The sequence below is a fragment of the Aulonocara stuartgranti genome (genome assembly GCF_965226115.1).
Source record: "Aulonocara stuartgranti genome assembly, chromosome: 19".
In the NCBI taxonomy this organism is placed as follows: Eukaryota; Metazoa; Chordata; class Actinopteri; order Cichliformes; family Cichlidae; genus Aulonocara; species Aulonocara stuartgranti.
In genome coordinates, this window is record NC_138955.1 from 4141689 (window position 1) to 4430046 (window position 288358).

The 288358-nt window shown below is 41.7% G+C and overlaps 12 protein-coding genes across 22 annotated transcripts; 7 read left to right on the forward strand and 5 right to left on the reverse strand.

Moving 5' to 3' along the window:
• Positions 1-164: 164 nt before the first annotated feature.
• Positions 165-16007, forward strand: grhl1 (grainyhead-like transcription factor 1). Of its 3 annotated transcripts, none has more exons than XM_082515419.1 (16): positions 165-352; positions 2496-2688; positions 2964-3037; positions 3535-3668; positions 3773-4005; positions 4631-4713; positions 4996-5149; positions 5477-5588; positions 5979-6073; positions 8699-8942; positions 9412-9539; positions 11179-11207; positions 11407-11492; positions 12934-13019; positions 13423-13487; positions 14717-16007. In XM_082515419.1, exons 1-16 carry the CDS (start codon positions 333-335, stop codon positions 14829-14831), a joined length of 1851 nt encoding a protein of 616 aa, XP_082371545.1. In that variant the 5' UTR covers positions 165-332; the 3' UTR covers positions 14832-16007. The 3 variants fall into 3 exon arrangements, with proteins under 3 accessions (XP_082371545.1, XP_082371546.1, XP_082371547.1); XM_082515420.1 differs by having other exon boundaries at positions 2499-2688; XM_082515421.1 differs by lacking the exon at positions 165-352 and adding an exon at positions 363-632.
• A 9306-nt stretch (positions 16008-25313) lies between these two features.
• On the forward strand, positions 25314-28843 carry LOC309695516 (Krueppel-like factor 11). The gene is made up of 4 exons (XM_082516212.1): positions 25314-25447; positions 26242-26544; positions 26909-27848; positions 28063-28843. Exons 1-4 carry the CDS (start codon positions 25433-25435, stop codon positions 28362-28364), a joined length of 1560 nt encoding a protein of 519 aa, XP_082372338.1. The 5' UTR covers positions 25314-25432; the 3' UTR covers positions 28365-28843.
• A 2482-nt stretch (positions 28844-31325) lies between these two features.
• dnaaf2 (dynein axonemal assembly factor 2) lies at positions 31326-34305 on the forward strand. Its single transcript, XM_082516657.1, has 2 exons — positions 31326-33333; positions 33424-34305. The coding sequence occupies exons 1-2, from the start codon at positions 31573-31575 to the stop codon at positions 33802-33804; spliced, it is 2142 nt and encodes a 713-aa protein (XP_082372783.1). The 5' UTR covers positions 31326-31572; the 3' UTR covers positions 33805-34305.
• On the reverse strand, positions 33942-39071 carry lrr1 (leucine rich repeat protein 1). The gene is made up of 5 exons (XM_082516658.1): positions 38510-39071; positions 37020-37118; positions 35582-35834; positions 34894-35368; positions 33942-34793 (listed from the first exon to the last, which is right to left on the reverse strand). Exons 1-5 carry the CDS (start codon positions 38690-38692, stop codon positions 34538-34540), a joined length of 1266 nt encoding a protein of 421 aa, XP_082372784.1. The 5' UTR covers positions 38693-39071; the 3' UTR covers positions 33942-34537.
• Positions 39072-40766: 1695 nt separating this feature from the next.
• LOC309694803 (transmembrane protein 151B) lies at positions 40767-47825 on the reverse strand. 4 transcript variants are annotated; one of them, XM_082515018.1, is made up of 3 exons: positions 47746-47825; positions 45457-45857; positions 40767-43008 (listed from the first exon to the last, which is right to left on the reverse strand). In XM_082515018.1, the coding sequence occupies exons 2-3, from the start codon at positions 45568-45570 to the stop codon at positions 41407-41409; spliced, it is 1716 nt and encodes a 571-aa protein (XP_082371144.1). In that variant the 5' UTR covers positions 45571-45857; positions 47746-47825; the 3' UTR covers positions 40767-41406. The 4 variants fall into 4 exon arrangements, with proteins under 4 accessions (XP_082371144.1, XP_082371143.1, XP_082371145.1 ...); XM_082515017.1 differs by having other exon boundaries at positions 47703-47794; XM_082515019.1 differs by lacking the exon at positions 47746-47825 and adding an exon at positions 47369-47688.
• Positions 47826-48541: 716 nt separating this feature from the next.
• On the forward strand, positions 48542-50256 carry LOC309695787 (uncharacterized protein). The gene has a single exon (XM_082516665.1). It carries the CDS (start codon positions 48638-48640, stop codon positions 49670-49672), a length of 1035 nt encoding a protein of 344 aa, XP_082372791.1. The 5' UTR covers positions 48542-48637; the 3' UTR covers positions 49673-50256.
• A 96-nt stretch (positions 50257-50352) lies between these two features.
• On the reverse strand, positions 50353-59986 carry LOC309695785 (cleavage and polyadenylation specificity factor subunit 3). Its single transcript, XM_082516662.1, has 18 exons — positions 59778-59986; positions 59590-59653; positions 59242-59339; positions 59008-59136; positions 58752-58929; positions 58554-58643; positions 58301-58451; positions 57935-58110; positions 57689-57847; positions 57108-57254; positions 56862-57014; positions 56645-56753; positions 56356-56454; positions 56060-56154; positions 55554-55641; positions 51560-51626; positions 51328-51424; positions 50353-51248 (listed from the first exon to the last, which is right to left on the reverse strand). The coding sequence occupies exons 1-18, from the start codon at positions 59846-59848 to the stop codon at positions 51147-51149; spliced, it is 2073 nt and encodes a 690-aa protein (XP_082372788.1). The 5' UTR covers positions 59849-59986; the 3' UTR covers positions 50353-51146.
• A 43-nt stretch (positions 59987-60029) lies between these two features.
• On the forward strand, positions 60030-64205 carry itgb1bp1 (integrin beta 1 binding protein 1). Its single transcript, XM_082516666.1, has 7 exons — positions 60030-60331; positions 61879-61993; positions 62078-62156; positions 62250-62380; positions 62503-62595; positions 62992-63141; positions 63226-64205. The coding sequence occupies exons 2-7, from the start codon at positions 61922-61924 to the stop codon at positions 63307-63309; spliced, it is 609 nt and encodes a 202-aa protein (XP_082372792.1). The 5' UTR covers positions 60030-60331; positions 61879-61921; the 3' UTR covers positions 63310-64205.
• Positions 64206-64629: 424 nt separating this feature from the next.
• On the reverse strand, positions 64630-153267 carry asap2a (ArfGAP with SH3 domain, ankyrin repeat and PH domain 2a). Of its 3 annotated transcripts, none has more exons than XM_082516661.1 (28): positions 153186-153267; positions 107726-107798; positions 100019-100164; positions 98097-98171; positions 90290-90339; positions 86159-86288; positions 85206-85291; positions 84448-84523; positions 84281-84367; positions 83099-83202; positions 82466-82535; positions 81603-81690; positions 80816-80864; positions 77283-77449; positions 75712-75845; positions 75044-75138; positions 73939-74128; positions 73694-73779; positions 73208-73323; positions 71753-71820; positions 71539-71646; positions 70323-70548; positions 69681-69821; positions 69194-69290; positions 68712-68770; positions 68522-68601; positions 67816-67935; positions 64630-66162 (listed from the first exon to the last, which is right to left on the reverse strand). In XM_082516661.1, the coding sequence occupies exons 2-28, from the start codon at positions 107763-107765 to the stop codon at positions 66088-66090; spliced, it is 2763 nt and encodes a 920-aa protein (XP_082372787.1). In that variant the 5' UTR covers positions 107766-107798; positions 153186-153267; the 3' UTR covers positions 64630-66087. The 3 variants fall into 3 exon arrangements, with proteins under 3 accessions (XP_082372787.1, XP_082372786.1, XP_082372785.1); XM_082516660.1 differs by lacking the exon at positions 153186-153267 and adding an exon at positions 124014-124574 and having other exon boundaries at positions 67816-67932; XM_082516659.1 differs by lacking the exon at positions 153186-153267 and adding an exon at positions 124014-124574.
• mboat2a (membrane bound O-acyltransferase domain containing 2a) lies at positions 136347-181399 on the forward strand. 2 transcript variants are annotated; one of them, XM_082516664.1, is made up of 14 exons: positions 136347-136503; positions 136892-137137; positions 157877-158022; positions 163118-163195; positions 167870-167965; positions 170262-170317; positions 173096-173150; positions 174374-174560; positions 175135-175327; positions 175924-176027; positions 176125-176189; positions 176462-176594; positions 177386-177537; positions 179079-181399. In XM_082516664.1, exons 2-14 carry the CDS (start codon positions 137054-137056, stop codon positions 179245-179247), a joined length of 1518 nt encoding a protein of 505 aa, XP_082372790.1. In that variant the 5' UTR covers positions 136347-136503; positions 136892-137053; the 3' UTR covers positions 179248-181399. The 2 variants fall into 2 exon arrangements, with proteins under 2 accessions (XP_082372790.1, XP_082372789.1); XM_082516663.1 differs by having other exon boundaries at positions 136347-137137.
• A 731-nt stretch (positions 181400-182130) lies between these two features.
• kidins220a (kinase D-interacting substrate 220a) lies at positions 182131-228631 on the forward strand. Of its 3 annotated transcripts, none has more exons than XM_082516213.1 (32): positions 182131-182561; positions 185956-186114; positions 187371-187469; positions 188164-188262; positions 189449-189547; positions 189892-189990; positions 190206-190304; positions 191074-191271; positions 191378-191476; positions 191783-191881; positions 193513-193611; positions 193712-193889; positions 194000-194164; positions 194278-194457; positions 195516-195681; positions 195881-196032; positions 196780-196880; positions 197020-197205; positions 197391-197531; positions 198410-198647; positions 200026-200117; positions 202487-202631; positions 203072-203234; positions 217032-217210; positions 219232-219443; positions 220180-220293; positions 222907-222939; positions 224132-224248; positions 224454-224552; positions 225506-225724; positions 226626-226847; positions 227206-228631. In XM_082516213.1, the coding sequence occupies exons 2-32, from the start codon at positions 185983-185985 to the stop codon at positions 228094-228096; spliced, it is 5115 nt and encodes a 1704-aa protein (XP_082372339.1). In that variant the 5' UTR covers positions 182131-182561; positions 185956-185982; the 3' UTR covers positions 228097-228631. The 3 variants fall into 3 exon arrangements, with proteins under 3 accessions (XP_082372339.1, XP_082372340.1, XP_082372341.1); XM_082516214.1 differs by having other exon boundaries at positions 182131-182557; XM_082516215.1 differs by lacking the exon at positions 222907-222939 and having other exon boundaries at positions 182132-182561.
• Positions 228632-230002: 1371 nt separating this feature from the next.
• On the reverse strand, positions 230003-232421 carry id2a (inhibitor of DNA binding 2a). Its single transcript, XM_082516576.1, has 3 exons — positions 231966-232421; positions 231577-231637; positions 230003-230707 (listed from the first exon to the last, which is right to left on the reverse strand). The coding sequence occupies exons 1-2, from the start codon at positions 232317-232319 to the stop codon at positions 231581-231583; spliced, it is 411 nt and encodes a 136-aa protein (XP_082372702.1). The 5' UTR covers positions 232320-232421; the 3' UTR covers positions 230003-230707; positions 231577-231580.
• Between the last annotated feature and the right edge of the window lie 55937 nt (positions 232422-288358).

Below are 288358 nucleotides of genomic sequence, written 5' to 3' on the forward strand. Positions count from 1 at the left end.
TTTACCACTGCTTTCTCCAAACTCACCCTACAGCTGCAGGTAGGCCAACAGGTGAGCCAATCACAAGCCCGGCAAGGGCAATTGACAGTAAGACCCCGCCTCCCGTCCACCTGTAATCCAATCCGCGTCCTTGTCACAGGTAAAACCGGCCTTAATTTCTAAGCATTGCCCCAAAAAGCGAGAAAAGCCGACAAAACCCGTTCTCTCAGGAGGGGACACCTTGTTTGTTGCCGTGGCCCTTATCCAGTGTTAGCAGCGGAGTTTTCCAGGGTGGTAAAGAAGACGGATCGGATTTTCAGTACCAACTAGAAAGTCCAGTTCGACCGACCGAGATGTCACAGGAGCATGACAAGTAAGTTGTCCTGACTCCTCTGTTAGCCCGCACAAAGAGCATGTTGACACTATAAGCTTGTAATACTGACTTTAATTGCTTTTGTGGATTTTCTGATTATTTTTGCAATTTATTTTTTTAAACAAATACATTCATTGCACTGACGGATTTTTCAAAAGCCGAGGTCACACTGTGACCTGCAGCTGCAGCCTTCTGTATTTTTCTCAAAATCGTGTCCTGATGTTCGTGTCGCATATAAGCATGAGCCTATTCTACGATCATTATAGCTCCTTTTAAAAGGGTAAGTGTGCTCTGTTACAGCGGGTTGCCAAGCGGGGAGTTGGTGTAGTCTCATAGTTTCCCATGGTGTTGTAACTCCGCTCGTTTCACCTGTCATGTTCGAGCCTGTACAGGTGTACCTCCACCTGTCGTGCGAGCTGGAGGCGACTGTTGGAATAAGAGCCGTCCCGGAGTAGAGATGGGCGGTTGTTTGATTTTGCCTTAAGCTTTAACTGTTATGTGGATAGTAGAAATGATGTTTGCTCAGGAATAGGCACAAGTCTCCGGCAGCAAGGTGTCAGCCAAGGAAAACTGCCTCTGCACAGGTGTAAAAGAGATTTAATGGAAGATAGAGCTTAAAATAATAAAATAATAAAAATAAATCAGTGTTTTTCAGATATATAAATGTTTAGTTTGAGATATATTCTGTATTCTGTGTGTGGGGGGGGGGTTTGAGGGCAGTGACAAGGAGACATTTGAGGGGAGTGAAATCGTACACCTGCTAGGCGTTGGCCCCACGACTAACATAGACAAGCGAGCACAGGGCTATCTGAGGTTTTCATGGATTTTACTCTACACTGCTGTGTGTGTTTTGTTTTGTTTTTTTAATTTAAAATGAGGGATTAAAGCTCTTTTCTCTAAATGTCCAAAAAAGTAGTGTTATTTTTTTTTTTACTGCTCCTGTACATTAAAGTGACAGAAGTCTGGACTCATGCTGCCTTACTCACTTTATTTCTTGACATCTCAGTGTAATTTTTGCCTGATCAGCAATCAGACTCTTCAGCGCTTTGGGGTCCTTAGGGACTAGTAAAGCGCTATATAAATACAGGCCATTTACCATTTACCATTGTTTTAGTAAATAATGGCTTATATTGCCTTACCTTAGATATATTTTTTTATAGCCAACACATAATGGATTATATCAGGTTGCGTTTAGATATAGGGTTACTAATTATCACTTTCTCTGACCACTGGGAGACAAAAAAGTTGTATTTGTTGTAGATACTCAACATGGAAACTGATCCAGTCCGTTCACACTTTATAATAATTACTTTGTTGGATGTGGTTGCAGGATGGCTGAAGAGGGGATATATGCGGTTTCCGAAGTTTGTGGATGAAACTTTAATAACAAGAGCTCCATTAATGACTTTACTCTGACTGGGGCTTAACGCGTCTCAGCAAACAGAAGCTGTGTAAACATTAAAATTTACTGTAAACAGGTGACTTCAGTGCAAACGTCGCAGGCTCATCATCAGCCGTTTCGTTTTACTTTAAATGTAATGCACCCAGGTTCAAATAGCTTAAGGTTGCACACTGTGCACAGCATACCAAGGCGATGTTGAATTTTGAAGAGGAAGAGAAGGAGCGCGAGGCAGGCGGCGACTGAGCGTTAAAATCTCATGATTATTTGTCACAAACAAGTTCGTTTGCAAGCACAGCGCAGGAATGCAGCCGGGTCAGATGCGTCACATGCGGGCGGCTTCTCAACCAATGAGTGATCCCCGAACTAGAGTCGTTACACTGGACGATCCTGTAGAGCATCTTTTTCTCGATACACCTTCTGCCTCTGTGGTTCAGCGGCAGAGATTTGTTGCACAATCCTCGAAAAGCCTGACCAACTGGTCCTGCAGATAAAAAAAAAACATCTACATGGGTGATCTCTCGCTCTTATAACCTGTTTGTCTGTTTTGAGCGACACTGAGATTTCAGGTCCCGGTCTGGAGAGCTTATGTGGAGTCAGTGTGGAAAATAAGTCCATAACAGGAGCTGAATCCCTTCTAGTATGGACGGCTCTTCCCTTTTGCTGCGCACATCCATGGCTTTTATTTCATGTCATTAACTGCTTTGTATGCGGTAACTAAAGCACACACTCTCCCCCTTTTAGCAGTAAACGTGCGGTCCTGGTTCTCCAGAACGAGCCGGGTTATGGCGGCCAGCGTCGCTCTTTCACCACAGAGGATGAAGCCTGGAAATCTTTTCTGGAGAACCCGCTGACAGCTGCCACCAAGGCGATGATGAGCATAAATGGAGACGAGGATAGTGCCGCAGCTCTGGGTCTGCTCTACGACTACTATAAGGTATCAGGAAAAGCTCAGCAGGAATAGTTTCTCCCCTCCTTCTATGAGGAGTAGTGCAAAATCACATACTGGAGGAATAGTTGCCAGGTTCTTGCAAACTTTCCCTCTGTGATCCTCACCCTTAGTGACATCTGATCATTAAGTAACATCTGTGAGACAGAGTCTACATTATGTCATGTAACTGATCTAACTATGAGTACAAACAGCAGGATGACCCAGTCTGGTAGATGTGATGTGGTCAGACGCTGAGCGGCTGTGTTTACTCTCGTATACAGGTGCCCAGGGAAAAGAGAACAATACACCAGCCCAAGACAGACACACTGGTCTCTGATGTGGATCCCAACAAAAGGTAAGCGGCAGTCCTCTCCGCGTACCACCTCCCCCTTTAAAAATAAAAGCACAGCAGAGGGCAACAGCAGAAAACAAGAGAGCGATTCAAGCTCTTGTGATATGATTTTTAAATTCTATTTAAAAACTGTATGCACATTTATTCTCAGGAGTGTACCTGTTTTCTCCAGAGCAGCAAGGAAAAATGATTATTGACATTAGGATTTCTTTTGCTGCTTTAGTCAGGCGTACTAAAATAGCTGCTCCGAGTGTCATAGAAGACAACTTTAAATTCTCAAAAAAGGAAGGAAAATGTCCGGTGTACAAATTCCTTTGTGTTATCAATGGGTCGTTAATCAGTTCTCAGGCATGGCAACACCAAAGGTGAAACCCAGGACTGAGAAAAGGGAGAAGCAGAAAAACATATCATATAAATAACCCATTGTTTCAAGGTTTATCAAAGCAATGATGTATTGTATTGGAGATCTAAAATTTATGTGCACTTCTACTTCGTCACAGGCACCAGATCCAGGCCGGACACTCCATAGTCCAACTCCAGGAAGCCAGTATGGAAAACAGGATCCCGGTGCTCAAAACTCCCTTCAATATTCTTCAGCTGGGCCCAGACAAGAGAGCCCACTTTTCTTCACCAGGTCTGCTCTGATTCAGCAACACAAACAGAAAAAAACAGAAAAATTTAGAAACCTGATGATCAGTTAACTGTTTTGGGTTTTTTTGCTTTGTTTTGTTTGTTCAGATACTACTGTCACAGTTTCCATTGCCACCGTGCCAAACCAGACTATCAAGACAGAGGTTCCCACTCACGGCTTCTCGGTGACTGTGCCAAACAACTGCAGCGAAACGGAGAGCCACGTGGGCGTCTTTGACCGCCAGCTCACCCACAACGCGGTCCATTTCAGCCCTGGCACCCAGGCTCGTACGCCCCCTGACTCCACCTTTCCCGAGAGCTTTAAGGATGGTTCCCAGGAAGTGAGTGTTTCGATGCCCCCCCCCCCCCCCCCCCCCCCGTCAAAACCCTGCCAATGCTCTCCCAGCACCCCCTCCACCCCACCTCCTCCTTCTCCTTCGCGTTCCTCTCCTCTCCCCTCTCAGATCTCTCCCATCAGACAATAGGATATTCACCCGATCCCATGGAGCCAGCGGTGGGCTCAACCTTCCCTGGTTTTATTTGAACATGCCAAAATAGTGGCCAGTGTGTTATTATGCCATTGTCTCACCAACACAATAAAGTGCTGTACTTTTCTCCTACAATAGCCAAAGCCCTTTCTCTCTCCTCTTTCTCTTTTTAACCTGGAGGGGAATTACCTCAGAAAAGCCAACAAAACCCCTGTACAGGAGGGGGTGGAGGTGGCCGCAGAGCCATTTTTTTTAAACAAAAACCAAAATGAAGGGGAATAAAAAACACCAAAACAAACTGTTATACCTGATGAGAGAAAGCCTAGCCTAATAAATGACTAGAATGAAACACAGTGTTCATCTAGTTGCTTACACAGTTTGCTAGTTGAAGAAAATCATCTAAAATTTATGCAAAGCAGCTGTTGTATTTCCTGTTCCCATGCTTTGCTTGATTCTGTTTTCCTTTTTTGCGCTTCAGGTGTTTTCCCTTCCAGGAGATCTCCAGTTTCGGATGACCTCCATGACGCCCGAGGACTACACTCAGTTTGACACCGTGCCGGGGTAAGTCGCCCTGCCGCCGGCCCACCGTCCAACTTCCACACCGCCATTCAGCTTTTGACACGGCACAGCAGAATGGCTTCATTCATCTCAGTCACAGGGGAGACACCAGACTCCCGTCTGTGTGTCTCACAAGTGTCTGCACATATTTAAAGCCCGCTAGGTGTTACTCTGCTGTTTCATTCGTCTCCTCGGATTTGTTTACAGAAGGGATTTTTTTTTAAACGCAGCGTGCTGTTGTTTATGGTATTCACTAGATTTGACCCTTATTTTTGTGTGTCTCAGGAATAATTTTGAGTACACTCTCGAGGCATCCAAATCTCTGCGTCAGAAGACAGGTGACGGGACAATGACGTACCTCAACAAGGGCCAATTTTACCCCATCACCCTCAGGGAGATTGACAACAAAGGCCTGCAGCAACCCATCACCAAAGTCAGGGTAAGAAAGAGCACTTAAAAAACCAGGAAATGACATATAATTCATTTCAGATCAATTCAGTTTTATTCATATAAAAATGACAACTACAGTTGTCTCAAGTCCCTTATATTGTAAAGTAAAGACCCTACAAAATACAGAGAAACCCAAAGGACTTGGCGACAGTGGGAAGGAAAAACTCAGTTTTAACAGGAAGAAACCTCAGTGTGGGGCAACCATCTGTCATGACCGGTTGGGGATGAAGGGAGGAAGACAGGAGAAAGTGTATTGCAAAATCTGATTATTGACAGTCATATTAAGGTATCACTGTGCTTTATTTTTTTTCCTCAGAGCGTGGTGATGGTTGTGTTTGGAGAGGAGAAGTGCAGAGACGACCAGCTAAAACACTGGAAATACTGGCACTCCAGACAGCACACGGCTAAACAGAGGTGCCTCGACATCGGTAAGTTCTGAAAAACGATGTTTTCATAATAAACCACATCGTGAAATAAAACAAACCAAACCGACCAGTTTGAGTGCGGAGACATAGCGGACACGCTAATCCTCATCTGTCTGCAAACTCAAGCAGCTGTTTGTAGGCACATCTTAGCAGGAAAAGGTGTGTTCTTTGATTGTGACAGCTCATTTTGCTTTTGATGGATTACTGTTAGTCTGTAACTTTCATAAATCTCAGCATATGTTGAAGTTACCTTACCTTTCTTACTTTTTCCGGTTTGTTTTTTATCATTTATTTAGATTTATTTAAATGGGCTAATTTCTTTTTTACTCGGCATAAAGCAGTTAATATGCTTTCAATACATCATTTATTAATAACCAACATCTGTTGCTCCAGCTGACTACAAGGAGAGCTTCAACACCATCGGCAACATTGAGGAGATTTCATATAACGCCATTTCCTTCACCTGGGACACAAACGAGGAGGCCAAAGTAAGTCAGTGGACTTAACGCATCCACACCCACATCCACACCTTCACAGGTACACGGCTGCCTGACACCCCCACTGACATCTCTGACACGGTTGTTTCTTGAACCAAGTCCAAACATGACAGTTCACTGTTTGCACTTCAGTGTTCCTGTCAAAACAAGAACAGTGTTTGGTTCTCAGGATCACCGGTGATCCGAGGCTTCCGCGTACTTCCTGGTCTTGAACGTTTAAATATGAGGCTTGACCTTTTAACAACAACAAACTTAGACACCTAAAAATAGTCCTCCTTTTCTTTTTGTTTGTTAAGGCCCCGTGCCTGAATGACAGTGTCAGGTGCCGAGTCCCCTTTATGGGTGATCGTCATCCCCTTTGCTCACTTTGATCCCCCCAAAAACAGTTGTTAAATATAATTAGTGGTTTTAAAAAAGAAGAGTGAGGATGCGGTCATGTCGCAGTCACTCCTCTCCTGTGTGGTTACTCAGGTTGTGTAAAAACACAGAGGTGTAGGTGTGTGTGTGAGTGTGTGTGAAAGAGAGAGGTATTCCTACACTCTGTTCTTATATTCTTGACTGGTCCAACCTGCCTGTCACCCTTATTGTGATGTCGCATGTTTAGGTATTTTTGGACATGAGAAACAAAGAGTGCAGGAATGAGGAAACTCATTGGGAAGGGAGGTGACCAGATGGAACAGTTGTCAAACAAAATCCGTCAGAAAGGAGGAGCTCCTGTCCTCGTCTCCACTCATGATTGTTTATTTCTTTGTTCCCAACCCTCGTGCTGCCCTGTGGCTCTGCTCTGCTCTCGGCCTGAGATGGAAGACTACTGACAAGGTGGCAAACAGACAAAGAGACAACACAGCGCTGCCGCTCATCACCGGCGTACTTTTCTTTAGGCTACACTTTGGATAAATAAAGTCACATGAACAGACCTTCCTAAGCACACACACACTTATACACACACTCACGCTTGCATACCAGGATGTGGGTCTAACTGTCTCATGACTTGTGGCATGCATTCATAGGATGTTCATCCTTGTGTGTTTTTGTTACTTCACCATTTGTATAACCGCCCAGCCACATTGTTTGAGCATCTCATCAGCGAGGTGTTTGGTTACAGATGAAGGTGTTTGGCGTGTGTGTCTTTGGATGGATGTCTGAGAGGATCAGTTTGGGTTTCTGACCTTGGGAAGTGAGGTCAATTTACATGCTGATGGGATTTCAGGATATAATTAGGAGTTTAATCATTTGGTTGTGTTAGTTAAACTTGGTGTGTGTTAAGGTGAGAAGTCCGTTAGAGGAAGTACTTGTATGTGTGTGGTTTGCCCTTGGGCTGAATGCATAGCAGTATATGTGCATATATCAAAGTGTACTGTATATGTAACCCTTATATAGTCCTGTGATGATGGAGGTAATAAAGGTTATAAGATGAGGAACAAAGGCAAAAGTTATGTAAGGCTTTACTATATCAAATCAAGGTTGCAAATCATATTGTTTTAGTATATTTACATCAAAACAGCACCAACATCCAAACTGTCTGCATGTGTGTGGTTGTTATTGATTGAAACAGCTCAAAAAAGGAAGAAAGAGTATTAGATCATCCACAGTAACATGCTCTATGGAAAAGCTTGTGACGCTGCATCAGTTCTCTTTAAAAGTACTTTTGTTATCAAGTCGAGTTTATCGATTTATTAAGTGCAGTTTTATCATATGATTTCCATGACTTCCATTACTCGTAATACTAAACTGGTTACATTTTAAATACTATAAGACATTATATTGAATGATTTGGATTCAAAGTAACACCTGGTATTCCTTTAGTGTGTGTGAATTTTTAAATTAATTATTAATTATTGTCCCCAATTAGGTTTTATGGATATAAAATGATGTATAAAATGTTTCTGCTCCAAACAGACTTTTTCCTTAACATTTAAAATATAGTTGTTGACCATTAAGGACCATTAAAGACTGTTAAATGTCTTCATTTGTGGAATACACCAAATGAACGACAAAGGCTATATTTATTTGTACACTGCTTAACAAATTAATTAAATCAATTCAAACTAAAATCTATCAAATTCACTGAACATAGTTCAGGTGGTTATAGCCAAATTTCAACACTGGACTTCTCTGAGAAGTCAGAAATAACCCGAGCATAATAATGACTTACTTTACTATTGTTCTGCTCTTTTGTAAAACAGCAAATTATATATATAGACAAGAAAACGCACACGTGTGGCAGAAACCTTACATTTGGTGGTGATCTAATAAATTTGTTAAGCACTTTCCCCTTGAGACTTTTCTATGTGGTATTTTTAAACCTGTCTTGATTGTGTGTTGTGTTAACACAGTTAGAGTGTGTTTTCAAAGCAAATAACCAGGACAAAGGAAAGTAAAATGAGCATGTAATTACTAAAGCCCACCAAAAGAGGCCAGCAAAAGACACTGAAAGCATGTGAGGCCTGACTATGAGATACCTGCTGCATCAAGGCCTTCCTGAAAGTTAAACGTCATCGCATTGGCTTCATGATTAAGAAGCAGTTTCTACTTTAATAAACAAACTTTTAAGTTTAAAGTTGTACATTAGTCTGCTTCGGTCCTCAACTTTCTTCCTCTCTCCTCCCCTCACAGATCTTCATCTCCGTCAACTGTCTGAGCACAGACTTCTCCTCTCAGAAAGGGGTGAAGGGTCTTCCCCTGAATCTGCAGATCGACACTTACAGTTACAACAACCGCAGCAACAAGCCCATCCACCGTGCCTACTGCCAGATCAAAGTCTTCTGTGACAAAGGCGCCGAGAGGAAGATCCGAGATGAGGAGAGGAAACAGTCCCGCAGGAAAGGGAAAGTTGTCGACCTAAACTCTGGGCTGGCTTGTAAGTTGCTCTTAAGTTTTAGGATAATCAGCTACAACATATCATTACTAAAATGACCAGAGGCTTCCACAGTACGATCAATTTTCATTTCAAGTCGCCCTGACACGTGTATTTGTTAAAATGATTTCCTGTATGTAGATGAAAACATCCCCTTAGTGTGTTTACCCCCTGCAGCTGTAGTTCCTCTGAGCTCTGCAGCATGTTTCAGCTTGCTTCAGCTAAACATTTTTATTTTGAAGACCTACGCTACAACTTCACTATAACTACACTCTAATACTGGAAACCAGAATAGAGCAAAGACAAGAGTAAATGTGGTCCTCATGTGTCCAGGAGGTTTTCCTCTGCATTTGCTGGATAACTTTCAGCAAACATGTATTCAATCAAACCTTGTTTCACTCATGTCGTGTTATGTTTGACTTCATCCTACTGCATGAATATTAAATTGCTTCCTGCTGTCTTCCCCTCAAAGTTGCAGACATGAAAGTACCAATGCTCCAGAAACGTAACGATGTGACCATCTTTAAGATGATGACTGATCTCGAGACCCAGCCTGTCCTCTTCATTCCCGACATTCACTTCTCCACCTTCCAACGTCATGTGAGTGCCGATCAAAGCCGCAAAACTTTTTTTTTTTTTTAGGCCACCACTGAAAACTGTATGTTTCCTGCCATTCCCAAAGCACGAACGTGTCTGTTGCAACATTCATAGCATCTTAGGTGGTCCATAAACAGTTTGTTTTTCAGCTTCCGCCCACTCGGCTGCCAGCTGAGTTGAGGTGACCTGCCTGCTTGCTAGTTGGCAAGAATAGAGAGTTCTGGTTTTGAGCTTTGATACAAGTCCTACATACTGATGGCTAGGTTTCAAACTGGTTACTCACACCATGATTCATTTACCAGTGACTCAAAACAAACCGGCATACAACCACCTTGATTTATGTGTTCATATGCTCAGAGCAAAAAATAGTCTTGGTGCACAGGGAGAGAGGAGTGCAGTTTTCCTGTCGGTTTGTGGAAACATGTTGCAGAGGATGAGGAGAGATATAGGAGTTTACCTGAACTCTGCAGGTTATCTGGCTTTTTTATGAGTTTTAAACGGAAGGAGCGCCTCTTCTTTAGAACTGGACTCTGAGCTCTGCCACAGTGAACACGTCACATAGCACTTTCAAGATGAGCACGCCACACGGCGAAGCATGCACACCTGACGTGCTCACATGAGTTTACCGGGCAAAGGATACTGTTTTTGAGAAATTCCACTAGGTGTGAGCTTTGACTGCCCCCTGTTGGTAAATGATGCAAGTAGGACACCAACTCCCCCCCCACCCCCACCCCCTCCCCCTTCTCTCATGCATGTGACGTTTACATTAATACCAGGAAAGCAGAGGAAGAGACAGGAGGTTGGTTATTTTTGGGGATGCCATTGACATTGAACCTGACCGAACTCTCTGCAGCCTCGCTATCAGTTTTTGATAACCAACGGGTTTGCTGATGTTCCTCTCAGAATAGAAAATCTATTCACAGCAATGCCTGTAATCGATACAGTCAAAGGGCGAAAGGCTAGAAAAACAACAGCCTTCCAGGAATTACAAAAAAAAAAGAGTTGGATCATTTTAAATCAGAGGATCTGCTTTTTTACTTTGTTTCATATGATAAAAAAACTCTAATATTTATTAAGAGCCTGCAATCTGAAGGCATTAAGTTGATGTGTTTGAGACTAAATGGACAAGTTCTACTTTATTCTCACATTTTGCAGTCAAATTTATTCAATCGGGTGATAGATAAATAATGACACTAATCGATATTTGGTATTTAACACGAGCGCTAACAAGATAAAAAAGGAGTGCAGTTGCGTGAGCCACAAGATACCAGTGAGTCCTGTCAGTCCACCCGACCTGCACTTCACCGTCCACAGCTGTACAGACTGGTTTATGTTGACCAGTTCCAATTCTCAGTGATAAAGGAAGAATAAATGGGGCAACACAGGAAACTATTTGGACTCGGCTGTTGACTTTACCTTTGGCCTAGTTGACTGATTTAGCCACTACCATGAAGAGTTACGTGAAAAGTTACAACTGCAGGAAATTGGTTAAAAACGTTTTTGGATATATTTTAACAAATCATCATAAATATTTGATAACAATTAACTATAATGCAAATAAAATGTATTGTGAGATGCTGTATGTAGTTTGTAACCTTTATGTTGCATTTGAGTGAAATTCTTATTTTTCTCTGTTTTGCAGCCCTTCTCCACAGATGATGGAGAAGACAGGTGAGTTCACTTCACATTTGCTTCATGGTAGCTTTGAATTGCCGTGACCTTTGACACTTCCCGGTAAAATGCATACAGGGTTGCGGTTTCTAGGAAATGTACGTGAGCTTTTTTGTCTGTGCTCGTGCTTTATGGCCTGTCAGCCGGTTGTTGAGACCATTTAAGCAGCTGTTTGTGTGCGTGTGTGTTTCAACCACAGCTCGGGCATGAAGAGATTACCCTTCAGTGACGATGAGTTCGGTTCACCCCAAAACAAGCTGCCGAGAGTGGAGGAAGCAAAGAAAGGTACTACGTGTGTTTGCTGCTGTAGTGCAATGTCCACACTGCTCATGTTCTAATCAGCAGCCTTTGAGTGATGCTCCCCTGTGCGGCTGCGTGTGCGTGCGTGTCCGTCTGTGTTTGCTGTGGTCAGCGCCTGTAGCTCCACACATACATACACACAAACACACACACACACACTCTCCCTCGCTCTCGCTCTCTCTCTGGGCCATGTGATAATTCCAAGTCTTCCAACATATACACGTGCCCCAGCCCTCCACTGACCCAACGAAATACCACAGATCACTGCGTGCATGCAGACATCTATGCAAACAAGCATTTGCCCTTCACCACCTATCCCATTCATAGACACTACAATTTTCAATACATTACAAATCTGTAAATGCATGTTTTGAAATATTTTGTAGCTTAGGGAGGAATGTTTTAAACATTCAGGCCTGCTTCAAAGTGCTTCTGCACAAATACACCTCTCGTACCTTCACAAAGCCACACTCGACCTTGTTAAATACATTCTTGCGGAATGATGTTAACCACAGAGAGGGGAGGAAGGAGTCACCGATTGCATGTTTTTTCAAAATAATTTCATCAATAACTGGACACTTTTTTTCTCTTCTGTGGTCTTTAAACATGCTGCTTCATTTCAAGGGGACACAAGGCAGAAAAGTGGAAGTAACTACATTTAGAAGGTGCTGTAACACTGCAAGTGGTACAAACCCTTCTGTACTGGCTTACTGTTGTGGCAAGGTTTACTACCTTTCCACAGCAGTCATGTTTTTCCTTGTTGTAAAACTGTAAGCTTTGGGGACTTGTTGACGTCTCAGTGACGTAGAGAGTAGTCAGTCAGCTCCTGTGCAGGCTCCTCAAACTGAAATCTGTCATTATGTTTGGCTACTTCAGTGTAAATGTGTAAATCTGGCTTGTGTCATCATAAAAGCATCTCTCAGTTTCCCCTGTCTTGTTTGTTTTTAGTCCACATAAAGAAGTAGATAAATTAGCCACATACTCAGATTACAGCAGCAAACTGTATTATTTTTTAATTGTCTTAAAAATCTGTTGGAACCAGATCTAGTGTAGTATCAGTGAACCTTCTAGGAGCGCTCTATCTGAGATCTCTGCATGTTCTTCTGCAGTCTAGCAAAGAGATGGCTTGCAGTGTTATATATAGTATAGCTGCAAATGTATTAATGGCTCAAGGCATATGTGTACATATATGCATGCAGCTTCACCACTCTGAAAGTCCTTTGGAGATGTGGTAAAACCTCAAATCCTCAAACCCACACAAATGTACCAAAGCATCAGTAAAGCAGTCTGGTCTGACGCAGATAAACCCTTTTATGACTGCCGCTGACATTTGTCTGAGGTTGAATTTGTGTTTGTGTTCAGTCCATGAGCGTGCATGCTTTTCTTTGACGCCTGCTTGCCTCCTCTCTCTTTTTTCACCACACAGTCCTGCTGTACGTGCGCAAGGAAACAGACGAGGTGTTTGATGCCCTCATGCTGAAGAATCCCACGCTGAAAGGCCTGGTGGAAGCTGTAAGTTGTCCTCAGTTCACCGAACTAGCTATGGATTGTACTAAAGAACAGTTTCTTGCATCATCTAAGCTTTGCTGAGCCACTAACACAGGAATCGTGCAAAGTAGTGATTGGGGAAAAAATAAAAATGTGTTTTTTAGAATTGCACAGGGGACAAAAGGTGTTAATGGAGGGGAGGGTTAGGGGAAAAGATTTAGAAAAGACATGGAACGTGGAAATGTCCTGGGAAAAAAGTGGAATGGGTACTTCAGGGGTCATCAAGTTTAAAAAGATGAAAAAGAGTGTGAAGGTCATGGATATTAGTAATAGAGTACTTATGTGGAGTGGGTGAGATAACAGGTAGTAGAGGTGTTCTGTATTTCTCTTAACACAAATTTGTGTTTGTTTTGTTTTTTCCAACCAGATTTCAGAGAAGTATGAACTGCCTTATGATAAGGTTGGAAAGGTCTACAAGAAGTGCAAGAAAGGGTGAGTGTATACATGTTTATCACATTTCCACACTATGTTTGAAACTTTGTGAAGGAGGAAATCTGTTATCCATGAACAAATGAATACAAAATTCATAACGTGTATTTCTATATTTCTTGGTGCTTTACTGAACTGTTTCACCTGCAGATGAAATAGATCATTTAGTTATAACCAATCATATTTTTCCATTGTATTTCTAGACTAATGATTGGTTTTTCCCCTTTACATCAAATTATTTTATATATATTATATCATATAAATTATAACAAAATATATTTATATTATAATAATATATATAATTTAGTGCTGTCAGCGTTAATCTTGTTAAAATGACGTTAACGCCACAACCGCACTAATGCAGTAAATCTCTGTCAGCGAGTTAGCGCGGATCGCCCCGTGCATTGGGCTGCACGGCGTCAACACGTTACTGCGGTTAGCTCGTTAATGTGTTGACGCCGTGCAGCACGGGGCGATCCACGCTAACTCGCATTAACGTCATTTTAACAATATTAATGCTGACAGCACTATTATAATTAAATCACAACAGGTTCTCCTCACACATAAAGTAACGGTAAACTTGGGGATTAATTGACCAATCAGCAATTAGCACATGCAGATGAGGTAATCACGACCTGGGAGGAAATACGCACATGCCTTACAAGAATTACACTTATATAATGGGAGAAAGTGTTTATGCTAAGCTAACCAGCTGGTGGCTCTGGCATGGTTAGTCCTGCACGCACCCAAACTTAATGCTTTCTAATATGCCCCTTTCCAGCTCCGTGTCTTTATTCTTGAACTCCATTAGAGTAGCTTTGCATGAGTCACAGTTCAAAATAAGTGTATTTATTGTATACTGGGCCATTATGTGAAGCAAAAAATCAGTCTTTTCACCTCCCTTAAAAAACAGCTGTCTTCTCTTTGAAAGAAAGTAGGTGGGAGGGGTTACTAAGCCTAAATGACCATATTAAGTATTTCCCCTGTCACTGATGTCATACAGAGCTAAGAGTAGAAAAAGCTGTCTGAAATGATTTGTTTGGATCATATTGAAGTCCATGTTTTTGGCTCATATGGATTATTTGTGGATACACTGACGTATTTAAAACTTTGGCTATGATTCATATGAATATGTACCACTGCAAAATTACATATATGTCACAATAATTCATAATATTAAAAAAACATTTTAAAATATTTCACTTCAACACACTATTTTGTCATTTTGACAGCATTCTAGTCCACATGGATGACAACATCATCAAACACTACTCCAACGAAGACACCTTCCAGATCTCCATGGAGGAGTTGGGCGGCTTGTACAAACTCACCCTCACTGAAATCTGATTGGAGATGTGATAGATTACCCTGAAAAGAGGGGCTGAGGACAAATGGAGCCGTCAAGTTTACACTTCTGGCTATGCAGTGATTATGGACCTGTCATTCATGTTGTCTGCGTGTTGTATTAGCGTCCAACAGATGTTTTTTTGTTTGTTTGTTTCCTTTTTTTAAAAGCCATAGCTCTTAACGGATACTGGTTAGAGATGTAAGTTATACATTTTGATCATTATAAAGCTGTTTGTTTGTGCATAAGAATTAACAAGTGAGGACATATTTGACACTGACATGACACTTTTGCATTTAGTGAGAATATGAGCTGAGCCTCAAATGTCAGTGCCTGCTTTTGTATATTTTGCTCAGGCTTGCAGACCAGTTGAAGTGCTGCTATACCTCATGCTATACAAAGCAGCAGAGTTCATTCATTCATCAGAAGAAAGAGATTATCTTTCCCATTCTAAAGCCACAGCGCTGATGATCTGCAAAGTTTAGCGCCCAGAAATTCGTAGTAAAATGCCCTTGAATTGTTGATGAAGCTCCAGAGGTTCAGTGTATTAATACTAAACAAAACGTGGCAGTATTTAGTGTGTAAAACCATCATATAATTTGGTAGAATATTGTAAATGTATTTTTTTTTAGCCTAGAAGATTTTTTTTAGGTGCCATTAAAAAATGCTTTTTCTCAGATCAATTTAAATAATGGTCTCCTCTGTAAGTATTAAATGGTCACTAAATATGTTGATAATATTGCGAAAACAGAACTACCCTTTTCCTCTAGAGTAGATTCACAAATGCTGTAAAAATAGGTCAATTAATATCTAGCACAGTCTGTAATGGCTGTCCTGGAAGTGCAATATGATGATTCAGAAAACAAATCTCATCAATTGCCATAACATACACTATAGAAATCATGTTGTTGTTTTTTTATTTGTACATAGCAAAAAGAAAAAAGGGATCTAAATGATCTCTCTTTTGTATCTCAGTACTTATTGTGTATATATTTATTAAGAGAATGGATGTGGGTCATTGTTTTTTAACCATATATAGATTTCTATTTCATCATAATATAATGTTGTTGTTTTTTTCTTTTTATATGAAGTTATTCAAAAATTACACGTTCAGGAACACAAAGTTAACATCTTTTTGTTGTTTTTGTTCCCTAATAAAAGCTCTGCTGTAGCTGCTGTTTTGGTTGTGTAAGACTTTTTTTCTTTCTTCTAATAAGATGTTTTTTATTAAATATCAGATATGATGGTGGTTGATCTGTTGGGCTGTGGCAGAGATTAACTGTCGGTCCACAGGAGCAGATGTCTGGGCATCAACTCCAACCCTGCAGACAGGAAGTGGGCATGACAGGATAGCCTGGTGCAGAGAAGCTTCTCTGTCGGAAACCTGGCCACAAATTTCCACATACAGTAGCTGGCATGCTTTGATTGCGCTAGGTCCTGAAATTTGATACATTAATGCTACAATTAACATTTAAATTACTCATTTTTGTAAAAATGTAGAAAAACACAGTACCCACGCTTTAAAAATAAAGTTTACCACCCAGAGCGGTGTACTACGAAGCGATTATAATGACTTAATGAGCTATATCAAACCTGATCGGAGGCAGGTTATCCTTCATGTTTCGGTTTAAAATCATTTGGAAACATTACATTTCACTGATTCATTTTCACCGATTCTTTTATTTCAAACATGTTTTAAGTGTAAGTGAGAATATGTTTTATATGTGCAACTTGTCAAGTTGTAAATTACTAAAATCACTGAATTAAGTACAAAGTGTGCATCACAGAATTGTGCATGTATTAACTTGGTGATTTAGAAAGTGTAAAAATGCAGAATTGTAAGATGGCAAAAGACGTACCCTTAGGCCCCCTCCTCAATTCAGAGATGGTCTTTTCCTTTTCATGTAAATTGCCTCCTTGACTCCGCGCTCAAACCAGCATTCCTCCCTGTCCAGGATGTGTACATCAGCCATTCCCCAACTCTCTGTGAATGGTAGTCATGGCCATTAATCAGTGGTCTTTGATCAGTGATCTTTGATCAGTGGTTGTTAATCAATGATCATGAGAATTTGCATATTAATGACCTCCCAGTCCATTGTTCCCTCAGTGGTGCTAGTTTCATTCATTATGCAAACCAACCAAAACCAAACAGGAATATTTTTCTTTTTCTTCAGCCAATAAAAAAAAACATCACAGAAAACAGAAATACCCTTTCTAACTGGGCGAACAGCCTACAGCTTGCTATAACAGCATTAATTATAACTGCATTTATAATCAGCTGCACAGCTTTTGGAGAACGTCTTTCTCTCTATCCTGTTATCAATAGATGCAGATGTTGATTCCTGCTGTTCCTGTCTGTGGAGACAATCTTACAGCTTCTATCGGTGTGTTTTGGAGCAAATTAATGTTCTTAATATTAGTTCAATAAGGAAAGATCATAAGAAGGAGCTGAACATGATTTATTGATATACAGAATTTATTATCTAGTGATTAAGCTTGGATGGTCCATCACTACTGAATAGACACCCAGCATTAATAGAATTTAGGGCAAACAACCCCCTCACCCCGCTCCCCAGAGTCTAGAAGCTGGTGGTGGAGAAGATAACATGGAGGCTTGGATGGAGTGATTTGGGTAAGGCGGAGATGGAGAGGAGGCAAGTTGCACGAAGGAATCTGCAAGAGAGAATGAGAGATTAGCAGTGTGATTTAGGTTGAGAGTGAAGGCTGATTGGCTTAAAGAAGGAGGTCAGAAAGATGATTGGACTAGAGCCATGATGTCAGCATTGAGTTTTATAGTGTGGGAAAGTTATGTAAAGAATAGCCAAACACCTGGGAAAGCAGACAGACCAGTGAATGCAGGTCATGCTTATTGAACTTAGTTGTTTAGTCTGTCTATTTTTATTAGTGGTCATGTACAAAAGCAGACATTTCAGCATCTAAACAGGGATCCAAAACAAAAACCTGCAAATTAGTAGCTACCTGCTCTAACCTCCAGTTTTGTCTCACCAAAGTTACCCACCTGGCCCTGCTTACAGCTGTCAGTAGGTAGACTCATGCAGTACTACCATTTGTGGCTACAGAAGCAATCTGATCCCTTTAAATATATGATCATAAAAGAGGGGGCTCTCTTATGGTTCAGTTGTGCAGTTATAAAGAGGAGAAAGCACTCAGTTAGAATTTAACCAACCAGCCTCGCCAGTGTTGCCATGTTGCCATGTTGCCATGTTGCCACACTGCGATGCCTTCAAGTGTCTTCCACCATCTGTTGTCTTTTACTTTCTCATTCTGCAGGAGAATAGATTAGAAAAAAACTCTACTATTACACATGATGAAACTTTTTTATGGCTGTGGAAGCCCGATATAAATAAACTTGAATTATTTGCTTACTGAATAAAACTGTTTGTTATTATGTTTTTGTATTCTAAAATGTTGAATATGCAAATGAGCTCATTAAAATGCCCTGAAAGCTACTTTCAACTGTTCCCTTATTCACAGGAAGTCACCACAGCAGGTAGCTCCACATGTTTGATTTATCCGATTTTTTTATTATTTTTTTTTACAGCAGATGCTCTTTCTGACACAAACCCAAAGGGATTTTTGTCTCCTCCTGGGAGAAAAAAAAGTGTAAACCACCACATTATGAAGCCACAATGAGATTTTTATTCTTATTGAAATGCACTAATTTGCATAAATGATAGTGGATATATCCTGTAAAGACAAATAAAAATGTGTGTTTTGGACATTTTCTTTCAACTAGTTTGAGTTAGCATAACGTCTTGCATTAAACCCACTGCTGGTGTCATGAAGGAACTTCTGTTGTAAGTATGGATGACTGATCAGGAAAGTGGTTCCTGATCACAACTCTTCTCTTATATGATTTAAAGAAATTGATTTAAATTGAAATTAGTAAGTTAAGCGTTGGCACTGGATTTCAAAATTTCTATAGTTACATACGGCATTGTTACAACAGCAGATAACAACAGGTTATTAAATGTAGCCGAAAAAGACAACTAAAGTGACTGCGTAAACAAAGTGTAAAGTACAACAAGCAGTTCAGGGTTAAAATGAAGGGTTTAAAGTACTGCTGTATAGAGTTGTAAAGATATATTGCATAGGAAAGCTGAGTCATCTCTAGTGAAGTGTGCGGATGAAGAGGAGGTTTCAGAAGACCCTTCTCTCCCTGCTGCATGAACATTGTCCGTGTCCGCTCCTGATGAGTTCATTGCATTTTTAACACCATCCTTTTCCTTTTAATACCCAACAGACCACAGCTTAGTAAATGTAATTACAACAGACTTAGAAAATATTCTTAGGTACAAAGAGTTGCTAACACTTATAGTGAAGAACCAAAGCGAGCTTGCGCTGGCTGTTCCTGCAGAGATCCTCGGAGTTCCCGCTACAGTACAGAAACTGTACTACAGGAACTCAAGTGCTTTACTGAAGAGCAGTTTTAATATATTTGCACCGTTTTCTTCTTAATTTACTACTACTCTATAGTACATTTGTTATACTTTATACTATTTTCTACTTCTACTTTACTATAGTTTATACTCCATGTCATTTTTTAAAAGTTCTGATTACATATATAGATATAATATAGATATAAATCTACTAATAATATTAGAATACAACTGTTTTCAGGTTTAAGGCTGAACATTGACATGAATAACCAAAAGCCCCAAATTACTCTACGGGAACTGGAGAGGCACACTACAAAGAGGGAGGACACAAGAAAGGGCAAAGGGAGACTTGGACAATATATACACAAGGTAATGAGGTGAGGGGAAAACAGGTGGGAAACACAGTGGGAATAAATCTGGAATAATCAGACCAGGGGAAGTCAAACGAAATATAAAACACATGAGACCAAAAACCAAACACAGAGACACAGAGACAAGGATTCAAACATACAAACTAGGCACAGAAAGACAACCAGTACAACAATAGTAGAAGCACAAACAGGAACTAATAAACCCAAATTCATCTATAATCAAGCAAAGAAACTTAAAAACACCAGGGAATATGAAATTGCATCACTAAAAGAAGACTATAAATATTACATAATCCCTTCATTCTGGAGTCTTCTGTTATAATACAGCTGGTGGCCATCCATCTGAATGGATGATAGAGGGCCCAGTCTGGCTCTTATCGGTCTGTTTACCTCTAATAAAACCCTTTGAATGGACTGATAGGATCCAAAGTGGGTGTCCCTTCTCAAAACCAGCAGAACTCATAAACCCACAAAATTCAAAATTCAGTCAATAACCCAGGTGCAGTGATAAATGGATGCTTTATTACTAAAAGGAAAGATGCCCAGTAGTGGAAATCTAATTAAAATTATCTCCTGCTGCAGTGTTAAAGTCATACATACATTAATGAATTATGATCCAGTGATACAGTCTAATGTTTAATATTGTGAAAAAGACTACTCTGCACAAAACCATTTTTACAGTTACCTAAGTAGGATTATGATTTTTTCCTTAAGGTTCCAAATAATTTCACCGCACCACAAAGCAATGCATTTAAGGCCTGTGCAGTTGTGATACTGTGCTTTTGTTCTTTACGGTTTATTATTGCCTGTGGAAATTGTGTACATCACTGGCCATCTCTTCATATCCGCAGAATTTCCCATTGGTTGGCTTTTATCTATAAATCTTTGCTTTGGCTGGTTCCTTCTTATCTGTGTGTTTCTTTGTGTAAAAGCCACAACCAATATAGCCTACGCTATCACAACAGCATACAAATCTCAGAAATGGTTACAATGGGGGAGTTTAAGTCCATTTTAAAGGAGTGAGAGAATAGCCTTTTTGGTCAGTGCGATTGCCGCACACTTTTATCGCACATTATTCACTTATTTATGTTCACTTGTCTGTATGGAATATTGTGTTTGTTTTTTACTTGTTATATTGTTATGTGTTGTATTTGTTGTAACTTGTGGTGCCCTCATAGCCAGGTCTTGGGGTTGCTCATGAGCCTGAAAATGTGCTAGTTGTTTTTTATTAATTCTTTTTTGATGCTGTATTTCTTTTAATGCCCCTGAGTTTCATCGAATGCCCAGAATTAGAAAGACAATTGGCTGGAGTCCATATCTTAAAAACACAGAGAGCACATAGGATAGTGAGGTTCAACAGAGCACACACTGAGTAGACCTGAGCTGTTTTCAGACTTACAATGGAGCACAGAAATAGTTTGTAATGTAACTAATGTAGGTATTAGAAAGTGGGGATGATGAATAGAGCAGCACAGAGAACCAAGTGGCCCGACAGCCGCACAGAACAAAATTCAAAGTGTAATATTTAATAACAACATGGAGCCCACATCATTAGGCACCACACATCATTAGATCGTCTCCTCTAGGAAAGCTCCTCCAGGGAGCCCTCAAACCTGCCTCCTGTTCCTCATGTTGCCAGGACAACAGACAGCAAGCTTGCAGCACACAAGTCAGTCTCTCATAGCAACAGATTGTCTTCAGAATCCCATTCTGACCAATCAGGAGTCGGCTGCTGGATGAGAACTCCCTGTTGTTGCTCCACTCTTATGTGTAGGAGGAGAGGGGGAGGAGTCACATGGTGTGAGGTACATAAAACATCCTTCACTGCAGACTACTACAGGTCATCTGTGGCTGGAAATAAACACCAAAAAATTTCATCAGGAGCAGGAAATAAAATTGGTTTTTCCTCTTTTTCCAATAAAGTTGAGAGCGATTGCATACCAACTGTGATTATTAAGATGAAGAGTTCAGTCGTATTTCAGTGCTTTTTCTTTGTTTTGTTTGTTACATTCATGCACACTCAAAGGATTCTTTCAGTGAAGTTCCTTTAGAACTAGTAATTGTGCCAGTAATTGACACAATAACTGGTCATTGTAAAAATTATTAGAACAATTTATTAGACCTCTTCAATTGAAATGATATATTTAATACTAAAAATATAATAATTGTTGTTATCCATGAGCCTTCAAATGTATTGTTTTACAAAAAAGCAGAAAAAATAATGATTTGGCTTTTTTAATTAAAATGCCAAATTAAATGTATTTACTTGCATTCCGGAACAGAAACAAAATGTTTTAGTGGTTGAATGTTCTACATGATTCATTTCTCACTTCTCAAAAATGTACAGTTGCTCAAATCTGTGTACAAAAACCTGAATTTTGTTCAATGAATTCAGTAGGATTTATTTTTAAATATATTTTTGACAGATTTCTAAAATATTTGTGTTTTCTTGTTTTTATGACGTGTGGTCTAATGTATCTGTTAAGCACTATACAGCTGCTTCTTAGCCGCTTATCCTGTTCAGGGTTGTGGGGGCAGGGGGGCTGGAGCCTTCCCCAGCTGTCATAGGGCAAAAGGTGGTGTACACCCTAAACAGGTCAGAGTCCATTGGAAGGCCCATTCAAAATAATATTTAAGCTAAAAAAAAACATACATTTACGGACTAAATAGCGACTCTAAAATATACAAAAACACACTTTAATAATTTCTTCTAAAGGAAACATCCATTCTGTCTTTTGCTTTGTTTTTCAATACACGTTTTTCTCATAACTTTGCAAATCTCAACTTCACATATAATAAAGTAAAATAGTGTCTTTATGTCAGTGTGTAATTCATCATTTTCAACACATACTGCAAATGTTCCTTATCAGCCATGTAGTTATGTATTGTGTCCTTTCACCCAGATGCCAGTTTGTAGTTATGGTGAAAAGGAGCAACTGCTGGACAGTGTTTCTATGAGCCCACAAAGCACTCTGAGTAGTTTAATATTAGCATTAGCGTGTGTGACTATCAGGAAACCGTGCAAGTGTTGCCAAGGGTTGCAACATTCGAGCTGCAACAATGATCTGCAAACAACAACGTAGCTCTGCAAAGGACAGCAAGAACTACAAACTGGTTGTGCATGTCTTCTTTAACTGGGAGGTAAACAATCTTGCCACATATTTGCAGGCTTCACTTTGAATTCAGGTCCATAAAAATGAATTGAGATCGTGCTAAGTTTGTTTATAGAGAAGTTATGAATGCGCACACCCTCATATTTTAGCAAACAGATGAATAAATTTGGATTAATGTGAGTGATATTTATGATATTTTACATTTTTAGACAAGAAACCCTTCTCTGTGGATGGGTGTCAAAGTTCAGAGGCTCTTAGTGAAATGTGGCCCCTGGTGATATATTTAACCTCACTGGGGCAACTCCCCCATTTCCTGACTCCGGTCCAGGAGTTGCTGAGGTGGGGGGGGTTGGACAGGGGAGTTGTGCATGCAGAGGCCCAGATAGGGCCAGCATAACCTTTCCTCCAGATTCCCTTAAGTAAGATGAAGTGAACTGGCCCACAAACAGGCTGCTGTCGTAAGACCCGGCTGCTTGTCATGCCTGCATGCTAACTGGTTTTCTTAGCAGCTCCTCCCTCTTCCCCTCTCTTCTCTCTAACAGCTGGCAATGAAACTGCATTACCGCAGCTCCAAAGCCCTCAATGCTCCCTGAGGTCATGCTTATGTGAGTCATACCGAGACCAGGCCCTCCTTAGCAGCCATGCGCTGCCAAGGCTGAGCCGACACACCTGCTACTCCCCTCCCTGCTGCAAGCAAGCAGCACCTTAACAGTTAGGTAAACTGTGTTCAGATTCTTATTGTATAAGCACCAATGACTAGAAATAAAATATAAAATACAATGGTAATCATAACAATCACAGTGGACCTGCTATTCCCTTCAAAGTTTGTGATTATACTAAAAATAAAAACAACAACAAGAAAATGCTTTTAAAGCACTGATTTTTACTTTTTTTCATATTGTGGTTTCCAGAAGTTTGTTAGAAGTTCTGACACATTTTTCCCCCTTTTGTCCAAATACAGTTGGTGATGATGTAACTAACAGCACATGTAGGTCAGGACCAGTTTGGTTTCTCTTACATGTAGATGTGCTCATACAAATGGTCAGACAATAGGACACAGGAAAAACATGCAGCACACACTTACATAAAGCTTTCAGAACATATTTAGAGTCAGAAGCACAATGCATAACACAGAAAGCCCTTTGCCCTACATACAGGACAAATAAGCATGTACTGCCCTGTGGAGACTTGAATTATTTTAAGCCATAGCATGTCTTCATATGTATGAAGATGTTCAATAAAAATAAAATACCCAATAAGACAAAAGAAGGCTCGAGGATTATGACAAAAAAAACAAAACAGGAAAACATGACTGACAGTGAATTGGTGTGTTTTCCTGGATGGCCTAGTTTACAGTGGAGGGGGAAAAACTGAAACATGGGAGTGATACATTATTTCTGGCAACAAAGTTAAAGATCGCAACAACAAGCTTTAGGAAACTTGGCTGAGTATCATTGTGTTATAAAACGTGAATTTGATACGTAATCAATTGCTTAACAGCTGCAAGAAAACGACATAAACACCTTGAAAAACAGCAGAACAAAACAAAACACACGAGCGCGGGAGACAGAACCCCGCGTTTCGGCAGGCAGTCGTGTTGCATTCAAGGTATTGTGGGAAAAGCTGGTAAAAATGACTTCGCTACCTTTCTCAGATAGACCCATTTCCATAAATTCAGTCAAATCAGCTGAGTATAAAGCACAATTAAATCGGTGCTTTTTTAAAGCTTTTTTTTAATATGCCTACTGAAATGTTTTTCTAGATAGTTAACTACAAATTCAAATGTTTGCTTGCTTATGAGCTATTGCAAATGCTTTTCAAAAATAATCAACTAGACGTGGACTTTTTGCTGTATTATTCATTCTATTTTAGATTATTAAAAAACATATCGTACAGCATCACAAAAAAGCAGAAAAGAATACAGTTAAAACTTCATATAAGAGGGTTCACTGCAATTTCTTATTTAATATCAAAAAGAAGAGAGAGATAGCGGCTATTATTTGAATATTTAAAAATGTCTGATGAAATGTTTAGACTGTGAAAGGTAGATCTAATAAAAATAATAATTTTTAATCACCAGTCATCACTTATGAACATTTATTGGCCATTGTTTTTCATTCTTGTCTTATAATATATTACTCTAACATATACTAAAATGAATCCGATTTACCATTCTCCAGGACATACATTGTGCTTAAGCTCCAAATTAATGTTATGTGAGATTTCCGAGAGATTATTCCTACAGCCCATGAATGCAGCATACACTGAAACGACCTTTCGCCTAGTTTGGCGGATGGCAGTTCATCGGGTTTACCCTGACACTGCTGACTCCTGTGACCACGCCCACCAACGACCACGCACCCTGTTTCCTCCAACCGTCCAGCGAGCACGCACTGTTCACGCGCTTTTTGCTCTCCCATTGGCTGAAGCTCTTCACACGCACGCTCGTGATTGGTGGAGTGTTGCCACCCGCCTTTGCGTGTTGTGAGTTTTGTTATTCTTTTTTTTTTTCCCCTTCCCCCTCCTCCTTTTCACCCCCCACGTTTTACACACACAGCTGAGAGAAAAGGGAGCCAGTCAGAGAAAAGACGACCTCAACCCTATCGGAACAGGCAGCAGCTCTGGCAACCGCCGTCTCTTTGTTCTAAACTGGCTTCAGAAACAAAAACGCGATATCAAAATATTTTATTCCTCAGTGCCATCGCGAAAATTCAACGAAATGGACTCACTCGAGGTAAGGCAATTTTATTAAACTGTCACTTTAGCTTTACGCAACATTTTTGTTTGTTTTCACTTCAATTCTTTTAACGTCCACTTGTTTACTTTGACATTTCAGCACTTACATAAATGAAAAGCTTAATTCGACATTTTAAAAAAAGTATATTTATTATAATTTTTTGTCTAATTAACTTTGCAATAGTGCCACAAAAAACATATTTAACATGAACACTATTTTTAGCATTTTATTCAACCTTAAATAAAATAAGAAAAATAAAAAAATATCACGCAACGACACGCGCAACTCTGTCGCTGTCAATTTTTTTTAGTCCGGGTGTATTTCTGTGGAGAATTACTAATATGCTTTGTTTACTGTGAAAAATATATAATAAAAGTTGGAACGTGACAAGCCTACTTCCTGATGCAAACCCGCTTTATGGGGATTTCACATGGCTCATCTCGGCAGCACGTCACTGTTTGGTCTATATTTGGTCATGGGAGGTGTCCTGGCTTCGGGCCAGAGGCAGTGCATGGGGTGGGGTGTAGTCACCAGCACCCTCTCCTTTTTGGCCCGGGAACTTCAGGTACAGGAAGAGTGACTGAGCAGATGATAACTGGAAATAGAATTTATTTTTTTTTTGTTCCATTCGGGTTCATAGAATAAAAAAATGTCTCCTTCTAAGCGCGATCGGAGAAAAGCTGAATAAACATAATGTGGAATAGGCGTGGAAAATAGCTTTGTGTGTTTGTACGTGTGTTGTCAGTGACCTGAACACAGAAATGTAATTTAATTTTCTCCACCCCCCCCAGACTGAGAATATGGATGCCTGTGAGGTTAATGTAAAGAGAAGGAGGCATGACAGCGAGCACTCTGACTCTAGTGGATTGGGTTTCGACTGCTCTGGTCTGGAGTACACTGACCTGGAAGCAGCGGAGGCTCTGGTGTGCATGAGCTGTTGGAGCACAGATCTTTTCTTTAGCCGCAAAAAGCCAAAACCAAAGCCAAAGACCTGCAAACCAAGACCCCTAACCCCAGCTTCAGACTCCGGCGACTCCCTCCCACCATCAGAACTTCCAGACCCCCCAAAGGACTTTGTGTCCTTCTCCTCCCTGGTAAGACATATCATATAGCACCAACATATGGGCACCACCACTGCAGCATTTCTTCATCATAGTTTGAACTAAAAGGACTGAAAGGTTTGACCTTGTGATGCATAAGTGTTAATGATATGAGGTTGGGGCAGCTGACAATTGCTACAACAAGAAAAACCTTGTTACAGTTAGGTGTTTGACTGTCAGGCAGAGTTCCTTCTTGCAGAGGCAGGGTCATAAAAATCACTGTTTTATAGCTCATTATGATGGTTATTCTTATGTCTTATCTTCTTGCCACCTGTGATGCTTATCACTGCAAATGTAGGTTCTTATGTAACTAGAGACAGTAGATGCACTTTTTAACTCTCTGACTGTCTCTTTGCAGTGTATGACCCCGCCCCACAGTCCCAGCTTTGTTGAAACATCATCAGGCACCGCGTCGCAGTCAAGTTCTGGCTTGGTCGCATCCACACAGCAACTTGTCCTGGCAACCGTTGCTGAAAAGACCCCCTCTCTCCCCCTCACACAGCCCTGCAAAGCAATGGCGACAAGCGTGATCCGCCACACTGCGGATAGAACCCTCTGCCAGCACCACATTCCAGTGGCCCCCAATCCAGAGAAAGCTAGGGACATGGTAACAGCTACTACAATGGTCTCCCAGCAGCAGGAGCAGCAGTGCATCACAAACACAGAGCAGATAACCACACCTCCATCCCCTCCTGCTTCTCTCATACCTTCAAAAACAGAGCAGCCACCCAGTCCCCCCAAATCCTGTTTGGACAGTGTCCCCACCCTAACTCCTGTCAACAGCCAACCACAAAATAGCCCACCCTCTCCCCCTGTTCCCACAACTGTGTCCCCTCCTCCAGTTGCAAGCCCTCAAATCATCTGCCAGATGTTCCCTGTCAGCAGCCAATCGGGTATAATCTCAGCCTTCATCCCCAGTGCGGTTCAGACATCCAATTCTGGCATTCGGGCTGCTGCCACACCCATCCTCCCCCAACCCACCTCAGCTAACAACCCCCCTGTCCAGCAGTCCCTGATTGTGGGCTCCTCAGTGCCCCAAGGCACAGTGATGCTGGTCCTCCCTCAGTCATCCGTCTCTCAGGGTACCCACTGCCCTCAGACTGTCATGACCCTGGGCAACACCAAGCTACTACCTCTGGCCCCAGCCCCTGTGTACTTGTCAACAGGACCCAGCAGCACCACAACAGCCACAAAGATGGATTTTTCCCGCAGGAGGAACTATGTCTGCAACTTCCCAGGCTGCAGGAAGACATACTTCAAGAGCTCACACCTCAAAGCTCATCTTCGAACACACACAGGTGGGGGGTTTACTGCCTTCAGAGTTGCTTGTGAGAATGTGGACTGAAAATGAGTGTTGCATCCTGTTTGTAAAACATTCCTTCTCCAACCTTGTTATTCTTGTCGGGAAAGAGAGTGAGCTCATTGTTTTATTGTAAGCCAAGCTCAGTTATGTGTCAAGTTTTTATGACTACAATGTGACTCACTTGTTTTCTTCACTTGGTCCTCCCTTAGGTGAGAAGCCCTTCAGCTGCAGCTGGGACGGGTGTGATAAGAGGTTCGCCCGCTCAGACGAGCTCTCCCGTCACAGGCGTACGCACACTGGCGAGAAGAAGTTTGTGTGTCCCGTGTGTGACCGGCGGTTCATGCGCAGCGATCACCTGACCAAACACGCCCGCCGCCACATGACCACAAAGAAAATTCCCTCCTGGCAGGCTGACGTCAGGAGTTTGAACAAAATGGCCACAGGAAAAATCCCTCCCTCGAAGTCTGGCATTGCAGCGCTAAGCATGCTGGTACCTGTTGGCTCAAACTAAACAATGAACAACCTGCCACCCGACCCACTCCCAAGATACCAGAGGGACACACAGGAAGCAGTCAAGCACATGGGACTGCTGTTCTTTTGAATCATGGGAATGAAAAAGAAATCATGCACTGGACTCTCTTCCTGCTCTACTGCTCATTTGTACACATATTTTCTCTAAAAGATTCTTTGTTTATATAATTGTGATTATATGTATGCACTCTTGCCAAAGCCTTTGTATGAAGTTTTGTCTTATACATTTCACCTTCTGCACCTCTCCTTTGTTTGTGTTGATATTCATGTACGTGTATGTGAATGTGTTGTTTGTTGTACTATGAAATGAATTTGTCACATTTTGGGGGGGGATGGGTGAAAAGAAATGTACATATGAATAGTAATCATCAGTACCATAATTATACCTTGATTGTATCTCCCTGTCTACCTTTTCATATTATTTAATACATATTTGTAATAAAAAACAAGGGTAAATGAGTCGTGATTGTGAGTCTTGTGACCTTTCCCATATTCTAAAAATGAAAAAAATCATGTGTGGGATCAAGATGAAGTCAGCAATCTTTCCCAGTCATCTCACGCACAAATACACAAAAGTGGTGCCTGCCCACATCCTGTGTGTGTGTGTGTGTGTGTGTGTGTGTGTGTGTGTGTGTGTGTCATGCTGACTCCCACTACCGCCACCGCCCTCAACTGAAGCTCACTCATGTTCTTTCAAATGTGCTGACTGGCCTGTGGGTAGCTTCCTGCTGGTTGAATGATTTTTTTCTGGGTGTTATAAAAGCTCTTTTGGCAAATCCATCTGGGGACATCGCGTCCTGTTCATTAGCTCAGAGACAGAGCCAGATGAGTCAGAACAGACAGGCAAGTTGGTTGTTCTGTATTGGAGTTCATTAGAAGCATATTTGAGCACATTCAGATCTGTCACATGGGAGCAAGGAGGGCACGAGTTACAGCTCTTGCATAATACTCTACTAAGTTCATTATAATGTCCCTGGTGTATTTAGCATATGTGGACTGGTGTTTAGAATAAAGTCACATGCCTGACCTTTTTTCGTGCAAAGTTCTGAGAAACTGTTAGAACTTTATTTTTTTATGAATCATAAAGATGTACTGTCTCTTTGTGATGCCGCTTTCTCTCTCACACACACGCAGTTTCATAAGCAGTGGTCCCATACCTAGTAACAGTCCACCCCTTCCAATCACACAGTGAGGAACAGGAACTGCTGGGGGTGCGACCAATCACCTCTCTCGCTCGCACACCCGCCCATTTGCCTTACTAACCGATATACTAACTGGCTGAGTTCCACCTGAACTGTGGTCTACGGAGACACCTGCTGGTGGGACTGTGTAATGTTATTGCTTGCAACGATGGAAAAAACACGCCCGGAATATAAAAACAAAAAACAAGAAAACAAGAAGAAAAAAAAGGATATTTCACAAATAGCGGCCTACCCATTATGTCATCATTAACATGATAACATAATGAGTAGAAATTAAAAAGTATACTGTATAGAGTTCAAGGGTAGCTAATTGATTATTTGTACTATGCATTTTATTCAAATTTATTTGCTTAAAGCTTTAATTAATAGAGTTTGTTTAATTCATAGGTTGTGATTAGGTGGCATGCTCTAATGACGAGATTTTAGGTATTACTGGGAGTTATTGTTGGGACCAATTGTATCTACTATACAATGTCTCCTTAATCACAGTTCCGAACAGATCATATTTTAAAAATGATCAAAATGTTAATTAAGATTTTTCTGAAATGACAGTAAAGACTAAACTATTAAAGGTCAGGAAAACATTTGTTTAAAAAACTGTAGCAGTGGCATGTTTGTGGAATTTTTCATTGTAGAAGAGAATAGGAAGACAAACCTTGACACACGTAAATGTTGTTTTGTAACCTAAAATAAAATTTTGCAATTTCGTTACGTTGTTACACATTTAAGGTCAGCAGTTTAGTGGAATTTTTTAATGTAACTTTGAAATGTTTTTTGCAATGCTCTAATACTAAAGTCCATCTGGTGTTTCTTTGATGAAGTCTCTTCCAGTGTGTTTTTAGGTAACACCCTGTGCCTATGAACCCTATTCAGAGTCACTCGCTTGCACACAATTTTGTTACAAACCTGGGTTTAAGAGATTTGGGAGTGAATTGGTAGTAATATCAGAAAACATATCTACCATCTCTGACTACCTTCTCTGTCTGATTTGGTGATGTGCAGTACGGGGACTCTACAGGGAGCGTGTGCTGTCTCCATCCATGTTCACCTTCTACACCTGAGCCTTCCAGTACAACTCCAAGTCGTGCCATGTACAGAAATACTCTTATACTTCCACATTGGTTGGATAGAGTGGTCTGGCAAGAATCATCAGCTTCTGAATGGAAATAACATCAGAGAGACGGTGCACATTTCAGCACAAGGACATCAGCACACTGGATGAGTACCAGGGTGTCTACATTGACAACAGGCTGAACTGAAAGAACAGCACAAAGGCTGTTATAAGAAGAGTAGTGTCCACATTGAGTTTCCTAAGGAAGCTGAGGTCCTTCAACATGTACACGTGAAGCAAAATGATGGGAAGGCAGTGCACTTTGCCATAGTTGGAACTTGTGGCATCAACAAACTGAATACACTGATTAAGACAGATATAGCGAGCCTTTGATACCGCATGCTGTCACATTGTGTAACACAGTAATAAAAAGATAATAAAATAATAATGATATTAATATTATTAGCACATTTCATCATGACTTCACCTGCTCTAACAAAATAATTTCCCAAATATGGGATTTAAAAGTGTCTCATATTCTCATTCATATTTCATTTTTTTGGTATTCATTCGTTAAATGACGACATTTATTATTGTTTATTATTGGATTTTAACCTTTAATCCGTAAAAAAAAAAAAAAAAAAGGGGGGGGGGGGGGCCTATCAGTCGGTATTTTTGGTTGCGCCGGTCTGTCGTTGCTATAGTTACATCAACACAACTGTTGCTTCCGCTACACTGTCGCTGGACCGTCTATTATTGCACCTAAAGAAGAAAAATATATCGCGTATCTTTCACATTAGTAAGACCAGGTGATAAATGTGTTTTGAATTTCACCTCTTTATTTTATCCAAAGATTAAAAGTCACGGAAATTTGAGGCCATTTTCTGTCCTCCGAGCTACGTTCAGCTTAGCGCTTCTGTTCTCCCAGTGTCAGCATGGAGCTCGGGGAGAAGCTCAAAGAGCTCAACTTGACAGCGTATGAAGTCGACAGGTTTACGAAAGCTTTCAAAGACGAGAAATTCCGGGAAATGCTCCGGGATTACACCCAAGAAATATCAGACCCCGAGAACAGGAAAATGTACGAAGAAGGGATCAAAATCCTGGAGCAGGAGCGAGGCAACACCGTCGAGTTTATCCACCCGGAACCGTTTAGGGCCATCAAAACCAGCGTGGACGGCAAGCAGAAATGTTTCATCAACATTTGCGCCAGTGATAAAGTTGGGAAGCCTTCATCTAAGTGGGTTGTGTCGGAGAATGGCCGCAGAGGTCAGTGTTGGTCCTTGCCTCACAGTCTGCACCCTGGGAGGCAGGACACAGATCCTAAAGGTAACAAAATGATGATTTATGATGTTGTTTTCCACCCTGACACTACCCGCATGGCAAGCAAAAACAAGAGCTTTCTGGAAATGGTGGACAGTATAGCTATCCAGGGAATCCAGGGCACTTTTAAAGTGACTCTGGACAAAAAGAACATGAGAGAAATGAAAACAAAATACAAAGGCACCCCACAGCCCTGTGTTATAAGAAAAGCCATACCTGGATTCAAAGCCAAGGAGTCTTCAGACCCTCCAGACCCCCTTGCCTTTCCATACCCAGATGAAGAAAGACCGAGCACACAATCAAAGCCCACAGAGGCACCAAGAACAACAAAAAACAGTACTGATTCTAAACCTCAAAGCTTACTGAAAACCAGAGAGCCAACCAAGCCGAACTATACAGTAAAGTATCGATCACTTATTGATCTCCAGGACTTTAGATGCTCTAGAGACTCAGCCCAAAGCCCCAGGCCCAAAGAGATTGTGGTGACTGTTGATTTGCCTCTTCTAAAATCTGTCAAAGACACAAGCCTTGAAGTAAAAGAGAAGCAACTGCTGCTGGAGACCAAGAAACCAGCCTACAGATTGGAACTACATTTAGCCTACCCCGTGGATGAAGACAAAGGAGAGGCCAAGTTCAACAAACAGAGAGGACAGCTCATCGTCACCCTGCCTGTTCTTCCTCATAATTTGCCTCCTGATTTATTTGAAGGGCCAGCAATGGCCAACAATAAGAGTGCAAGTTGTGATGAGAGCGAGGAGGACAAAAGTGAGGTTGAAGAAGAAGACAAACAGAAAAACAGGGAAGGGGAGAAGAGGGAGCAGGAGCTACAGAAAGGGGCTGAATTAAAGGAAGAAAGACAAACTGAAAATCCCATGCAGGAGAAAGGGGGGGAAAATAGTGAAAAAGAGGAAGACGGAGTTCAAGAGAAAGGAGAACAAATTAGGGAAGAGGCGATCGGTACAGATGAGGCAAAATGGAAGAAGGGCCAGGAACATGTGGAGGAGGAAACAGTAACTGAAGGTCACGAAGGCAGAAAAGCGCAGGAGGACGACAAATTAAAAGAGGAGAAGCAATGGGCAAAACAAGGTAATCAGAATGAAGATGAGAAGTCAAGTGAAGGTGGATGCGACAGAGCAGCAGAGGATGATGATACTCTGTGTGAAGCTTTTGCCCTGAAAAGAGGCCCAGTGGCTGATGATGAGGGCCTTGTGATTGAAAATCAGCACATTTTAATCTCCACTGAACAATCCCATGGTGCAATAAGAGAGGAAGATGTAAATCTGGCCTCTAGTTTGGAGGAGGCATCCAAAATGAAACCTTCAGATATCCAAGAGAAGACTGAAAAGAAAAAAGCAAATGTAGCAGGAAAGGCGCAGGTGAGATCAATTGTAAAATTCAGTTTGTTGGTACAAGTTTCTACAAACTACTGATTTTTCTCTCCTCTTCTTTCATCAATTTTGTGCCAGATGGAACAAGATGCAGCATTTCAGAACCAGACATCCAGTGACGAAGCCAGAAAAACAGCTATGGATGAGTGCGACACTTCTGAGAGGGTTGTGAAGTCCAAGGATACGCATCCAACACGTAACGTGAAGACATCAAGCGGAGGAGAATCGGGCCAGCGGGTCACCTTCTGCTCTGAAGACGTCACTGTAGGCTCAGCAAAGCAGGAAATGGATGAAGATGACCTGCAGACGGAGCAAATCTCACCAGTCTTACAACGTAACAAGCCTCCACCTGTATTACTGAGGGAAATTGATAAGGATGGAAATGAGATAGTAATCAGTGATCATACATCATCAGCTGGGTTCACCTTCCTAAACACTCTAATGTACGAGCTGGACTGATGGTGCTGTGAAGGATGCAGAAACATTGCTCGTAATTTTTAAAAACCCGACGTTCCTTTTTTGCTGATTTCATGCAAACTTGTGACAAAAATGGGGAATAAATCATTTGGATCCAACAGAATAAAGTACTTAAGACATGACAATGAATACTTTTATTTAATCTTTCACATATGTAAAAATTGTGGGTCATTTGCACAGTAAAAAGCACCTCCCTTTGGTTGTTAGTCATTGACCCTGAGGCACTGTTTTCAGGAAATTTATCTAATCTTGTAATTCCCCTGTCTGATGGAAGTAGGTCAGTGGGTGAACCTGCAGTCTCTTTAAACACAAGGAAGGAAAAAAAAATACTGTTAAGAGACTTGCCAGCAGCACAAGGTTTTGTGCTGCCTGCTATCATAACGTACAGTAAGTGCCACTCTGTTTCAGATGGAGCAAGAGGTAACATATTCATGCTTGTCTCAGAGCCCATTTTGATAAACGGAAACTGCCTCAGAACATAAATGTAAGCATATAACAAACAGCTTGAAGCTCTTTTTAAAAACACAACAAACTTAATATTGTCTTTTCACACAAAGGCAGCATAAGGAAACTACGGCAAAGCCATTTACCACTGCAGCTTCCTCTTCACGTACTCTTAGACTGTATCCCACAATGCTACCTACTGCAGCGCACACATGCGCGTGCACAGAGGTTTCTAGGCGGCAATGTTTTTCGATCAAATAGGTCTCCGTCCTCATCTGGTTCCTCTCTGGAGGGAGTTGTCTAAGAATTCGGAGTAGCAGGAAAGCGAGCAGAAGTGCTGCTCCACCGGTGCGTCTGTGCCTCCCATGTCATCCACCAGCACAACTGTGTGAGAGACTTGGTGGAGGTTCATGCTCACTGCAGTCTTGATGTAGAAACTGATGCAGATGCAACCGCAGTAACAGGTCTTGGCTATTTTGAGGTCCCGACACAAGTGAGCAGGGATAAGGTGAGGTCCATATGGGATTCTGTAAAGTGACAGAAAGAATAAAGGATTAATGAGTTTTATACTTGCTAGAGAACCACAGTGAGGTCTAAACTGGATGCAGAGCAGCATGTAAATCTAACCTGAGATTGGCCACGGCTCTGGAGGCCAACTCCTGAAGTGGAAGTGGGAATGTAAGCTGCATTTTGTGGTCCAGAGGGTTGGGCTGGATGAATGGATTTCCGAACAAGTCCAGGTTCTCTAGACTCAGCTTGCGGAAGTCACCGGGCAGTACAGTCAGCTGGTTGTGTGCCGCGGACAGGAACCTCAGCTTCGAGAGTCGGCCGATGTGGAACGGCAAACACAGGAGTGCGTTATCGTCCAGTTTAAGGTTCACGAGTTCTCTGAGCTGGCAGAACTGAGCAGGGAGCGTCTGTAAGCGATTCTGGCTGAGGTCCAGGTGTTGGAGGGTCCGCTGGAGGGTGGACAGACAGAGTGCCTCGCTGAAGGCTTCCAGGTGGTTATTGTGAAGGATGAGTTCGGAAAGACAGCTGAGGTCACCGATGGTGGCAGGAAGTTTCTTGATATGGTTGTTACTGAGGTCTAGCTTGCGCAGAGCTGAAAAAAATCAAACAGAAACACCTCAGCTTAGAGAGCAGAGTCTACTCTGACACACAAATTTTCACTTTTTAGGAGTCTGGGGTCTTGAAATGGCTTTTTCCCCATGTGTGACTTGGAGCTACACCCAACTATTTATTATTGGATTTGCATAGACAAGGAGACATGGTACCTTTAACCAACTTGACTCACTTATTTTATTTATCAATTTACCTTTGAGTGAAAGCATTCGCATGTCCACGCGTGACAGTTTGCAGTACGACACCTGCAGCTGCTCCAGGGAGTGAGGGAAGTTGGAGGTGAGTGGGTAATCCTTCTTGGAGACGATAGCGAGCTTCTTCTTGGGCTGCTCTACGTCTCTGGCGCGAACAGGAGTCAGTGTGGACAGAGGAAGGCTGCTCGTGTCACTCCCTCTGTCTGCCAGACGAGCCGCCGAGAGAAAGTTCTTCAAGCTGTTGGAGTCGGCCTAGAGATAGATAAATACAGTTACTCTGGATCAGTGGATTAACAGGAAACAGCAGTTTCACGGCTCCTCAAAGGTCGCTGTGGTGCATGACTAGATTCACTGAAATATCTAACCCAGATTCCCTGACCTAGAATGCTCTGACATACTTCTTTTGAATGAACAGGATGGACTATATGCAGCTGGGAGTGAGAGATTGTCGGTTGGATAGAAAATAGAGGAGTTGGAGACAGGTTTGTGCACCTGTACAGTGCACTGACAGGTAATTTAATCCATTTACTGTAGGAGAAGTAGAATGTTTACAAAACTGTGGCCAAGCAGGTTAACCGAGGTTTGGTTTACACATTTCTCCATGTTTACCTGCTCAATTTAAAAGCCTGTGAGAAGCTGTGTGCTTTCTAAGAGTGTGACGCGTTAAACACCTCGGAGGGCTGTGCAACATAAGAAAAACAAACAATAAGTCATCTAAGCTCTCTGCTATGGCATGAACTGGGGTTGAAACTGACGTGTGTATGTGTGTGTGTGTCTGTGGTTGACAAATGAGTCAGAGAACATAAAGTTCTTTTTCCAGGACAGACAAAGAGAACAACCATTCCAAGGGCCAGCACTACAATGCAAAATTAGACTCTTAGCAAGGTACTTAGTGAGCGGGGAGGGGGCTTTAATACAGTGACATGATCCTATGACAGGGAAGTAAGCTAAGCCTACTTGCTGGCTTGAATTCTGTGTTTATATTCATTCTTCAGTGTTCTCAGAAATCTGAACACCAACTAAAAGAATAAGGCTAAGACTATTCCAGGCACATCCAACAACAGCCTGTTAATCAAACAAAGTGTCTTCTGTCCTCTGAGTTTTCCTATTACACAGACTCAAACAAGACTGCTTAGGCGGCTGAAGCAGGTTTTGTGTATTTTTCTAATATTACAGTTTAAACATCCTCATAAAATACATCACTCTGCTGTGAGAAATGTAAAAACAATGTAAAAATTACATGTTACAGTCAAACTTTTATTAACTAGCTGACTAAAAGCTCAATAAACAACCATGTAACAGTGGAATTGGACAGTTAGTTAATGCAAAACAATTTGTTTCACTCTTGTAATGTACATACATCTTCTAATTTAATTCAGGGTCTTCAGTTGTATACTCCTTACTAAGACTGCAGTCACGGTGTGCTCTATGTCATACCTTGCTCAAGCAAATGTCAACAGCAGGTTCCTTTAATCTCACAGTGGCCTTGCCTTCCTCCACAAACCAAGTGAAGAACTTCTCTATGTTGCCTTTTAGCTAGAAGAGAAATAAATGGTCAAATTTCAGCGGTGGGAAAAAACATTACACAACTTCAGGGCGGTGGTGCATCAAGCAAGTTAAGACTGGAATACTGAATTTCAACATTCAACAGCTAGGTGACAACAGCTGCAAACGTTTACATCAGAGGCTGACAAAATGAAAACAATATGACGAGGGTTTCCAGTTTAGGTCACTATTGGAAAAATAATGAATATTTTAAAAGGCAGATCTGATTAACTCCAGCAGTACTTTCCAGTGAGATTTTCCTGATGTTTGTTCTTTAGGTAAATTTGGGATTTTTTTTTTCTTTTTCTTAAATATCATTTAGTGTGTGTGCACAGGAACTAGTGAATTTCTATTTGAAAAATGATCCAATCTTTAACTCACTATGAAAACTGGTCATAGATCAATAAACTAAATGATTAATATATTAGCTGCTGGAGCTTGAAAATGAAAAGAAAAGGTCTGTGTGTTCTCACTGACCAATAAACAGCACAGGCAGTGGTTTTCTGGTATTAAAACTGTCTTAAATGACTTGTTAGGGTGTAATCTGTCAAACACATCTAAAACATATCTCTCATTAATGATATAAATACACTTTGAGTCAAAAATTATGTCATATGTTTTTGGCAAAGTGGCTTTTCTATATCTTTCATTTATCCAGGTAAAAAGTGTCACTGACATTAAAAATGCCTTTTACCAAAACAGGTCTAAACAAGAGGAGAGCAGAAATTGTAACAAATATAACATACTAGTTCTATAAAGATATCGTAGGTGGCCACTATAATACAGAACAGAGTCATAAAGAGAGCAGCAAAACAGGTAATTTCTCTATTTTATATATACCCCCTTACTAAATCCAGTTGACTATAGTCTACTCATCAACTTAAGGAAAGATATTAGATTTTAAAAACACATAAACATCAGCGATCACTTTTTGGCACAACACCGTAACATTTCAAGTATATTTTACTTTATTAAATATTCTAAACAATGCTGAGTCGCCGGATCAACTGATAGTTTTCACGATTTAGTAAGTTATTAACTTTTTAGAGCCGTGCCGTTGGGTTTCATTATATATTTATTTACTTTTTCCCCCTGAGTGTCTGAAAAGCAAGGCATGATGGGATAGCGTCACTTCACTTCTCATGCCATCCATGACATAACAAACAGACGCCAGAAGAACTAAATTACACGTTTCTGGTCTTAAAATGTACTTTGAAAAATTGAGTAAATTAAATAAAATAATTAGCTTTAATCATCTTGTAATTTGCTTACTTTAGGGACCAAATAAAAACAGACGCACCACACCCAGAGATAAACATTAGCTCCAGACTGAACAGATAGTACTTGCTGTACAATAGCTTTTAAAGTAAGGAGTAAAATACCTTGTACTTTGATCCGGCTCTGTCTTTGGCTGTGCAGATCATCAAGTAGATGTTGCTGCGCTGAGTCGTCTTGTCCAAATGCTTTCCAATAGAGAGCACTGCTCTCGTCCCTTTGCCTCGACTTTTCATCCCAAACGTCGGCAGCATCCGATTCACCACCTCGACATCACACTGGAGCTTCATCGCAATCTCTTAAGTAACAGATTTAAGTCCGGCCTAACGCCGAGTCACAGTGAGCAAATGCTTGAAAAGCATACCAGGTGGAAAACTTCCGTGAGAAAGTTAGGCTAGCTCGAAGCGTTTGTGGTTAGGCTGGCGACACATCCGTGCTCGTTATGGATGTCAACAACAGACCAGCCTTTTTCACAGAGCCGCAGCTGCATTTAAACCGCTGACGAAAAAATGAGCCGGCATCTACCGCGGGGATAGTCACTTGGGTTTTCCTCGCATTAATTTGACTAAGCTACAGAGCTCAGTGAATGTTCTCGGCTGTCAGTTGGTTTGTTAGCTGCCGTTAGCACAAACCTCGCGTGTATAGGGAAGTGACGTCAGGGAGGCGCGAGACCAAGCCCGCGATAAACATGTACACATACCGACCACTTCATTAGGTACTCCAGTTTGACTTAAGAAGTGCTTTAATTCTTATTTTTTTAGTGTTTTGTACAACAAATTCCTACCCTATGATCAGAATATAAAAGTAAAAATTAAGGCCATCCAAAGTTTTTTCTAATCTTCCAATATGAGTTATTATACTTTTATATTATCTTACTAGTTTTTATTTTGTTTTGACTTTTTGTTTGGGAGTTTGTAGTTTTTATTGTTTGAAAATGTTTAGTTTTATTTGGGTTTTACAAATATTTTATACTTTGATATGAATACTTATTATTTTTACAGATTTGGTATTAATGCCCATATTTATTTATTGTATTACTCCGGCCAAAGTATAACGCAAAATTCCTATAATTTCTAGCGCCTGACTGGTACAGGATCTTTAAGACTAGCTGATATTTTCGGGATTTTAAAAAGTGATCCGCCAGTGTTTAGACACACTAAACATAAACAGATTACTCATGAGTCCTCAATAAGATAATATAAAAATGAATTTAAAAATGGTTTTATTGTCACAACAAATCACTGGTTACTTCAGCTTATGTGTTCCTTCCTCCAGTTGTGTGAGTGGCCACTAGTGGACAAACTATGCAACATCAATACTAATAACATATTTATTTGGCCCTTATAAATACTGATACAGATATATCGGCAAATAACTAATATCAGCCTCTCAGATGATAATAATTTTAACAAAGATCTCTCTATAACACATATAGGTTATTTTATATAGCCTACTAATGACTTTTTGCAAATTATGTAAATGCCTGACATAAAATAAAATGAAATAAAATATTAAGTGGCCTTGTGTTTTTCAAACTACAATTTGTAGTGTGCAAATTTAGAATGGTTTTACATTAAAATTGTAAATTTGTTTATAAACATTAATCTGGTTAATATTAATTGAATAATATTGATGTGTAACAATCTTCAAAATAGAAAATCTCCTCTGAAAATAAGTGGAAAACGGAGTATTACCAACGGTGCTTTGTAGTAGGCAGATGAAAGAAAAAAATTGTTCATTCGATAATAAGAATGTCACTATTTAAACATTTTCTTTTTTTTGGGGGGGGGGGGGGGGGGGGGGAATCCACCAATTGTTACAATAAGTTGCATGAGTTGAATGAGATAAAAGGATTGATAACTTCCAGTTTAAAAGGATCAAATCTTTCTCCTCAGTTAAAGATCTTAGTCTTAGAACCCCAAATTTTACTAGAAATTCTTCTAGAAAAACATTTTGAAGTCTCTAACAATGCGCAGTTACTTACTATGCTAATAAGACTGGGTGAATTTAAAGTAGAGTGAATCAAAAACTTAGCTTGCTATTCAGAAAATGAACTCTCCAGTCTAAAAGGCATGCTGAATTTATTTTTGTATCAATATATGCTTCATTTGTACCACTCGTCCCTCTGGTGTTATTTGAAGTGAAGTCCCAACTCTATCTTTAGAGTTTGTGCCCTTGCAGTTAAGGACAGGAGACGTAACAGTGAGCTGTGAGTCTGAGAGTGTGTGACATTGTCGCTTTGGATCAATGTGATCAGAGAAAAAAAAAAAAACTTAACTCAGATCTTGTTTCCTTGTTTTGTCTCCTTTCTTTCTCATCTTGTGCTTTGAGGGCCCCACAGACACACATGTTATAATATTTGTTACAGTTTATTAAAAAGTCATTTTATTAGTGATAACATTCATTGGGATTTTAGACATTTTGACACCTTTATTGTTTTCACTTAGACATTCACATCACGGTCTTCAGTTCACATGTTCCACATTGTTTTTTTCTAGGTCTCAATAAAAAATAACATTAAAAAAAGTCTTTGGCTTCAACCTGGCGTGTCTTAATTTTTCAAATGGTCTGCAACAACATGCAACTTTTTAAATTTTACCTCTTTTTCTTACATGTGCCTCTGAATGGATCAACGCTCTGTAACCATAAAGGTACCTCACCCACCCACACACACACACACACACACACACACACACACACACACACACACACACACAATGAAAATATTTCTGCAAATGACAGATGATGAAATTAGCAGGATGCGCAGATCATGCAGCAAAGACATGAAAATTCCAAGATAAGACTCCCTGGTGTAGCAACAGGATGTGGATGAAGTTCAGTGCTATCGCTATCTGTAACTTTTTTCAAAATAAATAAATTAACACTCTTGGTTTCCTTTTGTTTTAATTTCTTTTTACTGTGAAACTTGCTAAAAGTGCATATTTGATCCACATAGCAATGAACCCCACCATACCCTCCATCATATCTGATATTAACCACTGTCTCACAAGGCCGTCTCCACACAGGATGACCCCCTCCGTACATAGTAGCGCCTCACTTCCCTCCCGCCTTCGCTGCCCTCGGACCGGTGCACAATGAGAACAGGAAAGAAGTGTGCGTCTCTGTACGTTGGTGGACTGTTGCTGAGCGCCAGCTGGCTGGAGTCCGACCGGCAGCACTGCTCGTCCGCGCAGCAGGGCTCCGTCAGATTGCTGCTGCGACTCCCTCGATGGGAGCCGTACATGCGGCAGAGGGAAAAGCGAGAAGTGTCCAAGGAGAGGTGCGAGTGGAACAGCGCTCCGCGGCAGGACAGGATGGAGGAGCAGCTGGAGCTGGTGATCGTCCTCCTCCTGCCTCCTCCAGCTCCTTGTCCGCTCAGCTCGCTGCACTGCTCGCAGTCGTCCTGGCTTTGGAGCGCTCCGTAGCTCTCAGCAGTCTGGCTGCTGTCCAGTAGAAGGCAGTTAGAGGAAGACGTGTCTTGTAATGAATTAGAAGCCCCTGTCCTCATGTTTAACAGCATCGCCTCAGAGTAGCTGGGAATCACCTGGCGATTGCAGCGTATGTGCCACTCCATCTCAGTGCTGTCCAGCGTGTCAACTCTGGGAATAACGCAACCAATATTTCTCCCCACAGGCCTGTCTTCATCTAGAGGGGAGGGGCTGCTGTGGGTGTACTCCAACCCAAACAGTTTCTCGATGCGGTAGTGCACGTAAGCAGTGCGGTACTCCGTGAGCACTCTTAGAGGCCAGGAAAGCATGAGCAGAGCTGCCAGCCAGAAGGCAACCTGGGAAGTGTACCAAGGCATGCTGTCTGGGTCTACATAGGCTAAGAGGTTTTCTCTGAAGTCCACATTCTTCAGCTGCATCCCCTCCCGAGCCTCCATGTAATCATCCAAACCTTCGATTTCAGAGAAGAACCTGGCTCTCTGGCTGAGGTAATCATTTTCTGGGCCCGCCTCGGTGAAGCTGAAACACTTGGTGAAGCGCAGGCGAATGGCTGGATGCCTCTCCAGGCCTCTAAGGTCACGTGATACATCCTTCATGCCACAGTGGCTGTAGTCAAACTCGCCCTCGGCCACGTGAGTGTTGACTCGCTCGTGGTACACCTGCGTGGTGGTGTACGCATCCCCGTTACGATACCGGGTCACCTGTCGTGTCCGCCGGACAAAATGGTAACTGATGGCTTTCCACCATATGCAAGGCTGGGCCCGCTGCATCCGAAGCACCCGCTCGTACACGCTGTCCACGTCTGCCTTGCACTGCAGCTCGCTCCTGGCCCTGCAGTGCCAGCACTCCACAATATACAGCACGTAGAGCATGAGCAGGAAGGCCAGGGGGATGTAGATGAGGCCGTCCGAGCAGGGGCTGTCGTGGTAGATCATAGCGTGTCCTCCGATGCCCACCCCAGAGGCGCCCCGCAGGGAGGAGGTAAAGGAGGATGTTAAAGAGGAGGTGAGGGCAGAGTTGAAGCTTATCTTGGTGACCCGGGTCAGCTTACACCAGGCCACTGCACCCAGGCAGCTGTACATGAGCAGGGAGAGCACCAGGCAGCGCCAGTGGGACTCCCGACAGACGCAAGCACCCAGGGACTGCTTGACTGGACGCTGCTGCAGAGAGAAAGAGAGAGCGAGGGAAAGGGATGGAAAAGAAATGAAGGGGAGAGTAATGAAAAAACACACTTAAAGCAATGAACCCGCTAAACATGGCAGCGATTTTAAGGCTCGCAGCAGAAATGCAAATGAAAGTGGTTAAGCTATAAATCGAAGCGCTTTTTCCCTACCTAAGCACAGAGAAAATCACACTGAAGGAAGAACACTGGGATTCAGCAGGGACTGTAATGTAAGTAAAACATGTACAAGTGAGTTAACCGGATCATATGCAATACCATATCAAAAACAAGAGCAATTATGAGAGCAATTAAGCAGATCAAGGGAACTTTTTTCTTGATCCTACACCGGTTACTGTGGAGGACCACCTTCTGTAGATTGTTCCTGGATAATAGCGGCTGCTTATTAAAGAGTCTTATTTTCTAATTCTCTTCTGAGTCTGGAGACAAACGTTTGTGCCTGCGGGCGCACAGAGACAGCCGCTTAACAGCAGCATACAGAGAACAATGGTGTACATGACTATGATAGAATCTGATAAAAATGTAAATAACAACGGCAGACAGCATCTGATCTTTTTAGGTAAGGTCAGGTGTATTCGTAAAAATCTGATCACCATAATAAAGGTAAAAAATAAAGTGGCAGAAATCAAGTATTGCATGATGTTGAGAGAGAAACAAGATTTATTCCTGAAAGAAAGACTCTTAATGGAAGTGTCGGCATGGATACAAGCTTTTTTCATGCTATTTTGCAAAACAAAGTTCCACCAGTTATCAATAATGGAAGCAGTTTGTTTGTTCCATCTCCAAACAACACATTTTAGTTGCATTAACAGCTAAATTACAGCTAAAGTAAATAGAGGTCGACTGTAACTGAACACAGTGGGTTCACAGTGGCTCATAGCTCTGTCTCCTCACACAAAGAAGGTCCTGGCTTCACATGCACCAGCTGGGTGAGGCTGCATGGAGCTGTATGTTCTCCGTGTACTCTGACTTCCTCCAGAAACCTGCATGTTAGGTTAATGGGTGATTCTAAACTTGCCGTAGGTGTCTGCTTGTCCAGGTTGCAGCCCTCATTTTGCCCCATAACAGCTGAGACAGACTCCATCCTCCGCAACCTCTGAACAGGATAAGCAGTTAAGAAAATTTATAGATGGACCACAGTTAATTTCAGTTATGAAGCACCAGTACTTCTCTTGAACATGTCCATTTTATTCTACTTGCAGTTGGCCTATACTGTTCTTAGTAAAGAATAAAATATATCTCAAAGCTTTTAGCTACCCAAAGAAATAGTAGGGTAAAAGTATCTTTTTTTCCACTTTTTTTCACTCTCCCTTGAGTACATGTCCTGAAAGCTTCTCTTGTTACCACTTTGTCACAAACCCATCCATCACTCTGCGGAGCACTGGGAGGTTTGGAGCGGAGCGCCCAAACAGAAACATAAAGTGCTCCCATTTGCAAAACTGAGCAGCGGTCAAACAGTCCTATTCAGCAAACACACTGGCTGAATGCTATTTCATCAGTAACACTAACAGTCAAAACTTCCAGAGTGCATAAAGAGAACCTTAGCTCAGACTATTTACTGAAATTAAATTGACTGCATTTTGTCAAGCAATTATCTGAGATTCCTGATTTCAAATGCTTAAATTTGTTTTTGTCTCGTGGTGATATTCCTCCACATTGACTACCTCTGGTGTTTTATGGAGTGAAAGGATTTATCCTGACAGCCAGCCATTCATTACTGCACTGCCACAGGGGTGGAGATGCCTTACACTGCCGGTTCCACCTGAGTTATTTGTGGAGCAAATGAGGGATTCGGTTCTTGTGAACCAGAGAGGGCGGACTTTGAAGCGGCCCAAGCCTTGTGACTGCAGACATCATAGGTGCGACATCTGAAAAAGGTTACCCTTTAATAAAAAAGAAAAGCTGACTCATATATGCTAGATCCTTGGTCATGGAGACAGTTTACAGGAAGCTGAACTCAGGAAATGTAAGGGAAAAATAGGCACAAGTTGTTTGCAACCACAGAAATGTGGTCAGAGTCATCCCCCTGCAGACAGAAGCACAGTAATTACGCGATGACAGTAAACACCAAGGGCGTGGAGGAACTAATGCAGACACATGCATGTAAACTTGTGTTGTGCAAGACTATAATCTGTGCTTTTGTCGTTACAGTACTTTTCCACATCACTCGAGTGTGCTGCCACTATGTCAAATTAACTATTGTGACATTTCAAGAAGCAATGATGCTGTTTGGCTGCAGGTGAAAGTGATGGCACAGAGATGACTGCACGGGGCACCAAAAAGGCAGTAATGAAACAAAACCGCATGTTTTGTGTGGCTTTTCCTCCTACATTTGAACAATGAACATATGGCTCTTTATTACCTACTACTTACTTTTCTGGAAGTTATCAGAGAAGAAAAAATAATGACTACATCTGTCTGCTCTTACCTCCTCCGGGACATCACTCTCAGCCGGTGAGTCCTCCTCCTCCTCTTCTCCATCAACATCATTGAGACCGCTGGCCGCCGCGTCCTCCGCAGAGTCCTGATCGGATGAGAGCATGCTGCACTTTTTCGCATGTCCGAGAGAAACTGGAAGCTCACTCCTTTTTATTCACTTGCTTCGCTCCTAATAGCGCTCCGTTCGCTCCCCCCTTTGGTGGCCCCCTCTGCCCCGAGGCGTCTGGGCCGGAGCCAGCAGGCTGCTGCTGCTGATGTTGCTGCTGTGCGGAGCGGGAGTCCCGCGCTGCTCCCGGAGGAGGGGGGCGGGGTTCAGGGAGTTCACCGCAGCAGAGACAGCAGAGGTTAACCATGATGCAGTCAGTGTACTAAGTCAGTAGCTGAAGTTACCTGAGAAAGACCATAAAAAAGGGGCATCGCTGCATTTGTTAACGCAGGCACTAAGTGGATCCGAAACGCTGGTATGAAATGTTTTACGACGACAAAGAAGACCGCACTCACTTCCGGTTAGGATCAAACGGCGTCCTTCACAATAAAAATGCATTCTTTTTTTTTTTTAATTGATTTAGAATAGATTTGTCAAAATATATACGTTAAATTGTTATTATTTAATCATTATATTTGAGGACAAAAGAATCTTCTAGAAATTATGAAATTTAAGTCAGTCAAGTTATAATGTTTTTATAACTAGTTACATTTTAACCAAACAACAAATACAGCCTTACAATAAGGCTAGGTTTTCTAATATGTTAGGCTATGTCTTTGTTTTTGACACATATATTTTACTTGTGTGTTTTGTTTTGCTCTGGTCGCTTTTTTTTTTCTTTTTTTTTTAACTTGGGTTAAGTTTGAGTACCATGTGTTTTTTTTATGTTATGATTGTGGATGGTGAATGGTTATCTGTCTCTCTGTGCTAACCCCGCCACCAATATAGCTCATTTTATTGTTTTTGTTTGTTTTTATTCCATATTTATTCCATTAATTCGATCGATCTACGGTTTTATCTTTTTTGGTTTGACCAACTTATAAAGCACTTTGCTCAACCTTGTTGCATTCAAATGTGCTATAGAAATAAAATTGACATTAAAGTCTGACATTTGCATGTCCACTAATATATGTCATATCATTTTTCAGTGATATTTATATTGGTAAGCAGTGTTGGGCAAGTTACTTTGAAAAAGTAATTAATTATAGTTACTAATTATTTCTTCAAAAAAGTAACTGAGTTGGTAACTGAGTTACAATATTCTAAAAGTAATGAATTACTTATAAAGTAACTATTGCGTTACTTAAAAAAAAAAATTAACCCTCTGGGGTCCAGGGTATAATTGGTCATTTTTCATTACATTTGATGTTTCCTCTACATTTCACCGTTAAAAACTATTTACTTTGCCTTGTTTGGTATCATTGTTTTCAGCACAACCTCACGTGTTTGAATTTACAGTTATGTTTTCATTTTGACATACTGTATTAATAAAATTGATCCAAAATCAGACAAAAAACATAAATCCCAAGTAGAAAAGTTTTTTGTAACAACCACAAACATGTTTATTTAATCATATTTCATAACTTTAATATAAATTGCCAATTTTAAAATCATATGCACAAGTTTCGCAGACAAAGTTATTTGCAGCCATTTACCTTTTACCCTTTTTTAAATAACCATTTCAAACTATTTACAGAACAATCAGCTGTTCTGCATTCAATAAGATGCCACACAAATTATTTGTGCCACTCCGAAAAAATAATTTCTGTCCACTATAAAGGAGAACATCACAGCCTGATACCTGCAGACAGCAGTCACCTCATTGTTATGACACACACACACAACACTACGCACTAACTAACTACACGAGACAACACATTAACTACACACTCCAAACATGTTAAGCGTCACAAACCTCTCACATCTCAAAACTCGCTCTCTTTCTCTTTTTCTGCTCTCTCTCTCTCTCATCACTCCTAAAACTTCCCCCTCTTCCTAAACAACCAAATGTCAGGTTGCCCTATCAGTTTTTGATTGGTGGACATTGTGAATTTTTCCACCAACACCAAAGGGGTGGGTTTTTGTTTTCTTTTTTTGGTCATAAGCAGAGTGCTTGCTAGCGCTGTCCTTAGACAGTAAACTTGACAAAACTATTGAGGAAAAAACGCCATGTATATATTGTTTATCATGACTCTGGTTTTACGTGGCCTATCAACACAATTTAAAAATTCAAAATTTAAAAATATCACCTTGTTGCTTTGTCATCTTGAAGTGGTCATGTGATTGGCTTACCGACTACGACTACTTTATTCTTCCTCAGTTAAACAGCAGCACTCATGCGATTCTTTTGCCCCCTTAGCTCCAGGTGTTGTGCAAAAAAGTGATCGTTGGGCAGAAAGTGATTGCCATTACTTACAGCTACTTCTGTGCAACTGATATAAGGTGCAGTAACCTAAACACAGCTTCAACCGTCTGTTTGTTGAAAAATAGTAACGTGACCGCTCCGCATTTTCTTGTTAGTAACGGTAACGGCGTTGTAACGATAGGAATAGTAATTAGTTAGATTACTCGTTACTGAAAAAAGTAATGCCGTTAGTAACGCTGTTAGTTGTAACGCCTTTATTCCCATCACTGTTGTTAAGTCACTTAGAGTGTCCATATTTTTTACTGATGTATCTGGCTTCACCTTTCTCTCATTAAGAAGCTAGATGATAATTGATTACATATAAGTGTCTTGATTTTTAGTTTATTTATGCATGACCTCTTATTTCAGTGTTTCTACGTCCCAGTTTAAAAAGAGAGAAAGTATTCAATAAATAGCAATACTTTTTTTTTTCCCTTTTTTTTCTTTTTTTTTTCTTTTATATTGGAAGTGAAGTTCGACTTGATTTGTTTCGCACGACCTCTATAGGTGAAAGTTATCAGGCTGTATTTTGGTTTTTAAGGCAGACCCATTTGTTCGGGAGAATTTGGATTTTCTTTCTTTCTTTCTTTCTTTCTTTCTTTCTTTCTTTCTTTCTTTCTTTCTTTCTTTCTTTCAGTCCACACTCCACACCAGTTGGTGGCGGTAATGCACCATTTTGCTGTTTGCCGACCGCCAGTAAACCCTATACAGAAGAAGAAGACAAAAACTCCCCGAGATTACCCGACACACGCTTCGAACATAGCACTCGTCAGAGGAAACATGGCGGAGGTCAGGAGTTGTTTTGGAAGGAGGGCGCACGGTTTCTTACACAAATTAAATAACTACTGCCTACGTGTCAGCCACAGTAAACACGAGAAAGGTGCCTCACACGGTTCGCCTTTGCCAGCAGGGCTTCTTTGGGGTGATAGTCATAATGGCAGGCCGTATGGAGCCAAAGACGCCGCGCACACAGACTGTGCTCTAGCTTCTCGGGACGGTTACACAAGTGTAAAGCCGGTGCTTGGTGCTATTTGGGAGAACGGAGCGGTTGCAGAAAATTACCATTACTATGTTCCTGAGGAGTTTTCTCTTTATAATAAGAACCAGGTACAAAGAGAAAACAGGAATCTGTCTCGACAGTGGAGACGCGCCGGGTTTTGGAGGACTTCGCCCCGCACTTTCCGCCGACAGCAGAGCCCTTATAGTCAGCATTTGTACTGGCAACACGGGCAGCGGTCATTTATCAGGGCTTACAGCGGTGATGGATCCGAGCCTCTTTACAAAACCAAAACTGGCTACTATGATATCCTTGAAGTGGCACCTTCCGCCACTCGAACCCAGATAAAAACAGCGTACTACAAGCAGTCCTTCACCTACCACCCGGATAGAAACACTGGCAGCGAAGAGGCCACAGTCCGCTTTTCGGAGATCAGCGAGGCCTACACTGTGCTGGGAAACAAGGGGCTCAGGAAGAAATATGACCTGGGACTATTGAGTCTGGCAGACCTCACCGCTACAGTCAGGCCTTCCGTCAAGGACACGAGCGGGAGCGCAGGCAGACGGCAAACCGACAGCCGACGCTCCGTGGTGGACCCAGACGGCCGAGGAGGCATCTTTGATTTCGACCAGTTCTACAAGTCCCACTACAGCGAGCAGCTGCAGAGGCAAAGAGACATCCGAGTCCGCAAAGAGGAGATACTGAAGAAGAAACAGGACACTATAGGCGAGAAGGAAATGGGCAAGATGATGGAGCTGGGAGATGGTATGCTGCTGGTGGTAGCCATAGGTTTACTAATCAACTTAAAACGGGGATGAATAAATCTGCTGGGAAATGAGGGACACTGTGGTCCCCCTTGAAACTCCTCCACTGATCACACTATTAAACATTTCACCTAATTTTAAGTCGGGTAGTAAATTGTCATGAAAATAAACAACAAGCATCCATTAGTTAAAGCTTTTTTTTTTCCCCGTTCAAATGTGTTGTTAAAAATAGCTCATTCTGGAGCTTTGATCAGCAAAAAAAGTTATATGTGCAACATGCACATTTGCTGTTTGTGAATACATCATATAGAAGAGGTTAAATATGACAAAATAGAAATCACTTGTGGTCTTGGTTCATCCTGTATTACCTTTTGCACAGCAGCGCTTCGGTGGTTGGTTTACAACCGTTCACTTCAGCTCCTTTGGCTTTAATAAAGTCATTTGTCTGGTAGAAATTATACAAATGTTAATGACAAGCCAAGCTTCAATGGTAATGTGTTACTATTTATGACATATTTATAGTAATATAAGTAAAGGGTGTGGTAATATCTTGAAAGTCCAGCCAAAATGGGAATTAAAGCAACTTTATGGTTAAAATCAGATGGTTATTTTTAAAGAATGTGCCTTTGATTATATTTATTGTGAAATTACTGGGTATATTTTTTCAGATATTTAATGAATAAAAGACTTATGGGCACTGTTTGTGTTGCCTCTTTTTATTTGATTTTGTCAATGCATGTAGTGCTTTTAGTGAGAACAGATTTTAAAACAAAAATAAATATTAAATTACATAAAACAAGCATGTGTATGTCCAAAGATCACACGATTACAATGAATACTGTATATTTAAAATCGACAAAAGTAAACACAACACTGTTTTTAAAGTAGAAGCCTTCTTAAAACAACAAATACTTACAGCACATGTAGTGCATTTAGAAATTCACACACATCATCACATTTAAAAGTAAACAAGTCATATCAGTGCATATTAATAATGAACTCAGGTCAAATGAAACCTGCAGTGAATCTACACTCAAACGCAGTTAACATAATGATGTATTTTATAATTAAAAGTGCTTACAATACAAACAACACAAGAATCTGTTAAATAACATCACATAGCTTATTCTCGCAAGTCAGTCTTGCTCACTTGTTACTGTGTTTCTTCAGTCTGTGAAACAGCTCTGTAAACTGTGGAACAATTTCAGAATGTTCCTCTGTAAAATTACGAAGACTGTCTCATCATCTACAATACATAAAACAGACAATCTGGTGGATAAACATGACTGTTCCAACTTTCCTAAGAAGTGATGCTGCCATCCAAGTAAAAATGAGCTCGTCTTGAGCTAATCATACATTTTCGCAGTTTAAACATTTGATGTTTTCTATGCTCTGTGGATAAAATGTGTTTTTCAATGCAAATCACAGCATTTTGTTTTTAATCTACATTAACACGATGTCCCAACTGTGTGTGTATATCTGATCACTAACAATGTCTGGAGACCCGCAGGCAGGTGTGTGTCTTTCTTCAGATAACGGGGTTTAGAGCGTCATAGAGCCGCTGCACCGCCAGTTCCACCATCTCTCTGAGTGAATCGTCCTCTGTGCATTCATCTTCGTAGCACACAGACTGGTGAGGGGATAAGAAGTCAGCGACATACTCAAACACCAAATCAGCAGCTCCCATTAACAGGACAAAAGACCCTCACCCTTGTTTTCAAGCAAATGTGCACCGTCTTCCCGTCCACAGTCACAGAGATGATTTTACCATCGCTGAAGTTCACGCATTCTTCTCCAAACATGTCCCTGAAAACAGACAGCAGACAAATAACATAATTCATTAAGAGCTTAGCAACTATTTATCCGAGGAACTTCATTTCCATAAAAATATTCATGCTACTGCATTATAAAAATGTTTTATGGATTTATTCTGTCACTTACTGCAACATGACTTCTAGCCGAGTATGGAAAACATCCATGTCCATAGTGCTGCTCTGGGTCTCCATCACTGCTCATAAGGCAGAAAGCAGATCACTGGCATTAACCAGATAGCACCCGCCTCAAACTTACAGCAGCAACTAAACACACGTGTACACCACGTGCTTAATGGCGATGGCGCTTTGTTAACTGTGTTTAAAAGATGGATGTAACATCGAGTTCTGAAATGTGAAACCAATGCAGTACTTCTAATGGCCCTTAGGGGGCGACTCCTCTTACAGCAAAAAATGTCAGTTTTTATGTTATAATTTCCCTGCTTTTCATTTGATTTATGACTTTAGTAAAAACATTCTTCAATTAAAGACTAAGACTATATATCTTTTAAATATTTTTTTTAAATTATGGTCACATGTAACATAATATATATGACAAAGTATAGTATGCTTAATTATTTGCAGTATCTTATCTGATTTATTATGAGAATGTAATGCCTGATCATTTGCACCCAAAACATCAAAAATGGGGGCAAAAGGGAGGAGATCGCGTTTAATCGATTATAACACGAGGTCCGAAATATAAGTGCTGACATGAGTAGTGTCCACAGAAACCTCTGAATCTCAGCTAAAAGCTCATGTAAACCATGTCTGCAAACAACAAACAAAGCAAAGACACCAGACAGTTAAAAGAGCAGTTACGTCACCATGAATCTGTGGACAGGTAATATCCATATCTTGATTTAGGATTTTCTGGACTTAAATGGGAACCAAAGCATATTTTCAAAGGTGTTATATGCTATAAAACCTTTTTTGCGCCACGGACCGGTTTATGCCCGACAATATTTTCATGGACCGGCCTTTAAGGTGTCGCGGATAAATACAACAAAATAAAACTAGTACCGGTACCGAAAAAAAGAAAATTTATTCATAACACACGTGAAGAGACCCAGGAAAACCGAGTAAACAATAAAAACGATAACAAAGTAACGCTGAAAACCGATAAAAACCCTGAAAACCATACATTTCACACCTGAGCCTCAACTCTCGCGGCCCGGTACCAAACGACTCACGGACCGGTACCGGTCCGAGGCCCGGGGGTTGGGGACCGCTGCTATAAAATACTTTTAAAAATTAGGTGAGGGAAATAAAAAATCAAATTTTCTATGTTTGAGTCACAGTAACTTCTGCAGTAATATTTACAGCTCTGATGACATCTCACCAGTGTTAGCTTTATTTTGACACCAAGACTGTTTACACAGAGTTTGTAATTGCAGAGAAATACATTTATTTTGGTCATTTCATTTTCGAGCAGGAAGGTCACCCTTCTTGTTATACCCTTTAGATGAATACAGAGTTTTTTAATTAAATACATATTCTTTAAATAATGTTCCCTTTTATAAAAAGTAGGATGATTAAAAAAAACTAAACATTTATTATAGCTCTGTCACGTAGATATATATCCCCATTCCACATTTCAAAATGTCATGTGACAATCTGATTGGCTTAGGAGTGATGATGTCACAAGGATCTTTGATCCTTTGAAGTTTTTCCTTAAGTAGGGGTGAGAAACAGCAATTTTTAGTTCGTTTGTTTGCAGCCTTCAAACGTTCACTACAGAAAAATTTGGAAACCTCTCAGAGTCATCGGATACAAACGCCAACATGTATCCAAGATTACGGCAACCAAGACAAAAAGATTACGCCGCCTCTCCTTCAACGCGTGGCCGGCCAATTTCTCCAAATGGCCTCTTATCCATCCAAAGGGCATTACAGGAGAGTAGGAATGAAAACAACCATCTCCAGAACAAAATTCAACAAATTGAAGAAGAAAAACGTCACCTGGAGAAGAAGTGCTTACAAATGGAAGCACAAAACAAACACCTGGAAGAAACACTACAGCGCCAGCCCGACATCAACATTATTAATGAGGGCTGGGGGATCAAGTTTGCTCAAGCCAGAGAGCAGATTGTATTCCTCATCAAAGAAAACAAGAAAAAGAGCGCTGAAGTTAAAGAAATGTCCGAGCAGCTTCAAGGCAGGAAAGCGACGATTGATAAGATAGAGTGGGATCTCTAATACATGGACCAAAAGAATCACCTGCTCCAAAAAAAGCTTGATGAAGCTGAAGAAAAAAATAAAGAAGTCCTCCAACAGAAGGAACAACAGGACACAAAGCAAAACGACCTGCAGCGCGAACTCCAAGGCATGCAGGAAAAGTACAGAATGGTGAAGGTAAGGTTGGATCAAACACTGGTCCAAAAGAAAGACCTCCTTCAAGAGAAAGAGCAAAAGCAAGAAAGACTGACAGAAGAAAAGTGCATTATCAAGGACTTTGAGAGTAAAAATCAAAAAATGCAAGAATTCTGTAATGAACTGAAGGTCAAAACAAGTGAGCTGGAGGGAGAAAAGGAAACACTGGAAAAACGATGCTCACAGATGCAGAAAAGGATCGATCAAATGGCAAAAAACAACTCAGAGCTCATTAAGGGGATATTGTTGGAATTCAACAACTTGAAGCGGGAAAACACAGAAATGCAGGCCCAAAAGCAAAAATAAGACAGAACGCATGAAGACCTGCAGTGTACGCTCCGCGACATCCAGAAAAGAAATGAGCAGCTAGAAGGCCTGCACAAAGAAGATCAACTGAGAAATGCAGACCTGCAGAAGGCAAAGCTGACACAGGAGGCAACATCCAAAGACCTCAAAGAAAAGCTTGAAGAAACACAAGCAACATTAGAACAGGTGGAACAAACATGCAAGAAACTTGAGAGGCAAAACACAGAAACCATCGATGAGTTGAGAACCCTCATCCTGGAGAAAAAGGCCCTCGTGGAAAAGTCCATGAAAAAGAAGAAAAAATTCTTCAGCTTTTTCCGGAAGAGGAACTCTGCTGCTTCTTCAACTGATGTAGCCTCGTCTTGCTCCACCTCTGTTCACCCCCCCAACCAGTCCCGGCAGTTGACTGCCCCCTCCTGAGCCTGGTTCTGCCGGAGGTTTCTGCCCGTTTTAAGGCAGTTTTTCCTCCCCACTGTCGCCTAGTGCTTGCTCAGAGGGGATTGTTGGGGTTTTCTCTCCTCTACCTTGTTTCTTTATTTACTTGTTAACTTTTTTGCTCTTACTTCATTTTACCTTGTTTCTTTATTTACTTGCTTGTTTAACTTTTTGTTCAACTTATCTAACAAAATAAACCAGTTGGATTTATCCTTTGAGTATTGTTCATCTAATCTTTACAGAGTTTTTCCAAAACACTTTCAAACATTCAGATCTGTCTTTCATTTTCTTCTTGAAACCTCATGAACGGTGAACTAAAAACTCTGGAACATGGTTTGAAACACTGAAATTGTTTCAGCTGAAACTGGCAAGTCATACGTGCATGTGTGAGAGTCACAGGTTATATGGTGTCACTAGTCCGGTCATCATGTTTAGGCTCATTCACTCCAGAATTATTTAGGCCAAATCTTTAAAACTGTGTCATTGCACACACTTTTCAATCACACAAATGCAGGATTAAAGACAATAATTCCCAAAAAGTGTGCCATGAAGCAACTCCAGGTGTTTCATGGGTATTCGTGATAACAATCCCATATATAAAGTTCTGAGTGAACTGTTAATATAGTGCATGAGTACTTTGTGCACAGAACCCAATCCATTTGTGCAGTTTCTGGATGCTAGACTATAATAGGTGTATTACACATCCAAAGGTCCTGATTATAGCAAGGAGAAAAACAAAGGGGAACTTAATATGTCATAAAAACCAAAAACTAACAAGGAGTGCATGATCATCGACCAAAAGAAATGATTAAAGAAACAATCTAATGGCCAGAATCACCAAGACTATGACTTCTATGACATCAGGTGGATTGGGGATTTCAACAGCCCTTAGCTCAAATGTCACAGCCAAACTGTTTAATTTCAGGCTTCAAAGTGTGTGTGAACAAACCAGTGTGCGATTTCATCTTACCTACATCCATCTTTTATATGGGTCTATATAACCAAGCTGACCTTTTTGAGCCTTTGGGTTGGACTGCACCTCCAGTACCACGGTGGTGACAGCATCAGCATACATGTCATTTAGAGGGTTAGCTATCCACTGAAACAGCAGATAAAGACAAATTAATAAAACACAAGTCCCAAGCTGTCTCTGAGCATCACAACGTACACTCCCTTTAAAAATCTGTGGCTAGGAGCAGAAATAACCAATCATAAAGTTGTCCCTTAGATTTTATATGGCTACAAAGGAGAGTGATCCAGTCAATAGTCTGCACCGAACCAAACCCAGGATTGTAGTTCACTGGACACATGCACGTGGAAAGCAGCAGAAAACATAAATGAGTAGTTGCTATTACGTGGCACACTGGTGCAGTGTTCACCTTCTTACCTTGTTAAAAGGATTATTAGAGTGTTTCAGTGATATCAAACCCTGTGTCTATCCTCTAAAGAAATACATTTAGGACTCCCAGTTTTGCACACTGGTGTGAAAAGCACAGCGCTACGTTGTGGGCTCTCACCTCTAGCAGCACCATGCCGGCCTCTTGGATTAGAGTGATGTTTTTAAAGATCTTCAAAGTGTTCTTCTCAGTTCCGTCCAGCTCTTCAACATCACCTGAGAAAGACGGTCACCACTACGGGGTAAAAATCACTCACACGCTGACAAAACTCAAAAGGTTGCAGTACGTGTCAAACTGCAACAATGTGGGCAGTTGTGTTTTTTTGTTTCTTTTTATGAGTTTGGATGGTCTCAGACAGTCTACTGTCTGCAGAGATGGTCATCGAGATTCCCACAGAAATGGTCACGCAGTCTTACCTGTGAGATTCCTCAGATGGCAGACAAGCAGTGAGTAGGGTCCAGTGAAGGGGATGGCCTGGGTCTGTTTCACTGTACTCATGGCCAGCTCTGTGTACGCTGCAGAACAGACAGATCAGGTCAGTACAGCTCCGAGAGGAGGAATGTTTCATTCATTCATTCATAGTCTACTTTGGTTTAGTTTTGAGGCCAAATACCCCAAAACAATGACAGAGTCATGAAGCATCAACGCTACTAAAATGCTTTGGTGGCCCTGTTCTCCATCTGGGGACAATGAAAGTGAACTTACTGGAAAGGTCAGAGGGATTGAGGATGTGGTAGTTGAAATTCTTCTTCACCAGTATGCCTGATACCCTTTGACCCTGAACACACTTCTTATCAGCCAGTGAGCCCATCACCTGAGAAGAGAAGTGTATCCATTTTCAGTGGATTTGTCATTTTTAACAGTGTCATTAAAAAGCATACGCACAATTCAGCGACTGCTGATCACAAAAAGCGTACTGCACCTTAGCCAGCTTCTCTCCTCTGAAGTTCAGCGTGACAGCCTCAGTGTTGCGAGGGTTGTGGACTTCGATGTGAACCTCGTCGTTATCCTCGTACTCTCTGATCAGCGCGGCTTTCAGGCGCGCCATCTCATTCTGCTCCCCATGTACCAGGATCTGAAATTAAACATGTGCAACATTTTATGCAAAGGACAAAAAAAGACGAGTCAAGAGAACTGTGAATTTCACCACACTGTTTTCTTCTCATACCACATGTGGCGGTTTGAGGGCTCTGATGAACTCGCTGGTCTGCTGGTAATCAGTGTGGGCGGAGAAGGAGATGTAGTCCACCGACATCTTTAGCTGCAGCTTCTGTCCCGACATGGTGGTGATCTCCTCGGGCTCAGACATGATGTGCTGTAGAGTGTGCAAATAACTGAGGACTGATTTTACAATTATCTTCTTGATAAATCATTTAGTCAGTGAAAGGATTTAGAAAATAGTTAAAGAAAATGGCACGTAAATTGCTTTTAGAGCCTTCAGTTTGATTGCTTTGCCAAATTAATGACCTAAAAACTTCACATGTTCGATTCATTTTTATTAGAGAAAATGAACAAAGAACACTGAAAACTTTTTTTCCTTCTTCTTGTGGCAACTTAATTTATTTTCTTTAAAAAATGAGTAATTCCTGTCTTTTGTCACAGCTTCTGAGTTTTAAATTTGATGGCTTGAAAATTGCTGTAAATAACGGCAATCTGGTGCAATTGAATCAGCATATCGATTATTAGATCACAGCATCTTTTCCCACTTTGCTCAGAAAATTTTTTTTTGCTGTCCTGCTGTGCTCTAACCTTGGCGAGTGTGCCCTCCACGCAGTAACCGGCGATGATAACTCCATTCCTCTTGTCGGTGCACCAGCTCTCAAAGAGCTCCCTGGAGAGCCCGCTCTGCATCATGCCCGGAGACGCCATCACCACGCTGGGGCCAATATCATCAAAGTGATCCATGCTCTGGAAAGAATAGACAGTGCTGCTTTATTTTTGGAGAGAGATAGTCAAGCCTGAGAATATGCACAGGGTTTCTGTGACAGTCTCTACCTTCAGATTGCTGATATGCTTGAAGACAAAAGGGTTGTTGATATTTATGGCCTTGCGGATCTTGTCGTTCATTGCGTTAACATATGTCTGGTACACAGCCATGCACTTCTTGGCCAGGGAAGAAGCATAATAGATGGGGATGTCATGGAGCTCTGGGTGATTCTGCCAGTACTCGTCTGCAAGAGAACATTAAACCCAATCTTACAGACTTCTATGAGTGATAATGGGATAAAGAGAAGACAAATAACCAAAGTCATAACTATCAGAGGAAATCCAGTGCTAAACATAAATTTGAACATTGAGGTTAACAATATTGACACACATTATCACATTTTCAGTATCAGGGAGTCAAACATGACTTCTAACCCAAGATAAGCAGCAGTTCCTGTGCTCGTCCCAAAGCAAACACAGGGATTAAACAGCGACCCTCTCTGTTGACAATGTCATGGACGGTGTTACAGAACCGAGCTTCTCGCTCTTCCCTTTTTTCATGGATGTGAGTGCCGTAGGTGGACTCCTGCAGAAAGACAAATAATAGTTTCTGACTATGTTTCGATCACCTACGGAGCCTTTTAAAAAGGTGTTCAATATGACTTATTATAGTTAAATAATGTCATACTATGATTAAGATGTCAGGTTTGACACTGGGGATCTCAGCTGCCATGAGGTGCCTGTCTTCTTGGCGGGAAAAGTCTCCTGTGTACAGAAGCTTTGGAGGGAAAAGGAGATGGGGAATATACATGTAGGTTAGCTTTTTAAAAAAAATTAAGCGAACAATCCTTTCTTATCATTATCGATTAAACAACAGCAATTTTACTTTGACTCCAGCTATTTCGATCATGAACATAGCAGCTCCCAGCACATGACCAGCGTGGTAGCACCAAAACTTGATCCCAGCCACCTCTTTGACCTCGTGGAAGTTGATTGTCTCTATCTTGTCCATGCTCTCCTCCAGGTCGGTTTCAGTGTAAAGCATGTCATCTGCCGAGATGTTACTGCAATAATAATAAAAATATGACTGTATGCTGCACTGCAATTAAAAGGTAATTGTCTCTAGGCACCTTTGCCCCTACCTGACTTTAACATAGTCTGATAGGAGCCAGCGGTAGATGGCTTTAGTGGCATGAGTCATGAAGGTCCTCCCTTTAAAGCTGGTCTTCTGGAGGAACCAGGGCAGAGCTCCACAGTGATCCAGGTGGAAGCTGAAATGAGAACACATAAAACCAGCAATAATTAGAGATCTAAACTGTCGTTTCTGTGCAGGAAAAATGTGAAAATGTAAAGGAGACAGGGCAGTTGAGCCTCACTGGCTGATCAGCAGCAGGTCTATCTCAGCTGGGTCAATCAAATCTATGTATGGGAGAGCGTCCATCCCCTCCAATCCAGGGTGAATGCCGCAGTCCAGCTGCCACACACAAATACAGCTTTGTTCATTTAAATCCAATCTGCATCAATGCTGCTTTCGGACATGAAATACTACAATGGCAACTATATGTCAAAATATATAAAATAATAAAATTAATTTAATTGTATTGAATGAATGGATCAAAAACAAAAAATTGCACTTTGTACTCCTTCAAACAGGTAACCGTAATATAGTTATTATTGCTATTGATATAAGTGTATAACCAATTATTTGTTATTATTTATTTTACCATAATTTTCCTTCCTTTGAACTCCAGGATAATGCATGACCGCCCAACCTCCTGCCCAGCACCGCTGCAACATGAGCCAAATACGGTATCAGTGCATGTATGTGGTTTTATGGTGGCACAATGAATCAGCCATAAAATATAATATTTATATGTATGTGCATATATCTAAAAAATAGAAATTAACTCACAGTGGACGAATCAGGAGCTGGTCGCTTTCCTCGGCAGGGACAATTATCTCTATTTTGCGTTTTGTGGCCATTCTGTTCTAAAATTTTAGTGTCATTTTTAAAATACAAAAAAATAAAATAAAAATAATAATAACAAATCCGATAATACTGCACTCAATGTGTTTTCTGAATGAACTTCCGGGGGCGTGTCCAAAATACGCCCGACTGGAATCAAGTCGTGTGACAGAAGTTCCGAGACGCACGTCGGTTGGCTTTTACCAGCTTTGATCTAACATTTATTAAACAACCCGACGCAAAAAGAGGCACGGCAGTTAAATATATTAGCTCAATTTAGGATTATCTATTTTAAGTTCAGCAATGTATCGACACAATAATCCGTATTATTCGTAGGATTTTTATGTGTTTATTTTTCCTCTGCGTTGCGTCCCCTTTAAGTGGTGTTGGGTGTAGGCTTCAAAGCTCAAAGGGAAGCCGAAGAGTCAAACTGGATAAATAGAAAGTGGATTGGAAGAAAAGCAGATAAACGGTACACTGAGAGCACCTCGTTACAACAGGTATGTTTCAAGTCATGTTAGCGTTAGATAATTCACTCTCTTTACAAGCCCCTCCGAGGAAGTCCTCGGCTTGTAACTTTTAAAATGAATGCGACCAAGAGTGAGTAGGATAAGTTTGAGTCACTCAGGTTTTCTTGTAGCTACAGCACTACAAGCACAGAGCAGCTCGTAGTTTGGGTGATAGGCGTCTTAACCTTTGGTGTCTGTAGCCTGGGACTCCGTTAGCTTCATCTGTTTACAGACACGCTGTTCAAGCCGCACCTAAACGAGGCTGTTACAGTTGCAGGTGTAGTTTCCTGTTTAAATGGTGCTCCTGTTTTTAAACTTGGTGGTTGTACGCGTTGTTAAATAGTACTGTAATACTATACTATAATGTTAAAAAGTACAAATAATCTCACAAATTTGTGTTTATAATCGATATTATCAATTTAGGCTCTTGTTTGAGTGTTATATCGTCTGTTATTCTGAGTATTCTGGTCCTGAGTTATTTTCAGACTCAGACGTGATTAAACTCAAGTTGAAAGTGAAATGCGGTTTAGCAGCGGTGGTGACTGAATATACTGTAGCTTTTCTAGCCTTAGTTTAACTTTGCTTTCAGAGTTCCCAGGACAAGTACACCTTCCTACACGAAGAAACTACTCGAACAAATATCTCACCTTTCACTTGTGGATGTTGTTATTTTAATTAGGATGTCTTTTTGTGTGGATGACTCAAGGTTATTATAGTTTAACTAAAACTGGTCTAGAAGACTGAGGGAAAGGATTTTAGTTCGCTAGAATAAAAATAAAGCCCAATTTTTATTTTTTAATTTTTTAAAAAGAAACCAACCGGAAACATGTACTTGCCAAAGTAATACAAATTATATAAATATCCAAGAAATCTCATGAATTTCATGAAAGATATTTAGCAGTTGTTTTAAGCCAGCCCTCATTTCTTAATATTTTACTTTCAATGAAGCCACTAAACACACACCCATGAATCTTTTCTTTCTTTAAATTGCCATTAGTGGTTCAGAATGTCATCAGCATGTATAAAGGAGGAGAGGAGAACGGTCCAATGGTGAATGTGTGCAGCCATCTGTAAAACACACTACTCTCTCATGGTTTGGGCTGCTTTTCAGCCAGTGCTGTTGTGGACCTTTTTAAAATTGATGGAATTATGAACACAGAAAAGTACCATCAGATTTTAATCCACTGGGCAGTGCCATCGGGAAAGGGCCTGATTGGCAACGCCTTTATTTTCCAGAATGACAGTAATCCCAAAAACACTGCCAATGCAGTAAAAGTATACCAGGGTAGAGAAACACACAGTAGAACACTATCAGTCATGGATTGGCCTCCCCAGAGCCCAGACCCCCAGTGTCATTTAAGCAGTGTGGGATCATCTTTATTTTTCTTCTTCTCTTATAAGAAAGAGGAACAAACTAGGTATCAATTATTCAAACCGTATATGCTCCTGTGTCCTGCATTTAATTATTTATGGGCTCCATTAACACCTGAGAAGGCAGCCATGCTGCGCGTTTAACTCTGAGCCCTGTGATGATCCAGGTCAGCGGGTCTGGAGGGCTGGATGCGGTCGTCATGGTGAAGGATGTTCCGGAAAGGCAAAAAGCGCCACAGCAGCAGCAGCTCGCAAAGCAGTGAGATCAGCACAAAGAGCAAGGTGGTTAACAACACAAGCATGCAGACACGTGTGTCTTTGCGTTTCATTAAGGCGGCGCTGTCTAATGTTTCTGTCTCACTGCAGTCTGTGGACTCCAGCTTGGGAGGACTCTCCAGATCGAGTACTGTTGCCAGCCTTGACACGGACTCCACCAAAAGCTCAGGTCAGCTTGACTTCCTGTTAAAATTTTGAAGCAGCCTCGCAGTTTAATTTTCTAACTGGTGTTTTTTTTGTTGTTGTTGTTTTTTGTCTATAGGGAACAACACATCTGAGACATGCGCTGAGTTTCGGGTGAAATATGTGGGTGCTATTGAGAAGTTAAAGTTTGACATGAGCAAGACCCTCCAGGAACCGCTGGACCTCATCAACTACATTGATGCTGCTCAGGTAAGAAGCTGGAGAAAGATCTGGGCACATTTTAACTTTAACCTTTCTCCTTGGAAACATGCTGTAATTATTCTGATATAAAACAGAGAAGGTACTGCAAATTTTGCTTCCTCTTCTCATAGCAAGATGGAAAGCTGCCATTTGTTCCCGGAGATGAGGAGATGGTTCTCGTAGTGTCCAAGTACGGCGTCAAGGTGGCGTCGCTGGACCAGTGTGTGAGTAGTAAAGGAATAGAAAGGTGGTACACAGTCATTTCGAAGAGTATCCCAAGAACGGAGGAACATTTTGGTGTCTAAACTACAACAACTGAGCTCCTCGGTTACCTGAATTTTAAAAAGAAGAGGTGATGCAACAGGGTGGTAAACATGCTCCTGCCCTCAATGCACTGAAAAATGTTGCTGGCATCAAATTCAAAGTGAGCGTGAATTCTGTGAATGTGCAGTGAAATTTCACACTTCCAACCTTTGATGTGATTTGATTTAACAGTTTAATTTTAACGTAATTTAACTTAAATTAAACATGGCACACAAATGATTTGCAAATCATTTTTGGAAACGGAGTTAACAAATTGAAAAAGACCCCTACTATGTGTTTTTGTTCTACACTCTCAGAATGTGCTGCATCGCCATCCTCTCTACCTGATCGTGCGTATGCTGTGCTACGATGACGGGCTAGGCGCGGGGAAGAACCTGCTGGCTCTGAAAACCACTGACACAGAGCAAGAAGAGTGCAGCATCTGGGTGTACCAGTGCAGCAGCTCAGTAAGTACAAAATGGAAGGTCTTTTACACGGTCACTGTGCGTTTCCTTTCCCTGATGCGTGACATCTGCTGTCTGTCTGAACAGGAGCAGGCGCAGTCCATCTGCAAAGTGTTGTCGGCCTCCTTCGACTGCGTTCTGACATCAGACAAGTCCAGAGGCTCCGAGTGAGAGTTGGGATGAGAGCGAAACATCTGCAAAACCAGCAACAGTTAGACAACCAGCATTGTTATTGGCAAAAATGTTGCACCTTTGCTTTCTTACCCTTCTGAGAGGTCATCTAAAGGGCAGATCTGATGGTGCGTAATCTTTGTTATTGATGGAAAAGTCTGGCGTGAGCTAGCTGTTGTTCCCCTTCCTGTAATCCATCCAGTTAAAACAGAACTGTGGTGAATTTTTCTGAGTCACTTCCCTGGAATTTGTTGTTTTTTTTGCCTTCTCACAATAAATATTAAAAGAAGGTGTAGTAAGGAGGCAAACGGTTGCATTAAATATAGCTTTGGGACACAATGCAGAGCTTTTATAAGTGTAACGTTAAGTGTATTTAATGTACGCAATAGTACTACATAGTGCTAAAACTTTGCTGGCATATGTTAATTCACGGAAGACAATCATCGGATTAACTGCTCGGTACACAGATGTGACAGCTGGCTTCAAGAGGAAATCACTCAAATCCCTCTTCAGGTTTTGAAACCCTGTGAGTGTTTTGTTTTCTAACAGCAGTATTGGTACAATAGTGGTCACTTTTTGACCAGAAGGAATGTTACAAATATCGCCTGACTTTTTGGACACATTGATCTTAATTTGTGGGATTTATTCATTTTTAAAGATTTACTTGAGCTTATTTTAAAATTTTCTTTTTTTTTTTTTTTTAAAACTCTTGGTACCAAAAGTGTGATTAGCTGGGAAAAAGTAAATTTTAACAGGCTGGTAGCGACACATGTAAGATTTTGTGGGACTTGTTTACAGTTGTGGTACTAACTTGACTTCACCTTGTGAAATAATACTTTGGTCCAGTTGAAAATGTGTGTGAAGAAGGAAAATAAAGACGTGGATCAGGTACAGCAGGGGAGCGTTTTCCTTTTCTTGAGTGCATTTGCCAGCAGAGGGAGCTCATGAGACATCATTTAACTCTTAGCTTGACAAGATTGTTTTTAAAATGCAGGTCACGAAATATGGTAATGGAAGAAAAAACACTTGCTGCTGGATCACAAACTCTGAAGAAGAAACACACCGACGCCTTGCACTATTTCAGATTTTATTGTTCCAGTTTGTTTGTTTTTCTCCGATTTACTTGCACAACAGAGTTAGGAGTCAATGCAGTGATTCACAGACTGTTAATGAGAATGATTTGAATAGTGTTTGTGTGTGTGCGTGCACACATTAGTATCTGTATTCATGTTTACAGCACACACACAGGCCCAGCTGAGGTTGTGTGACTGCTCATCACCACAGTGCATTAAAAGACATTTACTGCCCGGGTTAACCTGCTTTTTTTTTTTTTTTTTTTTCCCCTCCTTTTATTTTCAATATTTTACATTTAAATATCCACAAACAAAACCTGCTCTATTTACACAAACAGATTTAACAATCCAGTGAGTTAATAATCAACACGGTGGAGAGAGTGCGCATCAGCTACCACCCTCTCGCCATTCACAAATCCACAAAAGGCTCCGATTTCAGGTTAAATGCCTAAATATCAACAATATGAACAGAGAGAAAGTTGCTCTGCAACTAAAATGAAGTTAATTACACTATGTTTAATATTTATTTCACAATGCATTAGATAAACTTGTCTTAAAAGTACTATATGAGGCTTAAGCTGCAGGAAGGGTGTTCCCTCTCTATTTAGCTCATCTGTGAAGAAAAAGTCTCAAGGAAGCAACAAAAGTCACAGAGCTTACTCCCGCTTTTCATCTCATTCCCACGCTCTCATTTTTTTTGCTCCCTGTTATTTGAATATGCTTTCGTTTGCAGCTTATTTCCGTACAGACAAAACATGCACTCGCACATACAAGCACACGCTTCTATTCCTCTAATAAGGCAGATGACAGGCAGAGATGGCCTGAGGTGTCAGGACTCAGCATAAAGGTAATTACTGCCTGTTGCAGCTCCAGTCAGCACTGCATCAGGAGGAAGAAGAGGAGGAGGAGGAATAACTGGAGTGTTGCTTTTGAATATGACCCCCTGCCCCGCAGCTTAAATTGGGGCAGACAGTGTGCATGTGTGGGGGAAAGCCTTGCAGAGGATGCATGTTCCTATTACTCTATGCCGGCTCGGGAAAGTGGACTCTCCCAGGTGTGATGGGCTGGAGGCTATTTTAACATGCAGCATCCCCGTTCTCGATTGCCAGTCCGTCACTGAAATTGGGTCAGGGAAAGGCTCCCTTGGGTGCAACTTCCAGCATATTTTAAGGTTAACTTAGCACCATTAGAAAAACCTCCACACGGGAGGGCTACTACATATGTGGAAAGCTGCACCTAAAAGCAGGCATTTCAGAATTGCTCATGCACAGATATGGAATGTAAGCATGGGGACTAAGTTCACATTGACAGCTGTTAGTAAGTTAAAACACAACACTGTGATCTTCTCAGTGCTGTCGCTTTAAGGACTGTCTGTATAATGGAGAAAATGGATGACAGGAATCCTGTACATACATGTCAACAAGGGAAAAGACAAGAAAAGTGCATTTATTGTGAGAGGACATTCACTACAATCATCTTTGTTTTGTTTTTCTTTTTTAACTGCAAGCATTAAAACCACAGAGTCCGATGAGTCCCCTGTGACACCCAGACTCGCTGGAGCAGCAGTGACGCTTGAACGAGCTCGCTCAAGACGCCAGCGAAGATGGTGATGATGGTGCCGATGACGTCGACTGCAAACACTGGGGCGATGGTGGATGTTTTGTCGGTGATAGTGGGACGTGTGATACTTCCCGAGTCCCGGATTTCAGTCGGCGATGAAGTGCACAAACGTAACGGGGAAGGCGCCTCTTCTCATTGGCTCGCCTTCGATGTGGCCCAGCTGCGAAGAGCAAAGACAGATGAGACGTGAGGTCGGAGGACGATATGAGGCAGCCATGACAAGAAAACAGAGGGGTTTAGTCTGTTTGGGTAGAAATGCTTAAATTATTTGAGTCAACTAAAGTATGCACAGACTTCATCTAAAAGATGGACATAGCCACGGGGAAGTCACCTACTGGCTGACTAAAGTTGTGTAGCCTCAGGCTGAGCGTTTGGACAAACACCTGGATCTGACTGAGCTGTATGCAATAAGACTTGAAGCGTTTACTGAGGTTAGAAATCAAATCAAATGAGCAACAGGGTTTGTTTTTGCACCTGTTTTGGCAATAAGCAGTGCTGCCTCCTGCTGGCCGTTATAAAACAATGCAGCTTTCAGGCACTTCAGCATTGGCTTCACTTTTTTAGAGCAGGAAGCTACGCCCATCTTTAACATACAGTCTACGACAGTACCAAACACCACAGAAAATGACAGAGTAGTTAAAAACAGGTGGGGAAGACTTTTCCAATATTTGTGATTTCAACCCATGTGATTCAGTTTTGAGATTTTAAATCCCAAAACTACTACTTACATACTTCATTGGCTTTTATTGGTGTATATTATAATGCTTGACACAAGTATACTGAGCTAAAAGTGTGAAAATGCACAAATACAGTCCCTCAGTGCTCACAGAGGGGGAAACGAGCATTTGTCATGTGTGCAAGTATCATCAGGATATACAGCAGGCAGCGTTAGAGGCTCTAAAGTGCTTGGATTTAGTTGATATACTTCTATATTTTCTGTGTTTGGCTCAGAATCTAAAAAATACATCTTCAGCTATATGAAAAATGAGCATGTATCCATGTAAATCAATCGGGATTTTGTCAAACAAAACTGAATCAACAGAAACACCATCTAAATCTGCAAAGAGTAATAAAAGGCTACGTCACAACAAACATGAGAGCTTTACACGTAAAAGACTTTCCCCTTTTAAATTACCTTGAGGATAAAGAAGACAGTACCTATTATCTCCATTAAAGACATTTTAAAGGTCGTCTATACCTGAAAGTAAAAAGCTAGGACATGTTTCTGCTCCGATAAAGTTAAATGAAACATGGCAAGTAACAACATCAAATGCTGATCAAAGCTTATCAGAGGAACTACGTCAGAGATAAAAGTCACGTTTTAAACACTGTAAAGCATTCTTTCCTCATTATGCCGGTTTTCTAGAATATTTTCATAGGAAACAGACTTTATATAGTGTATGATAGACCCGTTTGTGCAGCCGCAGCTCTGTGCTGTTATTTGATATCTCAGACACAAAAAGAGTGATAATGTAGCTGGACATAGGACAGAGAGGAAGCATGGCAACGGGGTCCTCGGGGGGAAACTCTGGATCCATGGAGGGACACAAAGTGAGACTGACTAAATACGGTCATATCTGCAGGGGTGGCTCAGAGAAAACAAGTTGCAGCTGGTCAGCGTTCACACAAGGGGCTCCACAGAGGAAGCAGAAGCAGCAGCATTCGGAAAAAGAGGAGGAGGGAATGAGCTCATGGTTTATCAAAGTTACATCCATCAAAGAATGCTTAATATCTCAAATCTGAAAACACGTGCAAACATCCAAGATGCACAAAACAACTTGCACACCGAGTCTTCAACGTGACAGATACTGACCCACCACTCCTGGTCCTCCTCTCCGTCCACCACGATCACCTCGCCCTCGGAGAAGGTCAGCTCATCGGGGTTGTCGGCTACACAGTTGTACATGGCTTTCACTCGCTTTGGCCTCTGCTTCTGGGACACGGGAACAAGCACAGACACACACACAGGATTTCAAGGGCATTTGCGTTAATCTGTGGGATTTTACTTTTTAAATAGCAAACTAAGGCAAAGTTGACGAGAAGATGAGGTTTGTGAATCATCGCGGCACTGCATGGGATTGGACTGGCAAATACCAACAACTAGAAGCCAGCGAGGGGGATTAGTGTACAGACCATGCAAATGAAAGACGTGCACTCTTTTCTGGTTTTTCTAGTCAATTTCAAATCGCTTTGCAATATTAAAACGCTTAAAATGTGCTAACATGAAACACATAATGCCAGCAGTAGCCCTCTCACATGCAGAATAAGGCCAAATTATGGAGTCAGGCTGCAGAAGGGATTGAATTTACAAGCAAGCACTAGAATCACTGAAACAATAGGGAGGGGACTTACACAGCTCTACAAAGGCAGTAAGCCATGAATTAGGAAATAAGCTGCAGATGAGTCTGTACTGCAAACTGAATGAATATGCAAAGTAAAATCTGGATGATAATTAAAGGGGGTGGAGGGTGGGGGGGGGGGGGGGGGGTTAATTGAAAAAATAAAAATCAGGGACTCACTGGGTATGCTTTCCTCGGCATGGGGGCTGGAGGCAGAGACTGACCTATGGAGTTCTGAGGGCATCCTGGCAGTTCCTTAGCTGGAATGAAAAGGAAATTAGATCACGGTGACAACAAAACTTTCCACGTTTCCAGAGGAGAAACGGGATCTGAGCGAATACTCAAACAACTCACACACAATGTTACTCACATGCTCTTTCTTTAGATTCTGTTCGATTTAGGGGCCCTCTGCTGAAGCTTTTATCATTTCTGGAAATACAAAAAAGAAGGAAAAAAAAAAAGAAGAGTGATAGTCGTACCAAGATGGAGAAAAGAGCTCTTGAGGAAGCTCAAAGGCATTTATCACAACACTATGAGGCCTGTGGGAAGGAAAAAGAAAAAAACAAAAAAAACAAAAGGACGACTGTGGAGGAAAGTTATTACTTGTCTGGCTTGATGTGGAGCTTAGCCTAGAAGCTAAAGAAGCGTCTCTATCCACTTGGAAAGAAACGCCACAAAACAAGCAGCCAAAACAAGACACACGACCGCAGTGCACAATCTTCATGTGTATGTGTGAATGCATGAATATTTTTGTGTAGCTCAGAAAGCTCTAGTACATGTCGACACGCCTTTTACATCTAAGGAAATCTAAAACTTTGCTGTGCATAAATAAATGCGCCTTTATGTTCTTACCCTGCGGGAGATTTAGGTGGCACCGCCCGGGACCCCAGTGGCCCCTGACCTGACTTGCTCATGGAGTCAATCTTCATCGCAGTAGGAAGACCCAGAGCTGGAACACAGCAATCCTTTGCTTTAGCTCATTTGTTTACAGTGTGAAGAAAAATGTGACTAAGCTGATGTTGTGATGAGTCAGGAAGTCTGGTTTTAAATAGATCAACTGATAAATTAAGGTCAGAAGAACCTTTGACATATGCATGTGGAAAGAAAAGAAAACTGAACGTGAGCTAAGTGCATGTGTCGATTATGTAAATGAAACATTTAACAGCTTTCTTCCAGTAAAATGTTTTATTAGACGCTGAGAAGAGCTGCGATCCAAACACATCTATAAAATGTCCACTACGTCTTATTAAATCACTTCACTGTAGCTCTGGTCAAGACTGAGAACGAGTTTCTATGCCTTAAAGGCAGCATTTAAGCGTGCACAAAACTGGGGCCATACCTCCAGTGGAAGTGAGCCTCATGGGCGGCGGCGGAGGATGCATGTTAGGGGGGTCTGAGGACGACCTCTGTCGGCCAGTCAGGTCTAAAGGACTGGGCTTCCAGGTGCTGGACGCTGAGCCTCCCGGGCCGGACAACTGGACTGGAGACGAGATGGGGAAAAAGGAGATGGGGGTTATTAAAATGAAAAAGAAGGGAGACTAAGAGAGAGCAGGGCTGTTTGCCAGAACCAGCGTCCACTAATAAAGTCAAGTCGTTTCCATTTCAGTGTAATTGAGAGCGACGGTTAATGAGGGCAATGAATGCCGAGGCTGAGAGCTGTGGGGACGTGAGGGGGGCGACACAGCTGGCTGTTCGTCCTCTGCTCTGTTGGCAGCACTCCAAACAGACACTAATGGTATTATAGGCCGACTGTGGCAAGTCACTAGATTTTATTTATTGATTTTTTTATTCATATCACTTCCTTATAGGCAGGCAAAGAGGCCAGCTTCAGAAGAAGTGAGGTTATCTGTGTTATCTGGAGAATGAGATCATTTTTTTCCATTCATATAAACCGTAACAGATTTATTAAATGCCTGCCGGTGTGTTTCGCTCACAGTGGTTTCTACCTACATTCGCCTTTATTTCTCCTGTCTGAGCTTACCCAGGTTCCTCGGGGGCAGAGGTGGAGCAGAGTTGGTGGTGGGCTGAGGGGGGTTTGTGTTGACTATGGTGCCGTAAGTCTCGTTGTTGACCAGGTTGGGCATGAAGAGGCGCTGCTTGTCCTTAGCTTCACGGCCGGCGGAGCCGAGGCCGGACTGTACGTGGTGGGAGTTACTGCTCGGAGTGTAACAGCTGACCGGTCGCTCGTCTCTCCGATGGGGGCTCGGCTGAGGGGAGGCATGCATGTGAGGATGTGAGCATTACAGTTACACAATGTGAGACAGGAGCACATCATATATGATTAACCTAGGTACCACGCACTTTACACATGCACCACAATCATGAACTTTTTATTGACATTACTTGACATAGGTGCACGTGAGCATTCATAGTGAAGTATGGCTGTCATGTGACTCCTGCACGCTCTGCGCAGGCAGCAATGTCCCAGTCATGGGACTTTGTCTTTGCCTTTTAATAAAGCTTCTCACTAATCTTCTAGCATTACTTTGAATGATTATTTTAGTATTTAGGAGATTTCTCATTTGGCTACAACACTTCAACAAAGGCAACAACACAACAAAAATATAATTAAAACATGGTTATTCCCCCCCAAAAATTGAACCAGTTTCAATTATCTGATGAGTTTTCAATAATGAACTCAGGTCCAATCAAATCTAAGTGGCAACTTTCAGGGTTTGAAAAATCAAGCCAGCGCCAAAGCTGCAGTTCCTCGAATGGCCACTTGAGGCAGGTTAACTCCTGCATTAAAATGCACCATTTCTCCTCCTAGATATATATAAGGCTCCTGTGTTAAAATTCAGCCTTGAAAACAACATGTTTAACTATCAATAATTAAACTTGTCCAAAATCCAATCACATTCAATCATTTCAGGCAGCAAGAATGACAAAGCGCATTAAAAAGCACAAAGGAAATAAGGAGTTTAGTGTTTAATTTAAGGAGATTGTATTTAGTGGAAACAAAATAAAATAAACCTCTTGCAGAAATTCAGAGCTCTTCAGGTTGTTTTTCACAGCAGCCTCACTACAAAGCTGATTTGATCTCTCTCTCAAGCGTTAGTCGTTTTCATCCCTTTCATGTTTGTTTGTTTGTTTGTCTCTTTATCACTTTTTTAAAACTTTTTTTGTCTTGAAATCTTTAAAAAAAAAAAAAAAAAAAAAAAAAAGGAACTATTACTATTCACAAAAGCATCCCTCACCTTCTCATCCAGATCCTCGTCGCTCTCATCCAGGTCTTCGTGCTGCAGGCACCATTCATACTCGACGTGGACGTGGGCGTTGAATTTTCCTGCCAGTGCTTGGTTCAGCTGTAAACACATACGTACGGAAACGCAAATGACTGACAGCTCTTACATTTCACGAAACGACGATGTGCTTGCAGGATTAAGCTAAGTCTAAACATAGTAAGCTCACCAGCTCCTCACACTGTAGGTGTTTGAGCCTTCGAGCGATATCCAGCGGTGTCTCCCCGGCCTCATTAGCTAGAAGGCAAAACAGACACATATAATCACTGTTGTACTCACAAGCCACATGAGCACAAACACACGGCCCATTTTCTCCCTTTCCTGTCACTGTGACAAGACAAATGTATAATTAAACAGTTTCCCACACCGAGCATCTCTCTGGTGTCTCTCTGTGCTCCGTCTCCATTCATTTGTTATCTGGCTGTTTTGTTTGATTTCAGAGCAGAGCAGAGCAGAAAGATAAGTGCTGTGAGAAAAAGTTGCCACGGCTTGTTTTCTGGGAACCAAGTGTGAGATGAAGATAGGCCACCAGAGAAAACAAACTCCCGGACTCAAAAGTCTCACTCAAAAGCAACTTTATAAATACGAGCAGCTTTCATGTATTAAGCACACTGTTATGAAGAAATTCCATTGCAGTGGCCTCTATATAATGTGCAAAAGTCTTGAGCCACCCCTCATTTCTTTATATTTGACTAGTAAATAGGTGCAGCAATAAGAACATTGCCATGCTGATTAGAAGTTTTTCCTATGGTATTGCACGCAAGTGACTTTTCTATATTCAGTTCTGACCAGATCACAAAGCATGACGCCATGTTTTACACTCACTGTGCCCCTCATGGTCTCCTCCACACAAACTGATGATTTTATCATTTCATTACTATATAAGATCTATTTTCATTGATTCTTTAGTCCAGTTCTTGCATAATACGGCACACCTCAGCCTTTTCTCTCAGTTTCCCTTCCTTAAGAATGGCTTCTGACACCACTTCAGACCTAAAATCAATTCTTTGCCAAGTCGTATGTTATATGTAGGCAGAAAAAAATGGTTCATCCCTTAAGTTAGGTGCTTTTTTTTTTTTTAAAGCTCGAATGATTCAGAAGTCAGTGTTAAGTGGCTTAACACACAAAAAAATAATACTCTGAAAATGATCAAGTACAAGGAGTGGATTGAAAATGATAGAAAATTGTCCTAAAAGGCCCTTTTTGACAATTTTAGAAAGCTTTGGAGAGCTAGTGCTTAAACCAGTTAATATTACAACTATAAGAAAGTCTAACTCCTTGAAATCCAAATATCAAGAAATGAGGGGGGGCTTCAGACTTTTGCACAGTGCAGTAATGTGCAATTTAAACTGTACTGTGATCAAGTTTAATCTGCAAAATTGGTTTTTTTTTGTGCTTGTGATTCCTGATTAAAATGACCGGTGTCTCACGCTGTCAGAAAAATGTAAAGGACTAAATGTACAGGGAGAGAAATAGATGGACATGGAAACACCCAAAGCACAATTACCTCAAAACTGTAATTACAATATTTCAGTCCTTGCACTTTGTTAGCTGCTGCAGAAAAAGAACAATGGACTGTTGATGCACTGCGGCTGTGCTGTTTGTTTCTGGTGTTTTTCCTTACCAATCTCTATGGAGGCTTTCCCCCGCAGCAGCAGCTTCAGACATTCACTGTTGTCAGTCAGGCAGCAGTAGTGCAGCGCTGTGCTGCCTTTGGCTGTCTGCTTATCCAAATTTAAACTTCCAGGGAAGAGAAACAAAGAGGGGAAAAACTTTAAATCCCAACACAGAGGATATAAAATCCAGCTTTCTTCTGTCCTGCCTCAGTGCTCCATAAGACCAGGGAGTAGTTTTGCCAATACAAACACTTTCTGTAAAATTGTGTTTTTAGCACGCAAACCACAGCAAAACAAAGCTCTATTGTTGTTTTTAATGCATCATTGTTATTATTATGCAAATAGTTTCTGTCCATAGAGAAAAGAGAGTTAACAGAAAAAAAGTGGATGTCAAGAAACCAGCAGGACTGAAAATAAGCTTTTGGTCTTTTTATGATGGTCCGACAGACCATCTCAGCATATTGATTTCTGGTTGCCTTCAGTGCTGTGTTTACCTGTTCTGAGTGAGGAAGTCGACGATGTGAAGGGACGTTCTGTCCACTAGCCTCACCGCTAGATGAAGAGCCGTCTCTCCTTGTTCCTGAAATAAAACGATCAAGCATTTGCATGAAATCTCTGGAACGTGTGGTGGATTTCAGGTTCATGGAAGGAGATAGAGAGCAATAATAATGCCACAGATTATTATAAATAGGAGGAGAAACGGTACGCAGGAAAATGTTAACATATGTTGTGCACTGACATGCCCGTTGGCCAGAGGAATGGGCTCCATGAGGTCCACCCCCTCAGCGTAGACTTGGATGAGGGAGAAGATGTCTCGGGCCTTCACTGCGTCGCACAGCGTGTGAAGCCGCGACATCGCATCCGGACACTTCTTCTTGGCGAAACGTTTCTCCGTGTATTTGGCTGTGATGAAGTCTTTCCTCGCCTGCCTGGGGGAGAACACGAGGACACAGATGCTCTTAGCATGTCATCTTGGAATATGCCCGTGCCATCAGGGAAGAAAAAAATCCATTGATGGAAAAACTAATCTGCTGTCTTCATTTTTTTAATCTTGCTGAACCTGGAACTTATCAGCTCTAGCAGCTGAAGTGACCCCAGATCATCACTCTGGCCCTTGTAGGGTGGACGCCAGGCATAAAGGGTGCATGACCATATCTTCCTCTCTTCTTACCTCAATGTACCCATCACTCTGGAACAGGCTAAATCTGGAGTAATCAGATCACACAACCTTTTTCTATTGCTCCAGAGCTGAATCTCACACTGAAACCCTTTTCTCCGATTAGTCTCACTGGCAAGTGGTTTTCTTAAGGCTATCCAGCTGCTTAGCCCCAAACCCTTGAGTCCTCTTTGCACCGTGCATGTGGAAATGCTCTTATTTTCACTATCATTAACAAGAGCCATGAATTCTGCTAATGTTTAGCGATCTACGACCATCCAATCAAAAGTTAGAATCATTCAAGATTTTCTTCCCCCCAATCACACTTCTTCCCTCAAGACAACACCTCAACACTACCTTTCCAGGTTTCAATAATGCATTAAACTGTTCTTTCAGAAGTCGCCTTAATTGTTCTCACTCTGAGGATCAAAAACAGCTTTTGTGATTATGATAAAAAGTTGATCAGATTTCAGATTCTTTTCTTAGTTTTTTTTTTTAAAACAGAAGAGATAATCAATAAAAACATGTCAAACTTGTTACTTAAAATGTGTTAAAGGGTCACATAAAAGGATCGCAAATCGATGTGTAGAGTGTAAACTGAGATCAGTGAGGAGACGGGAGCAGCAGAAGAGCTATGGAGGTGAGGTGAGGGGATAGAGGAAGAATGGAGTGTGAGGGGGTGACTTACATGTCACTGGCCGGGTTGGGTTTCACCACGTTTTCAGCGCTTAAACAAGCCTCCATGATTTCATTAAAGCCTACATTCCCCACATTCTTGGCCAGCTGTGGAACACGAACACACACGAACACACACACACACACACACACACACACACACACACACACACACACACAGTAATTAAAACTAGTTATGTGTCATTTTCTGAGCCACATCGATTAACTCAAAAGTCATCAGCTCCAATCACGCCCCCACCGGGAGGCAGGAGACATCCTGAGCTCCAAGTGTGGAGCCTCACAGACTCCACAACGCCCCGTCTGACTGTGGCCAACATGACTGGCGTCTTAACACCAGGGAAAGCAATGATGGCTGGAAGCATTTAATCCCGACCGTCCCTTAGGCAGTAAATCACTACTCCAAACGGTGATTAGAAAAGCCAAACAAAATCTCAGCTATTCTGAGTGTGCAGACTTCCAGAGGTCTTTTAAAGAGGAAGACGCAAAAGGCACTGTAAGGCTTCTCATTTTCACCCAATCTTTATTTACTGTCCACCTGTCCTTAAAATCTCCCTCTATTTTTTCCCTTTCTTGTTTCATTTTCCAAGCTTATCCTGCTTAAAATATTCCAGAGAGCTCTGGATAAGAAAAAGAGGAACAAGAAGATGGGTAGTGATTTACCAAGAGCTCTGAGGTGCTGAGTACATCCAGTGTGAGGGACTGGATCCGCGAGTAGTGGACTCCCAGCTCCCTGTGTATCCCTGAGCATTCAATGCAGGTGAGGATGCCCAGGTTGGTGGATAGCCATGTCGGGTCTGTTAAGGGGTAAAAAAGGAAAGATCATTGTAAAGAAAATGGAGAAAAAGGGACATAAACAATGCATGAGTGACACGAGAGAGGAGTGTATGTGGGTGAAAAGCACTGAAGCAGAAGTCACTTCAGCAGCCTGTGAGCCAACTTTGATGTGTCCTTGTGGAAATCCAATGGCTGCCTGAAAAGCCTTTTACTAACACTAACACACTGTCACAGGAAAGTGACCGAGCTGGACTGCTTACTCTGTGCATGTGTAGGTATATGTGCCTGCCGTACGTACATACTATAATAAAGTACAGATCTGTGGTGGGGGTATTTCATGGGTTTGGGGGATTTCACAAAACTAATTTCAAGGTTGTGGCAGAATATTTCCTCAGGGGAACCACTCTAAGAGTTTTCAATACGAGGAATTTATACCACTGGTGTGCATGAATTACACTACCCGCTCCCCGTAAGTACTGTATACTACATTAAATTACAGCAAACACTTTGCCAAAGCAGTGTGCACATGTCTGATCTGCCTCCAGGCAGGCTTCTAAGTGTCCGCTGCCTTTAGGAATCGAGGATACAAGCGGAAGGATGTTAAAGTCAATGTTGCTTTTTCCAGAAAATCTGATCGTGACTGCAGAACTGTGGAGATTTCTGATTTGATCCAGTCCCCTGTGTCAGGAGATTTAAATAATTAATGAAGTTATCGGCTGCTGTGCTGTGTAAAATGCACTCGGTGCGGCTCTATTTGGAACAATACTCTTAGGGTCCACTGTATATGCATTCACTAAGATCCCAGCTGTAAGCAAGACAGAAAAAAAAACACCTGAAATTATATAAGAGTAATATTTGAAGCTAAATGTAAAGACTTAAAAATCTTTAATCCGAATGATGTTTAAGGAATTGAAGAAATCGGAAGATCCTCATGACTGGAGACCCACCAACTATGTGCGCACGCCAGCCTACTAAAATTTGAGATCGTTATGGTTTCTGAATTACTACAATTTGAGGTCTACACAACAGCAGTTACGCAATCGTGTCTTTCCCATAAATCATCTCTTAGTACACGAACACATAAACAAGTTCTTCAGGGAAAAAGGAGCTGATACTGGAGGAAAATCCCAGGAAATCCTGAGTTCTCAACGCCTGTTATTCAACCCAATCTGGTCCATTTATGAAAGTAAATGAGCTGGCATCACTATGCTTTCAATTATAAAAACAAAACAAAACAAAAAGCATGTAAACCTTGTATTTAAATGGAAAAAAGGCATACTTAGTCGTTTCTGGTCTTAAAAAGCTGCTTGTATAAGAGTTTAGCATAATCTAAATTGTGGGATATCACATAATGATCATGTAAGATTCAAAACATAGTTAGTTTTCCATTTGTTTAGGCTTAAATTGAACTTTATTAAGGCATCTGAGGGTTTCCCCCGTCCAACTGTGCCACTCACTCGGGGCTCCGCAGTCACAGCAAACATCATTTCCTATCATCCGCTTGACTTCCCCCAGTATCGCCTTGGTCAGCTCCTGCACGATGTTGTTCTCGCCGACATGATGGTCCCCTTTAAAAGCTTGATTTAACGCCTCCTCCTTACTATTCTGTAGCACCGAGATCCAGCTGCAGGAGGGACAGAGTAAAGGATCACGGGAGACATGAGTCGGGCAGATGAAAAGAGGAAAAATGACAAAAGGAGAAGCACGGGGAGGAGAAGGGGGGAAAGTGGGTAAAAACAGGCGCAGCTAAGGCAGACACGGGGGGTTCAGACTGGAGTAAAAGGGCAGTTAATGGGCATGAGGTGGGAGGTAAAGTGACTGAGTGTGTGTCAGGGAGGAAGTAGGGCTGAACGATTATGGAAAATAATCTAATTGCGATTTTTTGCCCCAATATTGCGATTGCGATGCGATATGCGATTATTTTTTAAGGTCTTTGTCTTCTGTATTATTAAACAAAGACAAGCAATACATCATATAGTATGGCCAATACTATATTACATTAATTTTAAACTGTTCTTTCCTGGAAGACAGACCTCTGTTATGATGACATGAGGTGATGCATGAATTGATGACTGACATTTTTATTTAACTTCTTCAATCACAACAGTATATTTGAACATACACAATAGTTTATTTTTAGCTTACAAACATCTGAGCATAAAGTGCTGACAAGGAACCCTGGTGTAAACATTAAAATGAAAGTCAGTACAATGTGCAGATTGCAGAAATATACATAAAAAAAATCAGTGGCTTTACCACACTCAGTTTTTCGACATCTGTGAACTACTAGACAGTCATTCAATTAAAAAATAATATTAAATAAATAAAACTAATAAATAAAAAATACACACATCTTACTGATCTCTGCAGTCAGTAACATTACACATAAAGTGCAAACATAATAGCAATTGTATAAACACACACACAAACACGCCTTTAAAGTTTAAAGGCGTGAAATTGGACGGTCTAGTTCTGATTAGCGTCACCGCTGTCTCGGTGGAGTTTAATAAACTCGGCCGTCTGCTTCTTGCTATCTAAAATACAGTGGGGAAAAAAAGTATTTAGTCAGCCACCGATTGTGCAAGTTCCCCCACTTAAAATGATGACAGAGGTCAGTAATTTGCACCAGAGGTACACTTCAACTGTGAGAGACAGAATGTGAAAAAAAAATCCATGAATCCACATGGTAGGATTTGTAAAGAATTTATTCGTAAATCAGGGTGGAAAATAAGTATTTGGTCACCTCAAACAAGGAAAATCTCTGGCTCTCACAGACCTGTAACGTCTTCTGTAAGAAGCTTTTCTGTCCCCCACTCGTTACCTGTATGAATGGCACCTGTTTGAACTCATCATCTGTATAAAAGACACCTGTCCACAGCCTCAAACAGTCAGACTCCAAACTCCGCCATGGCCAAGACCAAAGAGCTTTCGAAGGACACCAGGAAAAGTATTGTAGACCTGCACCAGACTGGGAAGAGTGAATCTACAATAGGCAAGCAGCTTGGTGTGAAAAAATCAACTGTGGGAGCAATCATCAGAAAATGGAAGACATACAAGACCACTGATAATCTCCCTCGATCTGGGGCTCCACGCAAGATCTCATCCCGTGGGGTCAAAATGATCATGAGAACGGTGAGCAAAGATCCCAGAACCACACGGGGGGACCTGGTGAATGACCTGCAGAGAGCTGGGACCAAAGTAACAAAGGTCACCATCAGTAACACACTACAACGGCAGGGAATCAAATCCCGCAGTGCCAGACGTGTTCCGCTGCTGAAGCCAGTGCATGTCCAGGCCCGTCTGAAGTTTGCCAGAGAGCACATGGATGATACGGCAGAGGATTGGGAGAATATCATGTGGTCAGATGAAACCAAAGTAGAACTTTTTGGTATAAACTCAACTCGTTGTGTTTGGAGGAAGAAGAATACTGAGTTGCATCCCAAGAACACCATACCTACTGTGAACCATGGGGGTGGAAACATCATGCTATGGGGCTGTTTTTCTGCCAGGGGGACAGGACGACTGATCCGTGTTAAGGACAGAATGAATGGGGCCATGTATCGTGAGATTTTGAGCCAAAACCTCCTTCCATCAGTGAGAACTTTGAAGATGAAACGAGGCTGGGTCTTCCAACATGACAATGATCCAAAACACACCGCCCGGGCAACAAAGGAGTGGCTCCGTAAGAAGCATTTGAAAGTCCTGGAGTGGCCTAGCCAGTCTCCAGACCTCAACCCCATAGAAAATCTGTGGCGGGAGTTGAAAGTCTGTGTTGCTCGGCGACAGCCCCAAAACATCACTGCTCTCGAGAAGATCTGCATGGAGGAATGGGCCAAAATACCAGCTACTGTGTGTGCAAACCTGGTAAAGACCTATAGTAAACGTTTGACCTCTGTTATTGCCAACAAAGGTTATGTTACAAAGTATTGAGTTGTATTTTTGTTATTGACCAAATACTTATTTTCCACCCTGATTTACGAATAAATTCTTTACAAATCCTACCATGTGAATTCATGGATTTTTTTTTCACATTCTGTCTCTCACAGTTGAAGTGTACCTCTGGTGCAAATTACTGACCTCTGTCATCATTTTAGGTGGGGGAACTTGCACAATCGGTGGCTGACTAAATACTTTTTTGCCCCACTGTATAACCAGACACTGGTGTAAATTCTCGACTGTCTCATACTTCTGTTTAATAAGTTTTCTGTTTGACGTTTAGTCAGCTGTGTGAAAACCAAGGAGGAACCCACCCGGGGGATTAATAAAGTTTTATTTTATCTAATCTAATAACTTTAATCTCAGCCAAACCGATTTACTCACGAACAAACAAAACACTGAAAAAAGCCCAACAATAACATTTTTAGGTTGTCTAAGTGACTTATATATTACGTTTAACCCGAGCAGCGAAACTCCGCGGTGATCTGAAAATGATGTGCCGGGAGTTGTGCCGTTCTCGGCCGCATCAGTAACCCTCGAGCTCCCGGCTAGCTGTCGAGCTGGTGGGTAGCAGACGCCTCTGAAAACGTCGAAGCACTTTTGCAAATATGGGATATCTTGATAAACCGAGCAGATATTTGATGTTTACACAACTACTTTCTCGCCTGAAAATATGTTAAAAGTTTATTTTGTGACCCAGAAAGATTAGTATGAGTAATTTTAAAACTTAGTAGCGGCCGCCATTGCTGGAAACTGGAGTTTGGCTGGGCCGCGCTATGAATTCTGGGATATGGTAGTAATTTGGACAGCCTTCGGCGCGTCGCTGTGACGTAATCGGTCTACAAATGCGGCCTCAGGAGGATGCAGCCCATGAATTTGGACATGTCCAGAGTATAATCGCAGCCTTTGCGGTTAGAAAATTGCACTTGATCATGTCGCGATATTATCGCAAATGCGATATATCGTTCAGCCCTAGGAGGAAGTGTGTGGAAAGCATTGGAGGTGATAAACAGGCGCACCCACACACAAGAGGAAGGAAGGGAAAAGCACTTACATCTGACAGTCCTGGTCGTCCTCGGCCTGAAAGTGATACGTTCTGTCATCTAAAAACACAAAAAAAAGAAAGGAAACAAATGATGGAATAGAAAAGATGAGCGGGAGAAAAAAACTGAAGAGGAAGAAGATCAGTCAAAGAGCTGCAGATATGCAGTAAAAAGCTTTGAGTGATTCTCTCCAGAGGGCATTAAAGTGCTCAAGTGAAAGGTCAGACTGAGGGCGCGCTGCAAAACAAAAACATAAAGTACGAGTGTTTCCATCTTCACATGGGAGTTTTTTATACAACTAAATGAAAGGAAACTTAAACTGTGTTATATCCCTAAAGCCTGAAGTTTAGTCTTCATTTAAATAGCCACAAACTGCCATGTTTGTCACATGATCATCACACAGATCATCCCTCTCTCCATCCTCCTTTCCTGCCATCTCTTTATGACCAGACTTCCAAGCAAGTGTTATTTGAATATTTGTTCGCCAGAAACAAACAAAAGAAAGCAACATTGTAGCCTTTCAATCTCTCTCAGCCATGAAAGCAATTATTCGACCATCATTTTGCTCTTTGGTATTTGAGTCTAGTCTACACGCTGGATTCAGATGCGTCAGACGTGTTAATATTGTCTCTTAATCATCTCTGTTTTCTGCTGCATGGGAAATAATTGAAATCTGCTCAGCTACATAACAAATCTCAGCCAGCTGCTGCTCGAAGCCAATTAAACAGAGGCATTTGGTTACAACAACACACTGGAGAACACAGGCGGCAGAAAGCAAAGAGAAGAGGCTGAACGTACGTGATATGAGGTCAAAACTCCGCTTCTCTTCAGGATTGTGTTTCACCTGGCAGGTGAGCAGGTTGAGTTTAGCTGGTGGCCGGTTAGCCTATGAAAGAGAGACAGATGGAGGGAGGGAAAGAAAGGAAAGGGGGAGAAGGAGAAAAATGAGAGAACAAGTGAGCAGGAGTGTTGGTTTAAGTGTATCTGACTGTTGCTGGAGCCAAACAGAACATCTGATAAGCAGCTCTGTGAGAGATGAACCGTGTCAGCGAGAGGGGTTGACCGAATCTTTAATGTAAATGAGCCAAGTGAACTGAAACTCCGAGGAGTGTAAACTTGCAGACTTTGTCCTTTGATCTGTGGAAAATGTAAATGTGCAGTTCAGTTTTTGCCTATTTGTCATATTTCAGATCATCAAAGCAATTTAAAATCAGCCGGCTGAATATAAAATGCAGTTTTTTAAATGATAATTTAATTCAATTAAAGGGGGGAAAAAAGTTATCCAAACTCACCTCCCCCTGTGTGAAAAAGCCATTGTCCTCTAAACCTAATAACCTCAATCAGAGATGGACTATTCAAAAAATAAAAAATAAAATAAAAAATCATAATTTAACAAGGGGGCAATCACTTTTTTCCCTTCTTTTGGATAGATTTCCCCTTAAATAAATAAAAATGATCATTTAAAAACTTTAAAAAACACTGAACACACTGAAGTGTGTTAAAAGTGTGTGAAAAATGCTAAAAATTCACTTTTGTGCTTTTTCACTGCAATGTATATGAAGACAAGCAGCAATGATGAGGCTTGCAGACAAACTAAAAGGTTTGTGTGTGTTTTCAGAAGAAAAGATGTCGTCTTGTGTTTCTTTCCACTGTTTGCTTACTGTGCCGTGTGAGATGGTGAGGAATCCATTCTTCGCTGTACACTTCCTCTTCTGCCACACTTTCCTCAACCTGCGACGCAGAGACGGCAGCGATTAGTATGTCGCGCGTACACCCGTGCAGTGAATCGGTAAAGCCTATGAAATATTTATCATTATCACATTACCACTAGCATTCACATGCATTAGTTATGACACACGGGGTGAGCATGTCTACAATAAAACAATAAAAAGAATTAAAAGCCAAAATGATCTGAATCAATTTTGACAAATTAATGTCATCTAGCAGGATCGCCAAAGTAACCATTGACTACTTGTTATGGACATTTTCAGCATTCAAGATGATCTGCAGACTGCTCGTTTTAAACAAAGCAAACCACACATCTTTTATTTTGCCAGCTCTTTTACTGCACGTGTGCCATCGCTCCACCAAGCCGCTGCATGAAACTGTGCAGGTAATTTTTTGCACAATCTTGCTGACAAACACTCATTAGTAACCCACCAACACGAGAGAGACAGAGGTGGAGGAATAATGAGGCCTCTAAACGCCACAGCCTTCTCTGCGTTCTTCACTGAAGAAATAGTTTGTTGTGTAGTGACTCATCTGATCTTTTGAACGCCCTTTTCTAAACATACCCATCACTTTTCTTGTGAAGGTACCCGCTGCGCTCGGTGCCGTGCTCCTTGTTGCCCTGCGGCTGGTGCAGGCTGTAGGTGGTGCTCTGACGCACCTGTGAATCCTGAGGAAAAAAACAGCAAAAACACAGGCGACAAAGCAGAGCTGTCATTTCAGCAAATGAGGTGCGGAAGGCAGGAGCTACACACCGAATTAGCAAAAAACAGTATGAAGTCGAGGGGAAGCTGCACAAGCGCAAAATTGCTCTGGATTACACTGTGCTTCTGGGTCTCCTGCTCCGCGGAGGATTTTAAAGCAAATATCAATTATGTTAAGATTGCTCCTCTCAGCCTGAGTGATTTTGTGCAAATAAAGGGAAGGGAGAAAATAAGAGCTTGTACACCTTTGAAGTCAGAGTCTGCAGCAGCAGCTGGCCAAATTGTGTCATTAGCATTTTAATCTCATTAGCAATTCTTGCTGTTTTAACACATGCAGCCTGAATAGGCTTCATTTAAATACATCAGCTACCATGAAAGAGGACCCAGACTTTTTTTTTTTGCATATTCCTTTTTTGTGGAAACACTACGGGAAACAGAGAGGACGACTTCTGAGTGGTGGAGCGGCTTGATGTGTGCCGATATCAGCAGACACACAAAAAAAAGATATGACAGGCCCACCTCAAACTTTTCTCACTGAACGACTACATCGAAAACATCGAGCACTGGAAGCAATGACATCACCACAGGGAACACGAGATGCTATAGCTTTTCTTTTTTTTCCACAAATCCACTTACTCTTCTGGACTTGTTTCACAAAAGGCGGCGGCGGCAGAGGAGAGAAGAAAACAATCTTCAGATTAGACCTGAAGCTGCTGCGCTTTGCAGCATATTTAACAGTTCACTGAGCATCTAGCTGATGAGCAGTCTACCTCAGTTCATTTGGGTAGAGAAGTAAACGACTAATAGCACATGCAAGAAACAAGACAGATGTAAGAAAAGAAAAAAAGATGTGCTTCTTTTCAATTATAGTTTAGATCCCAACCCAGAGGGATAGATTAGTAATGGAGTCGTATATACATTAGTGTGTGCGTGAGTCCCAACTTAATGTCATCACTGAGAGAAGCTGAAGTTTAATAAGCAGATTTCAGCTTGTCCGGTACATCATAAAGCATTTGATCGTTTCGTTTCTGTTGTGGGTGTTACCTCCTTCTGCTCCACCTGTAACGCCGACTTGAGGACGTCTCGTAACTGAGCCAGCTGCTTCCTCTCCTCGTCCTGCACCTGCTTTATCTGTACAGACACAAGTCATGTCTAAGTCATGAAGGAAAGTTTAAGAGTGGACAAACAGGCTGGATTGAAACGGCTCTGACCGTGTGCAGATCTGTGGCCAGTTTCTCTATGGAAGGTTTGAGGTTGTCCACAGCTTTTAGACCATCCTGAAAGAAACTGAATGACGAAGCACACAAATTTATCCCAGTGCCACAAAACAGATTTACAGTATACGTGAGTAACTTTTTCTTTGCAGTGACAGTGGATCGGGGCACTGGATTTGCCTAAATCCTAAATATATTGTTGATATAATACATTAAAAATAACATCAACTGTGTATGCATACCTCAAACTAAATCTTTACTATTAGACAGTAAAAATATGCTTTTCATATATACTCAATTTAACCACGTGTATCAGGGGTGTCAAACATAGGGCCTAGGGGCCAGAATGGGCCTGGTAAAGACTCCTATTCCGCCCGCTAGATGGCTTTTGAGAATGTAAAGGAGTGCACAGATCTTGAACGTTTAACCACATTTTCCTAGGTTTTACAGCCTTTTATTTAGATAAAAGGAGCCTCATCAACAGTTAAATAACATAAACTTTTTTCACCATCTGCTACATAAATGCACGTGTTTTTTTGTTTTTTTTTAACAGTGAATTTACAGAAAGGACAAAAGTTTTCTATATGATAACATAATCTTTTTATGTTATAATTACAAGACTGTCTGGATGATGATGAACTACCAGAACTTTTCTGTAATTTTACACAATGTGTCAGGTCCACTTAGCATCAAAGTAGTATGTACGTGGCCTACGATGTAAAATAAATTTGACGTATATAATATGCACGTCTTACTTGCACTGTGCGTGGAAATACTTGATGAGGTTCTGCAGCAGATCCACCCCCTTCTTGATCTTGATCTCATTGACTTTGAGGAGATACTGTAAACAGATTGAATCCAGATCCAGGAAGAGGGGTCAGTCCAGGTTCACACAGATGGAAAAGCAACTTTGAAGTCTGAGACTTCAAATACTCATGGACCATCTCAAATGTATACATCACTTTCATCTCATACCCGGACACTTCAAAAGGGCAAAAATGTAATTTTTCAAGCAAGGCTTCATTAAAATGAAACATCAAAAAAAGGCATTCAGCACATAAACATGCTTACATGTAATGTGATTTTTGTATTCCATCAGGCTGCGCAGTATTCAGTTTTTACCGTTACTTTGACAGAAACTGCCCTGTTTTCTCAACCCACCACTGCCTGTTATTTTCTTGATAAACACTATGCTGAGTGGTTGATCTGATATCCTCGTGTTGGTGTTGTTCCCAGATCATCATACTAAATGTTGTTCCAGGATCAACATTGCAAGTGACCAATCAGAATGTTGTGACGTCATACCTTTGCGACTTCGGGAAAAACCGGCGTAAAACAAAAAACTGTACTTAAGCTGCGTGAAACCGCCTCTGTCCGCCGATCAACGGACCCTGACCCTAACCGTAACCCTTTAATAAACAGTAAGCAGAATTAATATTGTCCTTGCAACATTGGAATTTCATAAATGCACGAATGGCTTGGCGCGCAAAGGAATAACGTCACAACAATGTGATTGGTCACTTGCAATGTTGAACCTGGAACAACATTTTCATGATGGTCTGGGAACAACACCAACACGAGGATATCAGATCATCCATGCTGAGTACAGGATTTCATACAATTTTAATGTTTCATTAATTCATGTTATATATATTTAAAACACTGGTAACCAAATGAAACCCGTCTCTTGATAATCGCTCCAACTAACCTCACACATCTGCAGCTGGAAGAATCTTCTCTCTTTCTCCATCTCTTCAGCGATTTCTGCCCCGCTGATTTCCGTCCTAATCATCCCATGCTGTCTCGCATGCTCCTTCTTTTCCTTTTCTATCTTGGTGCTGGCAAGAGTGACAGCGTGGCAGAGGGTGTCAAAGAGCAATCAATAGATCCATAACAGCACCGAAAGCATACAGAAGGCATAATGTGAAAAATCAGCCCTAAAGTTGTCAGGCAGTTCATGGTTGAGCTACATATAAGATGAGAAAAAGCCAGCTTTGTAAAAGTGTCAAGGCAGTAGATGGGCTTACATGAAGAAGCAGAAATTCTCTTTATTAAAACTTAATGTTTAGAAACCATAGAGTGTTGATTACATTTGGCGATTTTGAGTGAAAAAAGTTGTCTCATGACCTGAAAATATCGAGGCGAGCAATTGAAGAAGCTCCTGATAAGAGCACAGGATTGACATAACCTGGTATTAAATATGTTACTGGGTTACCTAGGCAACCGGAGCCTGAAACGTCTCCTAGAAACCATCCGTTAGCGACAAAGTGATGCTGCGTGGACGCAGATTTAGTCAAGTGCCTAAAGTTCTTGCGTAGTAAAGTATTGAGCAACACCGAGGGGCGTCGGCACAGGAAGTGATTTCCTATGTCAGTGATCCAGCCCGCTAGAGGACATTCCAGGCTCCAGTTGCCTAGGTAACCCTCTGTGAATCAACTGTATCCTTTGCTCTCATTGATGGCCGCTTCAGTCACTGGCCTCAGAGTTGAGAGATGTTCAAAAAGGCATCCATACGGGGAACGATTAACTCGCCACGCTTTGCTCTGAAGCTCAAGGGACAAGCGACGGGTGTAAAAAGGCTCGGGAATGAAGAGTGGACCGGTCCTGAGATAAACCTCTCTCAACTCCAAAGCAAGTGATTGAAGTGTCAACCAATGAGAACAAAGAATACAGCTGATGTTTGATATTCCAGGCTCTAGCTGCCTCGAATTTTCACAACTCTGTCACATGTCGCCTTGAAAGTGAGAAAAGTTTAACTCGGGGGAATGCCCACTTTGTTTTTTTACCCGTCATCATTGAATCTCTCCGACTTTCTCCGAATTTGTGATCAGCGAACTGCTTCCTTTGCAGACACCCCATTAGAAATGATCCACCAGCTATGTCAGACAATCATGATGAATTAGAAAGTAATTCTTGCAAAGCCGACTTCATTCATTCCTCAGTAATTCGAGCTGGTGTCTCATTTCGCCTTTTTTTAATCACCTTGTACTGCCAGATGTATCGTGTCCTGAAGCAAACACACCAAATGCGTAGGTGTGTCTGCACAGGAGGAACGCACGGCTCATTGCACCGATTTCACTGAGATGATAGAAAAACAAATAAATAAATAAATAATCCAAGCTGCTTGAACAGAAGTGCCAAGAGTCAAACTGCACTAAGCTCATCAGCACTGTTTTTGGAAGGTTTCCATAATTAGCTGAGAGCTTGTTTGGGAAATCAAACACTTGTAGTTTCTCGCTGATGACGACAATTGAGATCAGTACATAAAGCAGAAGGAATTAGAGCGCAGATGTCGACCAGGGAGAGGGGTTTGACTCAGCGATTCGATTCCACACTTTTTGCAGGATTCTTTTGTGCATGGGTTTTTTTTAGTGTTTGAGGATGATTACGTTAAAGATGATTAAGGTTAGCCATGGGTTTAGTGTACTAAAAAGGTCAGGAGTAGGACCTAAGAGACTACAAGCCAATGAGATACATGCTGCCTGACAGCCAGCGCTCAGAGCCAGTTTTTCCCATAAATTCTCCATCTTCCACAGGCAATCAGGACAACACAGAAAGACAACAAAGGGAGGGGGGGGGGAACCTTTCATGCAACAGGTCATTCTTTTGGATGTGCCGCATTTTCTCACAGCATATTTTTTAAACAGTTATGCAGAAATGTGACTGAAAGCTGCGTAAGAGTCCAGCCTGTTTCATGTGCGTTAAAGTAACAAAAGTTGATTGTGTTCATGAACACAATCGACTTTTTGGGATTTCCTTACCTGGATGGATTGAGCATGCATCGAGACATTTTAGCTCACTACCTGATGTTTAACTCACTTATTAACCTTAAACTTAATATTCAAAACTTCAAATTAAGAATCTTAGCAAAAGTAAAAAAGCAACTTTAAAATTTTACTTTCAAGTCCATTAATTATTTAATTAAATATTTTGTCTTACCTGTGACATTATGAGCTGTTTGTATTTAGTTGTACAGTCACATTTGTCTAGGTTTCATTGGAGGTACACTCACTGGATACTGTGTTTAGGTACACCTGGGTAGTATCAGGTTGGACCCCCTCTTGCTTTCAGAAGTGCCTTAAATCTTGAGGTATCAGGTCTATTGGTGCTCTACTGGACTGAGATCTGGAGGCCGTTTGAGTGCAGTGAACTCATCGTCATGGTCTGAGCTTTGTGACACGCCACATTAATCTGCTGGAAGCAGCCATCATTGAAAGTGAGGCAATGTTTTGGTGGGAACATGAGAATTGCAGCATCAGTTTCCTGTTCTTAGCTGACAGGAGTGGTTATGGAGTGAGAGGTTTGACGTGCTGAGCATTCAGAGATGCTCTTCTGCATACTTAGGCAGCAGCAAGTGGCTGTTTGTTTACCAGCTCGAAACACTGTAGCCATTCTCCTGTGATCTCTGACATCAACGAGACATTTTCACAGAACAGCCGCTCATGAGATATTTTCTCTCAGAGACCATCTGGCTCTTAGGTCACCTTCCTCCATTCTGAAGCTTGGCTTGAACTTCAGCAAGTCACCTTAACTGTGTCTACATGCCTAAATGTACCGAGCTGCTGCAATGTGGCATCTGGCATCAATTCAGCTGTTAATTAGATATTTGTATTAATGAGCAGCTGAACAGGTGTATCTAGCAAAGTGGCCAGTGAGTGTATATTCATGGGTACAGTGTTAAAACCTTAGACATAGTTAGCACACCACACACAAACAACCTCACACTCACAGACATTAGTCCCAAAAGCTTTTTGGTTTTTGTCCTAAACTTTCTGTTTAGCTTTGCTGAAGGTGCCAAACCCGATTTCATTAGGTTTACACTGCCGGCCTTTGTCAGCACATGAATCTTCAGCCCCGACAAATACAGAGACACGTGTTAGCCAGGCTGTTTGGCTGCTAGCCAAACTGACAGTTGTTCAAATGACGACGGGGCTGAGAGTCCATTCATTTTCACTACTGTTGGTTCAGGAAGCAAAGCACCCACAAGACAAAGGACTTGGAGTTTTTCTACATTTAAACAAAATATAAATGAATCACTTGTGAAAATGAAGGCAAAACACTTCCTGAATAAACAGCTTTTAATGTGGGATGAACCCCTAACAAGGAATTCAAAATCAGGCATTGGGTGCAAAGAGCTCGCAAACAAAATTAGGAAACCAGAAATCAATGCCATGTTGACCAAATACTGTAATTGCTCTTTGACTGAGCCTATGAAATGGAGACAGCGGATAGATTAGATGATCACTGATATGTTTGGATGCTTTTCATATCAGGCAGAAAACTCTATTGATGGCCTCCATTAGCCATCAATGGAGTCGAACAAAATAGAACAAGTTAGGACGGTCGGGAATGGTCACATGGCATCTAGATGAACCCTTAATGTCAGCACACAGTCTGCACTGCTTGATCAAAACGGTTTGGAGAGAAGACGCATTACCCTTTCAGTAAAGAATGTCCTTTGCTGCTTGTAAAATATATGAAAGTGCTATAAAAACTCCCGAGTTCTTTGCATGCACAATCACAAAGGAGTGTCGGTGAAAATGGAGTCTCAGTGTGGAAGTGGAAAAGGTGACAGTGGGTTATTCACATTATAAGGAATTGCCTGAGTTGTTAATCAAGGGAAGAGGCATTAAAAGGGAAACATGGAGGACAGACACAAGACACTTACTAAACATTTGATTTTAAACATACTGCCCAAAATCATTCAAACAAAACTAACTTGAAGTGTTAAACTACGTATAACTACATGAGCACAAGTCATGGACTAACAACAGTGCAAACATCAAATATGGTAGAAAACACACAAAGAACTGCTGATTAGATGCGCTTAGTTTCTTACACTTTTGTTTCGTAGTCCTTCCAGGCTTTGTCGAAGGGCTTTTTCAGATCCTGCGAAAAAACAAAAGGAAGTATTAATTAATATAATAATTATTTTTAAAAACTGAAGAAAACCAGCAACAAGCTCTTTGAAAGACAGCGAGACGATCGAGGGTTGAGTAGAACATAGACGAGAAATAAACTGGGACGACATTTTCTTAAGTGGAGCACATGGTAACATTCAAAGCTGCAGGTGCTGAATGAACGGGGTAGTTTGGCTCTTACAGTCTATTAATTGTTTGGTTCATTTATCAGAACAAAGCCTTTATTGCATCTTCATAAAAAAACAACAACAGACAAACAAAAAAACATTACTCTGTGGTTTTCCTGTGATTGGTGCAACTTTTGGGATCCTCACATACATTTAATTAAGAAAGCTGAGACCCATTGGGAAGTTACTTTCGGACGTCACGAAGGAGAAGCCAAAAAGTTACAAGAAAGACTGAAAACAGGAGGAAACAGCTTGTGTTTATCCAAAAATAATAAAAGGCCTCTGAAGCTCATTAATATACTCGTGACAGCTGTTTAGTTTAATGAGTCCAAGTTGCTGCACTTTTGTGGGAAGTTGTCTACATCTTGGCCAGCCTCAGACTTAGTCAGAGGCGCTAGCAGGTAAAAAAAAAAAATAATAATTAATTTATTTATTTATTTATTTATTTATTTATTTATTTATTTATATATATATATATATATATATATTTATATATATATATATATATATATATATATATATATATATATATATATATATATATATATATATATATATATATATATATATATATATATATATATATATATATATATATATATATATATATATATATATTTATATATTATTTTTTACCTCTCAGAAAGAGAGACTAGCAGCTTCTACCCATTTCTTGTATTTATGTAAAGCTTCTCAAGGTGCAAAGATTTTATTCACATATGACTTCCAAACACTGTTAATAAATACTCTTAGGTCCTCAACAATGAAAGTAACTGATAGTCAGAGCCCTACATGTACTATACATAATCAACGCAGACAAGCGCATCAAGCAGAAAACTCGGGAACTGTGTGGTTACACTGTTAAAATAGCGAGCAGAAATCAAGAAACTGGATGCAGAATGACACAGCCTTCACCACGTCAATAGCAAAACATTGCAAAAAAAATATAGCTAATCTATACAGCCGGCATTTGTCTCAACAGTGAGCAGGAGCACAAGGTGACTGTTTCTGGCATTCATAACGCAAATTCTCTGGTAACGATTTCTTGCCGTCATGTGCTGCTTGAGCAAAACTCTTGATTAAAGCACCTCTTTGGTCCTCCAGTGCTGATTAAACAGTGATTAGGACGCACAAAGCAGACATTACTGGGTACAGCTGCCCATTTTATTCCCTAAAAAACAACCAATACACCAAAATCAACTGTTGTGTTGTTATGAGGAGTGGAGGGGGGTCAGGAGGCCAGGAAAATCTGCTGTACAGCAGAGAAACAGAAAAAAAAACTAAAGGATTTAGCTGCAATTAAGCTGCTTTAATTCTTGTAATTAAAACATTACAGTGAGCTCACCACAGAAAGCCAAACCAAATCATGCAGCACTTTTCTTCACCTTGCTATGAATTTCTGTTGCCTTAGGTTTTGCTTACGGCTTCAGTGCCACTGTTAGATCTCCAGAGTGAGCTGATCCCCACCGCTGACCTCCACTTCAACAGCAGAGGAGTGACAGGCTCGACCTGTCGGCCCACAGGATCACAACATGGTTCACTGGGCCAATTCAAGGGGCAGGGAGCCATTCACTCATCCAGCTCAACGGCAGAAACCGCCAGAGAAAAGAGAGTATAAAAGGCTATAAAAATCCAACGTAAAAGAACAGGACTGCGGGGAAAATTGTCAAAGGGTAGAAGGAAGCCACTAAAAGAATGAACTGCAGGTCAAGAGAGCAAGTGAGAAAAAAAAAGAAAAAAAGAGGGTAAGCGGAAGGAAATGTCAGAGCCGGAGAGAGGAGGAAAAATGGTAACAATGGCTAAAAATACCAGACAGAGGCATCACTGGGCAGGGAAGGGCAGAGCAGAATAGGACAAGGCACAGGGGCAAAACACTCCCTCAGAGATATGCAGGCTTTTAGCACTCTGTATCCTGTCTGGCTGAATCTAAAGATGGAGAAGGCGACCTTTTACTACCCAGGACCATACAAGGAGCATACATGTGAAGGATTAGCAGCTCCTGGAATACGTGCCTCACACCTTTTCCTACAGATATACTAAATGTGCAACCTAAAGTAGATCGGAGTCCTTTTCAAGGGCTCTTGATGAGAGGTAAGGGTGCCACTGGGGGAGTGTGGGGTCTATGTACACCCTGGCAGAATCACTACATGCTGCAGCTGTCAAAAACATGTGAAAAAAACAGTACTGTGGATTACTCTTGCTTGTGTTTGGGATCTTTTTTGTGTGTTAGCTTATCGCCTGCTGCAAAGAAGACAGAGGGCACAAAAGACAAAGAACTACGTAGCATTTGCATTGGCTGGCAGCCCATAATCCTTCTATCGTCACAGCCAAAGATGGACAAAATAAAAGCATGTTTTGGGGGGCCTATCAGGAAGAGAAACAAATGAAATGTTACTGTCATCATTTAACAGACTGGCTAAAGAATATTTAGAGAGAAAGGAAGAAAGTGTGAGCAGCAAAAAGACCCCTGAATGTCACAGCGGGATCTTAGATATGATCAGGCAAGAGTGGAGAAACAGAAGAAGGGATGTAATAAGATGAAACTCGAATGTATCAATGATGTGGAGGCTCTTAACTTTAAAACTTTGTAGAACTGTCTACTGACCTACTTTTTCCCTTTTATTTTTTATTTTTTTACAGAGAGGTTCAGAGAGGCAGGAAAGTAGGGAGAAAGCAGAGGGATGACTTGCAAAAAAATAAATAAAAATGCTTGGAGTTGAATTGATGCGAGGCCACCAGAATAATGACTAAGCCTGTGTTACATGTGACGTGGTGCTACGAAAGGGTTACTACAGCGGAGGTCCACTGGCACGTTAACCTACTTCCTTGTGCTGTTTTTAAATGTCTGCCAATGTCATTTTTAAAAGCACTAATGCTGCAGAGTATTTGGTTTGCAAACTAATGAGATCAGCAAACACAGATCAGCTCTCATCTAAAAAACCTCCAACAGCTAGCATGCGTGGGCGGTTTCGGGTGTTCACGATCCACTGAAACACAATGAGGGGGGGACACAGCTGGACTAATATCCCTCAATCCAAATGCATTAGTCCACACTAGCTTCCCCCCACCAAAGCTCCAAACACACACACTAGGTTCTGCACCCCTTAGTCACTGGGGTTGAATACTGATAAGTTGATATGATTCACGGTGTGTTAGAGACCTCTCCATAAGCATGTGATGAGCGAGTAGACGGCAGGTATGATGTCATGCAGGCATCCACTCTCACAATTCAGTATTAGCAGAACAGACTGGTGAAATCAACACTTTCTAATTTCTCCTGAGTGGGAGTGTGTCTATCTCCAGCAATAACACTACTGGGCTTTCCACTGACCCTCACAGCGGCATTCTTGTTGGTACTACAGTGAAAGGGCTTAATTTCATTACTGTGCAAAACTTCTTTAGCCACCACTAATTTCTTCATAGCAGCCAGACTTTCTTCTACTCCTGTCATTTTTTTCAAAGTGGTCTTGATCAATAGTTCTTCATGTTTTTTGAAATCTTTCAAGGTTTTTCTTTGGATATTGGCCGATTTTTCATTCAGTCCAGTCCTTGTACCTGACCATTTTCTATAAGAAGGGAAACAAGGAAATAATGCTGAGGTATACCAAAACTTCCACGACCATCTGTAAAACACTGTCGTGGTTTGAGGTGCATTTTAGCCACTGGTGCTTGTGAAAATTGATGGAATTATGAACACAGAAAATTGCCATCAGTTTTTAATTCACCATGGAGTACCATCTGGAAAGCCTCTCACTGGCAGCACGAACACATTCATTTTTCAGCATCACAATGATCTCAGTAAAGACATAATGAGTGGAAAAAAACCACACACAGTGCAACACCATCAGACATGGATCGCCTCCCCAGAGAGCACAACATTATTAAGCAGTGTTGGATTATCTTGACAAAAAACAGAGCAAAATGTCACTCAAGAATCTTGGAGAACTATTCCTGAAGACTACATAAAGAAATGACAAAAAGCCTGAGAGACTTCAGGCTGTGTTGAAGAATAAAGATGGTCATAACAAATGCATTTCACATTTTCCTAGCAAAATACGAAGAGAAGAAGGGTGTTGCATTGCCTTAAAATTGACTTTTACACATGAAATCTTGATTCTCCTTTGTGATAAGATGGTCGGGGTTTTTAATCAAGTAACAGCAGTGACAGGTTGTTAAGTGTTAGCCCTCTAATCCCAGAGCCATTAGCTGCTGCCTCTTGCAGAGTGAGTTCATTGCACTCATTGCTGAAGACAGCACTGGCAGAATATTAACAGGGTTTATGTGAGCACCGGTCACCAGAAAGCCATTAAATCCTGAATTAAATCAAATGTAAAGGCTGGTAACTACTGAAGCTGCCACACCGCAGCGTTGAACGTGGAGAATTTTAAGAGACCAAACTGCATTTTTGATCTGCACTGAACGGCAAGAGGGAAGTACATTTCAAAATACGCAGCATACTTCTCATTTGTTGAGGTGTTACTGTTAGTTGCCCTCTTTTGTGTGTAAATTTTTGAGAAATGATCTGATCAAGATATACATTTAGCCTTAAATGCTGAGTAAAGAGTTACTGGCAGAAGTTAGGGTTAATCCTACCTATTAAAAAAAAAAAAAGAGGGGGGGGGGGGGGGACTTATAGGTAAGACGGGCTTAAGGTGCTAAAACGGTAGGTGAGCTCAGATGTCTTATTCAGGACTGGTATAACATAAACAAGCATTATTTTGAACCCTAAATCATGCAAAGCCATTCTATTAAAGTCAAAGAACAAAATAGGGAAATCAGCACAAGTTCCTTTTATTACCTCAAGCACGGTCTGCTTTCGAAGCTACATTAATAAAAGTGAACTCAGGTTTCCGTCATCAACATTTATTCGAGGAGAGTTTGATTTGCTTGTAAAATTGTTGCATATTTGTTCCAAAAACACCACAACTCGTTTAAAATGAGCGTACAAATGTGTAAATCTTGTTCCTGCTTGTGACTGGTGAAGTACATAATTCCCATCCGCATTGCAATGCATTCCTCCTCGTAAGCTCCTTTGATCTTTTAAATACATTACTCTTTAATGACATCCACATCAGCCAATTAATATATTATACTTCAGTTGTTCCTCTCCCTGTAGTGTAAACAGCCTGTCGTGCATGTCTGGACTTCTTCCTACTCCCCCACCCGCTCTCCTAACAGGTACTTCCCATGGTAGTGGTGGAATAATGAATAATGAATGGCAATAAGGAAGAGACGAGGGAAAGCCTCTGGGCTGTGTAAGTGAGCAACAGGTAAACATTACTGTACATCTCTGTGACCTTTTCTCTCTCTTTGTGTAGAAGCCTAACTTCCAGGTTTAGTGACTACATCACTGGTGACATTTATATAAGTGTGTGTAAATGTGAGTGTGCCCTGAAGTATAAAATAACCAGCAGCTCATTAGTCCTTTGCCACTGGGGTAATGAGAATCATCTGTGGGCTAATGAGCAATAAGTGGGCAAGCATTGCGGAGACAACTGGCTGCCAAAGCCGGGTGGGCGGGGTGGGGGAGTGTCGAGAGAGAAAGGCGGAGATATCAGCAGAGTTAAAACAGAGACGAGAGGACAAAGGCAGGAAATCACAGAACAGAAAAGGAGATTGAAGCCAAAACGACAACACTTGAGGAAAGAACGCAAAAAAAAAAAAAAAAAAAAAAAGGGGGGGGGGGGAGGGCAGTTCAGGGGCCAGACAGCACAAAGTGGCCAGGGGTCATGGGGACAACTGGCTTCTCCATGGCAACCACCCTCATTAGAGCCGACTTAACTACATCATACCTCAGTGGAAACCAAATCTAATCATGTGCCTAGAGAGTGAAAGGTCACAGACCACTGTGGACAGTCTGATTGCATTACAGATTGGCAGAGACTGTTGATGAGTGTCTGTCTGGGTTTAGTCTGATTGGTGGACACACATGACCGTCTAGCAGACTGCATTAATACACAAGGCACAGGCCTGTCTATTAAACCTCAACACACTTTATTTCAGACCAAAGCGTGTTTGCAGGCATTAAACATTTCCTTGCTGCGAGTCTTTGTGTCACCCCTCCCTCGCTTACTGCAGTCTCCAAACGTAGCACTAAAAACCTGCGAAAATACTGAGCTACGGTCTTTTATTCCCACCTTAATTTACTGCTTTTGTTTTGGTGGCATTTCACGGTTGTTTAGCTCTTCCCCCGATAAAGACGACATTGTTTTGACACCTCGTAAAATATCAATAAAGACTCCGTTTAAGGAGTATTAAAATAGTTTCCAGGTTTTTCAGAGCATAGCTGCACAGGCAGAGACCACCCCAGCTAACTTCTGATGCACACACAGTTAATTTCCTCTATAAGAAGGCTTGAAATGTCACAGAAAGCACTAAGTTCAGAGAAGAGCTTCAGGGTTTACTCCTAGTAGGCTTTCAAGAAGAAGAGTTTGCAGGAGAACATATTTATTATTCTATACCTGAAAGGACTGCAAAATTAAACAAACCGCCCATGATGGGCAGAAAACTATTTTGCTTCTCCAAGCTAAACAAGAAACACACAGTTATAGATTGAACCAGCCAAGCAAATTGTTTTAGATCTCACAACAGAAAAAGTGAGAAGCACTGCAGTAGATCCTGCAAACACATGCACAGTAACACGTTCTCAAACATTCATATGCTCCGCATTTCTATTCACGGCCTCTAAAAAGTAGCTTTGCATAATTCATGGTTCAAAATAATCTTTATTTTCTGGGCCTTGTTCATCCTCGATCTGAAAAAGTCAATAGCGCCCTTCTCCCTTTAAGTCAAGTATCTGATTGGCCTCCCCTTGCAAACAAAGCATATAAATAGCATGTTTGTAAGCAGCTGTGCTCCTGAGAGAACCTTATTAAGAATATCTGCTCTCACTGGTGTTGTTATTTGCACGCTTGCTGACCTTATGGCCATTTTAATATGAACCTGCACCATTGTAGCAGCAAGACATTAATAAATAATCACTCAAGCTGAGAGATTGTGGACTCCATCCCTCATAGTTTTGCATAACTACACAAAAACATTAACATTAATATTCATTCAGTCAGAGGCTGATTTTTTTATTCTGCAGTTTGATGAATCAGCTCTGCTGCAGACAGGTATATTCCAGGAACTGCTTCATCCACCATCTCTCTCTCTCTCTGTGTTGCCAGCTCCACTTTTACTTTTTTGGGAACAGGAACGTGGTCTGAGATCAAAGCAGCGTGTTATTAACCTTGATAGCTAGACTGCAGCACCTAAAGGAGGTTAATAATTGTCCAGCAGCTTTGAACCACTCAGAAGGTCTCTCTGTACGTCTAGTGAGCCGTTTTCACTCTGCGATCTGGTTTCTTTGACGGATTAAACAACTGCAAGATGAATATGTTCATCAGCTGACATTTACATTGAAATTAGTGCAAGAACAACCCTTAGTGTCCGTCCACTATCGCAGAATAAGAGGTACTTCAGGGCATCATCCAAGAATAATGGCTTTAATATTTCCTCCTGTATAAAACACAGCACATGGAGAGTAACACAAAGACTTGCTGTTTAGTTTCCTTACCCCTTTGACACCCTTCAGGTCTCCTTTCAGCAGGCTGTCCAGAGGGAAGGTGATGATGTTGTTCATGTTTTGGAACTGGAGGAAGTTGAAGAGAGACACAAATAAGAGTCGAAAGGTTACGTCAGAGATTTTAAGACAGCAGGAGACTGAAAGTCACTGAGACGTAATCCTTTCAGCAGTGTCCTGTGTGCTGCGTCTCCTTGCAGTGGACATACAAAATCCAGAGTATCCAGAGTTTCAGCTCTTCATCTTAAGTAAATAATAGCCTTGAAAGGCTAATGCTGCGCAAATAAAGAAGCCACTAGCAGACAAATTGTAACACAGAACACGTCACACAGGTTCAGTGGAAACAGTCACTAAACACTAAAAATAAATATGTGTAAACATCTACTGCGACAGCATGTATACACAACTGGTCATGTTTTACAATAAAAGCAGTGGTATGGATGGTTTCTCAGTCAAGGAAGGTTGGAAATCAGCTGAATCAGGTCATTCGTTTTGTTATTCTTTAAGCCTGCAGTATGTAGCATCTTAATGAAGATAAGGTCTCAGTCACACAGGCTTAGTTACGTGTTGGTGACCATTTGGCAGCAAAAAACTACTTGTGATAGCTTTAGTTGCTAGCAGGTTGCTGCAGTCGTCAGTAGTTTGCACAGAAGTCTCCAGATACTTGCAAACTACTTGCAAAACAGCAGTGAAACTGTGAAAAATGTCACGCAAACAGGAAGCAAATACTGTTCTCCTTCAAAATAAAAGTTGAAAATCTTCTGGTTGCAGCAGTGAGATAAATCTTTTACTTTGAAGGAGAATGCTCTCGATTTCTGGTTGGTGTTCCATTTTTTCAAGTTTCACTGCTTCTCGGAGAGTAAACGGTGAGTGTTTGCAGAAAAGTCCATGTACATGCAAACTATAGGCGATCACTACAGTCTGCTAGCAACCAAAGCAATCACAGGGAGGTTTTTATTGCGGCACGCTCTTTGGGACTGATTATACTTGCTAACCAGTCCAGGAATGCAGATTTTTTTCCTGGAAACCATGCTTGCCACGAGAGTCACGGACTTAGCTCTAGATTTGTGTGCTTGAGACCTGAATTGATCATTTGTTCAACTGTAGGAGATCCTCTCTAACACTGTCAGATCTAACTATACAAAGTGACTGTTATTGTGAATCGGTGGCATCTAAACAAAAGTGAATTGAACGAAATGCTATTAAGATTTTAGTCTGAAACGGATTCAGGAATCGTTAAGCTTGTGAGAAAACATCGAGTGAAGGTGCAAAAGGGTTAATTACACATAGCTCAGTGTCTTGGGTATAAAAATTCCACCACCCTTGGTATCATTTTCATATTTAATCACATTTCAAACTTGTTAAAGACACAAATTCTGCCTTTAACTCGGCTGTTTCCAAGCTGCTATAAAGGCCAGCCCCTACACGCAATCTAGGAACCCAGTGCTTTCTTAAGCTATTGGAGATTACATCTTTACATCCAGGTCAGGCAGAAGCTCATATTTCTTTAATATAAGACGCTGAGATCACACCAACACAAAATCTAAAGCTCCTGTTCTCGGTATGAGCTGATAAAGTGTGCGAGGGGAGCGACAGACCTCACAAGATGGAGTCAAATTTTTTTAATAAAGCGTTGGCTTTCACACAAGACCTGGGCTTAACAGATCAGGCAGTATTAGATCCAGGAGATATTTGGTGTTGCACTGGCTCTTCGGATGTCTTGATGGAAAAACTAGGGCTATGTCCTCAGGGCTTTAAGTTCAAGCTGGACTTGGTGTGTGATCAGTGTGTGTTAGAGAACACACACACGGTGGAATAAACACAGTTAAGGACAGCATGAAAATTTGTCTTTGTCCCAGAGGACTTTACCCACCCACCCACACATACAGCCACATACACACACAGTGTGAACTCACAAGGTTTTTGAAAAGCGCTGTGAGCTCCTTGGTGAAGACGGAGAACTTGAGAAAAGCCGAGCCCAGATCAGGATCGTCTCTGTACACACAGTTTTCTCCAAACTTCTCCAGGGCCTGAGTGTACTGCTCCTCATTTTCTACATGTGCTGAAAAACACACATATATACACACAGATTAACCAAAGTCTTTTTCTCTCTGATCCTAACAAGTTAAAAGTCAATCAATAAGTATTAATAATGCATGGTGATAGTCTTCCAGTGTAAAACAATCCAGTTTCCTTCCATTACACGGTTTTCCTCACACATCTATAGTGAAGGTGGTCAGCAGGGACGGACCAAAAGAGATACTCACCCCCGGCACAAACCATAAATTCTACAAATTAACCCTACATGTTGATAAAATGTTTCAGTCAAGTTATAGTTGCAATCATTTTTGGAAAGAAAAAAAAAAAAAAAGGATGGGACAGACCAATGAGGCTATGGTGAATTATAGAGACCAACAATACAGGAGTTAATATTTGTTATGTGCAATAATAATATGTTTACGTGTTTGTGGTATTACAAACAGTGCCCTCTGGTGGACAAACTAGTCAACATCCACACTCATAACATGGTTGAAGGGTGTTTCTCCAGTCTCTACTTCAGTTTTTTAAATTTTCCCTTTAATGACTGATATAACTGGCGATACCAATAGATGGACAAATGGCTAATATCTGCTGCCTGATAAATTGGTCAGACTCTATCCAGAGAAGTGTGTTTTCTTGGTAGGCTACAGTGTGTCTACACCCACTGGGCATACTCATATTTTATAGGTCGTACAAATACAAATGATGAGATAATTAGCCTAAACAGAATGATACACAGAGAGAGCAAATGTTCAAATGATATGCAATAATAATATTATAAGGCCAAGCGTGTTTGTGCTTTCACTCACGTTTTTGAGAACTGGTCCCTATCTGAGGGTTATTTTTCAGCATTTGCTTTCATCTGTAGCAATGAACTCTTTTATCTTCTCCCCGCCTGCCATCTTTCCTCTTCCTACAATACCGTCCTTTTCACTCGATGGCATCGATGGACTTGATTTTGTCTTCATTGTCTTCATGCTAAAGACTGAACAATGTTGGGTGGGAAAACTGCAGTAGATCAGCAGTTTCTTTTATCATTCTTCCCAATTTTGACACTAAAATTGACTGATGAATGCTTATTGTAACAATAAATGACAGAAATAAGGAAAAAAGGACAACTGGTCCCTTTTAAATGTGTTACATATACTTTAGCTATCATCTAGGCAAGGTCTTTATATAATATTTTGCCAATCTTATCTAGATTTTGTTGCCAGTGAGTTGCTTGTGCAGACCTGGGATGTATGTATGCAAATCCTGACAGTTAGTAATCAGCAAACCACCAACTCCGGTTTACTGTTCACAGTCGTCCAAAAGTACGAGATTGCCACCAGGAAATATCCTAGCGCCCGTGTGGTGAAAGGCTGCAAGAGAGAGCAAGCTGGACTACTACACGTAATGTTAGCATCTGATGGTTGCCGGGCTCGGTCACTATGTGCAACAGTTCCCACTAAGCCGATATCCCAGCGACCCTGTGGCAGCACTGATCACCACTGATTGAACTGGTCCGGAGACGGCCCAATCTCAAGTTTTCTTTAATTTACTCAAATCCTCACCAAGGTTGTCAAAAAGGAAAAAAAATGTATCAATACTCAAATATTAATAGAGAATAAACACTGATATTAAATTAAACAAGGTCAGGAAAATTCCCATTTCAATACCACTGAATAATTAACCAGTTATCAGAAATGTTAACCACAACAATTTATCCAAAGTTCAACTTTTATGCTCTTCTAACTTAAGTTGTTGTGACTTTAGGTATTGTGTTGTTGTACCCTTGGTTTATTACTAGGTTTTGTAAAGAAATGTTCATAATCTGTAAAATGAATGAAACCTCTGATGATAATCTGAAATTATTTTGTTAAATCTGGGGTGAAACTTCCTTGTGGTATCGAAAAATGTTATTGAGTGTTTTCCTGGGTATTGTGACAATACCATCGTGTCAAGCTTGCCATCCGGTTTTCAATGTAATCCGCAAGACACACACAAAAGGCCTCCCTCATCTAATGCCGCCTGCTGCCCCAAAATCTCAGAGTGCGTCTAAAATCGGTTTAATGTACCACAAGGTTAGGCCTAGGAGATTCCACTTAATGCACTTCACGCCACACTAGGCTGCTGATAACAACCAATGCCACTGGGATAGCCGTGGAGCCAGGGATGGAGCGCCAGGGGACTGTTGCTATGACGACAACTTGCAGAGAAACGCAACAGAGGTGGAAGGAAGGGGGTGGAAGTAGGAACAACTGAAAGAAAAAAAAATAAATAAGGGGATGCGGTGGTGGTGGGGGGGTCTGAAATTGTGAGGATGCATGCCAAAAGACACCTGCAACCACATTATGACTCAGCATTTAAGAGGTAACACACACACACACACACACACACACACACACACACACACACACAAACACACACAACGAGCAACTGCACAGATGTTCCAGGTAACTAGATAAGCTCACGTCTTGGCCGCTGACGTATCCATCAGGTTATTAAAAGGGAAGAGCTGAAAGCCTGAGTCACTACCTGCAGGCATGCTCACGAGACGAATCTAATTTAAGCCACAAAATATCATCTGACGCAATAACAGAGGTCGATGATAAGAAAGCTGCCGCGAGACTCACAAGGGAAGTGGCAAAATGAGAAGCCTGGCGAGTATGTGTTATAATGAGACTTTCCCCCCTCTGTCTGTGGTCTGTGCAGAAATAAAAGACCTACAAAAATAAATAAAGGGGGAAAAAAACGATCTCATGTTTCGATAAAGTGATCAATTCTTCATCCAAAAAACTAAATAAATAAAAAACCAAAAGCACCAAATCCTCTTTTACATAACAAAGACCTGCAGTGAGATGTACCACACAAAGATGTAGTAAACTTCAATCACAGTCATGTGTCAGAAACCGACCACTGCCACACATCCACAGCCCGCTTTCCAAATCCGCTCCAGCTGTTTAGCTCAGCCAGGTTTCGAGCCAACAGGGCGGGGTCCTGTTGTTGTTTTTGAAGTGGCACATGAGAGCCCTAATCAAAGCTGACAAATAGCACAAACCCCTCCAGGGCAGCTTAGTGACTACATGTGTATTTGTTGTAACATGACCCAAACATGTCGTGCATGCAGCCCCGTAGTACAGAGCAGAGGGCGTGTGAGTTTACGTGGCAGGAAAAAACCCAACAAAGGACAGGAGAGACATTTTCCTGTAGTTTACACTGCAAACACAACCTGCTAATTCCTTGTTTACCTGCAGATGTGTAGACACTGAGTAAACATTTCCATGAAATAACACTGGTGTTCCGAACCTCACTTAAAGATATGCAACAACAGAAAATGGGGAATTGGGATTTTATATGATTAGAGCTTAAAAGATTCATTGATTGTTGCATTACATAAGCTGATTTTACCTGATTTTTATTGTTGCAGATCTAAAAGACGCCAACTCAGGCTCTGACGAGAGGTTACAGGGAAATTTCTCAGAGAAGACAAACTCAGAATATAACAACACTAAATGAGCTACAATTAGTGAAGAGCTGTCAGGCTGACTGCGAGTTCTTAGTGATTCCTCAGGCTATTGCACAGGTATGCAAATAACCACAATTCAGCCCACTTTAACATAAACCCTTACCCTTCTGCAAAAAACTCAATGTGGGGAATGTTGTGCTTTTTTCTAGTCCGTATTTTTAATCTTAGTTTCTACTAGTGTAGCTTTGCATGAGTCACAGTTCATAATAAGTCATCTTTATTTAGCTTCTCCTGGTATCTCTGAAACAAGCTTTTTCGTGTTATTTGCAATAGATCATTAATACGCAGTTTGAATAAACTGGCTGTTGAGCGTATATTGTCTCAGTAATGTATGAAGATAAGGAAAATAAAAGGATAGATGGTCCCCTCTCCTTTGTATAACTGAAGTCAGTACTTTCATCTTCCTTTGAGGGAAACTTTGAGAGTGGATGTTATTGTCTATTTAAAATCAGCATGAGAAATGGCTTAAGAAGTCGGCTTGAAAGTAAATGGCAGCATATTGTGCGTCAAAGGGAGAGAAAAGGATTCCTGTTGCTCAACCTCAGGAAATGATAAAGTTGCATTCACTGCAAGACAGAAGCCTGCTCACGCCTGTGGCATTCACCGCTGTATCTTTCCTCCTAAACTTACAAACACACACATGTACAGCTTTCCAGGCGTCTGCTGAGGATTATCTTACATCCCAAAGGCTTGTTTTGCAGCCTCTTCCATTTCTCTCCCACACATGCGGGATTTAATCACCAGATAGCAACTTCCTCTCTCCGTCTCTCCCACACAGCTTCGTAAGTCCGGGTCAGCTGACGCTCGGCGACACAATGCGCCGGTGACCTCCGATCAATTCCAGATCTCTCTAAGGACTCAATGAAAACAACGCTGAGCAAAATGACCACAAGCACACAGAAAAGGAAGCGTGACTATTAATCCCACGGGACAGAGACAAGGAATCGCAGAGGCATGAGAGACAATCAAAGGAGAAAGAAAACTTTCCTTAAAGTTCAAGTTTGATGTTTTGCTAAAATATTTTTTTTGCAAATTCCTGGAACGAGGACAGTAAGTGAGATGACAGTGAGTGAGAACATGTGCTATAGTACAAATCCAGTTAGCTTAGAATGAAAACAGAAACTGGCGGGGTTAGCTCGGCCAACTTAACTTTGTCTAAAGCTACATTTCTATGCAAGCCAATGCACATGCAAATAATTTATTTTAACATTGATATACGTATTTATATATAAACATAAATAATTAAATATCAATTATGTACCCAGCAGCTTAACCAGCTGCAAACTCCACCTGAAACCTTCAGTCTTGCAAAGACAACGTTATATTTTCTAAATTGTATTTACTAAAATCTAAGAAACCGCTTTACACAAGTAGCATGAGCTCTTTTTTGAGTCCTCTCTGCATTCATTTTAGTTTCTCCTCGGCCCATTTATCTCAGACATTAAAGGTAATCGTGCTAAAAGTTTATGGAGAATCTCGTTTTCTCTGCTACCTGCAGACACATGATCAACTTCAGTGTTTCTCTGATGCAGCGTGGTCTGAGTTCTGCATTATATTCAGCAACTAAATGTCCTTCCCAGCTACAGGTACATCATCCCCCTCCAGTTATCCTCTGCTCAGCAGCTCTGACAAGCCTGTCCGAGCAGCTCTGCGCGATCAGCTCCTGCTCCTTCTGAGGTCTGAGATGCTGCTGCTGGTTTATTCATCAAAACCCACATGCTGACACCTTGACAGGTCTCTGCAGCAACACAGGGTTCTCCTGCTCATTTAAAACCACTCCACCTTTCTCGCTCCCTTTCCCATCTTTTTCTTTATCCACATTACAAACTCACCATGCACGCTCAGCCTCTCAGATTTTCCCTGAGATGGTAATTCTTTAAAAAAATCGTTGATTTGACCTCAATACAGTCTCTAAACATTCAACATTCCCTCTGCTTACCCAGCTCCTCTTTCTCCTCATCGTTACAAAACGTTATTTCTCAGCCTAAAATATCTTTGCAGAATTTTGGAAGAGTCAGTCAGCCATAGCAGGTGCTGAGGCTCCCTGTTATGTGTCACATTACTCACACTTTACCCACAACACCTTGTCTGGAGAACATTAAGAAAACTCAAGTGATCCTTTTTCCTCTATATTTATGTTAGAGCTTGGCTTTAGATACAAGTTGCATGGTGTCATTAACCACTTACAATCTAATTAATCTCAGCTGGTTTTAAAGAGCCAATAGGATCATTTTTGAGTGTATGTAGCTTGTTTCTGCAGGTAAAAGGGTTTGCAAAGCCGCCCACATGAACACTGCTCCTAAACTACAGTCGAGGGATTGTTTATTTACGGCGCTATGTAACCCATTTACATTACACTGATGTGCGGGTTAGTTTGGCATGCTGTCAAACAAACAAGGCTGCCTTGCCGTCCAACTACGAAATATGCAGCCACTAGCAAGCAAGCCGAGCTTTCTGTAGACGGCTGCAGCAGCAAAGGAAGCAGATCGCTCATATTCTAAATCCTTAGCATTAGCCTGCCGCCCTGAAGTGACAAACATTAGATTTAATGATACCGAGGTCTGTCAGACTTCGGGATAACACAACAACCTGGCAACGCTCATTTGGGACACAGGTGTGCTGAGTGAGGAAATACACACTGTTGGGTTGGTCACCTGAGAAACATAATAGTCACTTTTCTGGTTTTCTTGTTTTGATCACCACCAAATCCAAAAGGTAATTATCTGGCTTCACCTGCAACATACTCCACTATATTCCCCACATAGCAGCTAAATGTCTGTATACACTTAGCTGCTGGGCAGGGAGCACACTGAGCCACAACAGAGGAGGTCTGCAGCCGCCTAATAATAAAAACAAGTGCGAGTTAGCAAGATGTAAGCGACAAAAAGCCTGAAGTGAACTGGCAGATAGTAATTTAATCTGCCCTTGTCACAACACTCAGTGGATGTACCGTTATTATAGAAATATGGATCAATAAAACTTTAAGTATAAGATATGGCTTTTAATTTAGTAGCCTGTATTTGGAAAATATACTAAACAACTGTCATTATTGTGTTTCCATTTAAAAGTGCCATGTACTCGGCACATGAGGATCACACAGACATGAAACTGAAATCCTCTGGGTTATACTCAAAACACACTGGTGTCTGGGCTGCTTCTCCTTGATAATTGCTGATAACAAAAGGTGACCTCCATTCATGCGAGCATAAATAAGAGCATCCCCTGTGGTATTCCTACAGACAAAGCAATGTTTCTACTCCAAACATTTATAAAAACCGTCTGAAATGCAGCAACGTCCCAGTAAAAAGATTCAAATGAAGAGCCTACGGCAACATTTTGCAGCTTATACGCTTACACCTGCATGAAAGATTACATGGGACTGAAAAGTGCTGGACGTTATAAATGTAAATGCATGTTTAAGAGTGACGTGAGAACGTGTGTGTCCATGCCTCAGCGGCCACATACAAACACAGGCTGTGCCCCTCCCCAGCTGTTCCTTCCGGGGGTCTGGATCAGACAGCTGTCCCTCCTGCCTGAACAGAGCTCACACTGTTCTGAAAAAGACGTGCTCAGCACATTGTTCAGAGGTCTCTCTCCATTTCTGCCTCTCAGCAGGGTTCTGTCAGGCAGGCCAAACAAAAGACACTAAAAAACACCCAACACTGGCACAGCCAGGCATAATGAGCATGGTAATGACACACACACATACACAGGGCTTAAAAGACAAACCTCTCTCTCCCCCTCAAAGACAGAGGATATACTTTCTTTTAAAATCAAACAGAAAATAAAGACCAAAGGAACTGAAAAAAAGCATTTCCAGCAAACCAACCTCTTAAATATTTTTTTACTAAATAAAGATGTAGAAATATTCTGCTCACTGCACTCCAACAAGGAGTCTCCTCCTAAAGGAGACTCAAAAGGTAAGACATAAGAATCTAGTCTTACTGCAAATTAACTCTTTCCTTCAGTGCTGGCATGTTAAAATGGTTCATAATATTTGATGCAGCATTGTTCTTTCAGTAATGCAGAAGAGGCCGGCGATCTGCTGTGGTGATGGAGCGTAGTCAAGACTCACCTAGCCCAGACGTGTAGATAGCTTTCACAGACTTCTTCATCTTGTACAGCACGCTGCGATCCACATCCAGAGCCTGGACAGACACACAGAGAAGAGCACATTAAGAAGTCAACGTTCAACTTCGTGCAAATTTATGGCGTGAAAAAGATGGCGTATGTTTAGTCTGCATGAGGTCTTTACTCTTCTTCCAAAGGTAAACTCAGTAGGATGTAGTGCAACAGTGTGCACAGAATACAGAAACACCAGTCTGTACGGTGCCTTTTCCTGTGAGGTAGATGGACATATCTGAATCGCTCATATTTGTGTGGAGATTTTGAGGTTTTGCAAGCAGCCATGCTTTGCAGTAACACAATGTACCACCTTTATTAAATGTGTACTGTTAGATAGTTACCTCCTAATCCCAGATTGTGCTTCTGCTCTGAATTGTAATGAGGCGTTGAGTGGTTTCGGTTTAGTCCACAACCTCAATCCACGCCTGTGTGTGGTCGCTACAGTTTGTGCGTTTCTAACCCACCGATGTGGCTCCTAGCAATGCATTATTCAAGGTAAAGCCAAGAATAGACCTGGGCTCCCTCATTAGTCAGTGTGTCAGTGTGTGTGTGTGTCAGTGTGTGTTCATCACTGTAACGGCTCGTAGGGCAAGAGCAGTGAGTAACTGAGGTCCATTGCAACAAGGGCATTTTCCCCGCAATGAATATATAAGTCTATGATTAACCAAAGTCACACACACATGCACGCACACACCTTCCCTCCAATGCATTCAGGCCAGTCTCACAGAGAAAAGCTCACACAATGCGCCACTGTGTCAGTGATGACAGGAATCTTTTGGGGTGAGGGGGTTTTTAGGAAATTAAGTTTTTAGAGACTTTATTAAGTATGTCCGCTTGACCAGGGCAAAGCCGGCGCCACTTTTCTCTGCCCCGCTCCCCGTCTTACTGACACCCATCAGATCCCCTCAACTCCCTGAAAACAAAAATAGACAATGACTCCCATTCAGCAATGTACTCACACATACTTCACACACACACACGCACTTTTTCTACTCTGCAATTACACAAGATGCGATGACAAAACTTATTAAATCCATAAATCGTTTTAATATCCAGGCTCCGAGATGCTGAATAACTGCTCAGCACGTCGTTTTCCCTGAGGTCACATCTCACCCACACTAACAGAAAAAGAGGAAGCGATGAGAGACTTTGAAGGGAAAGTGACAGATAAATTAAGTGGCACTGGTTGAGGGACAGACAGAATAAAACACAGAGCTCAGAGAAAAGACAAGAACATTCACAATGTCCTCTTTCACTCTTCTGTCAGTACGGGCTCACAGAGGCCACCTATAAGGGTAAAGAGGGGGGACCCTGTCAGTCTGTTAGGGGATACAGTTACACTCATGGAAGAGGGAAAAAACGACTAATGGGGTGTGGGGGATCAGTCTTGAACAGAATGATGAAACTTTTATAGTTTAACAGCATTTTAATGAGTTTAATGAGCTATGACATTTACACTTACTTCAATGTAAAATCGATGTAACTTCAAAAAACTGTAAATAAAAAAAAAAAAATGGATAGAGAAACCATGAAACTAACAACTATTATGGAGCTGCCAGGTGATGATTTTAGTCATTGTCATCTTATGTCACGCAGGCTGTCACTATGTTAAATTGGACGCAAAGAGCACCAAAAACCTCCTTGTGCTTTCTGGCATATCACAGCTGCTTGCCAACTAGTCTGCAAACACTATCCAACCACTTGCCGAGCAGCAGTGAAGGCAAAAAAGGCTAAACTTTTACTTTCAAAATACATGACAGCAGCTTTAGCAAACGGCTTCACAGAAGCTGTTAGCAACCACTGACAAACTGGGTGGAGGAACTGGTGACTGCCAGTGGACTCCCCACTGGTCTCTAGGCCTGTAACTAAGAGTGGGTTTGACTGAAAACCAGAGGGATACAACTTACCATTCACAAGGTCGGCCATATGAGTCGAGCCGAGGAGTCTTTTACAATAGGAAATCTCTTTTGAAACAAAAGCAGTCTACTGGAATCACTGGAAAAGCATGCTAGCTTAAGGCACTTTGGCACTGACGTGTTTGATGCAAATCACTAATTTGCAGATGAGAAAATTAGTTAGCAGATCAGCAGATTAGCAGACTGAGGATGGAAACATAGCAGGAAGATTATTTCCCACATCCATCATGAAGCAAAAAGAAACTACCCCAGCAGGAGAGCTCTCAATCAACTTCACTCACTTTTAGTGATGAATGATTTAACCTTCCCTTATTAGCAGACACTGGTGGGCATTTTCCTGTTTCATTACTCTCTTTATTAACTTCTTAATAGTTTTTTTTTTTTATATGTGCAGAACTGTTAACACAAATGCTAAACTAATAAGATACATGACACACTCCTGCCTTTGACAAATGCATTTAGTCTGCTCATTTCAGCTGAAAAATACCCCGCGGTCACGCTCACCTAGCCTTGACCCCTGAAACAGCAGCACATTATCCGCACTGTCAACCACTACTTGGCGTTTCACAGAAGAACAAATCTCTCCCATATACAGTTCAGGCATTTTTCATGCTGTGAAAACACAGGCATGTGCAAAGTGCTAATATTTCAAATTTCTAAATATAACTGCTTTCCCCCCCTGAACATATGTGTTTATACAACTAAGCTTCCAGACAGCAGCGTCTGGTAACAGTAACGTGCTAAAAATAAAATATGATGTATTTAACCAGAGGAACTGTGCAAATTAAAAGAAGCTTTTGCATATAAGTGGGACTTACAGTTCTGTGGTTTTAGTTCCTTCAGCTACCGTTAAATGACTCATCTGTAACATATGCCATTATCCCATTAGCTCTGTCTGGCTCAGACAGACTCTGCAGCTGTAGCTCTGACTGAGCTTCAATCGGAAAAAGGACTGAGGAAAAGTACAGCTTTCCTACAAAGAGTATCATCTCTGCATACGCCGCCAAACCAATTCAACTACACAAAGACTTTTAACCCAGAGCGCATTTTTTTAGTAGAGCTAATCTCACCTGGGGCTTGCCTTTGTACATCAAGTCTACTCCAAGTGCTAAGAACGAAAGCCATAAAAGCACTCAAAGCATTTCTGCTGGTATCTGAGCTTCTGCGAGAGTGTAGAAGGCTTCCAGGAGGATCTCATTGATCCCCTCTTCAACATAAGGTGGAGTTAATGATTTTCAGGCTCAAAACATATCAAACATAGTGAGGGGTTGGCGCTTGAGGCGATATGATGTGCAATTTCACAGTTACCCTGTAACTCTCAGGGTGTCATGAAAACTGCCTCACGTATAGCTGAATTCATTTAAGCTAGCCAGCAATTTCAGAAAAACATGCTTGAACCTTTCATCTGTTTATTGATCATCTGAGGTTGAGTGTGTTTTGGTTTGGAGGACGAGAGGTCAAACAGAGGTGAGCTGCGGAAGCTAACGCATGTGGCAGAATTTTACAGACGAGTTTTGTGCATAAAAAATAAAAAAATAAATCATCTGTGTATGTTTAATTCATAATTTTAAAACACAAGTGCAAAATGTGTGCTGCATGCACTGAGATAACAGTCAGGTGCAAGCTCACTCCAGTTAAGTTGAACAGCGAGTTCTATAACAAGAGATAAGAATGATATGTTAAATTAAAAAAATACACGACACAAGACGAGGTCGGTAGTCATGGAGCACTCTTACTCTGACTCAGCGGGACTCTCTGGCAATAAAGTGCATGTTTTCATGGAGGACGACGAGCCAAATGGATCAGATTTACCGCAATCTGTTAGTTTTGTGACTAAAGATTTTGGTGCATATGCTGTATCAGAGCAGTCAGATGGCAGCTATGTGTTCTGCATCAGTATCAGCAAACAGCCTCTATGTTAGAAGTTATTTGTCAACTACTGCAAAGTACACAGGGAAACACTGACATTCAGGCAACATTGATTTCAATGTGACCTCATTTCCCTGTGCAGGTTATAACAGTTGTGATGAATAAAAGAGTCCAGCTTTGTTCACATAAAGCAGGTTTGTGTTGCAGTAGGTTTACAATGCATATGCAAACTGGGTGCGCTGGTGGATGCGGCACTATCCCAGAATACATTTCACTACTCACATGCTGCCTCGTGTGCTGCAATTGGCTAGAGTCTTCTCATTCTTGTGGATATTACTTTGACATGTATCACCCCTCCTAAAACTTCTCCCCAAACAGGTTAATGGGACTCCCCCATGACAGATGCCTCCAGCTGGAAGAAAATGTGCCCTACCTAATTGCAAAACTAGCCCAGGATAAGCTCCAAGAGTGCACGATTCCCTCCCCACACACTGGGTCAATGACCTGGTGCCGGAGTGCGATCCGATGGGTCAGAGCTATTTTCAGTGGCACAATATTAAACAGCCAATTTTTATGTTCTGGCTGCTCAGCTGTCAATACTTTGCTCTCACAGACCGTTACCTCTAAACCTCTGGTTGACCTCTCTCATAACAACACTAAGTGACGAGTCCAAGGCTTACACGCACATTGGAACAGGCATCTCGCCTCCCAAACACACAAGGTGTCCCCCGCTCAAGCACAAAGCACACCATCAATCAGCACAGAGTGGTCTGACAGGCCAGCAGGGTAATAAACCCACCAAACACACTCCTCTGACTCATTCTCACATGACTCATCAATCACTTTCACACATTTGCACTCCGATGCACTGCCCACATTTGAGCAGTTTTTTGTAAAAACTTGTTTGAAGCAGAAATGTATTCACAGTGCGAGGGGAACTCCGCGGTGTTGTAATATTTCATCAGCCCAGGCTCCGAGCTGAATCCACACACACAATAGGCCTCGTCACCCGGCCTGGAGCTGCTTCACCAGCCAAATTTATGTGACATTTCTGCGATGTCAGCCGTTTTCTCCTCCCTGTTAGCAGTTCACAGTAAACTAACTAGAAGCGCACTTTTCTCCCATCTTGTGAAGGATCAGAGACCCAAACTGAATTCTACTGATAATCATCTTAAAGGCATGACATCAGCATCATCATCGTGGTGATTATAACAAAGCAGCATCTGCTGCAGCCGATCTGCGCAGACTAACGCAGGGTCACGGGGGTGACTGTCAGAGTGATCCATTCACTTGAGTTTGTACATTTCCTGAATTGCTGAGTATTATATGTCATGTTACTGATCGCCGTGAGCCCACAGCTGATAGATAATATCAGAGACAGAAGGAAAGAAGACACCGTAAAGCTGAATAATGCTGACGATGCTCAACTCCACTCCACTAAAGTTTACATTTTAAAAAAAATTAAAAGAATTTAAAGGGTTTTTTAAGAGGAGAAAAAAAAAAAAAAAAAAAAACAGCGGACAGATATCATTTCTGCTCAAACGGAGCACTCAAAGAATTTTTTTTTTAATACAACTTCACTCATTAACATTCATTCATACAAGCACTTTTTTCTATGCTTTTCCAATGCAAGTGCTTTCTATCCAACATTGATAACATTCATTCTCCAATGGATGCATCGGAAAGCAAATTGGGATTGCTATCTTGCACAAGGATATTTGGCATGCAGATCAACAACCTTCCAATTAGTAGGTGACCTGCTCTAAACTAAAACTTACTTCAAATCTGGTTTCAGACTGAAAAAAGTGACATTATATAAGGACAAAATAATTGTAACTGACAAAAGAACCTTTATATCTTGAGAAGAGAAACAAAACCCAAAACACAGTGAGGTAGAGAGAACACGAAGACCATGTGAGACAGCGGGGAGTGATAGACAACGCCAGCAAAAGTGGGTCCAGCTAACAGGGCTGTTTTATCGTAGCAGTTTCCACCTCTTTCTCCTCTGTCTGAAGAAGAAACACATTCCTGGATGATTGCATGCAGGAGTGACTGACAGACAAGACAGAGACCCAGCCCCATTGTTCCTGCCAGCTAACTATCTGCTGATGACAGCATGTCTGCTTTGCAAGATGCCGTCCCTCTTTCCTCAGAGGCCCCATCAGCAGACAACAAACACGTTAAATTTTAAAGAAAGGCAATCCGAGAAATCTTCACACACTTCTCTGAAGCTCACACACACACGCACATCTGCGCTCTGTCTGTGCGTCTTTATAAGTCGTCTTATAACCTTGCCTTACCCTTTAAGCTCCCCACCGCCTGCGACGGGGACCCAAGGAAGCGTCTGCTTCATATAGTGGAAACCAGGGAGTAAGAAAGCAGCAGCCTAGGATTTGCTGCATGTGTTGGTACAGTAGCTCCACGGAAAAAACTACAACTAAAAGAGTGAGTTAATAGGACAGAAAAAGCCTAAGTTTTGATGTGAAGATCATTTGACTGCACTCAACATCACATTGATATTTATTTCCCCACTGCGAGGTGGTCAGCCCACACAGCAAAAACTGGAACAGGATCTCTTAATGAGACAGATCTAACTTCATATCTGAAACAGCAGATGAGCTGTGTAAAAGATTTCACAGGCCAAACAGCAACTGACTCACCGCGGGTAGCAGGTCGACCACTAGCGCTACATAAGTGTCTTATGAACATCTATCATTAGGTGTACGAGGTTAACGCCCATCTATACACTGTGTGAGACTGCATCAAAAACTTTCCCTTTTTTTGAGTCACCTGGGGGGAAAAAAAAAAAAAGTATACTTGGGCCCAAGAGAAACATAAATAAAACATTACATTTGTATGCAGTCTTCTCTGAAACATTACAAAAAAGGGACAAGTCAGGTTTTCTGCAGGTGTGCTGTTGAAGCAGCTGCACAGTGCAAAGTACTGACCAGCCTTCGGGCTGCTGTCTGCACTTCCATATGTTTCACAGTGTAAACACAGGAAGGGAAACTCGCTCTGTGTCGGTGAAGGAAGATCTGTGTCTCAGCTCAAAACTCAGAACACTGAAGTAGACCTACTATGCTTTTCCTTATATCTTGTCATAAGTCTCCCTTCACAGTGGTTATTATTATATTAAACAAACATTGAGGTCACAATAGCCACAAGTAATCCCCTTGGAGAGCTTTTTAAACTCTTGGCTCTGTATGATGTTGTATGATGTGAAGCAACATGTTTAATGTGGCTTAATATGATCATCTCATTTGTGACAAAGGTGCGACACTGAGCGCAGAAGCCCGTCTCTCTTCCTGTTCAAACCTTTTGTTTGCGAGGAACAGGAGCTAAGAAAAAAAAGGCTCAACCCAACAGTGGATGAATTTAGTTGCATCGAGGCTCAAAGTAAATATAAGGGCTACTTTGAAATGTATAATGAGTATAATATGTCCCCAAACATGCAGACATTAAAACCAAGAGGCATGTCTCTGAGGAAGCTGTGCTCAAGCCATGCAGTTTTCTTATGTCTCTGCTTCTGATTTTCCACCCGAGACAGATTTTATCTTCAGCTGAGCTGCAGATGAATTCCCTCTTTAAAAGAGCTCCTTTAAAGCCACTTTCAAGTGTTTCATTCACAACTTTTCTCTGTGCTGAGTGAGAAAAGTCAATATTTGGACAGAGGTGGGTTTCGTGGAGTGGACTGCTAACGGGCCATAGTTGCAGGCTTTCTGTTCCCTCGACTGCAGAGATGTGAGAAGTTAGTCTGCCCGAGGTCAGCATGGAAAACTCCACGCTGACATGAGCTCATTAACACAGAAATGCGTGCATTTTTGCATCTCTGGCGACAGAACTGATGAAGACTCCAGCACAAAGCTAAACAGTGACTACATTTATTATGAGTCAACATCTTTTTCCAGGGAGCCTAATAATTCCAGCTTGAACTCACTTGGGAAGTTTCGGTTTCGTTTCTGTTTAAGTTTTCTCCCCAACTGCAAGTTTCTGAAAACATCTCATCCACCCACAAGTACTTTAGTACCGCGCACTCGCTGCTTTACAGCTCCTCGGTGAGCACTACAAAGACCGCTGCTGGACCACAGCCTTGACTACCAGCTGCCAGAAATCACACTGGGATGACAACATCAACTGCAGCGTTTTAAGTGGCACAGAAAACAAACTTTCATGTTAAGTCCCGAGGCGTATTTCAGGGTGTTTTACATTTTACAAGGTGAGAGACCCCAATGCAAGTATGGTTTCCTTTTGGTTTCCCCAGACAGCTGCACTGCATCAAAGTGAAATGCATCTATAGCATCTGAGCAGCCCCAGCCCATCACTAACAGATTCAGGTCTGCATCACTGTATCCGCCACGCTCTGTGCATGACTTCAAATATAACATAAAAGATCTTAAAAATGAGGGTTAAATGAGCAGCAGGCTTAAGTCCCCGATGGCGCCATGTATTTAAAACCTGCTAAAATGGTCTGCCTAACTTTGAGGGGGAGTATTTAATGAAGTTTATAAAAGTAGCAGGAGGCTGATAAAAGTTTGCAGGAGAGGGTGGGGGGGAAATAAGGACCAAATGTGCTGCACTTTGAGGAAGCAGTGGGGAAAAAACCCTCCTCTGACTTCACCTTAAAGTTTCTGTTTGGCTTCTTTTCACACGGAGGTTTGTGCCAGCTTCACGGTGTCAGAGACTCCTGTGCCAGAGACCAACAGTTACAACATGATGCCTGAGAGACAGAGGGGAAAATGACCTGTTTTCTCCTGGAAAACTCTGCTGTAAAAAACTACAGAGACCACGATTGTGTTTGTGTGCCGTTGTTGGCTTGAGAGCGCACTTCAGACGTAGAGACGAGGATGACCTGTATTTCACACAACCCTCTCTGAACTCCGCCGGGAACTCAGAACTTGAAAAGAGCTCCGATTGACATGAACTCACTCCGCTCTACGAAACTCAGACAATCTGAAAAGTGTCAGACTCGGGCAATCTCTGCAGATAAAACATGCTTCAAAAATTACAGGAAGTATCACTGTTTCCAGTGCTGTAGCAGACTCCCACAAATGAATTCTACAAATCTATTTTAGAGCATTTGCTTTGTGACTTATGCTGAACATTTAATTTATCACTGATATTATGAAAACTGCACACCAGGAGGACAGATGTTGGATGTTGCAGAGCAGTACTACAACTGAAGGGTGGTGGTGCAGGTTCGACTGGCGGTTTCACAACTTCCAGACTACCGATGTGTAATTCCAACACCGTACAACTGATCTTAGGCCCCAAGCGAGTCAGAAGCAATCGAACTAAGATTGCCTTGAGAGCCTCTGAGGAGGCAACGCTAGAACAAACAAAGGAGAGGTCTGGGTCAGATCTCTGAGTGAAAGTGACAACAGGACAGCACAACTGTGAGGATTCACCCCTCCCACGGCACCGTGGGCCTAAGCAACATGGAGTGGACGGGACTACAAATCAATAGCGGAGTTCATTAATGGAAGAGGTAGAGCCTGTGAGGGAACAAAAGCCATCAAAAGCAGCCGTCTCTGACAATCTGGGCCAGGACACTCTGATGGATGAGATGGGCTTTAATTTCCAGGCATCCCCAAGTGCCCCTGGTGTCTAACCCCCTAACCTCTGTTTAGGACAGAGAGAAGCCAGTTTGTCCTTTAACCTCAGTCCTTTTCACCATGCCGGACTCAGTTTCTGACCATTTTCACCCTGTCTCCTAATGAAACAGACTTATTAGGTCTAACAATGACTAACAGGCTGCAATAAAGGAAAATGAATTCGCTACCAAGTCCTGATGCGTTCACCCACAAGTCTAGACAGCACACAAAACTGAATAAAATCATATCACATCGTAACAGTCAAAGCCACGGAGGATAAAAGGCATCAATGCTTTGAAGTGACTGGGACGCTTGCCGCTAATAGATCTTAATGAGGTACATCATAGAGAGTCCTGGCCAGAGTCCATCTGAGGAGGATGATAACACAAACACTGCATTACCAGGCCCCAGACGCCGGACAGCCACCTCCCATTTGAAACCCTTGGGAATCATTGAGTTAGCAGTCCCACACAGATAATGAAAAGAGACTTTTACCACAGATATAGTCATAAAGTGAGAGTGTTTAATCACATGCAACATGTCTTTCCCCAGATATCAACTTTAAGTATTCCATCACCAGTACCTCAAGCAAGATTACTATAGAAAATAAACTAAAAGCTAAAAATTCAAGAGCTCATCCCAAGATTTGGCTTTGCTTCAACATACTTGGCCTATTCTGGTGCCTTAACTACAGTTAAGGCAAAGTCGAGGGACAACGGATAAAGAGTTAGAATGAAGGGAGGAGACAAGACTGCTGTGATCGTGCCAGAAATCCCATTTCAATTACTGAGAGCATCATTAAGCTTCTTTGGTGGGATACAGAAGACTGGCCAAGGTGGCTGGGGGTTTGGGTTGCTCACTTGGACCAGACGGCGCATTTAGGCCGTATGTGTAAGAGCTTATAGATCCAACTGTGTGGCTCTAAAGCTATTAGATGTGGATTGTCCCTGCACTGATAATCCTTGTCTGAAGGCTGTTAAAACTTTCCTCCAGGCCACCTGTTCCAATGGGGGTGCAGCTGCTGTCCCTGACCAGGTCACAGCCGTTAACACCAACCACGCCTGGGATGGGGCAGCAATCAGGACAGGAGAAGGCCACGCTCTCTTTAGGCCCGGGAGCTGCTGGAAAATCAACACAAGCCAGCAGAATGACATGTGTAAAAGAGTTAGGAGACCACATTTGTCTTTAGATGTTGACACATCCACCACAAATTGTTGCACTTTAGGTAAAACATGTCAACGCAAATAGTAGGAGAAGAATAAATGTTTTGTCCTGCTCCAACCGGTTATGCAGAACAGACTAGAAATTAAGAGATATCACCATGTGCTAACAGAGGATAGCGTCAAGTTAGAGCATGTACCCATAACAACTGGTGGCTTCAGATTAGGCTTAGAGGTGCTATAAAGAGATGAGAGGCTAAAGACTCAGGGCAGGCAGTAATCAGCTGCTGTTTTTTTAAACACACTGTTTTTTTTTCATAAGCCACATCCCCATGTTGCACACCAGCATTAGAAAAGTTAGTAACAGTCTGTGAGAACCAGACTGCAGACTGGTATGGGCTGCAGAGCCAGCACCCGTGCATGCTGTGAATGCCATTTCCATTCCCAGAGATACTCACAAAATAATCTCACTACAAAATCAAGTGCAAATAATCCAGCAGGCTTTACAATGCATAGCTGGCATGCCAGAGTCATGGACCTCTGTTGGGTGAATTAATAGCCAGATGGATGAATAATGATGCTAGCCTTCAAGACCGAGTTACCCCCAACTGCCCTTAACGCCAGGAACAATCCATGAAAAGCTGACTTGGCTATAAATAACCGTTATTCATCTGCAAAAAATGAATAAACTTAACAATGAGATAGAGGTTGGAAGGAGAGGCCCACTGAGTGGGTGTATTAGAGGGCATAAGCCATGCAGTATTCTGCATCAGTCATTTACTATTGCCATTACATCAAGAAACTGATTTTTTTTAGCATTTCAATGAACTTGAAGTCACTTAAAGCTTCAGATTGGACCTCTAGTTGCTCCTTGTCATGGTTCATTAAGTTTTCTGGCTCAGTAACCTGAGCCGTTTTCACAAAAGCACTGCAGCCCCGAGGCTCTTGAACAAATGGAAGTGCATGTAAAAATGCAAATTTTAAACCGCCTGATCGGACATCAGCAGATCTTTAACCTGTTGTTTAACCTGCCTTGTATAAAATCTGTATGCACGCATGGGCAAATAGATGTCTTTGGTGCTGCATCCTGCACGCGGTATCCTGACACGTCACTTACAATCGCATCGAGCCCAGTTGACAATGCCCTTGAAACTGCTGGTGCTACAGAAAAACATGTATTCCTCAACCAGATGGCAAGTGGTTTCTAGACATTGCCGGCTGTCACCAGGTGAAACTGGCTGCTGTAGCAAGTCAATTTAACTTTAATTACACAGCACCAAATCACAACAACAGCTTCACATTGTAAGCTAAAGACCTACAACAACCTCCTTGCAACTGGTCTCTAGTTCATCACCATGGTTGCCTGTAGACTGCATGAAAGATGGTGACTTGAAACAAACGCTTGTGATGCAAACCAAAATTAGAAATGTTGACTTTCAAAGTAAAAGTTGCACCTTTTGGAAAGTGCTGGTTGAAGCAGTAAGCAACTGTTACTTTGAAAGTGAACGGTCTCCACTTCTGGCTTGCATCGCAGTTTCACTGTAAACCAAAGTAAACACAATGTACAGTAAACAGCAAGTGTTTGCAGACAAGTTGGCACCTTCCATGAAAACTATTGTCAACCACCGCACCCAACTTACAACTAAAGCAATCACGGGAAGGTTTTTGGTGCAGTACCATCTACTGAACTTTGCAGCCAATTTCACTCCAGCGACTGCCAGAAACCTCAACAGGTTAAAGAATATAAAGTTCTCCCAAGCACTCTGTGGTCAACAGTGAGATCACTTAACACTCTCTTGGTCTGTGTGAGCAGGGCTTTAGCAGTCAATTTCACAGTGAGTGCCAGCTACCAGTCACAAACAGCCAGGAGATAAACATTTTTCCCTGGAAATACACATTTTCCCTAGCAGCTAGAGGTTGCTGACTCATCTCTAGTCTTGTTTAACTGAGGCCTTACCTAAACCATGCACTTAGAGCAAGCTGTAAGGTGTCTTTTTGTCAAATGTTGAAACACTTGCATGATAAGTGGCCTTTCATAAATACTTTATGCTACTTTACATGAAGTAATTGTCTTCCTTTGTTGTGTGTGTGTGTATTGTGGTGGACAATGGTTTACATGATCCTTAAAAGAAAAAAGAAAAGAAAACACACACACAAAAGCAACACACATATCATATAACTATACAACAACAGAAAGACAAATATACTAAGGTCGAGGAACAAGTTAGGGATACTTTTACATACGAAGCTACACCGGGGAGGCAAGCACTCTACCTGTCAAACAACTTTAAATGAGAAAGCAACTGTAATGTCATAACGGATATTGTGTGTCTGCCTGCAAAGGGTTGATCAAAGGGCTGAGAACACAAAAGCTTGTCTTGAATATCAAGTAGTGACGGCTGTTTTACAGCCCCAGACGCTGCTGCTCAGCAGTCTAAAGTATGACTAACATCTCTTTCATACCGTTAGCAAACGGTTTGAGAGGACTGTTGATGTTACACATCGCGAACCCAGTAAGTGACCCACTTTACCACAGAATGAATGTACTAGTAATTCTTTAACCTCCTCTGTGAGTTTCAAGCGCAACATAGTGACAGTACACGAAACTACCAGGTACTGCTGCCAAAGATAGAAGTGAAAGCACGTGAGATTCGTTCCTGGAGGCAACTCAATTGATTGCAGCTGTTTTAGGTGTCTGTCTGCCAGGCAGCCTTTAGTAACTGAAAGAGGGAAAAAAAAAGGTGCAAAAACAGACCTGAGACGACTACAATGTGTGCCAATTTCTGACTTCAGCGAAACATACTCATGAGTTTCTCCTCGAGTGAGCCTTGAGTGCATGACTCTTCAGCGTGATCAATAGACAGGGATCAGATCATCCCTCAGGGCAAGTCCTGCTTTCCACTTGAGCTCATGGTTTTTCCTGATATGCACAGTCTGTGTTATACAAAAAACAAAAACAAAAAAAACCTGACAGCTGACATAATAACGATTGCCTCAGTGTCATATTTTTAAATAAGGAATGAGAAAAAACGATTACAGACTATTACGAATAAAGAAAAACAGATCCTACATCTCGACTGCTGAAAAGTGTGCCCAGAGCAAAGTCAGCACAAGTGTTTTACATGAGCACAGAGGGGGGCCATGACACAAAGCCCAATATCCTCTTACTGGATAAACAGCTTTTTATTGTTGTGGTTTTTACAAACGAGCACCCACATGCGCACAAGCTCTCTGAATGGCCTCCTAATAGCCAGCACTTTAAAGCTACTAGCCTAATTAAGATTCTGTCAGATGCAATTAAGTTTGGAAAGAAATAATTACACAACAATGTGCACCCGTTGACATAAACTCTCAGAGCGGTGCAGTCTCCGCTTTGGTTAACATGTTTAAAGCTTTTCTATAAACAGCCAGAAACAAAGATCAGAGTCTTTAAAGAAGTTGAGACTGTAAGCCCATCAGGTACTTTACAACACGCTTCATTAGGAAAACGGATTATTGGATGCAACCTTCCAAAGAGGTGAGGCGTCCAGGTTTATAAGCAGTTTGCATCTCCAAAACAGTACAGGATAAAGCAGATAAACCTCCTGTATTTTCCCAAACAGCAAACAGGACTGTTTTAAGACTAGTAATCATTCCTTTCTACTAATAAATAACCCATTGCTAAGTTATAATGGGGGGCAAGCTCCTAAAGCAGTGGAACAGGAGATACCACGATACACTACTGCACCATAAAATGCATTTTTTGTGCAAATGATAGCAGTGTGGTCATTTTATAAAAACACATTTTTAGTGGAGAAGCTCTACTTGTCGAGTGGAGCTTGTACAGGGAAACAAAGCTCACAAGTGTCACCTGAAATCATATACCAACACACTGTAGCATCACAGAGTACACTGCTGCTCTGTCCTCGACTGTCAGCTGAAGGGTAAAAGCAAAGAAATGAGCACTTGTACAGCAAACAGAAAGGCCAGAATCAGCACAAGGTTCGACGATCGGTATAATGCTGAAAACAGCAGTATAAAATCTTCATCCGGCATTCATGACTAGACAGTATGCAGGTGTATTATTATACTCGAGGTTAAATGCGTGAAGTACGCTGTCCATTTGACTGCTAGTCAGTTTTTTCCAAGATGAGCCACCAGGAAGATGAGCACCACTAACAGGTGCTCGTGCACGCATGTGTATGTAAATGTGTTTATGTTTGCGTACATGCGCTTGAAATTCCAGGCAGGCCTGCAGACAATGAGAGGAAGTGTTCCCCTTCCACTGCAGCGTTTAATTGGTCAAACAGACCAAAGTGAGCGAGCTCCGCTAGGCCCAACAATAAGGCCCTGTGTTCCCTGAGCCTCAGCTTTGGGCAGGTCAATGTGAAACAACAACACGCCACTCTGTGCGCCTCTCCAGCGGCAGCAGCACTCTAAAACAAAGCTGCTGAATTAGTCTCTCAACCCAACAATTCAAGCTCACAAAGCCACCAATTACAGCTGACCTGCTATTTAAGAAGAGAAAAAAAACACTTTTATGTTTACTTCTACGGGAAAAGACATTCGAGCAGTGCTGAAAATCCTTCCCAACTGGAGATTAGTGGCTATTTTTAAAAAAATGAGCAGCAGCAAAATAAATAAATAATAAATAAATGAAAAGGTTGAGGCAAAGTATGTGCAGAATGGTGACTGATGCCAAGGAGAAGCACCTGTCAGCTAGAGCAGGTGTGTGACCGTCTGCCTGGCTCAGTCCTCCATGCACGCACACACACATATATACACAGGTTAAAAATGAAGCCACAACCCTCACCAAGGTGTGGAGGATCAGGAAGCTTAAGCTGACACTGAGCCCATATGTGGATTATCTAAGCCACCAGATTCCCTCATCTTGTCATTTTTATTTATTTATTTTTTTAAATAAAAAGGTGTTGGATGGAAAAATGACTGCACCAGTTCCAAAACTTTTTACCTTAATGACACCAGAATTAAACCCCCCATTCCCTCCACATGCCACCCAACGGCAAACAAAGCAGCGACACACTAACACACATAACAAACGGAGCTACTCATGTGGGAAATTCTATTTTTACCAGGAGGCAGGGCGAGGCTCTGCCATTACAGTACACAAAGTAGGGAAACTACAACAAGAGAGGGAGGGAGGCAGCAGAGGGCTGTCAGGAAACAAAGCGGAAGTGTCCTTCCTCCTGATGACCTGCAAGTTAAAGGAGAACACAAAGTGCTCTCTGTGCAGGAACAGTGAAAAGTCGTGTATATTTGACTGATTTCTTTCTCTTTTTTTTTTTTTAATCCTCTCACAGCCCCTAATTTACCTCATTCATTTACTCTGTACATGAGACATCTATTGCATGTCTAGTCCTCTTAGAAAGGAGAACCCCTCCTCTGTTATACATTTTTAGATTCCTTCCATTTTGGGGAATCGGGGGTTTACGGATAGATATGTTGGAAATGCTGTGCAAACCTGTGAGGACTGATCTCTAATTGGACATTAAAATTAAACTGAATTACAACCAGAGCACATTGTAGATGCAAAACAGTAAAAAAAACCTCTAATTAATGATGTCTGAGTTTGCCAAAGCGTGAATATAAAGGTTAAGGGATGTGTAAGTGAGTGGTAACCGTTTACGTCACTACCTGCCAATACTGGAAAATCTGAATAGAACTCATTTATGTTTGCAAAACAAGGGGCTACCATCACTCACCTCCTCCAGGGAAGCCACTGTATTCCTACACTGGGACATCCTGGTGGTGAAGTTAGAGGCGGTCGGCGATTTGTAATCTTCATTGGTCTCTGCCACAAACTCTGCAACTGTGATTTGGTCCGGCATCATTAATCCCTTCTTGCTGATAAGAACGAGCCCCTTTTTCTTAACCCCCTTCTCGTCTGCGCACTTCTAGGACTGAAAAGTTCAGAGGAGCAGTAGCAGCAGTGGTGTGTGTGAAGGTCCCTGCGGGTAGTAAACCATCTCTGTTTGTGTTATTCCCTTGTTTGCTCCCTACACAATCCAGCGCAGCAGTGCTGCACGTTGCCGCTCTCACCGCGCCGTGCTTTACAAGGTGATGGATAAGGTTAAATCCCTCCTGCCTTTTTATCCCGCTACTCCATTCAGTTTAACGGCCAGCCGGGTGGTCACAGGGGAAAGAAAAGCTTCCTCGGCAGATCCCGCTGTCCTCTCTCGGTGTCCCGAAAACCTGCAGCAGAGCAGAGGTAACTTCTCCTTCCTCCAAGCCCCGGGAAACAACAACCAGGCGTTTCAACGGGAGCGCAAGGAACTGACAAAGGTAGAGGAGGGGATTCAATGAACCCGCACCAGCCAATGGGGACACGCCGCGTTCAGTGCTGCTTGTAAATTATAACACCGCAGTAGGAAGGTGATTTCTGTGATATATAAATTCAAATTCAAATTCAAATTTTATTTGTCACGTACACAGTCATACACAGTACAATATGTAGTGAAATGCTTGGACAACTGCTCGTGACCTAAAGAAAACAAAAAAGGAAAAGGCTATGAATAAGATAGGAAATAAATATGAAAAATTAAAAAGGGTAAATTTAACTAGGAAGGAATAAAATATAAATTAAGGTTAAAAATGAAATAACTGTACAACACAAATTAGAATGAAGGGTAAATTTAACTGGGAGAATAAGATAAAATATATAAATTAAAGTTGAAAATAAAATAACTGTACAACAAAATACACAATATAGAACTATATAAGAATGTATGAAGAAATATAAATAAATATATACACAATAACAGCAGCATATACACAATAACAGCAGCGTGATTTAAGTAATGAAGTGAAAACAATGTCCAGAATGTCCAGTGTGTGTAAGAACCATATGTGTGGGTCAGTACTGTGTGGTGGTGTGATTGAGAGACTGTATCGCCTGCGGGAAGAAGCTCCTCCTCAGTCTCTCTGTGTTGGTCTTCAGGGAGCGGAATCGCTTTCCTGACCTCAACAGAGAGAACAGTCTGTTGTTGGGATGGCTGAGGTCCTTCACGATCTTCCTGGCCTTGGTCCAGCACCGCCTGCTGTAGATTGAGTGCAGGTCAGGGAGCTCGGAGCGGATGGTGCGCTCAGCTGACCGCACAACCCTCTGTAGAGCTCGTCTGTCCTGCATGGTGCTGTTCCCGAACCAGGTTAAGATGTTTCCCGTCAGGATGCTCTCTATGGTGCAGGAGTAAAAGTTCCTGAGCACCTTGGAGGGCAGTTGGAAGTCTCTCAAGCGTCTGAGGTGGTAGAGACGCTGACGGGCCTTTTTCACCACGGTGTTGATGTGACAGGACCATGACAGGTCCTGCGTGATGTGAACTCCGAGGTATTTGAAGCTGTCCACTCTCTCCACTGGGCACTCGTTGATGACAGGGGTCTGGTAGTTCCTCTCCTGCTTAGTGCTGAAGTCCACTATCAGCTCCTTTGTCTTACTGACGTTTAGAAGGAGGTTGGACACTGTAGTGAGTGTGGGGGGCTTCAGTTTTCACGTTGATATGAACCTTTACATTTGATAAAAGTAATACAAACTGTGATTTCAATCAAAAAATACTGTAGGTCTTTTGTAAAAATGGATGCAGAAACTTTAATAAAAATATCTGAGGAAAAAAAAATACTGTAGGGCACACCAACAGTATTGTGTATCTGTTAGGCTAGCTGTACTCAGTCCACATATGACTCTGATGCCTTTATGGTAATTTTATACATGCCACTTTTAAATCTTGCAGGAAAACATAACATAACATATAAGTTAATGTAGAACATCACTGATATTGCACAAATTAGTGCCTGAGGACATCACCAAAGGGCTGCAAAGTGGCAAAACACCCTACCAATAATACTACATGCGGGGTTTTTAGCCTATAATCAAAAGTGGCATAAAGGGTTAAGTAAGAATATGTGTATTAAATGCACAATAGAATATAACATACATGTCATGTGTTAAATTAGCTAAACTCAGTGCACTGTCCGCGTTCCACGAGTCAGCTTTTTCGCCTACCGAAATATTTCCTACAGACCTTTAAAGCATCACTTTGAGTGTACAGTCGCTTGCTGGTTCTTTTTTTTAAGGTGGAGAGAGGAGAAGCAGCCGGGTGTAACAAATTGGCGGCACTATCATAATCAAAGTGCGGTTTAGAGTGTCATTTTTGCAGGTCTGTATTTCTGTAATGCTCATAAAGCAAGCAGTTCTTATTCTGTACAAACACAGTTACTTTTAAAGGAATGATCATCACTAAAGATAATCTCTGAATCCAATTATATGCGGCTAAACACCTAAACAGCAGGAGCACATTAACATTTTATTTTGTGTAACAGTGGGTTGCTGTTCAGATGTTGCCTGTGATTTCAAACAGAGCCTAAAATACTCCAGCAGTAGCTAAAGCATGTACAGTATTCATTCAAGGAGCCCGCTCATCATGGCTCAGTGAATCAGAGAATAAAGACTTAAAATAACTGGATTGAATGTGATTGTTTGGATTATGCTGATGCTTAAAGGTGAGCATCGTTAATGTGACTGTGCTGCATGAGAAGATTAAATGGAAAATACCCATTTTTGATCTCCTGTTCTCTCGATAGTGTCACAGCTCCTACCACATCTTTGATAAAGAAAGGAAAAAGTTCCAGATTTATGTTTGAAGAGGACCAGCATCAGTGCAAGGAGGGAAATCTGATGGTGTGCTTTCTATCATCTTTTTATCTGCCTACACTTCAGAGTTTGTTTAGTATATGTTTGTTTTGCCCATGGAGCATGGGCATTTTAAGTTACAGGCAAGAATAAAAATGAAAAAAAAAAAGTTGGATCTACTAAAATACAGTTCAGAAAATAAAATATTCTATCATTAGGCACAGTCTAAAACTGTGAAGAGTTACTCTCATGCCGGAATTTCTGTCAACAGGAGCTTGAAAAAACAACAGCCTTTGCTCCCAGAGTGCTTGCATTTCTCCTGGGCTTTGGGATGATGTTTCCCAGCTCATTCAGCCCTGGCAGGACAGCTACTGGTATAAATAGTCTAGAGGCGGCAGAGGCAAAACCCTGGGCAGCCTTTAAATCACAAAATAGGCACTGTTCACACATTCTTTCAGTGCTGCAGCGTCTCCTGGCAAACTGCTAAATGAAGAGCCCAAGACCCAGGCTGACCCTGACCGGGCTAGCTGGCCTCGACTCCCTTATGAAATGAATACATGCACTTCCAGGGAACATCTGCTATCCAGAGACAGAGCCGCTCTGTCAGTGAGGTCAGCAGAACCAAACAACATCAGCCCTCCTCTTCACCACGGACTTAATATTTTCAGTTGCACCTGCCTTAAACAGAGAGTGCTACGTCTCTTTCTGAAGTACTGCAATGAGAAGCAGGTGTATAGGGTCATCTGGAAGATATGGCTTGGAAACATAATAAAAAGCAGCATGTTTTATATTTTATGGGACCTGAAGAAGAACACGCAGGCTTATCAGTGAGGAAATATGAAATCCTGTTCAAATACACCAGTTTAAATTGCTTAAATAATCAACGGTCCACTTTTACCGTATTGTATAATCATCCATGTTTCCATTTTACAGTCAAGCTCTATTTGTTTAAAGCCCAAACGGAAAAGGGGTGTCATAGCAAAAAGCCGTCAGCTGCGTTATTAATCTGGACAGAAGCTTCATTCAGCAGCTCAACGCAGAGCTTGTTCGCATGCAAGAAACTTCCAGCCCTGAGTAACAAGTCAGAATTGTAGCTGTTGGATCTTCAAATGATTTACTGAGAAAGCGAACTGAAAATGTCCACTTTAATCACTGAATTGTTGTGAAATGCGTTATTTTCGCTTTCCTTCGGAACCAAAGTTCATTTAGTCGTAAAAAACTGAAACCAAACACAACCAGACAGCTGCAGACAGAACAATAGCCAAAGCAGATGTCATACTGTACACAGAGACCTTCTTGGAAATGATGTTTGTAATTTGTATCCTGCACAGAAAGGCACAGGGCGTGTCAGTGAGCCAGTTCTTTGGTCAAAATGAGCCACAAATATCCAACAAAGTTCGACTGATTTGGTATTTCAGCGTTAGCGGGAACAAGGCAACATGTCAGACTGCAGTAATGAAGGGGACTGAGGCTCCAGTGGGAGTCACTTTTTCCTAATTGGACTGCCATGACATCATGATTGTATAGCAGGTGGGATAGGCTCACAATCCAGCTTGGAATGAATGACTTCTTTGTTTCAAATAATCTGCAGGCTAATTAAAACCATTCTGCACCTGAAACTTTTCCACACACGAGCAAATAAAACAGAATATTCCACGCTAAGGGGAACTTATGGACCGCGTCATTGACTGCAGATTAGATTAAAGACGAGCTTGTTATACAAACGAAGCAGCTGCAGATAGGCAAGATCGGATCAGACAGTGCCTGCTGAACCTGAGCGGTGGCCTCACGTACTTGGACTCTGTAATGGGAGGAGATGAACAGATGAAGGGAGGGCAAAGGCAAAGGAACAAGAGGTGAGAGAGCAGCAGTAGGGGGCCCATCAGTCCACAGACTCGGCCTTTCCTTACAGATTCTCTGAGATTTTCTGACAAATTAACAAATTCTGGAGCATTACTGTCTTCGTGAATGGCGAGTCTGCACAGAGATGATGCTTGCATCACATGCAGATTACACTGAAGTGCATACACAAAATTCAGAGGTGTTTTACTCCAGCTGTAACTCACTCTTGCTTCGCTCCTGCTAGGTTGAAGTCATATTTTTACGCAATCTGTGTGCATATCTTTTAAAGTAAAGCCAACTTTTCAAATTTTACAGTGCACAGCACATTCAAAATTGATTGTAAACTATTTAGTAGAGCTCAGTGGTGGTACTTAACAAAGAAAAATCACAGTCATGCATCTTTATTTTCATCTTATGTCTTCAGGTCAGCTGAAAACCTCACCAGGGTCAAAGATCAGTATTAGCAGCAATTACATGTGGTTCAATCAATAACAGAAATCATTTAACTGGTGGGGATTGGTCCAGTATGGCTGACTGCAATATATAAACCCTATACTGAAATGTTACTTCATAACACACACAAAAGGTCACGGGATCGATAAGTAATTCCAATCTTGAGCACTGGGTTTTCCATTAATATCCAAATCTGAGCACATTCATGCACTCCACACAGAGGAATGACCTGGTTTTAACCTTGCCACCCTGAAGGACATCCAAGAAATCATGTTCTCTCGAATAATTGCATGACATTTTTAGTCAACCCCCACCACGCGCATCCATCTGAGTGATGATCGAAAAGAGCTCAGGCTTTGCAGCTGCTTCACTGTCATCATTAGGAGCGAGAGGCTTTTACAGTAATTATGAGTCCTCTTAGGATTTGGCTCTGTGAGCCTGAGTATATCAAGTGTCCCCGTGCTTCATTATATCCTGTCAACCTGTCACCATCTCTAGGTTTCCTAGGTAGAGCAGCTTGGTAGTTCAGTTCAAGCCGCCACAAGCATCTCTGGAAAAGAAGATGAACCACAAGTTGCTCTTGATAGAAAGCAAATAGGTGAATAAGAATCAGATTGTAAAGCACCGTTTAGAAAGATCTCCATTCAGAGTGAAAGCACACTTTGTCATGTTTCATTGTGTAGGAGACACCAGCATCGTATTTTGTTCAGTGTCCCCTGGGGCAACATGAGACTTCTGAATTAATAAAAGGTCAGTGGCTGTGCATATTACTCTTCTCCTCTAATCCCCAACACGTACCACAGGATATTAGCTGTTAAACTATGTGACAAAACACACACACAAAAGTGATAATGATCTCTGAACGATCTCACCAGTTCAATCCTCGTATCTCTGGGTTGAAAACATGCAGATGGGCACACAGGCTGCTGTGTACTAAGAAGACCTCATGCCTGTCGAGGAAACATAATATCCGTGCTGTGTGGACTCTCCTTGTGATCAATGCAGATATTTAGATTTATTTATTTATTTATTTTAAATATCTACAATTAAAAATGAACCCCTCCTCTGATGCTACACTAAACAGATTCATTACCAGCTATGGATCAGTATAAGTGGATAAAATAGTTTAAGGTGGTAATCATTATTAGGCTGCAGACATGGCAGTTACATTCTTTGCCACTGTTACGGCCCTAGCAGGGCCTCTCTCTCTCCTGAGGGTGCCTGTGTGGGCGTGTCCCACTACCTCCTGCCTGAGGTGCCACCTTTCCCTCCTGTACAGCTGACTCCCATCAGCAATTAAGGGTATTTAAGCCCAGAGCAGGGTGAGCTCTGGGCCAGAGTGCCATTTTGTGTGGGCCCAGTGGCGAGTGTCTTGTGGTGTTTCCAGCTAGTGAGCTGCGCTTTCCTTTTGACTTTTTGCCTTACTGACCGATGCCTGAGTTTTGTTTGTTTCTTTTATGGTGATAACGGCTTGTCCGTCTCCTTTAGTTGAATTACTTCAATAAAACTGTTTTATTTAACTGTTTTGCCTCCCTGACTCCTTTTTCTGACCCGGTCACTTTTGTTACTTCCCCCTCCCCGCCTAGACCCCTCAGGGGAACGTAACAGCCACCAACTCAAGCACGCTTAGTATGTTGTTATTGTCTCCATCCATCTACCAAGGGAGGTTAGGCTAACAGGGCCTTGAACTACATGTCACTGTTTCATCCACACTAATTCCATTGAAATTAAAACAGGGTAAACTTGGCTTTAGATTCTCTCTAAATCTGCTACTCTTCTGCACCTTGAAACCAAATGAACCTCCCAGAAAATCCTGCAAGCCCCCCTAAGTGGCATGGTGCAAATTCCCAAGCTGCATTGATACAATAACGGATAAGGTGAGAGCATCTGAGGCATTTAAAGAAGTTGCACTGTAGATCCTATTGATGGATTCACAGCAGGGAGGGTAGATGCAATTCATTCCACAATCCTGAAAATGCCGGGTCAGTTCAAAGTGCATTAGGAGTGGATGCTACAGTTATGGTGTATCACAGAAAGAATAAAGCGAAGTGAACCTGCAAGTATCCCCTTGGGAAGGCTAATGAAAGGCCAGTGAGTTCATTCCATGCAACACAATGATTCTGTCGGTCCTGATCAGAAATTGTTCACAAAGTGGAGCCTAAACAGCAGTCGTCTTCATCCATTTTCCCGACTAGATGGAATTATTTATCCATATGGAAAATGTCATCATAGAAGAAGTTGTCCTGCATAATGCAACAGCAGCAGGTGAAAAGACAGGAAGTGCAGCGGAATGACAATGCGAGGAGGAAACAGAAGTGTGATCTCTTTTCTGGATCGGATCAATACTAGAGTCCACTGGGATTTTTTATATCCACCACAATTTGGTTATTAAACGTATCCACAATGAATCACCGTGAGGTTAGTCTAAATAAGACGTTTGGTGATTGACATTAGCTGATTCTCTGTGATTCATTATCTTCTTGGTTTATTGATTTTCTTGCCAAAAGTCAACTAAAAGAAAAGAAAATGCTGCTAGTGTTTAATTTAATTTATTCATCCTACTGGGAAAAAAACAGCTGTTGTCAATTTAAAGGAAGGCTTGAATTTAAAAAGCACTTTGCGGAGATTTAGACTACAGATTTGCCTTCCTGTATCTTGGCTAGTTGTGGTTTCACGGGAGAGGAACATTAAAGAATTCAGAAAATAGATTTTGGACATGGAAATCAGAATATTACAGGGACATGTGTGAAAACTGACAGGCCTCCTTAAATTCTGCTATGCTCACTCCCAGTTACACTCCCACTCTTCCCCTCCCCTGAAGCCTCTATTGTGTTTCCACTTTGCATGCTGCATTGGTTTGTGCAGTGCTTCTGAACTTTGTGGCCATGAAGTGAATTTAGGTCGAAGATCACAAGCTGAAATTCTGCATGATGGATTTCAAACATCAGTTGAACACTGCATGCATTCATTGACAAAACTATGAAAAAAAAAACCTGTCCGAGAACCAGTTTGGGAACATATATTGTGAGCTTAATCTGTTCTTCCACTATCTTGATAAGATCGGTCACCTATTTGTTATCTCCATTAGTTGAGATGGCTACAATCCTGGATGAGTGGGGAAAAATAGAGAGACATTAGGAGACTACATAAAGTCAGACTGTAAGTGAGGGTACATGAACGACTGCCCCACCCTTTAGCTGAGTGTGGGCAGAAAATGAAACAATGAGCTGGGAGAGCTCCCGTTTCTCTGACGGAAAAAGATGTTTCCAAATGTATTGTTGATGTAGGAAAATCATGTGTGTGTGTTTGCACTCTGCAGTCTAGCTGGGGCACACCATGCTAATTATTTGAAGTGTTAGTAAATCTCTTCTCCTCTCTGCAGCTTTTATTTTTCTGAAAAACACCTTTCAACTTTCATTTATTGTTATTTTTTTTTTTGTATTTGGATAATATGCGGCATTATGTTGATATTGTATTTCAACCTTTTTCCCCTTTTTATTCAGAAAGTTTTTCAGTATCTCAAAGCTAGGATTTATCTGTCAGTAAAAGCTCATAACACTGTTCACCGATTAAAAAACACAGCCCCAGACTTAAACAACAGCTCATTTTATTCCCGCAGGTTATACTACTAGACTATTTTGAGTGACGATGATAATGTGTTCGCAGAAAATTCCCACTGGGAATTGCAGAACCATTAAAACGGTCGACACTCTCCTGTGCCAAGTAAGCTGTCTGCGGGCATTGCTGCTAAACCAAAATGGAAAGGGAGGAGAGGGGAGGGGTGAGGAAGAGAGCGGGCTCTTCAGACATTGCCGATTGTGGTGGTAAAGTAGTAGTCCATCTCTGTGGACTTGTGTTCTATTTCAAGAAGCCTAGTCCAGCTTTGGGAGTGAGGCCTGACCCCCAAACACAAAGGCACTTCCTCTCTGATATGTAAAGAGAAAGGCTGCATGTCTCCTGAGAAGCAAGAATGAGTGCAAAACATGAGCTATTGACTAAATAAGGAGCTTTGCCTCAGCACAGCTTTGCTGATAAACAAATATTAGTGTGGTGAAAAGGTTTTTTTGGAAATAGAAGTAGTAGCAGAAATAGAAGACTGAATGCAGGGATTATCATACGTGTGCATGTGGCCTCCCTAGTATGTGAGTGGGAACTTCCATTAACTCCACCACCATTCACATCGTGCTACAACCTTTTAAATAGCCCAGTGAAAGCTTCTCCCTGCTCTTTCTCACCACCTCTTTTCTCCACGCTCTTTAGGTAGCATCAGTTTGTAAGAGAGACACAGTGAGAAATAGGACGGCGTTGCCATGACAGTGTCAAGTTAACAAACTGCATCTCTTTTCACAATTTAATTGGATATCATCGGTAAAGAACAAAAGCACAGTTGTCTTTGTGTAGTTATGAATGATTAACGGTAATTACATAAGAGCTGCGGTACAAGAAGTGTATGTGAGTGTTCCAGGAGAGCATAGTGTAGTGAAGGTGCAATCTCCAGAGGGCCTCAGTATAAATAAATGCCTGACAATTACAAAGGCGCTGATGCCATCCAGTCTCACACACTCCTAAGTGGATGAATCAACTGACAATTCATTACACCCACTACAGTTACAGTTCTGCTCTCTCTTATGCAAGCCGTTTTCTTTCTTGCACATGGAGCTTTTCTTTAACATTTCATGGACTCCTTTAGCATCCAGTATGATGCGCAGCTTCAGAAAACCTTATGATACACCAGCGACTGTTAAATAATTGAGCATCCCCAATCCTCACAGGCAGACACGCACAAGCGATAGCACAAAAAAAAATGCCTTGTCATTCTCCCATGGGGTCAGACTGATTCCAAATAAAACTGCAAAATACAGTTTTAAAAGCAAAAGTCAAGGTAAAAATGATACTGAGTGATGCAAACAAGACCACCAAGGCTGCCAGCAAAAACACATGCAAGTGTAGGAAACAGACGTGTGAGAGAAAAAACACAAGCCTCTTAAACAAGAACACTCCTCATGACACACACTCACACACACGTGCATTAAATATTGCTTTAGAGGTTGAGCTTATTTACGCTGCTGTATTGTCTCAGTTAAGATTATGCATGGCAGCGAGCCAGTATTTATATTAGAGTAAATAGAGAAAAAAAACTTCACAAATAGAAGAAAAAATAATAAATCAAGCTGACTCGTCTACCTCTGACAGCTGATAAAATGTATTTGATAAAATGTGATGCTTGAAATCCACTTTAATCTATACACCTGCAAAAAATATTTACATTCATTGTCTGGGATGTGTTTAGTAGCTTCTTGTGTGCATTCACACACACTGGGCACAGGTTTAAGTAACACTTAATGTAATATAAGAAGTGTAACTTAATGTCATTTAAGAATAATTTTCACACAGTTTTAGTAGCTTCAGTAAGTTGTTAAGTTGCTAAGACTCCTTTGGATGACGCAGGTGTTTCCTTTAACTTTCCCTTTCTGCTCCCTTTTTCCTCTTACTCCAGTTCCCTCCTGCTAAGAAGCGGGAAGTTGTGATAGTATACCTAATCTGTCTGCCCGTACACCAGGCAAACTGAGAGTCTTCTGTGTTTATTGCTCCTCTACATCTTAATCTTTTCATCCTCCATTTGGCCTCTAGTCTGTATCTCCACAGCAGCTGTCGTGCTGTTATGTGTGCCAAGGTGATGCATTTGGTGTTGGGGTGGAACAAAAGATCAGAGAGTTGTGTTACACATCACCCTGCTTTTAATTAAGAGGCACTTAAGGAGTCCACTGAGCTGTGCCATGCTGAATGAGTCTGATCTGATCAATGCTATGCAATGCATTTAACTCAGTCAAGCCGATCCTTGTACCAGTGTCATTAAAATATTTCTTATATATAAAGTTACCTTTATTACTTAATCATATACAAATAAGCACTGGAGACCAAAAAGCACATGGTGTATTTTTTGTGTCTTTATAAACCTAATAAAATGTAATATGTTTACTATACTGGGATTATACATAAGCTTTGACTCCTAAAGTTTTCATATACTGCAGGACTAGTGAAAAAGCGAATGAGCTGCTGTTTATGAGTACGCGCTGCCCTCTATTGGCTACTGAGGCCTGGTGCAGACACCAGCTTTACCGCTTTAAACAAAACATAACTGGATTATTTAGGGAAAACTTAACCACACACTATGACTAACACTTCAGTGACAATATAAACGAGTTATTTATAATCCCATTTTAAATATATATCCGATACTTTATACCTAAGCAGGTTAAAAGGAAAATTTAGTGGGAACCACTAGATGGTGCTGATAGCAGACGGAGAATAAAACTAGTTGTGTGACTTTTCTGGTTTGCTAATTTTCATATACAAAAGGCATATACAAAGCCTTTGGGAAAACACATCATTTTCATAACGTGCAAAGCTGCACCTGCACACCTTTCAGATTGATGGACTTCAATGGTGTTTTCCTTTCAGCCTCATGATGCAGTGGAAAGTGAAAGGCAACATCCTGTCTTACATTCTCAAATCGAAAAAAAACAGATAGATTAAATAGAGCAATGGAAATGACTGCTACAGCCACAGGCTAAAGAATAAAAAAATCATAATCTATAAGCGGAAAAAGGTTTATATACACAACAGTGATAAAATAAATAAAAACAATGACGTTCATCATGAAAATAATGACTGACATTGTGAAAAGTAATAGGGGCACTATACATTTAAACAGTATCTAGCAGGTATAAAAAGGAAATGTGCAAATACTGACATTTTGAGCGACATTATATTACATAATTTCGATGTTAGAAATATCCGTGAGTTACTTAAGTGTAATATAATAATCTTTATATGACCACCCTCAGGTTATACAGATGGTGACCCCTGAAGTCATGTTTACCTCCTTTTAATGTCGCTATAAAGGACCAATGCTGATATTTGAGATAAAGGTCTTGCTTTTTTTTTGTTTTTTTTACACCAACTTCGTTTTTGTCTTTTTCTTAAACGAGTATTACCAAAAACACCCCTTACGTCATGCTTTTTCTCCCCCTTCGCGTGTGGAATGGTGTAAATGACAGTGGAACGGAGGGGGGCGGAGCGTGCAGCATCCCTCACGTTTAAATTCAATTTGCCTCGAGGACCCCGAATCCAAATGCGGATTTACGACAGTGGCACTGGATAATGGGATTCACGTTCTCCGCACACAGGGGTCAAAAAATGTTGTCAGGGAGGGCTGGGTCGCCATCTCTCCACCCACACCGACACCATTGTCGACGTCATTGTCATCAAAGGTGTTGTACAATCGAGATAGTTCACGCGCTAGCCTTCAAAAGTAGCAACCGCTGTGTCCTATTTGAGCTAATGAAATTGAACGAAGATTATATTAAACGTTAGATAGAACAAACAAACAAAAAAACAAAAACAACCCTCAGCTCGTGAATAAATAGCGGTGGATTTTTTTTTTTTTTACGACAACGTACATTGCGCGTGCTCCTAACAGGAGTTGCCACTTTTCTTCAATGTAAATAATTATCATGCTGTGTAAGGCGAGAGGGGGCTTAAATGTGGTTTAGTTTTCAAACGTGTTTCTTTCTTGCAACTCGTAGCTAATATAACTACGAGTTGCAAGAAAGAACATACGGGTAACTCTCTTGTTCCGGCTGTGTTATCTTCGTTGAGTGTGTGCCGTGGATGACAACAGTACAGCTCGTCGCAACAACAGCAGCAGCGGCAGGAACAGCGGCGGCGGCGGCAGTGTATTTGTCATTGCAGCAGCCTAGGGGAGCGAGGTGAACCGAGGGGAGGAAAGGAAACGAAAGGATTTACGGACACCGTCCAAGCATGGCTACCCAAACGACAGCATCATGCACTGGATCCACTCTGTTGCAGCCGCTCAGTGAAATTATCAACCTCCCTCTTGACCAGGTATGTGTTTGGATGAAGAAAAAAATTGATCGGTGAAGCGAAAGGCACGTTACGATACATGTTTGTCACAGTTAGGAAGCATCCGTAGATCTGAGGTTAGCAGAGGCTGGTGATGCGCACTACCAAATCGTTAGCTTAGCATTTATACATTGCGGTTTCACTGAAAACGACTACACACACATGCACACGCACACAAATATCACAGTTGGTGGTTCACTGTCACCATCAGCTAGTTCTTAGCCAAGCTACACTAACGGTAATGCCCTTTGTGTCTTTATTTCGATGCCCAGATCCTAATCCAGTCTCTTCCAAACTGGGATCTTAAATATTCCATCGGGTCCTCCAGTCTAATTGAGGTCTACTAGTTTAAATGTATTTAAATTTCACTTAAATATTCCTTAAAGAGTCAGTATGCAGGCAGGAACGATTAACCCACTGCATTGTTTTTTCACTCTTACATACAAAATCTATCGCTGTATAGTTAAAGGTGAGCTGTTTTTAAAAAATCAGGCTTGTGATTATGATGTAAGGCTTTATTTTAGGTTCATAGCTGTAGGAATCTTAGCTCATGAATCCCTCTTTAAAAAATTCCCAAACCGCGAAAACATGTGACAGTGTTGTGTTGTTCACCAGAAGAGAGACCCATGCTGTTAAAAAAAATGCCCAAAGCCAGGTCTTTGGGCATTTTTTTTAACAGCATGGAGACGGGTTGGGTAACTTTTGATAGCTGTGCCTTGTGTGGATTATTTTGAAGTATATTTGTCACTGGTAGATTCTTGAAGTAGTGCAAAACATTGGCACTTTAGCTGCACTCACAGGCACCACACCCACTAACTCTGGTGGATCAGTCCATAATGATCTGTAATGGTGGTTTCAAAGCTCTGGACAGCAGAGATGGTGTGTTTGTCTGTAAAAGCGTCTGACTAGTCTAAGACAGATAAGGCCCATTTTTGTGTCTTTTCTAATCTCGTGCATTTGTACTGAAATAACTACCTTGCTACCTTCCTTGTCAATGTCAGGTAATGTTCTTTTTGTTAACTGTGATCTGAAATCAAACCTCGATTTACTTTTTATTCCCCACATTGCTTTCGGCATTTGCCATAACTAGTCTGAATAACACTTTGTGAAAGCATAAAAAAAGTTCCCCAAAAATGTTCTCCTCCTAGAGTGGCATGCTCCTAATGCCATGCATTTTTCTTCACATGCAAGTCTTGAAGTCATTATAGAAGGTTTTTGGTGGGGAATGTTTGCTTCCCCAGCCAAGCACTAGTGCTAGTGTTTTACCATATTTTAAAAGTAAAAATGTAACTTTGTTACACAAAATAGTTGTGTCCAGAATCATGGATTTTGTCATTTGTGAATAAACTACGTGGTTTGCATCTCCATTGGCAGACCCTGCACACAGCTACTTAGTCAATGTTTAACTCCTTGTCTTGCTGTGTCAAGCAGTAAACCAGTCTTTCATCCTCAGTTGAAGCTACATGTGGAGACAAGAATGTGCCATTATTTTTCTCCTCCGTAGAATGTACCAGTTTCTGCAGGGAGTGTCATGTGTTGAGGACTCAGTCACATGAAGTAAGGAGTGTACATCCCTGGGATCCAAACTTATTTGCTTGTTTTTTGATTGCAATAGTTGTATAATAAGTTTTAGAATTATTAGAGGAATCTGTAGCTGACTGGAACCAAATCTCATGCTAAGCTGTTGAGATTTTTATTCTCTTGTATCCTGCAATATTTAGCATGTTTCAACCTCAGCGTTTGGCATTAAAATACCTACATTTCCATTTCTACTCTGTGCGGTCCCGTGGACATCAACACCTGCTTTGGTCTAGCACCTCCCTGTATGTTAGGACTCCTCGGCACTGGCTCGTCTCAGAGCTATAACAGAAGCTGTAAAATCTAAAATGACACTATGTTTTTCCTTCTCTCTTCTTTTTCTCTCCATCACACACTGCCCGCCTTCTGTCAGTAACATGCCGGCACTACTTTGAATAAGACCTCCCACTGCATTTTGTGTGCCCACACAAACACTATTCACCTACTCTGATTCAAGAGTTTTTATAGGAGAAAAGATTACACACAATTACATTCAAAAGATTACACACAATTACATTCCAAAATCCTAAACTGTGCCATATCTAGTACAAATTGATGCACTTAGTCTTAAAGATACAGTATTCATGAAGAAATCATCCCCATCCCATCTTCCTCCTACTCAGTCTTCTTATGTCAACTGGTCTACAGATCCTTTTTTTTTATCAGGAAGCATGAAAGACAGTTTTTGTTTCAGATATCCACTTTCAGTGAGGATGCTGGACACTTATTGCTCTCTCTTACTCCCTTTAGGACTTGGTGTTCTATCACGTATTTGCACAATTAAGCAGAGCTGCCTTAGCTGCCATTTTCAGAGCTGGTGGGTAAATAAATCAAATCAAATCTCTTGGATTTAATGTTTGCACGTCCTGTTTTTTTGTTTGTTTTTTACAAACAGGTCGAGGCATCGCAGATCCAGTTTCAATCTGAAATGTCCAGTTCACATAACCTCACAGCTGCTTTGCTTGTTATCAAGGCTCATTGGGTCCATATCATCATTCAGCTGAGTGACAGAAAATCAAAAATAACCCAGTTGAATGAATTATGCAGTCCATCTATAAATGTATGACTCCATACCAGAAACGACTTCGGTAATGGCCAAATTCAATTTTCCTCCTTTTGATGACACTGAAGATAGAAGGGACTTTTGTAATTTGCAGCATCAGCTGTGATGTTCCTTCTGCAGCTGTTTCAATATGCAGCAGCTGGAGGCCTAGTAAGAGACTCCATGAAGTATATATGCACTAACCCTTTGTTTTAGACATTTGTAGGCTGAAAGTGATGTTTGAATTAACTTAATATAGTTATAATAACTGGTGATAGCAATACCAAATGCATGTGAAACAACAGATACAGCCTTCTTGCTTGTCAACAGTGCAATAGAGATCAGTTGATAAACTTTTTTTGTACGTGCAGCTATTCTTTGTCTTGCATTTACATTGCAGTGCACCAGTTGTGCACTTCTGTACTGTCCTTTAAAAAAGCAATTCAGCTGATAGCTAATGCCATAATAGAATTTTTTTTGATTAATATAAAACGGGAACAAATCCATGCACATCATGCGGTGCAGGTGCAGAGCTGAAAAAATATAACATGGAAAAAATGAACGGCTTGCACACTACAGGACTCAACGGTTTTCTTACTTATTGCATCTAGTTGTGACATTTTAGGCAAACCTGCTCTTCAGCAGACAATGAAACACTGGGCGGCACAATCTTAAATCACCTGTGATAAGTCACATGACCCACGGCACTAACGTCTAATAAGACAGTGTCTTGACAAACAACTGATAAATAATTGACAAGTCATACTTGTTGCCTTGGCATAAATCAGAAAAAAAGGTGCCTCAACCGACAAAATGAAGATTTTTTTTTTTTTCACAAACCCAACAACTAGTAGAAGATGTGACGCAACAGATAAATATCATCCACTGACATCAGTAAATACCAACTTTGTGATGCACAGATGGTTGATGCAGCCATTACAGCGTGTTATTGTTTTGTTTCCTTACAGCGCTCAGGCCTAGTGGCTAAAACTACAGGGTGGTGATCGTGTCTGTAACCAATGATCTTGTTGTATTAAGTTTACATAGTTCACGCATGATATACTTTGCATTTCTATTCAGTGTTCTGGGTAAACGTGATGTGACTTGATAAAGTTTACTTGCATTCAAAAGGCTGACGGCACTACCACCTGTGCAGGTGTGTGGGATGTCTCAGAGGAGCATGGCAGTGTGGAAATTTCCAACTGTACCATGTTGTGTTTTGCAGGTGGTGCACTCATAGGCTACACTGCCACGACTGGCACGACATCACCAATAAAAGGCATTTTGCTCATTTACTTAGGGTCTTTATAGATCTCAAATATTCAGTGGAGATTTTGGATGAGATGTTTTTAATGTAAGCAGTGACCTTTAAAGCTGGGAGGCAGGAGCTTGCATGTATTCAGGTTCAGAGACAGCTTTGAGATTTCAGCTGATTATTGCAGACGTGAGTGTGTCAGTAGACCGTAGTGGCCCTGCCTTGTGATGCAGAGAAATACTGTCTGATGGATTACACAGTACTCTCTCTAGTCTCCAGTGATTTGATGGCTCAGCCACAAAAGTATCAATTTCTCACCTTTGTCATTTCATCTTGAAATAGCAGAGCATTTGTACCCGTGCTGAGAGGTATTCCGTGAACATGCAGGTTTTGTAGCTCAGTGGTAATTTCACTGTGCACTGTCTGATATAAAGATATAGTCTTTGGGGCTCACGGTGTACAGGCGGCTCTGCTCTGTGTCCTGTGCTCCCAAAAGGCCCAGCTGTAGAATCAATCTTCTGTTTGTGCTACATATTGGATTGCAGTCTGTCACAGTCAACGGACATGTCTGTTATCACAATAACAAGCTTTCTTTTGTTGCTGCTGCTGGATTGCCTACCCAGCTATTGTGCTGTAAGGCCTTTGAGCCCACACAGTGCTTGAGGGTTTGACTCCCACTTTTCTTTTATCCACTGTCAATTCCCTGTGATCTGTGACACAATTCAGTTTAATGGTTAGGTTAAAATGCGTTTAACTGAGGTTTGAAAGCAGATAAAAGTAGTCACATCTATAGTGTAAAAAAACGGGATCTTGAAAGGGGACTCAAAATAATTCCAGATACCTCTGATTTCCTGTAAAATGAACTTAATGTTCCTCTTATTAGCCTTAAAGCAAACATTTGCTTCTTTCAGTTCATTTAGTAAAGCGATAGCAGAGCTTGGATAAGCCTTGCCTGAAAAATCCTATGTTTGCTCCTCTCCAAAGTCTCCTGCCACTGACTGAGTTCCCAGAGTCCCCTGCCTTGGGGCTTCTGGTCTTCATTTTAAGCCCTTGGGTCTTGTTAGAGTTTCCCTACCTCCCCTTTGTCTTTAATTGGCTGACCTCTTGGGAGTTGTATCCTTTCAATTGATTTCGGTCCCTTAGCTCTCTGTAATACAGTGCCAGTGGCTGTTGCGTTATTATGGTTAGCTATCAACTATACAAGCATTGTGTAATTCCTCCTTGGGAATATGGGAATGCTTTGTTGTTAGTTGCTGATAACAGGCAACGCAGTAATAATAACAAGCAGACAAGCTCCCTCTAAATGCAATTAGACGTAATGATTATGTGTTTATGACACTTATCTGTTACAAGTGTGACATACAGCAAAATCCAGAGAAGTACAAGATCTGACCATAGAGGAAGGATCAGCCCATAGCTTTCCAATTTACACATCTTAATCAGTGTAATTACTAAAACTGCATTTTGTAGTACTTCTCCCACATAATGTCCTGATTAAGTTCCATTAAATGTTATTAGGAAAATTAAATTTGTTGCACCTCTTGTGAGTTTTGGACCATTTATTCTTAATTTCTTTTCAACAGCGATTAAAATTCTGCTGCTGCCTTTCATATATTTCTTTCCCTCACTGAGTCTGCTACATTATAGAGAGACAAACTGTGCGCAAACCTGCGTTCTATCATCATAGCGTGGCAGTCACCCTTTTATTTACCCTTTCAAGTGATTTTTCCCAAATTCTTAAGTTGTCTGGAGACTCACTGGTTAGCTGGTTTTGGTAATCTTTGAGCAAAACTTGGAGCTCCCCCCTTTTTCTTCCACTCTCAGTATTCACCATGACCTCATCCTGTATTAGGGTTGAAGTGATAACTCTGATGGGTATGGATGTATTTCTTACTAACCGTAAATGCAGTCATGGAATGGCAAAGCCATTAGGCTGAAAGCATCAGTCAAGTGTGATACAAGGCATCTGTTATGTCACACACACACACACACACACACACACACACACACACACACACACACACACACACACACACACACAGTCAAGTGATTTCCGTATATCCTGTAATGTAGTTTATCTACTAATGCCTGTTGTTATGGGTTTTGCTGTTTGCATGGTAGAGCAAAGCAGGTAGGTTGTAGATTGAGAAAGAGAGGGAAATCTGTGCAGCTGTCGCTCCTCTTCAGTCTGAAGTGCTCGCCACAAAAGTGGATGTACACATGACTCAGCTATACTAACTCATTAGTTCTGTTGGTAATGGTGTGGTGCTATGAGGGTGGATTGGGTTTCTAAAAAGCCTGCACTCTCGGGCCTGGAGTGCCAGTTTAGTACTTGAGTGGCACAGCATATAGGTGGCACAGAGAAGATATTTTCAGGGGCTCATTTTAGCTGTTTCAAATTACAGGCTAGTCAAATTTCTATAAATTTGATGTTGCAGAATGTGAATTTATGTGACCAAGCAAAACTCATCTGAGAAGATCTGCTTTAGGTTATGATGGTGAAGGCAAAGCTCACAGTCTTACTTTATTAGGTGTCACTGAGCGAGGCTGTACTTTAGGAAACTGCAGCTTCGGAAAGTTTTCTCAAAGTAATTAAATGATAGATAATGTCAGTTTATCCAGTGGTGCACAGCAAAAAAGGATTTTTTAAAATTTTTTATTTATTTTTTTAACCCATATAAACAAATTTAAAACTCATGAAGCAGCGCCTGAACATATTCTCCGCAAGCTTATCAAATACAAGGGCTTCCTCGGACAAATAAAATGTCAAATTCATTCCACAGCCAGTTTTTTTTCATTTCGTCAAACAAGATGAAGGAGATGCATCCAATATAAATATAAATAAGAGAATATACAGTACTGTGCAAAAGTCTTGCACTGTATGTTTCTTAATATTTTGCTTCTATGGAGTCAGACTTTAATTTATTAAAGTAGTCTTGAACAATAGTTATCCCAGCTTGTATTTTAAGTTGCCTGCTTTTTCTACTCATTTTCAGTCCAGTCCTTTTACCCTAACCTGTTTGTTTTCTCTTGCCAAGTGGCAGGCCTGCAAGGGCAGCAGAGGAAGAGTACATGAAACTCCATGTCCTTAGGAAATAGGAAAACCTTTTAAGTTGATTTATCTAGACCAAAACCTCATCATTATTGGTCTCAGTGGGACAATAATGCCAAGAAAGTAAGGTAAACTGTAAAAAAAAAAGAAAAAGAAAAAAAGCCTTAGGTATGCCAAATTAAACAAGAACTGGACTGCAAATCAGTGGCGATAGGTCTTGCGGGGTGATGAATCCAAATGAGAGATTGGTGGTTCAAATCGCCTACAGTGCAGAGGTGGTCAAGAGTGAAGTACAACACTGGTTATAGCCACCTGTAAGACACAGTGGAGGCTCATAGTTTGAGGCTGTATTTAAGCCATTGGTGTTGGGGATCATGTCAAACTTGATCCACCAAGCAACCATCTGGAAAAAAGCACAAAATGGAACACGATCAGTCACATATTGTCCTCTTCATAGCCCGGACTTAAACATTATTAAAGCTGTGTGAGGTCATTTTTGACAGAGAATAGAACAAAAGGCAGCCACGATCCAAAGAAGAGCTTTGAATGTCCTGGAGAACTAGTCCCGAAGACTACTTAAAGAACTTAAAGAAAACCTGCCACGGGGAGTTTATTGGTAAGCTGAACAAACTGTTCTTGCCTTATATACTGTATTTCCATCTATGTTTGCACATTTCATTACGTTGTTGTTCCTATTTCCCCATTTCCTCAAAAAAATAAAGCATTGAGGAGTGGCTGAAGACTTTTGCACAGTACTACGTGGGCATACAACGAATTGACCCTCACTGGAAGACAGTCACATTCACCAGGCCTCTGTCTGGCTGTACATTCCAACTAGTCAACACAAATGTTGACTAAAAAAGTACGAGTTGTATTGTCATTTGAAAAGTGGGACTTGATTCATCGTGTTCACTCTCCAGCACCTTCTGCTATCGATTCCCTTGAACTTGATTAGTTGTGCCACACGATGCTTTTTAATTTGTACTTAAAGGTGAACAATGCTATGTGCACGCTTCAAGCTGATAAAGTTACAAATTAGTGTGCCATGGTCTGCTAGAATTGTTATCCCCCCCACTTGCAAACATGAAAGCATATTGTGCTTGAAGCTTCGCCACATTATGTACATGTGCATCAAAGCAGCCTCGAGTGTTTCCTGTCACATTGCCAACTTCTGCTAATAGCCAGTCACTTCTGCGCCAATTGACCGAGCATTGTAACACATGTTCTTGATACTTTTTGAAGGATAGCACAGCCTTGAATTTAGAAAGAGCCATTGTATCCATTTTGCTTGTACGATGCCTGGCTGATCATATTTGTCCATTCAGAAACATTTTAGCAGTTGCCACTCTGCACATGCTGAGTTGCACCTATTGCTATTTTTAATATAGAAAGTGGCTGCAGTTGCTTGGGTTTCTCTAGCATTTGATCGCTCTCTCTCAGTTACAAAGAGATATCAAAGACACACTGTTGATAATTTTAGAACAAGCGTGTCTACACACAAACTCCACTTCTACTTTCCTGTGGGGTACACTTGTGAAGGGGGACGTGGTTTCAGATGGTATGTCTTTCAGCGACCATCAGTAGTAGAATAGAAATGTATTACCACAGAAGAACAACCACAGAACATTCATCCATCCAGCTAATGTCGGTTACTTAACTTGCTTATGTAACATTATCCCTGCATTTACAGTCTTTTGTAACTTTACACAAAAACCTGTCTTTTGTGCTGGTAGGTCCGATAGCCGAGCTAATAAAGCCTGCATCCTCTGTTGCTGATATGAACTGTAAATTCTTGTGAACTATTTGTGGCGTTGCCAGCGGTCAGTGCCAGTTTCCTTTAACTTGCAAAGTGTTATCAAGCAGTTACTGGTTTGAATACATTTGACTATTTATGGCAAGTTTAGGGCCGCACTTTTCTTAAGCTGTTTTACTCTCTGCATTGGTCCTCATCGGCTGAAGAAAAGGCTTTCTTTAAGAGTTACACTCAGGAAATCTTTGCAGAGCTGGTTCACTGAGTAAAAAAAGGCCTTCAGACAGTGTTTGTCAAAGCTGTCATGCTCTTGTAGATTAATTTATTATAGCTCTCGGCTGGGGGTGGAGAAGTTTAAATAAGGTATTTCAGAAACATGCAGATTGAGTCAGAGACAACAGAGCCACCTTTAGTTTAATTGCTGGCTTGATATGACGTCTTTAAGATTAGATCCAGCTCCTCTACTTCACTTTTAAAGTATTGAAGGGGATTATTAAAGCAAGGCTGATCACACATGGCAGCCTGCCCTCCCTTTGAAATGCTGTCTTTGCACATTCCATGTGCACAGCTGTGGCCTCGTGTTCGAACAACATGAGGGTGGTGATTAAAGTTTGCTTAGACGCTCGAGATGTAACTAGCTCATCTTTATTAGCAATTCCCCAGCAGCTCTGTGTGAGTAAAGTGAGATGACCTGTGTGGGCAACAGCCCAGTATTTTCCAGCAAAATTTAATCATTCTAATTATTTGCATGCATTTTTTAGGGAGGGTTATGTGTGCATTTATTTATTTATTTTTTTTACTCCTGGGCACTATATAGGATACCCGATGCTTGAATAAATGCTACAGCCTGGTTGCTCTGACTCAACTTTTGTAAATCGCTCGTAAAACTAACCACACATATGAGTCCTATTTGGAGACTGTACTCACATGCTATTTGGGCCCATTTAGTACATGTGACTCATAATCTTAAACTGGACTGGACTTGACTTGTTTCTTCAGTTTGCATTGATTCAGTAATGTACAATATGGGTGGAATGAAGGTCGAGCTCAAGGTCAGTGCATCTGTGGAAGCACAACTTTATCGTAACACCTTCTTAGGGATCCAAGATGATTTTTGTGGGGGAGGGCTCAGATGATATTTATGATTAAAAGCTGCCATATAATCTTTGCTTGGGACAGGTTCAAACACTTTCCTGGAGACACACACACACACACACCATCAGCATGGTTCTGGCCCGGTGCTACTTTGTACCTTGTGGGGAATGTCTGATTGTTCGACTATTAATAGCAGTGACTGTAGAGCCTGACTGGGATCTGTGGATCAGCTCCGAGGGGGAAAGCACCACACTGCAGGGTTTAACACGTCTCTGTTTGTGTGTGTCTTTGTGCACCAGTGCACACTTCTTTTAGGTTAGCCTTATCCGCATGACACTTTCCTCATTATCTCCAACATAATATAGCCTTGGGCAACACGGTGAGTTTATGGCTCTGAGTGAGGCCTCTATTCCACAGTTTTCAGTGGCTATCTTATTCATCTGACAGCCTTTTGAACTGACTTAAGTGAGACTTTGTGAAAGTGTCAAACTTTTATTATTTTTTTTTTATTTCTTCTTCTTTTTTCTTTTTTTTTAATTCGAGTTAGCAAAGAGACATAGCCAGTGTCACAAAACATGTCAGAGCTTTGTTTTTGTTGGCTGAAAGAACAAGACCACTTTTGTTCTCGTACTGTCAGCACAACCTCGTTGCGCTGAGCAAACACACACGCATACACAAACACACTCACACACACACACGGTAGTTTGTCTTTGGGAGCCATGACCAACTGTGGCACATTTACTGGCAGAGGCTAAAGTACTCGTGCCATTTCCCACGTCTTTGCCCGCAGAGAGTTTGTTTGGCAGAGGATGGAGCTCACTATATTACATGTTATTGAAATTTACTGCCTCATATATGCATGGACACATTTGCTCTTGTATAATTTTCCTACCTCCGTTTCAGAAAGAAAATTCCTCATCTCTTTTCCTCTGTCATCCTTTTGTTGTCCCCGCTTTCTGTAACGTTTAAGAACACTCTTATCATCAGCTGTTTTTAATCTTCCGGGGAATTAAACATGAGTGCTCTTTCTCGTTGTCACCTAACATGAAAACTGTTGCTTGCACTGCACCACTCTCTAAAGAGGATTAGGACAGTGTATGTGTGGTGCACCATATTTCCTCCACAGACAGTTTTGCATCGAATGCAGACTGTGGAACTAGTTGAGTTTAACTTCGAGGCTTTGGTTCCCTCCCTCCACTCGAATCTGCATGAGTCACTGTGGACTACAGCTGATGGAAATCAAATGAGACTGTGCGGAGCGGGACTGTAGCGTTGCTTAGGCTGTATGGGTGGAGGAGTGTTTGGGGGGAAGGGTGGGTTTACTTAATGACATGGAAAAAAGGGCTTTATGCTAATGACTGTCTAAATTTATCTCTGTGTGTGTAGACACACACAAGCAGATGCACACACATGCTGAGATGGGAACTCACCCGTCACAGCGAGTAAAGGGAGGCTTTGTGCAGGAAGGAACTATTTTAGTCCCTGGGTGTTAAACACAGACTGCACACATGGAGAGGACAGGAATACTCTTCATGAAAAGTGATATTACCCCTGTGAGTGTGTATGTGTGTGTACCTGTGCTACTTAGGCTTACTGGAGTGAAATTTTGTCATTCCTTAAGCAAAGATCTCATCTATGGAAAAGGTGTTGGCACCAACAGACAGCAGGTCAAACTCATCAAGGCAGTCTTTAGATGTTTATCTCTCACGGTAACCCACGGGAACCTTTTGTATTGCATTTTCCCCACTCTTATCATAACACACAGTTTGACACAAGTGGGTAAATAAGCCCTTTAGTAGACTCGATGCAAATTCTCACTTCTGCTTAGCATTCGTGCTTTATACCTGAGGCGTGTGTCTGTGATTGTGAGCCTGTCATCGGTTTCCTCATAGGCCACATGTAGATTTCCACATAAACACTACTAATCACATCCTGAGTTTATTGGCGGTTAGTCACACAGGTGATATGGATATCAGAGTCTGTCTGTCAGTCAGTTGCTCTGAATTTTTTAAAAAGTCAGTTTTTTTCAATTACAGTCTGCAGACATTATTTTCTTTAGTGTGACTGTACTATTACTTGGCAAATGTTAGCATGCTAAATGAGTAACATCTCAGACCCCTTGTGACCCCTTGGCAGTTACTGGTTGCTAAATGGTTGGCAAGTGGTTGCGGCAGTTGGTGAAACTAGTTACAAAATGAGTGCTGCCCCACAAATATTCTTGTGAATGGTTTTGTCATTAAACGCTAGATTGCTGTGAATGCCCGCGGTTTGTATGGAAGATGCCGACTAGTCTGCAAAGGTGTCCAACTCCTCACTTAGTAGCAGTGAAACTTGGGGAAAAATGCAAAAACAAACAGGAAATGGCAAAAGTAAATTTCGCACCTTTTTAAGCATGTTGGCTGAGTGGTGAGAAGGTGAATGGTCAACAGGAACCACTGGTCAAGCAGTCAGGAAGTGGATATTTTCCGTGGGGACCAGACATTGCGATGGTGTCACTGAATGAAGACTGTAAACACTATAGCTGCATAACTTGTGAGCATGACATAATTGTTTTAATGTTAACATTTAGCTCAAAGCACAACTGTGTTTCAGGGCAGCGTGAAACTGTCGCTAGCATGGTTGCAGTCTCTTACTGTTGTTTTTGTGGAAAAGAGAAAAAAGATAAGCTTTGCCCAGAGTATAATAAAGGACTTGCCGCCCATCCCTTCGTTCCTGTACTATCCCTACTTTCTTTCCTCACAGCCTCCCTGCTCAGCTGCAGCTCCTCTCCAACACAAAATTCCTGGCTGATGAGACAGATAAAAACCTGAACAGAGCGGGAAGTAGTTGCTTTATAGACATGCTTTAAAATCCAGATTGTGGGTGAGGATATCATTTTGGTGATAAACGAACTGGAAAAACTGGAAAAAGATCAGCCCCGAAGGCCTTTATGTTTCCTCATATGCATGCAGGCACCCATACATGGACACTGGGTTTGACTTGGTAATGAGCTTCAGGAAACAGGCTTATCTGTCTTCAGCATTCACAGTGATTTCCTGCCTTCCTTTCAGCTTCTTTCCCAGTGCCAGTTTGTGTCAGTCTATAATATAGCGTCTTTAAGCTGAGCTGAACTGAGCCCTGTGCCACAGCTGCCAGGAAAAACTGCCTGACAGCTTATGGCCTCTAAGCGCTGGCTGCACACTGGCACTTGCTACCTATCAAAACATCCGTATGTTGCCTGTCTCTGTGATCTGTACACTCTGTAATGACATGTGATTGATTTGCTGAGACATCCCTGTTTGACATTGTATGCTGAAGACAAAGGATGGAAGGGGCTTTAGCTTCACAATGGTTCTCACCAGGCCTCATTGGAGCCACTTCTCAGCTTCAGAAGTAAATATTCTGTCAGTAGCAGGCATGGACATGGCACCTTACCAGCATCTCAGATCTGCAACTTTTTGTTTTTGGGGTCTTCCTCCCCCTTTCCCAAGCTGGTCTGTGTCCCTTTTTTCCTTGTCATAAATGCAGTGCATTTATCCAGAATAGCATTTTCTCCTCTTTCATCCCCTTGAATCTTGAACGATTCTGCAGCACAGATATTCTGCCTTAGTTTCTGAAACAATAAGAGTGCTGTACCCCAGGGTAAGGTTGACTTCAGAGTGAATCAATAATGGAAGAGGGGATCCATGTATTATGAATGAAGGAACAACGTACCTCGGCACAGGAGCTTGTCTACTGCAAAGTGTTTATTCAATAAACAACCATCCCAGGCCAAGAGAAAACACATTTAGCCTAATCTTTTAACAAATCCTGTGACTATCAAGTCTGATATTGCTTTTCTTTTCTTTTTGGCATGTGGCGGCTTCTATAACGATATAACTTTGTTGCAAAGTACTGCATGCAACCCAGAGGGAACACTGGTTCCTACATATCCCAGAATTCCTTAGATTTATGTCAAAGGCAGAGGGCTCTGGTTGAAAGCACCTTTTTAAAGCGAAGAAGGGGGAAAAAAATCACAGATGCTACAGTGTCCATTCACAGTGTAAAATCACATCTGCGAGTGAAATGTAGCAAGTTTGCTTGTCATCTGGTCTCATTGTGTAAGTGCTGCCTGGGTGAAAGAACCGTTCCGAAAATGGTTATGTTTTCCCTGACAGCTTATTTCTCAACTGCTGGCATTAATTTCTAATGTCAATCTCCTACATGATTTCACAGATTCTGCAGGAGCTCTTGTAATTGACTTGTGAGCAATAATAATATATCTTTCCCACTGAGCTGAACACACAGCACTGAGCGGTGAGAGGTACTGCAAGCTGTAGCTTTTGTCTATAAAAGGATTCCGATTAACTAACATATGGTGCAGAAACACTTTGAGAATATGAATGCAAATGCTCTCATTTCCAATAAGCCACCAGTTAGTGGGGAGCCGCTCTTTAAAGTGGTCATGTATGTGCGCTTACTTTTAGCTATTCAGTGTAGATGTTGCACAGCATTCTCACAATGAACTCTGTGTGAATCAGTTAGTCAATGTTTGGCAACTATAAAAGACTCTCAGGTGCTTTCTTTAGAAATGAACCCCTTCATTACTCATTAATTCAATCTTTTCCATCTCAGATAACAATCAACAGGTAAAGTAGCAAGTATGTAATAAAAAAGTCATCTTTACTATTAAGGAGACTTTTTCTTGCAAGGACTTTAGTCCTTGAAGTAAATTTGTAAGTATACATTTGGTCTTAATCCTGCAGATTTTTCATGAACTCTCCTGTTCTCCTTTAGTCCTGGGCAGTGTTGGGTAAGTTACTTTAAAATAGTAACTGAGTTACATTACTAGTTACTTCTCTCAAAAGTAACTCAGTTACTTCAAGTTACTCGTTACTTTCAAAGTAACTAGTTACTAGGGAAAGTAACTTTGGTTTTACTCAGAATTCTCTTGTTAATGTGTTTCTTCCATAACTTTGCCAGTCTTCTAGCTTGCTTACTTGCCACAGTGCACTGTGCCACCTACCAATAGAAAGGAAAAGATAATGTGCATATTTCCACGAGAGAAATCCCATGCCTGGACCGTCATTGACTGCTGCCATGATTCTAGCCTACGTCACAGCGTCATGTGCGCCTTTTACATCAACACAAAAACTGCAGTCGTGGTGCTTTTGATTGTACTCAGAACTCGGAAATTCTGCCTTCTGAATAGGAAGATGTAGGTAACACCAGACTGCAGATGAGCTGCATACAGGGCTGGACTGGGACAAAAAAATTGGCCCGGGCATTTTGACTAGAGACCGGCCGCCATTATAGCAAAAATCATAAAGCCTTTGAATGAAAATAAACACTGTTGTGACAGTGATGTACACTGTTTTGATGGTATATATGCATCAATCTATCAATTGTTTGTTGTAAGATTCAGATAATTATTTTTTAAAAGCGAGACATTTTAAATGAGAATAAAAAGAAAAGTATTTCTTTGTGCCCCCCATTCCCTGTTAATGCCCTACCTGCCCCCCTGGCAACACTTTGCTAGACCCGCCCCTGCACAGTTACCAGCTGTCAGCTACTTAGAAAAGGATCCTGGTGTTATTTGTCTCTCAGAAACAGTTCATAACTTCAACTCATTCATGCCACCTAAAAGGTAAACCTGTTTCTCCATCACCTGCTCAGCTCTGATGATCCAGTAAGGACATCTCCTGGTTTCATCTTCATGTTTCCCTCTCACCAGATAACCAAACCATATCATGACCAGCAAACATCAGCTGATACTAGAAATTAATATTAAATAAATTCTAACAACAGCTGATCAAGCTTAAACATGCTGCTGTTGTTTAGCGCGACATCCGCTGGTTTCCTCTTTCTGGCGCAAAGTGGGCGATAAACAAACGAGAGAGCCGATCAGCTGATCATTGATCAGTTTCATGATTGAAGTAGAAACAGGAGAGGGAGGGGGGAGAATGAAAGAAGAAGAGGCAGCTGTGCAGCGTAAACACAGAATAACTCCAGCTTTGTGCCTTTTTCATTGTAGCTGAATTACGGGACAAACTGTTCCTTTTCACCTCAATAAGAAACGCGTAATATTTTCTCTGAATACCAGACGGGACGGTTGGCAACTCTAATAACTTATGAACAAAATAAAGTTCAACATCAGTAACATAGCACCCACCCAGCTGTATAGAAACTCCGTCATGCTAGCTAGCACGCAGTACGGAAAAAGTCAGAATAACGAAAATAAACTCCACCTAAACTTGGTTTATATCTGACCCAGAGAGACTGCAGGTCATAACTTCTTACCTGAAGTTCAGTTCACACTTGGACCGGCGGCCGCCTCGGGTCTCATTTCCTTCTGTGTCCCTTTCCCTCCTCCAACTGCTGGCCTCCACCACTTGCTAATATTACTGAATCTGTGGAAGCTCCGCGATAGCCACCACACGAAGTAACGAGTAACGACCCTTTCTAAATCCTAGTAACGACTAACGCGTTCCTGGTTTTGGCATAATAACTAGTTACCGTGCTCGTTACCACAATAATAACGTAGTTATTGTAACGCGTTATTTAATAACGCGTTAGTCCCAACACTGGTCCTGGGTCCTCTGTTCTTTATTTGTCCTAATTAAATAGCTTGGAAGCGTAATAGGTGAACAACTGCAATCTCATTTCTCAGTTTAAGAATAAATGATTGACAGTTCTCAGTTGGCCCGCTTGAGGTTTTGCCACAAATGGTCACCCACAGCTCCGCTTCACTGTTGACTCACACAATGCTGTCTGTCTGTCTGTCTGTCTGCCACGCCCTTTCCTTGCTCTTAGGGCAATATTTTGATATCCAGGGAGGGGCCAATTCACACTTCTTGATTTTCCAGCTAGTCAGCAAAGGATGTTGTAACTTCCTTCAGTACAAATCCAGAGTCGAGGGGTTGTGGCTGTAATAATCTAAGATCTAATTTAAGATGCATACCTGTGGTTTGACATACTTTCAATGCTCATTGGAGTCATGCACATTTAAACGCTCCTAAAAACTAGTTGGGTTCCCACAGAAACATTCAACTAGTTGACTTTAACTGCTATTTTTGTCTTACTGGAACACTTGGATAAATCAGTGACTATAGTAAAATGTGGGCTGTTTGTTGCTTTGCATATCAGCCTGTTACCCCGTGGGCCGGTGTACAGGCACACAAGTCATATTCAGCAAGTGAGCAGCTTGAAGGTAATCAAAGTGTAAAGCAACATCCAAAGCTGTGGACTGGCTAAACACTGTGCAAAGAAAGAGGCTTGCATGAGAAGGGGTGGGTGGAGAGGGAGTCAGAGAAGGTTGGTTTAATGTGATTTCTTGTCATTACATTAGGGCATCTTATTTTATTTTTAGCACTTGAGCTTTAGAGAATTAGAAGCAATCTGCAAATGAACTGCGGCTTAATTTTGCCAAATTTGTTGCGCTAGAGTGCTACTCGGTTATTACTACAAGTCAGGGGATGATTTAGGTTGAAACTGGGCCTTTTCCCTGTTAACCATAGCTGAAAGATGGAAATGACAGACACTGTCAATAAAACTTATCTTTATTGGCACACAGCTGGGTGCGGTTGTTTGTCTTTCATCCATATGAGACAGATAAATGACTCATAGTCTTCTTTTGGCAGCCGTGGAGCTAAAATGACACATTTCTTCCCAGCGGATTGCTTGGATTTGTTTGCTTTTGGGCTAAGCTGAAGGAGTATCAGCATCAGGACCTGCACACAGCCATCTGGTTTAGCTTCTCCTGCTTGATTATTTGTTAATTACACTCATCTCAGTGCCAACTGGTTTCCCCCTTTTAAACAATATCACTCGTAACAATAGAAGAACAAAGCAGGGTAGCTTCTATTGTTGAGGCTCATATACATTGTGTGTGTGTGTGTGTCTGTGTGCGCATGGAGAAACAAAAGCCCTGATATTTTCAACCAACTAGCATCTGATATGAAACTCTCAGGCTAATGCTGCAGATGATTTGTGGCTACATAGCCCTGCAGACGCGAGGGCTTTAGTACTTAGGGCTATATCTGTCCCCCTCCCTTTCTCTCTCATCAATCATGCAGGATCCATAGATAATGGATGGCGCTCATGGTGTTGCTTGTCTTTTACCGTTCACTGGCCAGACGGATCTGTTAACATGACCTATATACATTGGCGGGCTGTCATGTATTCAGACATGCATCGCTTAACGTGACATCAAACAAATGTGGGCTTAGTGCTTAACAGTCTGTTTCCCTTTACAATGTACTGATGTTTGAAATTTGTTTTGTATCTGTAGTTCATTTGCATCTGCCAAAGGAGGCTGAGGGCAGAGATGGACTTGGAGAGGCAATAAAGAAGTTACCGTGCAGCCTTCTGCTTTGCATTTGTGAGGGTGTATGTGGAATAGGCCTGTGCAATGTGCAATGACATGCTTCTATATTGCAGAAAACGTATGATGTTATAGAAAAACTATTATTAAAGATATCATAAGGTTAGGTTCTGAGGTTGCAGAGGTGAGGGTGTGGTGGTTCTTTCTTCTCCCCATATTCACAGTAAAGCTTCTAGCTAGCTATACTGTCATCCTCTTCTTTATTTCTATTTTAAAAAATAGTTTTTAAGATCATCACTGTTTAGAAAAAAAAAAAGAAACATGGATGGAATGGAAAAAAAAAAGTGAAATGTCAATGAACACAATAATATTTAAGACATGGAAAACCATTGAGTTTAAAAACATTGAAGAACCATAGACAATATAAATGATGTTACCCACTGTTAGTGAAGTCTCTTTATGAAGCCTTGATGAGTGTTTTCGCCATCATCATCTTGGTGTTGATGGTGAATGGCTTTATGAAACTTATACAAAATGGACCTAAAGTTTTCTGCCTTGAAGTGTGTGACTGAGCCCATAAATTCATCAGTATTAACAGAGGTCAAGTCCAAGGGGTTTTAGACTGAAAGTCTTTCACAAAACACATGGTCCCTGCAGGCTACATAAGCATCAGTCATTCTTTGTCACCTTGCCAGAGGGGATCGACTGCTGTCTTGGCCCACGACTAGCTTTGGAAGATTCAGCTATGTGAAGATAATTGGCACATTAAGTTACCAGTAACACTATGTGCAGAGCTTTTCTTATAACTTGTGTGGAACAATTCATATTCTCTGTTTATTAAATCACCTTTATCAAGATTAAAGTACTGTAAAAGACTCTGTTGTGAAGGCTGATTGCACGTACTTAAGCTGTGTTGTAAAATCTTCACTTCGCCTGGGCTTGCCTCTTTGCTGCCCTGCTGCGTGTGTCAGACAAAGAGGAAAGGCTTCAGCGTGGGACAACAAAACATGATAGGGAACAGTTAGCTTTTTATTGTTTATTTGGCTCAGATGCACTGCCTCAATAGTAATTTTAGGGAAAACCCTATGAGATGTTTGCAAGATATGTGTCAATAAAATAAATGTCCTTTCTCATAATGTGTTAGGCATGTTCATGTAGCATTTGTGTAGTGTGGTGAGAGGTTTTACAGCACACATGAAAAGATTATTTAGTTTTCTGTACCAGTATATGACACACGAGGATTTACACTGCGTAAAATGGTTCAGTGTTGCCTGCACATGTTAAAATGATCATAGATCCTTACTCACCTCTTTGTATACTGAAAGACATGTCAACACTTCCAAAACTACTTGAAATATAATGATGACAGACAGTAGGGCTGCACAATTAATCGTTAGAAAATCGCGATCTCAATTCATACTTATGTGTGATCTCATTTCCAAATGACAACGATTTTTTTTTTAAAAAAAGGAAAAAAGATGGCGATTGTACCGCATTTTGATCCGGGACATAATTTGCATGAAAACAAGCACTCACTCTTCCTGCTCAGCAAATGACAAGGGCGGAGCCTTATACCACGTGATACAGAAGCCAGCTGGCAGGGAAAAAACAACGGAGAGACGAAGCTGTAAGGCCAAGAAAGTGGCAGGAGAAAATCTGTCCCTGTCAACCATCCAAACATCAATAACGGGAACCTTATACAGCGCTTCCCTATACCCGTCGAACTCCCGCAGGCACAAAGAAATTACAGAGGCTATCACTTATCACCTGACCAAAGATATGGCTCCCATCAACACTGTGCAAAACGAGGGATTTATGAAAATTATCAACACCCTAGACAAACGCTAGACGGTGCCGTCCCGCAACTATTTTTCTATTGTTGCACTACCTGCTCTATACACGCAGCGTAGAGCAACGGTGGAGACGGAATTTCAAGCAGTACAACATTTTGCTTCAATGACAAAATGTGAGACATTTATTGTTTTGTTATGTTTATTTATTGTTTTCATGTTCTGTCTCAACTGTTACGAAGTTGATGTGCAGTTAAGTGCAATAAATATTTATATTGGAGAAGAAAATCGTGAGAGAATCGTGATCTCAATTCTAAGCAAAAAAAAATCGTGATTCTCATTTTATGCAAAATCGTGCAGCCCTAACAGACAGTGTGAGTCAAACAATTATTACAAGGTTAGCTTGGGCTGTTGTCACAATTGTGTCAAATAGCCTTGATATAGCAAAATCCAGATGGATCAATACCGTATAAGAATCTCTTTTCTATCTTCCACCTGTGTTTGGTGTTACTAATCAAACGGAGAGGTTTCCTTTGCCCCCTCCCACTGGATTCAGTCAATCTCACTATTGACTGGTGTAAAGCCTCTTTGCTGTGCCATTTGGAGACATTAGGAGATGAAACAAGGTCTCAAACACCCACTCTAACACCCTCCAACCCAGCTATGACCTGTCAGACTCATATTATATTATATTATTGTTTTCATAAATAGATGGATATTTTTTGCTTTATTTTTCACTATTAGAGACAATTTAATTGCACAAGGTGGACCACACCTTTGTTTTATGCTCAGTGTCTTCTACTATAATCTTTCATATGCAAGTGATACACAGAAAAAGCATACATTTTTATCATTCATTACTGTGTCTCTGTGCGCAGGTTAACTTTGTGGCATGTCAGCTGTTTGCCCTGCTGATGGCTGTTTGGTTTCGGATCTACCTTCATCCCAGTAAGACCAGTCCCTTCATCAGACATGTGGTGGCCACTCTGTTGGGCTTCTACTTGGCTCTCTTCTGCTTTGGCTGGTGAGTCACCCCTCTGTTTATCCCGCAGCTCTGTTCTTGTCATCAGTGTGCTTTCAGACTCTGCTCCAACCTTCCTTCCTACATTATCACGTTAGTGACTTTGTTTTCCTGCAAACAGAGGGCATGTCCCAGTTTCATGTTATGGCTATGTGCTTTTTTTAAAAAAATTTTTATTTGACTTTACTTATGGTTCAATTATCAGTATATAGTATGTTATGTAATGTTATATAATACAAGAAATGTTATGTAATGAAGTGTTAATTTCTACTTAAGTTATTTTTCTACATTTCCCAGAATGCTTCTTCCTAAATCAGGACGTACGTGAACAGTTCACCCTCTGCTGGTTTTGCTAAACTAGCATTCATTTTTACACGTAGGTAGTGACTTTCTATCAAAACAAGTCGTTTTGATAGAAAGTCAGCTTTTAAAAATGGTGACACAGACACCCACATTTGCTTCTTGTTTGGGTTTCGTCTGTCACAGAAATTAAGCCAAAAAAAGCTAGACTCCCAAACCATTTTGGATTTCATCCCTCTTGCAGCAGTACTTATTTTCCAGTGTCATGGTTTCCGTTGGCCTTTGTTGTCCTTGTAAATATGAATGCGTGCCAAACGTTAAGTCACAACTTGAGGTGCGCCTTGGCGTTGTTTTGGCTTTTCGTGCACCCCCCTACACACACGCACATAATTTTTTTTTTTTTTTAACCTGGTGTGTCCAGGGCATTTTGGATCTGTGCAAGCAGGTCAGAATCTACTTGAGTGTAGAGATGCCAAATGGTGCCAAATGGCAAAGAAGGAGATTGGTTTTAAAAAGAAACCTCTCTGATGGCTTTCTTTCCAATGTCGTTTTCTGGTCTATTTGAATTTCTTAATCACCTGCAGTGTTTATTCTGTTTAAATTGAACTCTGGTTCATTTTCCTGTTGATGCATTTCATTTATGCAGGTGTGAACACAGTAATCACACCCTGGTGCTGACCAAAACAATTGCACCAAGACCCTTTGAGGAAGTGGTCTCAGTGCGTTTCAAAATGAATTTCACAGCGGTTCATTTATGGCGTGAATGTGATTTGACCTTGATCCTAACAAGCTACCAGGTGTACGTTACAAGGTTGAACTAAAACAACTTCCCAAAGCCACGTCTGCTTTTTCCTCCAAGATGCAGCAATGCACTACAGATGTGCAAAGGTTCGTATAAGCTACCAACTAACCACAAAATGAACGTAAACGCTCCGTGTTCTCCAGTAGTCTAGAACATTTTCACGTGGTTTGTAGTGATGAATTTTGGTTCGCTTGGAGTGCACTTGGATTTTTCTTTGTGTGAAGAGAAACCAAACAAGGGAGAGATTAAAAGTTAACAAATTCATCAGCTGATTCACACTAGAGTAAACAAACTATAGGTGTGAAAAACAAAATGTCACTGCTGGTTTTTACTCTGTTGCTTTAAGAAAATTCTTACCCTACTACCTCTACTGCACACAAATGGTTTACAATGAATGATAACCCTCAAGTGTCGTGCTCATATACAATAAGATTGTTGCTAAAACTACTAAAATGCTCATCAAACACTAGTAAAATCTGTTAGCGTGCAAAGAAACCAAATAATCAGTTAAACTGAATACCACAGTGACACTCTTTGGTCTGCCTATGGCCTGATTATTGTAGTTTATTTGTGTTGATGTTACTATACCAAAAATGAAACCAGACTTCCTGCATATTTGTCGGTGGTTGTTCGGAGGTTAGGTTTGATAGTACGATTGCCTCATTCGTTATTCCGGGCTTTTTTTGGGTTTTTTTTTTTTTTAAATTCTGTACTCATTTGTTTGTCTGCTGTTTGCCTGCCATCGTCTTTGCACTCCCTTGTCACTTCTGCCACTACCTTCACAGCCCTTCATGCCAAAGCAAAGTAATCGATTGGGTAGTAACTGCTGTCTCATTAGGAAGCTGTTGTCCTGTATTAGACCATCTACTGTACCTCTGGCACATTGCCACTGTGTGCGTGCGTGTGTGTATATATAGCAAACGCAGGAAACACTTGTTTCCTCCTAATCAGACTTCAAGCTGCACAGCAAGTGAGAAAGTGATAGCCAGATAAAGTGTTATCTGATCATCACACCGATGGGGTCTTATGTCACTTTACCAACAGACTGTTTATGACTGAGCTGACACCAAGCTGCAGATGGATGATAGTCAATCATATAGTATCAGAAACACTCTCTTTATGTACAGTGACATGAAAAAGTATTTGTTTTGGTTTCTTTTGGATATTTGCCACACTTAAATGTTTCAGATCATCAAACAAATGTTAATGTTAGACAAGGATAACCAAAGCTGATGGAGTTGTCAGCCTGGTGGGAGGGTGGTTGGCATGGTAACCCAACTTTGTGAACATTCTCAAATTGATGCTATTGGTGCCACTACTAGAAATCTGTTTGATTCTCTGTGACCCTGACTTCAAAGTCAAGGTCATATGACTGCAAGGTCAGAGGTCAAGTTTTCTTAAAAGACTTGTGAATCCAAGAACTCAAGAAGAAAGTCACCTAGAAACTTCAAACTTAGACCACAGGTGCATCTACGTGGAGGGTGAGGGGTAGCACTAGTGGCCTTTAGTATTTTAAAATGATGATTTCATTTATTAAGGGAAAAACGTTATCCAAAAATAGAACCAAAATAGAAAATCATCAACATCTGTCAGTCTGGAAAGGGTTACAAAGCCATTTGTACAGCTATGGGACTCCAGCCGACCACAGTGAGAGCCACTGTACACAAATGGAGAAACCATGGAACAGTAGGGAACCTTTACAGGACTGAACAGCCTATGAAAATCACTCCAACAGTGCATCGACAATTCATCCAGGAGGTCACAGAAGAACCTGGAACAACTGTACGTCTTACTAGTCTCAGTTAAGGTTGGTGTTGATGATTCATGGTAAATGGTAAATGGCCTGCATTTGTATAGCGCTTTTCTAGTCCCTAAGGACCCCAAAGCGCTTTACACTACATTCAGTCATTCACCCATTCACACACAGGCGATGGCAAGCTACATTGTAGCCACAGCTGCCCTGGGGCGCACTGACAGAGGCGAGGCTGCCGGACACTGGCGCCACCGGGCCCTCTGACCACCACCAGTAGGCAAACATGGGGTTAGTATCTTGCCCAAGGATATTTGGCATGCAGCCAGAGGGCAGCCTGGGATCGAACCACCGACCTTCTGATTAGTGGCTGACCTGCTCTGCCACCTGAGCTACAGCCACCAACCTTAAGAAACAGAATGGGATCCATGGGAGTGTTACAAGGAGAAAACCAATGCTGACCAAAAAGAACTCAAAGGCTCATCTCACATTTGCCAAAAGCACAATGGGATGGTATTCTGAGAACTGATGAGATACAAATTTAACTTTCTGGAAGGTGTGAGTCATGTCACATCCGGAGTAAAACTAACATAAAAAGAACATCGTACCAACAGTCAAACACGGTGGTTGTAGTGTGATGGTCTGGAGCTGCTTTGAAGCTTTAGGATCTGAATGACTTGCTATAATTAATAGACTTATGAACTCTGCTCTGTACCAGAAAATCCTGAAGGAGATGTGTGGACATATTATATCTGGCAGCCTAATCAGTTTAATGTAAGTTTTGAAGCTGGCAACCACAGATGTTTTCAAAATTCAGGCAAAACACAGGCTGTGGTTATCCATGTGGATGCACTGCAATTTCTAAATCACAAGGCCCCGTGGCAATAACGGTCCCAAGTGGACTTAAATTTATTTTTGTAAATGAACAGCATTTGACTTCAACCACAGGCTACTTGGAAAAGTCGTCTCAAGCAAGGCTGTGGAACTTATCATCAGATACTGGCAACAGGGGAAGTGTAGTTATAAAGGAAGTGAAACACCGACTTAGTCCGACAACACAAGAGATGTGCGCAAACTTCATTTTTTCTGGCCAAAACCAGTCGTCTATTTTAGCACAAAGGGGCCAAATAGTCACTATTTGATATTTACCTCTGTGAGCGCCCGCCAAAGAGTTTTATTGTCTGCAGTAATTAGTAGGTAATAAAAAGACTATACACCCATAGAAATGTCATTAAGAAGATACGTTTTATGGAGGTAATATATAGCATTTATTGTACTTGGCTCAGTATTCCCAGTTAAGTGTTTTATGTTGCTAAGACTGAATTAGCCGCTAATCACAGGGTAAAAAGGTTGAACTTGACAAGTGGAATTGGTGATAAACATGTAATGTAGAGGAAGGAAAGGGCATTAAATGCATGAATGCATCAATAGTTTTTTTGTTTTGTTTTTTTTGGGTGTATGCTTTTTTTCAGGGGGCATATATGATGGCTTTCGTCATGGCTTTCATAGCACACAGACATTCTGCTGCTGCTCTGTGTTAGAGCCCTCGACTGCTGGTCTTAAAGGAGCTTCCTTCCAAATGCTCCAGGCTGACTGGTTTCTTTTAGGTTGTATTTCCTCTCTGCCAGAAACATACGCTTTTTCCTCAATGCTGCTGGACAAACATTTAGAACTGATTATTTAGTACGTTTCAGGCAAACTGGTTGGAGTCTCTTTGTATAAGAATTTTATTGCCTTTTCCCCTCTCGGACTCTTAACCCTTGTATTTTCAGTTAATTCCATTCACCCACCCCTATGATCTCTTGTTCCTCGCCAGCCCTGATAGACGTGTTGTCTTTGTTGAGTCACAGCTAACACACTGTGACATCTCTCCTCTCCTGGAGGGCTTGACGTCTGTAGGATCACACACTGCGCCCTTCAAAGATCCATCCGGTAGCTGCTGCCACTGCTGAACTGTTTGTGCCTCGCACAAAGGGAGAGAGGTGGATATATGGCAGAGTTGGTTTAATATCTTGTTAGTACGTGCTGTTACTAACATGTTAATTAAGAACATAGTGTGATGTTATGGTCACATTCCTTGCCCTGTGACTAAAGATGACGACACTTTACTAGTTACAAAGGTCTGTCCTCACATGGTTGCTGGTGTGACTATGCTTTGTAATGCTGTAATTTCCTCTTCCTTACAACTATACAGGTAGATAAATAAACAGTGGTATTTATTATTTGTGGTATCTGTCTCTCTACAGGTATTCCCTTCATTTCCTGGTCCAGAGTGGCCTGTCTTACAGTGTGATGGTGTTTGCTGGGCTGGAGAACATGCACAAGTAAGAAGAAAACTCACAAACCTATAAAAAAATCTGTTTGATTTAATAAACCCTGAAACCAAAACTTGAAGTTTGCTGCACTTGAATCTTGTCATTAATGTTACATTAGATATTGGACTGTTTTAAGGCTTCATGTGCTTTATCTGTTTAGGGCACATAGGCCTAAGTCACACTGATACTGATTCTGCTCCCGGGCTTCTGTGTCCATGCCTCATGAAGACAAACACACACACTCAGACGCACAGGCATATTCACATTGGCTTAGATGTTATTTTTGCTAGAATTCAAGGTTATGAGTGCAGGTGTGAACATTGGATGTTTCCCCCTGGGAAGATCGCTCTAAATGGATACTAAGGAAATATTCATCACAACAGCTGCTCTCAGAAAGAAAAGGCTCCAAACCCAGTGACAGAATGGAAATGACAACTTTGGTTAACTAGATGAGTAACACGTTTTGACATGCATCACCCTTTGCAAGAGGTTCAACTCTTATTGTCCTTTGTAGCCCAGTGTTGTGTCTTTGCAGGTTGGTACATAAGCGCAGTCCACTCCCTCTTGCGGTAACACTTATGAAACCTTCACCTGCATTATATTTTTACATAACAAATTAGTTATTATCAGTCTAATAAGCTGAGATCGAGCTGGGGGTTTGTGCCAAGTGGCTGGACACGTCAGTCTGAACTTTAGATCGCAACCTTTGTTCTTTGAACTATTTCTAACATAGCAGCTTATGTAAACTTTAAAATATCTCAACACATAAAAGTGTGCCACTGGTAAAACGTTTACCTTAATGCCCTCTTTTCTTTTTTTAAAACTTGTCTGCAGTAATCAACCTAAGGAAATAATCTTTTGTCCCCTTTAATGGAGGCTTGCAGTGAATTATTATAAAGCTAAATACACTATTTTTTTTTTTTCCACTGTGAAACTTCAAGCTGCCATGAAAACACTGAGGGCAAATCGACATATTCTCCAGTGTTTAAAAAAAAAAAAAAATGCCAATCCATAGTAGGGGACATAAATGACATCCTGGATTTCAGCTGCCATCTGTGACAGATGGGGAAATCTAACGAACCCATACACAACATACAGTGAGGAAGGTCAAGCATACAGGGAGCTCAGTATGACAGCTTTTTGGGTCTAAGTGTGGATCGAACCCAAGTCTGGCTGTAGTCTGACTAGAGGTGCTTTGTTTAGTTACTATTCATCACGTGAGCTCCAGATCTCTTTCACTCCCAGCTCCCTGCTGTCTTTGACGGCTCACCTGTTGGATGTGGCAAATGACGGGGAATGTTCTAGATGCATTCCAACTTGCCTCGAGCGTGAACACAGCACTGCCTGCTGGTTGACGGCAAAGAGGGAGAACTGTGACATTGTTAGATATAGTGTAACTAATGAAAGAGGCTATCAGAGTAATGAAAGAGCCCACTTACAGGGATACTGGCAGTAAAAAAGAATTGTAACAAGTCAGACTTCTACAGAAATGAGAGAAAAACTGCTGTCTTGATGCAAATGTGTTGGTACCTGATCTTTATAGTTTTCAGCTTTTGAGCCTTAAAATGAGGTAATTGTATCTAATTGGCTCTTTTACAGCATGTAGCTACTTAAAGCTGTTTAATCAATTGGGTTGTTTTTCTTTATTTTATGTGTTTTTCTTTTCTTTTTCATTTGTTTTAGTGGCCTCAAGAGACATTTTCACACATGAGCTGTGGGCCTGAGCTATATGTGAGAACGCAATTTTCTACTTCAGTTTGATTTGATATCAAATGGTCTTTGCCCTGCCAGCTCCCTAGTTTGATGTCACCTTGAACCCTTGTGAGAATCGAGTATAGTCTAGAGAATTCACAGCCAGCCAAGAGCACTTAATGTATCCTTCCACCTGCACACTCTCTAACCAGGCAGCACCTTCACCTAAACCAAACAAATGACACATAAGTCTGGAACTTATGTGTCATTTGTTTGGGGAAAACATAAAGATAAAGAGATACTGGCATGATGCATATTCTCCCTGTGCTTGTAGGTTTCTACTGGATACTCTCACTTCCTCCCACAGTCCAAAGACATGCACAGTAATTGGTAACTCTAAATAGGGCGTAGGTGGATGCAAGCTAGGTAAAGCACTTAAGTGTGGAAAAGGCGAATATAGTGTAGCATGCATTGAGTGGTCATTAAGACCAAAAAGGGTCTGAATCCAAGTCTGTTGCATCCGTCTGTTCATGAAACCACTTTGCTACCCTTTAAACATCTGTAGCTCCAGTGCTAGCCAACAGAGTTAAGGAAATTTGATCTCTTTTTAAATTGACTGTAAATCTAAGGGTGACATTTGTATGAATTACTTCCTCAAATTTGCTTGGCCTGCTTTTAGTTTTCATTTCTGTATACACCGTGCACTGTATCCATACCTGCACCTCCAGTGTGGCTTGACCTGTCTACCGCTGTCCCACAGCGGGAGACCAGCCTGCTTTAGTCTCCAGGCTCCATCTGATGCCTTGAGTGGAAATGAAACACCCCCTTCTGAGCTGTAAATTACACAAATACAAATCAGGTGATGATAAGACAGGATCCCTGTTGGGCTCAGTACAAATATAGCCGGTCCTGCATATATAGTTCACATCCTCACTGATAAAATGTGGCTGCACACTTCTACTGCAGAGTGCTGATCCTGGCAAAATTAGGGTTTTTGATAAAGATTCTTTTTTTTTTCTTTTGTGGAGTCAAAAGAAAAATTCCCTTTTGTGTTGCACTAAATCACTAAATGTGCACTTTCTGGCATACAGTCTAGTCTTTTTGTTAAAAGTGAGTGTAATTTCTGCCAGTGCAACTGAACAATGTACCTCACTCCAACGCATCAGTAATATGTTTTAAGTGGGCTTTCTCCAGGTGCTCCTGCCGCCTCTCACGGATAATTGGTGATTTTTATCTCGGCTGTCAGTGTCAGAATAAGCGTTAGTAGTCATTCTCTTTGTGTCTGCTGTGTGATGGACTGGCGACCTCTTAACGATTTACCCCTCTTTTCCCCAGCTAGGACAGACTGCAGATGCAGATTTCAGTTTTTAATTCAATGCTGGATGACTGTTCAGGCAACAGTGACTTACCTCTTTCCCTGACAAACACTTGACGACCTCCGCTGCACCCATAATGACGAGTCATGACACCTCAGAATATATAATTAAAGATGTAGTTTGACCACCATCAAAAAATAGTTTCCAGGTTTTTCCAAGGATAGCTGCACAGGGAGACCCCGCCTTCTCTAACTTGACTCATTTTGTAAAACCCCGTATGGGGGCTCAATAAAATGTGTATATTTTCACCAGATCTGACGCATGTGCAACGATACACGGAGCAGATATAATAGGGCGTTCACACTTTCTTGGGGACAAACTAATCTACTCCTTGCAAGTTTTCAAGGGGTAAAGAGTTTTGTCATTACATAATTTCATTGCATTTGTTTCTTGCCACCGGTATTTACCAGCCAGTGTGACAGATAGCCCTCCAATATTTACTGACCAAATGCAGAGTCTTCCTACTAATCTACTGCTTAGTGGGTGTTAATTTTGGACCACGTATGAATGAAGCCTTGAGAAATATTATGTGAAAGCGTCTGACGGACAGAATATTGTCAATTTATGCAAGAGAATAATGAAACCAGCTTTGAAAAAGCTACAGGCAGCGGTGTGGGAATCTTAGCAACATTGCAAAGAGCCGTTTGGTCTCCTATATGTGCAGAATGCTGAAAGAATATTGTGTAAACTGCTTATACCCTCGGATGAGATGCCAAGTGTGGGCTGTATACAAATCTCTGAGAATAAAAAAGGACTACGCAGTGATTATCACCAGTTTACTGTGCTTTGTCTGTCTCCTCTAAGGGTTTTGTGATTAATAGGAGTGTGCAATTGTAGTGTTTGATTGCTTCTAGAGAAATGGCTCTTGAAAGCTATACAAATGTTTCATACTGGAGAAGTACGAGTGCCTTCTTTTATTTTGTTTCATACGTGCTTGGCAGCAGATATCAGGTGACGTCTTGGATACAGTAGGCTGTGAGAATCAAGAGGTCCCGTTGTGGCTTATCTCCAGCACAGCATTGTTGTAGCTGGTATGCTGTATTGCTTCTCAGAGAGGCACAATCCTCTTATTGTTGACAGCGGAGGGATGCTATCTGGCTAGCTTTGACTTGAGCTGACTCTGCAGCAGCTTTGTGTTAGACCCTTTAGCGCTGCTCTGTTTTTGGGCCTTGTCTTGAAAGGTCGTGTTGTCCTCCGTCTTCCCTCCCTGACAGAGACACATTGCTGGAGCCTTCTCTGCCCTTTTGTCCAGTTTACGACTCCCTCCCCCCCCGCTGCATAGTTCTGCCGTGTTCCTGAGGCCACTGCGTACTGTGCTGTGTTGGGGGAAAAAAAAAAATCTTTGTTCAACCACAGAGATCAAAACAAAGAGATGAAAGTTTATTTTTTTTCTCCCCAGAACTCTAAAATGAACTGTTTATGTTGCACATATCAAGGTGCTGGTCTGAAAAGCTCCTCGTTGCTATGTTGAATAGTTGAGAACAAGTCGTACCCAAGTTTCTTAGCGGTTTTTGTGTCTGACTTTTGTGACTACTACTTTATTTCTTTTTTTTAAATGTCACTTAAATGCAGATAAAATCTAATAATTTTTTTTCTCTGCTTCTTTTCTGTGTAGATACTGCTTCATTGTAACACTGGGCTATTTGATATTGTGTCAAATCACACGGGTCTACGTTTTTGACTACGGCATGTACTCTGCAGATTTCACAGGGTAAGCTAACACTAGAACTCTTTCATCCTCATTTTTCACATTTCAAAAGAATGCTTTTTGTTGTACAGCCCATCAGTTATCCATTTTCTGAAACGAGCTATTTCGAATGCTTTCCTTTTAAGACCACGCTCCCTTTAAGCCCAGTTTGATTGGCTAGCCCTTGCATATACAGTGTGTTTAAAGATCAGGTGTGTGGGGCATCTGTGAACTGTATGCCTGAGCTGACCAAATTTTAAGAATAATCCCCTCTCTGTCCTCTCTAAAGTCTGAGGGAAACTGTGTGTTTTGAGTAGACTGAAGCCTGAACGTTTGGCTCACGGGGATTACTTGTGTGCTGACCTCAACATTTGAGACTTTGCCAAATGACAGAAAATGAGGCATAATCGGTGCACTTTTAAGATATTTTGGACCTTAATTTAACATTAAAGACCTTCAGTGATTGAGCTTGAATCCCAAATGGACTACAAATGACGCTAAAAGGAGAAGTCGTCGATAAGAATCGGCCGAATATTGGATGTGACTCGAGCTAAATGGATACAAGACTGAGTCCCACTGCTCATCTGTGTCCGCACGAGGACGTCGGCAGGGACTGCAGTTCCAAGTGGCTGGTTCCCATTTCTCCAGACAGTCTGACAGTTTGAGCACACAGCCCGCACTCCCAGCAGGTTGGGGGTGGCTAGTTACTAAGCAACCTAATGCAAAGCCATACTTCCTCTGTGAGATTTCACTCCTTCAGCTACATCTGTTGTCCCTCTGTTTTCGCTCAAAATGTCAAAATCACATGTTTTCTTAAATGTCATTGTACCTCCCACCTCAGCCAAATGTGCTTCGGAAAAAGGGAATTTTATTTAAGGCCAGTATTCAGATTTTGGACTATTTTGTTTCCTTACTATGTTTCTTTCGGGCTAATAGGGGAAACGTCTAAGATAGGTGTTTATTTAATTAGAGTAGTAGTGCATATTTATTGAGTTAATCCATTTTTTGCATATTACAAAAACATCTCCACACAAAAAATAATTGCCTCAGTGTAATCAATTAGGAAAGTTTTTTTTTTCTTTTTCAAATATCTTGAGCCACATATCTCCACACTATATTTCAAAGATGACTAATATACAGTAAATACATTTTTTTCTTTAAGTCACTTAACACTGACCTATGAGTCATTCAGGCAGAAAAAAGACATACTCGTGTTGTGTCAACACATAACATACAACGCATTTTAAATTCTGGCTTTAGGCACTTTTTGCAGAAATACACAATTTCTTCCAATTTCTTTGCTGAATCTGCAAAAATGCTTGATGCCAAAAGATGAGACAGTTAGGCATAAAATAGTAGTTTTGCATCAATAAGGTGATTCCTAAAGAGCTATTAGCTGAAAACTTGAAATATTTTGGCATGGTGGTCAGTGTGTGCGTGGACAAGTGGAGGGCAAAACGTTGCAGGCCTAAAAAACCTATCAAGAAAGCTTGCCTAAGAGAATTTAGGTTTTATTAAAGAATAAAGGTGGTCTTATCAAATATCGACTTTCAGGCTGGTTAGTATTATACAAACTGTTTGTATTTAATATACTGCATTTCCATGAATCTCTGCAACTATTTCTCTTCTTACCAAAATATAAAGAAATGACATGTGGCTCAAGACTTTTGCACAGTACTATAGGTAAATAACGCCTCATTTACATATTTATCCGTAAAACGTGCAAGATTAAAAAAAAATAAAAATAAAAATAATTGGCTTAAGTCTCATAGTAACATCCCATAGTTGCAACTTTTACCCAATTGGCCTTTAAAGAGCAAATAATCTCTACCCTGTGGCTTATTCTTCCGTTTGTAGCTCAACTTCATGCCACCAGCAGCTTTCATGTATAAAATTAATCCAGAATGTGCTGATGCAAGCACCAGGAGAGGAGCTGTGTTTTTCTGAGTTCAGGCTTATACATATCCCGCACTGATAGAGAATATCATTAAGTCGGGATAAGGAGGGCTGACCAGCACAGAACTGGAGAAAAAAACAACAACAGGAAGTTTAATAAAGGCTGCCGTTATCCTGGAGGAAACTAGCCATTGTGAAGATACTACCACTGTGTTTGCACTGTTATTGGAAGATTCCACATAAAATATCAAACAATAGTTGCTAAATGAATATGGGATAGCAGCCAGGCAGGAAAACTCAGGACAAAGGTTTAGTGCATGAGGAAATGTATGTATCCTAAAGTCAGAACACTGAGACTTAAATGTGCTGCGTGTTTGTTTTTTGGTCTGTTTGGGTTTTTTTTTAATGTTTACTCTGTCTTTAGGCCCATGATGGTTATCACACAGAAGATCACCAGCATGGCATTTGAAATCCATGATGGTAAGGACAAGTGTCGTTAAAGCCCGTGTGTCTCCAGTGTAGTGTGCGTGCGTGTGTGTGCATACTTTGAAAAAAAGAAGTAGCAGATGTGACAGAAGTGAAAATGTCAGTTCAATTCTCTTTGGAGTGTGAAAACAGATCAGATGGCCACATTTCTGAGCCAGTTGTCAGTTCCTACAGTGGGCTACTGAACCAGAAGGAGAGCATAAACATAGTTATATAATGGAGCAATGACCAACTTTGCATTGTTTTTTTTCCCCCTTCTCAACCGTTAAGACTTTCTTTAATCCCAAATCTAATTAAACTAGACTTTGTGCTTTTGTGCTGTCCAAAAAGTCAAGTCAAGTCAAGTCAAGTCAAGACAAGACATGTGATGGAACAGTCCCGTGTTACATTGTGACATACTGCAGAGCCTGTGATTATTTCTTTGTTCTTTTTTAAGGTAACACAACTTTTAGTGGACGTGCAAAAGTCCAATTTGTCTCCCTGTGGCTGACCTGCATTTGACTCTCCCTCCGCTCCTGGAACAAATAGAGACTTTGCTGATATAATTGAAACACCACATGTGCCAATGAGGAGTAAATAAAGATCCAGAAGTGAAATCATGTTTAAAATAGGAACACCTAACCGAGTATCAGAGAGGTACTCACAGCTGTTTAGCGCCCACTTGGTGGCTTAAGTCACCTCAGTGTACTGACTGAACACAGTCATCAGTCTAATGACAATTTGGATGATGTTTACTTGAATAGTGTGATATAAGGATTTTAACTGCTTCTCTTTGCAATTATGCCAAATGCATTGGTGTCACTGGATGATTTTGCAAAGTCTCACAGGAGTACATGTTTTCTGGAGATTTCACTGTATTTTGTAGGAAGCCAAATCATTAAGAACAAGATGTAACATGTGAGTGGCATGGACAAAATCAACAGGTTGGGCAACCAGAGTTTTGAATCATCATCACTTTTACAGAACTTCTTACTGACAACGCATTTCCCATGGCCTGCAATGCAACAATGAACTGAGCTGGTTAAGCCAAGGAGCTGTACCAGCATGTTTTTATTTTAAGTTTTTGCAAACATTTTCACAAAATTCTTTACATACGGCTTAAAAATTTGGATGTCTTTTACTCTTGGTAGCTATGCAGTAACGCTGTTAAGTCCAGTCCACTGAGATAAAATGGCCCATGAATTAAATGATTTTTGACACCCCTGGTCTAATAAGTGGCCATGAACGAAGTGCCGCATCCTGATTACCTGCCCAATATTTATTGTCTCCCTTTGTTAGAATACATGTGTCGATGGCACAGTTTACAGTCTCAGAGGTCAATATTTAATTTGAGTTTTAAATTGAGTCAGAGGGTTAAATTGTGGCCCGAGGAACAGGAAAGTTTAACTAAATATTAGCTTGCACAACAGGCATATAATCTCATAGTATAATGAATTGCATAGCCACTGGTCTTCATAACAAAGAGCAGACTGCAAAGTGGAACAGCCAGTGTTAGGCGATGAGGTTATGCACACACAACACCCTGTTTGCTCTGTTGCATCATCTTTTCTTTACACCCTTTGCTTTTGCTCTCTGTCACTCACTGTCCTCTGCTAACTCAGCTGTGATTGATATTGTATTGAATTTTTAAACAACATAATAGCTTAATGAATGTGAAATGGGGACAAGGGGTGACGGGTATCTTAAAAAACAAGCACTGAATAGAGAGATGAGAATGTAAGAATGAATATTAAAAAAAAAAAGAAAAAAAAAAGAGTGTGTTGGGTTTAGGATCAGGTAACAAAGGATCAGGTGTGTGTGAGCCATAAATTTCCATGTAACGGTCGTTAATATTGTAAAGAAATCGTTCCTGTAGCAAGTGATATTGTTGTGTCCCGCTCAGCTATATGCTGCCAGCCAGGAAGGAAAATTTACCAGCCTGCGATTGATGGAGCATAAGTTAATTTCCACTGTTAGACAGGTGGTCTCCTTACCAACATGATGGTGGTCTGAACCCATTCTATACCTATTCTGTGAGCGTACATTGAACTCATCATCACTTCCAAGAAACTGGTTTGCGATGACTTGAGCTTTGTGGCATCAGGGCATGTTACCAGCCATCAAAAGATGGGTACTGTGCTCACAGGGTCAGCAACAATACTCAGGTAGGCTGTGGCGCTTAAGCAAATCAAGACCAGGAAATCTATTTTCCAGTCTTCTATTATGGTGATCCCATGTGAATTGTCACCTCAAGTTCCTGTTCCTTTCCTGTAGATTAGATATTTGCCTTAAGAACCAGTCAATCAGGTTTTCCTAATAAAGTGGCCAATGAGCATAAATGAAGAGGGAATTGTGTTATTAAGGAAGGCCAGGGCTGCGGACAAAAACAAATAAAAAAGGGGATTTACGCGCCTGCAACTTTCTGGATAAAGCCGTGAAGCGATGTCCAAAAGTTTGCAGTTTAGGGCAGCCTCATAGGATGTGAGGTTATACACCCTGGTCAGGCCCTGTGTAGCACCTACGCTAACTTGTACAATTAACGCTGCAGAATCTATGGTACAAAATGTTTTGTTGATAGTTTTAAATGGTATTAAGCTGCTGTGGCAGGAGTGTAATCCATTTCAATCCATATCTTGTTGACAGAATAAAGAGCTAAAATAGCATAGTGTATTAGAAAAATGCTTGTGACCCTTAACAAGCTTAAAATAATGCGTGTGTGTGTGTGTGTGTATGTGTTGTGAAGCTGTTATGCATGTCACCTGTTGGCATTGAAGTGTCTCTCTACATTTGTAGGTTTGACCAAGCGAGAAGGGCAGCTGACTCCCGGTCAGAAATACTTTGCTATCAGGTATGTGACTCAGGTATGTTTTTGATGCTTCAAATGATGAGTTCACTGAATCAAGTGGAATTAAAAAGCTGCTGTGATTTTTAAATTGGCATTCAGTCTGAGAGCAATGATCCTCTTTTCTTTAATAAAGGCGTTATTGCTTTCTGCATAGGCAATCGCCACACTGCCCTCCCCTTTCAGTCTCTCTGGCGCTGTCAAGCAGTTGTTAGGCACTCTGTATCTAGGAAACAACACATTGACTACTCTCTGGTGACTTGTACTGTGGGAATGCCTATCCCCTCCATCTATCCTGCTGTATAACTGACCCCCCCCCCTTGGGTGGCTGTAGCTCAGGTGGCAGAGCAGGTCAGCCACTAATGGTCGGTGGTTCGATCCCAGGCTGCCTCCTGGCTGCATGCCAAATATCCTTGGGCAAGATACTAACCCCGTGTTTGCCTACTGGTGGTGGTCAGAGGGCCCGGTGGCGCCTGTGTCCGGCAGCCTCGCCTCTGTCAGTGCGCCCCAGGGCAGCTGTGGCTACAATGTAGCTTGCTATCGCCAGTGTGTGAATGTGTGTGTGAATGACTGAATGTAGTGTAAAGCGCTTTGGGGTCCTATGGACTAGAAAAGCGCTATACAAATGCAGGCCATTTGTCATTCCTATTGGAGACCATAATGCAGCAAAAACAAAAGTAAAAGTAGTTGTTTAGAAACAGGTAGTTTATATTTGTCAAAAAGGTTAGAAAAGACTAGCCAATAAAAAGAACAGAATAGAAAAAAATGCACAGCAAAGAATAACACATATTTTACATGTGAATCTTACACAAACCAGCCTAGATGGTTATAAAACCGAGCAAACATAGTGATCACTAGAAGACCTACTCATTGTAGCTTTAAGGCCCTAGACATCACAATCCTTCGCTGGGCTACTCTGAGTCAGCCGCTTACTCTGAAATGGCTGCTGGGAAGGACATCCCGCGTGTTCCAGCAGTCAGACTGTGCTTCACCTAGCAGATGAAATTTAAATAGGAAAAACTAGGAGAAAAAAAAGTCTCCAGGGTCAGTCGAGATTCTCCATCTTTGCTTGGACCGTTCAGTCGAATAAATCCTACTTCTTCTCAGTCGATATGGACAATACTGCTCTAAGGCATTATAACATGGGTTTAGTCACTCATATATGTTTGGTCTGGTTTCTGTAATGAATGGATGAATATTTTCTAATGTTCAATCCCTGTCTCCTCAAGTCGTATGCCCAGTTTGTTGGAATACTTGAGCTACAACTGTAACTTCATGGGGATCCTGGCAGGGCCAACCTGCTCCTACAACGACTACAAGGCCTTCATTGAAGGAACGTGCTACCAGCCGCGGCACCAGGAGAACGCCAACGGCAAGGAGAATGGAAAGTACAAGCAAACCGAACCCTCGCCCAAGGTACAAAGCACATTAGTGGACACAGTTAAGTTCCATTTAGATTGGTTAGGCAGATGAGCCTAACGGTCAATACAAAATTGCAGTTTTTACTTGACAGAAGGTACTATCTTGAATCTTGAATGCACATAACTGTGATGTAAAATTGCACATTTCGATAAAAGGCCCAAAGTGGAGCAGTCCTAAGAATAATATATTGCCATACATATACAGGGTTTTGATTTGCGTGACAGAAAATGGGACATTACTGGGAATTTGTGACGCAAATATCGAAACCTCAAGGTTTTTCATATATTCTTGATGCATAATGCATTAATAATTTAACGACAGTCCAAGATTAGCGTTTGTGTTTAAGTGTTTCATAAAAGAAAGGAACAAAGTGAAAACAGATGTTGCTAAATATAAAACATGAAAGGATTCTCAAGGACTTGATTTACCTTCAAATCAGCTTAACCGGGTTTCTGTAGAATAACATCACCTCTCGTCATGTTGCCAGCGTTCGTTTTTGAATATAATAGAGTGCACCGAGTTTAATTGGATTGCTTAATTGCTTTTATTGTCTCCCACCTTTGTCCAGAATGATGTCATCTCCAAGCTGTGTACCTGTGCTATCTCGCTGGCCGTCTATCTGTCCCTCTACAAGCTACTCCCAGTGGAGCGCTCGATAGACGACGACTTTGTAAACTCCACACCCTTCCATCTCCAGGTTGTCTACCTTTACTTGGCAATGCTGGCGCTGAGGCCAAAGTACTACTTTGTCTGGACGCTCGGTGAGTTTGACTTGGCTTTCTTATCAGTGAATAACACATTTCCTCCCATAAATGTGTTATTCAGAGATTTGAATCTGTCATTTGAATGTTTACAAATAAAATCTGTATATTCTGATTTTATGCAGATTTTAAACATTTGCATAAACACTGTATATACAGAGGTTCCCTTATGCTGGAAAGGAAACAGTCTTTAAATAACATGTGTAACGTGCACAAAATGTTAGGAAGAGCTGGGACAGGAGAGGGAGGAAATACCTTATGCCTACTGGCATTCAAATTTTCAAATTTGGTGATAAGCTGGACAGTCTGATGAAATGTGTGTCTATAAGTGTTACTAAGATCATATTGCTCAACCCCACTGCCTCTTTAAGTTTTATAATTGAACTTGTCTATGTGAAATGCAACCTCAAGATATTTTTTGAGGTAACAGTGCCATCTAGTGGTGAAGATCTAGTGGTGTCGCGCTTAATTTTAGACAAACGCATCCAAGGCTCCATTTGTTTCCGTCACTACTTTACAAACTGCAGGGAGGGAAGCTCTTGTCATTCTTTACTGTAGTCGCTCTACTCTGAAGCCCATGTACCTCTGTCCCGCAGCTGATGCTATCAACAATGCTGCCGGATTCGGCTTCAACGGATACAACAAAGATGGCTCCCCACGGTGGGATCTGATATCAAATCTCAGAATTCTGGACATTGAGGTCTGGATCTTTGTTCTCATTTTATTATTTTGTATCCAGATAAAGCTACTTTTTATGTAAAGCCTGAAAGAATATTTTTTTCTGTATTCGTTTTCAGTTCGCCACCAGTTTCAAGTTGTTCCTAGACAATTGGAACATTCAAACAGCTCTTTGGCTTAAGAGGTAAGAGCATTTCTGTTATAATGCTGTAGCTTTCTTAGTCTGCAAGAGAACAAGTTGTGCATGTATATTGTCCTTGACACATAAGCAAAAATGTTTGCTTGATACCTGCATCATTTATGTGGAGACATTTTACAGAACCTATAATCTGAAGCATTTGTATTTGATGCAGTGAACTTAAATTAGACAGTTTTGCCCATTTATGAGATTTTGATTCATTGGTCTCCACTTTTTTGGACTGAGCGCTAGATGTACGCGTTATGTTTTCTTCTCAGGGTGTGCTACGAGCGCTGTCCCATTAACCCCACTGCTGCCACCTTCCTGCTGTCAGCCATGTGGCACGGGGTGTACCCTGGCTACTATCTGACCTTCCTTACTGGCATCGGCATGACCATGGCTGCACGTGCAGTGAGTACACGCAGTGCACACTGTTCAATTGATGAAAAGCTTCTGAATTTGCATATTACTTACTTTCAAAAAACTTGCATTAAAATTTTGCTACAAAAATTGATTTGTTTGCCACCGCCATACTAGACTTTAAGACCTCTATAGATTTACCACAGCTACTTAACAGACCAACGAACACACAACAAAATCACTTAATGGATTGCAAGTGGATAATAATGAAGTAGTGTGCCACTTGAACCTCATTTTGAGCGTGAGGCCATTACCACTAATCTCAGCAAAGCCAGACATCTTCATTCCAGTTATGTCAAAAGAGGAGACAGGAGGAGATTTATGCAGAGACAGTGGACTGATAGTACACTAGGAATGCATTAAATCTCTGGATAAAAGAGATAAAATGCAGAAACGGTCAATTTTGTGTGCGGGGCAGTGAGTTGTGAGTTTCTGCAGCGACTGTATCCTTCTTTATCTGAAGGAAGACAAGCAGAGCATTGACCTAGTTATGCCAACTTCTGGCCTTTGCCACACAAAGCTGTTTCAGAGATAGATTCCTCCTAAGATCTACGAGGGACAGAAAGAGACGGCGCAAAAGAAAGATGGGCAGATAATGAGTGGAAGCCGACAGTAATCCCTGCTGTCATGTGGAGATTTTTGGAACTAGGTCAGTTAGCTCAACTTTAGTCTATCGTACGGAAGAGTGGGTAGAGTATAATTCGAACTTTACAGCTTCATTTACCTAAAATGTTTAAATTGACAAGTTGAACTTGCAGTAAGAAAAATACTTTCTCTTTCAGGTAAGGCACAACATCAGGCCGTACTTCCTGGTGTCTGACTCATACAAGGGCATCTATGATGTGATCACGTGGGCATGGACTCAGGTGGCCATTAGTTATACAGTGGCGCCATTTGTGCTACTTGCAGTAGGACCCTCACTCAAGTTCTACAGGTACGTCTATGAGCTTCTTATACACTGTGGAGTAGGAGACACAATGTCAGCCTTTCTTATTTTAAAAAAATACATTCATTTTGCAAGCAATTCTGTTGTGTGAGATTACCGTGGTATTGTAGCAAACTTAAACTTTATTATTGTTGTAGTATTAAAAATGTAAATGAAATCATTGCCCGTAGTGTTGAAATTGACATGTTTTTATTAGCCTGTCAGGCGGTAATGGTTAACGAGACAGCTTTATGATTGAAGGATGAGGAGGAAATAAAACAAGTGACCTTAACATTGACCAGTCGCTGCAAAGAAATTACGATCCAAACATCAACAACAGCTGCTAGACAGGCAGTAAAGAACAGACACTGTAGTAGTGATGTGCGAATCATGAATGAATCGTTCAATACTCGAGAATCACTTTACTGACTCGTGACTCATGATTCACAAGCCCAACTGACACACTGACTCATCCCTGTTGCTATTAGCAAACTAATTTCATTAGTAGAAATATATCTAGCTTATAATTAAAATTGTGTGGGGGGAAAAAAACAACAGCCAGTTTCTTAACAAAAACATTTCTGCTCTGAACTGGAAGAAAAAACCCTGAGTCACATCAAGACAATAGCTCCTCGGTTCACAGTAGCATCGCTCTGCTAGCATGCTAACAGCACATTTGAGTTACTCGCCCCCTCCCTCTGTGCTGAATCATAGCATGAACGAATCACTCACTCACTCCCTCCTTGCTCACAGCTTCGTCTTCTTCTTCTTGGTTTCTTAATGTTAAGAAACATTACTGAGCTGCAAATGTCATAAACCCATAATTTATTCACAATAGAGTACAGAATGGTAAATGGCCTGCATTTGTATAGCGCTTTACTCAGTCCCTAAGGACCCCAAAGTGCTTCACACTACATTCAGTCATTCACCCATTCACACACACATTCACACTGGTGATTGCAAGCTACATTGTAGCCACTGACAGAGGCGAGGCTGCTGGACACTGGCGCCACTGGGCCCTCTGACCACCACCAGTAGGCAAACATGGGGTTAGTATCTTGCCCAAGGATATTTGGCATGCAGCCAGGAGGCAGCCTGGGATCGAACCACCGACCTTCTGATTAGTGGCTGACCTGCTCTGCCACCTGAGCTATAGCCACCCACAGAAAACATATCAAATGTTTAAACTGAGAAAATGTACCATTTTTAAGAAAAATATTAGTTTGTTTTCAATTTGATGGCAGCAACATTTCTCCAAAAAATTGGTAGAGCCATGTCTTGTAGCAGTCTATGAATATCCTGGAACTGAGGAGAGCCGGGCTGGACTTTTGGGAGAAGATTGTCTCATTTTTCAGTCCCGGGTCTTAATTTTTGTATTTTATGTCTGTGATGCGCCAGATGTTTTCTGTTGATGAAAGGTCTGACTGCAGGCAAGCTAAACTGGCTTGTTTGTTTGTTTGTTTACTACAAAGTCATGTTGTCAAACATGTGCAGTATGCAGTTTACTGTTGTCTTGTTAACAACATTCTCTCTCATCGATGTTTTCGCAGGACTTGGTACTTTGGGTTACATCTTCTATGTCTGCTGGTGGTCCTGGCCCTACCTGTCAAGTCGAAACGCCGGCAGGCCAAAGAGCAGCAGGACGACCTCCAGAAGGACAACCAGACAGATCACAACAGCACAGACAACAACTGCAACCAGAAAGAAAAGACCACATGAGGGTCGGGACGGTGACGCGCCGCCCCTTCAGCAGCAGAAACACTGAGACGAACTATAAACTACTGAGACCTGGAGTGTGTTGAGTCCGTTTACCTGACAAAGAACCAAATATCTCCTATCAGACAGAAAACACAAGTCTACATCCTGGCAAAAACTTCCAGTAGCAAGGCTGACAGCAATCACACTTCTGACATGGATACAAGACCAAGGTGAAGAAATGGCCAAGGTGTAAACTAATGAGCGGTAGTGGTTACTTTACAATACATTAGTGAAAACGAACACCTCCAAGCTGCCTTAAACCCTCTATGTACTTTGAAGGTGAAATAACAGTTTGAATGGCACGCTGCAGGAACCTAAATGCAGTTACACCAGTGTGGTTTCATGTAAGGTAAACAGATTTAAAGCGCAGTATGTGGAGGGTTTTTGTCATTGTCTGGGTACAAGCCTCTGTTAGGTGGCAACAGAAAACCGTGTACATGTAAAAGAAACATAACCTTTATCATCAGCTGCCAATTTCAAACAGGCCTTAGGATCCTCAACATATTGTTTGATTTCTATGTCTTTTTTTTTTTTTTTTTTTTAATCTCTATTCCAGAAGAATTCACATCGTGTGTGTTTTGTACTTAGATGTTTGTGATGACACTAATTGAAATCCATTCTGAATGCTCTTTTGTTTTTTGTGGGATGACTTGACTATGCCTGAAAGAGAGAATCTCAAAGTGGAATTCAGATCTCATTCCTCTCCAGTCTAAAAGATTTAATAACTGGATATCTTCTTATATTTTTCATATCTGCTGCTTTTTTTTTTTTTTTTTTTTTTTGTTGGGCAAAGAAGACTCATCTGATAAATGTGTGTTTCAAAGGGAGTTTGTTTACCCTATGGTAACTTAGAATACCTTTTAAGGCTTGTTGACTTGGGGTTCAGAATTATTATTATTTTTAAATTTCTGCTGATATTTGTCTCATGACAGGTTTCCTCTGTGTTCAGTTGTTAAAACAAGTCTCCAAAATGATTTTAATTAACAGAATTCCTACAGAATTTACATCCTTCTTGAGTTATTTGTGCAGTAATTGTCTTAAGTCCTACAAACGCAACAGAAATCTAATCAGATCACCGCACTGACTTAGAAATAAAGTGTCAAATGGTCCATGCACAGTGCATAAAAGCACATAAAGAAACCAGTTACAGTTATATATGTACGTGACTTTATAGTATTGTACAAATTTCAAACACATAAGTCAGCTGTTGTGGTAAATGGTCTTATTTCATATTGTGTGCACTTAATGTTAGCCTAGGGGATGTTTCAGCATTTGCTGTATGGTGTTCCTGTTTCCTCATGTTGTTTTGGTCCGTGGCTCGCCTTATTAGCCTTCTAGAGTCCCTCAGTTGGACCTTATAACAGCGACTGCTGTGATATTTTTCTGAAATCATTAGATCGGATTAATGAATGATGTAGTTAATGAAAACATGGTGCAGAGAGGACCTTTTACAAGGCACCTCGCTGCTCTTTGAATAATAGTGACACATAAATGTACCTGTAAGAGCAAGATATAATCTTGGGATTTCAAAGCCCACAACATCACTTTGAAATTATGCTTCCTTTTTTTTTTCTTTTTCCAAAAATCATTCTCAATAATTTAAGTTAAACTGATGCATTTGTTTCCTGTAAAGTAGTAACAAAGCAGCAGAGATGAGTTGGGGATTTTTCTTTCTTTTTTTTTTTGGTTTTTAAGACTAAGATAACACTCGCATTTTCCTGCCATAACTTTGTGTGTGTGTACCAGTATTCATGTGACCCGTTGATGTGAACTCGACTTCACTATATTTGTAGCCTGGGCCCTGTGTAGGTGAGAGCGGCCCACCCAAGGGGAAAGGGATGTCATTGTTCAAAAACATAGCACTGCATGGCCACCCAAACCAGCAGATCAATGCAAACTGCTCCATATGTCCAAAGTGCCAAATCATAAATGGCGCATTTTGGGTTTTTTTTTCTTTTGTGTATAAGTGGGCCTGCGTGTGTGCGTGTGCGTGCCTGTGGAACATATTGGTTATTTTTGTGTCAGAAGGAAATTTATTGAAAGATTTGTATAACAGTACATTACAATTCTGATTTATGTGGGGGAATAAAGAGAACTTATTTTTAAACACTAACACTGCCATTATGTCATAAATGATTTGTTTTTGTCCTGTTAAAAAAAACGAAGTAATTTGTTTTTAAATGAATGCAAACACTAGTACAAAAGGGCTTTAGCTGCATATATCACATGTGCATATAACATTAACCTCCTAGGACCTGCCGTCCACATATGTGGACATTACATCATGGGTTATTTAGACCAAAATACAAAATTTTGCTCTACAAGGGTCTAATATCCACTTACGAGGACATTATACTGCTACTGTTCTATCAAAATTAGTTTTTTCTTAAAAACAAAAATAAGGTAAAAAAATAAATAAAATCTGGTAATTCTTTGTTTTTACATTCATTGGGCCCCAATGTGACCAAATATCAAAGAGAAATTAAAAAAGCATGTCGTGGAAGAGTTCAGGTCTTAGGAGGTTAAGATTCTTGCATGTTAAAGAGAAACACGAGTAGAATCATTAAAATATATTAAAACATATTTATCAATTGGGTTTTTATCTTTTATTGATTTTTGTCTCTTTTTTTTTTTTTTTTTTTAAACAATACTTGACTTGTGTGGATATATCCTTCATCCACCCAAAGTCAAAAAAATGGGGCAAACAAAAGGAATTGGCCTTATTTTCTGCTTTGTAGTGTAACAAAATTGCCATCATCATTAGATTATCCATCTACTGCTCCATGCACATCATAATGGGAATTGAGTACAAATTGGGGGGAGTATCCAGATGCTTTACTCAGGTTCAGCATTTATATTATACTTTAATAGGCGACCAAAGAAAAAGCTAAATATTTTGCTTTATATCAACAGAATTGCCTAAAAGCAACGCACAGCATGTAAGCTTTGTGCTTAAAGCTTATTTTAACTACTTGTTGAATTCAGAAAAATATTTTGTTGTGTTTTTAAACTCAGAACCTATAAAGTTACTGTTAAAACTGTAAAATTAATGTCGTACAGTAAAAACAAATCCCACCTCCCCGCTTTTTTCCCCCTGTTAGTTTTCTTGCCACATGTTACCCTGCTGTACTCTTGGGTGCGAGGAGGTGGAGTCTTACTGTAGCAGGTCGAGGCTCCTCTGTCAAATAGAAGCAAAGATATTATGGCTTAAAAAACGAAGACTTTGTGACTGGATTATCTGGACCGGAATTAAAATACAGAGCAACCCAGCGTAGGTAAGACTACTTTAAAAAATTGTTGGTGTACTTTTCTCCAGCTTTTTAGAGGAGATAAAAAAAATAAATAAAAATGTAGGGACCTGTTGGAAAGCTAACGCTAGCCTGTTAGCCCGTTTCCAGGTTTGGCTAGCTTGTGTTTTCAAGTTGCTTCCTAGTGATAGTGAACGGGAAGTCGCTGCTGTGTTTGCAATATCGTGTTTGCAAAAGACCTTTGTCAAGACACCGGAATAACCGAGCCACACTATTTCTAAACCTTTCTTCGCCTCGTCACATTTAAAGCCATCTGATTATATGCGCGTCATACAGATGTTCTTTTTTTAAGTCATGGGGGTCAGAGCAGTGAACGCACCATAGACTTGGTGACTTTATATTATACACCGTATCAACATCGTTTAAATGGCACGATGTTGATACGGTGTTTTGCCTGTCAGTTTTTTGTGTCCATGAACTTTGTGCACGTTGCAAAGCCCACAGCCAAGCAGTTTAAGACTCTGTGTGTATCAAAAACATGAGACAGTTTTTGCTTATCCATATGACATTAGCAGACCCTGGTATGCATAAGGGAACTGAATCCTCAGCAGTTTCATACCCACATGACTGGTCATAAAAAGCTGACAGGTTAAATTTAGAGACCCTATCCAGTGTTGCTTAGTTCCCTTCTAACATTTGAATGCGTTCAGATAACCAAACAGCTGACGTGGAGTTTTATTTGATGGTTTGTGATGTTAGCTAGTGCTCTGTGTTTTTATATAAACACTATAAATGTCATGTTTATGTCAGTTTTCCAGCTGGAAACAAAGAGAATTGGGTTGCAAGTAACAAGTGTTTTCATTACTGATTAGAATTTATTATTTTCTTGGTCGATTTGACTTTTGGACATTAAAATGCCAGAAAACCGAACTTCTAAAGCCAGTTTCTTGTTTTGTCAGGGCAGCAACACAATTTATTTGATAAATTGTCACATTTAAGAATGGGTTAGAAAATAACTTGCAGTGATCGACTGATTTATTTGGTAATCCTTTGTTTTTCTTTATTTTTGTATCCAGAATCCTGTGTGTAGATCATTTTCATAGCACTAATTCACTTTCACAAGAACTGTGTTCATTTTCATTAATAACAGTAAATTGTTTGGTTTTCTACTATATTGTTGGGTGATTCAAAGGGTTAGTTTAATATTTAATTTTAATTGATCAGCACCTGAGTCATTGTAAACACTGTGACTATAGTGATACTAAAGTGACAGCTCCCATGCTACTTTATTGCATTATCTGTAAAATTAAGTCATACAGATGAGTCCAAACATCCTAATTGGCCTTTTATCTTTATCAGTCGGTGCCAAGCCATTGCATGTAATGAATGAATATCTGGTCGTGTGCCTCTATTGTGTTGGGTGAGGATGGGCGTAGGCCAGCCCCCTCATCTAATATTCAGCTGTTTGTAAAAAGGGGGGGATGCTGAGCCTGAGCCTGGCAGTGCTTGTTGAAACTGTGTGCAGCTGAGCAGAGAACCACTGCCAGTTTTACCCTTCACGAAGGTAAGAGTTTCTTTTGTAGTAATGTTTTCTGGAGATTGTAGGTCTTATTTTCCCTTCTTTCTCCAGCAGCTTATTTTTGATGTTTTTTCTTTCTTTCTTTTTTACTGGTTTATTGTCTCTGAGCTTTAGTGTGCATGTGTTTTGTGAAAAAGATGCGATTGAGCTCCACTCTGATCACTGCTGAACAGGGAGAGAGCACTTAATGTTTACTGATTGGTTCTTGGGTGTATTTGTCCACCCATTATGCTGAGAGGCAAGAAGCTGGGGAGGGTGTGTCAACAGGCTCCAATTGCTTTGACTGTAAACAAAGGATTTTTTTCTCACCTCTTCCTGGCACTGTCTAATATGGGCAAATGGTTACCAGGCGATCCCTGACTGAAAATATAAAGAATTCAGAAAAAAAAGGTTAAATATTTGCATTGATTGGTTACTCTGCATTTGAGTAAACTGCCAGGCCTTTGTACTGACAGCCCAAGAGGCATGTGACATTTGAGTGTTTATTGACCTGAGCTTGAGCTGCTTGTCTGAAGGATTATGGTGAAATATTGAGCCGTATATAAAGCCCATTGCCAGGGCAACTTACAAGCAATGAATGGAGCTGATTAATTCTTTGTTACTGTGGCAGGAAGTAGGTCTGACCATTAGGAAAGAGCCCAACTTGATGAATGATTAATGAGTGCTTTTATCGATTGGCTGAATCCCTAATTCCTGTAAAAACCCCTTTCAAAAGAAAACATATTTTAGGGGCTTTTTCTTGTCCAGATATATTATACAGTACATTTATGGGAGTTTTGTGCCATTTTATCTTAAACTGGGAATATCTTTTCTAAATATAGAGTAAGTCAATACCCAGTAGTTAAAGTGTCAAAGAAAAAAACAAACCTTGGCCGTCCAGTTAAGGTAAAAAGGCTTAAAATGACTCAGTAAATTTAGAAACATGCTTGTCTCTGGGTTTAGGATAATTCTTGAGAATGGTTCACTCCAATTATAGATAATCTCGCTCCAGTGGGTTATGTGCATTGATTTGTCATATAGTCACTGCGTCTTACTGCTTTTTTCCTATCGGTGCTAAAGTACTTTTAGGGAGAACTCTGCTTTTTTCTTGTGTACAAAAGTTCCGCAATATCCAATTTCAGGAAGTGGAGGAGGGTAGAAAAGGCTGGCTCTGATATAATTGGAGCAAACAGTCGAGTGCACCGATTGTCCTAGCCTTTATTACATCAGAGAGTCAAAGTTTAAAGACTATTGTTTGTCTTCATTGGTATTTGATGGCTTGGTTAACTATCTTGAGCAGAGCTTTGTGATTGCTCAGCCTTCATTATACTGAGTGGACAAATTTCAGTCAGTGTTTTCAGCCTCAGCAGACAGACTGAACGAAACTGAAGAGAACTAACAGCCCCTGCTCATCCCTGTGTAATAAGCTTGTTTAATAGATTGTAAGTATGGTTATAATGATACTTTAACATGATATTAAAAGATTTGTAATGACCTCTGAAATGCACGCTCAAAAAAAATTGTCCTGATAATTTGTGATCGATAATATAGTTGCATTAGAGTGGATATTGCAACATGTCGAACTTTTTATATGTGTGTTTCTTAAATATTATACTTTAATGTGTACACCATCTAGTTTCTGCTGTATTGTTATTGCTTGTATGTATGCATGCAAGTTGGGGTTTGGACAGTGGTGATTTATTCCACTGCATCACTTCAAAGGCACGCCACACCTCTTCCCGGTCACGATTTTAACTTCTTGTTTGTCTCTTAGAAGTGCTGTATATTTAGCTGCACAGGCCACAAAGCTATTGTTGTGCTCTTTAGCTCATTGTGAATGCTGCTTTTGCTCTCATTCTGCAGGGGTGTATAGCTGGTTAGCTGTCAACCATGGATACCAGCACGTCCCTAAAGATGACCTCTCTGGCTGTCCAGAGTCTGTTCAGCTATGTGGACGAGGAGAACCTGGCTGCCATCAAAGCGCATTTGGACATGTTCACGGATGTGGACAGCAGGAGTGATGTAAGCCACATCACAGCAGCCTTAATGTTGGCTCTAGAAGTTCAGGGAAGAATAAGCAGTAATTAAAGGCTCTTTAAAATAACTTTAGTTGGTGTTATGTAGGAAAACTGAAATCCTTCTGTGTGGAGTTTGTGTCCTCTTCCTGTTCAAAAACATACTTGTTAGGTTAATTGGTGATTCTTGGCTTTAGGTGAGAATATGAATGGTTGTTTGTGCTTGCCTTATGAAGGACTGGTGACCTCTCCAGGCTGTTTCCTATCTCTCACCCAAAATCAGCTTGGATTGGCTCCAGCTAGTAGCTAAGAAAATGAATGGATGGATGAAGATATAGTACTCATAAAACATTATTATTTTATTATCTTTTGCGTTCTTAATTATTTTAGATAACATTTTAGATATCTCTTGTCGCTGCAACTAAAAGGTCAGCTACTGTTTTACAACAGTAAAGAAATTGTTTATTATGTGCACTTAGTACTCATAGGACGTTATTGCAGTATACCCTGAAAGACACAGAGGGATAGAGCTTAGAAGGGAATATAAACATCCGAGGCCATTAAAAGGTAATGCAGTATCTCCACACTATGTGTACTGTACACTGTACGATTGTAGCAGCTGTAAGTAGCCTGATTCCTGTATTTGCAACATATACAATCTTAAAGGATAATGCCAGTGAGATGATATTTTGTCAAGAAATCCTACAAAAAGACCAGAACTCCAAAACTGAACCGATCCTACTACTAATAAGTATTTTCATGTAGCCAAAATCTGATTGTTGCACATTGCTGTTTGTTTCCATGTTTGTCTATATAGGTGCTGTAGTTTATGCACAGTGCTTGTATAGACACCCTCTTGCTGTTGCTGTAATTACCACAAAGTGCTAAATTTCCTGCAAATGAGTCCCGAGTTACATATAGGAGCATTTACCAAAAAAAAATAGAGCACATAGCAGGTTGTTAAAAGATTAAAGAAATAAAATTGTGCGGCGACAGACAGTCTGGTACCCGAGTAGAGCAGATTTTGTAATTTTAGGCTTTACATGAATTTGTTGACAAAGAAAAATTGAGACAATTCCAGACCTCTCCCTTAATGTGGAAAATATCAAGCAGCGTGTAGACTTGTATGGGACAGTAATCAGTTGTGTTACTGTACATGAAGTCATAAAATCGTTGGACCTATCTGTCATTTTGTTCCAGTGACGTCTTATTTCATTTGTATTGGATAATCAACCACCTGTACTCCGCGTCTCCTTGTTTCAGAATGGACAGACTCCCCTCATGGTGGCAGCAGAGCAGGGCAGTCTGGAAATAGTGCAGGAGCTCATTAAGAGAGGAGCCAACGTTAACTTGGACGATATTGTAAGTTCTCAAATGCACACGCACGTGTCATCTCTTAATAAAGAGCACAGCCCCAAACATGAGTAAACGCAATGTACGCAGAATGGAGGGACAGGTGAAAAACAGTGCGGTCATTTAAACCACATCATCCACTTGACAAAGAAGACATAACTAGTGGCCTTGATGTTCCATCTTGCTGAACTCACCACATTCGGGCTTAGCCCTCAGCTGTTATGATCCGTCATGAGCCATAATGACAGCTTATTACATACTTTTACCTTCGCTCATTTGAGTAAATGACAGGATCCACTCACTAGCCAACACCCTGCAACTTCAGATCCCAGCACACACTCACGCACGCACGCATGCAGCCTCCTACTTCGACGCACGCATGCATTGCTCTCACACCACTTATTAACATCTCACGTAATGTAACCTATTATTACACATGGCGCACTCAAAGTCAAAGAAGAGAGAGGAAGTTTTCCATTTCGTAGTCCTGTCCGTGTCTCACACTCGCGCTCTGTGACACCTTTGTCTCTCGATGCGACACCGCGTTCCCATGAGCACCTGGTACGACCAGCTGGTAGGTGCGGTTTTCTTTTTTTTTTTTCTAACCATCCTCGAGCGTCCCATTTATTGCTCTGACAGATGCTCTGTCAACTGGATTTAGAGAATGGGAGTTCTCAAAGTAACAGGTAGTGTCTGTGTACAGGACTGCTGGACGGCGCTGATCTCGGCAGCTAAGGAGGGACACATCGAGGTGGTGAGGGACTTGCTGGAGAACAATGCTAACCTTGAGCACAGAGACATGGTGAGAATGTAGACAGTGTGAAATTTTTCCTCATTTAAAATATGTAAAGTTTGTGTTTACTGTACTACAAATACAAAGGAGCAAAAATGAAATTTGGCTAGAAAACTGGGCTCCCAACATCTAGCTAGCCTTGTGGGTGAAACGTGATCCAACACCTGTTACGTATTGGCCAGTAGCCTTTTGTTTTGCTTTAGCTCCTCACTAACTCCCCTTACTTTCAATCAGTGTTACCAAATAAAGTCTTAAATGTATTTGGGGTATATTGCTGAGCTGGAACAAGCTCCAAGCACAACCAAAATGACTTAATTTACGATAATATAAAAAAAAAAAGGCTAGATAGCTTAACAACAGAAAAGAAAAAGACCTCAAATCAGTCTTATGAATTTACTGAAATGGTATATATTCCTTTTATATTTATTAATGCTTTCTGTTTGATGTGACAGTTCCACTGCTGGTTGAACAGAGTAATGCATTAGCTTGGAAATCGACCTAAAATTAAATTACTTTCTGTCTGATGGCTCCTTTCTAGTAGTAATCCCATTTACTGGGCTCTGGTTGTCTTTGCATGGGCAGTGATATGATTTAGTTACTTCGTCAGAGGCAAAGACTCGACAGTAACCAAACTATAGAAGCTTTTTTCTGTATTAATAAGATTAAAAGCAATGCTTAGGAAATATGATCTACATGTTGTTCCTAACTGGGCTGAAATCCTGGGAGAAATGTTAAAAAACACAGTAAGGATAGTGAAAACTAACAGTCTTTATGTATCACCGTGTATCAAAGGATACATTTGCTTTCGTATTATGTACCAGACATGTACATTATAAATCCTTGGCCTCTGCAACTCCATGGCAATGAGTCAGGAGGTGGGCTGACTCATTGGCGTTCATGGTGTGTCTAAGCTGCGTAGGAGAGATCACAGTCAGTCATCACAGTGGGATTATAATAAACGACACTGTGTGATACTTCACTTACTGGGTCACGTCATCTTTAAATAGCACATTTTCCAACCACAAAATCTGTCTAGATCTGTACTAGCCTGTAAGGTCAGTACTGTTGTTTGTCTTCCTCTTTATTATAATAAAATAAACTGAATATTACATGTGTTGTGTGTGTTGCTGTTTTCTGATCGTGTACACTTAAACTCCTCACTAGCTGAACTAGATTATCTGTGTTTTCTACTTAGGGAGGCTGGACTGCTCTCATGTGGGCAGCCTATAAAGGTCGTACAGATGTGGCCCAGCTGCTTTTGGAAAAAGGATCCAACCCTAACATCACTGGACAGGTATAAAAACTCAACACAGCATTGTTATTTGTATGTTATCTGTGTCTTCTGAAATCTTTGGGCATCTGTGATCTGATAATCTGAATAAAGACATTATTTGGTTTGTTTGTTATGATTTTAAACTCTGTGTAAATGCAGGGAAATAGAGAGAAATGTCTCATTTTAAATAAGTGGTAAAAGTCAGTAAATTTGAGAATTAAAGATAAAAAAGGGGTAAGCACCGCAGTGCTTTGCCTCTCCCCATCATCTGCTTTTACAGCTTGAAGCATTTGTATGACCGCGGGCTTAACACTGATCATTAGTTACTGTCAGCATGACTACACGGCTGTCCTCTGCCCCAACAGTACAGCGTCTACCCCATTATCTGGGCGGCAGGTCGAGGCCACGCAGAGATTGTCCGTCTCCTGCTGGAGCACGGAGCCAAGGTCAATTGCTCAGACAAGGTAACTACATACTGACAGATGCTCATTATTTACTTGCTTTAAATCCCACATAAGATGTGCTTTGTGGTTAGGACTCGGTCTAAAAGAACATTCTTATTCCCCAAGTGCCTTTCCTCTGTCCTGGGCCTCTTATTTGTTGCCCTTCCTTCATGATTAATCAATCTCTAGGTTGTTGATTGAATCATCTCTTGCACTCTGTCATTTTTTATTTGTAGTATGGCACCACTCCTTTGATCTGGGCAGCCCGGAAGGGCCACTATGACTGTGTGATGCACCTCTTGGCCAATGGAGCTGATGTAGACCAGGAAGGAGCAGTAAGTAGACTGTCAGTAGCATTCAGCAGTGATGCTAATTGTTTCATATAAAAATGGACACACTGTGTCAAAGGGAGTGTTTTCCTTTCTGTGTAAATTATTTTGATTACGAGTCAAGCTGTACATTAGGCAGCACCTCAGCTGTAGTTCACATAACTATAAACAAGACAGTGCTGTCATTTATTTCAAGGACTACTCCACACAGATGTAAGTACTCAAGAACTTCATTTGGCATTAGTTGTGATGATGCCACTAAAGGTTTCAGCAAAGTCACTTTTATTATTAATAAAAATAGTGTTCTTAATTATTTTGTGTCTGGAATGTTTGAGTAGCAGCATTATTTATTTTATTTCCACACGAACAAAACACAATCTTAACCCCCCCCCCCCCCCAAATGATTTCTGCAATGTAGTGCATCTGTGCTGCTTCAAGTCATGTTGCATCTATGCTAATACAAAGTGAATGATGCGCTTTTTTTACGTGCTGCATCAGTAATCGGATGGAACTGTCATAGCTAATGTTACAGAGCAGTTTAAAAGGCAGTGACTAAGAGACTGTGGAGTTTGCAAAACCCGGGTTATTAGGCTCTTTAAGCTAGATTGTTCATTGACAGAAGGGTGTATTGTCTCTTAAAGCTCCTGAAATAAACAGGCATGCGGGAAAGGATGATCTTTACTGATAACTGCACATTTTTTGTTTGATAATAGGAATGAATAGCAAAAAGGGGTTCGAATGATGTCTAAATATGCCTCTTTCCTTGGCTTCACAGAACTCAATGACGGCTCTGATCGTAGCCGTGAAAGGCGGCTACACAGAGGTCGTCAAAGAGCTGCTGAAGAGGAACCCAAACGTTAACAAGACAGACAAAGACCACAACACAGCCCTTACCATCGCTGCCAAGGAGGGACACACAGAAATTGTGCAGGACCTGCTTGACGCCGGAACCTACGTCAATGTTCCAGACAGGGTGAGATGTTTGACAGTAGCAGCAGCAGTGGCTGATATGAAATACAATGGAAATAAAATACAACTCACTTTTCTCTGTTTGGTTTTCTCTGGTTTCTCTCTTGCAGAGTGGGGAAACAATGCTGATAGGAGCAGTTAGAGGAGGTCATGTGGAGATAGTGCGAGCTCTGTTGAACAAATATGCTGATATTGACGCCAGGGGCCAGGTAGAAGCTCCTCTCCTTCTGCCCTCTCATGTGCTCGGTGTAAAATGTCACCCTACTGATCAGTACTGTTTACTTATCCCTATTGTTTCTCAGTAAAGTGAACTTTTCCCCATGGGTTAGAATTACAGATATTTCTTGTTGTTGTTGCATAGACCTACCTTAATGTGCATAAAAATATGCACAGTACAGCATAATATGCTGCATTCCCAGCTATGCATATTAAACCATATATATTTTATTTTATTTGGGATTTTGTTAATGCAATTTGTTGTTGTTAGTACAAAAAAAGCTTTTATTTTTCATCAGGATGGAAAGACTGCCCTCTACTGGGCAGTGGAGAAAGGTAATGCTACCATGGTGAGAGACATTCTGCAGTGCAACCCTGACACCGAGAGCGCCACCAAGGTATCTTTCTTGACCTTTGAACTTCTTTAATTTGATTTCTTGATTATGTTGCAATTTAAAACCTCCAGAAAATCACATTTTAAAACATGGTATTGGTATTTATATATAATTGTATTTATTTATTTATTTTTAAATGTGTGGTGTTGATTCATTGTTCTTTTTTATTTTGGCCATTATTCAGAGACAACAACAGCAAATATGTTTCCACACAAAGTTCAGAGAGGACAAATTATTATCTGGAAGGCTGTAACCTTCACTTTTACAGAGCGTTTTCTAAATAGCAACACTTTTATAACTGGATTTCACTAAACAAATGGTGAGGATAACAATAAATAAAAATAAACCTTAGATTTATACAATACTGTGCAAAAGTCACCGTGATATCTTTATATTTTGCTTCCAGAGGAATTCTTTCATTTTCAAAAATGTTTTCCAGGCTTTCTAAAGGTTTTTCAGAGTCTGTCTTTGTACACTGGCTGCTTTCTCACTCATTTTCAGTCCAGTCATTGTACCACAGCATTTTCAGAGGCATTGTTTTTGTTTAAGCCACTTAACACTGACCTATGAGTCATTCAAGAAACCGGTCAAAAAAAGACACCTAAGTCAAGGATGAACCGGTGTTGTGTCTACACATAACACATTGTCTACACAGTGTTATGTCTACACATGAGGCAGTTTAGCAAAGACCCAATTTTAAATTGTATCTTCAGGCATTTTCTTACAATAAGCCTACTGCAAAAAACAAAATACTTGTTCTGTTTTTTATTTTAGTTTTATCTGTATAAAATCTCAACAATAACACAGTTTACACAAACATAAAATTGTAGGTGATTCCAGAGAGCTGAAAAACTTAGCATATCTCAGGTGTGCAAAATAAAAATAAGTAAACAAATAAACAAAGAAACTGAACAAGTGGAGCATGAGGTGAACAGTAAAGTAATCTCCTAACAAATGGGAACAAATCCAGCAAGGAACAGAGAAATGCATTTGGCCTGCCCAGAGCCCGAACCTCAACATTGTTAAAGCAGTGTGGGATCATCTTAACAGAGAACAAAATAACAAGGCAGCCAACATCCAAAGAAGAGCTTTAAATGACCTTTAAGACGCCTGGAGAGCTACAGCTGAATACTACCTAAAGAAATTAAAAGTAAGCTTACACAAGAGAGTTCAGGCTGTTTTGAAGAATAATGGTGGTCACACCAAATATTTTATGCTTGTTAGAATTACGCAAACTCTTCTATACTTTATATACTCTGTATCCATGTATGTTTGGACATGACTCGAAAAATCGCTACACCTATTTCAGACTTTCCAAGCAAATATTAAGAAATGAGGGGTTTCTCAAGACTGTATAATACTTTATTTCACAACTTTACCCCTCAATCTTTTTATATGTTGCCTGACCCTTGCTCTGAGTTCATGCTGCATCTCTCTGATAACAAATAACCTCAGGCATAGATTATTTTGTGCTTTGTACATTATTAGTCCCATATTGATTTAGCCAAGCTGTGAAATTTAACAGTGTGTAATGTAATAAATAGTCTGCTGCATACGAAGGTGATGTGGTTCTGAAGTTCTGAAGGGAAATCATTGTAAAGTTAATTGAGTGATTGTGTTTGTTTGGGTTTTAGGAGGGAGAGACGCCGCTTATCAAAGCAACGAAAATGAGGAGCATAGAGATCGTGGAACTGCTACTGGATAAAGGAGCCAAGGTGTCTTCAGTGGACAAGGTACTGTTTAAAGCACGCTTGGTCTTGCTTCTGTTTTTAGATTGTGTTCTCAGCTTGGAGTGAACAGTCATTAACTGAGCTCTGTGTTTTCTTCTCTCAGAAAGGAGACACGCCTCTCCACATCGCCATTCGAGGGCGTAGCCGAAAGTTGGCCGAGCTGCTGCTGAGGAACCCGAAAGATGGCCGCCTGTTGTACCGTCCCAACAAAGCTGGAGAAACACCGTACAACATCGATTGCACCCACCAGAAAAGCATCCTGACGCAGATATTTGGAGCGAGTACGACACATTTTACATTGCAAACTAAAAAAGGAGAATTTACGTTCAGAATTTGAGAAAAGAAGCTGTTTATTTTCTCTGAATATTTTTTCCTCCTAACTTTCTCTCAGAGCACCTGTCCCCCACTGAGTCTGATGGAGACATGTTGGGTTATGACCTGTATAGCAGCGCTTTAGCAGACATCCTTAGTGAGCCCACGATGCAGCCGCCTATCTGCGTTGGCCTGTATGCTCAGTGGGGCAGTGGCAAGTCTTTCCTTCTTAAGAAACTGGAGGGTATGTATTCTCCTGGATGAGAATAAAGTGGTACTGGGATGTGGAAAGTACTTTTTATTGTTTTTTAAATTTCTTTTTTGTTTTCGCCTCTCCGTTCTTCTCTTGTTCAACAGATGAGATGAAGACATTTGCAGGCCAGCAGATAGAGCCATTGTTCCAGTTCTCATGGCTGGTAGTCTTCCTCACCCTGCTGCTCTGCGGCTCAGTGGCCGTCGTTCTGGGCTTTACTGTTAATCCCAAACTGGCGATCGCGGTCTCGCTCAGCCTCCTCGCCCTGCTCTACATCTTTTTCGGTGAGGAGACAGACCGGCTTGAATACTGGGTACTGAATGATTGTGGGAAAACTCTGCTTTGATTTGAATCACTCTGCAGTGAGATGAGAATAAAAGGTCAGCCTGCTGTCCAAAGAGAATGTCAAGCAGAATTCTTTAACTGGAAAATATTTTGACCCCTGTTTCAGTGTGGCGTGTTTTTATGCTGTGCAAAAACATTTAATCTAAACTGTAAATCAAAGCCTTTTAATAATGAGTCAGTGACAGTGTTGTAATGAACCCCTTTTAAAAAAATTACCAGCTTAGCTACTATTAAATTTTAATTCCGTTTAGTGGACATTACGTGTAAACATTGCTACGCTAGGACTTCTAGCCAAACTTAATTTGCAGATCTTGTCCCTGGTTAGGCTTTTGGGGTCTTCTATTATCCTAATACAGAGACAATTACTAGTAGAAACATAGTCAAGCAACCACTGCAGACAGTATAGAAATATTGACTAAAGCAAAAAAAATAAAAAATAGGAACAATGAGTGAAAAATAACAATTAAGAACAAAATAAAGAGAAAAATGGATGCTTTAAAGATCCAGCTCAGTGCTTACAGATCAGCCTTCGTTTGAATCATAATTTACTAAAGCGTGAAGAAACGTCTTTCGGCTGTTTTCATATTCACAAGGGGGCGCCACAGCATGTATTTGATTTAGTAGATTTTTATCCTGCATGCTGTTTGTGACCCTCCCAGAGTTTTAAGTCTCCTCCTGGTCTTGAAGCAGGGCATTTTTTGCATGTTTGGTGAATGCTTTAATGTGTCTTAAATTCGTAAAACCTTAACAAGAAGCACAACCAATCCTACTCCATCATCATCCTGGTTACACCATACTTGACAGCATTTGAAAAATTTTGCCTGTCACATTTTTTTTTTGTCACTGAGGCTTGGTCCTGGTAAAAATCTTACTGAATTTCAGAAGCCAAACCTTATGAGGTTTAAGAAGATAAAGTAATCACAGATATTGGTTAAATGGAGTAAGGTGGACAATGTTATTTTTTTCTTTGTTGACTGTGATATGTCTTTGCATTTAGTATTGGTGTACTTCGGAAGCCGGCGTGAGAGGGAAAGCTGGAACTGGGCATGGGTCATCAGCACCCGGCTTGCTCGTCATGTCGGTTACCTGGAGCTGCTGCTCAAACTGATGTTTGTCAACCCTCGTGAACTCCCTGAGCAGACCACCCGCGCCCTTCCTGTCAGGTGACAATGATGCACAGACACAGAACTACATCCACTCGATTTATTGTAGTCAACACATAAAATACACCTTCACAATTTTCTTGTTGTAAGTTGTAAAATGCAATGCATTTGTTAGCACAGTCGACTAACTCTGTATATGTCTGCTGTAGTGATGATATTAAACTAAATACTGATCTGCATTCTCTCGCTCTTTATGCAGGTTCTTGTTTACTGATTATAATCGCCTGTCCAGTGTTGGAGGAGAGACGTCAATGGCTGAAATGATTGCAACGCTGTCAGATGCCTGCGAGAGGGAGTTTGGCTTCTTAGCCACCCGGCTGTTTAGGGTTTTCAAGAGTGATGAGATCCAAGGTGATGTTACTGGCTTTTTTTATGAGTCATGTCAGGACTCGTAAAGAAAAAGTTTACTGAGACAATAAAGAATATTACATTTACAAATAATACACTATATAACTAAATGCTGTTTTTTTTTTAAACGTGCTGCAGTTCAGCAAAGGATAAATAATATAAATTATGTATTTTTATTAATCAGAACTTGTGTAAAATTCTAATGATGGGAATTCTGTGGGAGTCTTATAAGCATTGTGGACTTTTCTTGGTGAACCACTGCACAAATTGTGATGGTGAGTCATTGTGGGCAAAAAATATGACGGAAATACAAATGAAAGAAAGCGCTCGAGAGACCAAGAGATACCTGTGTCGCAGTAAATAGACCTTTGAAGAAAGCTGTGCAAACAATCTCCCGACATCTGTCTCCCTCTTAGTTAGCTACATTTGGTTTGGTCATGCAGGAGTGGTTTTAACCTGCTTCAACAGCAAACAACAAATGATAAACAAAACAAACTTGCAAGTTAATGGTGAAAGTAAATGAATAGAAAGAAGGAGCAGGCTCCAGAGTAGATTCAGGACCAGAACTCCCAGTAAGCCCAGTATAAACACCGGTAGCTGCTGATGTAGCAGGAATTTTTTTTAATTCATTGTTTTATTCAACTTAAAAAGTCTTTATATCCTTCTTGATGTATTTTTAGCATGTGAAGGTGTGTTGTGCCCTCTGTGCATCTGTGTAATATTACTGTCTCCTTTCTGTGAACCCCTTAGGTCAAAAATGGAAGAAAACATGTTGTGTTCCCTCATTTGTACTCTTTGCATTGATGCTAGGGTGCTTGATCACTGGTGTGGCACTGTTGTCTATTTTTAAGGTAGGTGTTTTTAGTTCTCTGAAAAAAATACTGTGTAGGTGTATTTTGTTTATCCTGGTCTGAAATAGCCTTACAAGAAGAGAGCCTACCCAGTATGTGTCAGAGTTTCAGTCCTACTTTTTATCTTTTGGTTCCTCAGGTGGACCCTAGGAATCTGACAGTAAATGCAGTGCTGATTGCGATGGCTAGCATGGTTGGCCTGGCCCTGCTGCTCAACTGTAAGACCTGGTGGCAGGTGGCTGACTCTGTCCTCAACTCCCAGAGGAAACGCCTGCACAGTGCTGCCAACAACTTGCATAGACTCAAGAGTGAAGGGTTTATGAAGGTAATTTAGTAATTGTACATAATCAAGAGAAAATGGAAATCCTCTGACATCCTGTTGCCATGACAGTGGGGCATTCAGTTTGCTTATGAAATTATGAAGTTGTGCTTTCTAATTCAATTGATTTCCTTTAGTTCATAGAAAATGAATTGGCTTTGATTTGTTTTGGGGTTTTTTATGTCTCACAGGTTCTGAAACATGAAGTGGAGCTGATGTCAAAAATGGCCAAAACTATCGATGGCTTTACCCAGAACCAGACACGCATGGCGGTTATCATTGATGGGCTAGATGCTTGCGAGCAGGACAAAGTGCTGCAGATGCTGGACACGGTGCGTGTTTTCATGTGCGTCAGTACAGGCAGATTAACAATTAGAGCAGCTTCCTCTTGACTGAAAACAAGATAATGGAATAATTAGATTTTTTTGACATCTGCCGCTCAAGAAAATGTATTACTATGAGCCAGAGTGTTTTAGAGCATCTGCCATGTGGTTTAAACACAAAGTGGGTCTTTCACCTGTGCACACAGAGACCACACATCTCTGTTGCACTGCAGCCACCTTGGTGTTCCCAGCTGCCTCAGCTTGCCTCCAAGTTTAGATTCTTTTTCCCAGCTGCTCTAATATAATTTCCTTTAGCCAAATGTTATTATTTGGTGAAGTAATCCCAGGGAAGACGGCAGCCTCCTGTGTGCTAATGCAATCTTCTCATCTCTGCAAGCATGTCCCAGTCACTCCATAACCTTTTTCTTTTGAGAGAGACTCAAACAACACATTTGTCAATTAACTAAATGTAATTTTTTTTCTCTCAGTCTGTGTACTTTTGCTAACAGATCATGTGCATTAAAGATGCAGACATCATGTGAAAACATTTTCACTTGATTCTGCTGACAGCTGCTTTTGGACAGGAGGTTCATCGTCCTGCAGGCGAGCCTTAGGGTTGTTGGCTACGGGTTAACAAACCAGCACTGCATCTAGCACAAATTGATGTCCTGTGACACTTGGACAATGTCTCTTAGTTAGTCGAGTGGAATTCCCCAGCACCATGTGCTGTGGACAGTAAGCTCTCACAGGAGTCATTATGTTTAAGTACTACAGCTGACTGACTACCTCGAGGTGTCGCGTCATGGAGTGATTAGATTGTAAACATATATTTAATGCAACTGAAAGATACTGAAAAACTTTCTTATGGTGTTTCTTTTTCTTTCCAGGTAAGGGTCCTCTTTTCTAAAGGCCCTTTTATCTCCATTTTTGCCAGTGACCCCCATATTATCATCAAAGCTATCAACCAAAACCTCAACAGTGTGCTAAGAGACTCAAACATCAATGGACACGACTACATGAGAAACATTGTCCACTTGCCCGTGTTCCTCAACAGCAGAGGATTTAACACAGCTAAAAAGATGAGCATGGCAGCACCCACCAACGGGGAGCCACTGTCTGGTGAAGGTACACGACAAAGGCTACACGTCTTCCTTTTAAAGTGCTTTATTTTTTTCTTTACTGTCGTCTTTTAGTGTGTTATATAGCTTTTTGTGTGTGAAAAAGTCTGCAAAGTTACACCCAAAGTTTACTACAAAGGGAGTTAATCTCTCCCACAATAGAGTGCTGCTACTGAACAGTTTAAAGCACCTCATTTGTAGGTCAAGTGTTACTTCCCCCACATCTATGTCACAATAAAACAAACATTTCCACTCAGCAGCTAGTTTGACACACCATTTTTACTTACTTGTTGAAGCCATGCTAACTCTAAAATGTCTCACCAAGTGCAAACACACTAAGTCTTCTGTTACTGGTTGCAAGAGCAAAAACAATGTGCACTTCCCCCATGTGAGGAACCCAATAACCAATTGATTACTTTTGGCAGTGTCCCCATAACAATGTTAGCACATTGTGGGGCTAATTTCACAAGCCAGAGCAATAGTATATTGGAATTGTCACACTGAGGCATCAAAATTTGTAAGCTTTTGTAGATGTGAATGCTTTTTTGTTAGCAATTCCCTCATAGTACATTTGTAGAAAAATATACCGACGGGCACTGTTCTTGATCCTGTTATTTTAAAGAAAGCAATCTAGATTCGCAAATGTCTTTAACGGGTTGTTCCTTTGCTCATGATCATCTCTGCACCAAGGTTATGCTTTATGTAAGGTAGCAACTTCTGCAAGACTTTTTTTGTTCTGGATCATATTCTTGGCTACACCCCAGGATTTTGTTAGCCACTAGCCACTAGCTGGTGGTGGTCAGAGGGCCCGGTGGCGCCAGTGTCCGGCAGCCTCGCCTCTGTCAGTGCGCCCCAGGGTGGCTGTGGCTACAATGTAGCTGCCATCACCAGTGTGTGAATGTGTGTGTGAATGGGTGGATGACTGGATGTGTAAAGCGCTTTGGGGTCCTTAGGGACTAGTAAAGCGCTATACAAATGCAGGGCATTTACCATTTAGCTCTAAGAAGGCAGCTCCTCCTCATAGAACTACGCTAATTAGCCAACGCTCCAGGCAAGCTGACCCATCTAGAGTAGATTGGAATTTTTGTAAGTGGGGTCTTAAAGAGGCAGCAGCTGAAATGATACGTTTCAGTGAGATAATAAAAAGTGGTCCTGTATAGTAAAGGGAAAACCATGACCCACCCTTCTAGTTGACCCACAAATTAAAGTTATAAACTTGTAACTGGGCATAATATGGTCACTTTAATATATACAAGTAGGTTTACACAGAGCTTTGAGGCATTTTATAAACTCATAGTTTCATAAACTGTTTTACATCTAATACTTGGTGATGCTTGATCGTCTCTGTTGACACTTTGACTCTTCCTCTTCATCCCTTTCTCTAGGATGGCATGAAGACACGGACAAGAAGATGTCTCAAAGCAGCCTGGCTCAAGACCAGGCCAAACTTGGCAGCAAGAATGCCTTAAACCGCAGGGTAACAGCTATTCAAGTCAAGTTTGTAAAAAAAAAAAAGTATTACATGTAATATTTTGGTGGGATTTACAAACACACATCAGTGGTTGATTTCCTAACTTTAGGTTTGTAAGTTAAGAAGACGAGGAAGAGCCGTGGTAGTTCAAAACAGATTGTTAATAAAAAGAAAAATCAAATAAAAAAACTCCAAAGTGTCATTAGTCCAAATTCTACTTTAAGCAGGGAGTGTTCACTGCTTGCACCAGCCTGTAATACCCAAATCAAAAAGGCTGCAATAGCACATTGAAGAAGCTTTGGACACAATATGAAAGCAGGCAGGGTTTTTTTTTTTGTTTCAATAATTTCCCCAAAACCCACGCTGTTTAGGAAAGTACTTAATATTCACGTTTGATTTCTACATATTAATCAAACAAAATGAAAAAGCTGCCAGTTCACTGCTCTTTGACCAGAAAACATTGGCTTCGTGTGAGATATTCTGGCTGAGAAACCTTCACTGCTATCTCTCTTCAGCCTCCTCCCTGAAGGAGGGAGGAGGAGGGGTTCAGTACAGGCGTGGTGTTGGCAGGCGGTGCAGAGGCCAGAGGACAGAAGGAGACACACAGAGACAAAAAGAGAGAGGTGCTCGGTGTGCGGCCAAGGTTCCTGGTGTAATTGATGTAATGGCTGTTTATCCTTCCTGCTGCGTTGCCACAGCCTAATGACAAGGCCTAGCAGCAGTGGGTCCCTGTGACAAAACACTGGCACCAGGTCTGCTGGCAGGAGGCTAAGTGACTCTGCTGCTGTCGCTGATGCCTTCCACCCTCCTATGAGACCTTCCCCCCAATCCCCCCTTTCCTTCCCACTTTCCTTTCTTGTTTTTTTGTTTGTTTGACATTTGGTTGTACCTTGGGTTTACCCAGCATCCTCCATTATTGATGTTGGCCCCTTTAATACAGGTCAGCATTCTCTTTTTATATGCCGCTAGCTAGCACTTGGCAGGAGGGCCCTATTTCTAGAAGTGGAGATTAAAATGAGGGGGCAGGAGGGCAAATTGACTATGAGCTCTCTTCACACTGAAATTCTGTGACTTCTTGAATTAAGTGTGATGCTGTAAATATCTCTGTAGTATTTTAACATTTATTGGATTGAAACTAATTGCTGCTTAGTATTTCTTAGCACTTCAAGGAATCATCAAAATAAACCATTGACACTGTGAAGCTACAGAAAAAGTTAATAAATACCAAAAAGCTAGCCCCAAAGAGGTGTCTCTATGATAGACCTTTTTGGTTCAGACTGAGCGGTGGCCATATGTTTCATCTCTCTGAGAAAGAGGTCATGAGACTGGTGTTACAACTTCAAAGTCAACCAAAAGGCTTGTCTTGGCTCATGACCATTGCAGCTGTCTGAAATCATCACAGATGTTCTCCGGTAGATCTGTGTCAATAGCTTGCCTGTGTGTCATGACTTTTCAGTGTTGGACAGCGGCTCTTTGATTTCTTCTGTGCAGTCACAGAGATTTAGTGCTGTGTATGTCATGGCCATTAAGAGATTGGTTATATGGAAGGAAAGAAACCCATGTACATCTCTTTTACAGGGCTTATTGGTATAAACCTTAACTGGATTATGTTGAGAGTAAGGTAGTGTTTGCTGTTAAAAATTATTGTGGTGCTGCTGATACTTTAAAATAAAATCTCTCTCTCAAATATGGGGTATGTGGAATAATATAGAAATGATCCCATCTAGATGTAGTCGTAGTCTAATGAAGCAAAGGTTCTTAAAATGGTCTTAGATCACATGGTGATCATGAAACCTCTCCTCTGGTCTCATGATGCACATAGCGGGACAGTAAGGGTGCGTTCTCACAAACATCAGTCAGGGTCCACAATAACTGCTGCAGTTTCAGTTTAGAAGTCTAACATTAAACAGGAAAAATTTATGGCTCTCTATGGTTCCTTTGCTGTATTTCTTTTCCATGTGTGGCTAGAATACACTTCCTGTTTTCCTGGTCCCTTTATTATATACTGTGAACCAGTGGTGTCAAATATAAGGCACGTGGGCCAAAGTCGGTCCGGCAAAGACTCCAATCTGGCTCATTAAACAGCTTTAGAAAATGTGAATGTGGGCACAGATTTTAAACTTTTAACTGTATTTATGAAGACTTTTTATAAATATAGAAGAACCTTAGAAGAACCTTTCCTGTAATTTTATGCATTTATTATGTAGTTTCACCGGTTCTGTCCACTTAAGATCAAAGTGTGGCCCACGATATAAAATGAGTTGGACGTCCCTCGTGTAAAGTGTTTTTTGGCGATCCATTATGTAACTTATTGTGAAGTAAAATGCAGCATGTACCATCTCCAGCCTCATGCTAATGAGTGTTTGTCTGCTAAGGACACATACCGACGGCGTCAGATGCAGAGGACCCTCACCAGACAGATGTCCTTCGACCTGACCAAGCTGCTGGTGACCGAGGACTGGTTCTGTGACATCAGCCCACAGACCATGAGGAGGCTGCTCAACATTGTTTCTATTACAGGTGAGGAATTAACCATGATCTGCTTGGGAACTGTACATATTATTACAGTAATAAAGCCATTTTTTTTTTACATCAACATCCGCGCTTCAAGAGTTCTGTTTTAATGAAGAGTACATTTTGCTTGTAAGCTTAAACAGTAATTTTAATTTAACCACAAAGGCTTGGCAGACTTAGGATTTAGAGGTTATAAATATATTATAATAAATTACACAAGGGGTACAGTAATAGAACAGAGTAGAAGATTAAAAACAGTTGGCACTACCACTGACAGTTTGTTTTTAAGCAAGTTGGCACAACAAGCCCCTATAGCTGATTAGTGCTTGTGAGCAAAACCATTATATGTTATACAAGTCAATGATGCAGCCAAAAGAAAATGTTTGTTATTAAGCAGATTGGAAGTGACTTCTGTGGCCCCTAATCCTCTGATTCGTTGTTGGCAGGTCGTCTGTTACGCGCCAATCACATCATCTTCAACTGGGATCGACTGGCGTCATGGATAAACCTGACAGAAGAGTGGCCTTACAGGACATCATGGATCATCCTGTACTTGGAAGAGGCTGATGGGATGTCTGATCAGGTTACTCTCAAGACCATCTATGAGAGGTATACACACACAGAAACATCATCTTTTGATTAGTTACTGATCTGATTTATTGACTTTCTTGCCTTTCTTTCCCGGGTTGTTTTATTGCCTTTTATTCATTCTCTTTCTAACTTGAGGGCAGCACTAGCAGACTGATCATCAACTAAATTATCTAAGTGAAAATTAGATGATGGATGTATTTGGATGAGTAAAATTCCACATCTTCAAGCCGGAATAAAAAGCCTGAGATGTCAGCTAAGAATTTGCTTTTATTGCTCTCTGTTTAAGTAACCCTAACCAGCAGGTGGCAGTAGAGGATTTTGTTTTCCATGCAGGCGAGATAATCTGTACACATGTAGTGCCAAAGGCTGTGCCACACTAATTGGCAACTGTCAGACAGATTTTGTAATTGACCATAATGTTCAAGGCGAATGATGACTGAGTTATTGCCCGGATTCGAGATTCACAAAGGGACACTAATTCTTTAAAGTCTACAAGAGGAGCAGTAAAGTCTTGTCCCTGTGTGTGTATACTGTGAGGTCATGAATGCTTTTAGGCGTGCTCACCGCAGACGAGAGGAGGAGACCGATAGAGGCTGAGTCGCTGGGTTTGGGCGCTGTTGTGCATCAATCGCTGGCCTTTAAAGGTTGCACTCTGTCACAATACACTAGCGCCCACGACTCCTGCGGCAGGGAAGTGTCACAGACGGTTATTGTCAGCTATTCAGCCAGCTAGATTCAGCCGACAACTCTCCATCCCCCATCTCCAAACACAAACCACTACCTCATTAGACTGGATTTTTGCTCTATGGTTTTTTAAAGGACAAAAGTTATTACCGTTTCTTTTTCCATATGGCACTACAGAATGCAGATTTTTAAATGTCTCGTTTCTCTCTGCATTTTATGGGAAAAAATATCACTACATTTCCTCCTGTGTATGTTTACTCTACTCGCATTCACTGGAGACCCTAAAAGAAACGTTCTTACTTTTGCTGTAATTATTGTGGAAAATAAGAGAGCCATAAAAACTGATGTTTCTACATCTAACAAAAGGCCTGGATTCAAGTCTCCTTACCGCAGCATGGGGTTGTACTTAGACTACTCATTAGACCTAATATAGCCATCATCTTGCTTTTGACCAACGGCCCTGTCTTTCTTTATCTTCCTCCTCGCTGAGTGTCTTTCCAAATGGCTGCTCTGTTCCGCAGTGGCCGTCGAAGAAGCTGGCTTAATGATGATGACAGGAAGCCTCGAACAGGCTAAACACAACGCCTTGCCTAGAGGCCTTATCTCCTACACCAATCTTCCGCTGATAAGACTCAGGCCTCTGTCTGTCTGTCTTTTTCTGTCTCTGCTCTTTTCTTCCTCTTTCATATGATCTGAGGCTCTTTAGGCCCTTTTTTTTGTTCTGGATGAGTTATTCTGTCTCATTCCCTTTAACGACGGATGGGCACTTGACTGACCTCTACGAACCTCGGGGTCTCGGGGATTGCCTGCCTGTTTGAGAAGTGGATAGCTTCTTTTATTTGCTTTCCTTTTCAGAGCGTTAAAAAATACACACATCCACCCACGTCTCGTTTCACAGCTTCACTTTGACCAGTTTGATAATTTCCTTTTTTTATACTTAGCATCCTTTTGCTCATGTGGTTCAGATCTCATCTATTCTTTGTTGTGTTTTATTTTGCAAACATGTGTGCGAGTTGTCATGCACAGCCTTTTTTACACAGCAAAACTGCACATCCCCTGAGCGTTACTAAGTGAATATATTAGTGGTGAAGTGAACGTGGGGGGTGAGTCAGCCCCTTATAGGTCAACTGTCGCCCTGCATCTCAGTCACAAGGCAGCAGCTCTTCCTCTTCTCTGCCCTCTCTTTGTAAAAGTGTCTACAGCTAAGTATACCACAGCATCAAAAATAAACTTATTGTTAACCATAAGACTGAAAACAGTGCAGCTGTGGTTGCAATTAAATATTTTTTTCTGTTTCCATCTTCATAAGTACAAACGTGCTTTAAATGGGGCTAACCACCATTAGTTGGTCTCAGTTCAGATTGCATGCCCCATACATTAAAACTAAATTAACTCTCACACTGTAAATTATTATGGAATACACACAGGCCTTTCAGTGAAGGGGGTGAGCTGAACTCTTAAGAAATAATAAACAGAAATGCTTACCCACCTTCTCTCCTATCTCACACAAACAGACAGGATTTCGAAACAGCTAAATGTTTTTCACTAACTTGCTTTGCATTGACAAGCATCAATGAAGGGCTGTGAACTGTCATTTTAGGACGTGGCGTGCAGAGAAAAGCTCACTTCTGATTCCCGTTGCAGGAACAGGCTAGTACAGCCGTCTTAATCTGATGGAGAATGCGTAATCGGTTAATAACTTCAGCGATTTCTATCGTTAATGCTAAGACTGAGGGCCGCCCAGGCTCATGCACGGTAGCTGAGGGAAAGAGGTGTGTGAGGAACAAAGACGGCACTGTCTGAAGGAGATACTGGTCCAAAGCAGTCAAGCTTTTACTCGAAGCATAGGTAAAATGTTTGTGTCACTACTTTCACAGGGGAAATTGCAAAAAACACTTGGGCGAGTGAGGCAGCCTTGTGGTGTGTCCAGTACACTGACAGAACCTGAGAAGAAAACAAAAACTCAGATGCTTTAGACCAGCATCTGCAAGTCTTCAATTTGTAGTTGTCAAATTAACAAACCCAAATCTTTCTTTTGAGTTTTTTCTTTCCATTAGTAAATTGGATCTGGAGCCTGCAGCATTATGACTATCATTTTCGGTTACATCATTACTTCCTCTTCGTTATTGTCTCTTCTCAGGAGTTGTTTCTTAGCTGCCATTAGAAACCTGATGATTATAGCTACCCTGGCCCTCTCCTGCTTTGCGGTTATTGCTGTATATTTATTTCCTTGAGCTTTTTCAGCATCATTATATTACATTTTGCCATCTAATGGAAATTCATTTGTAGAGTGAATTTAAATGTCTGAACAAGTAGTTTTAGGATGTTGAATACACATCTGTTATTATTGTTGTGAACGGTTGGTACTAGTCTCCATGGGGGTTTGTATTTGTGAATAAAAAGCAAAAAAAAAAATTAAAATAAGTGATCAGAATATATTTTCTAAACTTAACTACAGCTGTGTCCTTTTTTCTGTTCTTTGTCATTAGTTGAAGATTAAAAGCAGTGGATAGGCATTAAGGACATGGTGTTCAGCAATTAATTATGCAGAATTAGTCAACAATCAGCAAAAAAATCAAATGTCTAAATGACGAAATAAAAAGCAAACCAGCAAAGTTAGCAAATAATTTGCTTTATAGTGTAGCAGTATGGCTGACAGAAGGTAGGTATTAGCAAAGAGAAAAACCCAAAGAACAACGAGAAAGGATAAGCAATGAAGACACGAGGAGTGTAAATAGTGAGTGGATGAGTCAGTTGGCAAAAATATGTGATAAGTTGCTATTTTTTAGTGGAAAAAATTAAATATTGCTTCCAGGCATTCAAGTAGCTAGAACCAGAACCAAAGGAGTTCCTGCTTTCTTTGGTTTCTGAAACACTGAATATCTTCGGGTTTGGATGTGATTTAAATATGCTAACTGCAGGATCTTCAGGGACTTTCAAATGACTTGTACTTGTTTTTTGATAATTTGTTTCACAGTGAAGTAATTTTGGATGTAGGGTTAACATACTTGGATCTAATCATCTGTGAGGGCGGGTTCAGTCGGGTCCTAAGAGAGTTTATTCCTGGACGCCCAGATCCAGTTTTCAGCTCTAGAAAAAGAAAAAAAAATGTGTCACTGGTCCACTGAGCAGGTTCCTGCACTGCTCTGACATCTGGTACCCTGTGTGTGCCAGGATGCCCCTGCTGCACTCAGGAGTGTGTTTCTGGCGTTGCACCTGAATCTTCTGTTCATTACACACCCACTCATATATATACACACAAACTATTGCATGCCATGGACTTATAGACACTCTCTCACACACACACTCAGGAGTTGTCATCCGTGCATGTTTCAACTGAAACTCATTTGCCACTACAAGTTTTTGCAATTTACACAGGTGCACACATGAAATCACACACAAATCTTATGCATGCAGTTGATAGAAAACTCACAAAAATTCACACACACTAGCTAGCTCTCACACCAGTGCAAGAACATATGTCACCCCCAACTCCTCTGAGAATCGGTGTAATTAATCAGACCCTGAGATGCAGGCTGTGTTCAACAAACATGCGTACTCACACACATTCACACAGTGCAGGAAGCAGAACACAGCAGAGAAATTGTTGTCAGGTGAATTTGTATTTAGAAACACAGTGACACTATGTTTTGTAGTATTGTGGGCAAAAAAAATTCCCACTTTCTGTGCCCTCTGTGCTTTTAATCACCAGGTCACGGCTTGTGAATAACGAACCGTTTCTCTCATCCTTTCATCTTCTTTTCACCTCCGATTTGTTGGCTTGACCCAGCGTTCATACGCTAAACAATCACCCTTTCAGTGATGTACAGCCAGCCACTCGATGGACACTTAAAAACTTTTTTTTTTTCCACTAATCACAGTCTGAATGAATATGCAGCCCACCAATTCACTCTTAATTAGGGAGACTCTTATCCCAAGTACTGAAACATTAAGATGACACTCTCTTCATTCGGGATTACTTTAATTGGCACAATTATTGTAATTTGGTTGCAATTATGTGCAGGGATAAAAGCGCCATTCCAAAGCTCACGCTGATGATTCCCTTTATGCGGAGTTCTTTTAATAAGCTCTTAAAAATCTGGACTCAAAAAATGGCGAGACCCTGTTCTTTTGTTATAATGAACACTTCTGAACTTTTCCTGCCCTCAAATGAAGAAAAAAAAGTCTTTATTCTTCACCATACAGCCCATTCATATGGAGTTCTGTCGCATTTGCAACACATTCTATAATCTAGCTGCACGACAAATGTGCAAAATGGTTTTCTTCCCTCTCTCTGTCCTCTGAGAGAGCCCATTGTCCCTGTACCCAGGAGGTATTTCAGTGAAATACAGAGTAAAACTGGTAATTCGATCGTTCACTGCGCTGCCATTTGCCAAGAGGCCTCCAAACGTGTGTGAATTTGTAAAGGCTAATGTGAAGTCACCTGTGTCTCAATAGAGTTCTGGCTCCATCGCTGATAGGACACCGCCACTGAGTCTACACACTAGTGTGCTGACAGACCACCTGACTGAAGGGAAGATAAAGACAGACGGAGACAAAAACGAAACTAGGGTTGGTGTGAGATAAAGATGGAAAAACAGGAACAGTTGGGGGGTGGGGGGAGGTAAGAAAGAGAGCAAGAAGAAAGAGTTCTGTCTCTGGAGGTAAAATAAGGTAACGGAACCAAAGCTTGTGAATACTACAGAGGATCAGACCAGATACCAGCAGGATTACCGCATGAGGCGTTTGCCATTGGTGTGCTAGCGTCTCGGGTGTATTTGAAGCCTCAGGTGATGCTGCTGCTCCAAGTGAGATAGTCCAGGTGGTGGACACACACACAGAAATTCATGCACATGTCCCCTGGGTCCCACGTGGCTGTTTATATTAGTGAAACCGGTCCTCTGCTGATTCCACTTGAGTGCACGTATGCGTGTGGGTCGATTTGGCCTGCTCTGTCGTTCTTGCATCCCTCAGGTGTTTGCTGGCGTTGACTAAGGCATGAATCAGCCTCAGCCAGCTCCAACACCACCCAACCCCTACTGAGCTACTTAAAATGTAAAAGGAAAAAAAAGACAGCTCTGGCCAGTGTGTACAGGTGACACAGGAGGAGGTGTGTGTGTGTGTATGTATGTGGAAGAGGAGTTTTTGACTGCTCTTGTGTGTATTTGTGCAGGGAGGCTACCGGAAAGAACGTTGTGCAGCATTCTTTGCTAGAAAATCCTTAAAGCCTTTTTCATTTGTGCCTGCAAGCCGAGGTTGAAGGATTAGTCTAATTGGTCAGAAACAAGAGAGCTGCTCTGTTCTCTTTTTGTACAAAGCACAAATAATCATTTTTAAATGCAGTAAAAGCCCCACCGCTACACCTCTGGCTGACCTCTGCTCCGGTCTTAGAGCCCATCCATCAGACCACAAGGTTGGGTTAACATTTAAATGTGACACTTAGATGGAAGAAAAAGAGCAGAGGGCTGAGAAGCTGACAGCCGCCTGATACTTTGGTATTTCTGCAGTGTTGAGCATTATCACTGATCTCTCTCGTGCTTTCCCGTGTCTTTGTGCTGGAACTGCTAGAAGGTGGGGGCTGATTATAAATAGCAGCACAGGGTTACAAGAGGGTCGGCGCTGACCTTTAAGGGGACAGTGAGATTCACCACTCAGCCACTGCGGGAGCCACGGGCAATCTTGATACGCACACACACACATCCGGCTCTTAACTGACATTAACATCCTGGCCCTTCAAAGGTCAATGGAGGTTAGGGCTTGTTAGAATATGTGTGCAGAAACCACACGGAAATTGCAAAGAAGCCCAGAGAAACATATTGAGGATTTAGCCTCTGAAAGGTTTCACAGGTGCTTTTTTTCTACATTATCATTGACTTTCTGTGATCTTGTTGTCAGCCTCTGTAGTAGTTGCTCAAACAGTCTGCTTTTTTTTTAAAGTCCTTAATAATCACGCGAGGCTTTACATCCTTGCCTCTAACTTGGATGCAAATTGAACTGGAGAAGCTTTTGTTTTACCACAGTAATTTCCTTTTCTTTCTCTCACATTCTCATTGATTTTTCTTTTTCTCATTCCAGTTTCTCTTCTTATTATTGACACATGTATCCCTTTCAGTGACGTTGAACAGGATTGCTCGTCCAGTCTGAGACTCCCAAGTTTGTTTGTCATATTAATTTTTCACTGTATGGATTCATTTTTATTCCAGCTGCATAATCTACAGCTGCCCATTTGTCTTCACTTTAGCAGTCCACCCCACTTAACCGAGCATCATATGGCCTATCAACTGGCCATTACAGCTATCAAACAACCACATGTGCTGATATGAGCTTCATGGTGCAATTACTGTCACAATGAACAAACTGTGTAATGACCCAAGGATGCTCCAAACTCTCTTCTTGTGCGTAAATCACTAAGTTGAGGTTTACTGTTTTAATATTTGTCAAGAATGAGGCCCTAGTTGCTCTGAGTGGAGGGTTCAGTTAAGGTTTTTGGGGTCTGGAACAAGGAGGCTCCATTTCGGCGCTACACATGAGTTTAATCAACATTTCACGGAACCACTGAGCCCTGAGCCCGTTTCACTGAGAGGCCGCTTGCTCCGAAACTGCTTGGTTTTTATCAGCATGGTGTGTTTCCCATTAGCCTGCTTGTCTCTGTGGTTTGCTTTGGGATGCACAGGTCCAGCTTAGTACAAGAGAGTTTCAATTACTGGACTTAACTTTGCCACAAATGTATATGGAAAGCAGACGCTGCCGCAAGTTGTCAGTTGGCACTGCCAAGACAAGGAAGCAAGGAAAAGGGAAGGTTAGAGACGAAGAGGAAAGCAGAGACAGGGGTGTCCACAGTACTTGAAGCATTTGATTTAAATCAAGGAAATGCGTCTGGATTTTTAAGGAGACAAAGAACATGGCGTCATCTAAAGTGAAAACATATTTTTGCTCTCCCCCTCTGCCTTTGGGTGGTGGAGGTCTTGGCAGCTTCCATTGTAACAATAACCTCCCTCAGCCTTGATGCTGTGAATCCACGCGCCAACTCGCCTGTCCACTGTTTTTCCAGAGAGGGCCTCGCTGTTTTCATCCACATGCTGGGTAGACACTACCAGCAGCTCTGACATGACTCTGACCAGGAGAGGAATGTGCCGGACCCGGGCCTGGTTAACTTCTTCACCCACACATTGTTGTACTGGTCGCACAGTGTCTGACATCGAAACTCTTGAGCTTCTCAAACACAATGCGCACAGGCGGTTGTCTGTTCTGAGGCATCTCTCTGTCTTTGGGCCCCTTTATGGAAATGTTTGGCAGAGAGACCACCTCTTTGTGGCGTGTGTGCGAATGTCACCCATAAGCACAGTGGGCAGCTATAAAGCAAAGTCAAGTGGCACATTCATACTTTCTGTGCCCAGCGAGAGTACTGAAGAGAGAGCGAGCGAGATGAATTCTGCTCCTTCCCATCAGCTGCAGTGTGTGGGAGTTGAGAGGAGAAGAAAGGCTATGCCCCAGTCAGCTTTGGGACCTATTAGCATTTGGATAAGCCCAGAAAGCTCCCAGTAGCCACGCCACACAGCAAGAGGTTGGACCTGTGCGCCTGCATGACTGCAACTATAAGCCTGGTCCTGTCAATGGGCCTATTGTGCTACAAAAATGGCTGCTGAAAATTTTTTCTTCATCTGCTTGAAAGTAGTGTAGTGGCTTCTTGGACACTGCAAACAAAACATCCAACTTCTCATTAAGCAACTGGTTTCTGATAAGAATGACTAATTAGTCCATAGTGATTTGCAGCCAACATCTCAAACGATAGGAATTCTAGATATTGGCATTTTAAGTGGTCGTATCTCATTTTAAAAGTGTTTTTATCATTTAATGGGTACATGCATTTCAGCGTGTTACCCAGACTCCTGCAGTCAAGTTGTTAGCTCTCAGTCCATTAGTACTGAAATATCATTTATGGTAATATATTATTATATAAGGTGTAATAATCATAGCCTCAATATAGGGACTCGCACATGTCAGCAAATTCCTGGAGGGAGATTGCTGAAACTGTCAGAATGGATCTCAATGGATGTATAGAGAAAGGAAAAAGTCTTAGCTTTTCATTTGTTTCAGTCGTAGCTTGCACCAGATTTACAGTAGTGTGAAAAGTGTTTCCCATTTTTTTGTATGTTTGTTATACTTGCATTTTCTAAATGAAGGTGAACGAGCTAAACTGCCTTTTTAAGGTCATGCCACAGCATCTCAATCGGATTCAAGCGAAGGCTACGCCAAAGTCTCCATTTTCTGTAGAACCCAAGTGCACTTGAGCTTGAGGTCACAAACAGATGGCAGGGCATTCTCCTTCAGGATGTTTTGGTAGAAAGCAGAATTCATGATTTCATTTACCACAGCAAGTCTTCCAAACACTTTTTCACACCACTATAATTTGCTGGGTTGTGTCCCAGTGCATATAATACACTGGGACACAACCACAGGATGATTAACACATAATACAGCATGCAGACGCATGAATGCTGGCAATGCCGTCGGCTGCTTAAGTAGGTTACGTTGTAGGCTTTACCAGTCTAAATCAGCTGTTTGTCATGTTCTTTTTCAGAAACCCAATATGGCAATGGGTCACAGTAGCTATATCCATCTTTTATGTACAGTTTATGCTTATTTTGTGGGGGGGTGGGGGGGGTTCCTTTTCCACTATTTGTTGATTTGTTTTGTTTTTCACGTTTTGGTCCTCCTTGAAGCAGGATTTCCACTCAGTGTCTGTCTTTCCTTTCTTGTCTGAATAGGTAGTTGGGAACTTAGTCGTCTTCTTATTCTCTCACAGTTTGTCTGGGCATGATGGATGTACTTTACTTGCTCTTAGCAAATCCAGTTGTATTTAGAAGAGACATCTGTCTGTGCTCCTGTATGCTTGCACATTGTGCATTACCAAGAGCAAACACACAACTCAGTGAATTATGCACATTGTAGCCAGTTTCTTGGTTGCCATTGTTGTCCAGTATAAATTAAGGGTTTTTTATTTGTTTGTGAAACTTGTCTCAGTTTTAACAAAAGCAAATGTGTCTGAAAATATGACAAGATAAATGAGTTATTGAGTTATTTTCAGTTATAATTCTTAGTAACTTATCATCTAACATATGACTCCTCGGGCTATAATAAATCTATGAATATAAACAGTCTGTAGTAGACCAAAATTTCTGTCTGTGTGTACATCTAAGCATAATAAGTCTCAGTTATACTTTCATAATTGGAGCCCTTTCTAATTTTTTTTCCTGTTTACACATTACAGAGTTATTTTAGATGGTCCTATAAAAAGATATAAGATTCCTTAGAAAGTCTGTGGAGGATGTTCTTTATATAGCAAAAGGAAGTGCTCTGTGTGTGTGCATGTTTGTGTGTGTGTGACTCACTGGCTCCTGTTGGTCTGTGTCTTCAGACCCACAAATAAACAGCACTAAGCCAGCTGGAAATGGGGAAAAGCACAAGATTCTCTCAGTCTGTGTATGGGTTAATACAGTTCATGAGAAAAGGAACCAAACACCCCCACACACATACAGTACACACACACACACACACAGACACTCGCGCATGCGCTTAAACACATACTCCACCCTTCATCTGTGCCTTTGAATTTTCCCATCCTGACTGCCCAGGTGTCTGCAGTGGATATTACATAATTGTTCTCGTCAGTGTTATTTGAATCAGCACTCAGGCTGACACCATCAGTGGTGGTGCTTACGTGCATGTACACTCAGGTAACAGCTGTGCCTTCAGAATCACACTTATCCGCTAGGTCACAGCAGAGGGTTCGTCTGTGTGCCAACAATGAGCTTCCTCAACTTTTTGGGTCTTATTAAAGGTTCTAATGGAAGAAACACTGAGAGGGCTTTGTCCACTGGAGCCAGCTGTGCTGCTCTGTCCTCTCTACTCACAGCCTTTTCTGTCTCCTCACTAGGGATGGGTATCGTTTAGGTTTTATCCGATACCAGTACCAAACTGGTACTTTTGAAATGGTGCTGGTGCTTAAACGGTGCTTGAACCGGTGCTTAAAGAATGAAGAACACGAACTTTGTCCAAAAACCTCTCGTGTTTAGCTGTTTTTTTGTAAAAAGACAACAATGTTAGCCTTTTCTGCAGCTATAGGGGATTTATGGCATCACTCTTGGCTGGAAGCAGTGCTTAAACAATGGGGGGGGAAAAACACAAACTTTGTCCAAAAACCTCTCATGTTTAACTGTTTTCCACTTTTTCTTTGGTCATTTTAGCCTTTTTGGCCAGGGTGAAGTTAGTATCTGCCATCAAACAAGAAGACAGCCGCATGTAGCTATGATGATGTTTGCTAGTTCACCTTACATGCATTAATGTAATAACGTGGTTAGCCTACTCAACGTAAATTACACACGAACAACATTAAGCTACTCACGCAGAGAAGAACGGCTGCTGCTGCCATCATCATCCTCATCATTTCTGCTACACTGGCAGGGCTAGGGGCCAGGACTCTCCTCTTTGGGTTTTTGGGGGATGTTGCAAACTCCGGGTCCGATAACAGGCACCACACCCGCAGTAGATGTGCACGGTGCACAGTGCAAGCTATCAAATACGGCGCATTTCTCTGCTTTTAAAAACACGCTATGCGTCGCCAGGTGTTTCATCGGATTTGAAGTGTTACCTCCTTTGACAGTATCACAGTATCAGCTTAAAGCACTTGTTGCAGGCTGCTGAGTTTGCATCTTTTGCTGTGAAGTACAGCCAGACTTTTGACCGCTTCGCCTTGGGCATTTTTAATCTGTAGCTCTGCTCTAAAAGAACGTACGTACCTGGGCCCGCCTACTACGCTTGCAAAGGTAAAATGATTGGCTGGAATCCAAAGTGTATGACATTTCAGGAAAAAAAAGCGCCGAAATAAAGCACCGAAATGTGCGCTGCTTTTCGGTCTGGTTACTACCATTTATGTCCGGTACCGGTACCCATCCCTACTCCTCACTGTCTTTTCTAAGTAGCAGTTGGGTGGGTACAAAGGGTTGCTGTGAGCCACCTGGGCTGTTCTAAGAGAAGATCCTGAGTGGGAAGATAAATATGAAAACATTCACTTGATTCAACTGGAATAATGTATATGCTATCAACATGCGGGATTTGCATGTCATATATTTATTTTTCATTTATTATGACTACCAAACACGCCAGAATGTCTCTCTAAGACACCCAAATGTCAGTATTTCTTGTCAGACTTGAGCATGAACCTGCAACAAGGTCACAGGTTTTAGCGCTGCAGCAGCAGACCTGTCTATCACCAGCCATCTGTCCTGTGGAAATGTCCTTGAACAGAGGACTGGAGCCCTACCTGTTCACTCACTGTAAGCAGTCTGGAGTGTCAACTAACAGCCAGAAATGGAAATTATGTAACTTGTAACTGAGTGTTCTGCACCTTTAAAGGACTTGTTTGTGACCACCCATCACTGAGGTATGAGAACTTCACTGGAATGGGCTGATGGAGGACATTTCAGGCCACCGTGTTAACCAGATTAAGTTAGTTTATATTTTGGATTATTAGCTAACAGTCTGCTGTGTTGAGCTCTGGCCAGATGCTGACCTCATCCTGACTTAGCTAGCATGCAGCAGCAGCAGCAGCCGTACTAATCATCCAATCAAGTCACAGAAAGACGAGTCTGTGTTCACTGTTGAAAACAGCTCAGTCTTTGAGAAAAACCCCAACTTTTCCAGCTTGTATTCCCTGCACAGCTCACCACTAGACAGACTGGATGATGTATTAGAGGAGGGTGAGTTGAGGTTGATCTGTAAGGAGGGAAGGTTAAGGGAGATGTAGGGAGAGAAAAGCATCTACTGAGAAAATGATGAAGGGTTTGGATGACAAATGGAAGCCGAGATGAGAAAAATGTCTACTCCCCACTGAAGTCTCCTCATTCATCTGATAAGAGCTGCATACTCTCATGATGAATGGCCGGTGTCATAAGTCACTCCAAGTTTCATATTTTCCTGTCTGAATGATAGGATCGGTCGAGATGTACTGATTGCTGTGGCTTGTTGTTGTTTGTATCCTGTGTATCCTTGGCCTCATTTTACCCTTTCTGTGATTTTGTGATAGCACTTTTAACATTATTCAGCTTAAATAAAAGTCCTCACTTCATAACCTTTCAGCATTTGTAATCCATATGCAGCATTTCCGGGGTCTAAAATTTGGTTTATACAATTTTAATTTTAGTGTTTTAAAATGGAATATTCCATAAGCTGAACACAGCGTCGATAAATTGTTCTCATCTAAAGTTCTTCATGTAGTACAGCTTTTTCCCCCCTGCTGTATAGACCAGGAAAACTATAATCATGCAGAAACAGAACAACCTCCAAACGTGGTGTTTACTTAGGGCCTGTGATAACAAACATCACGTTAACCGTAGCAGCACATCATGACGCGCTTCCGTCTGCTGCTTGCTAAATTACCCTGATTGTCATCTTCTCAGGTTTCCTCCTCTGCTCAGAAAAGATAACATCCCTCACTCTATCTGTACTCGAACATCCCCGCTTTCACTATCTCGCCTTTTTCTAAATCCAGTTATCTCTCTACTCTCATGATGATGATGACCGTTGTCATATCTTTTCAATCTTAACAGAACTGCTTGTTGTTTCCTCTTTCCTTTTTTTGTCAGAATTTAATGATTTCTATTTTTTGCTATGAATCCACAAGTCAGAATTTAGCATGCAGTTACATATTTATGCCATATTTGTCAGTAAGACAGAATAGTTTGTCGTCATCCTTGTGCTCTCTTTGGTTCTTAACTCATAAAGAGGAGTAAAAGGTGTCAAATTGTAATATTGTTTCCAATTGGTGCTTTTTAAATTTCTGTTATTTGTATTGTTAAAGTATTTGATCAAAGGGTAATTTACCTTTCTGATTTCTAATTTAGTGTTCACGTGCAATACAAGATGTAGTAAAATGGTGTTAACTAATGTCATACATACATTCTGATAAGTCATGCCAGCAGTGGTTGCAAACATCACATTTCTAAACACCCTCAAATAGTCAGTGGTGCCATGTGTTTTTTGTTGTCCTTGGCATTTTTCGTCTTAATAAGTATCAATTAAGGTAAATATTCACTACAATAACTCCTTCAAAAATTCTTCATTCCTCTAAAGAATCTCCAAGAACATCCCGACCACAAAGGACGTGGAGCCTCTGCTGGAGATCGACGGAGACATCCGCAGCTTTGAAGTGTTCCTCTCCTCCAGGACGCCTGTTCTTACTGCCAGAGATGTGGAGATGTTTCTGCCCTGCACTGTTAACTTGGACCCCAAATTGCGGGAGATCATAGCAGGTCTGTACACACATGGTATATTTTACAGATGGCAGAAAAAAAAACAAACCCTGCCATAAATAGCATAGTGTTAGTAGATATTTGAGTTGCAATATCCTGTCAGAACAACTTCAGTGCTCTTTGGCAGTCTCCTGTGCTCTCCTGCAGGGATTAGCATTCTTTCAAAAGATATTCCCTCATTTGGTATTTTGATGATAGTGCTGGGGAGTGCAGTCTACCACATCCAAATCTGTTTTATTTTGTTGCAATCTGGGGAAAGGAAAGGGAGCATGAAGGGGATGAACTCTGTTGTTGCCTCTGAAGCTTTCAGCCACATCTCATGGACATCTTCAGCAAACGGACAAGCTCAGTTGGCACGTGGATGATTTAGCTGTTATGATGGGACAAAAACCCCCAAACTGAATAGTGAACAATAGCATGGAGACACTGAAAACTGTCCTCTATGCAATGTGTCCGGTGCAGTGCCAGCTCATTTGGCAGTGGCATTACTCATAGCATTGTAGCAGGGTTTGCTCTAAAATCGCCCACTGCAGGGGCTCTCAGTAACCCACAGCGTGGGTCTTGTTTCCAAACAATCAAATGTCGACCAGCGCTGTACGATCAGGACAATGCCTTCGCTCCCCGTTTCCAATCTGGCCATAGTGCAGCACCAAATTTCACACTTTGTAGTTACACTGACGTAATAGTGCATCACTGTTAAACTGTAAGCCAGAGCGGAGTTGTACTTTCGCTACCGTGCGTCAGCGTCCATTCGGCCCGTACAGGAGTGTGGATGACGCCTGGTGTGAAGCTGCTGCATCATAGCGTTATGAGACCACAGAAAACACACACTCGCACACACAGAAAGTCTGTTCCACTGAAACAACTTTGAGTCACGGAGGGCGCAGCTGACAAAGTACTACAACCAAACGCCCCGATCTGTAAGTACAGTACTCTGTTCCTAAAAAGGTGCGTGTAGTGTATGCATCCATGAAACATGTGTTTGTACGTGCTCAAAACTGTGGGCGTTTGTGCCTCCACTCTTATCCACGGCGAAACGGAAGGTGACCAACGCTCCTACCCAGTCATCGAACTCCCTGCGCTCCCCTCCCTGACCAGTTGGTACTTGGTGCCCAGTGTCCTGTGGCCAACCAGTGGGCAGTGCTGTCAGTGATACCCGCCCATGAGCCTGACTCACATCATAAGGCCCCCATTGTGTTCACAGGCTGGATTGGGTCTCACTCAGCGTGTCATTCAGCAGCCACTTGTATAACCAGGAGACATTCTGGTGCCTGCTTCTGTTTCTGGTTCTTCCTTTCTTGCCAGCCGCACAGAGCTACTCTGTTCTGTCTTCGGGCTTATTTAACTTTAATTTGGGAGCTTTAACCGAAGCTCCCTACTTACCTCCTCCACGACTTCTCTCAAAGTCAGAATGGTTCGTGTGAAAGCGGTTGTAGCAAAGCACTTACGGGATGATGTCTATGAGTTCACATGGTCCTCTTTGTTTGTTTACATGGGCGAATTTATTTGACGGGGACAGCAAAGAGCTGCATGTGCCAGAAAACGTCACGTGGCTGGCATATAATCTGGAAAACAGAGAATATCAACACGCCTGCTGTTTGTGAGCAAACAGAGTAATAGGAATCAATGTGAGAGTGGAATTCACAGTTGAAGGTCTCTGTAATCGTAACATCTGCGCTAATTTTCTTTCCAGTCTGTAGTTGTTTGACTCTCTTCTTACTGGGATAAGGAGAACATGTTCACGAACAATGTTCTTGTTGTATTCCCTGCAGTGCTTTGAGAATCAAAGAATTTTGCCGGCATGTACGTCAGCTGTTTGATATGTAGTTTTTTTCCTCTGAATTCACAACTGTCCAAACTCTCCAGAGATTATGAAATAAAGCTAAATTATTGATGTGTGGGTGGATCTGAAGGGTCTTTATAGTCATCGCCAAGACATGATAATCAGCATCACAGATAAACCCTTCCTCTCTCTCTCACTCTTTCCATTGTACTTCTTCCCTGCCTCTGCCGTCTCTTAGATGTGCGTGCGGCCAGGGAGCAGATGCACATCGGAGGAGTGACCTATCCCACACTGCCCCTCCAAGAGGCAGCGGCCCGTCCCCAGTCAGTTTACACCCAACACTCTGCCGCCTGCTCCCCAGCAGGCTCCTTCACCGGATCCCTGCCTCCTCAGCCACACAGTGCCTACTTCAGTGGAATGACTGGCCCTCAGCACCCTTTCTACAACCGGGTGAGGAAACATGACTTACATCCTGTACCTACAACTCACTCTAAAAGGTGTCTATATGGCCAAATGACAATGCTAACAACCCAAAAATGGCACACAATAGGTGCTTTCAGGCCAAACAGGTCTAAGGACTACCCACTGGGGTGGTCCCATGTGAGAACATACCAATGAGGAATTAGGAAAAATGTAGGCGGAAAGGAAATACAGCAAGGACATAGTTGAAAGCAGTGTGATGTTCTTTTAGGTAGTGTTACAAATAGCTGTTTCCTTTAGACAGAAGCTTCTTTCAGCAGCTTGCTGCTGATGTTAGCCTCCAAATCTGATCCTTGACCATTGATAGTCTCCATTAAATCATATTGATTCAGATCTACTTTGGTTGTTGTGATTGTCATTTTCACTGAGTGCAGACTCACACAGCCAATATCAGAGTCCTTCAATCTCTACTAATATTTACTCATTGTTTTTCTTAAGAACTGTGATTGGCTCCTCTGGTCAGAAAGCACCTATTGAAATAAAGATGGATTTCAAAGAGTTACTGGATTTAGCTGCCCAGTCCTTTATTCCTTATCAGTTGACCTACATTGCAGATTTGGACAGTGCCGCATGACCATGATATCCCCCCCAGCATCCTTTCCTGTTATATGTACACATGCTCATGCTCCTTTATATGATTTTATGATTTTTGTTTTATTTTGTCTTCCTGCCTGCCTTTCCACAATCCTTCTTTCTCCCCTCGTAGCCTTATTTCCCCCATCACGTGTATCACCTGCCACGGCATTTCTCCCACCATGTCCCCTCATCCTCGCGTCCTTCCATTAAACCACCCGGTCAACCGCAAGACACCAGTGGACTTGTAAGTAAAGAAGTTGGGCTAAATGCATTTCACACGTGCTTTCATCTCACCGTAGCACATACACCGTAAAGAAGTGTTAATAGTGTGTTTGACGTTGTTTGACTGGATCGATTGAAAGTTTAAACGCTTTTTACTCTTCTGGTTCACTTTGTTAATAAGTTTATGACATCTGAGCAGTGCTTCCTGGCAGCTAGAAAAGTCTTATTTGATTAGACATACACAGAGTTAAGTTAATAGATTAAATAATTAAACTTGTAAAATTTCAGGCTCAGGACAGCGTGGAGTTTTAGCACTCAGTGTTTAATGTGCTGTGAAGTCCATTGTGAACCGCAAAGTATGACCTCCTTTCCTTTTTTTAATACTTCCTTTTCTGTCGCACACCTCATTTGTCCTGTTAGTGATTCTATATGCTTTAGTTTTAAATTTCTTCATTTCCTCTCAATGATTTTATAACTCCCTATTTTCACTATCACTGTTCTCATTCACAGTCCAGGTCCTGACCTTAGCGGGGGTATTTCTCTGTTTGTAAAGCCTTACCCTTGCAAATTAAGAAGTTTAAGGTCCTCCCAGTAGGCTGCATGCTTATAACCCCAACCCTCGTTAACACGTCTCCCTGTACAATCCTTGTCTCCATTCTGCACTCCATATCAGGACATTATTGCAGAGGATGCCAGCGAAGCCTTCCACACAAGCCCCATTGACCCCACAATGGTAACCTTACTAACATTAGCGGACGTGTAATACGCACATACAAACTCAACACTAATGCAAAAAACAAAAAAAGTAGTCCTTCATTATCTGCCTGCAGGCCTGATGCTTAAACCTCACATGCTGCACGAATAACAGGCATGCCTCGTTGTGCGGCAGGCTACTTATTTTGTTGCAGTGGTTTACAAACGCCAGGAGAACTAAAATAAGCTGTCACGCCTGCTGCGTGCTGCAGACTGCTTAAATACTCATAGTAAGCTGCATCCGGTGTGATTATTACCCCCCACTAAGGAGTGTGCAAGCAATAACACATGTAATTATAACACGCTGAATGAAGTTAATTCTGATTCTGGCACACTGCAATCTCTACTTCTCTTATAAATGGATATTTCACACTGCGAAGTCTTGGTGAAAAGTGTGTGGGATCAAAAATGGTCTGTCTTAAAACGAAAGCCAAAAACACACACTGCCCATTGCTCATTTTGTGCCCATCATAAGTGATGGGCAGTGTGCAAAAATCAACAGCGGGTTGGATTTTTTTTTCTTCTTCTTCTTGTAAATGGATGTAGAGGTCCTGTGAACTTACATCAAGGATGCTTGGAGTTGCACTGAAAAGAAGTGAGCCTCTGCATCCAGATATTCACACATTTGAAGAGAAATCAGCCAGTATTAGAACAATTTGATGATAACGCTACTCGGGAGATTTCTGCTTCACAAAGGCACTTATCAGGCTGCTGCCAGCAAGCATTTAGAGGAGCTGTATGAAAGATTTAAATATAGATTACTGAGTAATGTTCATTCCGTCTAACTCTTATCTGTCTGTATTTTGTGTCTTTAATTTAAAAAAAAAATCCTTTATACCTTCATCAGTCTCTTATATTTTAATACCAATTTTTGTTCCTCGTATCTCCCTTGTGCTCTTTCCTCCTTAGTATAAATTTTCACATTTTCCTTCCCTTTTTTGGTTTGTACTTAATCTCTTTGTGTCGTGCTCATGTGTCCCTGCATTTCTACAAATCTGCAAATGTGTATGTGTACATTTGTGTGTAATTCCTAGTGTGGGGATATATAAGCAGCCCTATCCCAGTGTAATTGCCTAGCTGATGTAAGTGCGAGTATGGATTCCTCTGGCTGCTGGGATTATCATCAGAGCAACTGTTGGGGCTGGCAACACACGTACAGACAGACACACACATATATACTGACAATGAGCCCAGCGCTGGTAGAGCTTATCTCCTTACCAAGACGCTTCCTCCCTCACAGAGCTCTGTTTCCTCTTCCCCATCCTTCTGCCCAGCCCTGAGCTCAGCCCAGCTGTAATTACAGTCTTATCACACACACACTGGGAGGGTTCACACAAACACACACACACACGGACACACCCGCAGACATTCATGCTTTCACTCACGCTCTTAGAAGACACGTTTGGTGTCTGAATCAAGGAGCCTTATTCAAGGCCTTCAGTGAATCGAAACTTCTGCTTTTTCTTTGCAGAGTGAGAAACGTCTCATTCTCTAGATGGATCTTTCTTTCTGTCTCTATGTCCTCCGCAGTCCGCTCTGTCTGCAAAGATTATGGCTGTAAAAGCCAGCTGACTCCAGCGAAAACAAAATCTCTTTCTCTGACAATTCTACTTCCAATAGCTTCCTCTTTTCCAGGCCGACAACACTGGCTGGCTAGCTGTCTCCCCTCCTACTGTTTGACAGATAAATGTCTGCACTGTTGTCGTGGTGATGAGTTTAACATGTGTCCTTACAGTCTCTCTGCTTGTCTGTCTAAATTTCTGCCTCCCCGCCTTCTTTTTTCACAGGTACACTCCTGGTTTCACAGTGTTATAAATGTCTGTGTGTATTTTTGTCTGACTTCTTGTCCGTCTGCTTCTTATTTTTTTGTCTCCTGATCAAGCATTTAAAGCCGCTGCCTTACAAATTCAAGCAGGTACACCTTTGGTTTCGATGCTACTTCCATTTCCATCATCCACCTATCTCTGCTTCATCCCTAACACTTGCACCGGTGTACGTTGCATGTTGTAGAAACACGGACTTGTTGCTTTAAAGTCAATGCAAAACACAACTTAACTAGTATAGTTATTAGAGTCACTAACATAGTTTCATTCTAGAGTGTGGATATGATCAGTAGTTAAACTCCCTTAGTGCCAGTCTTCATCCTAGCCATTACTGAAAGTTGGCACCTATTATTGTGTACTGTGTTGTAAGAGCTGCTTAGGTTTTTTGTCTAACAACCACTCACAGTTCGGCTAAGCTCTGCTCTTCTCTCCCTCGAAACCAGAAACAAAGCCAGGGGGCTTAGACTGAAGCCTTGTCTTAATAGTGCTAATAGCCGAGTGGAGCGGGAGGAGGGAAGGATGGAGGGGTGAGAGAAAGACAGTGATGGAAAAGAGAGTGATAGGAGGTCAGTGCAGGAGGCTGAGCAGGGAGGAATGTGAAAGAAAGGAAGGAAGGAAGGAAGGAAGGGAGGGAGAGAAGAGGGAGAAGGAAGGAAGAAAGAAAGGAGAACTTTGCTTGTCTCAAAGACGAGCAGAGCCAGAGGGAGAGGGGTGAGAAAAGGGACGGGAGGGGGGGTTGGTTGAAGGAGGGTGGATGAGGTTTGTTTGGTCTCCGTGCCAGCGGGTGGCATTTTGGCTGTCTGTGAGGCCTTCACAGACAGCCAGTTGCATCAACAGGCAACTGGTGTTAGTCACATCGAGCTACGTAGCTGCTCATCAGCAGAGGCCGCTTCGGTGTTGGTCGGCTCACAGACTCACAGACTCCATCCCTTAAGTGTTGAGCACACACATTATGCGCTTATATATACACAGAGAAAAAGAATAAGGGAAGATAACAGCATATTTGGATAGGTTGGCATTTATGTTTACTTTTACACTTACACTGTGTGACTGATAGAAAGAAATACAGTGTGAGATCGTGGTTTTGCACCTCTGTGTGCCTCGCAGCTAACAGCCCTGCACGTCTGTTTCTCAGGAATTGTTGCTCAGTTTGCCCTAATCAGTGTGTTAGGAGTTGTGAGTTGCTCTAACAGAATGTGTGCGTGTGTTTGCTCTGGTGACTTTAACTCCATGAAAGCTGTCTTAATATGTTCCAATTATATGTTAATGTGTTTTATTATGTAGGGCTCTCCCGCCATCTTGCTCAGCTCTTTGAACACAGACGCAGTGTGCGAGCGTCTCAGGCAGCTAGAAGGAATCGACCCCACCATGCTGCCTCAGTACACCTCCACCATTAAGAAGGTACGCGTTTAAACTAAAAGAAGTTTATGTGAACACCTCATTTTTTCTTGTCGTCATCTTTGTGTGGCATTCTTTCGATGGTCACATTTATTGCAACATATGAATGCAGTGTTTTTCTTCATGAAGTTCTCGCTACTCTGTGGGCTTTTCTAGGCAATTGCATTGAATCTGTGAGCAAACCAGTCCTTTTTTTTATCCGTTGCAGGCCAATATAAATGGTCGGGTGCTCACGCATTGCAACCTAGATGAGCTGAAGAAAGAGATGGAGATGAACTTTGGTGACTGGCAGCTCTTCAGAGGAATGGTGAGACTAGATTGCTTCATTTAGGTGCCTTTAATGCAATAATATTGTGCAACTCAACATCTTGCTAAATATTGTGTGCATGTTCTCACCATTCTTGTGCGAGTTTTCTCTTGAAGCTCTGGTTTCTCATGCTCCAGAAAAGATGCTAGGTCAATCTTGCCTTTCTGGGCCTGTGATACTGTTGAAAAAATAGGCTCTAAATCTCACGAGTTTCCTTTCCTGGATAAATAAAGTTGTTTTTTTATTAATTACCCGTTAAACTCTTGTGAACAGAAGTGGTCATATGTAGGCTGACAGGGAAAGCATTAGTCCGCCACAAACAATATCAACTGCCCCTCTGCGACTCTGACGTATACTCAACCATACCAGGGCCCCGCTGGTGATATTTGTTTCAGTTGTGGTTTGTGCCAGAATCCAGACAATATCACATAATAAGACATCTCGTGTTGTGCTGAGATATTGGGATGGAGATTTTATAATCCGTATTACGAGAAAGGCGCTAGTCAGCCAGCCAGAGGTCTAGTCGGCTCAAATCACTAACACATGTAGCCGGCTCCACTTCATCAAATGTCAGTCTGTGCTCTTAATGCCAAGGCAAGAGCCCCAGATTGGTCGTGTTTTACCGGAGATCCTATGCAGGGCTTGGGTAGAAGCAGCTGGAGAGTGCAGTGGCCTTGCAGCTCCATGTAAAAACCAGTGTTGTGTTGCCAGGATGCAGCTAGCACAGCCATCTGGTTCAAGATTGCTGACTGATATCTGGATGAAGGGAGGGTATTGTCAGGGAGGAGGGGACAGCTGAGTAGATCTACTTAAGGAACAGCTCCCAATTCTGTTCTCACAAGCTTTTGTTGTTGTTGTTGCTGCAGTCTGATGTACTTGTTACATTTAAACACACCAAAAACCAACACGCTAAGTGACTTGTTGATCACATATATTGTCCTGTATTGTTTAAGGTCATAGAACAGCGGCATGCTGAAAGCCAGGCAGCACTTCAGGATGAGTCCCGAGCTGCTAGCGAGCAGGGCAGCAGCGTGCACCTCGGGGAGCCCAGCAGACGCTCAGGGGGAGCCCAGCGCGAAACAGCCGCCTTCAGCCTCAACCTCAGCTTTGAGGAACTCAGCGGCGTGGGTCTGGAGGAGCCTGTGAGACGCAGCAACAACTCACACTGGCCGGTTAGTCTTCCTGTCACGAGCTTGTTATAGAAATATCACAACTGCGGCGTGATCAACCAGTGTGTGTGTGGGCACATTATTTTAACACATGCAGATGTGCAACCGTATTGAAGTTGCTACTTTTAAGCGTAACTGTTATCATGTTACACTTGGAAATAGTCGGACCCCAAACTGTTGAATGGTCGCTGCACCAAGCCAGTGTGTTGATGGCCTCAGCAGTTTCACATAAATGTGGTTTAACCCAAAAAAAAGAAGAGCACAGCGGAGGAAGCTGACGATGGTCTTGAAATTTGCAGAATTAAAAATACTTAGACACTGCTGCAAACCAAAAGGTGTCAAAGGGCCCCCTATTTGGTATTTTCACCTTTTTGTATTTCCAGTGTGCAAACATCTGAGACACATGCAAACGGTCACACGTCGAGTGACACTGCTGCTGTTTCAGATGACCTCCAGTTCCCACTCCACATGCGGTCTTTGCTGGAAACATTCAATTCTCAGATTTAGAATATTTCAGATCTAATGATCAGTTTCAGTTTCAAGTTTCAAAGTTTTCTAGTCATATGCACATTAAAGAAACATGTTTCCCTGTACAGTGAAACTCTTCCTTTGCTGTACACGACAGATGCCAAACAGTATGTAAGAAATACAGTCGAAATATAAGATGTGCAAAAAATAAACTCTACAAATAAAATCAATCTGAGCTACAAAAGCTCATGTACATATTCATGCAGTTTAGAATGCTGCTGTATATGTCTGATTGCACACAGAGTAAATGCTGTTGCACTCTTGTTTTATGCACTCTTAAGTCAATAGCCCAGAACCATAAGGCACTCTGTACTCAGCACATGACAGACTCGGATGAATGTTGCACCCCAACCAAACTTTTTCCTCATTTTTTCAGGTGGCAAATCACCGCACTTCAAGCATGTCTAGCCTGAATTCCCAGGAATCCTCTAATGACATCTGCAAGCTGACAGACAAGCAGCAGGCTGAGTATCATGATGCCTACAGGGAGTACATCGCTCAGATGGCCCAGCTGGAGATGTCCGGCAGTGGGGGAGAGAGGCCTGTTCAGCCCCACCCTGGACAATTCCTTCAGGCTGCCAGCTCAGAGGACAAAGGGGTGGGTGGACAGTCACAAGTACACTGTCGTGTTTTTGTCACCACATCGCTGATGGCAGAAATAGCTCATTCAAATAAGTCTCTACTGTCATGACTGGAGGAAAGTACCGTGTAGTTAACTTGTGATTTTGAAATGTTGTATTTTGCTGTACTGAGAAATGGCGGAACTCGAAGTCTCAGCTGAGAAAATGGAGACCACTGCTTCTTGCATTTCATCATTATTGGCTTATATTCTTTGTTTGTCTTGGCACCAGAGGCAGAGATAGGAATCCTTTTGTCAGTGGTCTCTCAGAGGTCAGCAGCAGAGGATTCAGTATATTTTTATGTTCTCCTCATTGAAACTTCTTCCCTCTTCTCAGGCCAAGGAAGGATCTGATCAAGACAGCCGCAAGTCTTTCACCAAGAGAAGCTCCAAGAATTCTGATGCCACAGACTTTGCCTCAGGGACCGATGGATTAGACCCCATCAGCGAAGAGGATGAAAAGCTGGATCACAGCTCGTCCTCCAGGACTCCAGGCTCCAAGAAGAAAGGAGCTGGGTCATATTACCACAAGCTGCCCAATGATGAAGACTCGGGCCCAGAAGACTCTGACAACACCACACCTCTCCTCCATAAAGAGGCAAAATTTGGTGCTCTGTCTTCCCACAGCTCCAAGCCAACTGGGCTGCTTGCCAAGCCTGGCTTCCTCACCGAAATCCTCATCGATAAGAAGGACTCGTCCGATTCGGGGATGCGCTCCAGTGAAAGCTCCTCAGACCCATCCCTGGAAGAGGCTGAAGGAGAGACTGGCAGACAGAGAGATGCACTGAAGCCCAGTCTGATTGAACTGGAGCTGGAGGGCTTGGTGAAGAAGAGAGGCCCCCTACCCAGCAGCCTGAGCGGCCTGCAGGATGCCACAGTGGCCCGCATGTCCATCTGCTCCGAAGCTCCATCTGAGGCCAGCCTTATGGCCAGCAGCCCAGATGAGGGGTGGCCATCCAGCGGGGTCAGCAACCTCAACCACAGCGCCAGCAACACCACCCTTAATAACAACACAAGCAGCCCCAGCGACACCAACACTAACACCAACAACAGCCATCAGCAGCAGGCTACCATCACAGGCACAGAGTCCGCCTGCTCCAACATCATCTCCCCAGATGTCATCATCATCCCCGGCAGCAGCACTGCCAACACCACGGCAGCCACCATCCACCACAACCAGAACCTGCGAACCATCAGCCTTGGCGACGAGAGGGAGAGCGTCCTCTAAGAAGCCACGTGTTTGTTACACTAAGAAGGGTCATGCGGAGTGTGGTTCTTGATGTTTGTATTGTGTTGCGATGAACTAGCGTAGATGAGTGTTGTGTTGTTAAGGACAAAGTCAAAGAAGAGTTGTAAGGTTTAATAAAGCAACCACCTTGATTTTTGAAAAGGATAAATCTGATAGTTGATGGTTAAATACCAAAAAATGTTTGTAAGGTCTGTTTGTTTGTCCCGTGTGTTTTTGTCGTTAGTTTGTATTTTCTGTGTGTAGTGACGGTAATGTTACAGTAAAAAATAAAACAAAATAAAGTGTTGCTTATAGAACAGTAGCCATGACTGTGAAGAGAAAACAAGTCTAGTGTTTCTGAGGCATTCGGCCTTCAAAGCATGTTGTGAGGTTGCTAGAATATTTCAGGTAGAACAAAGTGTAGACACTTGTGCTGTTTTCTGTGTGATAGAAATGCATGAACTAGACTGCAAAGCGTCACATGTAAGTGTGTTTTGTGAATCAATAAACATCCTCAGTATGTGGACTCTTGAAATCAGTCTGACGGGGGTTTTCTTTTTTTTTCTTCGACTTAACTCAGCTGCTTGTGCAGTACATTATTGGAATTCGCTGGTAAATAGGCCAGAATACGCACATTAAGTCACATTTTTAATAGCTTTCATATTTTACCTAATGATGTGGTGAGGAAAAGCAAATGTCTTCAGTGGTAGGATTCGTATTGACCGATAGATGGCGCACTCTTCATACAAACGTGCTACTGCCTGGTTGTACAGACACCGCCTGTCAGGTTTGAGGACTCTGAACTTCAACACAGTAACTCTTAAAGTGTCCTTTAAGGAGCCGTTTTTATTTCTGGTACTTCTACATTTAACTGTAAATGAGTCTTAACTTTAAGACATGCTTTATTTATAAATAGATTTTTCCTGGTTTGTATAAGAGTGACTGTTTCCACACTTGGAGATTTTTAAGTATCCCTTGGGGTTATTAAAATAAATAAAATAATCACCTAATGGGAGGCCACAGATTACTTGGCGGGTCAGTGGTATGGAAACATTTGAGATCCTGCAACACGTGACTGTCAGGTCTCACTGCGGGGTCCATCACGTCACCCAACAGCACGCATTAGCCGCCCCCTGCCCCCCCTTTCTACCTCAGTCCGCTTTTGATGCCTGCTTTAAAGAACAGTGGACTGCCAAATGACCACGGGTGGCTTTTTGATTTTGAACTCCCGTCATCGTTTGACTTGGTTTATAGTTTAATTTCACAGGAATCAAGCTGATAAAGTCCAAACTGCGGACACCGGTGGGGTTTGATTAGTCAAAATCTGGTCTGAATACAGATGCTTCTAGGACGTTTTGATCTGACTCGTACTTCTGTTTTGCAAAAAGGGGAAAGGCAAGTTAATAGCTCGACTTACGGAATCCAACCCATCACAGACCTATAGTTTCACCTCTTTCCCACAATTGTCTACCATTTAAAAAAAAAAAAAAAAAAAAACAATAGATCCTCGGCTTCTGGCTCTCACAACCTAAACCAGTTAATCCCTTTTACTTTCAGCGGCATGTGAGAAAGTAAGAGTGCAGTCAGTGCGTCCTCAGTAAGCTTTTACGCAACCGTGCCTCCAGGTCGTGTTTGCCTTGGAGAAGTGTTGACGCTGTGTTTTAAGACTATTATAGGTCACATACTGCAGGTCTGATAAGGACACTCTGTACGATTAGTTTTTCATGCATCTCAGATGTTTTCTTTACATCCAACCCTAAAGCCAACACAGATAACCTCAGCTTGTTCTGTATCTGACTAGATCATTTTACGCACTGGTTTAATATCTCCTGAACAAACAAACAAAAGCCCACCACATTTACCCCCAACCCGAAGTGGTTCTTCCCCCAAATGACACATATCCAAATGGCGTTTTTGATTTATTTTGTATAAAAAGGTACAATTTACATTACTTTTATAAAAAGTTTCAGCATAATTAAGTACAACATTACACTTTTGCAGAAGTTTGAAATTCCTGCAACTATACAAGATAAACTCCCGATGAGAGTTCACAAGGTTTCATTCTTTTCATTTTAACTTTTTTTTTTTTTTAAACAACGTCCAGTCCTTCATGTGCCAACAATTCTGACAAGACTAAACTTTTTACAGTAACTAACCAAGCTGTCTATTTACGTTCCCACCTCCGCAAAAAAAGCGAAGACTTCAACAAGGAGGAGAAGGACAGGAGGGGGGGTGAAGAGGGAGGAAGAGGGATGGGGTGAAGTCGGTGGTGGTGGTGGGGTGGAGGATAATCCTTGTGACAATCTCGTTTTTCCTCCCGCTGTCGGGAATATAACGCGCCTTCCATTTCCAGAAAGGACCCACAAATAATAATAATAAAAAAGTCTTAAGTTAAATAATAATGAAGTGTCCAAACAGAAAACACATCACATAAAGATTGTCCCATAATAAGCAAAAGTCTCTTGATTTCAGCGTCAGAAGAGGAGAAAAAAAAATCCAGGCCTGGAGGACAGAGGTTGGAGGTGAGGGAAGGGAGAGAGAGAAGGGGGTGGGGGGGAGAGAAGTCCTGCTCCCCAGGTCCTGTGTGTGTTTTTACGTCTTGACCAAACACCTGCAAAAGATTGAGAAAGAGAGGCGTGTTTAGAAAATGCAAACAGGGCAGAGATCCGGACAGACTGGCGCCAGGGAGGAAGCCGCAGTTTTTAACATTTAACCAAACACTCCCAATACTAAGCAAACCCTGCGCTCCAGATGTACACACACAGAAAGAGAGAGAGGGGGAAAGGAGAGGGCGCACGCACACACAGGCAGACACACACACACACACTTCTCGCACAACTTCAGCCTACAATCTGGGGAAGAATCAGCGTAATTGCCGCTCAGCTGGCGCCTACCCACTTCTTGTACCAATTATGTGCAGACATCGTAGTAGCAGTAATCCAAACAGCCATTATTTTCCTGTTGCAGATGCTCTTCATTATAGACACAAGAGGGTATAATACAACCCTGACGATTGCTACTTATATACAGTAAACCAAGCAGCCTGGAGCGAATATCTTGCCACTAAACTCCAGCGCGAAATATCAGTCTGCTACGTCTTTCCACACAGCAGATGAGACACGAAATAGTTCGATCAATCTGTGACACACTAAAGTCTCGCAGAAGCCAGTGATGTGATCTTTAATTTTGTTTCGGATGAGCCTTGTAACTAATAATAATAATAATAGTAATAATAATAATAATAAAAATGTACCCAAGTCGTGCTTGCCATAACAGACGCCCCAGTGTTGTATCGCATTCTTTTACAAAAACATTAGTGGGACCATTACAGCAACGTGAGACGACATTCGCGGTGGAACAAATGGATGGGTAAATGGTAATTCAAGCCCATTCTGCTCCAGCAGACTGGGAGACAGGCTGTAGCGGAGCCTAAAAGCCCTGGACAGAATGCAGCAGCAGACATGAGGACAGCCTACTTACCGCTTTAACGATGCAGAGTCCGGCTGTCATCTGTCATCAGCTCTGATGGCAACTCCGGGGACTGAAAACAAACAAACAAACCGACCAAATGTTAATTCTTTAAGCAGTATCCGAATGATGTGTCTGGCGTTTGCAATAGTGTTATGTAGGTCAAATCTCTTCCTCATCTGATTCTGAACAAAAGGAGGAAAAAAATATATAACATGCCATTTCCCCCCCTCCTCCTTTCCAACAAGCCATTTTGTGCGAGTTACGCATAGGCTACAAAGGCGCACTGCTTATGCGCGCACATGAAAAAAAGAGAAAAAAAATCCACCAAATCTTTCTCTCACAACACTCTGGACTGTCGCTTTTCAATTAGGATACGCGCTCAGCTACAGTGTAATTACCTGTAATGACAAGATGCTGATATCTGTGTTGAGGGTGGTCAAAGGAGTCCTGGACGGAGTCTGCCCCGGCCGGGAAGGGTGATGCAGGCTGGTTAGTGCGACACTGGAGTCCAGCGCAATCTGCAGGTCCAGGATGTAGTCGATGACATGCTGCAGGATTTCCATCTTGCTGACGTTCTTGTTCTGGGGGATGCTGGGCACCAGCTCCTTCAGCTTGGAGTAGCAGTCGTTCATGTTGTACAGCAGGCTGAGCGGGTCATCCACCGGGGTCTTGCTCCGAGAGATTCCCAAGGAGTGCTCTGATAAATTCACGCTGTTTTTCCGGAAGGATCGCACGGGGCTTATTGCTTTCATTTTTGTAAGTGTTGAGCGAGAGGGTTTGCTTGTGTCGGATGTCTTGCTTCTATTAAGTCCTGTGATTTGCCAGACGATCTGCGATCAGACTGGATTACCTAGCTGTCAGTGTGGTTTATATAGCCAGTAGGCTGGGCATGCGGCACGGGCGGGCCAAACGCGCTGATTGGGAGCTGCTAACATGTCACTCAACTTCCTTTATACCCTCTATTGGCGCTTCTCATTCAAACCCCACCCCCCTTTCCACCAGGTTACCAGTGGCAACGCATGTTGGAGGCGGAACCCAGAGGGCGCTTCAGCAGCTCCGGTGGGCAATTTGGAAAATTAAGCCCTTACCTGTTTCTGATCAAGAAAATTAATGATTCTCATGGATGTCAGTTGACAACGGCAAGGCGCGAGCACCTTTGCCTGCACGTTTTAAATTTGACCCCATAGATTTGCGATCGGCGTCGAGCTTCAGTGGGTTTAGAAAGGTGTATTTAAATTCAACATAAAAATAAATAAAGGAGATCTTTTCAAGAGTTTATCTGCTAATCCTATTTACGGAACACCATCAAAGTCCTCATCAGCCAGCACTTATTTTTCCTTCTTGCATCAGCGCATTCAGCTGTGGATTTGAAGTTGTGGAGCAGTGATGATAGTGACCGTGTCCGGCGCGCCTGATGACTCTTAATTCACACCAGCCCGGACCGGCGTGAAGGCAGGTTCCTGCATGAAGGAGAACAATAACCTTAAAGTGGAGAACTGAAACAGCTACCAACAGAAAGAAATGTTCAGACCAGTCAAAGTTTTTTCTTTCTTTCCTTTAATTGTTTTGTTTGTTTATACGCACTAGGAAACGTACCCATGTGCACGAAAGATTATGGATGTTTGTTTTGTTTTGGTGGCAGAAATATACAGTTTAACTAACTAACGCACCTAATACCTGATTAAAATGTATTCACTGTATTCACTGACGCCAAGAGTCTGTAAAATATATCACAATAAAGTGCGTGTGTGCGTTAGACATGATGCGCGACAGTTGCAATCAGAGGGAAAATCATCAGTCGATTTACTCCAGCGACTTTTCCCCACAGTTGTATTAAACTGTAGTAATCCAGAGCATCGTGTTTAGACCACTTTCACGTTGGAGATGTGTCTTTAATAAAGACCCAGTGCACTTCGGCACAGCAGAGTGCAAATGTAGCTTTTACATCCACACACGTGAAGAGGCGATTAACTACAATTGACACTTTAATGTTTTCTGAATGAGTCATTTGTTAGCAGGAATTACACGCTTCATTCTTCGGCTGGAGGTGATGGGGGCTGCTTAATACTGCACTAAGTAATTGCCCCCAGGGGCAGCTGAATGTGATGTGCGCGATTTTGGCACTGTGGATCAAATTTGCTCCAGATGACGCGTTTCAGTGTACTTTTAAAAAGACGACGAAGCGGTCAGCGTTCGTATTTTCAGTTTATTGAAATATAGGCCTAGTAATTTGGCAAGGCAATTTGGTTGACAGGATTAATCAAAGAAAACCCCACAAGTCAAAAGAATCCGCTTTCTACAGCTTAATGGACCACAAGAGAAGCATTTCAGGGGTGGATCCTGATGAAAAAGCCCAAAAAGGCTGTTCACCCATGGCAAAGAAAGACGCTCTAGTCTATAATAGTAGAAGCTATGCAAAGGGTTTGAGTCCTGAAATTCTCATAAAAAATATATAAATATATATATAAATATACATCAAAGAAATGTTTCCGGGATTTCAGAAAAACCGGTGAAACACCATCTGTGCCATTGTTTTGCGCGTGGTTCAGTTCACGGACAGCTTCTCCTTCAGCTGTCTGACGAGCCTGATTTTTTTTTTATTCATTTCTAATATAATCTGGAACTCCTGCAGTCTGCGTCCACATCTGGTGCAATAGGATTTTTCCATTTCTCCCCTTCATCCTTTCGCTCCCACAGCTGTGTACATTTCGCTCTGCGCCTCTGACTGATGCCTGACAGACAGGTGATGAATTGGCGCAAGAGCACGTCGGTACAAAGCCGAGCGAATCACCGGCAGCAGCAGCAGCCGCAGCCTCACCCTGCCTTCACTCTTCCCTGTTTCTCCTTTCTCTCCTCTCTCTCTCCCTCTCTCTCCGTCTTTGGAGCAGACTCTCTGGCGCCGGCGCCGTGACGTCACCCCATTCACAGCAGCCCTCGAGCCAGCCCTCCCGGCGCCGCCGAGGCGGTTTCCATAGAGACGGGGTTTCGGGGATGTCAGTCAGAGGTGTTTCTCAGCTGATCGAGCCGGGGCCCGAACCAGGGAAGCGTTAACACCGGGGACGGGTTTGAGTCTCCGGAGGAGTCTGCTTTGGTGGTGGTGCTTCGAGGGACCAGCGGATTATCTCATTACAAATCTTAAAGAAGAAGAAGAAAATACCACTAAAGGAATGTGACCAAAGCCTCTGTAGTATGTAGAAGAAAGTCTTGTAACCCCGCAGCCATGCTGAAACACATCTGGACCCTTATTTGGGCGGTTATTTTAAGGCATTATCTAAAATAGCCCATTTTTAAATTTCTGTAGCCAAATGCATGAATCACCAATCAAATCTGATTTTAAAAACTATATTTGTCTATCTATATAGTTATATAGATCTATAATATCTGTCTTTAAAACAAAGTTCAATTGGAGATTCTTCGAGTGCCGTGTCCGCTCCTATGATGCCTCTAGTGTGACTAAGTAGCCTACATTTACTCGCTAATGGAGGATAAGCTTACAGGTCCGTATTTATTTGATGCTACTTCTGCTACATCCCAACCCGCAGGGAAATACTGTGGACATACTTTTACTCCATTAGGCTATATTTATCTGACATCTATAGTCACTAGTTTAAGGATTAAGATTTTCCACAGGAACATTAAAGCCAAAGATAGATTAAAACCCAAGTGAATATAAAATAGCTTGATTAATCTTCATCTTATAACAGATGAATCACTCATAATGATCCACGGATGCCGCTAAATAAGAACACTTGCATATTTTATGGAGTATGAATATGCTTCTTACTTTCCTAAGACTTCATGCATGCTGTGACTGTTTCAGTGCATGATTGGAGATTTTAATTTCTTTGTTTTATTTCTGAGTGTCATTATGAAATTAATTCTTTTTGTCTTTTCATTTGCACCAAACTTTATATTGTTAATGGTAACAAACGGTCAGCATCTTCTTTCTGTTTTCTGTGATTAGGTGTGGGTGTGTGGGAAGAAACCAACTGCAGGCCTATGTTCAACTATGTTTGGATTGATTTATTTTTAATTGCAAAACCTAACCAGTCTTTTTTCTTTTACTTTAAAGTAATCTGTCTCTTTTCTACTATGAAGCTCATACTTATTTCCATATGTGGCTGTATGTCTTGTTCTGTACCACAGTGTCAGAGTTCATGCATCACCTTGCGAAAAGCAGGGAAAGAACCTGCACAAAAGTTTGTGAGCGCACAGTCAGACTTTTAGAAACATGCCTCTGGGACTCCAGCAGTACTGCAAAACGTTTCCCAATTTTTTCTAAAGTAACACAGTGTTGTAACTCAGAGAGATTATCCAATCTGAGCGAACAGAATAGTAAAAAATAAAAAATAATAATAATGAAAAAATAAATTAATTAAGAAATCCCCATTAACCAACTCTCTTTCAAATATCAAGGGAAGGATCAGAAAGTAATGTTCAGCACCCAAAGCGGAGTCGGGCGCTCTACAGCCCGACTGTGCTCCGGTGAACTTGTTGATCCTCCTCCCCTCTCCCTACCTAACTCTCAAGGTAAAAAGATGAAGCTGGCTCTAAACGATGTGCCGATCGTCTCCTGGTGCCAATACTTTAATTACGGGAAACGCAAAGAAATGAACTTTTTGGTCGACCCTGCTGCATGCAGTGAATCACAGTGGAGGCTATCAAAGTGTCCTCCCCGTGCGCCTAAAAGTTAACCCGAACGGCGACTGGTCTTCAGTTCTCATAATAACAGCAGAAATACTACTACTAATAATACTAGTAATAATAATAATACCAATTACAATACAGTAAAACAAGAAAAATAGGAGAAAATGTTATAATATCCCTCTACGGCTGATGTTATCGACCCCAGCCGTGTGATGGAGAGGGTTAAAAGCGGAGAGGAGAAAACACCGATGATTAAAAAGCTTTTTTTTTTCAACGGTTATTTAAACTCGTAATTTCTCAAATGTGGGTTTGATCGTACAAACCGCGCGCTCTCTTTCTTTCCTAACACTGAATTCCTCCTGCAATTCCGAGTCCTCCGACGTGACATCAGCCGAGTACACCGCAAGTAACACTTTGCTCTCCACCGTCCCTCAGTACCGAGCGGTCTCCCCTTCGACACTCTTCTTCGTAGGGCTGCCACGCGCCTGTCGCGTGGAGGAGTGTACACATCAAACAGTGGTGCAGTGACTCTTTAAGCAGCGTCTATTCTGCAGGGCGGGGTTTGCTAAAATAGGCCCACACCCCCAAACACTGATGTGATGCGGTGGGGTGAAGCGTGATCAGCCCCCGAGTCACCTCTAGCACGGTAAAGGCTTTCTTTTACATTTATCGCAGCTGAACTGCAGACTACGATCAGGCTCATCGTCAAGTAATCTGCACATTAGCGTTTCAGTAAACCCGTCAATCAATAAGACAACAGCAGCTTACAAAAACCACCATTGGGATTTTTTGTTGGTATTTTTGCTCAAGAGCCGACACAGATTTACTCATTATCAAAAGAGCTGTTGAATCATTTTCTTTCAAATTCATTGGACTCATTATTTTATCTCGGTGCAGTAGAATAACTAAAAGGTTATGTGAGACACCCTAAGTTGTCAGCCCACATTTGTGACTTGATTATGTGAAATACTGATATGTTTGATTTTTTTTTTTTTAAGATCAGAGAGACTGTTGCATTGATTTAACTGGCAGCTGACTAAAATCCTCCATCCTGTTGCTTTCCTTGTCTTCCAGTCCACCTCCTGCCCGTCTTTTAGTCTGTCCTGTGGTCCAGATGGGACTCTCTCTGCTCTCTGAGCAACGGCCATGCCTGGCTTTACTGTAACGTGAGAGGCTGTGGCCGCATCACATGCAAGCACTGGGAGAGATCTTGGCCAGATTGGTCTGGGAGACAAAGGCCGTGGCTGTCCAAGTGCCTTCCAGGCTGGTGGTGGAGTGGCCACTCCAAGCCTCCCTGGAGGCCGGCCTTCCTCTTCTGCTTCTCCCCAACGCACAGCTGGCTGCAGGAGAAAAAGTGGAGGATGGAGATGGACAGTTGAGCTGCAGCAATATGATGTGCATTATGCTACCCCCTACTCTATAGTTTAAACCGTTCAAGCAACTAGTTGTGTAAAGTTAGAACTCCACTTATTTTCTGCTGAACCGCTCGGCTTCTTTGGACAGAGAAACAACCACCAACCAGTTGGCAGTGTGAAAAAGTTGGCTGCAGTTTAACTTTTAGGCAATATTGCCCGTTGGCATACAATCACACGCTAACATTGCTGTGTCGCCCACCTATCACTGCGGTACAGCTGTCACTGCAGCTAGCAGTCTGCACCCCCGTAATCAGATATCTGCATATCTCCACTTTCACACAGGGAGTATGACAGTGTGGGTTCTAGTAGAATATTGTTAAAAGATGATTGTGGAAATGAGATTTTTTTTCTTAATGCAGCTGGGAGAAGAGAGGTGAGCTGGTGTGTGAGTGGAAATTAGGAGTTGGGATTGCTTATCTGTCACAGCTACACGCATGTGACAAAAATGTTTTTTTAAGTCAACGTTAACGTGTGGCGTTAATGACCACTAGTCAGTTACTGTTAGGATGTGACAGGTGCAGGAACAGTGTAATATCATTGTGTTCGTCATTAAACTGATGAAGTTTGGGGCTGTTTCAATCCCAGGGTTCAGTTTGTCAGGTTCCTCTATTCCAAGGGGAATTGAGAATGTATATGAGACGTGAAACTAGGTTCTGATACCACCTAGCCCTCAGACTTCTTGGATTCTGTGGTAATGCGGTTGTGCGTGCTCGTCTCGAAGATGATATGTGTCAAAAAAGCCATTTTGGTTAAATAAGCTTTAGCCTTGCATAAGCGGTCCCCTATTTTCATCCACGACACCAAATTTCAGTAAAGTTATTACTGCCGTTTTGCAAGACATTCCAGGAACTAGAGCAATCTCTTCACAGGGACCATTTCTAATAGCATACAGAGAGCTGTATCATATCATTTTTCCTCAGCAGACCTTAAGAGTTCAAGAGTTCAAGTTGTTTTTTCTTTATGGATTGCAAAAGCAAGTCTTTGAATCTTTGGAAACATGCTGAAGCAATGTGCATGAGCATGCAAGAGAAAAGCCAGTTAAAGTTTAAAGGGGTTTGTTGAAATAAGTCTAGAAGCAAAACAAAACTGGAGCAAACCATTAAGAAATGGATTTGGCATCTGAGCTGCAGCTGTTAACATTTTGGGCCAGGAAGCACATAATTAACGAAAAAAAAACCAACAACTAAACTAAACTAAAAATAATACAATAACACAAAATGTAAAAAAATCTTACCACGATTAAAGCTGAAAGATCTTTACTGAACCATGTAGGGTCATGTTGGTACAAAATTGTTCTAAAATTGTTCATTTTTAATCCTTTCAATAAAAAAGACAATCAGCTGTACCACTGTAAAAGACCTACAAGGATCTTTAGCTGGAGAGGATGCTAGATTTGTCTGGGACATGTAGGTTACTTTACCACAATATTTAACCATGAAGAGCATATTTAGAACCTTAATTTTCTTGGTTTATTCTCAGACCACCACATGCACATAAACTCTACAAAAATGTTTCTTTTTTTAGTTAAAAGAAACACGTCATAGCTGGAGTCACGTTTGTGTTCAATACACTGGGCCAAGCAACCAAAAAATTGATTTATATCTTTAAGGTACACGACCTTATGCTTGACTGCTGCGACACACTCCGACAGGAACACAAGAAGAAAACATTTCGGACTGACTTCTGTCTTTTGCAGAACTCTGTTTCCTTCAGCTGTATCTCTTAGTTGCAGCAAAGCCCACTTCCTTCTAACCACAGTCATCTTGCTCTTACTCAATCTTTATCTATTTATACAGCAGAGAAGGAAGAGAGAGTTAATGTAGGAAACACACTTATTTCTGTAAAAACAGGTCAGCCCTGTTTGATACATTACATGCTCCTATACATTCACTGACCACCGGTACATCACCATAAATACATTTTGAAAGGATGTTGTAGACTATGTGTTCATATTTGCAATGGACCTGTGTACCCCACCTCTCACCCCATGCCACCTTCTCATGCCATTAAAGTGATGTTAATTGCTGTTTGCATTTTGTTGTCTTAAAAGTTGTTCGTTTTAAAGCTGCTACGGAGAATTACATCATATGGAATGTAGTGGCTCCATCGTGTAGTGGTTAACACCTTCTTCAAAAATCCCTAATTTCCTAATTTGCAACCTGGAGGGCAGACAAAACGTACCAATTCCAAAAAGTGCAGTACCTCGAATGGCCACTTGACTCTGGCTCCAAAAGTGAGTTATTCGACTCCCACTTACAGACTCGTCTAGGACACTAACAAAATTCTCTGTTAAATGATAAATGGCTTGTTTTGAGGGTAAGAAATGCCAGTAGTAATGATGCTAAACTGCAGGTAATAAACCCAAAAGTTACAAACCAGTAGATGATGTCATGATGGCTCTATCTGTAATACAGTTGTGGTTAGAAGTTCATCATGGGCATGAATGTTATGGTAATTTTTAGGATTTTAATGATTTCTTTCAGCCTTTTCTAGGGTGGAATTATTCTATAGCATCCATCTTTAATGACTTTAAAAACAAGAATTAGGTGCGCAAGTTTGGATTCATTCTGTATCTTCTCTACTACACACAGGGTCATACAGTATACATACAGGCTCAAATATATACACACACCCACACTAATATTTTGTCAAATGTCCTTTAACAAGTTGCACTTCAATCAGATGCTTTTTGTAGCCATCATCAAGCTTATGGCATAATTCTGGCTGGATATTTGATCACTCTTCTTGGCAGAATTGGTAGAGTTCATTTAAATTAGCTGGATTCCTGCCACAGACGCAGCTTTTAAGCGTAATGCGCAGATCTGAGGTTGGAGCTTTGGGAGGTCAGCTTAATGTTAGCCTGCTTTATCATTTTCAAAACCAGTCTTGATGTGTTTGGGATCATTGACCTGTTGGTACAGCCAAGTCTCAACCATCTAGCTGTTGCGTTAAGGTGAAGATGAAGGTAGTCTTTGAACCTTCCCGTTGTTCTGAGCATTGATCAATCCAATTAGTGGTGTCAAACAAATCCTTTTTATGCTGGCAAAGCCAAAGTATCAGTTTTAGCCAGTCATGACCTTTAAGGAGAAATGAATAGGCCATGACAAGTGGATGTTTAGCATAATTTATTAAAAGATTTAAGAATGTATGTGTGAGATAATCTGACTCGAGCGTCAATGAAGGTGGCAGGTAAGCAGACTCAGCAGACATTTTGGGTTCCCAGAGATAGGCAATTTATTCACAGTTACCGCCATCATATGCAAAACTTAACAAACCCCCCCCCCACCAAACCCACACAGCTTTAGTAACACAACTCTTCTCTCCTTCCTCTGAATCAGCAGAGACTGACTATATATAGGGCTACCAATTTCCCTTCAGTTAGTCTAGCCAGTATCACTAGCTTGAGCTGAGGAATCTAAAACTAAACACAAATGACTGAGAATTACATAAAGCTCACCACTTGTCTGATTAACACATTTATGCAACTAAATTGCTCTCTATAAGAAAAAATATTCAACAAGTCCCGCTGTATCCCGAAACAAACAAAAGGAAGCATTCCTATGGTAAAAGAAACCCCTCCTCTTGGTTTAACCTGCTGATGTCAGACATGACATCATCAGTACTTTAAAAATCAGGAAATGCTGGGCGGGCCTTTCCTCACACCTGACCTACATGAAGACTGAAAACAAAAAACAACGTGAGTATGCACGAATTCTGCAACATAATAAAAATATAAAGCAACATGTAACTGAGTATTTGCTTTAATTTGCCGAATGTTTGGTTTGCTAGTAACATAATGCTTACACAAACAAACCCGGGATAGTAAGTGCTGCAATGTTACTTTGACAATAACAAATCATAGCGAATAAATATATAGAGAGAATAATGTGCAAAAAGTTCTGGGACAAGTGGAGAGTATTTCAACCGCTCATCCACTTTGTCACAGTATGTATATGTTTGAGGCAGTTCTATTGTGGTACCGTTGGCTCATAATTGTTCACATACTTTGATAAAACAGTGTGAACAATGCTGTAGACAACACATGGGAAAATATGTGGTGAATGCTTTTGGACACATCTTGGATTCACATGACTCATGCTTGTGTTCTCCACTCATATTGGTATCTGACGCTTTGATTTAAGATTTGTAAAGATGCTTAAAGAAAGCAGACGTCAGCTCTGTTAAACATCTGTCTGCAGGGCTGTGGACTTGTGGTCGTGGGTCCCCGTGTTGCAGTGGGTTGCTGACGTTGTCTTGTCATGCCTCACATGCAGATTTGCTGCTGTAAGCACACCGAAGTGGTCAGGTGGATCATTGAGAGCCAGTGCTTTTAACTGATCACAACAACAAAGGTTCTCACAGCCCTAATCCTCTTTGGCTCTTATCTCTCACCCCTCCTCACCCGTCACCCATCTCATCGGCTCACACAGGATCAGACTTACCAGCGGACTTTCTCATGCCTTTCTCTTTTGGTGTACTCTTAATATCCCCATCACTTTCTCTCTCTCTCTTTCCTCTTAGATTATCTATCTCGCGACGCTGACACCGTCTTCGCCTTTTTTTTAAAAATTCTTTTTTCTCTCTTTCATTTGCACAATTTTATCGCTTCTTTCCCACTAAGTGCATCTAGGTCTTAAAGGACCCTCTTTACCCTTTGACTAACAAAAGCTGAGTCACTTTTGAAATGAAGAGCAAAGTCTTTGAATGACACTCGCTAAGCCCCATTTGAAGAGAAGTTTCAGTCTCTTATCAACAATAGCTTCACCCCTGTGTGTCGACTATGATCAAGCATAAGGCGTTTCATTCAGGACGGTGGGAAACTAACCAAAAAAAGCAGCCGAGAGAAAGCGTTTGAAGGAGAACTTCCTTAAGCTGTGGCATCTTTACGTCTTTGTGATGTAATTACATTAAATCCTCAAAAAACCTGCTGTGTTTCACATTGCCGCTAGTTTTTACTTCCTCTATATGACAAGCTCCAGCACAGCTAGTCCCAGCCAACAGGTTAATGTGGCCATTTACTTTTATCTCAGGAGAATGAATCAACCTTTAAAGGCTATTACTGTTATTAAAAATGCCCCAGAGGGAGCAGCTATGGCTTGTGTATTTCCAGGGTTTGTGTATGTGTTGCAGTTAGGTTTAGATTATTGGGACTTATTGGAGTAACAAGCTAATGGAATTAAGGTGCTGGATTTCATGCACCGTTGCCAAGATTCAGCATTAAAAGGATGTGTGCTGAATAAATAGTGCTTTAAGTAGATGAGATTCCGACACGGCAGAGATTCGCTTGTCAGAGCAGCATTGTTTGCTTGGCTCCTGAGCCAGTGAAACTGTCAAGTGTGCTGCTGGCCACGGATAGATGGATGGATGGAGGTTTCAGAAAGCGGATTTCTCTTCTCAAAGTGCATTTTTAGACGCTGAAGTTGACAAACTCTTCAAATGCTGAGAGGAAAGAAACTTTTCCTTTCGCATTTAGCTTTCAGAACGCAAAGGCACGAAGCGGCTCTGAAAGGAACTGCTGGAAGCACACCTAAAGACACCAACACCCTCCATAGACGAGCAAAGGTTTCTATACAGATCTATATTTGCCAGCTAATTACATACATGAAAAGCAGAATCAAAACGAAATCCAAATATTTACCAAAATAAACTCGTGTTTTGTTTCATTTCTCCGTCAGCTGTGCCAGAACAGAGTCCTCTCCATTACAGATAATTCATCTGATGTTTGTGTTTGTTGGTGGATTAGCTGGGAGGCGTTGCTGTTGGCCCAGGCTGTAAAACGCTCTCATCTGTATTTTAATGGACTAAGAAGCAGTGGGAGGATGTGGCTCCGTGCCACAATTTCACAGTGAAAGAGAGGATCGTATGTAGCAGGTAATCTATTTGTGAGAGTGTTTTATCCGTATAAATGGAATTAGTGGCTGGTTTGACGACACATTAAAAAGGCAACGTTGAGTTCGTGTGCGTGCGCGCCTCTGTGCTTGGGGAGCCATATTTGATCGACCCTAATTGGGATTTCAGTGCAAAAATCTGTCTTTGCTTTAATGATGCTCTGGATGCGATGGAAAATCCCCCCCCCCCCCCCCCCCAAAAAAAAAAAGAATACAAAAAACAAAGGCATTGAAATCAGAGTGCACCTAGACTAAAGTAAAAGTGGAATCATTAAATTGTAGATGGATGTATGAAGTACCGCTGGCTGCAGGATGCACTTTTGAAGGCTTATCACAGAAAAAGCTCTAAATTTAATTAAGAAAAAACCCACCAGTCCACACCAGTTTCACAATAAGATGAAGCAATTGCGCAGAGAACCTGTAGCTGTTTTCTTTCCCAGCGAGTGTTTTAAAGCAAATTGACAGCATGCGAGTATCACACAAAGTCATGCATACACAAATACACACACGGAGCTTGCAGATGGTAGGGTCTCTCCTACCCGGCTCTTTGTAGCCCTTTCACAGTTTGAGAGGAGGAAGAGAAGCCTTGTCTTTTATCATGCTCTGAACGCAGCAGTGTTGACATTGGGATGGCACCTAATTAGGTTAGGCCCAGCACAGCATGCATGGTTAACTAGGCTGGCCTAGGCCTCAGGCTCCACAGATCCCAAGGTGACTGGCACACTACAGCGGGAATAATACCTCGGTCTACTAATGTACTTTTAACGTTATCCATCTTCTAAAAATATTACGGCAATAAATACTCATGGACACAGTTATTCTTCATGCCCTTCTGCAATTAGAGGGAAACACTCAAGAAAGCACAAAAGTTTGCTCTAGCAGTTACAGTTCCTCTTAAAAAATATTTGCATCAAACAGCTGCTAAACTTTCTCTTTTTTCTGCTATCATTAGGGTCTTCTTTCTTAGCTCTTCAAGCAGTAATAACAGCTGAAAGTAGCTGTGAGAATATCAGATTATAAACGCACCAATTAGTGGCCACTTCAAAATAAAACTGCTCTGGATCATAGTACTGTAGAGAAAGAACCGTTTACCTTAGAGCTCTGATCTTATGTTTGGGAAAGGCAGATGAAAAGTCTTGTGATTGTAGTTAATATTTGCAAGACAAAGTCTCTGAGAACAATTTGCAGAGGTATGGTGTCAGGTTGTTCAGTAGGGCTTTTTGAAAGCATGTGGTGTTTATAGACTAAGACATTTCATTTTAAAGCCTTTCGTGTTTCCTATCGACCAATGACGGAGGACCAAGCAGGGTTGCGAGAGCCTGACAGTAGCTCTGTTTGGGTTTAGTTTCACAGTCGTTTTACTTCCCCCAAGGGGCTGTGCTTTGTAGCTTCATTAACAGTTTCCTTGCGTGGAATCCCCTTCTCTGATTCTATTTCCGCTTTATCGCCTTTTATGCCTCATTAAAGTGAGATGGTCAAGCTGGAAAGGGGATGTGAGCTGAAAAAGAGGATATGGTGTCTGGGAGTATCCTGTGTTCCTGCTGACATGTGACACTGGTGATTTAAAAGTGACACACTTTGACTCATTTCTGTTTCAGCGTCAGCCCTGACAGAGATGGCGATCTCTGTGCAGTGCGAAACTGGCAAGAGAACATCTTGGCCACTTAAGGTCACATTAGCTCCTCACAGGTGTGAGAGAATCAAATGAGATCATTTGAATGTCTGAGAGTGGCTACGGAGAGGAGAGTGTCTGGGCTGCTTGTAAAGAAAGACAGAAGGCGAGTGCTGCAAAAGGAGGAGGAGGAGGGAGAGTAATAGGAAGAGAACAGGAGGGAAGGAGGAGGGGGTGTCCGGTCATGCTCAAGCCCGGCGTCTTTGAGAGAGAAGAGGGGAAAGACACTGGAAGAAAGAGGGGGAAAAAGAAAGGAGAACGCTTTGCAAGCCACCCAGGCTTCATTACCATGTCAATCTGAAGAGAGAGAGATAGAGAGGGAGAAACAGGCCGGCCAGGGCCCAGCAGTGGGGCCGGATCCATATGGTGCTGCCGGCTCTGGAATGAATAGTGAATGGAGCGGCTGGGCGCTGGGCTGCTGGAATCTGCCTCCAAGCCTTTGTGAACAGGATGACCAAAGACAAGAGGGAGCTCTGCAGATGGCCCGGGCTATAAATAGGTAGCTAGTCTATCTCCGTGCTGTCACTCTTCTTGTCTATCTGCCTCTCAGCTTCCCCTCACACCACCCCACATGCTGCCAGGCCCCTGGACACCACTAAACCCAGGAAATAAAAGCCTATGGTTGCATGCCTGTACGACAGGGCCACCGGCCCAGGAATCTAAGTAGCGCAGCCGCCCCTCTCTTCAAACATTTATCATTCAGATTTGTTAAAGATACAGGAGAGGTGTGGGACACGCTGTGTGGCGAAGTGTGTGAGTGCGGTCTAAAAGAGAGAGTTGCTAAGTTGCTCAAACACAAGCTGGGGAAGGCAGTGAGATTGAGCAGTTGTGTTTTCTGTCCAAACTTCTCGCAGATGGACTTTAAAGTGAGTGATAAATCCATGTCCAGATTGAGGGTCCTTTTGTCATTAAACTAAGCCTTAGCACTGCTGTCCATCTGGCTCTGCGAATGTGTATGTGCATGTTTGGCTGTGTCTGTGTGTGTTTGTGTGTGCACACTGGACATGATCCGGTACTGGGAAGAGCACTACAAGCGTTCCTTTTAGAGTCTTGGTGACTGTAGCGCACTATAGGCTAGCCTTCTGCTCTAACATCGTACATTTTCTTTCTTTTCTCTGTCATGAACACATGAACACACACACACACACACACACACACACACACACACACACACACACGTACTTTACCCCCCAGTTCTTGTAAACACATCTCTAAGCCGGCATGTGCTTCGTCTGTAGCAGCCCCAGACTCTGAGGTGCCTGATCCGTGAGCCAAAGATAATTGTTAGGAGTGATGGAGCTCAGAACCAGACCTGTGGAGACAGAGCAAGAGATGACGTGTGTGTGTGTGTATGTGTGTGTGTGAGAGAGAGAGAGAGAGAGAGAGCAAAAAGTAACCCACAAACACAAGTGGCCTGGATGGCTTACGTCTGGACCACACAGAGCAAAAGGCATCCGTCAGGCTGGTGTTTCATAAAAGCTATGGCGTCAAGGCTGGGTGGCACCAAAGTAAGAGAACGACAGAGAAATAAAGACAGAGAGAGAGAAGCAGACAGACACACAGACAGACATACAGTCAACCAGAAAGAGCTCTTTCCAAATTCACCAGGTTTCTGTAGCATCCAATGGGCTGCGGTGTTCCAAGTTTTATTGTTTTGTCCAGTTGGAGTTGCATACCAGCTGCTGGCTCTATGTACTGTATGTGTGTGCGTGTATTTGTGCATAATGACTGCGCTCTAAACAACCTTCTGACATGTAATGGCTCTCTTGTGGTGAAAGCAGCCAGGTGCTCACCGCAGGCGACACCACCGGGTCAGCTGATGATGTGAGACACAGACTTGACTTGATGACATCATCGTCCTCCTTCTCATATGTGTGTGCGAGTGTGTTTGCAGTGTGCAAACTAAGACATTAAATCTACCGAGAATATTAAAAAACTACATTTTGGAAACAAGAATTTTTCCAAAAGCTAACTAACAGATAATTTCATTTTTTTCTGATATGCATACATAAAAAATAGCTTCACGATATCTTGAAGCATTTCATACCCCTTCTGAAGAGTAAATGCTTTGGAAACAATGTTCTGCCCCTAATAGTACTGTTTTATGTCTAAATTAAACATTTAGAGATGGAACAATAAATATTTTAAGACAGAAAATGAGAATAAATGCCTTGTTAAGACATTTTTTGCCTCATTTTCCCCCTCTTTTTTTATGGCGAAAAACTCCTTCCCAGTAGAGGCCCTCCATCTGTTTAAACTCCCGCAGACACTTTGTATCTGTGTCTTTACTCCTAGAAGATGGTAGAAGAAAAGAGACAGATGAACTCGTGTTATTATCCTGCCAGACAGTCAGATGTGCTGCTGCTGTAAAAATAATAAATAAAATACAGCATTTATCAGCTGCAGCAAGTTTCTTATTTTTGTGCACGGCAACAGCCAGTATCCATCATCGTGGTGGTGTGTTGTGTCACAACAACCCAGAGGTTGTTAAACGCCCGCCACTAATGCTGCGGCGTTCATCTCGGAGAATGTGCTATTATCAAGCATGCTCTGTGCAGACGGACAAAAATATCTACGCTGTGGCGCCATGACATCACAGACGCTCCCTTTGGGTGGGGAAAAAGTCATGTAATTGCAATATGCTCTATCATTAGAAGGGCACGGTGTCATTATATTACATGAGTTATTGTAAGGATTAAAAAAAAGAAACCCAAAAGAAACCCACGTTCTTCTCCTGCTTCGGCCTCATGTTACTGCTGCTACTGCGGGTGTTTTCTGCTTCCTGTCTGTATAGCTGCTAAAAGCTTTGACTTCCCAGCTGGCCGGCGTGTGATTCAGCTCACCTCCGTGCTGTTCGGGCTTTAGGCTTCTGAGGGACTTAGTAGGTTTAGACCAACGCAAACAGGAGACCACTACAGAGGGAGGGCGGGATGAAGAAGTTAGAAGGAGCTGCGAGAAACGGGACAGATGGGGTAGGGATCAAGGCCCCGTGTCCCTCTGTCCCTCTCTCGACCTGTCTTCTGTTTCTGGTTCAGGTCTTTCAGCCATTATGTGGGGCCAGATGACAACCAGCCTGTGAGCTCCTCTAATTATGACTACAGATGTCCTCTTACTGCTTCTCTTAAACTGTTATTATAATACCACGTCTATGATACTATGACATTCTGCTTCTAAGAATTAAAAAAATAATAATTTCACACTACTTTGGGCATGAAGGATTTTACCCAGAGAGCCTAATCTGGCAACCTGCCTTTCCCATGACCCCCCCAGCCCCCTCCCCTCTTCCCCACCACCACCGGCACATGCACACAGAAAGCACCAGAAAATGACAGACAGTGAGACAGAAGTTGTTTTTATCTTTTTCCTTTTTCTCCCTCTCTTCTGCATATGGTCATCCGTTCTGCCTGTCTATCTGTCTGTCTGTCATTACAGTAAATCAGAGGGCTCTTCGGGCTTTATCCGAGCGTCCTTCTGGCTGGGACGGCTGCAGCAGATGTTGGAGCCTGGGACAAAATGGATTTCCCCCCGCCGAGAGCAGCTTTTCTTGCCCTCCTTAATGGAGGCTCCTTGAAATGCTAATGCCCCACCATTAGTATAGTGGTGGTCTAGCATAGTGATGGTGGGAAAAAAGGGAGAGACCGCGATCCTGACTGAAAAACCTTTGTGACTGGACAACCCCTGGAAAAATCAACTGTGCCGATCCAGACGGACAAACGTCCAGTGGAGGTGCGAGAGAGAGAGAGAGAGAAAGAAAGAAAGGGGCGATATCCATCTCACCACACACACAGCTGGGTCGTGTGATGGCATCTCATCCACTCCCCCCCCCAAACCTCATCCATCCCTTCCTCAAAGTTCAGCTCCAAAGAGGGATAATGATAATCGTGCATATAAAGAGAGCGATAAAAGAACCAATTTCTGCTTTGCACCAAGCGTTTAAAGGATCAGGGAACGATTTTGAAATTAGGAGGCTTAACTTGTTGAGGACATTTCACAATGAGCTGGTGGTTACTGTTATCGGAGGAATCAAACGGCGAAAGGCAAAGCTGCTTTGCTGAGTGGCGTGTACCACGTTTTTTCACCCCTACGAGCACAGACGAGGATGAACGCAGCAGTTGGAGAAATGCATTTTTTCTATTTGTGCAAAGAGGCAGCTCAGTAAAAGATAAAATCGGCTTGCAGGTGTGAGGGAGGCAAAACCTGACGTGGCCTCTTTGGTCAGAATATCAAAATATGAGGCTGGCTTCATATTTTTATTGAAAAGTGTGACTTGAAACTATGCAGTGACTTCTGTGGAGTATCTAAAGCTAGATGAGGATTTTTGCTCTCCTGCTATTTCTTGCTTAACCCCCCCCCCCCCCGCCCCTTCTTCCCTCACACACACACTTGCAGATTTATCGCTCTGGACACTCTTGTCCCTGTCAGCAGCTGGCGGGCTGAGTCTTGCTTGAGCTTGTGTGTGTATGAATGCATGTGCACAAATGTGTGTGTACATAGCCCAAGTAAAGCCTGCTGCTCTGCTCTGCTGTGCTGGCCAGGCCATGTGGCCACTTTAAAGCTCCTTTCTGAGAGGCCTGTGAAGTTGTTAAGGAGCTCCACTACACTGGCAGTTGGCTCTGGGAATCCCTCTGCCAGCTGTAGCCTGCGCACACACACACACACACACCCCTCCCTGCTTCACTTCCCTCTCTCTGTCTCTCATGTTCCCCCTCTCATGCTTACACTTGCTCCGTTTTTCTGTGTTCGCCGCCGTCGCTGTCCTCTCTTTCTGTCTGTATTTGTTTGTCGCCTACTCTGTTTTTCGTGCTCCCTTTCTCCCTCCCTCTCTTTCGCTCTCTCTGTTTCCCTCACTCTGTCTGTTCCTCGTTCTGACCGCGGTATCTGCATAATCTATGTAGTGAAACATCATTGCGGACCTTCTGTCTCTTCTGGCACCGGTCCGGCTGCACATGTTTTCTCCTGTATACCTGCTCAGATCGCTGGAAATGCACTTTGGCAACCGACATGGAGCCACATGTGGCAATGATGGCTGTTTAGAAAAAAAAAAAAAAGATGGTTTTGAAAGTGGGTTTGGAAAAAAAAAAAAGGGTCCACAGCAAATAGTTTGTATCACTAACTCTGCGAAAAATGAAAGTTAAATATTTCTTCATCTTGCCTTCACTTTACCGTTGCTGTGATTATTCCTGTGTCAGTCTAGCTCGCTCTCTCTGACTTTTTTTTTTTTTTTTTTTGTGTCACTGGCTCCCTCACACTAGAAGGCTGCATCTCTCTCTGAATCTGGCTGACCTTTCATCGAGAGCAGAGAGCAGGTGCACCTGTGTCCCGTTCCCTGGCTCATACTCCCAAGGTCTGCAGTGCACATCTGCTTGAGTGCTCTTGCTTGTACACACAAGGAGGACATTTGCTTGTATTGTCATCAACTCCATTTGCAGTGGAAGTCCCTGGCTGCAGGGTTATGGATGAATCACAGAAGAAGGCCAGCGCCTCCGATATTTATTCACTGATCTGCTGATATTCACCGTGAGCGATTTTATCCTGAAAGAATGACATAGCACCTACTTTTAGTTAAGGTTTAGCTTTAATGGTAAGGATCTTCTTTGCTGCCATACAGCTGAGTCACCACGCATGTCACATGACTTTAGATTAGCTCACTCACTATCAGCTTTGAAGAAAGTGCAGATGATTTCGACCTCAGTTTTTGCACGTTTACCTTGAAAAATTTGGTGTGAGGCTTAGCAGGTGCAGATTTAAAGTAGATTTGCTCACTTGCTTAACTTGAAGACTCGATTCTTGATTAAGGAATATGGTCAGATTAAACTATTTTATATTAGACAGCGTCTCGCCTCTAATTATCAGCTGACAGACAAGGTTTGGAGCTCCTGTTGACTCTCCTCTCCTCTCCCCAACTTTTCCTTTCTCCAGAGACGACCATGCAAGCTGGCGTCCTTTCACTCCACAGATGTCTCTGTTCCTATAGGGCTCTCGCTGCGAGGAGATGTGTTGGCAATCCTGTGAAACACACCTAACACACGTGCCTGGGTGTACACACACACACACACACACACACACACACACACACACACACACACACACACACACACACACACACACACTCACAGATGCTCACACACACACACACTCGCAGAAACACCCAAACACACGGTGTGATACTGCTGTTGTCGCCGCTGGAGTCGATGTCTGTGAAGACTCTCTCTCATCTTCACTCCCTCACTCTCTTGTTCCTTCCTTTTCCTGTGTGTCGCTGTTCAAAAGAGCGACAGGAAAAAAGTGAAGAGAAGAAGCTGTGTGTGTGTGTGTGTGTGTGTGTGTGTGTGTGTGTGTGTGTGTGTGTGTGTACATGTGTCTGTACACACAACATATCCTGTGTGACAACCTGGCGTAACCTAGATCCGCCAGAGCTCTCAAGCTCGCAGGATTATCACCTGTTATGAGCTCGAGTATGTCATGTATGTTTGTCAATGAGCATCTCACTGCATTCATTGGGATTCTTTTTTTTTTTTTTTTTTTTTCCTTTCTGCGAACAAACTTGCAACGAGCCAATCAAACGAGGCTCAGTCCCTTGAAGAAGTTCTTGGCTACATAAATAGACAATGGTTGCGGCTAATTCTGGTGATTTGTTGTTAAGTCAGTTTATAGAGTTTGCATATTTCCTCCGTTTTATCTCAAATGTGCGTCATCTGTGTCTGCGATGCCTGTTTAGGCTAGCATGTTGGTGTGTTTTTCTGTTTTCAGCAGTCGTGCTCTGATATGTTCTCTTGTTGGCTGTACTGTTGTGTGTCACTCTGAGTGTGTGTGAGTTTGTGTGTGTGTGTGAGAGAGTGTCCACAGCATGGCAGTCCATCTGTCTCCAGGAGAGCAGCTTCCTGTTCTCTCCCTCTCATCTCTGCCACTGCAGGAACACACAACCTGGTCTGACATCCGCTCACACACAACGTGCACACGCAAACACACACACACACACGCAAACACACATGTATGTATACCTTCTGTCTGTCTATCTGTCTGTCTGTTTGCCGACACACATTCGTCTGTCTGTCTTTCCGCACACATCCCCATAAAGCTCATCAAAGCCAGTCATCTGCCTTCCTTCTGTCTCTCTGTCTGCCTGCGTGTCTGCCCATCTATTTGTCTGTCATCCAAACCGGTCACAAATGATGGAGGGGGGGTGGAGGGGGTTCACACGCGCCATTTGGCATCCCCAGCTGAAGCTCAATAGAGTGCTAAATGGCTGGGACACAAAATGGCTGCAACAAAGTGCCTGACTCAAAATGGCGACAGATGGGAGGTGTGACACTGAGTCAAAGGTTTCGGCATTTCTCTGGCCTTTCTGAGCGGCGACTGATTTTGAAGTCCAGGGACGAAGCAAAGGACTTTCTATACACGGCGGTCTCATCGATCGCCCACAGCGCCGACCGGGATGGTTTACAATGATTGTTCCACATATCCTTGTTTGCTGGAGAACAGTGGTGCCTGGGGTGTGTGCATGTGGAGCATGTGTGTGCATGTGGAGCATGTGTGTGCGTATCGCGGAGCGCGCGCGCGGAAACGTGTATCTGTGTGTGCGTGTGTGTGTCCGAGGGGGACATTGATTGGAGCTATTTCTTCTTTGCCACATGACAGATGCAGCCTGTTCACAGTAGAAACGTCAATGCCCACACCTGCTTGGGTGGTGAATGTGAGGCATCACTGATGATTGCCTCGGTGGAGCCAGACTGAGAGACTGACAAAGTAGGAGGAAGGACTTTGTTAGGATGCTGCTATCTGCTAGAAAGCAATTTTTTCAGCACTATAAGCACCGCGTTAAAGATGAGCGTCGGCTAATTCATCAATCAGCAGAAACGAGCGTGTCTGTAGGCATCCGTAACATACACTCTCAGCATATGCCTTCAAATGGAGAGCTGCGTATTAGCCTAATGATTCCATTATATAGGCGACAACGGTGCATTGTTATGAAAATAAATATCACTGTAAGCCTTTACAGTTGGTGAAAATTACCGCACACCACATGTTGTGTCTGCATTTCCATTCAGTACTGTTGGTTTCCAGCTCTGCACCATCACGGGGCAATCTGTTGACTGTTGATTTTAAGCGAGAGATAGCCGCATATCATAATATTTCTGCACGTGTGTCATCCGCGCAGTTTGCAGATTATAAATACAGAAAGATTGAAGAGAAAATCGTGACAAGGACTTTTCTGGCACATAGAACTGTTTTAAATGAGGCAAAAAAGAGAGCCAGTCCTAAGCGTTGGGGCGTGTTTGACGCAGGTAGGATTATAGGCACTAATAAGTTATAAATGATAGTAATGGCCATCTGTTCGCCTATAGGGAGCTCCTAGCCAGCTCTGATTTGGCACGCCGAGCCGCGGCACGACAGACACTCCTTTGAGCATTGGGCGTTTAGAACGCAGCCACCTCGTGCCTGGGCATTTGCTAAATTCAGACGTGACACTCTGACAGCAGATGCTCAAAGCTAGACTTCAAGACGAGGATAAGTACAGATTTTTCCCTCCTCAACAGGAGCATTATGAACGCCGTAGTTATGGAACTGTCAAGTGTGCCTCCGATTAATACCAACCAATTAGACTGATGGTTGCAACATAGGGACAGAAAATCCACACACTGCAGCATAAAAAAAACATAGTTTGTGATTAAAAAAACAAAACAAACGATGGTTTGAAACGGCACAAAGCACCTGAATGCTACACCGCTTGGGCAGTAATTGAGTGACTGTGGACAGCTTTGTCCCTGGTAACCGTGGCCTCTCCATCTGTGTGTGTGTTTGTGCGTCAGGGCTCTGGTCTTAGCCCCGTGGCAGGTGTCTCATCCCAGTGCAGTGTTTGCAGTCTGGCCCCTCTAAGCACTGTAGCCTGTCTGAGGCAGATTACACACACACACAAGAGCAGATGGGTGCAGACCTCAGCACCCACAAATACACAAAACAAGGCCAGACCAGCTGAATGTACTGGATCTATACATGTGTGAGAGTGTTTTTGTGTGTATATATATATATGTGAAATTAGGCACACACAAGACATGTTTGTTCCTGCATTTATGTCTGTATATTATGTGTAGAGTATGCACCAATTTGTGTGTGTTACTTGCCCCGGCATAGCTAAACACATTAGTGGGTAAACATTCTAATCCTGCTGCCCAGAGATGAGGCGCAGAGTCTCTGTATTCTTCCTCTATCTCCCACATACGTCAAGTCCTGTATCAAGGCATGGCTGGGTAAGATATTTCACTCATCTTTCTCAGGTTCGCTCATATCGAAGCAGGAATTACTAGCATTGGTGGCTAGGATGCTAAACTAATGCGCCATGTCTTCTGTTATCAGAGCTTGTGTGGCTGGGATAAAATGCTACGGCATGCTAGAAAGCGCCCAAGGCTAGAACGACACCAAAGCTTGCTGACACAAGAAGTTGGGCAGAAATGCTCTTGTAAATCTGAACAGGCACCAGGTCATATGTGTAGTCTCACACTGTAAAAAAACAACAACAAACAAACAAACAAACAAACCCCATAACGAAACTGGAAATACAAACATTTTATATAAATCTAAACATACCACAACTGTATTTCAGTTAACCTTCCTGTAAAAAAACTATACTAAACAACCTACCAACATAAAGGTTTTGTTTTTATTATTCTAATTATTTAGGTGAACAGAGTACCCTGGAGTTCAGTTAGGTATATTAGAGATTCTCAAACACAGTTTATTAAAGAGGATTAATCTAAGACAAGAGCAAGAAAATAACAGGGAGATTTTCTTTCATCAAGAATTGCCCAAAACGTTACGCTACATCTCGCTTCTTTAACGGTCTCCACTTTAAGGCTAGGCTACTTTAAGGTTACCTGAGATTCTTTCTTAATGATTAGATTGCTACCTATGCCATAGCTCAATGCTAAATATGAAGCAACCTCCAGGAGCTGGTAGCATTGTTCAGTGTGCAGACTGAAAACAAGAAGCAAGCCTGGCTCGTATCGATATGCACCATCTCCCGCTGCTTGCTACATGAGAGAAAGGGCAAGTATGGGCAATGACCTGACTTCATTTTCTCTGCATTGCCCAGATTTCATGTGTGAAAACAGCTTAAGATCATTTACTTTCCTGGAGCCTCCAATAGTTTCTTGGCCTCTTCTCCCAGTTATGGACTTCAGAAGTGCATCACGGGCAATTTGTTACAAAATTGAAACAGAAATTGGGTTTCCCCAAACTTCAAAGCACACAACTGTCTAAAATGTCATAGCATGTTGTGATATCATGTTTTTATTTTTTTTAAACCTGATGAACTTGACATGAACCATGATGAACAGCCACAGACCAAAAGTAAGTGGACAGGAGTGCTTCTGCTTATCGCATTTCACGTCTGACGCTAAAAACACTGAAGATGGTGGAGAACATACGACATTTTAAAGAAGCTTTTTTTTTTTGTTTCTATATTGTGTGACAGCTGATCCCACCTGCTCAGAGAGTCAGCTGTGGTTTGGCACTCATTTATTGGTTTCCTTATGCTGCAGTCTTTTTATGGTTAGTGCAGTTTCACAGCGATGACAAGGTGATGTCAGAGGAAACTTGTTTAGCTCTGACTAAGCTGACTGGAGGATGCACACATGCGTTTATATACGTTAACTGCCCCCCACCCCCCTATGTGTACACACAGATGCTCCTCTGTATGGTCCCCTCACAACTGCTGTAAGATCCGTCATGTGACCTCAGGCTGCTGGTCACACACGAAAAGCCGAATGTGTCACCAACAAGGCTGATATATGGGATCTTACAGGACACACTGTGGTGTGTGTCTTCAGGGCCCTTATGTCCAAAATGGAAGAGGTGTCAGATGACCTGAGGATGCATCTCTGGGACACAACAACTGGAGAACTGTCTTACGCACACACAAATGCACATTTTTTTCTGTACGTCACAGCAGCAGTTTGTCTTCATTCCCTCTGCACCCTGCATGGGTGCTCAGTCAACACCAGCCTCCTTCCTGCTGAGTGTCTCTTCGCCTTCTGTTTGCATCTGTGGGAACACACACACACACACACACACACACACACACACACACACACACACACACACACACACACACACACACACACACACACACACTTGCAAATCCATAACCACACCTGTGAAAGCTTTGATGATGAGTAATTAGCTGACCAAACAGGTACTGCTTCACCTGATGACTGAGGCTGCAGTATTGAATCTGGGAGGAAGGAGGGATGGAACAGCAGGAAACTTCCTCTTTCATCATCCAGTGTATGAATCCTTTCATGGGATCAGATTCTTTTTGTCTGATATTACAATTCACGGCTGTCATGTCAAATTATTGTCACTTTTCACACTTTTCAGCATCTGAAATTGAGATTGGGCATAGTTACGGTGCATGTCTGCGTGAGAATGGATGTGTGTGTTGTCCTTTTTTTTTCCGCCTTTCTTCACAATGTTCCACCTTTTTGTTTGGCTCGGTTTTTTATTATGTTTATGCTTTGGGGTTGAATGTGTGTGTCAGGGCATGAGTGTGTGCTTGTATTTGCGTATGTTGGGACAAATTAGTTTTCAGCTTGACTGCGTGCATGTGTAAATGAGTTTGAAAGGCTATGTAATCACCCAAGATGAGAACTAAGTGTGTGTGTATGTGTTTGCATGTGTGTGAAGGCAGCTGGACCTTAGCCAAACCCTTGCCAGGTCCTTTTTGCTACGTCCTCTCAAGAATGAAGCACGCACTTGTTAGAGTGATTCTGCATATGCGTGTATGAGCGAGAGAGAGCATTGAGAGTCTTATAATTAACATCAAGAAAATGTCATCTCTTCTTCCCCTGTCATATTTGACACTACTATGGCACAGCTTTGTTAAATGATGAGAGTGGGTGTGGGGCTGGATAATAGGAAATCCTTGTTGATCTTTTTGTGACTGTAGTAGGCCCAATACAGGCATAGATCTAGAAGGGAAAGTACCCCCCTGCAGAACCCTATTATGCACCAACTCTCTGCCCCTCCAGCACCCAGCTAGCATATAGATGAAGCAGTACAAAAATAGTGCAAAGAACACTCTTGTGCGCTCATGGTAAGCTGTGTTGCCAAGAGGTCAGCACAGTCTGCAGACAGGGGCTTTTTCTCTGACTTAAAAGAAATTCCTTATGTACAAACTTTGGCTCTAATTTTCACTTTCAGTAAACACCCGCCACATAAGAAACTCGCAAGATAAAATTCACCTTTGGGCCTCCCTTTGGTGCTAGAGTGACAATTTCCAAAGGTAGCGGTGGACTACTGTAGCTCGAAAGCTCGCGGCTAATGTTTTGTGACGTCAGGAACGTACTTCCAGTGGCTCCCTGAGCTTTGTTCTTTGGTCTCAACCGTGATGTTTATGCCACCCCTAACATTTTCTTAATATTGTGAATCATCATATGTGAAGAGGAACAGAGAAAAACCACGAAGTCTAGAAGCTCGCCGAGCGAGTTAGCCTAGCACTTAAAGTGATAAGTGCCAGTACCCAGTTTATTTAGATAAGTTCAGTGAAGGAGGACATGCAGCGAGTTGGTGTGACAGAAGAGGATGTAAGGGATAGAGTGAGCTGGAAGCAGATAATCTGCCATGGCGACCCCTAAAGGGATCAGCCAAATGAAGAAGAAAAAGAAGAAGTCACTGATTCATAACTCATAACCGCCTGGAAGCCATTCATATTTCCTTTACTTCCTTATAGGTCGCTAAGTGACGCAAGTTGAGACAAAACAAGAAATCAGTTTTCGGACTAAAATTTTCTGTAGACTCAGTGAGGGTAACCACACTATGGAGAGCTGAGAACACATGCCTAACACTGAAGTGATCCAGTAGCTGGTTTGTAGCAGTTGTTTCATTTATGAAGTTTTCATGTGTTCAAGTCAACCAATCAGCATATACTAAAATCACTCAAGGCCCCTCTTATAATTGGAGTTTACTTATGAAGCTAAAAAAAGAGCCTTTACTTGGTGAAACTATGATATTCATCACTTCCTCCATTGCTGACACAATTTAACAGACTCTTTTAAAGATCCACACCGCCACAGCAGCTGCTAGTCAACAGGTATAACCCCCAACTTACTTACAATCCATAAATCCAACATGGACTAATTTTTGCTTTCATTGCTGTTTTAAATGCTTTAAAGCACTTACACATGCACTACATGGATAAAAGCACTGGTCCACACTGCTTTATCTGTGTATTCAGGTGTTTTCAGTCCTGTGGCCAAGGGTGTATAAAATCGAGTACCTAACCATGCCGTCTAGGATGCAACTAATCAGTTTGGGAAGTTTTCAGATAGAAGTGGTGTTATTGCAAAGTGGAAGATATTTCAGATATCTTCAGCTGTTAAAATTCTGTATTAATATTGTCGTTGTCCCTCGGTGTGAACAGAACTTAATTTGCTGTTATAAATGTTTTCTGTTTCTCCCAGAACTCATTTTCAGGTTAAGCACATTTTTGCGATGTTATACTTTGTATGAGTCCATAAAGGAGTCGTCGTGTAAATTCTTTTTGCTATTACTTAATTTTTTCTATTTTGATTTGTTGTTTGTTTCATTGTATATGTATTTAATGTACCATCCATTAATGCCTCTTCCCATCCATCCCCTTTAATTGTTCCCACATTGCCCACGGTTGAATTCTTTTCCATTTCTCTCATTCCTCCTCTCTCAGTTGCTTTCTCACCATTTCCACTGTTATTCCTTCTCCTCTCTGCTCTGATATATTTAAACCATCCCCCTGGGGAGAACAGAAGCCCGCCTCAATCTGGAACCAATTGTTTTGTTCGGTTCATGAATCCAGAACCAAACCCTGACAAAAGAAGTCTTGTAAGGACTGCTGTGTTATTTGTTTTTGCCTGAGTTACAGATTGCGCTGTTATCAAAGTATTTATTGTACCATTGCGCTGCAGTTGTGGATGCTGAGAGGGCCCGAAGCCTTGCAGCACATCAAAGCTGTCATAAATGTGGAGCAGGGACCAAATGGCAAGAAATGCTGTGGGCACAAATGAAATAAGCCAGAACTGCTACTGATAAGAAGCGACTTTTAAAAGCTCTCTCACTGTTGATTGCGCCTTGTAAGTTCGAGCTACTGGTTAATATTCCCACACTTCTATCACTCTGGTGACTCTTCGGCACAACTGAGTTTAGCGTGATTCGCATGTTCAAAGGGTGAACTAATTGGAAAGAAGCTTGGCATTGCAGAACAATGATAAGCGACTGATTAATAAGCTGAACTTGGAATGATTCCTCTGCCAATCTAAAAGAATAATAACAAACTCGGGCCTTGCTCTACTTCTCTGCTCATCAGAGGAGCCCCGTGCAGCGGCACATGTGAGTTCAGGGAATTACAGCAGGATGCCTACCCCCTGGAGGTCATTTGAGGCAAGACCTCTGGCTGGTGTCGTCACGACTGATAGGTGTGTGTACATGTTCCATGTGCATGTGTTTGTCTGTTGCAGATTTAGCCAGTCGGCTGGGAACCTGTGAACATATGCCAGCAAGTTGAGTAATGCTGCTCAGAATTAGTTTAGTGAGTGAAGCCACCTGACCCCTGACCTTTTGACCTTTACTTTAGAGGCTGAGCTGCAGAAAAACAACAAAATTGCAAATTGCCAAATGCCAGTGATGTGATAACCTTTTAGACACCGTAACATTTAAATACTTTTATCATTGCCCTCACAAGCCATCATTTATTATGCCCGACTGAGAGTGAAGTCTAAGCCTTTCATTTAAAGTGTTTTCCACTGAACTTTAAACATGCTACTGCAATAATGTGTATCATTTTTTCCTCCTTGGCTTCTTGACTTCTCACGCGCCTTTCTGCACAGTCACATGCAGCGACAGGAGGTTTCAGGTCTGGGCACAAGTGCAGGAGGATCTTAGACTGCTCTTAAACCCATTAAGGCCACCTGGGTGTGTAGCCATGCATGGCTAGAAAGATGGCCAGAAGGTGTGTGTGTGAGCGATTGCACACTTGTGTGTGTGTGTGTGTGTGTGTGTGTGTGTGTACAGGCCGAGAGGTGGCCAGGAGGAGCAGGCTGTTCAGCAAGATTAGCAGGCTCTCACATGTTGCATAACAGATTCCCCCATCTCATGAAAAACCTGCCTGCATGATGCCGCCTGCTAAGCAGGACGGCCTCTACACTCACACACAGACACGTATCTATGAACACACCCAACACTTTGCGCATTCAAGTTAAGCCTCTTCACCAAAATGCTTCTACTGCTTTGATTTGCATAATTCGTGTGGCTATTTGTTAGCTTCTCTTTTCATACCAGTGATGTGTGAGAGCAGAGGTAGACAGACTGGCCTTCTGACTCACGCAGGTTGAGTCAAAGCCTTAACAAATGTCATTATCCAGACCAGCCTGGAGGTGATTAGGTAGTGTGGCGCTTATGGCTCTGTGTTTAGCATGGGTCTGCTGCAACCATCCAGGCCAACTGCTGTGTGTGTGTGTGTTTATGCATATGGGCCTGGGCTTGCTGGGGGCTGTGATCCGATGGGTCCTATAACACCAAATCAAACACAGAGGGAGACGCAGCCTGTCTATTTCTCTGTTACAGTGAGTGTGTGCGTGTTTGCGAGCAAGGGGGGTTAAGTCGTAAACAAGGTCTCCATGGTGACAACAGATGCAACTGCAGCAAAGAATGAAGTTGAGTGTCAGCAGTAAGGGCCCACTGTGTGTGCGTGTTTGTGCGGGGGAAAAAAACAGCAGCAGTACGGGCCCAGGGAGAGTCATAAACACCAGCAGGCCATGACTTCCACAAATAGACCTCTTAGAGAAAAATGAGAGCCTCCAAAAGAGGGGGAAAAGATTATTTCACACACAACAAAGACTTGTATCGCATAAATGCGCACGATGCGTCTGTAATATTATGAGACAAGTAAAAAAAAAAAAGTGCTCACATCAAAGAAACACTGAAGTAAAACTGAAACAAATCTATGCAATTAAAAAAATTTGCAGTGGAAATCCCAAGCTCTGGCATCCATCCTTGAAATACCTCACAGGAGCACGCTGTCCTCCCTCCCCCCATAGCTAAAATGCCAACAATCCATTCATCAGTCTTCATCATCTTTCATCATTATATGGTAATCCTCCCAGCTCACTCTAGCTCTGTCTTGACAGCCCCCTGCAGTGTCTCTTTCTAGTCCTGTTGTGTGGTGAGTGTGCCATCTTGATTCACACATCCTGTCAGTGGTTCATAATCCCTCCTTTATGGAGACCAAACAGCGCACCGCTGTCTCTCTCCAGTGCCTAACCTCGAGGCTTCAGTAACCTCATGATGCATGGTCATTGTTAGAGCACCTCTGCTTGTGGAGCACATCTCACCCCAGCCTGACCCCCCAAACACCATCCCAGGCTATTTTCCAATATTATTTATGCAGAGGCTCTCTTTAGTCCCCACTAAGCTGGCTTTTTCAAGGCTTTTCACTGAAAGGCTAAAAACATACAAATCCCCCCTAAAACCCTTCAGAAAAACCATATGGAGCACTATACCTTAATCAGAGCAGTCACTGTGTGTGTTTTTGTGTGTGTGCACTCACTAATATTAGAATAATCCCTGGTGATTATGGGAGTGGTTATTAGGATGAATATGGCAGCAGGGTTGGGTCAGGCCGAGCTGAGCTGAGCCCAGGCTGCAGTGAGAAACAGATGTCAGTTGACCCACATCTGCCGAGCATGCTGGGACATCGGCGTGTCAGGTCACGGCTCTGATCACCTCAGTGATGCTGTGCGTCTCAGTCCCTGAAAGATCACTGCCTTTTCTCTTGGTTCCCTTTTACCTCTAAAAGCTGTGTCTGCCATCTTTTACTCTTTACCTGCATGTCTCTCTACCATGCTTTCGTAACACATATAGACACTTTGTACAAAATACAAATATTTCTGGCATAAAGTGCAAGTTTCAGACTCTGATCTCCAGATCAAAGGTTTTGGCCAAACTACACTTTTGGATTGTGACCCAGACTGACCAGTTTTTGGACAGCTAAATGTGAACACTCATTTCTACAGCGCTGTGATAGGGATATCAAACTGAAGCCCTGGAAATGAGTTGCATATCAATCTGCACTAATCTTATAGTTATGCATATGTGGCATCTTTGCCATTTCTAAACCCACTTTTCTGTGCAAGCAGCTGGGTTCTGAATACCATTCATTTTCAGGTCATCTCAGTACGCGATGGCAATATACTGCATGTAGTTAGAGCTGCAGAGAGCACATCTAGGAGATGTACATGTTATTGATAAGTAGATCTAAATTAATCTAAAACTAGAAATGATCTGAACCCAATGTGTCAGAATTGTCAGCTTTAGAGCAGTTAATGGAAAGTCTCTGAATCTCACATACACCGCGTGCGTGCGCTTCCAGGGAATAATTTTCATTTACAAGGGACTCATTTATAATCTCAAATTATTTCTGTTTTGTCCAACTGTTTTATCTTTTTGTTTTGATTGTTTTTTTTGGCCTGCCAACACACACTGATCCATCCTTTTTAGATTGTCTGGACAGGTAACCAGTCCATCACTGGGCGAGCACTGAGAGCCAGAAAACCACACACACTTTCAGATCAACGCCAACAGAAAATTTAGAATAATCCATTAACTTTACATACAGTCTTTCAACTTTCCTCCAGGCTGTCTGGCTTTCTCCTACAGTACAATGATACAACTGCTTATTCACAGGGAGTTATCCTGTTATAACTTTCGGGTTTTAATGTCCAGTCAGATGTGGACTCAGATTATTATACATGTTGTGCACTAATTGCTCCACATACTGAATGCAAGACATCAAACCCTAAGTTGCTCCCAATGGTAGGCCAGTGCTTTACCATGAATGTATAAACGGTGATTTAGAAACACTGTTAAAGACTTTGTAATGATATATAGGCTAAAAAGCCTTATAAATACAGACCATTTATATTGCATTAGGTAGACCTATTTGTCTGCTTGTCATCACAGATATAACCAATATCTAATCGTTAAAAAGATTTAACCAAACAATGACAATGCATTTGGACATGTTGACACGGCAAAGAAGACCTGAAGTTTAAACTGAGCTTCAGAATGAAGAAGAAAGGCGATTAAAAACTTTGAAAGTGGTGTGGTTATTGGTGTCAGACAGGCTGGTCTGAGTATTTCAGAAATTGTTGATTTACTGGGATTTTCCCACACAACTATCTTTAGGGTTTACGGAGAATTTTCCGAAAGGAGAGAAAATATCCAGTGAGGCTCAGTTCTTTGTGTGAAAATGCTTTGATCAGAATCAGAATCAGAAAGGGTTTTATTGCCAAATGTTGAGCAGGTTTACAACATTAGGAAATTGCTGCGGTGCTTCAGTGCAAACATACTGTTATAAATCGCGCTTAAATAGACATGAAAAAATAAAAGTAAGAATAAGAATTAAAAGTGCTACGTAGAAAGATATATACATGAGTGCAGGTGGTGATCAGTGCCAAACATGGAATGATGCAGTGAACACAGCGTAGGGTCATGTGTTAGTGGTGGGAACAGTCGTACGTTTATTGTTCATGTGTCCAACAGCAGAGGGGAAGAAACTGTTCTTATGGCGAGAGGTTCTGGTGCGAATGGACCGGAGCCTCCTGCCTGAGGGGAGCAGGTCAAACAGACTGTATCCAGGGTGAGAAGGGTCAGCTGAGATCCGAGCTGCACGCCGCAGTGTCCTGGAGGTGTACAAGTCCTGCAGAGATGGGAGTCTGCAGCCAATCACCTTCTCAGCAGAGTGCACAACACGCTGCAGTCTCTGTTTGTCCCTGATAGTGGCTCCAGCGTACCACACGGAGATGGAGGAGGTGAGGATGGACTCGATGATTGCAGTGTAGAATTGCATCATCGTCCGTGTTGGCAGGTTGAATTTCTTCAGCTGCCTCAGGAAGTACATCCTCTGCTGGGCTTTCTTGATGACGGAGGTGATGGTGGGCTCCCACTTCAGGTCCTGAGTGATGGTGGTACCCAGGAAGCGGAACGAGTCCACAGAGGTGATGGGGGTGTCAGTCAGGATGATGGGGGGGAGTGGGGCTGTGTGCTTCCTGAAGTCCACAATAATCTCCACTGTCTTCTGGGCATTCAGCACCAGGTTGTTGTGGCTGCACCAGGACACCAGACGTTCAACCTCCCTCCTGTAGGCAGACTCATCCCCGTCCGAGATGAGCCCAATAACGGTGGTGTCATCTGCAAACTTGATTAGCTTGACAGACTGGTGGGTGGAGGTGCAGCAGTTGGTGTACAGGGAGAAGAGCAGAGGAGAAAGAACACAGCCCTGAGGGGAGCCGGTGCTGATGGTCCGAGAGTCCGAGACATTCTTTCCCAGCCTCACATGCTGCTTCCTGTCCGTCAGGAAGTCAGTGATCCACCCGCAGATGGGATCAGGCACATTCATCTGGGAAAGCTTGCCTCGGAGCTGGTCTGGAAGGATGGTGTTGAAGGCAGAGCTGAGATGAAACCAGATGTCAAAGGAGAAAGGCCAGACTGTTTCGAACTGATTCAACGACAACCATAACCAACGTATGTAGAAGAGTACCTCAACAGCATGACAACACATCGGACCTCGAAGCAGATGGGTCACAGCAGCAGAAGACCACACCGGGTGTCACTCCTGTCATCTGAGAACTTTAAAAACTGGACAACAGGAGACTGGAAAAATGCTACCAAGAATCTGATGATTCTTGAGGGTATGATCAGATTTTGGTGCAAGCAACATGAAAGCATGGATACATCTTGCCGTGTATTAGCAGTTTACATTGGTGGTGGAGGACATTTTCATGTCACACTTTGGGGGCCTTAGTGCCAGATTGATACAGCATGTCACAAAACTCAGATCATCTGAAACTGGGTTCTTAAACATAACAATGAGTTCACTGTACTCAAATGGCCTCCACAGTCGCCAGATCTCCGTCTAGCAGAGCACATTGGAATTGTGGTGAAATATGAGATTCACATCATGGGTGTGCTGCTGCCAAATCTGCAGCAACTGTGTGAAGCGATCACGTCAATATGGACCAAAATCTCTGTGAAACATTTCCAGCACCTTGTTGAATCAATGGCATGAAGAGTTACTTCTGCAGCTAGCTAGTTTTAAAATTTGCTGAGCTTTTAGCACTAAGTGATTTGTCTTCCTTTTAGGCACTGACATCATCTGTGGTCTTGTAGTTGTTTTGAGTTTTGAATCACACTTTCACTACTTTTGAAGGATATATGCAGCTCAACAAAAGAGTTCACAGCATGTTAGAGAACTACCACTGACAAGGGAAAGGAGACGAGCACGAACCTCCTCGTGGCCAAACCAAACATTGTGGTTTTAAGTTATAGCTGCATTTACTTTAAATGATGTGGTAGACCAACACTGAGAATCAGCAAGCACTAATTGAAAACAGCTTGCCAAAGTTCCAGCGAATACGACTGTGGGATACGCTCTTATTCTATTGTGTTTTAATGCACTGGTTCTCTGGTCATTCCTCTGACATCCCAGGAGGCCTGTGCGGTTACAGTCCAAGATAGCTGGAAGATGACTCATTCTGGCTGTCAAATGACAAGTTCGCACAGTGTCATGTTGCCTACTAAGGAGAGGGACATCATTTTCTTTTCATTTCCCAAGATAGACGCTACCACAGTGGAGCCCAAAATGAAAAAATAGCGGCTTCAGTTTTTCGCTGCTTGATGCAAAGCAGTGCACATCCCACAAGGTTGGAAAACAACCTGTTGGCATTAGTTTCCCAAAATCTAAACGGTTGAATAAATAAGTACACCCTTCCTGTCCCGCTCATGTTTTCTTTCCCTGTCTAATTTCTCTCCCCTGCCTGTCCATCACTCTTACTTCTCCTCCTTGTCTTCTCTCCGGCTCACTTTAGTGATATTAAGGCCCGTTCTTGTCATCCCACAGGGCAGAGTGGCTGGATTGACAGCTGGGTTCAGCATCTTGACATAGGTCTGTGCCCCTGTCATCATTGCTGATCATCTCATGCTGGCCCTTAGAGTGACAGGCGCCTGCAGAGCCATTTACTCCTGCTGCAGTCAAAAAAAAGCCCTCCTCGATCGTTGTCTTTCACACGGCAATGCAATCGCATACTTTCCTTACTTCCTTATTCTTCCTCCACAATTTCTTCCTCCTATTTCCTTACATCCTCTATAAAACCTTTCTTTGACCTCCCACTTATTGTTTTTCTTTACGAATGATCAATTTTTAGTCGATTTCTGTTTTTTTTTCATAATTCTTCTTCTTTTTTAAATCTTTCTTTCTTAGCATTTGTTTCTAACCGTCTTTTCTCTTCTCTGATATAAACTCTCCAGCATTTCACGGAGGCTACTATTAATCTAAAGGAATCTGCCAGATCTCAATTAGGGTAATTACTGTGTTTGTTTTTTAACGTAACACTGATGACTCCACTACTATCTTTGAGGAGGCCCTAACAGATGGGGTGCTTAGTACTCTTTAGGGAAGGCTGACAGGAATCAGGATGAAGCTGATTTTGGAGCTTCATATTTGTCAGACTAATTTACCTTGCAAAATTGCTTAACTGTAGTTCGTTCTCCACACTTTTTATTTAAGGACAAAGCATCTTAATGTAAATAGGCAAATGTGAAACAGAAATAGCTTTATTTCAAAGGCAAATTTAGCTGGGTTGTAACCACTATTAAATATGACATCTGGCTTGTACTTGTACTCGGTTGATATAAGATCTGCGGTTTAGGTGTCTTCTTTGCTAGATATAACTTCACAACACATGTTATGTATGAGGGAGGACGAGCATCTTTCACAGGGGTCTGTAGGGGTTTCTGCAGAATTTCATTTGCATCCCTTCATGCAATGCCTTAGTACTAATTTGCATATTGCCACTCCTTAAAAGTTGGAGATGGCTCTGCCATTGTCCCACATGATCTGACATCAAGTTATTATCGTGCAAGTCTGTATGAGAAGGCACGTTTATAATTTTTCTTATTCACTCATAGCTTGCACATATTGGAGAACTTATGTAATGTAAGTACTGAAAAACACATTATCTAATTGCTGAATTAAGCTATATTACTTTGTTGTTGTAACATGATTACAGTAAGACTTTACTTTGGATTGCGCTACATTCAACTTGAAACTTGTTGTGGAAGTCCTGACTCTGAGATTGGGAGCCACTGACCTACATAAAACGTACCCAACTTGTAATTTGCTGTAGTTCTTAAATTAGGAAACTCCCAGCCTGCAGTGTAAAGTTAATAATGAAACATTTCTTGTGAGTGTTCCTGCTACAAGTTTCTCAACTGTACAGTGTCGTTTCTAAGAGCTGCAAAGCGTCTCACTCCAAAACAAAGATGGCAATTTATGGCATCAGAATATGGTTTTAGGCAAGTTCCACATCGCGTATGTGTTTGTGAGCGAGAGTGCAGAAGGACAGGAGGGCATCAGATGAGTACAGACTGTTTCCACCTGCCAGGTGCCTGGTCTCTAATCCCCCCTCTCTGTCTGATTAAACACACACACACACACACACACACACACACACACACACACACACACACACACACACACACACACACACACAGGCGCAACAAGGTCATCTCTCTGTCAACCATACAATAGTGCTGTGTACCCATCTGGCCTAGATCCTAAATACTTCCTCTTTAGAAACCAAATATAAAAAGAGATGAGCGCTAACACTTGTTGTGACTGTTCTGCAAAGTTACGGGAATGAGTCTGAAGCATATTGGCCACTATTTAGGAAGTTGTCACATCATTTATCCATCATTTGAGAGCACTGCTGGCACAATCTAGGTGTTTGTGTGAGAAAAGATCAACATTCAGTTGCTTTGCATCCTGTCTTCTCTGTCTTTATCACTTAATTTTAAATATGTTTATATTGTCTATCCTGTAAAATAGTCAGATGTCTATTCATGTCAGGCTACATTTCACTGTGTGTTTTACTTGTATAACTATGCATGTGACAAATGAAGAACCTTGAACCTGAACTTGTTCAACACTGAGTTCATTTAGCAAAATACCTTCTTTACATGATATCAGAACATCAGTTTCTTTCTTTCCAAGCTTCTCTGGTCATGAGTCACATCATCCTGACAATATTTTATGGTGTGAACACAGTGCAGCGCTTTGATATCAAGAGGATAAGAGGGCTTTGTAGAGACAGTGACACCCACCCTCCTCCTTCTCCTCCTCCTCCGTCTCCTCCCACTCTTCTGCTTTTCCTTCCCCTGGGGAGGTTTGGCCTCTTCAGCCCCTCCCGGACTGCTTTTATGTCTGGTGAGGTTTGGCGCGGTTGAGGTGAAGATGAGGTCAAACGCTTTCAAACAGTGCCGAAGAACATCCCACTGTAAATGAAGATTAATTCAATAATGTTTGACTACACTTGAACAAGTGCCTGAACACTGTGGTTTTTGTCCCTCCTCTTTTAAAAATCCCTGTGGATTTGATGCTGTTAGTAAGACATTGGCACTACATGCTTCCACACTGTAATGTAATACAGTATGATGCACAATAACACATATAAACACATGTGTGGCGGGATATACGTGCATTATTCAGTGCATTTCGAGTCAGAGGGCTGCATGCAGTCACTGTAAATCCTGGATACTGTGTGTGTGTGTGTGGTTTGATCTACATGATGATAGTGGAGGAATTCCATGTGGTGCCATGCTGTCTGCACCATCTCTGCTCCTCACCTGTTGAGGCTGTGATTAGATACCGTTAACCCTCAGGCCACAACTATCACATACAGGTAGAGCAGAGTCGGGCTGTAGCTTTCCCCTTCTGCTGTGTGACGGGAGAGAGCTGCTGAACTCCAGAAACCGCAGACGGTGCTGAAAGTTTGTGTCACACTAATGAGCAGTCTGTCAACAAGTGTGCGCTACAGGGAACGAAAAAAAGACACCACTGAAAATATCTAGATTGTATATGGCGGAAATCCTTGCATGACTTCCCCTCCTTTTGTACACCATCCCCCAAGACACAAAAATTCCAAAATAATCTTCTTGTAAGGTGGTTTTAGGATGTTATACTTCTTTCTTGCTAACAAGCCTTTTATGTTTCAGTGTGAAGATTACTGGTGGCTGTCAGTTTTTTTGGTTCTGCACTGATTTGTTTTTCTCCAGAGGCTTAATGAGACGACTGATACCCGTCGTGTTTATTTAATCCACATAATCGGAAACAAATGTACAATTTCTGCTTATACACGTTCAAAGCTTGAGCTATGGAAGCTTGATTCTTCCACTGAGAATTTTTTATTCTTTTGAAAGTCAAGATTTTGGAAAAAACGTCAAAAGTTTGAGTTATCTAAAAGGTTTAAACTTGCAGTTTCTCGCAGCAAGAAAAGTCATTCTCATCGCTCATAATGCTGTGCTCAAAATACCAACACATTTCCCCACTCACATTAGATATTCTCATAGTCTTTACATACACTGCTGTTGTTTCTACACATACTTCACTGCTAAAGATATTTGTTACTGTGCTGATGCACTTCAAGTCATTATAACAGTTTGTACTTTTGTTGCTTAGATCTCTCACTTTCCTCAAAACTGTTTCCCTTTTTTCAAATATGTATGTAAGCACACTGTCACAGGTACCCTTGCAACAAATAGAAATACAAACTTTCTATTTTGTGTCATAGCTGCTCATCAAAATTTCTCTTTCAAGCACATCCAAAAGAAGCTCTACTGGACTGAGATCTGGAGACAGTGGAGGCCATCAGAGGTTTTTTTTTGTTTGTTTGTTAAGTGTTATGTTGTCTAATTTTGGTGAGTCTGTGTGAAATGCATGTGTGGTCTTCTGCTGCTGTAGCCGTCTGCTTCAAGCTCAAGTATGTCGTGCTTTTAAAGATGTTCTTCTGCATACCTTGTTTGTAATTTGTGGTTAAGTAGGCTATTCTTGCCTTCCTATCAGCTCAAAGTAGTCTGTTTATTTTTCTCTGACCTCTGACATCAGCAAGGTATTTTCACCCAGACAACTGCCACTCACCGGAGACCTTTCCCTGTAAAACCTGGAGATGGTTGTGTTGGAAAATCAGTACATGAACAGTGTGTGAAATACTCACACCAGCCAGTCTCACATCAACAACCTTGCTGCGTTCAGTCATCTTTATTCCTCATTCTGATGCTCAGTTTGAACTTCATCAGGCTGTTATGACCATGTCTACATGCCTAAATGCACTGCCTCTGATGTGAAAAGCTGATTAGATATTTGGATTACTGTAAGGAGCAGCAGAACAGGCGTACCTAATAAAGTGGTTGCTGAATGCATGCAGCTGATGCTGTGTTCTCAGACTGTATATTTTTCTGTGTCTGTTTTCTGATCCATATAAATTCACTAGTATTATTTTGCTTTTCTCAATTTCATCAGTTGCAAAAAAATTCTTTACATTTCTATCTTTTCAGATTTTTTTTTACTATACATAGAGCAGTATCTCAAATCAGTAAGGTTTTGAGAAAGTCTTTAAGGGGTGGTGAAAGGTTTGACTTCATTGATCACAGAGGTGAAGTGACTGAAATAGTATAAAACATACATTTTGACAAATGTGGAAAAAGGTTTTGATTGTGTTGCATAGGTGACTCTGTGTTATGAAAAACTGCATGAAGAGTGATGAGAATGACTTTTCTGCTGTGAGAATCGATTGAGAAAAACTGCAAGATTCGAAACTCCAATAAAGTGGAGCTGAGACCTGCTTAGCTGCTTTGCAAACAGCTTTGAACAATTGCACTTGGGAAAGGACTCCATATAATTCACAGAGCTCACCTGTTTCCACGTTGATAATTTCTTCGGTAGAAAGCAGATAACCTTTAACGTATCTAGCTGGAGGCAGAGAGCCCAAACTTTGGCAAATATATAATCTATATGTCTACATACCACTGTGAAAATCTGTGTTTTTGTAATTTGGGTAAACCAGCCTTTTAAATATGATTGCTTTTAGCCTAGAGGCTCCATAAACCAGCTGTATATCACTGACTGCAGTCAAACAAGATGATTCCTGGTTATGCACTAAAAGGGCAAGTCTTGCAAGCAGGGAGGCTTGACAAAGTAGACTTGACCCTGGACTGAGGCTTGTTGTGGCGCTGCGTCTCTGAAAGCTGGCTGCTCTCCGTCTGGGCTGCAATGCTCTCTAATCACCCTGACACTGCACTTACAGGGCTGACAGCTATGGCGCCAGGGAGAGGGAGGGAGAGATTGTACACGTGACAAGGCCCACCTTGGCTCTCAATTTGTTCCCTCTCAAGATAATCACTTTCTATTGATTTTCCTGGAGCGCACACATCCCTGTTACCTTTCAACCTCTCTTTAGACTGCTTGTCAAAATATCTCAGAGCCACGTCGTACCAACCTGCAACGTATTGCCATACAGTACATAATTTATGTCTGTGAAATACATAGAATAGCAGAGTTACTGCAGGATCAGCCCCTCAGTTTGCGACAAGATCAATAACAAAGCGTAATCGTCACATTGTACCTATCCCATTTAAAAATACACACGGTTAAAGAAGTGAGAGGATGGCGACATGTGCATAGTGTAAACTCTGTGTGAGTATGTGCATGTATTTGATGCTTCATTCCTTTACAGCTTGTATCAGTGAGCTGAGGCGTCACAGCCGGCGCCCTCTGCTACTTACCTAATTAGCTCTAGGAGTCCCTGCATTATTAACAGACCCCCTAAATCATTCAGAGGGGCCCTAATGTGTGTGTGTGTGTGTGTGCAAGGGAACACACCAAGGGGGTTTGGAGGATCACTGCGATAATGTCCTTTCCTATTCACGACATGTCACGAGTAATTATTCACCCTGGGATCACATGGGTCCAGAACATTGGTAATGGCACTTTTCTTAGCCCCTCCCCCACCTCCCCCTCCACCCTCCCACTGCTTTTATGACTGACAAGGTGCTAGATGGCTCAGCCATTCTCTACAGATAGACAAATAGTGGAGGATGGCTAGCATTGTTAGACAAGAATGTTCATGTTACAAAGGTCATGTGTTAATGCAGGGAGATCAGCGGGAATAGATGGATAATGTTTATTTTATTGTGTACATGGATCTCATTAACATGAGCGGCTATGCCATTTGTAGGCCTCATTTGGTTATATTACATGTAATGTACTAATCATTTTAGAGGAATATTACTGTGATAGTAGTGCAAGTGTCATTTAGCTGCTTTAACCGGTGGATGACTCACAATCGTGGCTGTTGGGAAACAGAAGAGTTTGATGGAATTTTTTTTTTAAAAAATCCTAATTTGGGAAACAAAATGCAGCTGAATCATGTTCAGCTGAATGTGACTGTTTGCTCTAGTTTCGGCAGCTGGAAGTAGTTTGGTCCTTTTGTCAGCAGAGTCAGCAAGACACAAATGAAAAGTCAATATACATCACTTCCTCCCTCTCAGCCAATAACTGCTGTGTAGGATGGTGATATTGTTCTGTATGAGATAATATTTGGCTAGGCGTGTGACCAGGAGCTCTTGCTCTGGTAAATCCACATGTGTTTACTGGAATGTGACTGTTTCCTGAAGCTCTGCAGTAGCTTTGATATGTTAGTTAAATTCCCTTCTTTGTGGTAGAAGGAGGGAAAGTCGAAGGGGGTGACTTTAAATGTCTTTAACTTTTATAAAATTTAAAAGCAGATAAAACATAAATAATGCTCTGATAACAGAAAACCCACATAGGGCTCAGTGACATAGACTCAAAATTATATGTTTCAAGAAAATTTGCAATCACAATAATTTTTGCAGACAAAAAATAAACAGAATTTTACAGATGCTTGCAGACACAAGTAATCATAAGTGTAAATAAACGAAGGACACCATCCTAAGTATACAAGTATGGCTGCCCTGCTTTTCAATCACCCACTTCCATCCACCGTTTGCTCTTCCTGTCATATGGATGGCAGCTAGCCAGTGCTCTAGCTATGCTTAGTTGAATCATTAATTTACATTTGGGTTACGAATCACTAACTGTATTTAGCATCTCCTCCTGGTGGTACTCAGTGGTGTGTCTTTGTCTCGAGTGGTGGAACAATTTTGTTGTTTCCAATTTTATCAGGAACAATTTTCTTGCATTAAAAAAAGTGTACTTTCTTGGAGGCTAGCTAAGTTTTTAGGCACTAAGTCTTCATCAGATGTTGACACACAGCTCTCGCTATCAGATATGTTTGGACTCAGTATACTAATGCACTTATCATTGGCAATGATATCACGATATAATACTTTAATATCACAGACAAACCTTTACCAATATTATCGTAGATGATATGATATGAAACAGCCCCAGGGGGACGTAGGAGGAATGCTCAAGAGACTGAAAATAACTTGATCCATTAATTAACTGTTAATAATAATTAGTCAGTGTTGGTGAATTGCAGGTTGCAGGAGAATTTAAACAGTCTACAGCAGGCACTACCTAAGTGGATGATCCTGACTGTGCTGAGGCATGCATTATTACCTGTAGGAGTACATGAGCACAATATGCACATTCAGCCTTAATTTCCTAGAATTTGGAACAAAACAAAAGATTATCAGTTAGGTCAAATTTTTGGAAAATATTGGCAAATAAAATTATTCACTGTGGTGAAAGCTTCCTACTGGCCATTGCAAGTACAACCCAGGACTGCTGATGTGTTTGTGGAAATGTATTTGTAATACAACCACACACACCTACACACTCATGTGTTCAGCCACACATAGATGGCAAAGCCCAACCTGTTACATTTAGCTTACCTAGCATGGACTCATTTGTCAGAAACCATGCAAATAATATAACATATGTTATGGTAAATAAGAACAACAGTGGACCACCACTTGCATACAGAAGTGTTAATTGCTAACAGTTTTAATTTCTGCCTTTTGGCTAATTGGTTTCTGTTATAACGCAGGCAGAAGACAAACAGTGATATATATTCCTGAGTATTTCAGCACAGGCATCCCTTGATTTTATGATGGGCGTGAGGCTAAGTAGATTACTGGTCTTTTACTGCAGTTGCAGGATGAAAAAACAAAAAAGGTGAAAGCTGCAAGGGGAAAAAGAATTACCTGAGATAAAAGTCTGAAGACGGCGGGAGAGTACGAGCGAGAGAGCAAAACGCTCCTTTACATCGTTAATCTGGTCGGCCCCTCCCCCCTCTGTTTCAATTAAGAAAATTACTTTTTAGTTCAATTAACAATAATTCACGCTTAACTGAATAAAGTTTATTACACAATCAAGGCATCAACAGAGTGAGAGGAACACACTTAAAAGTGCGTATGCACACACATATACACAGGAGGTTGTTGTAGTGGGTGTTAGGGCTCGCGGTACAAGCTTCGCTGAACTCTGAGTCAGACAATATTTTTACAGGATGTTAGAGAGAAATATGTCATCACACTCTTAGATGGAAGGGAACCTCTATCTTCTATCTTTGGCCTCGAGCAGCAGCTTGCATCACAGTGATTAACTCCAGAACATAGACAGAAACACCAGCAGCCACATTGTCATAATTGCCATTACCCCCCGACTATGAGCACCACCACCAAAAACCATCACCGCAAAACATGGCGTTTGCTCGTTTCTGAAAGCGTCTGCCCTCTTTTAACGCAGCTACTGATGAACTATCTGCTCAAAAACATTTAGGAAAAGGAACTAACGCAGCACATAAACTGCCCTATTTTACATTTTCACACGAACAATACGGCGTTCCTCGCTTTAGCTGGGGTTTATCCTCCTTTGTTCCATCCCTCCCCTTTTTCCTTCTCTTCTTCTTTCTCACCCTCTCTCAAATGATTTATGCTGCTACAATTATTGGGTAATCTCCACTGTCATTACTCTTAACATCTGCTCTGTCAGAATGCTAAAGGCTTTTGGCTGGGCTGTGCGACAGTTATTCTATGTGCTTACAGTCCTGCGATGCAGACAGATCCCCCCTCAATCCCCCCTTCCACTCCGCCATCGCCTTCTCTCTTTATGTGCTATCTGCATTGGAGAGATGAAATGGCTTTTATATGAGTGGGAGCGTTATGCTGGGCTGATTTGTTCATGCTGGTGTGTGAGCGAAAGAAAAGTAGAAGATCTGATTGGAGAGGTAGGCTGAGTTGTTTCAAGGTTTTGTTGGATCTGGAGGTCAGAGGTTCTTGTGATGTTGAGTCAAAAGTCTAAAAAAGAAAAACAGAGGGAAGACCTTCAACAATCAAATCCTAGGTATCAAACAAAGAAAACGAAATGATTTTTTTTTCCATTTGGAACTGATGAAAACACTCATGACCGTGTAATTCCCTCTTACAAGCTCATTCTTGTGTGTCTGTGTTACTGAATAAATAACAAGCAACCACCCAGCAGATTAAGGCAGTTAAGCAAGCTAACCTTTAGCGAGGAGGGAGAGGAACACTCAGAGATTTCCATCAGATTGCCCTCTCCAGTTTCCATTGTGTGTGTTGGCTCCCTCCTTGGTATTCATGCCCCCCCCCCCTCCACACACACACACACACACACACACACACACACACACACACACACACACACATACAGACTAAATTGGAACCATTTGGTATTCAGATAATGGCAAACAGCTCAGATCTACTGGAACAATAATCAGTTTCCAACCAATCGCCCACCTGGACTGAGCTTTGCTGCTCGTCAGTTGACAGGGTAGGCCCTTTCTTCTCCCAAAAGCTAGCTTTTCTGAAGTGTCTCCTCTGATTCCATTTTCACCTCCCTTTATTGCTGATTGAGCTTCAGCTTCCTTGCAAATCAGACACCACTCAGAAGTGCTATACAAGAAGAACTGTGTCTACTGAATGTCAAAACCTGGCAAGTGTTATGACTTTAATCAATGTTTCTGCACTGTAGCTGTTGTCTGCAAGTGTATGTGACTCAACCCACTGAGAGGGATGTAATGACATGGGTCCAATACTGTGTGATTGAGATGGATGACCTGTTTTATTATCTGTTTTTTCTATGTATGTGCATGCATGAATATACCCCCTGAGTGCTGAGGGAACACATTGTGACCCTCCTTGCATTTGGCCACCAGAGGCCATGCTGGCAAAAGCTGAAATGATGATTAAGGACAGGGGGCTGAATGGGAAAATGTGGATTAATGAAGCTCAGATAGAATTAATAGCCATGACATCCCACAATAGTGAAGCTGCTAAATGAGAATATGCTGTGGGTCCACCAGAGTCTCAAAGCTTGTTTTGCTTTCAAGGTGATGGTAGGAGTGAAGGAGAACTTGCCTCTCTTGGCTAACTTGGCTAACTTATCCAGTCTTGATAACTGAAAACAGAGTTTTTGACATGCTTGACATTTTTCAAGTAAAGGTGTGGATTTCCCGTCCAACTCCTGGTGTAATCATCGGCGTTTACAGCTTGAGCACTTGGTATTGTAATTAGAATTCAGACTATAATAAGAGGATTTAAATGTTATCATTGAAGTACAGTGCAGACATGCAGGTGAGGTTAATTTGTGGTTCTATATTAGCTGTAGGTATGAATGTGAGGATGTGCTATTGTGTTAGTTATGAAAGACTGTCAGGAAGTTAAGAAAAACTCAATAGAACTAGAAAGTCCTGCAGTGCTCTCTTAGCTTCTTCAGCTCATTTATCAAGTATGTTGTAGAGTTTAGGCTAGTAATTACATTTTGTTTAAGGTGTGCAACATTAATCTTTACCTGACCACAAAGGGGAGGGAATTAGTACTTCATTTCCAGTGTTAAAAAAGTGTAGATTAAGTTTACTTATCTTCTTGGTTAGACTATAAGTTATATCTGGTGGTGGAAGACAGGTAACCTTGGAAGAGGTCAGAACCTGGTACCATATATTCATTGCTAATCACAGAGTTGCTAAGGTTGATTGCCAGTGTTTCTGTCTAACTGCTTGTAGACTTTTCTCAACTTCATTTCAAGACTTTAAGAGAAACATAAAACTTTTTAGACACAAATAATTGGGTTAGGCTACAAAGCTGCTCAAAAGCCATCTCAGAATGGAGATAACACTGTCTATTAATGTTACAGAGGGGCAGGACTGATGATGCTGTCTAGCTTCATAAATAATGTTATCATGATATTGTTAGCCATAGCCATAAGCAGCTACTTTAACAATAGCCTGACAGATGGCTAATGTTGGTAGATGCTAAAAGTTAAATGGCTAACATTCACTGGGCTGGTTAACATTTATGACAACTGTTTAATATTTCAATGTTGCTGAAAATGTAGCTTTACTTACATCATGCAATTCTTTGAAAAGACTGTCAGTGTTTGTTGTGCTACTGTTCATGTTTTCAGGCGCTAGTGAGGGGAGGGGCTGTGTGAAGTTGTGTGCAACTGCAACAGGCGAAGACGGGACTCTTAGTATCAATACTATTGTGAATGACAATCTAAACTGATATAAATTTTTGTATCAATTAGTATTTGAGTATTAATATTTTGTATGTACCTTACTTGGTACTTTGTTTACTTTAGTTAAACAAATTTATTTAACTATCACCAAGTGTCAGGGTACAAGCTACCCTAAACTAACAGTATTGGTAATTAGCAAAATCATTTTTTTATGCTTCTGTAATGGATAATCCACCAGTCTTTAATTAAAATGGCATTTTCATGCTAAAATATGATTACTGTTAGCCATGAATTTTAAAATATTAGTTTTAGTTTTATTTTTGTTTAAAACAACAGAAAAAAGCAGTAAAGCTTATGAAAGTAGAAATAAAAATAAATAAATAAAATTCTTTTTTGAGTAAGATGGTAAATGGCCTGTATTTATATAGCGCTTTTACTAGTCCCCCCTAGGGACCCCAAAGCACTTTACACACCCAGTCATCCACCCATTCATTCACACACTGGTGGAGGCAGCTACAGTTGTAGCCACAGCTGCCCTGGGGCAGACTGACAGAAGTGAGGCTGCCATATTGCGCCATCGGCCCCTCTGGCCATCACCAGTAGGTGGTAGGTGAAGTGTCTTGCCCAAGGACACAACGACCGAGACTGTCCGAGCCGGGGCTCAAACCGGCAACCTTCCGATTACAAGGCGAATTCCCAACTCTTGAGCCACGATCACCCCAATTACAGTTATTTGCTTACATTCCTGAGCTGAAAATATTAGTGTCAGTTAATGTTATGCTCGAATAATCGACGTCTCAGAGAAATCCAGCAGACTCAAAATTGGGTATAAAATTCAATATTCTTTTAGTTTTAAACAATTTTTTGACAGATTTCTAAATTATTTGTCTTTTCCTATTTTTATGACAGGTGGTCAAACTTAATTTGCTAAGCACTGTATGCTGCATTATCTTAACTATAATTAAAATAGAAATTTAAATAATTAAGACTTAGTTTTGGCATTTCAATAATAGTGGGAATTTTAAAAAAAAAAGGTCAAAACTGACACAAAAACTTTTAGGTCATGAGGCGTACAAAGCCACTCAATAGAAATAACAATAATTACGTTATCTGTTTCCTTTTTTTAGACTCTTTCCAGAGCTATAGAAGACATCAGAAAACATTCTTCACCGTGTTTTTGAAAACAATTAAAAAAATTAAAATGCTTTTTCACCTAAATGCCAAACATCTGAAATCATGACAAATCTGTACAATCAAAAAGGGCTGCTCAAATTAATCAAATATGTGGAAAACCCTGCAAACGCTGTTTATCTCTGAGAACCTCGGATGTTTTTAGCTGCAGCTGCAAAGATTCAACCCCCTGAAGTTTTAGTTTGGCTGTTTGAGGATAACAGTTGCTGGACCGTCTTGTCTTCTCTTTGATTTCACCACCTGGTTTGTTGTTCAGTTGGTGGTCTTTCACTTCTACCTCCCGCGGGCTACAAACAGCCAGGCTTGTGTGTATGCATACACACACCTAGATAACTTATTAGCATTTTAAGTCAGGAACTGGAAACTGCTTCGGCTCCAGGTGCTGATCAGCTATTAATGTCTGGTCGGTTATGCAAGTAAATGTTTATCTCAGACTGGTTACATGTTACGGTAGCCTAGAGGCTTGGATCATTACGTCTTTTTCTGGAAGTATTTGTAACAGTTTGGAACAAGTTATTAATTCAAGTTACTCATTTGCTTGTTTAAACAAAGGAAAAAGTGCAAACGAAAATGGCACCGGTTTCTTGGAAATGTTGTCACATCGTGTTATGGGAAACAAAAGCAAATACATTTCTGGGAACTATCTGTTATAGTGCACGATTAAAAGGAAAGATAGTTTATGGAATTCACTCTCTAAAGTGTTGTGCTTCCAATAAAAACATGGGATTTGTTTCATCTCATGTAAAGAGAGGTGAGAGAAGAGAATTACAGTCGTGCTTTTCTTTGATATAAAGAAAAAGCAAATGCCAGAGATTGGCTGGTAGCCTGTCCTCCAACAAAGGCACAAATTATAAACCTAGTTTGGAAATATCAAAATCACTAGTACATTTTTGGTAAATAGCTTAATGAGGAGAACAAGTCACCCCATCTCAGCCATAATGTAGGTGACAAAGACGTCCTCAATCCTTCCATTTCTCGCCAGCTCAAGTTATTCATGTTAAAGAATGGATGTGCCATTTTGTTGCTCTCTTCTTATGCATTTAGGTGCTGATAGTCACCCTGGGTGGAGTGAGAGAACTCTGGGAACAGGTGTAACTCGAGAAAGTGCATGATACTGAAAGGGAAACTGAGATAGTGAGCATTGACAGGATTGAGCTCCCAGGTGGGGTGTCACCCTCATGGGGAAGCAACAATTGCTGACAAAGCTGCGTGCGTATCACATGAGAAGGTCTTGACAGGTGAATTTCCTCAGGTATTGCTCATTAGAAGGCTGCGCAGATTCTGGGGTTTCGCGAGACGTCGTTATGACAATTTGACATGCATCCGAGTGATTCAAACTGCGGTCACTGTTGCAGAAAAATTAGAAAGTTAGGAAAAGAAGTCATAATTAAAGAAAAGACTTTAATTGTTCTTATTGACTTAGTATTTATTAAAACATCTGAGAGATCAGATATCTCACATGACAGCGAACTCAATCATAGACAGTTTTTAACTTTTACTGTTTTTATTATTTTATTATTTACAGTAGTTTAGTCACGCAGCCAGTGTTGTTGACTTTGTCACTAGCTTCCTATTGTGAAAGGGTGACCTTCCTCTGTCTCCCACTCTCTGTTCTGCTCAGCTCCGTACATCTGTGTCTGTTTACCAGCCTGCCTGTGTCTCCCTCAATCTGAACTGATGAGTGCAACTCACAGCTGCTCCTCTCTTGTTTCCCGCTGCTTGGGTTGTGCGTTTCTCTGTGTGTGTTTGTGTGTGCCGAGCACGTTTAGTGTGTGGTGTCGTTGTGCTCACCACTGACAGCGCCGTGCTCTCAAATCAAAGACCGGCTTGCTACACCTTCTGTTCACAGAAGCAAGTTTAGATAGAAGGAGTTAACGGGTTAATATTATTCGTTCATTTCATACTTGTGACTTTTTGTATTGGTAAACAATGAGATCGGGATGTATTTAGTTTCAGGGCGGGAAGGGAGGGGTGATGGGGAGAAAAAGGTTAAAAGCAGAACATGTCTTCAGGTGAGTATGGGATACTGGTGAGAGCATGACATCATCAGGACAGGTGTTGTTTGCTGTTGTTTTTCTGGTGTAAAGGCGAGGGGGGCCTGAAGGTTGTTTGACTGTCAGTCTGAACCTGTTGGACCTGTTGCGGGCCCGCAGGATCTCTTCTCACCTGTGGGAAGTGGGAAAATTGTGCTTTTGAGTTTGACACGTTAGAGTTGCTGCAAAACCGGAATTTACCGGAATTTACCGGAATTTGGTAACATTTTAAAAATGTTACCAAAATATGTTTGTTACGTTTGAAGTTATGAATCTATTTTATTTCAGGTGAAAAATTGGTGTTTATGTTGCATTTTAAATGAAAACTATGGGACTACTTGCAGTTGGTGACAGTCTGTAAGTCAGTTGGATGACTCCTCTGCTTTGATATAATTTAACATGTATTGATTTAAAAAAAAAAAATCCTTTGAATTGCTGTGTTGAAATTCCTTGTCTTCAGGAGATAAAGGTTGCTGACTTTGAACTGAGAGCTATGAACCGTGGTGAGTGCTAGAAGGGGAACTTATGGTGAGTGGTGGTAACGCGTTGGCAGTCCTTTGGTTCAGACAACGCATCTACCTGCAGAAAGTTTCTGTTGTCGGATGGGGGAAGTGTCAACAATATGTGGTACAACCGGTCTGTGGGCTACTTTTTGTTGTGCTGTTGATCCATCAGGCAACCGTAGAGAAGAGTGATGTGATAACATACAAACACACTTTTAGCACTGGATTTTAACAACAATTGTCCTCGTCCTGTGAAATGGTCAATTGTTCTATCTGCATTTTTTGTCCTTCTCAGCTGTCACCCTCTCTATCCAATTTTGAACTTCCCACAATAACTCAGCTATCTTCCATAATTACTAACTTAAAGTCATCATCGTGTAAACTTCGATCCACTGCCGACAAATCTTGTTAAACTCTCATTCCCGTCTCTTGCCCCACTGATTGCTAATATCGTACACTCCTCTCTTATATCTGGTTCTGTTCCTTCTTCTCTTAAAACTGCAATAATAATAGTGGCTGCACAGGTTCATCATCATCTCACTGGAAATGTCACAGTACAGAAACTGCCCTAGTAAAAATCACCAATGATCTTTTGCTTGCAGCTGATTCTGGACTTATATCCATCCTCATTCTCCTTGACCTTACAGCAGCTTTTGATACCACTGCATCCTCCTTCACAGATTAGCATCTATTGGCATCAAGGAGTGAAACTATGGAACAAACTGAATATGGAATTAAAGCAATGTCCAAACATAAAACTGTTCAAAAAGAGTTATAAAAATATGATCTTCTCGATCTATAAAGAAAAGGAAAATATTTAAATTAAGTGAATGTCTCTATTTAAAAACAAACAAACAAAAAATTCATGATGTGATATTATAGTATATAGTATATCAGAAATCTGTTCACTATTTTTATTACAAATTATATCAGTAAGGAAGCTGACTAAATATTCACTGATAATTTATGGGACAGGGGTGGGATTAAATAAGTGTATACTTCTTCCCACTCCCTTTCAACATGTAAATTAATCAGAATGTTTTTTTTGTATGTAATTTGTATAGTATATATATTTTTTTCTCTCATTTCTTTTCTAAATGTACTTGTATATTGTTCACATGTTGAAATAAATTACCAATCAATCAATCAATCAATCAATCAATGGTACAGTACTCGCCTGGTTTACTTCTTATCTCTCTGGCCGCTCACAGTTTGTTCAATTACTCCCTCACAGATCAGTATCTACTCCAGTTAATTCCGGTGTACCCCAAGGCTCTGTCCTGGGTCCTTTTCTTTTTATCATCTATCTCCTACCCCTAGGTAATATTTTTAGGAAGCATAACATCCAGTTTCACTGCTTGCTGATGACACCCAGCTCTACCTATCCTCCAAACCCACAGCTACTCTCCCACCCACATCCATTTCGGACTGTTTAAGTGAAATCAAGGTCTGGTTTACTCACAACTTTCTTAAACTTAATGGCAATAAAACAGAATTCATTTTAACAGGCACCAGATCAAAACTGACTACAGTTCCAACCAGTCTTTCGTTATCCATTGATAACTCTGTTGTCACACCCTCCACTCAGGTTAAGAGACTTGGTGTCATCCTCGATAGCACTCTGTCCTTCACAGCACATATAAATAATATCACTCGGTCTTCCTACTTTCATCTCCGTAATATTAACCGTCTTCGTCCCTCACTGACACCACACAGTACCGCCATACTTGTCAATGCTCTTGTCACATCATGTCTGGATTACTGTAATTCTCTTCTCTATGGTCTACCTCATAAATCCCTCCATAAATTGCAGTTGGTTCAAAATACAGCTGCTCGTGTTATTTCCAGAACTAGATCCAGTGAACATATAACACCTGTTCTTAAACAGCTCCATTGGCTCCCAATTCACCTCCGTGTCAATTTCAAGATCCTGCTTCTCACTTTCTTCATAACCTTGCTCCTCCATATCTATCTGATCTTCTCCATACATACTCACCCCTTCCTACACTCCACTCTTCTTCAGCTTCCCTTCTGTCAGTTCCACCTGCTCGCCTGACTACCATGGGACTCAGAGCCGTTAGTTGTCCACTTGCTCTACGGACCACACACTGTCTCACCACTTTGAAATCACTACTCAAAACTCATCTATTTAGAATTGCATACACCTGATCTGTCTTAGGCCATTTTTACCCTGCTCAGTTTTTATATTTGTTTTTATACTTTTATGACTGTTTATGTCTAAATTTTATCCACCATGTTTGCTATATATACATTTTTCTTATGTTTTTTATGGTATTGTTTACGTGTTACTGTAAGGTGACCTTGAGGGTCTGAAAGGCGCCTATAAATAAAATGTATTATTATTATTATTTAAATGTCTTTTGATGTTCTTCTTTGCGCTCCCATTGCTGATGAACTCTCTTTCGTCAGTCCTAGAGCCAGTTTGGGTTGGTTGAAGACTGTAGACAAACACCTACACAAACTGAAAGAACTGTGGAATCATAAATTAAGCAGATGCACTTTTTTTGCACTATGCACTTTGCATGAAATTTGCCATTGCACAAGCTGCATGGCTTTGTTGACCCACTGAGTGCCCATGAAGAAACAATCCAGTTAGGCTTGTCCAGTGTGTTGGCTCCAGATGAAACAACTACAGCTTTCATCCTGTACGAGCATTAATGATCTTGCACTACTTAGCACGTTCTCAAATTCTAAACTGTGAAAGTCTAAAGTTGCATGTATAGAACATCATTTGCATTGCTACATATAGTTCATTGAAACAGGCTGCGGGCGACTTTCGGCTTGTGTGAAAGTTTTCTAAGTCTCCTATAAATATTTCTGTGAAAACACTTTCTCCTTCAGCTAGAACTCGTGTCAGTGTTGTGCTGCCTGTAGGTGCTTGTGAAATGATTCTTTGGTAATTCATTTGCAATTAGGAAATGTAAATCAGACAGGTGCTGCTGGCATCTATCAGAGTCTGTATTTGTTTTACCTGAGGCGCCTCAGATCCTCCCTTTGTAATAACAGACGCGTGCGCGTTCACACACTCGAGCGCGCGCGCCCACCTAGACACAACAAGGTCACCTCCGCTTATTACTTGGGGTCTTTGTACAAGAGTCTGGGGAGACTTAAGAAGTGCTGTGTGAAAGAGAAGCAAACTTTTTATTCAGAAGATGGAATACAGAGTCTGCCTTGTTTCTGACTGACATATGTTCTGTGTGTGTGAGAGAAGAACTGGGATCAACACTTTCTGCGCATAAGGAGAGGTACAGCTGCTAGAGAGCATTTCTTAGTTTGTGTGTATGAAGTGAGGGAATGTGTGTATGTGTGCTGTGGGTGGGGGGGGGGAGAGGGGTGGGGCGTGGGCTTCACAGCACACACACTTTCATGAGTGCGTGGCTGTGTGGTGGTGTGTGTTTGTGTGCAAGTAGAGGCGAGTGACTTCACACAGGCGTAGTAGTAATGAAGCGTGCCAGTGTGGAGAGAGTGGAAGTTAAGTGTCAAACTGGTGAAGAGGAAGGAGGAATCTGTAACATTTGGTTTCCAGTATGTCACATTTCCACCGCATTTTAATCACCTTTATTAATGCCAAAATCCTGAGCCCGAGAGATAAATCAATGTTTACAAAGACTGACCAGTGCGACAAATGTGCAATTTTAATAATTGGACTGAGGACAAGCAACTTTTAAAAGACAGTTTTTAATATTCTGATGCCCTCCCACACGCGACGGCACTCGCTGCATTTACAAACACACACATGCGCGCACACACGCTCTGTGTTTTATACCACTGGCAAGTGCCTTATTCCCACCAGCTGTCTCAATGCATAAAACCCAGGCTTGTTGTTAAGTCGGTGGCTTAAAAGCACTGCCAAAAAGAAAGCAGGGCAGGAATAATGGCATTAATTCTACGATTTGAGCCACCGCTCAGACTCAGCATTTAAAGTGCTTAAAATCAGCAGCTGGTGTCAACAAGGTAATAAAAGTGGGCGCGGGGGATCGCTCTGCCTGATTCATGTTGGGCAGCAGGATGTTCATGTTAGTTTAAATGGTAATGATGCGGGCAAAGAGGAGACACTGGCATGGGTCATAACCTGCCTTACTGCTGTGGAAAGAAAGGGCTGTAATGTGAGCTAGCTATTTGTAGTTTAGCAGATTCTGTCATAGACATATAACAAACAGTGGATTGATGCTAACGTGTTACACCCTCCCGATTTGGTTTCCTGTGTTTTGTTTTCCAGCTTAAAGTGTTTCTCAGATGGCTTGTGAGGGCTCTGCCAGTGACATCACTCTCGCAGTTAAGGCCCCCCCCACTACTCCCCCATCCCTCCTCCCTCTCAGGTGAAAGGTATCATTTGCCGCATCTCCTGCCAAGTCTGGAGTTGGAAAACTTTAATTTCCCTAGCTCTGCAGACGGTGCCAGAGGTTTGATGTCCATTACCCAAGCCCTGAAACAAGAGCTGACGTGGACTTGGAGTGAGCTAAGTGCTCTGTGGCAGCATTACCTAACCCCCAGAACCTCTGCAGCGTCTTTCTCAGTGTCTCTCCACCTCTTCATTTGCTTCCCCCCCGCCACCCCTCTTCGCTCCCTGTTGTCTCTTTTTTCTGATGGCATTGTCATGAGCAGGGTTGAGATTCCTGTAAAAAAGAAAAAAAAAAAGAAGACATGGCTGGACCCGAGCCACCAAGTGCATTATGACCCACCTCCTCTTAGCTGCCCATTAACTTGTCCTTCACGATGTGGCGGTGGCGGCTCGTAAACGCTTCAGCCTTTCAGCACTCGAGCTCCGCTCTTAAATCCACACGCCACAGTCTGTAAAACATCTTGACTGTCCTCACAGCTTTGCACTCTTGCACATCCCTTTGAAAGTGAAACTCAGCCAGTGAGTCAGCATGGGTATTGGCACGTCTCGGTTGCACATATAAGCAGCATGGGTATTCCCATGCTCCGTCTCAACTGCACAAAACACGATATACAGTTAGCAATAACATCACAGCTTCTAGTAAGAAATTTTTTTGATATTATAGATGATCTGCAAGCTGGGACTCTGATAAATTTGTAGCGTGACCGAGCAATTAAAGCAGTATGAAATTTTAAAAAAACATGCTGTAACAAAAATATTCAAATATTTTACTGAGTTCTAAAACTAAGATGCTTTAGTTTGTTGTTTTAAAGTAATAAAGTTATTTTTTAACGTGCCAAGATGCAAGCCGAATGACAGAAACACGGTTGGAAATCTGTGGTCGTGATGTCTTTCGCTATATTATGTACATATGAAATTGTACTCAATAGTGGGAATGTTTTATGAAATCTGTGCGGAGCTGTCAGTCATCGTGGAGGACAAGTGCAAGGTGTCCTGAAGGTTAATGGCTGAGGAAACGCTGAGCGATTTAAACACCATATGGATAGGCTCATCATCTACAAGCTGTTCAAGGTTGAACCCATCCAGAACACTGTAGGATTGAGATAATAGCCTTCTTTGCCCAACTGTTGTTAAGCTACCAATCTCCTGTCAGCTGCAGGGGAACTGATAAGCATTAGGACCTGAGACCCCGAGCAACTTTCTCTGTTTCTCTGTCTCTCCTCGCTCAATCTTTGACTCTCATTCGTCAGTCTGTCGGCTGGACAATGCAGAGGTTTCGATGTAGGAAGCCGACTTTCTTTCTTCCCTCAAAACTGCCATTTTCCTCCTCTTCTTCTCCTTTTCTCATCATTACTATTTCTCTTCTTCTCTTTTACTCCTCAGCCATACACATCCATTGGAGAGTGGCTCGCCCTCAGAGCCATCTGTTTCCAGGCAGCCTGTGAGTGTTGCTGAAATATGTAGGGCCTAATTAATTCAACCAAATTGTTTTAGAATAGATTAATACAATAATGGCAGCGCATGAAAGGTTATTTCAAGTACACCACTCAGCTAATCTCATCAAACGGTAGATTTTACTGCTCTGTTACTCAGCGAACACCCACTGCCATATAGACCCTCATATAGTAAAGGAAGCTCATCTGTATGTACTTGAAACGTCTGAGACTAGGTGCAGTGAAAGTGTTGAGGCATTTATTAAAAAGACAGTAGGTTAGTACTGTACTAAACTGTAACAATAACACAAAGACTGGGCCTTTACAAAATTATTGTATAGTAAGGAAATCATCTGGAAAAAAAAGTCTATTCTTGACTCGTTTCTGTATTGCATGTGATGGATATATATATATATATATATATATATATATATATATATGTGTGTGTGTGTAAGTAAAAAATGTATATAGCAAAATAACCTCCTTGTTCTCATTAGGAGTTATTTTTACTAAATTATAATAACTGCAGTAATGAAAGTCTTCTTCATCTTAGTTGGTCTTCTTGTTTTTTTTCTACATTTTTTCTTTGTCATGGCATTTTGGGTCAGCTCTCGCTGTTTTTGTAACCAGCAACCTTTTAATTTTAGATGACTTCACTGATCCTGCCAACCTTCCAGCTCATATACATTTTAGTAGATGCATCTGTGATTGTTTTTCTTTGGATGGTTGTTTAGCAGAACAGCTGGCGATGCTTTAAATCCTGTGACCTCCAGAAAGAAAAACAATAGTCACTCACTTGGAAGCTCTTTAAAAATGATATGACAGTAAAGTCATTATAAAGGGTGTCATTTTAAAGTACTTGGTATACATATTAGGAAAGTCAGTGTTCCTTTGATGTATTATTTTTCGTTGCGGTTGTTGTTTGTGACTGTCTGTCGATCCTTGAAGGAGAAATTTGACCTTCTGGGTGAAAAATTTCTCTCCATTAATCAAACTGTACTCCCTTCTGCTCCTGCACTTTCCAAAATCATCTTTATGGGAAAGTTTTTGTATTGAAAATGCCCTGCTCGTTAGAGTAGCAGCAAATGCAGGCTCTCCATCCGCACCTAAGTGAATTATTTTCTCAAAGAGTGTGACTGAATTTAACTATCGTGCCTGAAACCATTTTTTAACTGTAAATGTCACATTGTCACGCAAGCAGGTGTCTCATGTTTAAATCAAAACCTTCATGTGCAAATCCTGTGAGACGTAGATGGAGTGCAATCAGTCACCTGGACTAACCTCTGCAGGGAATGAAGCAGACGAGCAGAAGTCACCGCGCTGTTG

Excerpts from the sequence above, each read along its gene's own strand:
- LOC309695785 (XM_082516662.1), bottom strand. The coding sequence starts at position 59,848 with ATGGCCACAAAACGCAAAATAGAGATAATTGTCCCTGCCGAGGAAAGC. Across the intron at positions 57,015-57,107 it reads CCCTCAAACCGCCACATGTG|ATCCTGGTACATGGGGAGCA; the intron begins GTATGAGAAGAA and ends GTTTAATTTCAG. Across the intron at positions 56,455-56,644 it reads CAATCCCTCTGACCTTTCCA|CGTACACAGAGCTGGCCATG; the intron begins GTAAGTTCACTT and ends TCTGTTCTGCAG.
- id2a (XM_082516576.1), bottom strand. The coding sequence starts at position 232,319 with ATGAAAGCAATAAGCCCCGTGCGATCCTTCCGGAAAAACAGCGTGAAT. Across the intron at positions 231,638-231,965 it reads TCAGCATCTTGTCATTACAG|TCCCCGGAGTTGCCATCAGA; the intron begins GTAATTACACTG and ends GTTTGTTTTCAG.
- grhl1 (XM_082515419.1), top strand. The coding sequence starts at position 333 with ATGTCACAGGAGCATGACAA. Across the intron at positions 8,943-9,411 it reads CCTAAACTCTGGGCTGGCTT|TTGCAGACATGAAAGTACCA; the intron begins GTAAGTTGCTCT and ends TTCCCCTCAAAG. Across the intron at positions 9,540-11,178 it reads TCTCCACCTTCCAACGTCAT|CCCTTCTCCACAGATGATGG; the intron begins GTGAGTGCCGAT and ends TCTGTTTTGCAG.
- mboat2a (XM_082516663.1), top strand. The coding sequence starts at position 137,054 with ATGGCTACCCAAACGACAGCATCATGCACTGGATCCACTCTGTTGCAG. Across the intron at positions 174,561-175,134 it reads AAACCGAACCCTCGCCCAAG|AATGATGTCATCTCCAAGCT; the intron begins GTACAAAGCACA and ends ACCTTTGTCCAG. Across the intron at positions 176,028-176,124 it reads TCAGAATTCTGGACATTGAG|TTCGCCACCAGTTTCAAGTT; the intron begins GTCTGGATCTTT and ends ATTCGTTTTCAG.
- dnaaf2 (XM_082516657.1), top strand. The coding sequence starts at position 31,573 with ATGGAGCTCGGGGAGAAGCTCAAAGAGCTCAACTTGACAGCGTATGAA. Across the intron at positions 33,334-33,423 it reads ATGTAGCAGGAAAGGCGCAG|ATGGAACAAGATGCAGCATT; the intron begins GTGAGATCAATT and ends ATTTTGTGCCAG.
- LOC309695516 (XM_082516212.1), top strand. Across the intron at positions 26,545-26,908 it reads TTGTGTCCTTCTCCTCCCTG|TGTATGACCCCGCCCCACAG; the intron begins GTAAGACATATC and ends GTCTCTTTGCAG. Across the intron at positions 27,849-28,062 it reads TCATCTTCGAACACACACAG|GTGAGAAGCCCTTCAGCTGC; the intron begins GTGGGGGGTTTA and ends GTCCTCCCTTAG.
- asap2a (XM_082516659.1), bottom strand. The coding sequence starts at position 124,142 with ATGATGCCGGACCAAATCACAGTTGCAGAGTTTGTGGCAGAGACCAAT. Across the intron at positions 82,536-83,098 it reads CTTCACAAGAAAAGTGATGG|GTTGAGGAAAGTGTGGCAGA; the intron begins GTATGTTTAGAA and ends TCTGCGTCGCAG. Across the intron at positions 73,324-73,693 it reads GACTTCCTCACTCAGAACAG|TTTAAATTTGGATAAGCAGA; the intron begins GTAAACACAGCA and ends CTTCCCTGGAAG.
- LOC309694803 (XM_082515018.1), bottom strand. The coding sequence starts at position 45,570 with ATGCTCTCATCCGATCAGGACTCTGCGGAGGACGCGGCGGCCAGCGGT. Across the intron at positions 43,009-45,456 it reads AGAGTGATGTCCCGGAGGAG|CAGCGTCCAGTCAAGCAGTC; the intron begins GTAAGAGCAGAC and ends TTCTCTCTGCAG.
- lrr1 (XM_082516658.1), bottom strand. The coding sequence starts at position 38,692 with ATGAAGCTCCAGTGTGATGTCGAGGTGGTGAATCGGATGCTGCCGACG. Across the intron at positions 35,835-37,019 it reads TTGACATTTGCTTGAGCAAG|GCCGACTCCAACAGCTTGAA; the intron begins GTATGACATAGA and ends ATCTATCTCTAG. Across the intron at positions 34,794-34,893 it reads AGAGCCGTGGCCAATCTCAG|AATCCCATATGGACCTCACC; the intron begins GTTAGATTTACA and ends GTCACTTTACAG.
- kidins220a (XM_082516213.1), top strand. The coding sequence starts at position 185,983 with ATGGATACCAGCACGTCCCTAAAGATGACCTCTCTGGCTGTCCAGAGT. Across the intron at positions 197,532-198,409 it reads TGCTGCAGATGCTGGACACG|GTAAGGGTCCTCTTTTCTAA; the intron begins GTGCGTGTTTTC and ends TTTTCTTTCCAG. Across the intron at positions 219,444-220,179 it reads AGCACCCTTTCTACAACCGG|CCTTATTTCCCCCATCACGT; the intron begins GTGAGGAAACAT and ends CTCCCCTCGTAG.
- LOC309695787 (XM_082516665.1), top strand. The coding sequence starts at position 48,638 with ATGGCGGAGGTCAGGAGTTGTTTTGGAAGGAGGGCGCACGGTTTCTTA.
- itgb1bp1 (XM_082516666.1), top strand. The coding sequence starts at position 61,922 with ATGTTCCGGAAAGGCAAAAAGCGCCACAGCAGCAGCAGCTCGCAAAGC. Across the intron at positions 62,381-62,502 it reads ACTACATTGATGCTGCTCAG|CAAGATGGAAAGCTGCCATT; the intron begins GTAAGAAGCTGG and ends CTCTTCTCATAG. Across the intron at positions 63,142-63,225 it reads TGTACCAGTGCAGCAGCTCA|GAGCAGGCGCAGTCCATCTG; the intron begins GTAAGTACAAAA and ends CTGTCTGAACAG.